Source organism: Clarias gariepinus, chromosome 22 (genome assembly GCF_024256425.1).
Source record: "Clarias gariepinus isolate MV-2021 ecotype Netherlands chromosome 22, CGAR_prim_01v2, whole genome shotgun sequence".
NCBI lineage: Eukaryota > Metazoa > Chordata > Actinopteri > Siluriformes > Clariidae > Clarias > Clarias gariepinus.
The window spans coordinates 24,444,864-24,731,438 of record NC_071121.1 but is presented as its reverse complement, the minus strand read 5'-3'; the positions used below and the strand labels follow the sequence as shown (position 1 = coordinate 24,731,438).

The 286,575-nt window shown below is 39.5% G+C and overlaps 9 protein-coding genes across 16 annotated transcripts; 2 read left to right on the top strand and 7 right to left on the bottom strand.

The window, feature by feature from the left end:
* Window positions 1–850: 850 nt before the first annotated feature.
* On the bottom strand, window positions 851–15,443 carry abcg2a (ATP-binding cassette, sub-family G (WHITE), member 2a). The gene is made up of 16 exons (XM_053481801.1): window positions 15,134–15,443; window positions 12,812–12,961; window positions 9,239–9,298; window positions 8,997–9,111; window positions 7,839–7,991; window positions 7,450–7,607; window positions 7,215–7,366; window positions 7,021–7,119; window positions 6,673–6,923; window positions 5,223–5,305; window positions 4,447–4,536; window positions 3,464–3,588; window positions 3,003–3,157; window positions 2,788–2,877; window positions 1,994–2,064; window positions 851–1,047 (listed from the first exon to the last, which is right to left on the bottom strand). The coding sequence occupies exons 2-16, from the start codon at window positions 12,958–12,960 to the stop codon at window positions 891–893; spliced, it is 1,908 nt and encodes a 635-aa protein (XP_053337776.1). The 5' UTR covers window position 12,961; window positions 15,134–15,443; the 3' UTR covers window positions 851–890.
* Window positions 15,444–22,438: 6,995 nt separating this feature from the next.
* On the top strand, window positions 22,439–29,698 carry ftr92 (finTRIM family, member 92). Of its 2 annotated transcripts, XR_008356087.1 has the most exons (7): window positions 22,439–23,069; window positions 24,246–24,329; window positions 26,074–26,307; window positions 26,781–26,934; window positions 27,043–27,102; window positions 27,808–29,000; window positions 29,383–29,698. XR_008356087.1 is itself a non-coding variant. In XM_053481803.1 (6 exons), exons 1-6 carry the CDS (start codon window positions 22,500–22,502, stop codon window positions 28,398–28,400), a joined length of 1,695 nt encoding a protein of 564 aa, XP_053337778.1. In that variant the 5' UTR covers window positions 22,439–22,499; the 3' UTR covers window positions 28,401–29,072. The 2 variants fall into 2 exon arrangements, 1 of the variants encoding a protein (XP_053337778.1); XM_053481803.1 differs by lacking the exon at window positions 29,383–29,698 and having other exon boundaries at window positions 27,808–29,072.
* A 38-nt stretch (window positions 29,699–29,736) lies between these two features.
* Window positions 29,737–50,481, bottom strand: fbxl5 (F-box and leucine-rich repeat protein 5). The gene is made up of 11 exons (XM_053481799.1): window positions 50,321–50,481; window positions 44,871–45,086; window positions 39,257–39,352; window positions 36,443–36,638; window positions 35,759–35,938; window positions 34,786–34,911; window positions 34,546–34,694; window positions 33,710–33,792; window positions 32,894–33,598; window positions 32,489–32,637; window positions 29,737–30,976 (listed from the first exon to the last, which is right to left on the bottom strand). Exons 1-11 carry the CDS (start codon window positions 50,402–50,404, stop codon window positions 30,900–30,902), a joined length of 2,061 nt encoding a protein of 686 aa, XP_053337774.1. The 5' UTR covers window positions 50,405–50,481; the 3' UTR covers window positions 29,737–30,899.
* An 8,175-nt stretch (window positions 50,482–58,656) lies between these two features.
* On the bottom strand, window positions 58,657–70,409 carry syap1 (synapse associated protein 1). The gene is made up of 9 exons (XM_053483271.1): window positions 70,077–70,409; window positions 69,572–69,690; window positions 66,318–66,384; window positions 66,131–66,204; window positions 63,795–63,934; window positions 63,348–63,502; window positions 61,115–61,167; window positions 59,847–59,988; window positions 58,657–59,413 (listed from the first exon to the last, which is right to left on the bottom strand). The coding sequence occupies exons 1-9, from the start codon at window positions 70,252–70,254 to the stop codon at window positions 59,289–59,291; spliced, it is 1,053 nt and encodes a 350-aa protein (XP_053339246.1). The 5' UTR covers window positions 70,255–70,409; the 3' UTR covers window positions 58,657–59,288.
* Window positions 70,410–74,196: 3,787 nt separating this feature from the next.
* Window positions 74,197–124,785, bottom strand: LOC128510227 (AP-1 complex subunit sigma-2). Of its 5 annotated transcripts, none has more exons than XM_053482351.1 (5): window positions 124,640–124,785; window positions 120,824–121,002; window positions 106,811–106,919; window positions 106,567–106,704; window positions 74,197–76,500 (listed from the first exon to the last, which is right to left on the bottom strand). In XM_053482351.1, the coding sequence occupies exons 2-5, from the start codon at window positions 121,000–121,002 to the stop codon at window positions 76,453–76,455; spliced, it is 474 nt and encodes a 157-aa protein (XP_053338326.1). In that variant the 5' UTR covers window positions 124,640–124,785; the 3' UTR covers window positions 74,197–76,452. The 5 variants fall into 5 exon arrangements, with proteins under 5 accessions (XP_053338326.1, XP_053338327.1, XP_053338328.1 ...); XM_053482352.1 differs by lacking the exon at window positions 74,197–76,500 and adding an exon at window positions 83,758–84,246; XM_053482353.1 differs by lacking the exon at window positions 74,197–76,500 and adding an exon at window positions 83,758–84,241.
* Window positions 124,786–129,496: 4,711 nt separating this feature from the next.
* Window positions 129,497–131,481, bottom strand: LOC128510016 (histone H2B 5-like). Its single transcript, XM_053481952.1, has 2 exons — window positions 131,313–131,481; window positions 129,497–129,739 (listed from the first exon to the last, which is right to left on the bottom strand). Exons 1-2 carry the CDS (start codon window positions 131,421–131,423, stop codon window positions 129,548–129,550), a joined length of 303 nt encoding a protein of 100 aa, XP_053337927.1. The 5' UTR covers window positions 131,424–131,481; the 3' UTR covers window positions 129,497–129,547.
* A 4,394-nt stretch (window positions 131,482–135,875) lies between these two features.
* Window positions 135,876–219,391, bottom strand: LOC128510392 (cyclin-dependent kinase-like 5). 3 transcript variants are annotated; one of them, XM_053482645.1, is made up of 18 exons: window positions 219,247–219,391; window positions 205,291–205,511; window positions 195,494–195,528; window positions 161,721–161,766; window positions 159,494–159,630; window positions 157,913–158,033; window positions 155,710–155,769; window positions 154,112–154,202; window positions 151,056–151,245; window positions 148,760–148,840; window positions 143,983–144,146; window positions 142,769–143,780; window positions 142,440–142,545; window positions 142,236–142,350; window positions 141,927–142,032; window positions 141,638–141,760; window positions 139,191–139,367; window positions 135,876–138,093 (listed from the first exon to the last, which is right to left on the bottom strand). In XM_053482645.1, exons 2-18 carry the CDS (start codon window positions 205,352–205,354, stop codon window positions 137,728–137,730), a joined length of 2,994 nt encoding a protein of 997 aa, XP_053338620.1. In that variant the 5' UTR covers window positions 205,355–205,511; window positions 219,247–219,391; the 3' UTR covers window positions 135,876–137,727. The 3 variants fall into 3 exon arrangements, with proteins under 3 accessions (XP_053338620.1, XP_053338622.1, XP_053338623.1); XM_053482647.1 differs by lacking the exon at window positions 141,638–141,760; XM_053482648.1 differs by lacking the exons at window positions 205,291–205,511; window positions 219,247–219,391 and adding an exon at window positions 177,483–177,548 and having other exon boundaries at window positions 195,494–195,520.
* A 3,980-nt stretch (window positions 219,392–223,371) lies between these two features.
* LOC128510841 (sex comb on midleg-like protein 2) lies at window positions 223,372–266,356 on the top strand. Its single transcript, XM_053483374.1, has 15 exons — window positions 223,372–223,564; window positions 244,479–244,574; window positions 246,535–246,606; window positions 247,723–247,799; window positions 248,967–249,201; window positions 249,298–249,386; window positions 249,681–249,924; window positions 258,277–258,587; window positions 260,108–260,234; window positions 260,670–260,873; window positions 262,078–262,239; window positions 262,338–262,463; window positions 262,580–262,789; window positions 263,478–263,647; window positions 265,684–266,356. The coding sequence occupies exons 2-15, from the start codon at window positions 244,544–244,546 to the stop codon at window positions 265,807–265,809; spliced, it is 2,184 nt and encodes a 727-aa protein (XP_053339349.1). The 5' UTR covers window positions 223,372–223,564; window positions 244,479–244,543; the 3' UTR covers window positions 265,810–266,356.
* Window positions 266,357–270,222: 3,866 nt separating this feature from the next.
* Window positions 270,223–286,192, bottom strand: zmp:0000001174 (retinoic acid-induced protein 2). Its single transcript, XM_053483375.1, has 2 exons — window positions 285,766–286,192; window positions 270,223–273,980 (listed from the first exon to the last, which is right to left on the bottom strand). Exon 2 carries the CDS (start codon window positions 273,874–273,876, stop codon window positions 272,167–272,169), a length of 1,710 nt encoding a protein of 569 aa, XP_053339350.1. The 5' UTR covers window positions 273,877–273,980; window positions 285,766–286,192; the 3' UTR covers window positions 270,223–272,166.
* Between the last annotated feature and the right edge of the window lie 383 nt (window positions 286,193–286,575).

Genomic DNA, 286,575 nt, shown 5'->3' with positions numbered 1-286,575 from the left:
CAACACTTGGTGGCACTGTTGCACAAAAAAAAAAACCACTATTATTGTGTTATTTTGTTCGACAGTGCCGTTGAACACGGTGGCTTAGTGGCTAGCACCGTCGCCTCACACTGCCAGGATCCGGGTTCGTGTACATGAAGTTTAAATGTTTTCCCCCGTGTTTGGTGGGTTTCCTCTAGGTTCCCCAGTTTCCTCCCACAGTCCAAAAACATGCAGATCAGTTATACAAAAATTGTGTTTTGGTCCTGTAATGTCACTTATTGAGGTTAAGGAATCTATACCTACATTAGATTTCTTAAAAGATTACCCCCCCCCCACACACACAAAAAAAGCAATTATCATAATTTACAAAATTATATTCTTTTATTATAGTTAGAAAAAAAATCAGGATTCCTGAATATAAAATGTTTATGTAGAAAAAAAAAAGTTACATTTTTATTCAAAAAACAATTTGAGCTCAGTGCATAGTGTTTATTTATTTATTTATTTTATTTTGTTTTTTTTCATAAGGATTAAAGTTTTCTAAGAGTGCATAATAAATTGTGAAACTTTTGAATTTGAAAATAAACTCGGAATTGTGTGAAATCGTTCGTGTAAACAAACCTGTATACAAAAGTGCAGTCAGTATCTGTCACTGTATATATGAACATCAGGAGAAAATTAAAGGTACAACAAGAAAAAAAACAATTATAACAACGCTGAAAAAGTGTTGAAATTTTAGGAACCGTTGTTTAGCCATGAAATGGGATGGAACAAGAATGTTACACATGTGAAGAACCTGAGCAAACTGGGGTGATTAAGGAGGTGTTGATAAATAAGGGAATTCCCATTAGAGGGTAATGAGGAGTTTTAGAAAATCAGCTTAAATGTGTGTGTTGGTGTGCGTGTGTTTAAGTAAATTTCTTGATCAAGCGCAGTTTCAGGTATGCAATACTCAGGAATATGAAGATCATGCAGCTCAGAGCCTCGACGTTCTGCCACATGCCCCAGGTGGAGAACTCGATGCCCTGCTCCGTCAGAAACTCCTCTCCAGTCTTACAGGCGTAACTAGAGGTGTGCAGGGTGGACGTTAGATTGTTAAGTGAAATGCATTTTCATACTCAGTTTAAATACTACAATCGTTCGTCTTTTATATTCAAAAACACTGGTTATGGTCGTGTTTTATGCCATTAATTGTGCAGATTTTTAAAAAATTGTCATTTAACGATGAATTCAGTTTTCTTGCAAAAATAAAAAATTTGAAGAATAAAGTGTTAAAATGTGACTCCTTTAATAAAAGAGGCAGTTGTACAGTATGTACAGTACATGGATCAATTAGTCGTACAATTATGACTCCAATAAATAAAATTCCCCCCAAAAATTAGCAATTTTATTTAAACATTTTTGTTTTTTTTTTCCTAATAAATATTAAGACTTATAATAAAGTATTATCATTATTTGTATTATGATTTCCTTTTTTTCTCCTTATGTCATCAGATATGTTGAGTGAGTTCTTTAAGAAAATGTAAACTTTTCAATATAGTGCGACATTTGTGATACATAACTTTTTTTATTCATAATATCAGCTAATATTAATTCTTGAAATATTATGATGTTTTGTCAAAATTACTTTTATGTCTTTTTTTATTATCATTATTTTTAAGCAGTAGCCCTGAAACCATGTCATGTTATGTCCAATGTCTCTGTAAGAAATAATTTAAGTGCATGTCTCGGGTCTCGAGTTAACCTTTACACTCGGACACGTCATGCTCACGTGTTCACGTGTCTATTCGGAATGGAATCGTACGAGCATGAATCGACTACACCACTTAAAGAAAACCTTTTTCCTTGTATTATATTATTGCATAAAGTGCATCATAAGAACATTTTCAACTTGCTCGGCCTTTATTACTCTGTAACTCATCTTTTCGGCTTCTGGACGCTTGTAATTTTACACCACGTTAGCGTTTACCATCTGATCAGACACGTGTATCGTAGCGGTTGCACTGCTTACCTCGGGGGTTCGGTACCATTGACTCCAGGGAAACAGAATTTCAGCCCAACAAACTCGTTCACCAGGAGACCCTTAACACACAATCATCATCATCATCATCATCATCAATAATCATAGAATTAAAAAGACACTCTTGGCAATAAATGAATAGATAAATAGATTTTGTTTTAGAAAAGCGCTGATCTCTTTAGCAGTCCTAAAGTCGTATTTATAGTGAGGGAAATCCTGCACCCCTTCCTGATTGAATCCACTGTTGATATTTTTCACCATGTTGCTCCCTTGCCATTTCATTATGGGATGCAGCTACTGCCAGGAAGGCGAATATTTTCATAGAATTTCCTCCAGACTCCAACATGTTTTTTTTTCCCCACCACCCAAATTTACCAAAGGAAATGATCGTACTTTGTTCATGGAGCGTTCAAGTCAAACTGGGATTTTTGATTATGTAGATTCCCAGAACACATTTACAAAGGTTAAACCTCCCTTTATTTCTCTATATAATCCCCTGATACACCAATGCACTTATCCCCGTGTTTCACTAGAGCTTGGACACCATCAAGGTAGAGCATTTTCTCAGTACAACATGTGGAAATGTCTTGGAGCAAGGTCAGGACTGTACGGGGGACGCGGCAATAACTCCCAGTTAGTTCCTGAAATGTGCAAGAGCTGGTGCTGGTGAATGATTGTGCGTACAGTTTTCACAGACGGATACACGTCTTATCCGAAATTTCCGTTTCTGTATTTGTATTAATTTAAAATAAGGCATGTGTGTATTAGACTTAAAGCTAGCTCACGGTAAGGCCGTAGCGTGGAATGCTGAAGTATTTTAACCAGTTCAGCCAGTCAGCGATGCTCGGCAAGTTCACCAACAATCCTGAGAAAATCTAAAACAAAAACAATGAGAACAAAAACATCATGTACATATCTGTGAAATACTGTATATTTCTGTTAAATCTCGGTTTACGGGCAGGAAAAGTGCGACGTGAGCGTCCACAAGGTGCATCCTCACCATCATGAAGACGAAGGAGATGGTCATGTAGATGTTGGCAATGGCGACGACGTTCTGATCAGCCGAGATGGCCATCACCATGGATGTCGCCGTGTACGCCGTCATGGCCACGATGAACATGAAGAAAAAAAAGGACCCGGGGTCCGGTTTGAACCCTGGGCGAAAACACAGATGCCTTATATGTAAACAGAGCAGTGGGGGTGTGGGGGGGGCTGTCAATAAGGGGGCATTACTTATGCAGCAATCTATCCAATACTGCTACGCGATTGGCTGATTGAATAAATGTAACAAACTGATAGGTGTTCCTATTAAAGTGGCCTGGGAGTGTATACATAGTTTGTTTTAATTTGATTGGCGCTTTAAACATTTTAATTATTTAATTTTTATTGTTAAAATGCAAATGTACAGCAGGTGTGTGTGTGTATGAGAGAGAGAGAGAGAGAGTGTGTGTAGGTGTTTACCGATCATCCAGTAGGCCACCGAGCTGAAGATAATGGCTGGAAAGGTGCGCAGCGTGAGAATATCCGAGAGCAGCTTACACAGGAAGTACACCGAGATTCTGTAATAACCGCTAACGTACTCGTGGCTGTACAGAAAGTCAGAGAAGAGGAAGTGCTTTAGTACTGATGTAGTGAAATCTCTAACAGCTCGGCTCTAACTTGAAATGTCGTGGGTGAGGGCAGACAAAGCTAATGTACTAGAGATTATACCGAAGCTACTGGTTTATCATGATGTCTAAATCAGTAAACACGTCATGTTAATTTCCTGAGGGGCTGAAAGGCTCGTTGTCTCGCTTTCTAGTGACCACCAGCACCGTGCCACTTCTACGGGGGTGTAGGGTATTAAATCCCTGTTAGTTTCATCAGGGCTTTTTTGTGGTCCGAGGGTGCACCCGGTGCCAAAATAACCCGCAGAAGAGCAGAAACAGAAGTGTTTGGAGCGATACTCTAACAACAACGGATTCATCACTACGCGTATGGAACGGAAACATCCTCGATTGCCGACAGAGAAAAAGTTCAAAAGTTCCAACCATCAGCTGGAAAATTCATTAAAGTTTTGCCAGAAGTTTTGGAACATTATCAGGAAAAAGGTTCAACGATCAACAGTGCTCGTAACAGTGAGACGCTCAATGAGGAGCTAAAGCCTAAACTTCTGATTAAACGCAGAGGACTGATATCCGATAGCGAAGTGACGACAGCGGTGCATTTAGAGATCGCAGCTCAGAATAAAACTTTTTTTTTATGTTTTTTAATTACAAAGGCTTGTTCTTAGATGGACAAAGCGTATTGAAAAGCAGGGAGATTATGTAAAAAAATGTTTTTAAAAAATGATAATTTTTTTTTTAATTGATACTACAGCCAGACCACGGATAATTTTTGACTCATCCACGCATATTTCTGATTGCTAATTATATATAAACTGTCAGCTTTTTTTCCCCACTTACAGGAAGAGCTTGCGTTCTGTGATGAAGAGTTCAGCCGAGGACAGCGAGCCGAAACACTGGTTGGTGGTGATGAAGAACAAGGCACCCATCCTGTAACATGCAAACAACACAAAAGTCAGTGCAGAATCAAGCTGGAAGTCTTGCACTTTGTAATTATTATTAACTTTAAATGTTTAGATTATCCAGGATCTTGCATTTTATTTCTTATTGTTATCGCTCCTTATTGCTACATATTTCAGTGCCATCCTTAAGAAATATAGCTACCTTAACGTTTACTTTATACGCGTGTAACATTTGCCAAGTTAACAAATACACAGACGGAGAAGATTTCACTCTAACAAAATATTTCCCATTCGCCCTGACAGGAAGCGAGGGCATCAGCACGTCTTCCAAGCAAAAGCAACCAGGAAATGAGGCCACGATGTTAAGCGATTATTTATAACGTACTGCGTACATTCGGTGTAAAGTGTAAATTTCTAACTAAAGGTTCGCAAATTAAGCGCAGTACCTGTTTATATAGTAAATATTAGATGTACAATACTGTGCAAAAGTCTTGAGCTCCCCCCATCATTTATTTAAATTAAATTAAATTATGTAGATTATATTAAAGAAATAGGAACAAAAGTTTTCAAGCTCCAAAGTGCCTATAGATACAATTGAATAATTGGAGCAGCGACCTCATTTCCCCTCTCGTCTGTTCCAACGACTCAGCATTCAGCACCAGCAGTAAACTAATCATGCAGAATATAAAAAGATGTTGCGGTCATGATTCTTACCTGTTTTGAATTCCACTCATATCGGATGGCACGCTGAAAAAGATGGCACCAACAATCAGCGCTAAGAAAAGTGTCACACCAACCTGAGAAAAGAATCAGAGAATCTGTGTGTGTGTGTGCACGAATATATTTTTATATATCTACCTACACTGTACATTTATATACTGTAGGGGTTGGTCAATGAAACTGAAACGCCTGGTTTTAGACCACAATAATTCATTAGTATGGTGTTGGGACATTTTGCTCCTTTTGTGGCCAACAGCATCAATTCGTCTTGGGAATGACAGATACTGGTAAGTCCCGCACAGTAGCCAGAGGGAGTTTGAGCCATTCTTCTTGGAGAACAGCGTTCAGGTCAGTTTTCTGACTCGCTCCTCCAAAATACCACCTGTCAAACATCTGGTGACTGTGCAGGCCATGGGAGATGTTCAACTTCACTTTCATGGTCATCAAACCACTTTGTCACCAGTCTTGCTGTGTGTACTGGTGCATCATCATCCTGATACATGGCACCGCCTTCAGGATACAATGTTTGAACCATTGGGTGCACATGGTCCTCCAGAATGGTTCAGTAGTGCTTGGCAGTGACGCTTATCTAGCACAAGTATTAGGCCTAGGGAATGCCATGATATTGCAGCCCAAACCATCACTGATCCACCCCCATGCTTCACTCTGGGCATGCAACAGTCTGGGTGGTACGCTTCTTTGGGACTTCTCCATACCGTAACTCTCCCAGATGTGGAAAAGACAGTAAAGGTGGACTTATCAGAGACCAATACATGTTTCACAATGTCCACAGCCCAGGATTTGTTCCTATACTGTTAGCTTCACTAATACTGAAGTTTGGCATTGGCATGAGTAACCAAAGGTTTGGCTATAGCTCCCCGGTCATCTACATTCACCCTTTGAAACCCCCAGACTAACAGTTTTGGTGGAGACAGTAGAGTTGAGGTGCACATTTAATTCTGCAGTGAGTTGGGGGCAGCCGTGGTTTTATGTTTTTTGAATACAATTGGGTTTAGCAACCGGACATCCCTTTCAGACAGCCTCCTCTTAGGTCCACAGTTACTCCTGTTGGATGTGTTTCGTCCTTCTTGATGGTACGCTGACATTACCCTGGATAACGTGGCTCTTAATACATCACGAGTTGCTGTCTTGGTCACAGATGCGCCAGCAAAACGCACACCAGCAATTTGTCCTCTTTTGACCTCTGATATGTCACCACCAATAATGTTGTGTGCATTGCAATATTTTAAGCAAAACTGTACTATTACTCTGCTAATTAAACCTTCACATTCTGCTCTTACTGGGTGAATGTGTAATCAATGAAGATTGGCCACCAGGCTGGTCAAATTTAGCTATAAAACCCTCCAACACTAAATTGACCAGTGTTTCAGTTTCATTGTTCAAGCCCTGTATATATCCAGACACGGTATATAAAGCGCCTCACCTGAGCGAAGGAGGTCTGTGGGTTGAGCATCAGGTTGCGGAACGTCCTCTTTAGCACCCACTTGAACTGGTGGCAGAAGGAGGTCTTATAGGTGATGGTGCGTGATTTGGGCCGGTCGTCGTACTTGCGCCCCTGCGTGATTTGCTCCAGCTCGTCTCTGGTCTGCTTGTAGTACGACCACTGCTTGTACTCCTGCACCAACCGGTCCTCCATCGCCTGACAGCTGGATCCCTCTTGCTCAAGATCCAGCTCTGACGTACACACACACACATGCAAATGATCAACACACCTTCAACACTTTAAGCAATTAATCTGTGCATGTGTCCGTATGAGGGAGGTTTTATATACCATTCTCGTATTGTTTTTCCTGAGACAGCGCACTATAGTCTCCATTAATGACATCTAGGAAGAAGTCCGCGGGGTTGTTATGGGGTTCACAGGTGAAGCCTAAAAACCCGACAAGTGATGTGTACAGTACGAGAGCCTTTTGACATATTCTGATTTGATGATCTACATCTGTGTAGGTGTGTGTGATGACGCACCGATGTCGCTGAAGTATTCGAGTGCGCTCGGAGCAGGGCCGTGGTAAACCTGTTTCCCCGAAACCAGCAGAGTGAGTGTGTCGAACAGCCGGTAAATGGAGTAACGCGGCTGGTGGATGGACAGGATAATGGTCCGGCCGTGATTGGACATCCTGCATGGCAAGAGGGTGTGTTCATACATAGATATCATACACTGACTAGGTGAACTCGTGCGATTATGTGTATGCGTGTCTACCTCTTCAGCAGGGACAGTACAGAATTAGCCGTGCTAGCGTCCAGTCCAGTCGTCGGCTCATCCAGGAAGAGGACGGACGGATCTATAATGAGCTCCATGCCGATGTTGGTCCTCTTTCTCTCGCCGCCTGAAATGCCACGGATCAGCTGCGTGCCGACCTGTCAAACAGGCAATCATAGAGAGCCACTGACAATCAAAGCACCGCCCCTTTAAACCTGTCCTCAGGCCTGCCTGAAATAAAGGTGGTGCTGTTGAACGTGTGTGTGTGTGCAGTATATCCAAACCATTAATCAGCTAGTTTCGTTCATCCAGACTCCTCAGATTAGTTCTGCTTTCCATTGTTTCCTTTTAGCTGACTGTATTTTTAAGTGTGCATGTGTTTCGCCTACCCGTGCGTCAGCTACTTTAGTCAGCCCGAGCTCTTCAATCAGTCGCTCAACTTTTTCATCTTTCTCCTTCTGACTAATGGACATCGGAAGCCTCAGCGCTGCCGAGAAGCGCAGATTCTCCCTGACTGTTAGTGTTCCCATCACCACATCATCCTGCACACGCGCACACACACACACACATCAAATGGATTGACAAAGTGAAACACATTAGGAAAGAGAGAGAGAAAATAAATATTTTTACAAAAAAATGTATATTCAATATTCTCAATTATCCTTAACACTCAATATTCTATAAGATGAAGCAAGAGGTCATTTAAAAAAATCTGCAGCTTTACACGTTTTATCTTTCGTATACTAATCAAGTAAACCAATGTGTGGTCATTTTGTCTAGACGGGCTTGCAGTGCATTGTGGGTAACATGCATTTACAGGCACTTAGTCATCCACCGTTTTAGTCCTGCGATAATATCTACTCTGACATGTTCTTTAATACATGACATTTTAGCAACAAGGTCAATATTCTAGCATTTTCCATGGATAGCATGGAGTTAGCGCGCAAAGCTAACTTGCTAACCTTGCTTTAGCGCAATCAGGTCAGGATTACTATAACAAATTGCTTAGTCATGGTTGATGAAAGCGTATGCGATATAAAAGAAATTAGAAACGCTGAGTCATCCTATCACTGCATTTATCAGAGACTTCCCCTTTAACAGATTTTATGACAGGAGGCAGTTCCCTTTAAGCAAATGTCACACGCACACACTGGAAAACATCGTCCAGCATATTTATGGATTGTGTAAAACATGACAGGGCTAAATCAAAGCACAGGTCTCTGTGTGAGGAAAACGTGAGATGGACGGAAGCGATATGGCGAATGCTGGAACGTTAAGAGGATGTGATAATGCAAAGTGTGTGTATGTGTGTGTGTGTGTGTGAAAGAGAAAGAGGGAGTCTTTTACTAGGCCTATAGTAAGCTAATAGAAGATTGGTACTTTTGATACTTATGTATATTTCAAGCTAAATACTTTTGTACTTTTACTATAAATAGAGGACTTCTACTTTTACTTATTTAACATCTTACCTAGGATATCTCTACTTCTAAGGATGTGTGTACTTTGCCTACATCTGCATATGATATAATCAACTTGCGTGTACGTACCTGCACTACATATCCAGACAGACATTTAAAGTTGGGCGGCTGTGGTGCACCATCTATCAGAACCTCTCCAGTTAGTCCGTGCGGATCTTTCCGTGCGGCCAGCACATCCAAAAAACTTCACATACACACACACACACACACATATATATATATACTGTATATTAGTGCTACAACAAAACTCCAACATGAAAAGCAAACCAAACTGCCCCACATCACACACAAATACAACCGTCAAAACTTACGAGGATTTTCCGCTCCCTGTGGCTCCCAATATGGCGTTCATTCCTGGCTTCATAATTCCACTAGACAAGGACAAAAAAGCAAAAAAAAAAAAAACACACATACGAGCGTTGTCACCACCATAATCATTATCTCAATCATCGTATTCACCACTTTCAAGGTCATATACTATGAACTATGCCATCTATACTGTACATGTTGTTTAGTGCTCTGCTAAAAAAACCTTTAGTTGTCCTGAGTACTCTCTGCTAATGTGCGTCGCAGAGAAGTAATTATAATCGAGTGCATGTAAGATAATTAGTGTCCTTTGTACCTTATTATTACAATTCTTTATAACAACAACTAGGGATATTTTAGGGATTTGAGTCAATAACACCCTTAAAACCAAGTCCAAATGTCGAAGTTACTCTTTGTACTGTAGCAAACCAACAATCTGTAACGCTAGAAAATTACCTTGCAAAAATTACGATGGGGCTTGTGAAAGTCATCGCAAAACATCATTAGTGTCAATTGAAGTATTTGACAGCTAAAATTAGCAGCGTAGTTTTCAAAGTCGTTACTGGAAATCTTTTATATTACTCAGTTTCAAAAAGAAAAAAAAACAGAAAAAACATTGGTTGTGTAGAGGGAAAAAAAGATATTGCAATATATTGCAACACAAGCTAAAGACAAAACTATTCTGTAAAAATGACTCGCCACATCCCTCTTATGATTACACAAAAAGCTGATTCATGGTAGAGTTGTTGAAGTTAGCATTTAATTTGAGGAGTCTGATGTTGGCTAATGACCTATTATGAGGCGCAGACTAAGGTTATTGACCTCAGAAACTTGGGGTCAGTGACCTTTTAATGGTTCTCAACTATGTTCGTGGATGTTTAAGTGTTTTCTCAGCTCCATGCACACCTGAATAAAACATGTGTGATAAAACTGACAACTACAATGTTCATGACAAGGGGTCCACCAGCACAGGCACACCATGGTCCTGCACTGCAGTCTTACTAACCTTATGAGGACCTTTCACGTACACAATTATTGATATTAATTATTAATTCTAGGCTACGTGTAAATCTAAACTGAACTTTTGCTGCAGTATCCAAGAGGAACTCTTTTCTATGTTTCAGTACATATAAAAGAAGCTACAGTTTTGGAAACCGTTTCCCCTACATGGACCAGCCAAATGTCCCCACAATGTCAAAACTTACAGGAATTCCAATACTTACACACATCTGGTCTGGAGTTATTAACAAGCAGACATCTTTAGCTATTTTCTTCTAGGTCAATAAAACCTCAACGTTTGTATAAATTGATAATCTTTCTCACAGCTCATGTACACAATAGTGTGTGTGTGTGTGTGTGTGTGTGTAATTTGACTTTTATTCATGTTTCAGACACTTTTCATAACCCTCAGCAGGAGAATTTCCATTTTCTATTGTTCGCTTTTATCTTTTGTGCAAAGGGGAAACATATACAATCACCGGTGCGTGTTGTGTTTTTTTATTGTGTGTGAACGCCTGAATAAGCAAGAGTGTGTGATGAGCGCGTTCTCACTGTGAGGGTCTCCATGACTTTGGTTAAAGTCACGTATATTCCATCTTTGTGTAACTATATTTACACAAGGAGCTGTTTTTAATGCCCTTTGTACAGCAATTTAAGACAAGGCCTTGCCTCACATCTGTTTCCCACAGACACACCCACAAACACACACACACGTCTGTCCCCAAGCCCTTTAAAACTAAACCATAAATTTCAGTGTAATTGTTTATTAATTTTGTAATGACCTTTTTTTTTAATATTACCTTTTCATGTCGCAAAACATTTGTAGAGAGAGAAATGTATAAACCAGAGAGAAATGTATAACCCTTGCTATTTGGCTTTTATTGTCTCAAGTGTTCCAATTGGCACTGTAGCCATAATTACATTCCCCAATTAGCACCGTTGCTCTTCATTAGCACTGTTGCCTCAGCTCTCTTAATTAGCACTGCATTACAGGTCTCCTAGCTAGCACTGTAGCACTTACAATATTTCAACACTGGCACTGTAGCCTTCATTTTTTTTATCTTAATTAGTATAATAAAATTATATTACATAAGTTAGCACTGTAGCATTTATTACTTTATCTCAGTTAGCATTGTAGCCTTAATTGATTTCTCTTAGTTATCAATGTAGCCTTCATTACTTAGTCTGTTACTATGGAATATGCTACTATAGCACTTCATTAGCACAGCAGCATTTATTACTTTTTTTCTGTTGACACTATAAGATTTTATTATTTTATCTTGGTCAGCATTGTAGCCTTTATTACATGTTTGCCTCAAGCCTTCATTACCTAATCCGTGTTAGCACTGTAGCCTCCATTACCTAATCCCTGTTAGCACTGTAGCCTCCATTACCTAATCCCTGTTAGCACTGTAGCATCCATTACCTAATCCCTGTTAGCACTGTAGCCTCCATTACCTAATCCCTGTTAGCACTGTAGCCTCCATTACCTAATCCCTGTTAGCACTGTAGCCTCCATTACCTAATCCCTGTTAGCACTGTAGCCTCCATTACCTAATCCCTGTTAGCACTGTAGCCTCCATTACCTAATCCCCGTTAGCACTGTACCCTTTATTAATTAATCCCTGTTTTATTAAATTTCATTACATAATTTCACTTAGCCCTTTAGCATTCATTTCATAATCTAAATTAGCACTGTAGCCTTCATTACATTTTCCTCAGTTAGCACTGTAGCATTTATTACCCTTTTCTCAGTCAGTAGCCTATAGATTTTTAAATCTCAGCACTGTAGAATTCATTACTTAATCTAAGTTAGCACTGTATTATTATGTTTTCCTCAGTTAGCACTGTAGCCTTCATTACTTTATCTTAGTTAGCACTATAGAATTTCAGTACTTTCTCTCATTTAGCGCTGTAGGCTATGTTGTTTGTCCTAGAGAGCTGAGGTAATGTAGGCTACAGTGCTAGTTCTGTACCCTGTTATGGCCTCGGCTCTTCTAATTATTTCTATAAGGGTGAACTGTTAGACCTCGGGTAATTAAGTCTCACAACTGCCTCCAATAATTAAAGCTAGCGACTGATTGAATTGAGAGAACTTAAAATGCCTTCTTTCCAATAAAATATGTAGTCTTGGTTATTTTAATTCAGTAATTTTGTTAAACATATTAAACAATATTTTGAATAATAGTGTATTCCTGACCAATTTTCTGAGCTTTATTTAACGCACTATGTAAACAACTCATTGTGTGCCACACTTTAGCTCTCAGCAGGAAAGTGTAAAAGTGTAAAATCGTGTGAAGTTTAAGGTCATAACATAGCTGTTGCTTTGAACATGAAGGTGTGGTCCGTTCGTGTTATACAACCTGCTGTTTTTCGTGAGACCTTTACCTCAGTTCCTCTCTTATCACACAAACATTAATTACATCAATAAAAAATACGCTTTGTGATGACTTTGAGCTCTTCTGCCTCGAAGCTACAATATACAAAACAATTCTCTTGTGAAACATTTTACTCAATGGGAGTTTTAAGTTTAAATGTTGGGATCAAAATCATTGTGAGATATCGGGAAGAGAACTCACTTGAGGTCGATGAGGATGTTTTTACGGGTCTTCTTCTGTTTGCAGAGGAACCCGGTCTTGCTTTTGACGCTGTAATGGATGTTGTGGAAGCTCACCGTAGCTCCAAAGCCTCCTCTCTTCATGCTGTCCATCTTTTTCTTTTCCGGCATCCTGAAAAACACCCATCTTCATCAACGAGACAAATTAAATAATTACTTCATCAATGTGCGCTTGTTTAAAACCCCCGTGATTAAACAGTACATTCTTTTATTTCATTATGTAAGGAATGAAACACATGGCCTAAAGTATCTTTTGCACCAGGGCTACAAAGCTAACATTTATCTCTGTCTCTTCCATCCACAACCCAGTCTATAAACACAGCAGTTGGCTGAATTTCATAACCATGTGCGTGATAATGTGTTTGCCATGTAAGATTGGTACAATAAAGTTTCTCTACTGCGACCAAAGAAGTTTATTACAAGGGGCAATCAAATCAACCTGGGACTTCTGATAACAATGCAAAGTAACACTACACAGTTATGAGTAAAAATTCCCTTTATTTAGCTACACTAATGCGCTAATCCCATTGTTTCACTAGTGCTTTGATTTCATTAAGCTAGAAAGTTTTCTCAGTACAACCGAGCCATGATTAGGCTGCCTGCTTCATGTCAGAAACACTGGCCTCCCAGGAACTCCTTTAATAGCCCAAATATGTGGAAATGGCTTGGAGTAAGGTCAGGACTAAACAAGGGATGTGGAAATAACTTCCAGCCGAGTTCCTGTAACTAACAAGTGGTGCTGGTGAATAAACGTGCGTACAGTTCACAATGACAGACGCATCTCTTCCGCAAAGTTGCTGACAAGTTATCCGTAGACTTTTAAGGATCAGTAGTTCCACTTGCTGATTGTTTGTGGGAACGACTGCAGTGGGCTTCGAGCCATCTTGGTCAAGATTGCCATTCATGGATGTACGACCTTCTTTAAAACGCTTGCACCATACTGTGCTTGAAGTCTTTCGTAAATGTCAATCACTTTCACGTCTTCATTTACAAGAAATTTTATCACACGTCTCGATTTGACTTCTGCACAAACGCAAACATTCTGTGAAATGAGTCAGATGTAATATGTATAGGTTTTTCTGGGACTTTTTTTGTCATCAGTACCACAATATCTGTAGGCATTCTGAGAGTTTTACGCAACCATTCCGTTATTGGTGGATTTTAAACTCTCGTCATAGCAGTGCTTACTTTTAGATTTTAAATTCAATTCAACTGTATTTGTATAGCGCTTTTAACAATTGTCATTATTGCAAAGCAGCTTTACACAATCAAGAGAATTATTTAAGTTTGTATGGAATGTGAATGTTTGGCAAGGAAAAACTCCCCGAGATGGCAATAAGAAGAAACCTTGAGAGGAACCAGACTCAACAGGGAACCCATCCTCATTGATCTGCATTCATACTCTACAATCACACCCGACCCCAAGGGAAACTGGAGACTCCTTTCACAAACCCGCTCCTTGTGTTTCTTATCTACGAACGTTATTACTAAATTTGTTTTTAAAAACGTGTTCTGCAATCTAGTGGAAAAACTATTTGTGTTCCCCTGACCATCACTACCATATGCTATCTAGAATTAAATAGAGTTTTATTTGTATAGCGCCTTGAACCATAGTCATTGTCGCTGTGGAAAATCGCAAGAAAAATTAGGGAGCGTAATGAAATGCGTAAGAAAATATGCATGAATCAAAACGATCAGATTGTCCCTGATAAGCAAGCCGAGGGCGATGGTGGCAAGGAGAAACTCCCAGAGATGGAAATAGGAAGAAACCTTTGTATGCTGGAGCTTTACAATTTTCCCCTTTACTGGAACTAAGAAGATCAAACATGTTCCAGCATGAAGATACATACCCCAGGGCACCAAGCCAGCCTTGAGAAAAGAAGAAGAAAAAAAAAGACATCCTTTGCCAAGGTTAGCTCAAAAAACCATCCAACCATCCTGTCATCAGTGCCTGATCTCACTAAATCTCTGACTGAATGAACTCCAAAATCTAGTGGAAAACCTTCCCAAAAAATAGAGATTATAGTAGAAAAGGATGTCTTTAAACAAACAAACAAACAAAAAACCATCTTTGTAAATGTTGCATTGAAATGAAGATCATTACTGGAAATCCTTTGTGTGCGTGTGTTTTTTTTTTTTTTTTTGTAGGTATAGTTTTTTTTCTTTTTTTAAATGGGAAGAAAAAAAAAACAATGAACGTAAAAGCAAAATGGCGCGTGCTTTAATAATAGTGCACGACTTAGTGAGGAAATATTAATAGAAGTGATTGGAATGTAAAGCTTACCCGCCGCCTCGTGCTGCTGTGTCCTCCTGGGATTCTCTTAGAAAACCATAACGGGAAACGGAGCGCGCGCGGTATTAGACAATCGCTCGCACGCACGCACACTGCAGATGTGCCCGAGACTTGCGCGAGACGTTCAGACCTCACGAAACGTCTCGCGCCGACTATATAAGTCGCGGGGGCCACGTGCTCAGGATATAGGAGGGATTAATGCATAGGTTTGATGAAGCGTAGGTTTTTTTACTTCAATCTGTTGGTCCTTATTTGGCAGATTCGTGGTTACACAACTAGGTCAGGATGCGTGCATGTGCGCGTGTATGTGAGTGTGTGTAAGTGTGTGTTTACTCTTCCTGGACTCTGATCTCATAAAGTCTCATCTGCAGCCTCCGAATTTCCGCGTTGTAACCCGTGTCTCCCGATTTTTAAACCCTTCCTTCATGATTCCACCAAAGCACCAACCGACAATAATAACGGTAGCTTGTGAATCAGCTGGATTCACGTTTCAGCGGGAAGTGCAGTAACATTCCATGACGTCATTTTCTACAAAAGGATTTCTGACAGAAAAGTCAAGTCATGATTGGCCATTATGCCTAACAGTAACTGTAACAATGTGCGATGAAATGCAATACGTCACTTTTATCACCATAAACATTGCAGTGGTGATCAGTGATTGGTGGGAAGCGATGATGATCAGTGATTGTTTGTTGGTAACAAGAGCAAACAGTAATTGGTCGTTTTGGACAATGAGAATCCCTGATAGGTCATTGGGAATGATGGTGAAAGGTGATGGGTCATTGGGAACAATAGTGATTAGTGATTGGTTGGGAACCACAACGATCAGTCACTGGTTTTGCACAATTGTTGTTAATGATTGGTCACTGGGAACGCTAGTGATCAGCGATTGGCCATTGAAGGAGGTCGTGATGAATTATTGGTTGGGAACAATCGTGATTAGTTATTGGTCACGGTGGGAACCAGAAGTTAACCAAGTAAATTTACTTCATTACTGTACTTTAGGTTCTACTTAATGTACTGCATCATTACTTTACTTGAGCATTTTCATTATTAGATACTTTTAACATGTACTCCACCACTCACTCACTCTGGGTCGCAGGGGCCTGGAGCCTCTCCCAGAAGACAGTGCATGAGGTGGGGTACACCGTGGACAAGGGGGCCAATCCATTGCAAGGCACACACAAATATACACACTTTTTCACACACTTTGGCAATACCACTCAGCCTAATCTGCATGTCTTTGAACAGTCGGAGGAAGGAAACCCCTTGAGGAAACCCACCAAGCACGGCCCATGCAAACTTCATGTACTCAGACCCCGAGGTGGGAATCGAACCCAGACCCTGGAGGTGCTAGGCCACTGTGCTGCCTGTACTCCACTACATCCTACAAAAAAATATATTTATTTTGTACTTCACTACATTTCTACATAGTGTTAAATTACATAACCATAGTTGTGTGTAGGATTTAAAGGAGTAATATCGCCATCTGGTGACTATTTTGTATAATTGTATTTTTTAATCATGGATCAGGTGTTTCAAATCAGAAATGGAGAAGGTTGTAGACAATGAATTAACCCCTCTTTCACAGTCGGAAAAAAGAGGGAGGGAGAGAGAGAGAGACTTTTACTATAACTTAAAGACTACTGTAATCTAATACAAGCTCAGTATATTTGATACAAATTTTTAAGGTAAGTAATTTTGTACTACTAATCAAGTAGCATTGCGAATGGATGACTTCTACATTTGATTAAGTAATATTTTATCCAGGCTATCTCTACTAATATTCAAGTAAAGGATTTGTGTACTTTGCCCAACACTGGTGGAAACAGCGGAGATCAGTGATTGGTCAGTGGGAACTGTGGGGATCAGTGACTGAGCAGTAGTGATCAGTGGGGATCAGTGACTGATCAATGGGAACAGTGATGATTGAGCAGTGGGGATCAGTGGGAACAGTGGGGGTCAGTGAGTGATCAGTGACTGATCAATGGGAACAGTGGGGATTAGTGATTGAGCAGTGGGGATCAGTGAGTGATCAGTGGGAACAGTGGGGATCAGTGATTGGTCAGTGGAAACCGTGGGGATCAGTTATTGAGCAGTGGGGATCAGTGAGTGATCAGTGGGAACAGTGGGGATCAGTGATTGATCAGTGGGGATCAGTGACTGATCAATGGGAACAGTGGGGATCAGTGATTGATCAATGGGAACAGTGGGGATTAGTGATTGGACAGTAGGAACATTGGGGATCGATGATTGATCAGTGGGAACAGTTACTGATCAGTGGAAACAGCTGGGATCAGTTACTGATCATAATTCATTAATGAGTTTAATATTAATGCTCTTCAACATAAATGTTTTCTAGATAAACAAGAACTCCAGTAATTTACAACAGATAGTTCAGAAGGGGATAATTTGCAGGGATTTAGTTTTAGCTTATATTAAAATGTTCAATCATATTCATGATTGCTTTGTGCAGTAGGATATAAATATTAATCTATGTGGAAATATTTCTTTACTTAAGTGATCATGAATGTGATTTATATAAAGCAGGTCATGTACACATACAGAAACAAAAATGGAAAAATACAAAATTTCACTTATTCAGGCTGGGGGAAAACATTCACAAGGAATAGATGAAAGTTAAGATAAAGGTATTAATGAGTTGGAATACGTTTTTAATTGGCCATGTTTAAAACAGCCAACAGATATCCCAATTCTAGTGGACCTTGAAGAGCTTGATCAAGTTATAATTGCTAAAACCGGTTTAAAAAGACCCTCAATTCTGTAGACCTGTAATTGGGCAACAGCATCATTCATTATATTTATGCAGTATATAAACTGTTCGTTTCTAATTTTCTTGTAGCTTTGGGAGTTAATCATTTAAATTTACATTACATTTTTTTATTTATATATATATTATTTTTTTTTGGGGGGGGGTGGGGGGGGACTCAAGTAGCTCAGTGGTTAACATATTGGACTACAGTCCGAAAGGTTCCAAGTTCAAACGTGTTGGGCCCTTAAGCAAGGCCCTTAACCATCAACTGCTAGAATAAAGAGATAAAAATATAAGTCACTTTAATAATTAAATGCTTTTGTTGGAAGCTAAAAAAGAAAAAGAAAAAGCAAACGTTTGATACCAAACATGCCTTGCTTAAAAAAATAGTGGGTTTTTGTTTGAGAACAGTTCCATTAATGATTAATGGACATTGATGACACTTGGTTTACTGACTTATGAAGATCTGAATGCTTATATTCCTTTAATTCATCTTTGAATAACACAAAAGTGGACAGTGTCAGGGGTCAATACTAATGCTATTGAACCAGAGAAGAAGATTAAACAAAGAAAACACAACAGTTGGAATCTCAAGGACATAAGTTAATGGAGATAGCAGAGTCAACACCGGGGTTATCACATCCAGGACTGGCTGTTCAGTGTTCAGCAGTTCAATGATGTAAATCTTTAACACATTTACTAAACGTGGTTAATAACTGATCATTTCAATCAGATGTCTTTAAACAGGGAAATCACTACTGATCACAACGCAAATCCTACTGTACTGCAGAAATAAATACATCATGAGGCAGTTATTCTGGTTAAAGTGCACCAGTATTTCTTATTTTCAGCCCCAATTCTGAAATTTCCTCTCCAAATTATGAACTGATTATCAAACCCATACTTTGCATTTGGGATATTATATCCCGAGTCCTGAGGACTGCAGCTTGGAAACATTCGGAAAGTTATTACTGTTAAAAGCAGCTTTTTAATAAAAAATAAAACAAATGTAAATGACAAATGTAAAATTTTACCCTGAGGTCAGGACATTGTGTGAACATTCGAACAGACTTTCTGTGGTTTTCCAGCAGGTCTTTCGATTTGCTCCCAAGAACCATGACTAGATACTTGAAATTGAGTGTAAATGTGTGTGCTTTTGGTGCACTGTGATGAACTGGTGTCCATTGCAGAGTGTATTCCCATACCAAATACAGTGTTTCATCGGAATGAAAAACAATTACAGTGCTAGGAGGTGTGTAACGATACACTCCGGTCATGATACGGTTCGATTCTTAAGTGCTGGCTTCACGATTCGTTTTGTTACCCAGAATATTTTGAAGCAAACTTTGATGCTGAAATGTTTAGACATGAAGGACTACTTTTACATTTCTTTAAGTGAAAAAAAACAACAACAATGTGCATTTTTGCCTGAATAAAGTTAATAAAGTGAATAAAGGCTTATTATTTTACTATTTTACTTATTACTAAAGTTTAAAAACACAATACTGGGGCTGTTAGCATTAACACTATAACGCTTGAAGTTAATTTAAAGTGATTTAATGCAAGAAACTTTAAATTCACAGACTTCATCAATGTGATGCATGCATATGATGATTGGACAAATTCAAATACAAGACGGCGTCATAAATGTACAAACAAAATCCTTGAGAGCAGTTACAAATTTGGGGCCTATTCGATCAAACCTGTTCTCTGTATACCACTTTATCCTGTATACAGGGTCATGAGGGGCCTGGAGTCCATGCCAGAAAACCTGGGGCATGAGGTGAGGTACACCCTGGATGGGGTGCCAATACATTGCAATGCACACACATACACACACTTCTGCTCATTCACACACTACAGGCAATTTGGGAACACCATTAGCCTAATCTGCATGTCTTTGGGCTGTGGGAGGAAACCGGAGCACCCGGAGGAAACCCACCAAGCACGGGGAGAACGTGCAAACTCCATGCACACATACAGATGCAAGGCGGGAATCAAACCTGGAACCTGGAGGTGCAAGCCAATAGTGCTAACCAATAAGCCACCATGCCACCAGGTTAAATCTACCTTTATAAAAAATATTGAATACATATGATGGTGGCGAAAAGAATTCGCGACTCTGTGGTCGCACAAAAACATTTCACTGCATATTGTACTCTGTATGATTGTGTATGTGAGAAATAAAATTTGAATTTGAATTTTGAATTTGAATTCAGACAAAAAGTTTTAATGACAAAATTAAAAAACTTCAAAATAATTAAAATGATGAAATGATAATGAATAATAATAATAAATGATAATGAAATAATTTTTTATTGATTCTAATCAGAACAACTCATCTAACTAAATAGCTATAGTCACAGGATGTGTTTTGTGCACAGGGACAAGTATTATACAGTACATACAGCATATGTTTCCTTAAACCTGCTGAAAATGGAAGAGACCAATGTGTGTGTTAATATGTTAATTTCACACCATATAAATCAACGTGTTTAAAGAAAGAATCAACTGACGACCCTAATACATACATTTCAAACATGCTCCAAAAAATTAACTACTGTCCTACTGCGGTTGTGTAACCATGTAACCGGTGAACAGGCTCGCTATATATTATGACCAATTTGGATCTCTGGTGTTTAAACAGTGCAATTAAATTTGATGATAAATGAATAGAATGATGATGCACAGTAGTAATAATAAAAAGTATGTGAACCTTTTGGAATTTCATGGTTCTCTGCATTCATTTGTCATAAAATGTGATCTGATCTTCATGTAAGTCAAGAGAGTTGACAAATATAATGTGCCTAAAATAATAATAATAAAAAAATCTGATCTTTCATGTCTTTATTGAAAACAACCATAAAAACTTCATAGTAAAAAGTATGTGAATCTTTGAGGTATTTGAAGTCAGGTGTTGGCATATCTTAAGAAAATGAGTTTGAGATATGGTGTGAGCTACTTTGACTGAAAAAAAAACAAAAAACACTCAAACTTCTCAAGTTTGCTCCGCGCGAGACAAATACACTAATATAAGAAATGCCTCGGCAAAAAGAGCTTTCCAAGCATCTATGATCAAGAATTGCTGATTTACATAAAGCTGGAAAGGATTACAAAGTTCTTTTCTCAAAGACACTTTGAGACTGTGGATACTTTACCAAAAAGTGGACGCCCTGTCAAGACCTGAACAGCACAACGAAGACTCATCAATGAGGGAAAGAAACAACGCCACGTGACCGCCAAAGATTTGAGGACATCATTGGAACTGACTAACATCTGAGTTCATCATAGTCTAAGATCAAACTATTTGGAACGAACACGCTTCACTACATCTGACATAAATAGGGAACGTATAGCTGCCTGCATTGCCCGCAAACTTTCTCCAGTAAGCCTGAGCAGGATGGACCTGTTGAAGACAAACTTAAAAAGACAGCTCTTCACAGGCAAGTCCTGCCTGATGTGTCTGGCCTTGTATAGCAAGTCCACAACAAAACTTGGCTTTTGGAGTGGCCGAGTCAGAGCCCAGACCTCAACCTGATAAAGATGCTATGGAATGACTTGAAGAGAACCATACGTGTGAGACGTCCAAAGAACTAAAGCAGTTCTGCCAGGAAGAATAGGCTAAAATTCCTCCTGAACGATTCGCAGGTCTGATCTACAGCTTCAGGAAGCCACCTGGTTGAGGTTATTGCTGCTAAAAGGAGGGAGGTCAATCAGATTATTTTTTCCACTACTATTATGAATGTTGAATGAGGGGTTCAATAAAGACATGAAAGATTTGAATTTTTTTTGTGTTATTATTTTTGGCACATTATATTTGTCAATACACTTGACGATCAGATCACATTTTATGACAAATTAATGTGGAAAATCCATAAAATTCCAAAAGATTCCCATACTTTTTCTTGCCACTGTACCTGATGCGATACATTTCTTTGATGCACATCATTACATTTAAGATCGTTGTGTTTTTAACTTATCAGTTTTAGATACATTTCCCACATTTGGTGTTTTTTAATTTCACACCGCAGGTCATATACGTATAGCAGGCTCCACATGAACTCCACTATGTCCAAAACCACACCAGGAGGTGTCAGTAAAGGAGCAAAGTTCACCAACCTTTACCCCAGCAACAAAAAAACAGAAAAATAATCCAAGAACACAAACTTCTCTTTATCTCTTGTTTAACCGGTCTGCTTGTTTCCTGGCTGTCTGCCGGCGCTAGTTGTTCTTTGTTGCAAGGGTGCATTGAAAGTTCTCAAACACTTTGAAGCCCAAGTTTGAGACTAATTTCTCAACCCCCCTGGTCATGGCACTTTGTTTCCATGTTCCTCTATTGGTGAAAAAAAATGAAGACAATAATGAACTGTCTGATGTCATGATATTTGTGTTTGTACAGTCTGGATCAGCCATATTTTGTCACGACATCTCATTGGGGGTGTTTATCTTTCTCATACACACGCACACACACTGGTCTGAGAAGCTCCACCCACACATGCAAGCGCAGCTCCTGAGAATTGAAACTGAAATCCTGCTTCCTGGACAGATCACATTCTCACTCTCTCTCTCTCTAGTGCTTAAACGATGGCAGCCTACAGCAATCCACGGATACAGAACTCTCATGAGTGCAGTTTGTGTCTTACAAAATCAAAGAATGTCATTACTATTCCCTGCGGGCATGACTTCTGCAGGGCCTGCACCGACGGCTTAATCAGTAAATATGAACGCACGGGCTCATACAGCTGCCCGCAGTGCTCGCAAACTTTCTCCACTAAGCCTGAGCAGGATGGACCTGTGGACAAAGTTGAAGACGAACTCAAAGAGACAGCTCTCCACACGCATACCCGAGCAGACACGACTACCACACCCGAGGACGTGGCCTGCGACGCATGCAGACAGAAAGCCGTCAAGTCGTGTCTGATGTGTCTGGCCTCGTATTGTGACCGACACCTCGAGCTTCACAACGACCTCCATGCGAGGGCTTTACACACACTAGTGGATGCTACTGATCAGCTGTATGCGTTGACATGCTCCGTACACGGTAAAGTCCTGGAGGTTTACTGCCGGAAAGAGAAACAACGCATCTGTTGCATGTGCATGCTGGAGGATCATAAGGGGCACGACATGGTGGCAGCAGGTCAGGCAGACAAGAAGGTGAGGTGGTGATAATTATAATGGTCATCAGAGATTTTCTGAATGAATTAACTTTAAAAGTAAATTTAAAAAGATTGTCATAAACGGGAAACATATTAACAAAGGAGGAAAGACCCAAAAACATGACCAGTGTTAAATGCAAAGTGACAGGAGGAGACTTCTATCTGAAGGTCCAAGAACGCCTGCTCATACAGTTCCAACGTGTAGTTTTGCTCATTTCTATTCACATATAAAATCATGTATCACTAAGGAACTAGTTTCATTCTGCATTAAAACTAGAAACATCTTTGAAAATCTAACCAGGACAAAAAAAGTCCCAATTTCAGAAGGGTCAAATTATTGTCTTAAGAATCCTGTATTAACTAAGCGTCTTAGGATCACTCCTAGGAATTGCGCTCAAATTTAATTTAGGGCAAAAAATACTCCGACCTCAGAGCAGGATGTAACAGTTATTTATGAATCTTCCTACTCTCACTTTCAGCAAGGAGTAGGACCGGTCCTAGGAAAGTGTGTGGCGTCATCGTTTACGACACCTCGAGACGCCAGTTCCAATCAACTCCTGTTGTGTGAAAGCTTTATGCACACAGGCCAAACTTAAAGATGTGTGACTCGACTGCATGATGTTATATTTATCAGATAACAAATAGAATACTAGACAGGTACAGTACATTTTCTGTGCTGCTTATTGCGCCAAAACTCTGGGCCTTTTATAATGACAGTCTACGAATCAGTTGCTAAGGTGCTCTAACGTGGTTGCTGCCGCGAGTGAAATGAGCCCACCCCTATGTCTCTGACAATGGGATCCACAGGTAGGTTCAGTTTTCCTATGGAAGTTGCCATAGCAGGGAGCGCAACTGTGAGCATTTCCTGTTTTAGCCCTAATGTTAAGTCTATGGGCTTGTTTTGCGCGGTACAGTACATTGACCCCTGGTAAATTTCATGTCGTGTAAATAGGATGTAAGCTGGAGTGAGGATGAGACAGTTGATGACCTGAATGTACTGAATGACCAGGTTATCAAATCTATAGAGTTTTTCTTCTTTCATAGCACAGGTTAGATCCCAGAACTCAAATTATGATTCTGGCAGCATGAGGAATTATTTTCACACATGAACATTAAGTTAAAGTTGAATTGAATGATTGACAAAATCAAATTTATCTTCCTGACTAACCCCTAGGAGGAGCTGAGAAACTCCAAGCGGATAATCACAGAGCAAGAGAAGCAGCTAAAGGAGCTTCGCTTGGCTAAAAACAATCTTAGGGTAAGTTCTTTTTGCGTCATATCATATTAAGTCATATTAAAGTCTTTAGAAGTCAGGATCACAACAAAATATTTATCTTTGGACTTTGGTGATTCCAAATTCCCAGTAGTGTGGGATTAATTGTATGCCCACCTTGTACCCGGAGTTCCCAAACTTTTTTTTTTTAAAAAAGAGCAAATACTTTTTACTTTTATTTGAGTAGATTAGTGAAGAAAAATCGCTACTCTTACTCCGCTACACTCAACTCGTTACTTTTCTATCCACTTATCCTACACATGCAGCCGGTAGATCTACCACCTGACTGTTTCACCAATCAGACACAGCAACAATAATTATATGACTCCATCTGACCAATCAGGTCAGGCGGCATAGTGGAGAAAAAACCTTCCGACGGTGTTCAATAAATTCATCCTACCTGTAAATCCGCCCTGCATCTGCTCACTGCACATGCGCAAACAGATGTTCACGCATCTTTCTCTAATTTTGCGGAACTCGCATAAATCCATGCTGCTACTAGAGGGATCTTGCGGTTAGTGTACAATCTTGCGGTGAGTATAGAATGCTTTATTTTCATGTTTGTGTGATTATACAGTGGGGCAAAATAGTATTTAGTCAGCCACCAATTGTGCAAGTTCTCCCACTTAAAAGATGAGAGAGGCCTGTAATTTTCATTATAGGTATACTTTAACTATCAGAGATAAAATAAGAAAAAATAAATCCAGAAAATCACAGTGTAGGATTTGTAAAGTTATCTGCTTGATTTTATGGATTGACGTCAGACACTGCAGGATTTGAGTCCCTGGAGGCGCAGTGTGTTACTGATGGTAGCCTTTGTTACTTTGGTCCCAGCTCTCTGCAGGTCATTCAGTAGGTTCCCCATGTGGTTCTGGGATTTTTGCTCACAGTTCTTGTGACCTTTTTGACCCCACGGGGTGAGATCTTGCATGGAGCCCCAGATCGAGGGAGATTATCAGTGGTCTTTTATGTCTTCCATTTTCTAATTATGGCTCCCACAGTTAATTTCTTCACACCAAGCTGCTTACCTATAGCAGATTCAGTCTTCCCAGCCTGGTGCAGGTCTACAGTTTTGTTTCTGGTGTCCTTCGACAGCTCTTTGGTCTGGGCCATAGTGGAGTTTGAAGTGTGACTGTTTGAGGTTGTGGACAGGTGTCTTTTATACTGATAACAGATGCCATTAATACAGGTAACGAATGGAGGACAGAGGAGGCTCTTAAAGAAGAAGTTACAGATCTGTGAGAGCCAGAAATCAATGCTTGTTTGTAGGTGACCAAATACTTATTTTCCACCATAATTTGCAAATAAATTCTTTAAAAATCCTACAATGTGATTTTCTGGATTTTTTTTTTCTTATATTGTCTCTCATAGTTGAGGTATACCTATGATAAAAATTACAGGCCTCTCTCATTTTTTTTTAAGTGGGAGAACTCTCACAATTGGTGGCTGACTAAATACTTTTTTTAAACACATGTTGTACTTTTTTATGAACAGCTTCATACTGCGGTGCCGAGTAACAGCCACGGGAAAAGACAGAGGAGTTTATGTTTTTAGATTTTCCGAATTAACTCTTGAGTTTCCTATACTTCTGGCGAGGAAATAAACTAACCCAGCTTCATATCAGGCCCCGCATTATTGATTATGTCCCTATCACATACATCATTACGCCCCGCTGTACTATATTCACTCAATAGCTTCTTCTATGTTTCCATCGCATTCTAACAAACAGGACATGGCACTAGCTACGGAGGAAGAGACCGAGCGTCTTCTCACCGAGCTGATCCGCTCTATAGAAAGCAGCCAGTCTGTGATAAAGGCCCTGATCCGAGCTCAGGAGCGAGCAGAACTGGAAAGAATCAAGGAGCTGATCAAGCAGATGGAGGACGAGATGAGCGAGCTGAAGAGGAGTGATGCAGAGATGGAGCAGCTCTCGAGCAATCAGAATGACATGCAGTTCCTGCAGGTAACATGGCGGGACTGTCCATGACAATACGCTACGTAGGGCTATTTGTAGGAACACTCAAGAACAGAACATAAATATATATACGGAATTTGAGGAAAGCAAAGTGAAGCGAGTTAATTTTTTTTTCTTGCATTTTGTGCAAGATTTAGTGAAGACATATAGCGTGTTTCACGATACAACACTTCACCTTAAGAACTCACCTCTGGACCAAAATTAATTTGTTTGCCAAGGTACCAGTGTAAAAGAGAATCAATACCTTTACGCCCATGGCCCTTTACCCTGACCCCAGTTTCATGTTATCCACACCTTTTTTGCACCATGTGGTGTGTTCCACTTTGTCTAGATTAGTGCTAATGTATTTGCTTGTGATGTTCTTGGCAACGTTTGATCTGTCATCTTATATCCTGTACATTTTAGTTTTCCGCATCCTTTAGTGTTTCTTCTCTCTTCTTTATGTCCGAACCTCTCTGCAGTCAGTCCAGGCCCTCAGTCTGACTTCTGCAAACCTCTTCAAGATAACCGTCAATCCTCAGTTCTCTTTCGGGGAGGTGGTGAAATCCATCTCAGCGTTCAAGAAGCGGATCGATGATGTCTGGCAGTGTGAAATCGATCAAATATCAGCAGCAGGTAAGAGACCGGGCGATACTGAATGATAACACAACTCTTTGATAGACTATTTGATCATTCCTGTAAGCTACATCTTCCATCTTGATTTTTGCTTTTTCTTAATTTTAGTGAAGAAAGACAAAATTGTAGTTCCTTCTGAACCGAAGACAAGAACGGACTTCCTGCAATGTGAGTAACGCATTTTAATTTGGGTCCAAAATATGCACTGATCTCTTTTGAATAGTTGATATTCAGATGTTTCTGCTACTCATGATCTGTAAAGCTTCATAACGGCTCTAATCTGAGGTGCTGGTTGTTAATTGGTGGTTTCTGAGGCTGGTGACTCTAAATGAACGTCTCCTCTGCAGCAGAGGTAGGTTTTGGTCGTGCTTTCCTGGGAAGGTCTTCATGGGAGAAAGTTTTAACATTGTGCTTGTTGGGTTTTTCTAATGCACTTGACACAATACTGTTCCTGTAAGAACGGTTGTTACATAATTACCTAATTCCATATGCGTTATTTCACGGTCTTGAAATCCCTAAACAAAAGCAGAGAAATTTACAAGTGATTCCAAACTTTTGAGCAGTAGCGTACCTCCAGGTGGATTGGGGACCAAATTGGCACAGTGGTGAACTCAAACCCAGTGTTCGTAGGATAGCCTCTGGATCCACATGAACCCTGTCTAGAATCTTGTTTTTTGTTTGTAGAAAGCTTATTTGTTTAAATCAGAAGCCACCAATCTCCTTTTCTGGAGATCTACCTTCCACCAGAGAACATCTAAAACACACAACATCTAAAACAAGCTTTATAAGTATATTGGTTATGAAGGTAGCTCATCAGGAGCAGGGTTGGTGAAAACTGGTCTACACCACGATTCAACATTTTTCTCCTTTCAGATCTGGTCCCACTATCTCTTAACTGCGACACAGCCCACAAAAGCTTGAGTATCTGTGAAGAGAAGCAAGTGACTTGTAGCACTGAGTGCCATGACTATCCTGACCACCCTGAACGCTTCGACTGGTGGGCGCAGGTTCTTTGCCGAGATCCGCTGAACACACGCTGCTACTGGGAGGCCGAATGGACAGGATTACACGGAGTGGACATTGCAGTCTCATACAGAGACATTACCCGTAAGGGAGAGGATGATGGATGCAGCTTTGGGTACAACCAGCAGAGCTGGAATTTGGACTGCGCCATAATGAAATATACTTTTGCTCATGATGGCGTAGAAATGGAAATCTCAGCACCTGTATCCCACAGGATCGGGGTATATCTCGACTACAAGGCTGGACTGCTGTCTTACTACAGTGTCTCAGATCACATGACGCTCCTCCACAGCGTAAAGACAAGGTTCACGCAGCCTCTATATGCTGGGTTTGGGTTGTTTCAGGGATCCACAGTAAAAATATGCCAACCAGATTTAAAAGTAAAACAACAAGATAACCAAAGTGTCAAGAGATGTACGAATGTGAACGGAAACAGCACATGAAGAAAAGAACATAATGAGATCCTCATTGGGGCTGAAGTTTAACATTTGACCTGCTGTTAAGGGAACACGAGTTTGAAACCCAACAATGCCACATTTACAGCATTCTTTTTAAGGGCAAATTAGATTTCAGCAGTTGGGGGTTGGGTGAGTTGCTAAAGTGCCCAGCTGGGATTTAGAAATCCAAATTCTAATGCAATTTGCAAAATGCAATCTTTTTTTGGCTTCTTCCATCACCTGCTCACAACCTGGCAGGGTTTGCACCAGATGCAACCATCCCATTTTATTTAGTCTTGTGCATTTCGTCCAGTGGCTGGGGTTTGGACCCGCAGTGGGCATTGGCTGGGACTTTTGGCTGGGACTTGGACCTGGGCCTTCCGCATGGCGGGTAAGACATCTACCACTGTCCCAATGTGATTTGCTACCACTCACGCCCATGAAAGCCCATAGAAATGATAAAAAGATGTGCTCTCCATAAGCAATCACGGTGCTTTCCGGAAGCTATCAATACAGTGCGGAAACCAGTTGCACAAAAACTCTCCAAAAATGACATAAAAAAAAGAAGAAATGATGGTATTTCAACCACCTACGCAAGAATTTGGGGTTTGTATTAACTTTTACATAAGCAAAACTGGAAATCCTTGTAAAAGGGTTAAATAAATAATAAGTATTGTACGTTTCGATTGGAAAATTTTCCATACACCATATTTTTGTTGCCTTTTCTCATCTCAAATATATTATAAGCAGTATTATATCCTATTAATCTTTAAAGATTAAAACTATTAAAAAAATATTTAAAATCAGTTTCTCCGGAACCGATGATGCACAAAATATTGTAGTGTGAGTTTTGATCCCACAATTTATAAAATCATTTCATTCTGTAAAACCATAGATCGCTTTAAAGTGGAAATGATTAGGGAGGGAAAAAAAATACAACAGTCCTTCTCCATCAAGCTTAAATGATTTGTTCACTTGCCATCCACAGATAACATGGAAACATTTATTAATCACAAATTTTGAAATAAACCAATCAACCTGAGACACTGAGCTGAAAAAAATGTTTCATGCTGGGGATTTCGACTCGACGGCGTCATGCAGCTCCATCGGGAACCAAACTGCTCAGGAGTGTTTGGGTGTTAAACCCGTTTCACTTCAAAACAGACTTCGGATGGTCACCCCCCTCCAGGAGAACCTTCTTATCAACACGACGTCGTTTTCATGTTAAAAGGCTGAACGTACAGTACACACCCGTGTCCTTAACTGTGACTCAAAATCAGATTAAATATGATTCATGATAATCCTGAAACTTGATTTCTCACACACAAATGATGGTCAAACCTTTTTGATTTTAAATATATTTATATATTTATATAGAGATGTTTAATTTCAACAAGCAATGCAGTTTAACACTAAGTTGAGCTAAGAAGAAAACGTTCAACAAAAAACAGAGGAATGCAAACAATTTATCTCAGGCTGATCATCCAAGGTATCAGGAGCTACACCCCAGGAGCCACAGTGATGGCGTTTAGGTCGTCTTTGGGTGCAGTAGTGTTTAGATGGTTCAATCGGAAGCTCGGTAGTGTTACTCTTCACGTTCTGGAGAGGATCGAAACATCTGGTCCGAGATTGTCCGAAGTGCAGTGGTCTTGTTTTGGAGACAGACTTTTGGATTTTAAACTTCCTAAACTTGTTTTTAGATTTTTATTTTCTCCTACAGCCTTAATCTGCTATAATTTATAACCTCCGAGTGTGAACAGGGTTACTTTTGCAGCATGAATCTTATAACTACATTTCAATGCTTAAATGGCTTAACATCTGCATTTGGAGGGAGCACATTGTGTTTTTCTTCAACTCTTTCATTAGCCTGTGTATAAGAATTAAAACGTTTCCTTGCACCGGGTCTGAATTAACACGCGAGGAAAGAAGCAAAGCACGTATTTACAGAACAGAACTGTACAGTAATCATAGGTTAAGGGTTTCTGCATATTCCCAAAAGAAGGAGGAGAAATGCAGGTCAAATCCTACACCTGAAGAGATAGAATTACTACAAAACAAAAACAAAGCAACAACAAAAGAAAACCCTCACGATTATTCCGTGCTTAAAGCTAACGTTTCCTTAAAGCTAAATCAGTTAGTTAACAGTGGCAGCCCTACCTTTAGAAATGAGAAAGGACTCAGAGAAACTAAATAACTTCAATAAATCACATTCATCTACAAAATGTACACCACTGACCAATTGCTCAGCAAAGGCTTCAGGAAGGTAAAGTTTTTTTTTTTATCCTCATTTAAGTGTTTGAGTTAAACGAGTCGACACTGACGTTACAGCCCGTACACCTCTTGATATTTAAAAGTGCAAACGCAGGAGGTGCAACCAGGGCAGAAGGGACACACCTTAGGAGTGAGGAAAGACTGGAAAACATACAGAGAGAAAAAGAAGAAAGGAGGGTTTAAAAAAAAAAAAACATAACATAAAAAAACAAAGAACAGTTGTTCGGGGGTCCATCACTCTCCGGAGCGACAGCACACCCTGAAGCCGCATTGCAGGTTCTGACATCCGCTCGCTCGGTCAGCATGAGGGCCTGCGGAGGACACAGAGAGAGAGACGGGGAAAACATTAAGCGACATAGTAATAAGAATTCAATTATGTGCAGTGTTCATATGCGCTCATTCATATGCGTTTACTACGGAAACAATGTATTTGAAAGAGTTCATCGATATTAATCTGTGATGTACAGCTGGAATTAATCAGCTATTTACGATCAACTGTCCTGTCAGCTACTTGGCTAAGTGGGAAGTGGCACTCCTAGTAAAAGAGTGAAAAAAAGCCTTTGTACGAGGAGCGTTCAAAATCAATCTGGGACGGGGGAGGGGATGGGGAGAATAACCTATTGGCGGCTTGCAGAAGAGACGCGTCTGTCTGAGGGAACTCTTCACACAACCATTTGCATTTTTCTGCCGTTCGTAGCGTCCGGTGAGCGCGGATCGAGCGGCGAGGGTTTTCTACACATAGGAGTCAATGAGAGTGTTCACACGGGCTTTGGTGACGTGCTATTTTGCCCGACAATGTTGCATGCAGCTTTTTCTTGCCGTTCAAATCCTAACGAACGCAAGGAAAAGTTTCCAGTGCGTTTCTTCGCGTTCATTTTACGCTTAGAAGGACCGGATATATCCTATGATTTTACATGCTATACATAGAGAAATGCGGAAAAAAAGCTAAATAAAATGTCGGAGAAAGTTGATCCAACCCAGCTCGTTTTTCACATTTCTTCATAAACCACAAAAAAACTTCTTTTAATCCGACATTGTGCAGTCAGAGGGTGAACCCAGTAGCAGCAGCGTTTTTTTTCTCTCCCTCTGTCGCCGTATTATGAGAATTTTTAAAACAAAAAGATTAATGTCTAATATAAGCAAAATGGTCCATATTAAAAGGAGGCACCTCAAATAAAACGACAAGGGCTTTCATATCCAGTTCCCGACACTGCCTCCACAGGTTAACACACAAACTACAGTTTGGGCTGCAGGCTGGCGTAAGACAGAGCCAAACGAACGCCAGTGTAGAAGTCAATCGAGCGCCAATACAAAATGCAGCATAAACGTCTAGGATGTTCAGAGCGCGTTCCTTCATCCAAAAATGTAACGCCCGTGTGAACAAGGCCTAAAAGTGATAAGTGCCCTTAATCAGAATGCTGTAAAGGCCTTTTTTTTCATGTCCCTTTAGGAGCACTGTAGATTTTGGTTCTCTGGCCGTTCTGCTCTATTATACTCACCTTTACACTCACCTGAACAAGGCCAGTGTTGTGGGAGATCCGGATTGGATACTAATTATACACGAAAAAACAAACAATTTTGAAAGAAAGAAAGAAAGAACACAAAGGAACGAACGACCTTATGCGGATGTGATGAACAACTGGTTAACAATTCACCAATGAAGGATAAAAGAAAAAAGGAGTTTAAAAAAAACATTATTGAACTATAATGGGAAAAAAACTGAGAAAGAGTGAGTGAGTGTACAGAGAGTCTGATATATTCTTCACATTCTTTCACATTATCAAGATGTAATTTGTGTGTGTGTGTGTGTGTGTGTGTGTTACCGTTAATGTTATCGCAGTAGTAGAAGTGCTCGTCCTTGAGCGAGGGACACACGGACACCAGCTCATCCAGTCCCACTTCGGTGATGAACAGACACCCAGAGAGGTTCAGATGCTCCAGCAGAGGGAGCCCTCCTCCCTGAGAAAGACACCTACAGCACACACACACATTGTTAAATCACTATGTAAGTGGTTTCATTCTTGGTTATTTTTATCCTGCAGACGCGACAGTGTCACAGTGTCCCTGCACACACCTACTCATCACGTCTACAGCGGAGGTGTGAAGTTAAACACTAGAGCTCAAGTGTTTATTCAGAACGTTGTAGTTATGAGCTGAAAGAGGGACCATCGGAGTAGACAGTAATAATTACACGTGTGTGTGTGTGTGTGTGTGTGTGAGAACATTACCTGAGGCCGAGGTCTGTGATCTGATAGCATCCTGACAGGCTGAGGAACCTCAGGGCTCTGCAGGCTCCTGACCGATCAGTCCTTGACTCGCCCTCAGAAGGGCATTTAGTCCAAAGCTCAGTGCTGCCCCCTGTGGCCTGAGGCCCACACTGAGCTCCTTTCACTGTCCTTAAAGCAGAGTCTGAGCCGCAGCACGCCGAGTGACCGCACTGCTTCTCCCCCAGAGTGCCGTACAGCTGCTGCCAGTAGGCGGAGCTAATGTCAGTCCTAAAGCTCCGCCTCATGCTCCTCCGACAGCAGCACGACCTGCCTCCTGCCTGCACCTCCAAAATCCCGCCACGCCCCCCCTCGTCGGGTCCTTCCCTTCTAGTCCAGTCGGCCGCGTCCTCAATGTCCGAGGGCTCGGCCGGATCCAGGACCCAGACGGGGTTGCAGCTCATGCTCCGCCCGCCGGGTCGCCACTTAAAGACGAGGGCGGTGCGCGTGCGTCCCAGAGGATATCCCGAGTGCTTGTCCAGGAGTCTTATTTCGGAGAGCGACCTCTTCAGAAGCTTGTTCTTGCAATCGGGGCTGATTTTGGAAAACTTCGGCGCGGTGAGGTCGCCCAAACCCACGGACAGATTCTTCAGCGTGTAGTCGCTGATCTTCTCGCAACCCGACAGGTCCAAGTGCTCGAGGGTGCGACACGCCCCCAACTCCGCCCAACTACGGATGATAAGATACATGATCTGTTTCACTGGGGGACAGGAAATGAAGAAAAACAAACAAAGAAACAAACGAAAAACTGGGTGTAAATATTAAGGATTAAACACGTACCTTTCAAAAGCAGAATCGGTGACATCGGTCTGGGTGAGATCCAGGTGGACGAGATTCGGGCAGAGATTAAGCATCTGACGCACCTGGGTTTAAGAAAAAAAAAAACAATAAAAACACGTCAATACATGAATGCAAAACGCCAAATGTTTATTTATTGACCAGACGTGCCCGGACTTTGTTCGGTGGAACTTATTTGCACACTCAGAAGCACGTTTTAAAAAATGTACAGCGTCATATGTTGAATTTTGAACTGAACCAAAATTTTGATGTGTTCCTGTGCGTGAAATGCACAGAATGAAGGTGTGAGATCGCGTTTATTAAGTAGATTTCAAATGCACACTCATAAGCACGTATTAAAAAATGAACAGCGCCATTTGTTGAATTTTGAGATGAACTAATGATTTTTTTTTCTCCCCAAGGTTGATATTTTTTATGAAATAATGGCTTTTTCTATTTAAATTTAAAATAAGCAGAACTTCTCTGGGCTGACGCGATGAAACGAAGCCTATGTGTTACCTCAAGCTCGGCCAAATATGCCTGTGAAACCCCCTATTAAAATTTGTTACGTGACAAACAAAAACAGACAGAACATAAATAGATAAATAATAGATAATAATAAATGAACACTTCTTGATGTGTTCTACTACTTATCTCAACTTTGACACAAACCAACTTTACAGTTTTATGATACATATAGATAGATGAGCTTCTTAGTGAGAGATCTGGGTGCTGGTGTGGTTTACAATGTGCTGCATTTAGTCTTAATCATGCAGACCTGCCCACCTCCCATTGACGCCAACACATTTAGTCTCAGAAGGGCATTTAGTCCAATTTACCATTTTGCTGGAGACGGCCGCACTGTAAGCCAGACTGAGGGTGCGCACCGACTCCCCCACGACTGGGAGAAGGTTCTGGATCATTCCGTTCAGCAACTTCTTTTCTTTCCGCACAGCACTGATGGCCAGCGATTCTTCACATGCGTCCTCTGCTCACACACACACACACACACACACACAATAAAGACTCCTATCCGCAACTCAGTTTACCAGATTCACGAAGACAAGACAGAGTCTTACCGGATTCGTCAACATCTGCGTCCTCGTCCCACTCCTGATAAGCTCGTCCTTCCTCCTGCAGGTTCCTCACCCAGTCTTCATCGGGATCCTGGTCCGGTTCTTCGGGCGAGCCGCGGTAATAATCGCCTGTGCAGACAAAATAACTCTATTGTTTGCTAAAGTTTCACAGGTAAGGTCGGCACGGTTCACTGAGTCAATAAACCACAGCAACCACCGGCTTGTCAGAGCGACACTGCTGTGCGAGGAGATCCTGATTTCAGAGAAGAAAACCTATAGTAGTGCAGTAGGTTGCCTCTTCTCTATGCCAACTGAAAAATCTCTTAATGGTGGGAAATAGAAATGTGAAACCTGCATTTTTTTGATAAACAAAATCTAGATTCAGGGTTTATTTTATTCCGCATATTCGAATGTGTTAGCGTTTCATGTCCATTTAAAAAAATTCATGACCTCATTCAAAATTCATGACCTCATCTAAGGAAGCGTTGCCACCAGTGGGCGCTCAGTGGATTAAAGAGGTCTTATAGTTTATTAATCTAGAAAAGGTTTGCTATTCCATAAACAGATCCACTCAGGAATTTTATGATATCTGGCAACCTTTGAACAAATAAACTAAATCTGTAATAAAAGGTTTCTTTTTCAGTCTCTTTTGCTAAAACTTATTATTATTATTATTATTTATTTATTTATTTATATATTATTTTTCTGCTGACTGGCTGTTGTTTTCTTGTGAGGTGGGGGAGGGGAATAGGTAATAAAAAAATAAAAGTATAATACACCTGATTTGCATACCACCGAGTCTCCGATACTTTTAAACATCTTTCTGAAAGGTCACATGACCGCTATAGATTAGATATTAACCTTGTCCCCAGATCAAAGAACTCTAAATTCTAAATAAATAAATATCACATTATAAACATGGCCTTGGCCAGAATTACAAGATTTTACACAAGGTTAGAATGATCACGTCTCTCACCTCTGGCCCAACGGACCGGGTACAGATGTCTCCACAACGAGCCCGTCTTAACCACCTCCGCCCAGACGCGGCACACCTGACTGCAGCGGCACAGGTCCTCCGGGCCCAGGTACCGAAAGAGCCGCACCAGGACCTCCTGAGGCAGCGCCCAGATGTGAGTGCTCGTCCGGGTGTCGCGTTCTGTCACGAGCGGGAATAAAAAACGAGCACGTTATAGACGTGGGATAAACATTCCTCCGTTTCATAAAACAGCGCGATAAGTAGTCTAAGAATGAAGAGCGAAGGGTGGGTTTACGGTTCCATGAAATCCGACTCTGAAAATTAGCGACCTAAATACAGTGTAATTCGAGCTGTGGTGTCAGTGTGGGCAGGCACGATGACTTTAAGTGTTTATGTTGTGACAAAAGTGTACGAGGAGGAAATTAGCTGCTAGTTATCTGGAAAACAGCTTTTTTCAGGTTTAATTTTATAGTGTAGAACTTTACGTCTGTTTATTTATATTTAAATTGTATACTTTATATCATCATATTTAGTTTAGAAGACTTCTGTTTCATTATTAAAATTCCTCTGGGAGCAAATAAACTTAATTTGTTTCCCCCACCCTCTGCTAGTTGACACACAAGCACTAGCATGACCGTCCTCAAAGTGTCGTCACCCCCGTCGTACTCCGAGAGCGTCTCTCACCGTGCTCGGTCTTCTCGTGGTCGGAGTATTTGAAGACCTTGTGCAGCTCCTCGGCGTGACTCCACAGGTTTAACCCCTTCAGGACCTCGGCGGCTGTGTCCCACCGCTGCTGGCTGCTGTGCTGCGCGATCACCTCCCTCTTTATGACCTTCAGCTCCTCGTAGGTGAAGTACTCCATCAGCATGGGCTGGAACACCTGAGACCGACAAACATGTGGTGGTGAGGACAGGTAAAAATAATGACACGGTGTTGACTTAAAAGGGGGTTTGTGCTGCGCTACGTAACGTCATGTTTCTTCTCCTTAAGGCCACAAATCAGGCCCTTCAATATCATCTAACCATCATCAGTAACCTATTATATACACACATACACACACACACACACACACACACACACACACACAGTACTGTGTAAAAGTCTTAGGTACCATATTATACACTGTACCAATTTTATTATACATGTTTATAATGTCTGCATAATTATGTACAAAACCATTTAGTATTTCCATATATAACTTTAAAATTAATAAATAAATAACATTACAAGAGAATATATGCATGGCTGTAAAGAAAGAAATAAAGTACAAGACAGACCAGTTTTCAGATGGAAACAAAAAACCTAATGTACGCTCCTGGGATTTGCATAATAATATAAAAGAGCGAGTGTGACAAAGTTACCAGTTTTACTTATAAAACTCCACAAATCTGTGTTTGCACAAAAACTCCTGATTTAAACAATGAGTTTTCACTCCAAATATTAACTGTTTTATTACTCTTTATAGAAGTTTTTTTTTAATGCAGAAATGCTTTCAAAAGCATCTTTTGCTCATGTCATATTTTTGTATGTGCCCAAGACTTTTGCACAGTACTACAGTGGAAACCAAAATTTATTTATTAAAATAAACCAAATTTATTATTTAATAAACCAAATTTAATTTTCCCATAAGAAATAATGGGAACTTAAATTATTCATTCTACAGTCAAAAAAAAAACACAAAAATGATTTACACAAAAAACAAATTAACCTGCACTTTACCTTTAAAAAAGAAAAAATAAATCCAGACAGAGAAGTGTTTCCGTTTGTGCGCGTGGGTGCTGTGTATGTATATGTGTGTGTGTGTGAATCCAAAGTAAGCTCCCTTCTCCCCCTTCTCGTCTTACACAGTTACCCCTCCTCCACTCTTTTCACATAAACGCGCGCACACAGCGGAAACACTGTTTTATCTAAAAATAAACAAGAAATCTCTAATGACACTCGATTGGGTGACACACTAACGGAATCACTGATGTAAAGTAAAAATAAAACAAACTGAACTTTACCTTTGAAAAGAATCACGACTGAGCAGTGTTTCTGTGTAGAGCAGAGAGAAAAAGTGTGTTTTTGTCTGTGTGTGTCTGTAAAGGCGAAAGTCGGAGGGGTCTGTGTGTGTGCGGGGGGCACGGTGTCCAATGACGCACGCAAACACAGAAAGACCAAGCTGAGTCTTGAGCAGAAAGAGAAAATGGATCTTTCCCCTCTCTAATGAGACTTGCTTATGCTTTACATGCGCGCTGTACACACACGCTTACAAACACAAAATAAAATATGTTACACGCACACACAGTGTTATAGTAAACAGTACACGCATGCACGGATGTTGATTATTCCAGTGAGAGACGCGTACTAGGACCCAGCAGGGGAGACGATTACCGACAATTCCGCAGCGCAAGAGAGAAAAAGAAAAAAAAAAAAACGTTGGCTCAGTTGTGATCACGTGACGCTCGGCATCAAAACAAGAAGCGCATGCGTGAAACATGATACTCGGTACTCGTAAACCAAGACTTGTTCTTTTTCCAAGTCAAAATTTATTAAAAACTCTGCTCGTGGCCTCCGAGTGGCGCAGTGGTAAAGCGCTCGCCCTATCATCCAGAGATCACTGGTTCGAACCCCTGGTGATGCTGTTTTCCTCTCACAGCCAGAGGCACAGAGAGAGCTGATTGGCCGAGTTCTTTCAGAGGGGAGGGATGAGAGGTACCTTGTGCTCCCACATTAATCACGGCTCTACAGCCAATCAGAGGCGTCTGTGGGCTCGCGCACGCGGAAGGAGCGGCTAGCGCTTTCCTCCGAGTGTGTTACTCCACCCCTAATGGTGCGTGAGCAAGCAGTTCAAAAAGAAGCGGTCGGCTGACATCACGTGGTTTAGGGGGAAACACAGAATAGTCTTCGCCCTCTTGACTGAGTGGTAGTAGTAGCCTTAATGTGGGAACCCCCTAGTGATGGGGAGGAATTGGCCACGACTAATACTGGGGAGAAAATTGGACCCCCCCACCCCCCCAAAAAAAGAAATTAATAAATAAAAAAATAAAAATCTCTGCTCATCTTGTGGAACACACGCAAACCGCGTTACTCGCAACCCAAAGTTTTATTGTATAAGTAAAATATTTGTTAGGTTTTACTGAGCTTGCTGGAGAATATGAGTAACTTAGTCACACTCGCTCCTTTCTATTTTTTAATGAAAATCCCAGGAGTGTACATAAGGTTTTTTGTTTCCATTTGAAAACTGGTCTGTCTTGCAGATTTATTAAAAAGGAAAAACTTAATATTTTTTTTTTTAATCTGCAAAAATGTCAACAATTCTGTGTTTTTCTGTCAATATGGGGTGCTGTGTTTACATTAATGAGGGGCGAAACTAACTTAAATGATTTTAGCAAATCAAAAAAAAATTTAAAGGGGTCTGAATACTTTCCGTACCCACTGTATACATATATACATATTACTTGTTTATCTGATATGGAGACAGGATCTACTTGTACGGTTCGGATGTTTAACACCTACCTCCTCTTCCTCCTTCATGTGAGGAAGGAAGTCTTGGGTGAAAGCCTCGAGACGCTCCTTCAGCTGCCGCGCATAGTTCAGCTGTTCACACTCGCTCTGTTGAATAAAACATAAGCACAACCTTAGTATCAATCACTCAACACACACACACACACACACACACACACACACACACACACACACACACACACACACACACACACACACACACACACACACACACACACACACACACACACACACACACACACACACACACACACACACACACACACACACACACACACACACACACACACACACACACACACACACACACACACACACACACACACACACACAAAACCTGAACAGTTAACCAGAGTGCACACCTGCAGGGGTGTCAAGCTCCTTTTTTTTCCATCACTTAATAACTGCTTCCTGAGAAACCATCCAAGAGGTCATGCTACCGAGGCTTACGTGTGATTATACGGTGAGACGAACACAAACACGCTAAAGCTGACGAGAAAACAAGGCGCGTGTCAGCTCTTCACTTTGGTACGGACAATAACTGATTGTTCTTTTATTTTTTATTTAATATTGTGGAATTATTTTACTGTAAACTCTATCACAAAAAAAAAAAAAAAACATACGAAAATAAAACCTTGCTGAAGTGTCTCTCAGCGTGACCTGGTGTTGCCGACCTCACCCATCTATGCTGCATCACATCCTGCTTGCTGAGCGACAGCTGCTCGGAAGTTATTACTCAAACAAAAAGGGTCAGTTGGGACATTTCGGAAATTTTGTCCAGCTACTGTACAACCACAGAAAGACAAATCACTTAATATGTTATATATATATACACGCACACAGCAACAACTCACAGTAAAGTCAAGCAATATGTACACCCTGATCCAAGAATTAGTTTTTCCTCCTTTATGAAGGAACCAAAAGTAAACAGACACCCGGTGTCATTTCTCTTCCACGAATCTTAACATGAGGTCCAAATGAGCTGTGATGAAACATGACTGGAAAAACATTACTTGTGGTCAAAATCATTGTTTTTTTTTCTTAAGAAGAAGACACAAATGCTAAGAAGTTCTTTTGATGATAAAACAAACATAAAAGCTGTCCAGAACTGAAACACTTTCCAGGAATAAGCCGGTCCTGTGGCAACAATCAAGAGAAGATTAAAGTCAAAATGTAAAGCCACAGACAAAGCCTCGAAAACTGGAAGATCAGATGAGAGTTCACTAAAACATCTTAAAAAAAAACTAAACTAAAAGTCTGCTCGTGTCTGGAACAGCAGTGTGTGTGTGGACAGGTGAAAGGAATGATGAAAAGCGAAGACAATGGAGAAGATAAGGATGACCTAAAGCGCACCACCTCATCTTATGGTGTGTGTGTGTGTTTGTGTGCGTGTGTGTTTGTGTGCGTGTGTGAGAGAGAGGGAGAAAGACCTTGTAATTATTGATGATGATTCAAAAGGAGTCTCAGGTGTCAGCTCTTTGTAAGGACGTTTTTAGACACAGAAAACAGCTCTCCCTAATCTGACAAGCGACAGTCAAAAAAATGAAAAAAAAAAAAAAAATAAATAAATAAATAAATAAATAAAAGAATGTAAAGGTAAATCCGTATACTGTACAGCTCTGTGCTGCTGTGTCTCCCGCAGCGGTCGGATGTAAAATACAAATGTCACCCTATATATACTGTACCTCATGCGAGCGCGTTTTTTTGGTATCAGAACTGAAGGGTAAATACGGTAATAATTCACCGTCCCGAGTCGCGTTGTTTTCCTCTACGGTTGCTTTGTGTTCTTTCTACAGGACTAAATGATTTATACACTGTTATACTGTATTATTTACAGGTAATTTAGCTGATTTTGTTTTAGTTAATATTTATACTACCAAATTAGTCAACTATTTTGTTGTTAATAGTTTAGTGATAAAAATAAAAATGCATGAGACTAGGGTTGGGCGATATGGCTGAAAACTGTATCACGATATCAGTTTTTCATATCGGTCGATATTGATAATTCTTGATATTTTTATGACCCATTTAAAATAAGGACCAGGAGAAAAATATATTACATTTAAACATTTTTATTTTAAACTTAACCTTCCTCTGATCATAGTCCCCTCAGTTATTAAGACAGAAATGTCAATAACCATGGAAAACTTAAATAATTATAATGTAAACATAAGTCTAAAGTCACAATGAACACTTAACAATTCTCTTAGCATTTACGGTGCAAAATAAAAGAAAATGTAAGAAATGCTTATTAAGTGTAATAAAATAAGTGCATTTTCTGCTTTTGAAGAGGAATCCAGCAGATCAGCATGAGACAACGACATGGCGCAACCAAACGTTGCTAGGTTACAGAGAGCGAGTGCCTTTGTTAATGCAACTGTCACGGGCAACGGGAAGCGGACCAAAAGACTAGCAGTTAGCTCGTGTAGCGTGGACGGTTAATCCAAACACGGAAATAGCGCGAACAGGCAGGATAACCACGCGAGTTATTGTAAGAACTCTCTCACGCCGATTTTGATTGGTTGATTTTGATTGGTTGATTTTATGTAACTGTTTACGGGAGTGTAGTCCAGTGCGGGCAATGCTTTGTGGGTAATGCAGTCCAATGTGCGTGAACGCGGAAATGTGAGATGAGCTGGAATATAGAGCCTGGACCTGTTTTCTTTTAGTAGTTTTTGGTTTGATTTAAGTACGGAATACACCTGGAAGTTTTTAATATCGCCTGACAACGGAGAAAATAAAAGAATGGACATGCATCGACTCGTTTGTCCTCCCCATCACTGCATGGGCATGAATTATCAGGCTGTTGCGCTGCCGCGAGAAATGGCAAAATAAAACAGAGAAGCTAACACCGCGTTCTAGCAACACACACTCAATCAGGAGTTGGACCCAAAATCACATAAGATCCGGCGAAGCGTCGGAAACGGCATGGGCGTCCTCAAAGACTGAGCAATGTGAAGCGCCATCTTGTCTCCTTTTATACTTCCTGAATCGCGACCGTACTACTTCAGGGTCCTAGTGCCGGTCGCGGAGCGAGCGCGCATGACAGCAACCAAACTAGCTTTGCAACCTGTTTTCTTCTGACAAAGAATAAAAATTATTGAACGTATTATTGAACACATTTTTTATTGATATCAATCACGTGTCTATCACGATACATATCGTTATCGTTTTATCGCCCAGCCCTACATGAGACATTATATATTGCCATTAAAAAAATTGCGAAGGACAAGTTCTGCGGTTTCCGCAAACAATTATTAGTTTATTCTGCTCAATCAACTAACACAGCGAACTCTAAACCGCGACTTCGCGAGTTTAGTCGACTGTATACACACACCAATCAGCCATAGAATAAACACTAGAAAAATATTAACATCCGTAAACACACAAGGAAATCCTGTTTCAGGAATGAGCTCCAGGTTCACTGTGGTGTCTGGTTGCTTCAGTTTTGCCACAACGTCCTGAGTTGTCTCTTCTCAGCCTAGCACAGCACCAAACTGCACGCTCGGCCTCTAGATTACGCAGTGTTAGTCAATAAAGAGCTCCAGAGTTACATCATTCATTTCGGATGGCTACGCCTGGCTTATCAAAATAAACAGCGTATTGGAAAATTTTAGAAATAAACGCGCTATTAGATGACGGCGCTCGTTCCTTCCTGTCCTTATTTATCTTGGCTTTGGCGAGTGGAAAACTCTGGTTGAAAAGCGGGCTTGGGTAAGCCGAGGAAAATCATTAATAATAATATTTACAGCCCACGTTAAAGAACTCGATCTTAATACAGTGTGAAATAGACGTCACACAACAGACAACAAATAGCCATGACCTTTAACATAATATCTCGATCTCATCTGAAATATTACCCTCCGCTTCATCTACCTGCTTGTGAAGAGCAAGACGATGTAAACACATTAAGAACTGAACACTCTCTGGTGTACACACATTGCCAGAGCAGGTAACCCTTAAACACCCAGAGCACCCGAAGCCACTTTACCTAATTGTGTTTTATATAAATATGTATACAGTAAAACCTTGGATTGCGAGTTTCATTTGTGCTTGTATATCAAGAAATAATGAAAACTCTGACGATTCGTTCCATAGCTCAAAAACATTCATATAAAAATAATTAATACAAAATATAAAGTAAAATTAAAACAAATTTACCTGCATTTATGTTTTAAAAGAATCGTGGCTGGTGTGAGATGAGAGAGAGAAAAGGAGGAGCGCGCAAACACACAAACCTTATACGAATGTTGACTATACACTGAGCATTACCCACAATCCTGTTGTGCGAGAGAGAAAGAGAGAGAGAGAGAGAGAGAGAGAGAGAGAGAACCACTATTGGCTCAGTTGTGATCACTTGACAAAGCGTACGTCAAGTTAAAATTTATGGAAATGTTTTGCTTAGTATCGCAAAAAACACTTGCAGACCAAGTTACTCACAATCCAAGGTTTCACTGTGTGTGTGTGTGTGTTTTATTATTATTATAAAGGTCAGGATTGTGCAACATAGAGTGACATCCTTTTTTTCAGCACAACCTAGGCAATATGATGAAGCTGGATTTTATCACATTTTAACAAACTATACAAACATGACTGAACAAAAAATAATAATAAGAAAAAAATAATAATAAGAAGAAAAAGAGTAATAATAAACATATAAAATATTCTACATCCAAAAACATTTACATAATTTACATGCTTAAAAGCAGCTTATTTTTTATTATTATTATTTTATTTTTTTTATGCGTCATTGCCCAGTGCTTTTTTTGCCACACAGCTCTGTGCCGGTTGATTTGAATTTAAATTAGGATCTATCTATACATTAAAGATTGATTCAGACTAAACAGGTACACAAACAATAAGAAGAATATTTATAAAAATGACGAGTGATACAGTTATTGTCTTAGCCGTGCACATCTATTTAAAAAAAAGATTTTGTAGATTTTTGTTTTGTTCAGTCTGTATTTTTAGGATGCTAATTAGGCACAGCTATCACTTCACCCGAGACCTCATTATAATTCTTTTCAAAATTACAATTCTTCATCATGGCGCGGACACAGAGCCAAATCGCCCAAAAAAAAAAAAAAAAAAAAAAAGGCAAACTTTGTACTAAACGCTTTTGAAAAGTTTTCACTTGTTTGTATTTCCGACATCTTGTTTGTTTTGACGCCATCACGTGACATTTGCATACTCATTCGTATTCATTAGCATCTGCCAAGGATGGGCGTGTCCACAGGATGAGCCTGGTCTGCGTTTTCAGCATATTGCGTTTGCTCTAAAGACTTTTATTTTTTTTCCTCTTTATTTAAACACACGCTATTACACACATGCTGTACATTTTGAGAAGCATGTAGACTACGGTCTGTAAATCATTATGCTTTACTGTTGTTGTTTTGTAGTGTAGAATACCAGTAAACAAACAAACAACAACAACAACAGCGCATGGACTCAGCGTGTGGAATTCATGATAACGAGGAAACGGCTCGAATGCACATAAAGAGCTTCAAGAGTTACATAAGCGTCGCCTGGGTGCAGCCCAGCCGGTCATGTGACCACAGTTAAAGACATTGCCTGCTTATATAATTCCCCCCATACACACACACACCTTGACATTCCTGAGGCCTTTCTCGAACAGCGACAGCATCTCCGAGAGCTTGTTGTCCGAGTGCACGTTGTACGTGGTGCGGCTGCGCTGCTGCAGCTGATCGATGATGTACTCATTCTCGATCTGCTCGTGGATCTTGAACTCCTTGAAGGTGGCGCAGAGCGTCTGGAGGAACGCCCGGAAGTCATTGTTGTTCGAGAAGTTCGTCTTCGATAGCTGGGAGAGAGAGAAACATTCAAACACTGTGTGGGTTCACAAGAATGTTTTTTTTTTTTTTTGTTAAAAAAAAAAAAAAAAAAAAGATCCCATCAATAAATTAGCTGATGTTGAAGATTAAATCAACAACTTCTGATTTGAAAATTCACCCAATGTGAACGTTTGTATATTAATTTAATGAATGCAGTTTAATAAATTAAAATATTGCATTGGCATACGAAGCATTTTCTGCATACGAAAGAATAAACCAAAGCAAACACCACCTAAAGAGCCGTTTAAAACTTGTTTACGCAAGTTCACGAATAGTAAAAACATTTTTGTGTTTTTAAATCGGAGCGATTTAATTTAACTAGACACTGCGAGATTGTCCGGTCTATTTTACCAGCCTAAAAATCACACGTGGACACACAACAACCTCGAAAGATAAGAGAGAGAGCCGGTTACGTTGTGTTATTGCCGGCTGTACTTCAGTTTTTGTAGGAACGCGTCACAGAGGACGCACGCCAATAAAAAACAACAGGTTTTTCCATCTCATAAACATATGTGACGCACATGACAAATGATCACTATTATGTTTACGGGTTGTTACGATATGTGTCAAAACATACAGTACTGAAATAAAAAAGACGAACAATATCACCTTGTGGTCATGTGCAAGTTTATTTCTCCTGAAAGAAACTCACACACACACACACTATAAGCATGTTGATTTACCACGGTGTGTGTAATGTCCTGCAAAAGGAGACGGAGGTTTAATACTGTACACCTTAAGCGTTGCAGACTCTCAAATCTGATTGCCTGGGCATTATTTTCCTAAAACAACAAAACTACATAAAGTTTATAATCCTTGACGTTTCTTGTGAGGAGAAATTTATTATGTGTACTCCATACTTAATGTTCTGTTTTGTTTGTGAACAATCTTGTATGCACAAAACCTTGTCTATTGTGGTTTTTTCCCCCACTTCCTCTCACGCTACATATCATTTATTAGAGGATTACTCTGCAACCGTTTGAGATTATTGAGGTATTGTCTGTTCATGACATTATTTATAGGTGTAACTGATAAAACCTGATAAATAAGCCTATAAAACTGGCATGACAGGGTAGGCCGCGTGCACGCGCGCATTGTTAAGCCATGTGCCAGTGCATAAAACCACTGAATTCCTGTCTCCTGTAAACGTGCAGAACGTGACTAACATGCACTTTAAGCCTTCATGAGCTTTGACAATATATTAGGACGAGGAAGTGTGCAACATTTCCATTTAGAACATTCCGTGTTTCATAAAATTATTTCATACAAAATTATTTCATACACATTAAAACAAATAACGTTTTTTATGCCACGTCAGGACACTTTTTAATCTACAATAATACAACTGTACAGATGTGTCACTATAGTTATTAAGTATGGAATGCCATTGGGATCAACTATATAGATGTTTCACTATAGTCATTCATCAACATCAAATCAATTCAACATTTATTTATATAGCACTTTACAGCAACCTAGGATGAAACCAAAGTGCTTCACAAAGTGGCAATAAAAAATACAAAAACAAAAAACAATAATAAATAAATTAAAAATATAATAATAATAATAATCAATAAAACAAAATGATAAAAAAAATTATTATAAAATATTAAAAGCTATTCTAAATAAGTGAGTCTTTAGTTTTGCTTTAAACATATGGAGGTCCATAATGTTACAGAACTCAGGTGGAACAGTGTTCCAGAATTTAGGAGCAGCCACTGCAAAGGAGCTATCACCCAATCATTTCCAGCTAGACCAAGGATTCACTAGAAGGTTTTGGTCAGCAGAACGTTAGGGTAGAGCTTTAGTTGCTTTTTTTGTTGATAAAAGCAACCTCTCCTCAGCCCATTTGACCTCTGGTGTTCCACAGGGTTCCATTTTGGGCCCCATTTTTTTTCCTTGTACATCCTAAAGAGGAAGGGAGATCACCAATCATGACAGAGAAAGTCCTATTTGTTAAATATGACCTAAACCATTGTAGTACGGGACTTCGAAGGCCAACTTCCTGTGCCAAACGCGTCTGGAGAATCAAGTCAACTGTAGAACAATGATATAAGGCAAAAAGGAAGAGATATTCGCCGTGCCAAGCTGTATTTCTTTAGATGAAGCGCCAAGGCTAAAAATGATCCCAGTAAACATTGTAGCGGATGATGTAACAAAACAACGTTAACACAATGTTAAAGTCCTGAGGTTATGGTGAATATCAGCCAGGCATTTTTATAGTACATGGAATAAGTAAACATAAAAAGGCTTGAAGTTAGAGTGTGATATCGATTTTGTGCAGCAATTATATAAGCCAAAAAGAAAAAGCATATGGCTAAATTGGATTTATACATTCCCATTAAAAGTGCTTTCAACACTACCCTTTATCATCTCTGTATCTGATGACCTTTCACATACTGCCAGGAGAGTAAGAAAAACAAACAAAAAAACTTTACGGCAGTGGCATCGTTTCGATAAGCTTATGCAATGTTACAGCATTTATTTCTGTCCAGAGTCGCATTCACTTCTCTCCAAGATCCTGTATTGATGATGGGAGAGTCGGACCGCTACGTAAAGCCCTTCTCCAGCACAGCACAAACATTCTCGGAGGAGTAAGGATCGGAAAATGATGTCTCATGGTCCCTGATCCGCTCTTTCACAATCTAAGCTAGATGAATTCTCATGCATCGTCGTAAAATATTTTATAATATTTTTATCCGGCTCTCTTCTTACCCTGACGCGCACATCGCTCTGGAACAGGATAAACCTGGAATTATCAGACCACATGACATTTTTCCCAACGCTGCACAGTCCATTCCTCATGCTCTTTCTTCAGGCGACAATTCGATTAAAATTGTGATTCTATAAGTAATCTTATTTTATAAATAACCTCATTATATATTACTTTTTTTTTTACACAATTCTGTTAAACCTTTAAAAACTTAAAATTTAATTAATGCAGCCTGTTCCTTATAACATTAGTTTTCTCACTTAAAAAAAAAAAACAAGCACAGCATCTAAACAATACGAACTAACTTTAAATACAAGAGTTTAACATTTTACTGAGTAGCAGAGCGCATCTCTGTCATCCGCCACAATTATTATTTCTAAACAAATTTAGCAAATAATTCACTCCTACTACATGGAATTAAAATGTTTAAATAGTCTACCTGAAGGATAATAAAGAAACAGACGTTTTACTGCCTTTAATGCCTCCAAAGTCTGAAAACTCAACGGTTAGCGCGTGGGTCGAGTGGCTGCCAGCGCGCGGGGGTGCGTGCAGCTTCTAACCCGTGTGATTTTCCACTAATTAGCGCTCATGATGTTTTGAGACTGGTGTAAGCGTGTGCGCAATGAGTGGGTTTGAAACTAATTTGCTAACAAAGTTTAGAGAAAAAGGCAAACCGGAGGCTTTTAACACACATGCTTTTTGATAAAGTAATGGCATAAAAATGCGTTTTTGTTGCGCCACTGAGAAGCTTATGCATTCGGTACAGAATCATTTATATCTTAGGATGATCAGCCAATCACCGGTTGCGACCAATCAAGTATACAATACAATTCAACTTGTGTAGTACTTTTAACAATAGTCACTGTGGCGAAGCAGCTTTACACAATCAATGGAAAAATTTGGAAATGTGTATGAATCGAAACCATCAGATTGTCCCTGATAAGCAAGCCGAAGGAATGGTTTCGCAGTCATACCATGTGCGTCTTAGCCGACTAGAAGTTTAATATATCAGATAATGTCTTTTAAGTCCAGGTCATTACTGGAGGCTCAGGTAGAGTGTTGGAAATCCTAGTCCTGAACTACTGGGCGAGTGCGTCTTGAGTATACAGCGCATCATTCTTAAAACTACGTTTTTCCACCAGACCAGACTTGGTTACTGATAACCAAAAAATCGATGACTAAAAGAGTTTGCAACAAATTTCATGATCGATTCGTTGTGTCGCGTGATGCGGAGACATTTTATTTAAAAAAAAAATAATTAAAAAAAAACTTCAGTTGAGCACAGAGCGGAGTGAACACACTCGGTCTCATGAACTAATGCTAGCAGAGTTTGGCACCTCATAGATGGGCGGAGCAAAAAACAAACAAACAAGCTGAGGTAGAGGAAAGGTACATAGCAAAGGCAGAGAAATTCGTAATCATGTAACGTCTCCCCTGCTGGGTCCTAGTACGCGTCTCTCACTGGTATAATCAACATCCGTGCACGCGTGTACTGTTTACTATAACAATGTGACCACGTTTGCTTTGTTTCTCTCTGCTGTACACTGAAACACTGCTCTGTCCTGATTCTTTGCAAAGGTAAAGTGCATGTTAATTTGTTTTATTTTTACTTTACAGCAATGATCCCTTTAGTGTGTTTTTATAAATTAAATTTGGTTTACGAGTGTTTTGGATTACGAGCCGCTACCGGAACGAATTATGCTCGTAATTCAAGGTTTCACTGTGTTAGTCCATTTTTATTTTATTATTATTATAACAGCTCAAGGAACAACATGTTTGTGCACTTTCTAAAGATTTTAGTTCTGTTTTTGAATAAAGGGTTGGAAATTAATGCTTTTCTTGTTTTTCTTTAAGCTGATTCATCAAAAAAATTATCGACAGGTTAATCGATTATTATAATTATCGTTAGTTGTTATAGTTAGTAAGAGCCCAAGTGTTTAAGTTGCATCACCATCATCACCACCTATATTTCTCACTTTTCCTCAGGATTAATGCAGACAGACTTTCCAGAGGTTGGGAACCTGAATAGAGCAAAGTCAATGTGGCTATGTTTTCGCACCCAATGGCTTTCCATAGGAGATGCGCCATCAAACCTGTCTATAATCAATACCTTTTCTTTAGAATGTGCTTAGACTGTCCTTATAAAGTGAGCTTTAGAGCAGAGTTACCGTTACTTCAGTCCTCAGACTACATGTTCATGACGTCTGTCTGTCTGTCCTGCTAGCACGTAACACACGTAGTGACGCTAAAATCAGCTAGCCACGTACTGTGACTAAAAAATACAAAATTATTTTTTAAACAACAACAACAATAATAATAAGATTTATTATATGGTAAATTTTACAGTAATAAACTGCCCTTATCTCACCGCTAGCCCTATTAGCTAAGCCGCACTAGCTAGGCTAAAGCTAATCATCACCTCAGCTCGGATTAAAGCTGTAAGAACCCGGATGTGGATCACGCGCAGCGTTAAGGTGGAATAAAGTCTACCTTCTCGCAGTAGAGACCGACCAGCTGCTTCATGCGCCAGTGCGGCCCGGTGAACACGTCCACCTCGTCGGGGAAAGGAGCCATCACGCCTCTCCATACACACACATACACACACAAACACACTTACAGAGACACTCCTCCTTCTCTCCCTCTCTCACACACACACACATAGGATAAACGACTGACACGGGCCGGAGTGACGTCACCTCGTCACGTGGTCAGTAGCGTCTTTAAAGGTGCAGTGAAGCGATTTTACACTAGTAATGGGAAGTTTGAATCATTTTAGTGACTCGGTTCTTTGAATCTCGTTCATCAAAATGAACGGATCTTTTTTTGAGTCATTTAGTTCATTTCGTTCTTTTGATCAGAAATAAAATAAAACGTTGCATTTTCAATAAAAAGACCACCACTACGTCTACATACACAAATTCTGCCTATAGTTTCAGTAATGAAAATATTACAAAGCAGCTAAGGACATATTATAATAAAACATAAATTGTAGCTCACCTCTTATATGTTCCAGTCGGAGTCGTTCGTTATTTTTAATCTATTGCACCGCATAGCGTCTATTGTAGTCACGTGACATAAGGAACGAACGACTCGGGGCTTAAAGATTTTTTTACTGAACAAAAATATAGCATATATAGCAAGATATACATTTAAATAACATAAATAACAAGATATACATTTAAATAACATAAATAACAAGATATACATTTTAAATAGCATTATAAAGTTTGTGTAAACAAGGCACAAAAAACAAGGCATACATTAATTACACAGAAAAAAAAGAGAAATAAAAATAATTTGCAAGTTTGCGAATACAAGTATCGAAAATGCACTCAAGAAAATAATAATTATATAATAAAGAATAAATACAAAAATAAGCAAAATAGATAAGTGAATACAAATGCAACAAAAGGGCCTCTTTTTATTTTTCTTCTAATAAGCCAAAGTCTCTTGTAATTCCAACAAATTTTTTGGCCTTTTTACCTTTCATATGTTCCAATGATGAAACATAATTGCAAATAAAATCCTTTTTTTAAGACTGAAAAATAAGGTTTAGTTTTTATACATTTGCATTTATGAATGAAAATGTTGCCTAAAATCAGCATTATATTAATGAGAAAGTTATTATTCTTATCATCCAGTATTATTCCAAACATAATATGTTTTTTTCAAAAGCAGGCTGTGATTGTATCTTTGGCTCCAACCAATAGGACATATTTTCCCAAAAGATAGGAGAATATTTACAAGAAAAAAAAAGGTGATCAGTAGTCTCAATGTCAACTTTACAGAAAGTACAAGCATTTTGTTCAAAATTAAACCGGTGTCTTAAAAATCCAGATGATGGATAAATACCATTAAATATTAAATGGGTTTTCTTTCCTTTAGGAGCCACTGGAAAGGCAATATATTGTGTTTGTAGTATTTTAACGGTTGGTTTATCATAAGTTTGTAAAAAAAAAAAAAAAAAAGTATAATATAATTAAGTTGGATATATTATGAAATTAAAACAAGAGCGGATGATTTTGTTGGGAAGCGTTGCTTTAAGGTTATTACCATTAAAAAGAAGTGATGGGAGATCACATGAACCATTTGAGATGTTGGTAATGCTGTTTTGTACAAGTTTATAAAACTTTTTGGAATAGCGGGACTTGAAGATTCGCTGAGAAAGAATTAATCAATTCTGTTTCCTGTACATACCCTACGAGGGTTTTGCGATGATTTGCGGATGTGCGCACAGTAGAAAATGAACGAATCACTTTCCGAGATACTCGTTCTTCTGAGTCACGTTAAAGATTAGTTCATAAAGAACGAATCATTCATGAACGACCCATCACTATCTAAACAGTGATGTGTGTCAGTGATGGGAAGTTTGGATAAATTTTTTTTTCGTGGCTCGGTTTTTTGAATCTCATTCATCAAAATGTCATTTAGTTTATTTTGTACTTTTAATCAGAAATAAAAATAAAGTGTTACATTTTCAATAAACAGACCCCCATCACAGCGACATGCACAATTTTACTTGCTATAGTTCCAGTAATATACTACAATACAGCTTACTAAGGACGTATTATAATAAACAGAATGAGCAGCTCACCTCTCATATCTTCTGGTCCGAATCGTTTGTTCTTTTGTCATGTGACTCTCATAGACACTATGCAGTGCATTACACAGGAAACAGAATCGAGCGGTTCTTCTCACGAGTCTTCTAGTCCGAGTCCTTCGTTCTTTTGAATATATTGCACTGCATAGTGTTTATGGGAGTCACATGACAAAAAAAAGAACATACGTAAGTCTGATAGAAAATGACCATCCTGTAAAGCTGTCCTAATTTTGAATAATCCTAATTTTGGGAAATTCTCACTGAGACAGAGTTCACAGTCCAATAGAGCTCTGAGACAAGCTGGTGTCTGTTCAAGCATGCAGTAAACACCTTGTAGTGTATAACCTACATGTACGCGGTAAACACCGTGTCCTCACCCCGACGTCTTTCTGGGGCTCCCTTTAAATTAAGTCAGCTGACCCCGCTGCCTCACCATATACGTATATAAAATGGTATAAACGTTATTCCATAACATTACGCCGACCCACGTAAAATAGACAGATTCACTTATATTACCGCATATATGAAAGCTTATATATTAAGGTTTGACCCTATATAGGGTCAAAGCTTGAGGCCAAAGGGTCAAAGCAGAAAATGAAGTTTGAGCATATCATATCTTGCTGTATCAATAGATAAATGTAAAAGATAGAAAGGTGTCAGAACACAGTGCAACACTGTTTTGGTGGCAATAGACTGACTACTCAATAGACTGATGTTTACAAATATGGAAGGAACATTGCATTGTGGGAAAGAAAACTTGGGCGTTAAACATATATTAAGTTTCAGGGAACTATAGATTAGGTACGTTGGGTCACTTAATTTAGCAATTTGCATGACAATATTGGATTTATGCACAAAAAACTTTACACAATTGTGTTCAAAATAATAGCAGTGTGTTGAAAAAAGTGAGTAGAGCTCCATATCCATATAATAACTTTTAATTTAAATCACACAAATGAATTGGACTCCTGCACGTTCTATTCTGAATCACAACATGAAGAAAAATGTGTTAATGTATTATTAATTTAATATACGTGAAGAAAAACAAATATTAACCTGTTCAAAAAAATAGCAGTGTCATCACTCATCTTTATAAAGTGATGAATTTACCCTTTAAACAAAAATGCTTGAAGTTTAATCTTTCTTGTGCATCTCTGAACTAATATTTACAGTAGTTGTATAACCATGCTTTCTGAGAACTGCTTCACATCTGTGACAATTGTACAACACGCCACAATTCCTCTGCATTTCTTGGTTTTGCCTCAGAAACAGCATTTTTAATGTCAGCCCACAGGTTTTCTATTGGATTAGGGTCTGGGGATTGGGCTGGCCACTCCATAACGGTAATCTTGTTAGTCTGGAACCAAGATGCTGCTCGCTTACTGGTGTGTTCGGGGTCGTTGTCTTGTTGAAACACCCATTTCAAGGGCATTTCCTCTTCGGCATAAGGCAACGTGACCTCTTTAAGTATTCTGATGTACTCAAATTGATCCATGATCACGAGAAGCGTCCCCATATCACGAGAAGCGTCCCCATATCATGATGCTTGTGCCTCCATGCTTCACTGTCTTCAAGTTCAAGTTCAAGTTCAAGTAGGCTTTATTGTCATTACAACCATATACAGTTAGTACACAGTGAAACGAAACAACGTTCCTCCAGGACCAAGGTGCTACATGCAACATAAACTTACAACATAAATTAACAGAGACACTAGACTAGCTAACCAAGAGGCCTAGTTAGCTGGCTAGCAGAGACAGGACAGAGAGATCTAACATAAATTACAACATAAATTAACAAAAACTAACTAGCTAAGTAACATTTTTACAGACAACATAAAGTGCACGTGCAAATGTGCAAACAAGAGCAACAACAAAGTGACAGTGCGCAACCACGACATAACAGACATAAAATATGGTGTTGAGGTAGTGGATAAACGTAAACATTCCTTAAAACAGCAGCAAGATTTGAGGAATTAGTGCAAAAATGTAGTCCAGTAATGATCATTGTGCAAAAAGATTGTTAAAAACAGTGAAGCATTTACAGGTTGGTGTGTACGATAATTTGGTGGTGTAGGTCAGTGTGTCTGCACTTGTGTTGATTAGTCAGTCCAGTCTCAATATTTTGAGGTAGTTGAGTTAAGCTGTGTGATAATGTTTGTGTTTGTGTGTGTGTGAGTGTGTTTGTGTTTATCAGTCCAGTCCCTTTTTGTTGAGGAGACGGATGGCTTGTGGAAAAAAGCTGTTGCACAGCCTGGATGTGTGTGCCCGAATGCTTCGGTACCTTTTTCCAGATGGCAGGAGTGTAAAGTGTGTGTGAGAGGGGTGTGTCCGATCAGCCACAATGCTGGTGGCTTTGCGGATGCAGCGTGTGGTGTAGATGTCTTCAATAGAGGGGAGAGAGGCCCCGATGATCTTCTCCGCTGTCCTCACTATCCGTTGTAGGGTTTTGCGATCCGATATGGCACAATTCCCAAACCAAACAGTGATGCAGCCGCTCAGGATGCTCTCGATAGTTCCTCTATAGAAGGTGGTCAGGATCGGTGGTGGAAGCTGGGCGTTCCTCAGTCTTCTCAGAAAGAAGAGACGCTGTTGGGCTTTCTTCTGTAGGGAGCTGGTGTTGAGGGACCAGCTGAGGTCCTTCTCTAGGTGGACACCCAGGAATTTGGTGCTTTCGACGATTCCCACAGAGGAGCCGTTGATGCTCAGCGGAGAATGGTCGCCTTGTGTCCTCCTAAAGTCAACAACCATCTCCTTTGTCTTGTCAACATTTAGAGACAGGTTGTTGTCTTTACACCAGTCTGTTAGCCTCTGCACTTCCTCTCTGTACGCTGACTCGTCGTTCTTGCTAATGAGACCCACCACGGTCGTGTCATCAGCGAACTTAATGATGTGGTTCGAACTGTGTGTTGCTACACAGTCGTGACACCGTCCCGTGTACTGTGGCTTGAATTCAGTGTTCGGGGGCCTGACAAACTGTCTGCGGCCTCTAGACCCAAAAAGGACAATTATGCTTTCATCAGTCCACAAAATATTGCACCATTTCTCTTTAGGTCAGTCAGTGTGTTCTTTGGCGAACTGTAACCCCTTTAGCACGTCTTTTTTTTTCCAACAATGGGACTTTGCGGAGGCTTCTTGCTGATACTGTAGCTTGACTTCACATAGCTGTCTTCTAATAGTAACAGTACTCACAGGTAACTTTAGAAGTTCTCTGAGCCAATTTTGTTATTCTTCGATTCATTCGAATGGTACTTTTCCTTTTTCTTCCACGTCTTTCTGGTTTTGGTCTCCATTTTAAAGCTTAAAAATGATTTGGTATAATTTTCTGCTCTTCTTTGTATATTTTTTCCATCTCTAAGCAACTTTTGATTCAAAGTACTCTGTTCTTCTGAACAATGTCAGGACAACCCATTTTACTCAGATTTTTCAGAGAGAAATGCACAGGACAACCTTTTCCGCATTTATCCTTAAATAAGGGGAACTTGTTTGAATAGTTCCCTTAAATAAGGGAAGTTGCCTGTTTTTCAAAAAATAATTAACCTCTCTAATTGAACTCTACACTGCTATTTTTTTGAACAGACTAATATTTGTTTTTCTTCACTTATGTTAAACTAATAAAACATTAACACATTTTTCTTCATGTTGTGATTCAGAATAGAACGTGCGAGGTGTCCAATGCATTTATGTGTTTTAAATTAAAAGTTATTATATGGATATGGAGCTCTACTCACTTTTTTCAACACACTGCTATTATTTAAACACCACTGTTTATGAGTCCTTAACTAATCACCTTTCCCACAATGCAGTGTTCCTTCCATATTTGTGAATATCAGTCTACTGAGTAGTCAGTCTATTGCCATCAAAACAGCGATGCACTGGCTCAGATCGGACTTCAGCCTTCCCTGCCCATGTGCATCAGTGAGTCTTGCCCACCCATGACACATAGTCAGGACATACTGTACCAAACTATTGAACTGGCGACAGGAACATGGGCGACAAAGGATTATTGATGCACATGGGGAGTGAAGGCTGGCTCGTATGGTCCAATCCAATTAAAGTGTTAGTGTAGATTAAACTAAAGAATAGGCTCAGAAGCACCTCAGATACATGTTGCTGCTACTGTGGAAATTCACACGAATATTTCTGATAACTGCTATTATTATGAAAATGTATACTACCAAACGTGTAGACTTGTAACTACATAACTTGTTTTTTCAAGGTGTACAGGGAAAATTTAGCAAATTGTGCATTTTTTTTACACATTCTTAGCCTATATAATAGTAACGATTTCTTGATCACATTTAAAATTATTGTGTCCTGTTAATATTTTGTCATCTTTGACGATAATGATAATAAATACAGTATATAAATCTCTTTTTGAGCTCCATTTCTTTCACATTCCTATGAGGCGTGATAACTGGGAATTGAATGAATGGAAAATTTTTCATGTCCACTTCCCAACCAGTGCCCAAACCCCAGCCACTGGATGCAGTGCCGGTCACAAGCCCGGATAAAAGGGAAGGGTGTGTCAGGAAGGGCATCCATGCCAAGTTATTGGGCCCTTTGATGGGAGCAGCCCAAAGACAAACAACAACAACAACAACTCCTGCCGAAGTAAAGACCCATTGTTCACTTGTTCATTCCAGACACCGTTTACAGTTCCCCTTGAATGAGCAGTTTCCCTCCTTTGGAATGGTACTTACTGTAACATGGCTGAAATCCCCCCCGGGGCTTCTTGTGATCCTGTACAGGATAAAACAAAAATAGTTAAAAGTTGGATGTCTTTACTTGATAATGAGATTTTAGTGGTATTCTTGCTCTACCACACCCACTTCAATTAAGAAAGGCTGCTAATTAGTTAAATCAGTTGTGCTGGAAGATGAAAAAAAAAAAAACACTTAAATGTACAGGACAGGGCGTCCTCCAGAACCAGAGCTGCTAGAGACAGGGGGTTAGGGGTAGACATAGGGAATGATAGAGTATTATGCAAACGGCTTAGGCTCATAAAAATAAATGCTGTAGAGCATGGATACCTTTAAAAAAAATATTTTAAAAAATCCTATAAAGCCCATTAATTAATCAGCAGTCAGTATTTAAGCACCCATCAGTCTCACATACAATTTGTGCAGTTTTATACGGAAATTAGCGACGTTTTCCTGAGCATTACCTGTACTTTATATAAAAGTACATAAAATGTACTTTTGAGAAATGTACTTTTGCTTAATTCAACAGCAATATAAAATATATAAGAGTAACAAAGATTATTTGGTTTCCTTTTTAAAAAAAATCTAAAATCTACTTTTATTTTTCTAAATGCATACAGCATTTTATCAAAAATAAACATTCTCATTATTAACAATACAAGGAAGAGCTTAAAGTTCAATGAAATGAATTAGGTGCATTACAGTGTCATACGTTCTTATTTTAAAGCCTTTTCTCAGATGCAAAAATTAAAAAAAGGGTATTTCACATGACTTTAAGTATCAAAAAGACTAAGGCACACTGTTCTGAACTTTTATTGCGTGTCTTAATTTTCGTGTATTCATTTGTCACGAGCCTAGGGTAAATTATAATAGTAATAATATATATATATATAATATATTTGATAGATAATTTTTGATTGTGGTGTCCTAATATATTTGATAGAGATTATGTAGGGAGGGGGTTGGGGGGAGCAAGCCGTGGCAGGGGGGCATTTTAGCGCATAACACTCACATTAAAATAAATTATTATACATGAACACCAAGTTGTGCAACTTAACTTTCAGAACTTAAAGTTTTGTTTTCTCTTGACGCTTTCTTCTTTTCTTGGTTTGCTGATATTTTTATCGCTTCTTTCCATTTTGTAACCCGCAACAGAACGCGGCATCAAATCAATACACAGCTAACTGTTTGCGTCTCTTTTCGCTTGCATGGCAGCTTGCATCCGGAAGCGCGCTGTTACGCCAAACTAATAATTGCGCAAAAACATAACGCAAGTTTTTAAAATAAATTAAAAGAAGCTTCGAGACAGAAGATTTTGCCTTGATAATTTTTTGTAATCGAATTACTCGAGGAATTGTTTCAGCCCTATGCACTTTAAAACTATTTAAAAAATAGTTTTACTAACATACTGTAGAAACAAAAGGAATAACAATAAATGGTTTGAGCATCCAATTTGTAACACCACAGATTTACTACAGAAAGTGATATTGTACACGAGATCAGATAAGAAGTCAGGGACACAGACAATTTAAAGACAAAATCATATTTAATAAACACAACATTATAATTAAGCAGCTAAAAGATGAGCAGTGTACTGAGAAAGAAAGAAAACAACAACATATTACTCTTTCTACTCTTCAATTCTTTCTTTCTTTCTGTTCAGTTTTGGAAGGTCAGAAAAAAACACACAAAAAAATGATCACGACGTTCATCTGGTTTTATCTTCTGTATTCTTAGAGTACAATCTGTACAACTATCAGTCGCATGCAAAGTCTCACTCTCTCACTCTGAATTTAAAATCAGGCTTGTTATTTCAGAAAGACAATAATGTAATAGATTACATACACTGATACGTTTTATATCAAAAGATAGCACTAATCATTCGATTCATCGATCGGGGAGAAGAGAGACGTTAACTGTAGATGCTGTGCATTTCCGATGCAAGTCCACTACTTTACAGAAACAGATTATATCCCCGTTTGAAATGCATTCTTAACACAAATCTCCGCCTACTTCTGAGAGAAATGTCGTATACGTAGCAGAGTGTGATGTTTTGAGCCTGTCTTCGTCAGGTGCTCGATTGGTCCGTCCTTTTATTTTCAGTCTCCCTCTCTCTTCAGTGTAGAGATGATTCTACACTGAAAGCGAGGGCGGATTAGCTAGTCGGCCTGCAACATCTCTTCGATCTCTCTGTCCCAGTTTTCGTCTCGGTTATCCGCCTCGACCACCACCTCGTACTCCTGCAACTCCTGCTGCAGCTCCCGCTCCCACTCGGACGTCTCCTCTGACAGGAGGGATGGAGGGGGAAAAAAAGAGAAAGGTAGAGGGGGTATGTTCATTACTAGTTCATCACTAACAAGTCATAGGCTAAAACTCCCAAACTCTCACTACCACAATTACGAGGGGTGTTCAAGTCAAACCGGGACTCGAGAAATTTTTGGTAAAAGACGCCGTAAAAGCGATTGACATTCACAGAAGACTTTAATCACATGAGACGATGCTAGCCGAGCCCACCAATTCAATTCAATTTTATTTGTATAGCGCTTTTAACAATTGTAATCGTCTCAAAGCAGCTTTACACAATCAAAAGAATTATTTAAATTTGTATGGAATGTGAATGTGTATGAAACCACCACATTCGTTCTTGTCAGTAAATGAATCCCCTCATATATAACAATCCCAATCAGCCCCAAATCCCTTAACACCCTTTATCTCACCGTCCTCATTTTTCTTATCCAGCACCAGCTGCTCCATCTCCTTCCTCAAGTCCTCTTGGTTGATGTTACACGAGTCGAACGCGTCACTCACGAACTCGGATACACCGGGGCTGGTCGAGATCTCCTCGTCCTCGGGATGATGCTGTGGAGAAAAGAGTGAGATATTAGAAGTGACATCGATAAATCAGAGCTGAAGTTCTCAATGACATAATGTGTACAAAATTTTTGAGTTTGCTGATAATTGAAGCTTGTGCGTCAAGTTTACCGCCTCATTTCAAGAAGCTCTAAATCTTCTTTTTTTGGCATTACAAACTACTGAAAGTACAGTGGAACCTTGGATTATGAGCATTATTCGTTTCCCGCCCCCCCCCAACCCCCCCCCCCCCCCCTTGGACAATTCTATTGTTTCACTGTCCAGTCCAGTAAGCGGTGGTAACGCACCAAGCACCCACAAACGGGAACAATATTCTTGTAACAGTATTTTAAAGAAGATGCAAATTTGTCATTTCACGGTTGTAAGTTGCTCTAAATAATAAAAAAAGCGTGAATATTAGTCAAATCATGGCCCTCCGATTCATCGCATAATGTGACTTCGGCATGGATTGGACGGACCATTAGTTTCCTCAGGGCTTTATCCTGGTTACTATGACGATGGAGCTGGCGCGTATCCCGGGAACAATGCGTGCCAGCCTGGGATACGTCCTGCATGAGATCTCACCTGTACCTTCCTCAGTGATATCACTGAACCTTCTGATGCATTTTATGATCATGTACAAACATGTACGACACCAAATCAGAGAATGTGCTGTTGAAATTCCTAAGAGGTCGATGTAATCACAACACGCACCTCGAATCCGCCTTAAATATTACACCATTTTGTGGTGTTGCATGTTGTTATACGTTGCATGCCACGTTAGCATCGTGGTTCCCGTGCAAATCTAAAGACACTGAAAGCTATCCTGGCCGATTTATCTATAATGGGCGTTCAAGTCAAACTGGGACTTTTGATTTTGTGCATAACAGTTATGAGAGTAAAAACTCCCTGTATTTCTCTATATAATCCCCTGCTACACTAATGCACTTATGTGCTTGGACAGCCCATCAGGGAAGTAAGTTTTCTCAATGGGCGGAGCCGTGATCGGACTTCCTGCTTCACATCTTCACCAGAAGATTTTATCACAAATCCCGGTATGACTTGAACGCCCCTTATAATACTTTATATAGTTAGGTAATTCTAAATTAGGCAAATAACCAAGGCTATCTACTACCTGGTTGGACTTGGCGTTGATGGTCGTTGGAGGTGTTTTTGGTCTTCTTGATTCTGCACAGGGAAGAAAAACAAAATGATAAATGAGTAAGAATAAGAATTTTTATTATGAAAGAAGCAAATTCAATTATTAGATCTGTGTTATTTAAATAAGAATTGAACAGGACGATGAGGTGCTTTGACGCCTTTACCATTTAATGTTTGTTATTTTACAGTAATGGCATGAACTAAGATGGTTTATTTACAGTGCTGTGAAATAATGCTGAATACATTTGTGGTCACACTTGAATGATTCAGGTAATCGGTTTAATTTTAATATTACACAAAGATAACCCTGAAATCAAAAAGCAGTTTTTAAATGATGGATTTATTCATTAAGGGAAAAAAAATTAAATAATAATAATCATTGGGGCTGCTTTGCCCCTTCAGGACCTGGGGCCTCATGTATCAACAAAACTTTGCTTACGCCAGTTTTCACACTCATGGTCGGATTTACTAACAGTAAAATTAACGTAAGAATGTGCGTTCTTCCACGCCAACTTTATGTCCGTCATGTATTTCTTGTGTGTGTTTGTTTTATTTCTGTTGGCGACTCCTAGAGGCAATTATGTTAAATTGCACACTACAAAGTATCGCACCAACACATGTGAAAAACATTGCTATTAATTTATAATTAAATCAATGGGTTAATTGACAATATTTTTCTACCAATTATGTGATTTAGAACATATAAAAGCATTTGCAAATGTATACAACCCCTTAGTCTATGGCAATGGCAGTGTTGGCCTTATTAGAGGACATTGTCAATGGCCGAATCCGAAGGGAACGCGTTTTTAGGGATCACAGTGATTTTCTGGCCCATGATGATGACTGGCTTATTAGCCATTTCAGATTTCCAAGAGCTATCCTCTTGGAGCTCTGTGCTGAGTTGGGTCCAAATTTAGAAAGAGAGATAGCGAGGAGCCATGCATTACCCGTTCCCTTACAGGTGCTGACAACGCTTGGTTTCCTGGCAACTGGTTCTTTCCAAAGGGAACTGGCAGACCGCTCGGGGTTAAGCCAGTTGTCTTTGAGCCGTGCAATGCCAGCTGTATGGGACGGGACTATACGCATGTCTAGCAGGTAGCCTATATAAGGTTTCCATACCATGCAGTTGACAAGCCAAACATTAAAGCGCAATTTGCAGCGATCGCCGGTTTTCCTAATGTAACCGGAGCAATCGACTACACGCACATTGCTATAAAGGCGCCATCTGAAGACAAATTTGCATATGCGAATCGGAAACATTTCCATTCAATAAATATGCAAATAATATGTGATGCGCCTAACAAATATTGTGGCAAGGTGGCCTGGGTCAACCCATGATTCATTCATCCTCACAAACAGCATGGTTGGGATGAGGCTCCAAGGTGGCAGGGTGCGCGATGGGTGGCTTCTTGATGAGTGATTTATTTAAAGATATTATTCCAGCCAAGTTTTTTTTTTTTTGTTATTAATTCCGGGGGACAAACTTGCAAATAACAGTTTTTCTCCGGTCCACCTCCGATAGGAGCACCTTAAATTCACATTCTGTGAAGTTTCTCTTCTTGCTTGCTTTTGCCATTGACATTTACAGCTTTGTCCGTACGCAATGTTTTAGTATGAATTCAACGCAAGTCTTTGTACATGAGGCCCCCGGACTCTACCAGAAAATCCTGAAGCAGAATGTCTGACCATCGATTCGATAACATCAAGCTCAAGTGCATTTGTGTTATGCAGAAACGCTCCAGCAATTTTACCTTAAACAGGCTGTTCATACTGTAAAACCCACCAGTGTGGCTGAATTAAAGCAATTCTGCAAAGAAGAGTGGGCCAAAATTCCTCCAGAGCGATGTGAAAGAATCATTTCTAGTCATCGCAAGCACCTGATTGCAGTTGTTGCCGCCAAGGGTGGAACAACCAGTTATAAGGTTTAGGGATCAATTATCCACATATTCAACTGATAAATGGAACCATCATTTAAAAACTGCATTTTGTGTTAACTCAGGTTATCTTTGTGTGATATTTAAATTTGAATCATTTAAGTGTGACGTATATATGTTAAAAAATAAAAATAAAAATAATCAGGAAGGGGGCAAATACTTTTCCCCTAGCACTGTATTTAAATACCACAGCGATTTGCTGATGATTAGATCAGAGCAGCTGTTAATCTGCCCGAACAGACTCAGTGAGACGCTGTGAGACGGGGACAGAACCTGACGTGCTCTCGCTCTGTGGATCGGCCCCGTTCTTGTCGTCGTCTCTCCTCTCCGCGGCTTGCTGTTGCGCCGCCAGCGCCGTGAGCTGAGCCGACTGCTTGATGAGGGACACCCGGTAGAAATAGTTTCTCCAGAACACCTCCTCTTTTACCCTGAAACGCACACAAACAGGTTTCAGAGCCTCAAAGAGAATCACTGGAGCTTTAAAGACGTCTTGTTGCTTGTGTCCCTGTCATAGTCAGCCATGTTTGCAACATTTACAGGAAAATTATTTTTCAAGTTACTGTTTTGTTTTTAACAGGGACGGTATGGTGCGATTCCGATTAACCCATTATCAAATTATCTCTTTCACATTCCTAATGCACATTCCTGACACACAAATATTAAACCTGTTGCTCTCCCTCGCAGCCAGCAGGTGGTGCAAGAGGTCTCGTTCTTACTCACTGTTTTGGAACCAGGTCGAAGCGCATCCTGTTAAGAAGCTCGTCTTCCTGCAGCATGACCAGAGCGATGGGATACATCTGCTCGACGTCAAAGTGGAACTGGACGCCAGCCGGAGGGTCTCGGAGGAAGTTCCTCTTGTCCTGGATATAAACAAATTCTTTTCTTATTTAGCAGAAAACACTTTAGATTAAGGCTTCTTTTGCTCAATGTGTAAAATCCCTGACTTCGATCTGATCATAAGGTGTTAAATGATTTTTCTATAACAACACCTGGGAGAGTTTCAGCTGTACAGGTTTATATCAATGTCTAATATGTTTTCGTTAATTTTGTGGAAGCAGTCTTCAGTAGCAAGACATTGAAGGTGCATTCATCTTACATTACTTAACACAATAAATGTTCGATCCTTTTAATGACCTAATATTTTTTTTTTAAAGAAGAAAAAAACATGTATGACATGACATAAATCCTCTGAAATAAATAAACTACTTTTATCTAGTACTGTGCAAAAGTCTTAAATCACCCTTAATTTCTTCATAATAAATGGTACATCTTTAAAATAAACTGGTTGTTCATGTAACAGCCTCAGTAACTCATTTTCCCTCTCGTCTGTTCCAACAACTCAGCGTTATACTAATCACTGGCCTTATCATCTGTCATCATCTGCAAGTTAGATGATGTTGTTTTTTTATGCTCAAGATATGGATCATATTCATTTTGTACCTTTACCGTCCCAAAAAACATATGCGTCTTATTTTATGCACACTCTACCAGTCAAAGGTTTGGACACAAAGTCCATGGCCTTTCCTAATTTTTTATTTCTTTCTAATTTGTAAGACAATACTGAAGGCGTTCAAAATATATACAATATTAATATATACAAACAGTTGATATTGAGATGTTTCTGCTACTTCTGCTCTGTAAATCCTTCATAACGGCTCTAATCTGAGGTTGTTGTTGTTGGTCTTTCGGCTGCTCCCGACAAGGGGTCGCCACAGCGGACTATCCAGTCTGCACTACAACTTAGCTCTAATCTGAGGTGCTGTTTGTTAATTGGCAATTTCTGAGGCTGGTGACTCTAAATGAACGTCTCCTCTGCAGCAAAGGTCAGTTTTGGTCCTGCTTTCCTGGGAAGGTCTTCATGAGAGACAGTTTCATCATGGACCTTGATGGGTTTTACAAAACAATACTGTTCCAGCAAGAACTATTCCAAGACCTGTTAAAATAACAACTGACTGTTGTTTTTTCGTAGTTACACAATTCCTTGTGTTATTTCATAGTTTTGAAATCGCCAGTATTGTCTGAGAATGTCAAAAATATATCGCAAGACAAAAAACAAAACACAGAATTGTCCAAACTTTTGTCTGGTACTTTATGCATATTATTCCACAACATTAAAATGTGACTACAGCTGGATAAAACTGTATGTTAAAAATGCAAACTGCTGTGGTCCAAGACTAAAACAATCACTACAATGAAAAAAAAAAAAACTCCAGCCATCATTAAGAGATTAGAGAGGGATTTGGGATTCAGCCTTGTGTTAAACACAGACGGTTTAGATGCGATTTCGAACGATTACTAATCAGGAACTAATCAAGTCCAAGCTTCGCTTAAGATGACAACGTTATCAGATGTGTTTTCATGCTGAAAGTGCTTCTGAGACTGGGTTTGAATGTGTATTTTGGCATGTAAATACGGACCAGACCTACTTGCACGCACGCTGTGACCAACAGTTAGTTTTTGTTTGTTTGTATTAGGGTTTATTGCCAGATCAGCTTCACAGGCTATTTCATGGCAGATACACATTAAACAGTTAACCAATGTATACAAACCAATATAATGTTAAGTTATAGATATAATGTAAAAGATTTAAAAGGTAAAAAAAAAAAGGATATATAAATGAATATTAGATTGATATAAATATATGGCCTTAGCCAGAAGAATAAGATTTTGTAAGGTGCTTCAGTTTTTCTGTTTTTATTTTGCAGAATAAGTTCATTAAGGCTTGTTCTAGTAGAAATCGTTTTCTTATGGCATTAAAAACTTGGGCAGGTTAAAAGTATATACTTTATAGTCAGATTAGTGCTACAGTGCGGACGAGCCATTACCGTCTATTATCACCAATCAGATTGCTCGGTCGGAACTGTATATATTGTAGTATAATGATAATTTCTCTCAACAGCAATGCGCTATACAGAATATATAAATTTTTTTCTTTAGGGTTGAAAGGGTTGACCTAAAAGTCCTGAGACTCAACCTCATAAGGTCCTGAGTACTGAACATGAACGAGAACTGACCACCTCAACGGTTCGAACGTGGATCAGATTGGATCAACTTACCGCCGATAAAGCTAAGATCTGCTGCTGAATGGTCTCCTCCTCACTGTAGCCCACCCAGGGAGGCACCGCTGCATCTACACGGGCACAAAGAAAGACATGAGATTCTCGGTGTGTTCAGTTAAGAAAACTGGAGAAATAAATAATAATAAAAAAAAAAAAAAATTAATTATATCCAGCACATGTTTACCAGTTTTCTTGGCATTTTTCTCCTGAACAAACTTTTCCTGTTCCTTCTGGAAATCTCCCAGGATGGTCTGTGGACATGGAGATAGAGACACCAAAAGGGAGCATTAAAAAGAGAGAGAGAGAGAGAGAGAGAGAGAGAGAGAGAGAGACTAGCATTAGATTTGCTATTTGTTTTGCTGCGTTCAAGATGTAAATGCAGCTAGACATTTCGACCTACGACCAGATAATCCACCAAAAACACTCTTGAAATTTCAACGTCACCTTTGGGACAGACTTCTTAACTACCTAACTTTTTAACTAATAGTTCCTTCACCGTTTGGTCCACACAGAGCAAAGTCCACCTTCACCAATCGTTAATGAGTTTAGAGCAGAATTCTGACCAAGTTAACTCTGTAACACTGACTGTACTCGTCTGTACTGCACCGTTTGAGGCAGAAATCACTGATATCACCAGGTTAGCTTGTTGCCAAGCTGCTTTCTGTTGCGATTTCAGCTCACTATAGGACGACAAAGGAAACAACTACTCAAAAGGCATGTGACTGTAAAAGTGCAAACAAAAGGCATACTTTCATCAAGACATTTTTTTTAACCTTGTCATACATCATCTCAGGAATTCATTGTAGGCTCTCCAACCTGTCAAGCTGGATTAAAGATAGATCTTACGACTATAATCTAAAACACACAGTCACAAGGGTTCACAAATATTTGGACAATGGTAGATTGTTTTTTTTTGTACGTGTTTTTGCCCATGTACAATGGATTAAAAAAAAACAAAACAAAAGGTAATAATGTTGTAAATGAATTGTAGGATTCCAGCTTTAATTTAACAAATTAACAAAAATTTATCATTAACCATTTAGGAATTTCCTTTTACACGGTCGTGCCATTTTCACAGGCTCATAAGTAATGGAACATAAATAGTATCATGGCCAGATGTGGCCTGTTTCTTCATTATTAGCATAATATGCGGACAAACCGTTTACAGAAGACTTTGAGCACAGTACAGTGATGAGTCTCTTCGCTGCAGTTAAACGTAGTTAAGTCCATACGTCTGTGAATGATGATCTTGGCTGATGTGGCTCAGAGCTCACTGCAGTCATTTCCTCAGTGAGTGGAACGCCTCATACTTAAAAAATCTGCAGATAACTTTGTGAGACGCATCTGCCTGAAGGAACTGTACAATCATTCACCAACACCTCTTGCACGTTACAGGAACTCTGGGCTGGAAGTTATTGCCACATCACCCCCCCATATAGTCCTGACCGCATTCCAAGTCATTTCCACATGCTTAAAAGAGTTCAGGGGAGGCCGATGTTTTAGCCATGAAACTATTTTTCTCTCGTGATTGTGGACAGTTATTTAGCACTTTAAAAATAAAAAAAGTCAAAGTCACAGAGTTTGACTTGAACGCACCACGTATTAGAGAGACCGCGAAACCTTCACAAGTGGTTGACTCAACAATCGAAAAAGAAGGAATGCAAGGAACTCTGAAAGTGACAGGAGTATCTGTCAACAATCAAGAGACACCTCTAAACATGTAAATACAGTGGCTTTACTTGCTTAAAGATGTAAACCACTGATAACACTCAAGAACAGAAAGGTCAGATTAAAAAAATAAAATAAGGATTTAGTTTTTAGGTTAGGCTAAAGAGAAGAAAAACTGCACTGTTCTAAAACAAGATAATCATGTACCAGAATAACTGGAAGAGAAGAACATGGAAGGAAATTAAGGTCTCGTGTTTTGAAGCATCAAAGCATTTCACTTCATCTGTTAAACATGCCGGAGGCAGCGTTATGGCACGGGTATGCGTGGTTGTCAGTAGAACTGGGTCACTGGGGTTTACTTGTGATATCTCAGCTTCGTACAGAGCGGTACATTTTGCTCTGATCCGGTCAAATGCTGTATAATAATGGTTATATAATTTGTCTGTGACCTACAATGGAAAAATATTGTAGCAAGCAACGATAAGTGGGCCCAAGCAGCTGCGCCATTGCCACCCAGGCACACCGCACAACCGGTGTGCTTCATATATATGCTAAGACCTGTTAAGTTAAAAGCATCACACTTAAACTTATGGTGAAAATCAACTAATGACATCCTAAGTGAAATTGTATTGAATGACATCAAATAGAGCGACATCATAGTGCGATGCTTTTTTCCATCATTCAGGTCTTTTATACGCTTTCATAGTATGATGTCATATTGAGTGTGTTGGGGTTACCATTATGGCATAATTCGTACATATACAAAAATTGTTAAGTGGGCGTGTCCATACGTTCAAGATATTTGCAAAACGATAATGTTTTTTTAAGATGAGTAATAGAACACCATCAATATGTTTTTTTGAAATTTTTGTCTAAAATAATAAAAATACTGCCATATTAACAGATGCGTTCTACATTTTTGTAATATGCGCTTAAGACTGTGCAATTAAATTCCATATGAATAAAGTTGCAGGAACATCTAGTATATTATATAACAATATAATTATATATGACTAAGGATGTTATGAGCTACATTTCGCCATAAGTTTAAGGCCTCGCCACGGCTGAACCATTTGAGATATCAAAAATTCCTTCGCAATTTTGTATCCTCATTGTCTTGCGATCATACAGACCAGGTTTTCTGGTGATCGTATAAAACCCATAGGAGGAGTATATCAAAATCCACTGGGTGCGTTTTACAAATAATCCAAAATAATGAACTTGCAAAGTGAAAATTGTTCTGCTCAATGAGATCTAGACGTGTACAGAGTTTCACTTGAATACGTGTGCATGAGCTATTCAGCAAAATCTCCCATGGCATCCTAAAGGCAGCAGATTCCACCTGGAATGGGCACTAATGTGAAAACATCCGCTGACTTCCAAACAATCGCAATCCCAGTATTTATGATAATGTTTGTCCATCGAGTTCCTTTCAAATCGCTATAATTCCTACGTGGTTCGTACAATATTTTCAATAAAAGCTGAAAGTTTTTTTTTTTTTTTATCATATTGTGGCGATGTAAAAAAGGCCAAATACTTACCAACCAGACTGTACAAGTTGTTCATGAATACAGAACAAATTGTGTGAGTGAAAAAACAAACAAACTTTTGTTTTTACAAGCGACTCACAAAACCTGATTGGATTTTTTGCCCCATTGTGTCATTTTTCCTTTCTAAGTGCGACGTTTTGCCACCGTAACGCCAAACTGTAAACCGAGTCCTGGATCCCATTTAGAGATGAGACTCGAGGATCTGGTTGTAAATCCGCACCTTGTCGAAGATGCCGTCGATGTTCCCTTCCTCCACCGTCTTCTTGATGGTGCTCGCAGTTTCTGCCACCGACTCCGTGATCTTCTTCGTCGCGCTGCTCGCGAAGTTCAGGATGTATCCTTGGGGCACAAAAAATAATCCGGTCAAACTGGACCATTCGAGTGTCATGATCAAAGCAGACTGTAATTATCACACTGCACGTGACTAGATTGTTATCAAGCATTAAAAGAAGGTGTCCCAGGGGGCCATCAGGGTTGCTTATGGCGACTTTAATCTGGTTCACTTAAAGCGTCCTGATGAAAGACAAATAGTTTAACAGTTTAATAATATCCTGTCTCTTTTGTCTTGTTAAACACTTTTTAACACTTCCGGATGTCCTTTCTTGCTCTGTCAGGGTTTCATAAGAGCTAAGCAAGAATTAAGCTAACACGAACACCATAAACGACACGAATAAACATAGAAAAAGATTAATACACATGGAAATAAAAAGCGGATGCGAACTGACCGCTCAGGCCTTTGGCTTGCTGTAGAATCGCCTGGTTTTCTGCCATTTTCTCGCGTTTGTTTACTTCGTCCTCCTCACTTCCGGGTGTCTTCTTCGCCTCCTCCTGCAAATCTTCTTCTCCTCCTCCGTGTCCGGGTGTGGACTCGATTCCTAACCACGTTCCCCAACTTTTAAACATCCTCCCTGTTGTTTTTTTCGTTAATGCTCTGACAAAACTAGTTACACGACTGCTGCTAATGGGACGTCTCAGTCCATTGGTCCGCCTTTTCCACGTAGAGCGACGCGCACTAGCGTACTGCGCAGTACGCACAGCTAAACGCAGCTCCCGGTCTCCATAGCTACGCTTCCGCACTTCTATCGAGCACTGCGCAGTACGGAAGTGCGCGTCTCGATTTATGCATAATAGGCAACGTCATTGTCGGAGTTCTTCCTTGCTTGTTTTTCTCAAAGAGGCGGAGTGGAAACAGCGCCCTCTGGTGTGCAGGATTGGAATCGACCGAACACATTGTGACTTTTAAATTGCCTCTTAAATCTTAGGAATATTTCTTCATTCATTATTCATTTATTCATCTTCATTTTATCTGTATACAGACGGCCTTTAAATTCTAAACAAATTGCTGGGGTATACATTTTGGTCCATCTGGAACATCGTGACTGACTGAGAGATATATCTGTCGTTTCTATGGTAGTCACTTTAGGGGTCGGGTTGCCAATTAGCCTAACCTGCATGTCTTTGCACTGTGTGAGGAAACCAGAGTAACCGTAGGAAACCCAGCAAGGACATGAAGAACATGCAAACTCCATGTACACCCACACAAACCCCAAGGTGGGAACCGAACCCAGACCCTAGTGGTTCAAGGCAACAAACCTATGCTAAGCCCTACGCCACTGACACCGCCTCATCATTCGTTAATGTTCTCTGATTTGCAATTCATTCTTAGACATACATAATTCCTAGACATACTCACACCCAAGTATTTCTCTGACATCACTATAAATAGGCTCATAGACATTCTGGTTCATTGTACTGATATGAATGTGTGCTTTCATTCTCTCTTTTATTCCCCCCCCACACACACAAAATAGACCTAATGTAAAAAGAATGGATGTAAACTGGAAGCCACACCAGTCATTAATCAGAGAACGATCGCACTCTTTATAAGTCTATTTATAGCAGCATGGGACATTTACTGCTGCTTTACGGTATTGTAGCTCATGCCATGAGGAAGTAGATCATGTAAAGTACTTACTGAGATGCCGTAGATTTACTGAGAGCTTTTCTCCTTTTCAGGAAGTGGGCGTGTGCTTTGAACACTGGAGATCCTGGAGGTGTGTGGCTCATTGGTATGCATAATGAGTGCATATAATTTGAGCAATTATAAATTACAGCAACAGTCAGCTTGTATTCCTGTAATGACTGACTAGAATATAAATGATATGCCCTGGCCTCAACCACTCACAAACCCCTTCGACCAGGACGATCTTGATGGTTGTTGTTGTTCAATCACACTCACATCAGGGCCAGCTCTGTCTTGCAAGTCGGCATGAAACAGGTTGTGTGCTACAGCACTTCCGCCTCAGCCACCAGAACAAAAAGAGGATGCGTGTCCTGACCCGACCTTCTCCTGGACCAGGATAAAAAAAATTACAGTGTGATTATTTCTGGTTTATGCTTAGTCCTGTAAAAGAAATCCAACAACCTGATTTGTTACCAAGTTGCGTTTAGCAGACGCCCTTATCCATAGCGACTTATATTTCTATCTCATCATTTTGGTGGTTGTTGGGTTTGAACCTGGGACCATCCCAAACATAGTCCAATGCCTTAACCACCAAGCAACCTCTCACCCCCTTATATCTTATTATCTTATTATTATATTATCTGTTGATGAGATGGGTTACATGCAAATAGGCAGACTAGTTTTTCACTCACTCACTCACTCACTTACTCACTCACTCCCTCCCTCCCTCACTCACTGTCCATAGTGCTTTGTCCTGTATTCAGGGTCGCGGGGGGCCTGGAGTCTATCCCAGGAGACTAAGGGCACAAGGCGGGGAACACCATGGACAGGGTGCCAATCCATCGCATGGCACACAGACACACACACACACACACACACACACACACACAGAAACTCATTTACACACTACTGGCAATTCGGGAACGCCAATTAGCCTAACTTGCATGTCTTTGGACTGTGCGAGGAAACCAGAGTATCTAGCACGGGGAGAACATGCAAACTCCATGCACCCTGGAAGTGTGAGGCGACACCGTGCCACCTTACAGGAAGTCTCCAGTGACTTAAACCACCACTCATGACAAGAATGCAGCAGGGCGGTGGTTTTGTAGTTATCACCGTTGTCTTGCACCTCCAGGTTGCGGGATTGATTCCCACCTCGGGGTCTGTGTGCATGGAGTTTGCATGTTCTTCCCGTGCTTGGTGGGTTTTCCTTTGGGTAATCTGGTTTCCTCCCACAGTCAGAAGACTGAGTGAGTGAAAAAACCCGAGCGCACAAACATTAAGACGGATGAGCTACAGCTGAAGGAGACCACGCCAGGATCCAATCAGATCATCCAAGAACAGGAACCAGTGGACAAAGGGTGGCTGAAATGGGACAGTTAAAGGCCGGCACCAAGAACCATGTGAACATTAAGTGACGCGCTTTGCCTGAGTGTATAAAGATGAGGCATTTTCTGCATTTAGGAATAGTCAATTCTGGAAACCAATTTCCGTTTAATGTCAGGATTGTGATGAGAAGGTGGATATTAAAGCAGGAGAGAATCAATCTTGCAGCTAAATTTCCCAGGAGGGCTTTAGAGGCGGGTATTAGAGGTGAAGTTTTTACAAACTGAATAACGCTGCTTATTACTGTCGAACCCGCGTGAGCCAGGAGGCAAGACTGATGTTACTTCAAAACGAAACAAAAGAACAAAAAAAACCCATTCAGACTTAAACTGATTACCGACGTTTACACTTTCTCACCGCATCCCTGAGGGGATAACAAGCCTTTTTACTTCTTTCTTTATTTGTATTTCCAGAGGACTAATAAAGCCGCGCTGCATCGTGTCGAACTTTTATGAGAGTAATCTGGAGAAAGTGGGACGACTGAACGTACCCATGAATCTCAGGATATGACTGTGTCCTTTGGGAAGACATGGGAGAGATGAGCTCAGGTTTTACGCTCCACTGGAGGACAGGCTCGTAAAAATCTCCAGCAAGCTGAACACGACGGCACTTCTTAACCTTGGCTCGGATCCTAAGACTGTCAGGAAGTGTGGGGAAGAACATTGATTAACCTGCACACATCATGTTTACAGCAAACTATAGAGCAGGTGGAAGTGGTTTGGATGAGAATTAGATTATATTTTTGATCGAATGTTTTTATCAGCTCGTTCCCACACCTCAATGAACATCTGTTTGGACAAAAAGCGATATAGACGACCATGAGTAAATTCAATTCTTGAACTTGATTGGTCAGAAACTTTGGTTTCGACTTTATTCCCAGATGCACGATAAATCACAAATGATGTCATCCATAACATTAATGCAACCACCAGGTAAATTAAATAACATTAATGATCAATTATATACCAGTACATAAAGCTCCAGTAGCACAAGGGAACCATAAACCCAAGTGGTTTTAATCTTAATGGTTTTAATTTTATGTTCTAAAAGGCCTATATCATGATATCGATATATAGTGATAATATTTGTCACACCATGCCTTTATGACATAGATTTTGTGATTAGATATTGTGCTGAAGCTGTATTGTTTTGTTTAATGATTGCGCAATCTGTTAATTCTTATTTATATTGATTATGATTAATGGATGTCATTTACAGACAAATATAACCAACTTGTTTTAAGAAAGAATTTGAGCCGTGTTCAAGTCAAACCGGGACTTGTGACTTATGACTGGTTTAAACTTTCTAACTTGATGGTACAGTATCCAAGCAGTAAAGAAACAAAAGGTTTAGTGCAATAACTGCATTCTGTTATCCTGCACAATCAGGAGTCCCGGTTTGACCTGAACGCCATTTGAAGCTTTATACAAATAATTAAATTGAAGAGAAGAAGATTAAATCAGACACACTCCAGAACCACTTTTAAATATGTGTAAACAAATTTTATTCCATGTTGAGCCACAAACACAGCAGGACGGATTCACTCTGAACCACAACATGTGGAGACGGTCGGGTGAAGGGGAACGGAGGAGGATCCGGTGGGCCATGGAGGCCAGATATAGCAAAAATCACAGCATTACAGGTTTACTGGATATCAGTGATCGATATAAGTGGAATATAACGTGGATATACGTGTGAATGTGACATAAAACAAAGTGAGCCGTGATTATAGATGTCTGAATGTGTGACGTCATTTAAAGGAGCAGTCCGTCAGGAATTTCTTTAATTCTAATTCACTCCATTCTAAAAATGACAAAGTGCTGCTTTAAAACTGAAGAGTTACAGCATTTCGGTGTCGCTCGACAATCAGTAGTTTAACACAGTGAATCATCGCCGATGATCGGGAACGCTCAGTGCCGGGAAGTCCACGCGTCTCTCGTGCTCTCTGCTCTGACCTGCAACCCTGCTGCGTATACATCATGGAAAACTGATAGAAAACATAAATGATAAACTCTTTGGTTTTGTAAATAAATCTCTTTCTATCCCCCTTTTTTTGTAGTAATAATTTTTTTTTTCCATTTCCAAAATGTACTTTTTCAATTCTCCAACTGTTAAATTAATTCTTTCATGTTCTGTTCTATCCAAGGCCACTGCGCCTAGAAAAAGTATGTGAGCTGCTCTCTCGGGCCTTTCGCTATTTACTTATTAAAGCACAGAACCATAATGCGTTTAAAGAAGAATTAGTGCCACTAATCCGAATCAAGTACAAAGTCAAAGTGAAGAAAAAAAATATTCCATACCAATAATTATTAAGAAAAATTAAAATAATTTTAGATGGTTAAAAAAATTGCATTTTTGCTTTAACAAATTTAAATGACCTAAAAAAATAAATAAAAAAACAGCAAGGTAAATTGATAAGAAAGAGATTTGAGGTAGAGGAACGAGCATGAATTTTTTAAAAATCTTTTTTTTGCATTCTCCCCAAAGTAACATAAGATTTTATGACAAACTTCTGCTGCCTTCAAGTTCTGTTAGTAAAATCATAATCACAAGCTGAACGCTCAGGGAATTCACTATATTGTTGTAATTTTGTTGTGATCTTGAAATATACAGTATACAGAGGAACCTCGTCGTACGAATTGAATTCATTTCGGAAAAATAATAATGTTAATGCAAATAATCCGTTCCAGCCAGCCAAAAATATTACCAATTTTTTAAAAATTGAAAAATGCGCGGAAAATCACGTAGCTTTTGAAGGCAGCTTTTGTTATCATGGATTGACTTTTTCATACAGCGTGAAAAACAATCCGTAAAAATGAGGGGCTCCCAGGCGTATGTGCGACTTTACCAGTGTTAGGTTTGTTTGTCGAAAAATGCTTTGTATGCCGATGCAAATAAAAAAAAAAAAAAAGGCATTCGTATGCCGAGGTGCTGCTGTAATAGAATATTTAATTTAAGTGCTAACTTTTTATATTTGGTCAGATTGGGCAAAATTAACTTAAATTAACAAAAGAACCAGATAACAAAAGTGCTCTCTTATGTCGTACGTTCTTCTGAGCAGAGTACCTAAAAGTACCTAAAAACCTTTCTATCCTACTAAGCTACACTTTTTCTCAAAGCACAGTGAAACCCAGACATTTTGGAATAAAATAATATCAAAATGGACTTTTTTGATTTTTTAACCAAATGCATGTTTTGTGTCTTTAGTTCTGGTATTTATGCAGACCTAAAATACATTTTGAGGTACACGATCATCTGCCAGCCTAAATAATCTCTCGGCTCGGTGCGGCACTTATATTTTATTTTTCCCTTCCTGGTTTCGTGCTGTAATCCAAAATAATGTTGAAAGAGCACTGAAATACTTTTTTTTTATTACAGGCAATACAGTATGTAGCCTGTAATGTGATGCTTTGCTTTTTTTCCCTTTTTTTCTTCTGTTAATGTGCAGAAGCCAAACGATTATGATCGATGACGTCATCAAGTACAGAGTGTAAACTTGAGCTGATCTTAAGGCTGAGTTGAGTTAAGGAAATGTCAGGGCTGTTTTCCTGATGAAGCTGTACAGTGCTACATTGTGTGTGTGTGTATGTGTGTGTGTGTGTCATTTAAAGCATTCAGAGAAAAAAATAATGACATATGTATTGTCAAACTGCACTACGATATATATGTGTGTGTGTGTGTGTGTGTGCTACATCTTTAAACAGACAAACTGTGAGTGTGTGTGTTAAAGACGGCGTGTCCTTCTCCTCCGTTTAGGTGAGTCCGATCTCCTCCAGAACGCTGCGAGGGGTCTCTGCTTCCTGAAGAGGGCGAAAGAACAGCAGTAGGTTTTATCTGGGATTCACACACACACACACACACACACACATACACACACAACCGCGGCTGTGTTCCAATACTGTAACAAGGACGAGCCTTGGATTACCTTTATATTAAGTTGAATTTAGTTTCCTTCTATACACACACATCTACACACAACACACACAAACAGATCAAATATACTGCACTGTGTGTTCGCATACCTTTATATCAGAACCAACAGTAATATTTATTATATTTTATTAGCTCAGACTACACGGGCCAGCCTTCACTCCCCATGTGCACCAGTAACCCTTGGCCACCCATGACCCTGCTGCCATTTTTATAAGATATTTTAAGTGCACGTACTGTGACAAGGGACAGATTGTGATGGCTGGACAACTGGGTGAGAGCAACTCCAAAACTGCAGCTGTTCTGGGATGTTCCCAGTCTGCAGTGGTCAGGACATACAGAACCAAAAGTAAATCCAGTGATCCGAAGTCACAGAATCGTTGATGTGCATGGGGAGTGAAGTTTGGCCCGTGTAGTCTGATTCAATAGAAATTGTAAAAAAAAATTATAATAAAAAAAGAAAAAATTGATACTGGTCCCGATAGACAGGTGTCAGAACACACAGTGTATTACTGGTTTTGTGGCAAAAGTGGGGACCTACTCGATATTAGGCAGGTGGTCATAATATTATGATCAGTGTACTTTACATATGGACTATGATTTGGATCAATGTGTCAATTTAGAAGCAAAATTAAACTTTTCAAGGCATGAATAATAATTTAGTTTGGCTATGTCCATTATCACCCAAATGAGGATGGGTTCTAATAAAAAAAAAAAGAAAAATCCTAAGTCCTAGGAAAAAAGTTCCTAACAAAAAAAATCCTAATTCTTAGGAAAAAAATTAAATTTTTATTTCCTGATTCCTATGAAGAAAATTCCTATTTAAAAAAAAAAAATCTAATTCTTAGGAGGAAAATTCCTAATAAAAAAAATCCCAATACCTACTGTAGGAAAAAAAATTCCTTTCTTTTTTCTTCTCAGAAACCCTCTCAGGGTTTTTGTGCATTTTTCACATTTTATACAAATTTCCATAATTTTCCTTTGATTGTGTAAAGCTGCCTCGCGGCAATGACACAATTGTTAAGAGTGCTATACAAATAAAACTGAATTGAATATTGGTAGAATCTGGGAAATGGATAGAATTTGGCTAGCAATGTAATTAAATAATTCAAGAAAAGTTTGTCACATTCCTACGGAACAAAGCTGCTATCACAATGGAGTCATTGTAGCAGGTTCAGTAGCATCACAGAATGTGTGTGTGTGTGTGTGTGTTCATGTTAAGCAAAGGAACACAGCTCTGGTTTATGAAGATTAACATCAGAGACCTAGTTCACCTACCTGAGACTGCTAAATTCCAGGAACAAGTGGTTAGTGAATGTCAGTAGAGGACACACACACACACACACACACACACACACACTCACTCAGACACGCAATGAAACTTTTTGACCAGCGTGTAACGAGAGACATGATCAAACAGAACGCTCTAAAATTTCTCTTTAAATGATCCTAAAATAAACAGTGTGTGGGCATGCGGCATGACTCAGAGACGGCTGAGTAACTTAGAGAGGGACGATTAAAGAGTGACAGAGAGGAGGGGACGTGAAATGAAATGACAACACTCTCAGGGAAAAAAAAGGGTACTACACTGTTTTGTTCCCCGTGTATTCACTGTACTGTGGTGTAACTCTTTTTTAAAAAGAGATTGAAGATACAGACACAGTTAAGAGTGTGATCTAACTGTGGACACATACAGAAGGAGGGACAGGAAAGGTTCCGGTTTAGTACCCGTTTTTCTTAAGAGTGTAGAAAACACACGTTGAGGAGTGATTAGAAGATACACACGTGGGCTGGTGAGACACAGAACACACATCGCACTTACTTTGGCGTCCTACACATTGCGTCAAGCACAAAGTAAAGAGAGAAGTGACCGATGAGAAGAGGCGTCTCTGCCTAAAAGCCCGAAGGCGAACCAAGCTAATCTGCCAGGTTCTCGATTCAGGAATCCATCCGTCACACAGAAATGTGAACCGTGAGTTCCACATCGGAAAGTGAATGGAAATCAAAATAAGATTTTGAAGAACAATTAAAATTCAAATCAAATTAGAACTGGAATAACAATCAGGGAAAAAAAATATATCTGAATCCGAATCACAATTAGAATCAGAATTAAATCAGGTCCACACACCCAACCCCCCATGATTCACCCCAGTACGCCATCATCACATCATTATTAATCTTCAAAAAAGTTCTCTGACTTTAAGCGACTCAGCAGTCGAATCTTGGTCCCTTTTCACTTGGTGCAGTCAGCTCCGGTGGACGCAACCCATTTCCACAGATCGATTCTATCCTCGCTGCCTCTCTCGCTCTCACTCAGACAGGGTTTTAACGCTTGGCACTGAACATGTGCATCCTTTGCTAAAAGTGCTGAATCATTCATGACCCGCTGAGCTCTGCAGCTCCTCGATGCATCTGCCAAGCGCATTAAAGCGACTCCAGAGCCTTTGACAGCAACGGTCTACAGTACCAGTCAAAAGTTTGGATTTATTTTCGACGTACTAGAACAATACTAGATTTTATCAGGACTATGAAATAATGCATATAGTAGAATCAGGTAATTAAGTTACAAGTTGTTCTGGAACAGTTCCTGCAAGATTATTATTGTTTCAAGTGCATTTGCAAAACCCATCAAGCACCATGATGAATCTGTCTCTTCTCATAAAGACCTTCCCAGGTAAGCTAGACCAAAACTTACCTCTGCTGCAGAGGAGATGTTCATTTAGAGTTACTAGCCTCAGAAATCACCAAGAAAATTCCTTAAAAAAAAAAAGAATTCCTAATTCCTAGGAAAACAATTCCTAATTTTTTTTTAATTTCCAATTCCTAGGAAGATAATTTCTAAAAAATAAAAAATAAAAAAAAATCAAATTTCCAGGAAGAAAATTCCTAATAAAAGAAAAATCCTAATTCCTAGGAAGAAAATTCCAAATTTTTTTAAATTCCTAATTCCTAGGAAGAAAATTTCTAATAAAAATTAAGAGCCGTTATGAAGGATTTACAGAGCATAAGTAGCACAAACATCTTAATATTCAAACTGTTTAAAGGAGATTTTGGACGCCTTCAGCATTGTTTTATAATGTAGAAAGAAATAAAAATCAGAAAAGACCACAGAATTTGTGTTTAAACATTTGACTGGTAGAGTATGCCAAAACCGCGGCATTTCAACAGGAAATAGAAAGGTTTAAATTTTACACATTTACCATGCAGAAAAAAATTTTAGATCCTTTTTATTTGAGGAATAATTTTTATTAAAAAAGTATAATTATTTCTATACAGTTTTCAAACTTTTACAGATTTCCACAATTCTTCAAAGGTAGGACTCTTAACGGCAGACCTGGGTTGATATGTAAATCATTTTTAAACGCACCACCAATGTTCACAAAGTTACCCCCTCAGTCGTAGCCTATGAGGTAGCTGACTGACTGACTGAAAAATGTCCCATCCAAACACAACCAAACACACAATTGTTTTTCAATCATGTTTTCTCAGTCAATGATTACCCCTATGATGAGGCCAAGGCTTAAAATGTTTCATATTAACATACTTTCCATATCCTCCAGGTCATTTGTATATTTTGTGGGTTGTCTATAGGTATAAAAACAGCCTCTTAAATACTCCATACATTTCCCATTAAAATACTCATTTTGACGGACCAAAGATTTTTAAAACTGTTGATATTGTAGTACATCAGATGTACTACACTGATCTAGTCTTTTAGACATTGCACAATCATAATGCAGCCTACCTCATTATACCTAGAGGTCAGAAATGGGAACTGCAACAGGCATTAATAGAGGCCCATTGGGGTAGGTATCACGCTGCCCCATGACCATGTTATTAACATTTTCAGCCAAGGACAAGGACTGAACAGGACAACTGATGGGAAATAACTTGATTCAAGAAATTTTTCCAAACAAAGAAAAAGTCGAAGAGTGTCCAATGTGAGGCGTTTCTGTCAAATCCATCAAATGTGACGAAAATCCACTAGCTTTTTATCAGCCTAAATCAAAACTCAAATGTTTTATCCTCTTAGTACCCTTCAATTAAGCCTCAACCCCCCATATTCAAGTCAAAATTCTGAAATCCTTAATTGTTCTTGACGTCGCTACTACCAGCAGCCGTTCATTTTACAAAACAAGGTCATACCAGTCAGCACGTTCCAGTCAAGGATTAAACCAAATACAGATTCCTGCCTTGATCAGATTTTTAGGGCCTCTTTCACCTTCATTTTAGAGCCAACAATGAAACTCTTAATTCACATCCAAATTCTCATGCTAATAGGGTCCCATATAAAAAAATTTAAGAGCCCATCCAAAGAGCCTCCGCAGGTGAAAATGAGTTACTGCTGAGTCGTTTATCATCAGAAAACTGCAAAAGAAACCCCCAACATGACAGGGGAAGGTTCTTATATGAGGTCACATTTAAGCACCAGCCAAAACAAAAACAGAAAAAACACACTTTTGTCCAAAAATTATTAAAAAGTGTGTTTTTTTTTCTCTAACCTATAGGTTTCTCTCCGCAGTCAATAAAGCACTTAATCAGAGATCTGAGAGTCATGAGTTAAACAAATAGTTTATTATTATTATCCTCATTATTATTAGTTAACTTTTACTTTGGATCTTTGTGTTGGATCCACAGCAATAACAGTAATTATGTTAATCTGTAATGTTAAAACAAGAAAAAAAGGAAACAGTTCCTCAGTTCCACATATTACAATATTTCACCGCAATCATTATTTAGAAAATATTGGAAACAAATCCGGACCATTTCACACGTACACACTTCTGATCCAGATTCACATGCAACATTTATTTTATTACTGTAAGTACACTGTGGGTTTACTATTAGTCCTATTTTTCACACTCAACCCCGGATACTATCGCACGTCACGTTCACTCTGCTGCATAATTCAGCTGTAAAACTTTTTTCTCAGAGTTTTTATTTTCCCAGATTTTCTTGTGATTGTATTTGTGTTGGTGTGTTTCCTTTCTTCCTTTCTTCTTCAAACTATGAGCAACTGTATCAAGGCGAAGCAATTTCCTTCTGGGATTAATAAAGAACGTTGAATCTTAACCTGGGAATAAAGAGGCGTGGCTTTGTGTCTTTCCTTGATGACATCGTTGTTATAAGGACCTCATATTCACTTGTCGAGTAACATGTTTTTTTTTAATTTTTTTATTTCAGTTTATTTACTCAGCGACTCGTGCTGCTGTTATAGAAAATTAACCAACACCTTCCAATGAAAAACCTATTGTAGAACTGGTTCCATTGTGAACTTAAAAAATAATAAAAAATCTTAATAATCAGGACTTTATTCATTTTTGCCAACAAAACAGATTTCAAAGAAAACTAATACAACTTGGCACACTTTAGATACTAAATCACTTATTTTGTTTTTAATCAACTTTAGATAACACTACACCACTTTACATGAGGTTACAGTGTTTCTCCAGTGTGGGGTGTCGGTTTGTCATTAGAATCCAGTGTGTGTGTGTGTGTGTGTGTGTGTGTGTTCGTTTAGTAGGACGTGTTGCTAAACACATGAGCGTGTAATCATATGAATTTAAAATCGTTTATTTACGTGCATTAGTTATTAACATTTAATAATAATAAGTTTCAGGAAACAGCGAGTACTGGCCGAAAGTGCTTAAATAATATTCTACAGAGCTGTAAGAGTGTGTGTAAGAGAGAGCAAGAGAGAGAAAGTGTGTGTGTGTGATATTTGTTAAAACCACCCAATCTGTACTGATAGTCTGAAAGCTCACATTTCTAACAACACTTACAGTACATTTGCTAAGTGGACAGAACGGGTTGCCAGATTAAGTTTCCTATTTTCCTAAATGTTCTATTTAACTTTCAAAAAAACAAACATTTTGTGAACTCAAATATACACTAAACATCAAATCCATAGTCTAATGTGCTGTTGCAAAAAGATGTGCTTACTATGCATGTTTTTTGGCTAAAAACGTTTCCTTTAATCACACCAAGCGCACCGTCGTCACACTGCGACGAAGAGCATAAAGTTCCCACTGCGTCCTGAAATTATCGAAGAACACTGTGAAATTACCAAGTTCATCCTACTTCACAGCTGTCAGGTTCTCAATGTGTCCATCATTGTCCATCTATTGTTGCTGGTCATTTAATCCGCACAACAACTTGGATGTTCAATCCGCATGCTCTTCCTGACGCCACCCTCCCACTTTATCCGGGTTTGGGACAGTGGCTGGGGTTTGTGCATTGGGTGGGAGTCGAACCCGGGCCTTCCGCATGGCTGGTGAGAGACCTACCACTGAGCCACCAATGCCCTGCGTCTATGATGTTGTTGTTAATTTCCTACCGTGCACATGATCGCCGGGTCCTATGGGATTGAACCTGCGTTTAATTAGATCAAACTCTTAACTTCATTCTCACTGCGTCTTTTATAAGATGGTGATTTATACTAAATTCTCTGAACGTGATCTAGACACGCCGCTGTGTGTGCGCCAGAAATATGTTAAGCACCTGAAAAACGTAATGGAGTTAATATGTTCTTCTACAACGTGGCATGACTACCATCTACCATGGTCATAGCACAAGTCTGAAGAGGGCACTGTGACGTCCCGATCACAACCTCGGTCAGAACGCCATCCAATCTTTATCGTCTGCGTCATGCTTGTAGTACCGTAAGGTATATTAAAAAAAAAAAAAAAGTGTCAGTTATGCTATTAACTGGTCCATACCACCAGTACTACGTCTCCTGCGTCCTGCTTCGCCCACCAGGCTTTCTTTGAACAAGTCTAAAATAAGCACGGCTGCCTTGTTGTACAAATCCTCACTGCATTCACGTGAGTTCTTGAGGACGCATTGGGAACATGGCTCACACTTTTTTCAGGAATGCTTATTAGACAAAATGGTATAGGGAGATGGAAGTCTGTCATATCTGGCAACCCAGAAACACATATGATACATGCATACCTTAGAAACACATCACTATACTGACTAACAGGTCCGTTTCATAAATTCAGTGATGTCATGTTCAGTATATAACACACACAAACAGACCTCACAGAACGTAAGAGAATGTGAAACGATGTGTATGTTATACAGGTGAAGTCATGTCACAGTGAGACACGATTACTGCTCGCGCATTTAGTGCAATAGCGTTTTAATTTTAATACGAAACCATTCCAAAGATCTCACACACACATAACAGTCAGGTTTCAAAAATAACATTTCTACACAAACCACTTCATACAGTAATATCTGAAAGATGAGCACAAGTAAAGGGGGAAAAAAGACCACCAGGGGGAGCTCTCACTGATTCCAAACAGGTACAGGTAGACAAAGGTACACTGGAGTGTCAGAGTGTGTGTATGTGTGTGTGTGTGAAAAAAAGAGCAGGGAACAGGAATGTGGCAGTGGGGGTATAGTGAACGTGGCACGAACAGCACACACACACACACACACACATGATGACGATGAGACTGGAGACCCAGAGATGCTGCATTCTGATAGGACGGTGGTGGAAGAAGAGGACCAGCAGACACACCGTGCAAGAGGGAGGGGCTCAGCATGCATGACGGGCAGCCACCAACAGCCAATCAGTACACAGGAACGTTAAAGTATTCATGTCTGGGCTGAGGAAAAGAGATGCACAAAAACACACACACACACACACACAAACACACACACACACATCTCAAAACAGTGCGAGCACACAAAGAAAACAAGATGCAGGCAGAACAACAATATGCACACACACATAAATACAGTATATACAGTACACACACAGACAGTGTATAAAACAAGCAGTGTTTCACAATCCGAGACCTGTTATCAGTCATACCTCATTATCATTCCCACACACACACACACACACACACACTAAATCCAGGACTGGGATTGAGAAAACACTGCTACAGGATGAGAAATTCCACATAAACACACTTTCTGGTATGGAAGAGCAGAATGAGGCTTTCACACACACACACACACACACACACATATCAGAATGACACTGTCCCTTTCATGCAGTGCAGACACACACACTTTTCCGTTGCGTGCATTTGGTGTCCATCAGTCACTCAGTGATTTCTTCATATTCTGGTCTGATCACCGAGTCTATCACATGTAGCCCTGCCTCCAGTAGATCAGGGCGGGGCTACACGTGTGTGACTCCGCCCCCAAATGGTCGAACATGTTGGACGGGCTTGAACATGCTCCAGGCGTAGCTCCGTTCTGATATACTGATATATTCGATCCCAGGAAATCCGCTCGGGATGAGACGCATACACACACGTGTTGCGTAATAATCCCGAAGTTAAACAGTTCAGCTTGTGAAAACGTCCGTGTCTTTTTATTCGACCTTAATTCACCCCCTTCGCACTGGGTTCACCCTGACTGGGTGATTGTAACCAGAAAAAGAATGAAGAAGTTTTAACTTTAGCAATGCAGATCTTCATCTTACATACATCTGCGCTTCCTGAATGGATGTTCCTCTTTTTTTTTCTTACTCCGCAAGCTCGAGTGTGTGTGTGTGTGTGTGTGAGTGTATTAGCCCACAGCGGCCGAGCACCTGCCGCGTCGTTTCGATTCAAACCCCTTTATAGTGTTTGAGGGGAAATTCTTAAAATGCTTTAGACAATAAAAACAAGACAGGACAAAAAAATCTCGAGTGGCCTAAAGAGGCTCGAGGAACAATTTAAACCTTTGCTAATGGTGCTAAAGAGTCTCTAGACGTAAACACCTGCTAACACACACACACACACACAAAACACAGAGACTTTGCTACTGAAAGGGGATTCTGTATAAGGAGTTTAGGAATGTGATTTCTATGTCGTGACAGTCGCTTCTCAAGGACACACACTGTGTACTGAGTGAATAAGGGGAAACTAACGAAGGGAACTCCGGCTAAACATGAAGCGTTTAGCATATTCACCTGCGTTCCTTAATTCTGGAACAGACCGGAAGCCTCGGCCGAAGTGTTAGGACCTTTAACTCCTACAGGACGGATGTGTTGAAACAGACAAGACATCAGCAAGTACACCGTTTCCCGTCACCTCAAATGTAGCTGATTTAAGAACGTTGGTGTCCGTTTAAGTACACTTAAAACAAAAAAAGTTTTAAAAAATGAGGCGTTCGAGTCAAACCAGAACTTGTAATGAGATTTGTGGTGAATGTAGACGTAAAGACCATCAACATTGATGAGACGACTTCGAGCACAGTGCGGTGATGAGACTCTTTAGCCAGTGTTGGGGAAGTTACTCAAAAAAAGTAATCTATCATTATTACATGTAAAAAGTTATCAGATTACTAATTACGTTACTTTCAAGCTACTTTGAAAACATCTGTCACGGCGTGCGCCTGTGATGGGCGTGCGCCTCAACCTGTTTACTCACTCCGTAGGCTACCTATGTAGGCGTCCTCCCCTTCTGCAAGTGCGCGAAGGGGTGAGGTCGGGCCAGCTGGCGATAACGTTAATGTTACTGGATCACAGGGCTTTCTCCGCGTAAAAAATCCTCAGTTTTATCCCTTCCTCCTTTAACTCCTCCTGCTTTAACCCTTCTCCTACCCGATTTTTTTTCTAATTAAAATGACCCCTTTTTCCGTAAGACCTCGTCCCGTGTCCGTGTGTTCGTTTGACAACATCAAATGTGAAACTACAAAGCTCTCCGACGACTGATTAAAGCATGTGCGCGTTAACTGACGCTGCCGCGCAAAACGTGATTTTTAAATGCATTTTGATTCATTTTTAAACACTAGATTTGTAACAAAAGTAATGTAATGTTATTGACATTGGTAACTGTGATCGAATTACATGCATTTAAAAGTTACATTACTGCGTTATCAGGAAAAGTAATTAGATTACAGTTACGCGTTACAACTCTGCTCTTAGCCGCAGTAAATCTACAATAACATTAACTACATCTACATCCTGGGTGGCCAGAGTTTCATACATAAAGCTGACGGCTCCGGCGTACCGAGGAACCTTTCTTTGACAGTATCCGAGCACTAGTGAGACACTGGGATAAGTGCATTAGTGTAACAGGAGATTATTATATAGAGACATAAAGATTATAAGTTTTTACTCTCAGGACTGTGTTCTTTTATTCTGCTCGACCAAAAAAGTCCCGGTTTGACTTGAACGCCCATGTTAATAATCTTTAAACTAGTGTTTAAAGAGTTTATAAATGACATTATGCCACGGTGTTCTGAACCACATTCGCACGTCTGTGTGACACAGTGAATGTGTGTGTTTTTTGTTTGTTTTTTACATGACAGTTTATTACCGTGACAGCTTTTATTACCTTGCTATTAGCATCCAAGCTTTAGTAACACATGACTTATGAACAGAACGACGATCAGATTCTCAGACTGAAAAGACCCTTAAACACATGCACGAGAAATAAACTCGCACACACACACACACACACACACATACACACACACTCGTGACTTATCTGGAGTAGCGCTCTGACCATAGCTGGAGATTTGCTTCCATTTTTAATAACACCCTTTACTACACATCGCTTTCTTATCGAGTGCTAATTAAAGCAGTTTCAGATTAATTCCCACAGGAATGTCTCAGTCAGAGGTCCGACTTTAATTAAGCTGCGAGCTTGAGTATAAACCGACGCTTTCCCCCGCTGAGGCCTGAGTGTATGCGTGTGTGTGTGTGTGCGTGTGTGTTGTTCCTTTGGAATCTTGTTTTCAGTGCATTCAAGTTACTGACAGATTTAGTCCTGCAGGCTGAGATGATTTTAATTACAATATCAAAAGGAACGGAGAACAGAACGTGCTCATTTCCGATGAAGGAGTAGTGGGAGAGGTTTCCTTACGTTTGAAGGCTGAACGTTTAAAACAAGTTTGGAGTGGGAGAAAAAACAAACCCCAAATGATTAGAACTTAAAACACAAAAGTAATGATTGAGAAACTCATGAACTTAAGAACGAAAAAAGTGACTTGTTGACCTGCATGTAAAATATTAAAGAAACACTTAAGGGGTTTTCAGCTTTTCAGGAATCCATACACTGTATACTCAAAACTTGTTAATTATTGAAATCTTAAGAGAAGTCGTTGCATTTGAGTAGTAAATGATTAAAATACTGTAAAAATAAGTAAAAATACAACTACTATATAGCTATTTAACCAAAAAAGTACGTGGATGAACCTACGGTACAGCCTGGCCAAAAAAAAAAAAGTCGCATGTGACTTGATATGAGATTATTCAATCGTATTTAGCAAGTTCATGTGTAAAATCATCTCGATCTCATCTCATCTCTAATCATCTCCGCATTTTTGCAACACTGCACAGAAATGGACACTCTACTTATCTGTGCACACACCCCAGTACGCTGTAGACCAGACATAGCACATTCGCACACACATTGCACATTCGCACACTTTATGGACATTTTTATGGACAATTCAATTCCACTTTTTATTTGCATTTAAATTTATTTTGTCTTGTATAGTTAGGTTTTATATTTCTTATATATTCTTGAAAATGTTTATATTTTGTTATACTTTCTTATAGTACAGCTATTTATTTATTTTTCTATTTCTCTTTCTTATTTCTTGTTAAATGTTTTAAAAATAATTTAAGGTCACTGGCGGTCGTATAAGCATTTCACTGTCTATTGTACTGTGTATGACTGTGTATGTGACAAATAGAATTTAAATTTCAAAATCATGTTCCCAGAACAGTGGAAAGGTGGAAATAAAATTTTTGTACGCAAGTAAACGTACTGTTACTTCAGTGAAATTTTACTAAAGTACAAGTAAAGTCACTATTATAAAAATCTACTCAAGTAAAAGTAAAACGTAGCTATTTAAATTTTTTCTCAGAGTAAAAGTTACTTTTTTTAACAGCTGGGGTGGGATGGGGGATTCTAGTGTAGTTCAAAAAGGACAAGCGGATATAAATCTCAAACTAGTTGTTTTTAAAAAGAAGGAACTCCTTTCTATAATAAAGCTGTTGCCTTTCTTACACTTGTTTCATAAGAATTTGATGGCATTTCACTTTCAGCTAGTTCTGCATCACTAGTCTGTTTTGTCCGTCTCCTTCGTTCTTGTGAGTTTAGCGTGTTTGTCCTCCACGTCCATGAATCAATCAGTGTGGTGGTTTCCGGGGTGCAATTTTTTCCTTCCCCGTTGTATTATTTTTATTATTATTTTTATTCATTTATTTTTTTACCCAGTAACTAATATATGATTTAAAATGTAGCGAAGTATAATACTTCAAAGAAAACATACTGTACTTAAGTAAAAGTAAAATTACAGATTTTAAAAACTACTTAAAAAAGTAAAAGTACATAAAAAACTACTCAATTATAGTAACGCGAGTAAATGTAATTTTTTACTTTCCACCTCTGTCCAGAACCACGCTTTTACAATTTGCATCCTGATATAAGGCTGTAAAACTCCATAGATGTAATAACCTGGTGATTCAGTACATTCAGGTCGTCAGCTGACTTCATTTTGTTGCCCATAACGTTGCTGAGTCTAGACCTGAGTAACTGAAACAACCCCAGATCATAACACTGTCTCCAGAGGCTTGTACAGTGGACACTATGCATGATGGATGCATTGCTTCCCTTCTTACTCTGACACGCCCATCGCTCTTAAATAGAGTCAATCTGGACTCATCAGGTCACATGACCTTTTTCCATCGCTCCAAAGTCGAATCTTTATGCTCCCTACTGTAGCAAGCTGAAACCTTTTTTTGTTTATATTTTCTGTATTGTTGATTTTTTGACTTCACCAAGTGTTTAAGTGAGCTCCATTCACAATTTTTTTTCCAACCAATTTGTTTTATCAAATTCGTTCCAGGTTCTGCTAATGTGTTAAAGGGTTCCCAACCCAGTTCCAGTCATTTCAAATCTCCCTAGTTGTTTTCTTTGCTTTACACAGCCCAATACTTCGACCCTTCTAAAATAACGACTTTTTGTTTTGTTTTTTAGGCCAGGGAGTGTAGCCTCCACCCTTGTAACTTTACAGCTTATAAAATAGTACAACAATATCAATGATCACATTTTATTAATACACTGTGATAATATTAATACACTGTGATCACTAATATTGTTGAGAGATGAAGCAAAGAGACTGAACAGAACAAAAAAACCTGAACATGTTTATGTTAAGGTGACGAAAAAAAACTTCTATGATAAATTGTCTTATGTAAATATGTATTTAATGTTAGACTCAAATGGCATAGTTGTTGTTTTTTAATGTATTTACAGCCCAAAACACAAATGCTGTGGTTTAATCAAACTGCCAGAACAAACTTAATAAGCAATGTTGCACAAGATAAATGCACTTAAGTTCAAATTCATACACACCCCTGATGTAGGCAAACTCCAATTTTACCATTTAGATCTAATCTTGTTTCCCTTTCTACTATTAAAACACCTTAATGAAAGTTAATCTACATCACTGCACGTACATATAACGTCTTCAAATGAGCTTCCTAGCATTTGTCCTTCAGAGACACCAAACCCCCCCACTGGAGGAAAGTCACAGTGAGACATCAGTCTACTCAGACCTGAAAAGAATAACAGGACTCAGAGCCATGGAAAGTATCTCTAAAGTCCCGCTAAATTAAAAAGACACTACACACAGGGTCAAACTTGAGACTCTACCTAGCCTTAGGACAAAATGAAAAATGGAATTTATGTGAACTCAAATGTCAAATGTAAGACATCCAGTGTGTTTGATGTCCCTACAACATTACGAGGAACTAGGGACGATATTGTGCAATACCTTGTTAATCATGTCTTTAAATTAGATCTGGATACTGAGAGGATCAGGGCAAACCTGGGCTGGGGTGGGGGGGTGGGGTGGTGGGTGTAAACTTTCGCCCCGGACTGCAATTTTAATCCCAGGAATCTTTGCAGGTGCTGATAATGCGCGCTAATTTGTGTGGGAACGTCTCAGCGAGCTGAACTATCGTACCATCTGGAGCCGCACAGTGTTTAGCAACACAATACACACTCACAAAAAGAGAGAAAGAAAGAGAGAAACAAAGAGAGAGAGAGAGAGGGAGAGCGTAAAAGAAAGAATAAGAGTGAAAAACCAAAAGAACAAAAAGTTGCGAGAAAAAGGGAGAGAAAAAGAAAAAAGGAAGGAGACAAAGTATGTTAGATGGAAAGAAACACTCTCTCTCATCTTCTATACCGTTTTATCCTGTATTCAGGGTCGCGGGGGACCTGGAGTCTATCCCAGGAGACTTAGGGCACGAGGCGGGGTACACCCTGGACAGGGTGCCAATCCATCGCAGGGCACACACACATACACACACTCATTCACACACTACGGGCAATTTGGGAACGCCAATTCAACTTGCCTACAGACCCAAAGAAATAAAGTGAGACAAAAAATAAGAGAAAAAAATACACAGAGTAAGAGAAAGAAAAAGAGAATGAGAGATGAAACAGAGAAAGGGGGAAAAAAAGAGAGACAGTTTAAAAACCACAAAGATAATGAAAGAGTGAGATGAACAGAATAGAAAAAGAGATGGACACGGAATGACTGAAATGAGACAGATACAGAGAGAGAGACAAAAAGTGAGACAGATAGAGTGAAGGAGACAGGAAGAGACAGATAGTTAGAGAAACAGAGGTTAAAATAGAGGGAAAATGAGAGTGAGACAGGGAGAATGTGCGAGAAAGTGAGAATAAGAAGGAGAAAGAGAGAGACAGGCAGAGGTGAGTGACAGAGAGACGGGCTGCCGCGACTGTAAATCCACTGTAAACATGATAACGAGTGTGAGGTAATGGCTGATTTGATGGTGCTTGCTGAAGGCCATGTGAAGCCTCATTAGGCTCAAATAACACCAACAGAAAAAGGAGAGAGAGAGAGAGGGAGAGAGGGAGAGGGAGAGAGGCTGTACTCAAGTAACAGGAGAAGGAAAACACCAGAAATAATCTCTAAATGTAATAATAATAAGAAGAAAAAGAAGAATCACTTACAGAAGACATTTCATACAATTAATATAAAACTCAGTGTGATTTAAAGTGCAAAGTTAAAAAAAAAAAAACTGAAACAGAAAACCAAAAGTAAATAAAGGAAAAACTGGAAAATTATAAAAGAACAAAAAACAAAAACAAAAAGACAAAAAACTAGACAAAGACAGAAAGCAAGCAATAGAGAAAAAAGAAAAAGACAAAAATAAAAAACAGAAAGAGACAGAAAAGAGACAGCGAGAGAGACAAAGAAACTTTGAGAGAAACTGAGAGAGAAAGAAACAGAATCAAACATAGAGGACAAGAGGGAGAGGGGGACAAAAAAAAGAAAAAAAAAAACAAAGAAGAAATAAAAACGCAGCCATGACAACAAAAACAGAATAGCTACAGAAAATATAGACTGGAACAAATAAAAAGTAAAAAATTAAGGAAGTAAACAATAAACAATGTTGAATTGTAGAAGATTACATGCTAAAAACCTTTAAATGGAGTCACACAATTATTTTTTTGGCCCGTTTCTGATTTATTTATTTATTTGCATATTTGTCACACGTTAATGATTTATATTACACTTAACTGATTTAATCATTTGATCGTCATTGGACAGCGTTTTTTAAACTAATAATTACATTTAATCACAATTAAAAAACTGCATTTTGTATTTCCTTCGGTTAAACCATTTATCCCTTTACCTCCACTTCACATTTACTGTATGTGCCGCTTTGTAAAGGAGGGAGGGAGGGAATCTTCAGCCGTGGTAGACAGCAAAGGAAATGTTTCACGTTTTTTTTGGCTGTTTTATTTAATATTGCAATGTTAACATATATAATTAGCAAATAAACGAGAAATATAAGTTTCCTGCATTTGTTCTGCTGGACACAGTTTATGGTAAAGTGAGACTCTTGTACTGTACATGTTCTAAAAAAAAAAAAAAGTAGAAGTACCACAGTGCTAGGTGTGGAAGTAGTTCGTAGGTAAATCGTGAACGTTTAACGTTCTGGTGGTTCTCAGCGGAGTTTTCAAGAGAACATTGTAACATGATCTTATACATGGTATACCCCAAACGCTAGCTACTCATTAAACTGAGTTAATAAACACAGATTATGTTTATTACAGTACTGTTTTGTCATATCAGAGACACAAGGACACCATGCTGTTGAAGAGCGGTGGAGAAAGCGTCTCGCAGACTTCTAACACACTTGGTTTCAACAAGGCATGATATTGCTATTTTCCCGCTGTGTTAGAGATGCTGTAATCAGCCATGTTAGTTCACTCATCAAGCGTTCAGTATCAGAGCACCACAGCGTCTGACTGCAGAGCCACCAGTCACTGGGAGAGGGGAGGATGAACAGCAGGAGGAAATAATGAAGCTGTGTAGAAGATATAGGACTTCAGAGAGGATTAACTACAACTACAGTACAGCTGATGAAATACACAGATTACTGAAATAATGATGCTTCTCGTCAAGGCTTTTACTGTAGAAACTCTTTTTTATTTTGCTAACTGTCAGGTCTGTACTTTCTTCCAATCACAGCGTTGTAGCTTCTGCAGTCAGAACGTGTGTGTTTACTCTTCATGCGTTTACTCTCTGAATTTGTCATGCCAGTGGACCAATCAAATCAAGCAACTAGAATAATTACCCGATAAGCAGGAAGGGGCTGGGACGTCTACCCTTTATAAGATCTCATCACTGGCCAAACCACCCCAGTCATCAGTCTGACTCTATGAACACAATATCTGGCCAATCAGAAGACTGAGCTCATTGGGACAGATTCCATGTGTGTGTGTTACTAACTACAAAAATAATATAATACTATCCATCCATCCATCCATCCATCCATCCTTCCATCTAGGAACCTCTGTAGTCCAACTAAGGACCCTGGAGGCTAATGATGACCGTGGAATTTATTCCCATCTTGAACACACGTGGTAGGACCTATATATATATTGGATATAATACTATACTGCACCATTATGCCCTGACGGAGTACATTCCTATGCTACACGTCTACACTCTGCTATACTGTAACCCTATACCCCCTTCTATTACATTATTCTCCAAAGGGCATTCTAGTCAACCCGGAACTTGTAATGGAATGTCCATATGGAATTTTCTGGTGAAAGAAGGTGTAAAAGTGATTGACATATCCAGAAGACTTCAAGTACAGTATAGTAATGAGACTCTTAGCCGTGACATATGAACGGTGCAGACGTTTTAAAGAACACTGTAGATCCGTCAATCACAAACCTGGCCGAGGTGGCTCGTTCCCATGAGCGTTTCCATGATTCAGCCAGTGGAATACCTGATCCTTGAAAAACCGACAGATTACTTGCCAACAATTTGCAGAAGAGACGCATCTGTCTGTGTGAACTGTACGCACAATCATTCACCAACACCACTTGCACATTACAGGAACTTAATTTGGAGTTATTGGCACATCCCCCGTACAGACGTGATCTTGGTCCAAGCCATTTCCACATGTTTGGACCATTATAGGAGTTCCTATAATGGGAGGCTAGCATTTTAGACGTGAAGCAGACAGTTTGGTCACAGCTCCGGCGTACTGAGGAAACATTCTACCTTGATGGGATCCAAGCACTAATGAAACACTGGGATAAGTGCAACTGTGTTCTGTTACCCTGCACAATCAAAAGACACGCTTTGTACAGTACCATCATACTCCCCTATACATTGTCCATTCTATTACTCTACGTCTACTACCCTACTATATACTCTGTTTTACTTTAAAAACTTCACTACACTATTATTAGAATTTTTCTACAAAATTCTGCACTACTATACTCTGTTCTATTCTATAGTCTACTACATTACTCCACAAGACCCCATTAATAAAAATCTAACATTATCATATGTTACTCTGCTGTACTGAACTACTGTACCCTAGTGTTCTACCACATTATTTTATTATACTACATTAAAATACTCTATTATTTCATTATTATCCTTCCTGTTTATTATGTTTTATGACAGTACTCTACTGTTTTACTGTATTACGCTACTACACCCTGCTCTTTAATCATGTCACTTGACTATACTATTATACAGTTTTATTATGCAGTATTACTTTACTACAACAGTTTACTAGTGCCTCATATCACCGTACTACAATTTGCTGTTCTATTATATTACACTACTATGCTGTTCTATTCTGCCACTCCACTACGCTACACTAATACATTATACGCTGCTATTTAACTAGGATCTTTTTTTATATTATTATACAGAACTACAGTACCATATACTGTATTACTGGTTAACTATATTGCTCTACATATACTACGGTTCTATTCTAACCCTGAGCGATCGTCTGCTCCTGCTTTCAGAGGCGATTTTTCACTCTATTGAGGCCCAGATAAACATTTGTAAGGGCCTCTCCAAACAGCATTCATTAAAATGTTCTTATAAATAATAAATAGTTTGTGAGCCCTACAGGGCCCCCTACTCACCTGGCTCTTCAAGCAGTTACTTGCCTTGCCTTTGCCTGCTTTTTATAAATCACCCACTTGGGCTCATATCAGTTAATTTGCAACAAAATACAAAAATCCATCTTAAAAATCTACCTAATGTTTTTCCTTATTTCAAATACAAATCCAGATCTTTTTTCTTTTGTCTCTGTCACATTAACGGTGCTTACTTATAATACAGTACTGTAATGAAGCATAAAAAATATTTTATTGGCATTTAATATTTGTTTAGATACCTGTGTTGATACTGATAATGTGTGTTAATACAAGGGCTGTCACTCTAAAGCCCAATCCCAATTCTACCCCTTACCCCTACACTTAGCCCTACCCCTCTGTTTGGCGCGTTCACGTGAAGGGGTAGGGGTGTCTCATCTCTCTTTTGGTTGGAGGGGTAGGCGTAAGGGGAAGGGCCAGATAGCCCTCCAAAGAAAATAGAATTGGGATTGGGCTTAAATATCTGTTAGTATAGAAATATTAACGCATCACTATTTTTTTTTATGCAGATTAATCATGTGATTAAGGTTGACCCTAATGGCTTTCCATAATTGCAGCGTGGTTACCCGGCTCTGTGTGATAATCACACTTTTAGCGAGAATAATAAGACAATCGTTTGCTGAATGACAAGTTTCATTATAAAAAGCTTTAAAATTAACTTTTTCGATAAAACCTAAGTTGTTCTTGCTAGTTTTACAAGAATACATTTTTGGATCTGTGGATGCCGGTTTGAGCCCCACCATCGATGGGTTGCCATACCCCATTCTACCCAGTCACTACTGTACATGTGGTGCCGGTCCTTTTTAGGAGATTTTAAATAAACATTTGTCAAATGTTGATGTTTAAAATATTATATACTGTAACTCCTTAATCTGTCTCTTTTAACCAACTGGTCATGCATTTCCTTATTCCAATATTGGAAGTTCATAATACACACGTACTGTATATCAGAGTATTGTAAAATTGTGATTAATCATTATTACACAGTCTATGACTGTAATTAACTAGAAATTTTCAATCATTTGTTATTAAGAGATTTACAGCTTTGACCATGCTACGGCAAAACTAACATTTTTATTTCATTTTTGCTTTCTCAGACACGCTGCTTGTGATTAACATCCAGGTGTGAGGTACCGTAAAGCCTTAACTGGCTTTACATGTGTACACTACTCGCCCGCGGGCCAAAAAAATGCTCCAGTCATGCTCAACCAGGACCGTTCTCTTTAATCAAAAACACAAATCTAGGCAGTAAAACATGGTCTCAGGTGAGCAGGAGAAAGGGCAAAGTCTACTAACAGGGCTGACTGAACAAATCCCCCTCCACCCTCCCACTCTCATCATCCCATTAAGCTGTGTGTTAGCATTAGCATTGTAAATGGCTGGAGGCTTTTTAGCATTCTCTCCCATTTGGGTCACGGCTCAGTGTGCGGCTGCTGCACACACAACCCGGCTTTGTTTTCCCCGGCCGTCCTGTCCTTTGAGCTCCTGTCACGACGCATTCCTGAAATCGGCATCATGTGACTTGTGGTATTGTACTGTGGCTGGGACTCACCATGGGCCGGGGTCAACAACAGTCCAGATCGGGAATTAGGCATAATTAATTATTATGTACAGTAAAATTATGTACTGGTTTCTATAGTGAAACCAGGCTTTTATACACAGACTACATTATGATGATGTTATTATAATTATTATTATCATTGTTTATATAATAAGATCACCTTAGCAGAATAAAAAAAAATCTGCAATTCAAGTATAAGTATAGTTGCAAGCAATGTAGCACCTTGTGCCATCTCCACCCCGGGGGCACCACACAACCTGTGTGTTATTTGTGTGTGTTAAGACCTCGACAAAGAAATCGCCGCACCGTTGCACAAACCACACACTATACAGGGCTAATGTGAGTTTGGGCCCTAAATATTTGTTTATTAGTGCATAAGTGTGTGTGTGTGTGTGCGTGTGTGTGTGTGAGGGTTTGTGTGTGTGAGAGTGCGAGAGAGAGATGTGTGTGTGTGTGTGTGTGTGTGTGTGTGTGTGTGTGTGAGGGTTAGTGTGTGTGAGAGTGAGAGAGAGGTGTATGTGTCTGTGAGACATGTGGATGTGTCAGTCTGTATGCGACGAGTAAATGTGTTTGTGCATGTTTGTGTTTGTGGTGTGTGAGTCTGTGTTAACATTTGTGATGTGCGTTAGTATGTGTGTGATGTCATAGTTGGTCCTGCCAGAGTCCCTGCTTGCACTCTGCACTAAATATACTGTACATTCACCTTATACATTGTTCGACTGTGACCATACCTAACTGCCATCTCTCCATCTCTTTTGCTCTCTCCTCTCTCTCTCTCTCCCTCTCTCCTTTTTCCTCTACCTATCTCTCTGTCGAGCTATAAATGTCACTCCTGAGCTGCCAGTGATCCAGACCTTCTTTCCCCTTTGAACCTTTCGAACTCGTCCTGGAGTCCAGCTTCTGGTTGGCGATCTCATCACATGGATGCCCCGTGTGGTCTCCCTGGGATGCGTGTGGTGACTGGGGACGGTTCCACTTTTCCACGAAGACGGTCCGGTCCTCGACTGATGCAGACAGCTGTTCTCTGAGGTCCTGTGACTTTAGTCGCTCAGTAGTTCAGGACTGGAATTTCCTACAGTCTACCTGAGCCTCCAGGAACAAACTGGACTCAACTGGACTGGACACACGGTATGATGCAGATCAATCCCGTTTTCACCCAGATGGGGATGGGTTCCCTGTTGAGTCTGGTGCCTCTCAAGGTTTCTTTCTATTACCATCTCAGGGAGTTTTCCCTTGCCACTGTCGTCTTCATTCTCGACTTGCTCATCAGGGACAATCATATCATTTTGGTTCATACACATTCAAAGTGCTTTACAAATAAAATTGAATTGAATTGAATGTGTGTGTGAGACATGTGACTTGTTAGTGTGTGTGGGGGTGTGTGTGTTTCTGCGCGCTGGCGTGTGAGACAGAGATGTGAGCGTATGAGTGTTACATTTTGTGATGTGTGATACACATGAGTACGAGTGTGTTTGTGTATACGTGCGTGTGTCTTGTCTGTGTGTTAACATTGTGATGTGTATGTGTGTACAATAGGCCGCATTTGCTGGAAAAAAAAGCAGAACTGAAAAGTGTTGAGTTGAGCCCAGGAAATGCGAAAGTTGTTCGGCTCAATGAGCTCTTAATGTGTACAGAGTTTCGTGTACCTACATGAAAGTGTGTATGAGCTATCCAAAAGGGTGGAAAAAAATCTTCCTAATCCTTAGGAAAACAAGACGGTCCTTATGCCAATTATTATGTTGTGAACTTGGTGGTTTAGTGGTTAGCACTCTCGCCTTGCACCTCCGGGTCGGGGTTCGATTCCATGCTTTTGTGCATGGAGCTTGCATGTTTGCAGGTTTCCTCCCACAGTCCAAAGACATGCAGATTAGGCTAATAGGCGTTCCTAAATTGCCAGTAGTGTGAATAAGCGTGTGAATATTGACTGGAGGTCCCACCACGGTCATAAAATGGGAATAAATACAATGGTAATCACCACTGGCCTCTACGGACCCTGGTTGGAATACAGAGGTTCCCAGATGGATGGATGGATGAATGTTATGTTAGTAGCTATTGTGTAACCAAAAGGGGTGTAACATATTATTTAGGGTGGAGCATATCATACAGAGACAACATACTCAATATGATATTTCTGGATAACTAATATGCTATTTCTAATAAAATCCCTTCTGTATATTATAGCTGTATGTTTATTCTGAGTCGCTGATTTGTTTTTCAGCTAATTTGCTAAAAAAGATCTAACACTGAGCAGCTCTTAATAAAAATTAGCCCTCTAGTCCACTGTGGTTTAAGTGATTTAACACACTTGCCTCGCTCTATTCTAAATCAAAGTGATGTCAAGGTGTCCGATTTAGAAGTAAACACTCCAACAGCAGCCTGATGTCAAGCCCAGTTACTGTTTCTACATCGTAATTAGCCCTTTTTTACGGTTGGTTTGTTTTTTCTCTCCCTTTAAAAGCTTGTTACTGACACTGAAACGTGAAAATGGCCAAACGACTTCACTCTGAAGATTTTCCTGTGGAGGAAAGTGTACTGACAAAGCACTGACACTGGAGACTCCTTCCAAAGACTTCTCCATATTAACAACCATGTGTGTTTATTAATTGGTTTCGGTAACTTCACTAGAGCTGTGAATTATAGCTACATTCTTCATTCAATTCAATTAGATTCAGTGTTCGGGTATTATTCAGAGTAAAGTATTTTTTTCATTCAATTCGCTACCAGTAGGTGGCGGTAATACACCAACCACCAATAAACTCAAAAAGAAGAAAATGCAATAATCTCATAAAACAAGAGTATTTTGCATGTACATTTTTTTGGAATCCCAAAAATGGCAACAAAAAAAAAAATCTTAGAATGTTAGCAAGTAAAATATTTTTTAAACTAGCCAAATCAAGTAATAATTTTGATGGTTTATTTAATTTTTCTAAATCTAAATTATCAACCAATAAAACAAGACATTTTTCCTTAAAATTATGGTAACATTTGACTAGAAATTATTATTAAAAAAATCATGTATTTGGTTACTTTAAACTTATTTTAGGAAGATATTTATATGTTTGGCTTTTAAATTCAAAAATATTTTCCTTGCTAAGTTGTCATTTGCAGTGTTTGTATTTTTTGCAAAATCTGTGTTGTCAATTTTTGACAAAGTGTGGGGTGATTTTGAATCAAAAACTGATTCATCGATTTAAAGAAATGAATCAACTTACAAATATATCAATTAAATCGCATGGCTCACTATGAAATTTCTATAGGAAATTGCTTAACAACCTCGGACCAATCAGATTAAAGAATGAAAGCAGCTAAGATAAATTAAAAACAGCTGTGCCGAATTAAATAATTGATGTAAAATTTTGTGAACTTGTGTTTGATCTAGTAACCATCAAATAAAACTGATGAAGGTTTGGTAACATTTTATTGTATCAGCTCTGTGAGGGTCTAAAAGTCAGGAAGCCCTCGTGAAAAGAGTTTTATTGTGCGTTATTTAACACAACAGATTTTATCACCAATTATAATATTGACAACAACTTGAGTAAAAAATGTTTTTAAGGTGATTTTATACAAATTAGTTAACGGCCCATGTCACACATTTGCTTATATTTAAATAGCGACCCAGGAAGAGTGCAGATTCTTGAATAATAAGTGTTCAAGACACTGAATGGTTCATTTGTTTTCAAAATAAAAAAAAGAAAAGTTTTTTTTTTTTAGCTGGATTTGATGTTTTAATGACATTACATTCGTTATTTTCTCAGTGTTAAGTGTGGAACCTTTTAATGGTAGTAAGGCACAATGACGATTAGTTTATAATGAATAACTGTTGGTGAATTAAGTGGGTTACATCAGCTTGGTACTAAAGCTCTAAAGAAGGGGATATCTCCATGAACAAGACACAGGGCACACAGGGCATATCTCCATGAATACACATGGCACTCCCCCCCCCCAACCCCCCACCCGATCTGTATTAGTTCTTCGGCTTAGATTCAGAAGGGACGCCACAGGCCAGCAACACGTTCGATTCCTTTGTAATTAACAGAAAGAATTCTGCAATTAATTGGGTCATTTTGTGATTTGATTGCAAAATTAAACAAAATTTCTAATTTACATGAAATTCAAATAAGGCGATATTTTATACCACAGCACTTTTGAATTCTTCATTCTGATTTCTTCAGGAGGTGATGATTAAGTTTCTAGGACAGGAGCTGAAATCCCGGGTTTATTCTGATGCACTCTGTCCAATATGTTAAGGTTTCTATAGTAACATCTCTCACAGGGACTTTGCTTTATGCACTACATCAATAGAAAAGCAATAGATTTAATAGAAGATCAATTCCAGAGCTGTTCAACAATCAGATGTATGTTGTCAGATTGGCAGGTTTCATTTTGGGTTTCTTAATAAGGCAATTTTTTTTAAAATGTTGTTGGTTTTTTTTTTTGCATTAAGGAGAAAAGTTGTAATTGTCTGTAACTTGCTGTGGTATAAAAGAAATAAAACAGTACTGGACAATGCTGACATTAGAAAAGAATCAACAGGCAGTTAATCCGCTTTGTGTCCAGCTTCAGCACACTGTTGATTATTTTCCTATAACAGCATCACCCCACGTCTTCAATTCCTTTACTAATCATTCCTAAACTCTGGTGTTGCTCCCGGCATGTGGCCATCTTCTCAGTCTTCATAAGGGCGTGTGATCGATCTACTAGCGGGAAGCTCTGGTCTACAGAAGAGAGAACTACAGTATGGTTGGGTTTCCTAATCAATACTCAATTGCACTTTACCTGGTAAGAAGCGGATCTGAAAATCGAGATTCTGCAAGCGACAAAAGGGAAACGGAAGACAGACGGAGGCGTGAAGGAGAAGAAGGGAAAAGAAAGAAAGAAAGAAAGAAAGAAAGAAATCATGTCAAGTGGAATCAAAAGTACAAAGTGCTTCTGTGCTGAATAAAGCCTGGTGACAGTAGACAAGAAACGGAGAAGAAAAGGAAAAAAAAATGAAAGCGTGAAAAAGATAGCTGGCAACAGCCTCTGAAATGTCAGCGGTAATTACTGCGCCGAGATAAAGAGCAGCTGCGGCGTGTCAGGCTGCTCCTGCAGAATCGTACACAGCCTCAACAATAATATCTATTTCTGTCATCGCTGTGCACGCTTAATCAAAGGCCATAACAGCGGGCAGCCTGTGGAGTAATAAGTGCCATTTACTCCGTGCTGTGATTTATTCCAGCACAGAACAGGTTTTTATGAGCTGCTCGGTGCAGACCCGGTGGCCGTGGCAGGGCTTTGAACCTGAAGGACTGGCTTTGTTTTGCTCTGTTTAGCAAAGCGCTTCGAAAAAGAGGAATTTGCGGCGAATTTAAGGAAGAGAAAAATGGCTGCGCTTGAAAAGAGGAAGGAAATGGGCGTGTCTCGGTTCGCATACTACAGTAGGTCGGACACTTGAAAGCATCTACAAGACTTGCCGTTAATAATAATAAATAACTACTGTACGTCTGTTTTTGCATTTATTCAGACACTAGAAAATAACAATGAACTTCCGCTATGAGTTTAAACAAAAATAATGAACTCTTTCCCACATAAATATAGTAGGATTCTTTTCACATTGTGTATGTTTGGAAATGCTTCCACCAGGTTGCCGGGTCAGGACCATCCTGCCAGGTTTTGATCATGTTTTTTCCTAACTTAGCTCAAGTCATTTTAAATCTACTTAGTCTCGTAAATTCCTTTTAGATTGAATTATCTTTTTTTATTTAGTGTACATATTTGAGATGATTTACTGGCTGAAATATGCGTCTCTGTTTTCATACCCTGAGATTTGAGTACGAACAATTGATATAAAATTATATATTTAATTCTATAATTCTTTACCGAAACCTTGACTAGTACTTTGACTAATCAATAACATTTTTAAAAGCTGATAAAGGTGTTACATTACTTTATTACTATGGTTTAGGATTCACAGTACATAACATTAGTACTTTACACTCTTCTGACACTTACACATTATTTCAACAAACGTCTGACTGTGCTGTTTAAAAAAAAAAAATCCCGGTGAACGTTTGTTATCGCCTCACAAAATCTAAGGTTTGTGAATATGTTTTTGTCAGTGTGTTAAGGCTTTGAGTTACGGGTCGGAAGATCGGCGGTTCGAGCCCCAGCTCCTCCAGGTTGCCGCTGTTTGGCCCTTAAGCGAGGCCCTTAACCCTGTCTGCTCCCGGGGCGCTGTAAAATGGCTGACACTGCGCGCTGACCCCTGCCTACTAACAAGAAGTAATGTGCAGTAATGTATGTGTGACTAATAAAGGCTGAACTTAACTTTTAACTTAACTGGATGTGCCCGCGACTTCGTTTGCATGGAATTAAACTGCAAACTCATAAGTACGTATTAAAAAATGTACAGTGCAATCTGTTCAATTCTGAGATGAACTCATGATTTTTTCTAGATTGATTTGTTTTTATTTGTTTGATTTTGAGCTGACTGCGATGAAACAAAGCCTGTGTGTTACCTCAAGCTCGGCCACATACACCTGCGTGAATACCATTAAAATTCAATCAGTTTTGATGTGATGCGTGCACAAACAAACAGACAAACAGACAGACAACAGTTCCAAAATGTTTTTTTGTGTTTTCTTACAAATTTTACATCCTGCAAATAGTTATTTGCAAATATCTTTAATGTACAGACATGCTAAATTAAAATGTATGGATTATTACGATTTAATCATTACACAATGGCTTTGCTCTGGGACTGCTGGGCCTGATGAGTTGTTAAGGCTGGCTTCTGACTTACCTTTTTTATATTAATGAGGATATTATTTTAGACATATGCCATCAAAATGGTTTGTAAAAAAAATACTTCCTGAAAGTGTTTTTTCCCCCATTTCTTTTTTTGCTTTTAGTGTAGTTTTTCTTTAAAACTAAAATAGGATATCAATTACTGCTCTGAGATGGAAACAGAATAAATGCCATTGTGAGTTCTGCCCTTTATCCCCTATAATGGAAGGATCCCTCCTATAATGAATGATAATACTGGTGAGTGCACAAAAAAAATTTCTGCACATTTGTAAAGGATTTGTTTACATCCCTCACACACTGGACAGTTATAGACAGTTAAGCATGTGCGCATGCTGTTTGATTCACTGTTAGAAATGTGGGAATGTGTGAACATCCAAGTGTACACAATGACTAAGCTCGTAACGCTCCATCAGCTCCAAAACTGCTGGCGTGCATGCCACAGCTCTACGTTTAAACAGAGAGAAAGAGTGTGATTATGTGTGTGTGTGTGTGTGTATGTGTGTGTTTCTGTAGGTGTGCGAGTGTGTGTGTGTGCACTGTTATTAAAGCTCCTGCGGGCTGTTCAAAAAAGATCTCCCATCTGGGGAATCATCTTCACATAGCACAACTCACGACAAACAAGAGAGCTAGGATACAACACTGTAAACAGCACAAGAGAAGGAAAATGTAAAAAAAATAAAAATAAAAAAGGATGATGTAAACATCTGAAGGTGTGCAATTCACAAAAGGCATGTGTTGAAGCTCGGACTGAAATAAGAAGCTGTTGGGGAAAAACATCAAAAACGTAACACTAATACTAAGAGACAGGGGTGCCATCATTTGTGCACCTACATATTTGCTTATTTTTGCCTTTCAGTGCGTGTAGTAGTGCCGGCATTGTAGCAGGTACAGCAGTGTCGCTGGGGTTGTTAATACTGATGACTTGTAAGGGGTTCGTTCTTTTTAATGACCCTTTTTACTGAATCGCACATCCATATACACACACACTACCGTTCAAAAGTTTGGGGTTACTTTCTAACTCCATGATGGTTCCTGATTTTTATATCTTCCTACATTGTAAAGGAATGCTGAAGGCGTCCAAAAAATGCATGAATCTCCTTTAAACAGTTAATGGTGAGATGTTTCTGCTACTTCTGCTCTGTAAAGACTTCATAACGCCTCTAATCTCAGGTGCTGTTAATTGGTCATTTTTCAGGCTGATAACTCTAAATGAACTTCTCGTCTGCGGCAGAGGTAGGTTTTGGTCTCGCCCTCCTGGGACGGCCTTCATGAGAGCCAGTTTCATTATGGTGCTTGACGGATTTTGCGAATGCACTTGACAATACTGTTCTTGCAAGAACTATTACAGAAAGGCTGACCTCTGTGTCTTAAAATAACAACTAACTGTTGTTTTTGTTGTTGTTAAGTAATTACCTAATTCCACATGTGTTCTTTTATAGTTTTGAAATCCCCAGTATTGTTGTAGAATGTAGAAAATAAATCACTAAACAAAAACAAAGAAATTTGCAAGTGCTCCAAAACTTTTGAACGGTAGTGTATATATTGCATACAGCATTAGGTTATTATGTAACGACAGTAAATAACAGTCAGTTGTTATTTTAAGACACGAAGGTCAGCCGTTCTGGAACATTTCTTGCTAAATCTGTGTTGGCAAGTGCTTTTGCAAAACCCATGATGAAACTGGCTCTCATGAAGACCTTCCCAGGAAAGCAAAACCAAAACTGAGCTCTGCTGCAGACGAGAAGTTCATTTAGAGTCACCAGCCTGAGAAATGACCAATTAACAATTATGAAGCTTTAAAGAGCAGAAGTAGCAGAAACATCTCAATATCAACTGTTTAAAGAAAATTATTGTGTATTTTGGACGCCTTCAGTGTTGTTTTACAGTGTAGAAAGAAATGAAAAGCAGAAACTATGGAACTGGAAGTTGTGTCCTAACTTTTGACTGGTAGTTTATACAGTATATGTCTCTTTTCATCCCCCAGCAAATATTCAACTGGTGGAATTGAACTGACTCGTCTCAGTTGATTGAATTACCCATCCAGTTGCTAGTTTCAATGAATGTCCACATTACATTTAGGCTGTTTTTTGTCTGTATTTGTTTTTGTTGTCTTGTAAGGTTCCAAAACGTTTAAAGACAGAATTTGCCTTGATACAAACTCTGAAAGCTCCATCATGACAAAAAAAAAAACACTTTCAGCAAGTATTTTTCTAAAAACCATTTTGATGGCATATGTCTTAAAAGAGATCTCCTCATTAATAATAATAAAAAAGGCAAGTCAGAAGCCAGCCTTAACATGCTTTTGCATGGATGCACAGATTCGTAAGAGAAGCATCAAGCCCAGCAGTCCGAGAGCAAAGCCATTGTGTGATGACTGAATAGTAATAATCTATACATATAGTAAAACTGTAAAGTTGGCGTGCCTGTACATTGAAGATATTTGCAAAAAAATAATTTGGGGGAAGATGAGTAATAGATCACATCAAGGTGGTTTTTGGATTTTTTTTGTGTGTTTGTTTGTGCATGCATCACATGAAAACTACTGAAAGAATTAGAACGGGGTTTTCACAGGTGTATTTGGCTGAGCTTGAGGCAACATATAGGCTTTGTGTCATCGTAATCACCCCAGGGGAAATGGAGATATGCTACTTTGGAATTTAAATAGAAAATGCCGTTGTTGGAAAAATAATTAGTTCATCTCAAAATTCAACAGATGGCGCTGTACATTTTTTAAAACATGCTTATGAGTGTGCAATTAAATTTCATGCGAACAACATCATGGTCACATCTAGTAATAATACTACTACTACTCCTAATAATAATAATAGAGAATCTAAAACAAAGCATTTGAGTCTTTGGAAAAAGATTTACTATTCAAAAGATATGAACTATACATCATATGCACTTTATACACACTACACACATTATATGCAGGAAGCTTTTCTTTTCTTTTTAAGAATTTGTCTGCATCTCTTCATATCTTGTTATAATAATAGTCATGTCTATAGGGGTTTCAGCTGCAAGTTTTTTTTTTTTTTCATGCACAGTGTGTGCTAATCCTGAAGTGCCAACCCTATTGCAAGCTCTCAGTTTTCAGAAAGAATCCTAGCGAGTGCTGAACCTGATCAACTCAAAAAAAAAAAAAAAAAAATCGATTTCTACTTTACCTCCTGCAGCAGGTCAGCCTGTTCGATTGCCTTCAGGACGTTCTTCTTGGACGTCTCTTGAGCTTCACCACCCAAAAGAAACTCGTCCAGGATGAAGTAGGCCTTCTCGAAGTTGAAGATAATGTCCAGCTCGCACACCTGCACCAACAGAGAAACACCAGGCGACTCTTTTAGCGTAGTTTTGCTTCACGCCTCGCACGTGTACCGCATGGCCTCGAATATGCAAGACAGGAGAGACACTCACACTGCCGAAGTACTTATCCAGCAGCTCCACGTAGCGATGAATGATCTCCAGGGTGATCAGCTCGTTGTCCTGGTCCTCGATGGCGCAGCAGAAATACAAACTGGCGTACCTGTGACAAGCAAACACATAGGGGAGCATGTAGGTAAAACAGACTTTATCAAGAAGGATCTCAGAATTAATGCCTTAATCAACAACAGCAGGTACCAAAGGGGTTTACACTTCTTACACCTCAGTTATTTGCCAATGCTGTATTATTATTTATTATTTATTAACACCATCATGACATCATCTTTTCCATACAATGCTGAAACTCTCATCAGGCATGACTCTTATAACAAATTCATGCTTCTTTGTTCACAATTTATGACAGCTTGCTGAAAGATGAACAACATGAAGGTTTTGTCGGATGACAAATGTAGAATGTTTTTCTTTTTTTTTCATTTCTAAAAGCATTGCAGCATAATTAATTCTGCATTGTTCTCAGAGATACTCTCGCTCTTCTGCGTCAACAGTGATCATTATGGTTTCACAAACCCGGGCCCCTTTCTCCTAGCGCTCCATCAAACAAGATGGAAATGTCTGGCGCGCAGCAACTTCCATGAGTTCTCAGTGCTCCTGGCTGATAAATTTCTCACTCAAATCTCTTTTGTTTCAGGCAAAGCACACACCCAGATCTGCCTCGGTCCTCTCTTTCTCTGATGATATATAGGACAGGAGAATTGCTGAGCAAGCTTCTGCTGCCCTTGAAATTATTCAACTCTGCGGAAAAAGGACAGCGGCGCTCCAGCCTCGTCAGCCTTCCACCCCCTCGATTAAATGCTCGCGCATAATCCGAATTTCGCGACACCGTGCGGTGGTGGCCACTTTGTTTTGTTCTGCGTTTTTTGCATGGCTATAGGGAACGGTGACAGCTGGTGATTAATTGCTTACATGCTGCAACGATTTCCTATGGCAGAGCGCTGGCCCTGGAGGACCACATCAATGTTTTTTCTTGTCACGGCATGCTCGATTCAACCTGTTAGTTAATTATTGAGCACTTAATTAACCAGCCATGTAGGAACAAGCGAAAGTCTCAAAATATGTGACGGCATCTATCTGTATCTATCCGCTCTATATTAGTATTGATTGTGTATAGATTTTTATGATTCTGTACTCAAGTAATTTGGTGCACCGCTAATAGTTTCATCTGATTTAATATAAAGATTGCCGTTAAGAAGTTAATAAGTTTTATTGTCTTTTTAATCATATACAGTTCAGTACACAGTGAAACGGAACAACGTTCGTCCAGGACCAAGGCGCTACAAACAACGTAAATTAGAAAAACTGGCTAAGACACCTAATTAACACCACTAATTAATAAAACTATTTACAGTCTCACTTATTAGCATGTCATTTGGTGGAACACCAACATTATTTGGTTTAATATAAACAAAGTCATGGACAATTTCTTTAAAAAAATGCAACAAATTTAATTGGTGCAATGGATACAGTGCCATTTAATGCAATGCCAAGGGCATCACTTGGTGCAATGCCAAGAATGTTACTTGGTGAAACACCAGCAGTGCCTCATTTGATGCAACTCCAACAGTGTTACTTGCTACAATGCCAAAAGTAGGATTTGGTGCAATGCTACAAGTATCATTTAAATTAATATAAACATTGTCAGGTTTATATTAAACCAAATTGTCATGACTGTTGGGAAATACAGACAGTCCCACCTATCAGCGTGTAATTTGGTGCAACATCAACACTGTTATGTGGTGTAATGTGAACAAACTCAAATGAAATTTTAGAAAAATTCCGACACTGTTTACTTGGAGCGATGGAAACGGTGCCATTTGATGCAATGCCAAGAGTGACCTTGGTGAAACACCAGCAGTGTTACTTGGCACAATGCTAACAGCCTCATTTGATGCAACTCCAACAGTGTTACACGCTGCAACGCAACAAACATCATCGTCATGTTTATATTAAACCAAATTGTCATGACTATTGGGAAATACCAGCATGTCATTTTCTGCAACAGCAACATGGTTATTTGGTGAAATATAAACAAATTCATAGAAAATTTCAGAAAAATTTTAACACAGTTACTTGGTACAGTGCCAACAGTGTCACCTGGTTCAATGCCAAGGCTGTCACATGGTGTGATGCCAACAGTGTTATTTGGTGAAACATCAACTTTGTCATTTGATGCTACTCCAACAGTGTCATTAGATGCAAAACCAAAGGTTTTATTTGGATGCAAAGCCAAGAGTGTTACTTGGTGAAACACCTGCCGTGTCACTGGGCACAACGCCAACAGAATTATTCGATGCAACACCAACAGCGTTACTTGATGCAGAGCAACTTGACTAATGTTACTTGATGCAACACCAACAGTGTTACTTGATGCAACGCCAACAGTGTCAGTTGGTGCAACACCTACAGTGTTACTAATGTTCCTCAGGATCCACAATTACAATGAAAATAACAAAGCACTTACTATTCATAAAAAAAAAAAGAATAACGGAGCGCAGCATATCATATATGCAAAATACTAAAGAAACTAAAGCTGTGTCTCAAACTAATCTCATTTCAGCATGAACACAAACCTGAACACTACTATAATGGATCTTGTAGATTAATATAAGCTTTAGTTCATAGTTTTCGATCAGAGATGAAGATAATTATTACAATCAGAAAAAAGCAACAGCTCGTCTGTGTGTTTAACATCTTTGCTGCAGCGAGACAAAAAAAAAATAAATACTGTATGTGTCCCAGAATAGCTGGCATGAAACCCATAAAAAAAAAAACTTACTGGTCGACATGGAAACCTGGTGGACAGAGATGTGCAAAAGTGTCCAAGTCTGTATATGAACAATGCCTCTCACATTGTCACGAGTCAATTAGAGTCTGTTTAAAAATGCTGAACAGGAAGGTCCAAGTCCCTAACAGTCCCTAAAGAAAGTGCATAACAAAGTTGTACTGGTCTCTGGCTGGTTTCCAAATGCTTCCCATAAATATTTACCCAAGCTTAATTGGCTCTGGGAAGGCGCTGCCCTCTGAGGAGCTCCTCCCGCGCAGAATCTGTCCCCGGCCATTACTAAATAACCCGGCTATGAAACCGCGCTCAACTTTCAGGCACCGTGCTAAACCTGAGCAAATTACTAAAATGGATCTGTTGGTTTAGCGATCGATGAGTTCAGCACCACGGTATAGCTTCAGTCTCAGACTGGGACACCAGATGTCAATTTCAGAAAAAAAAAAAAATCGTCTAAACACAAAGACTTACCTTGAATAAAGCCCAGAGTGTATTAATCGATTATTTTAATGCAGTGAAAAGAGCGGGAGGTGTGTGAGAGAGAAGACAAAGAGGCAAAGATCATGTCTCCACACACACATACACACACACACACACACATACAGAACAGTACTGCAGGTGGTCACAGTCTCTAGAGATAAATCTATACAGCAAGGCTCAGAGACAAACCAGAGACAAAAAATAAATAAAATAAAATAATGTCCTTGGTACAAGGATGAATTTGTCATTTTGTCGTTGTCATGCAGTTTTTAGTAAACCACACAATCTATTCTGAGCATCCGGATAACACGCACTACCTGAGCCAAGAAGTTTTTATCCTATTTATGCAGTTTACGAGGTGTGATGAAAATACGTGCCAGAAAATATGACTAAGTGACAAGAAAAGACTTTTGTACTGCGTGTAACGATATCGAGCATGACATACAGTCATACAGAAATGTGTATTAAACCGTTTTGAGCTTTTATGTCCTAAAAAAGTACCGGATTATCAGTGGAGAATGAAATTAGTAAAATATCTCGAAATGGACTTGATAATAGATATTTAATCAGGAAGCCATTATGCTAATTTCTATGTAAATTTCAGTTTTTAATGATCATTTTGAATCACTAAAAAGTTGGCCAGGTGTGTCTTGTCTTTGGATCCCCCTTTGCAGTGTTAGACATTTAAAGCTACACTTATGGTAAGACTAATTTCTGTGTGCCCCTCTTGGAAAAACCCTCAATGACCAAAAACTAGAAAATCAACCGCCTCTGTGGTGGCGTGAATCCTCTTTGGGAAAGGTACTGAAAGTTACAGCGTACATTCAGTCATTTGGTAGATTCTTTAACCCGGAGTGATGTACAGTACATGTGAGGTAGGATCCAACACAAACATCAAGCTCGGCAGTTAAGAGTTAACCATCAGCATGTCTAAGGCATAGGTAGGTTCAGATCCAAACCATCCACAGTCACTAGAGCAGAACCTTCAGTACTGAAACTGACATTATCTTAGAGTTAACCAGTAGTCTCTACTTTACAGCTCATCGAGGTTTTTCTTCCACATGAAAGTCTTCACATCCACCTGGATCCACAATTATAGTACAATGAAAGTAACATAATAAAGTAATAAAGAATAAATTAGTGCAGCACATCATATCTGCAGCATACTAAAGAAACTAGAGCTGTGTCAAACTGATCTTATTTCAGTATAAACACAACCCTGAACACTACTTTTGTAGATTAATATAAGCTTTAGTTGATAGTTTTCAATCAGAGATGCAGGAGACCATAGAGCTCTCAGGAGTAGCTCCATGTTTGAGGCATTGGACTACTGATTGGAAAGTCCCAGGTTCAAACCCCACCACCATCACCAAAGTGCCACTGTTGGACCCCTGAGCAAAGCGCTTAACCACTCAAATGTAAAACGAGATGAAATAAAATTGCAAGTTGCTCTGGTTGAGGGCCAGAACCAACACCCCACCCTGGAGATACAGTATGTACGTCGTTTCTGTGGCAGTTACTAAAGGGGTCGTGTTGCCAGCTCGAGCCCTTATCGTCATTGACATGCTATGGGCAATCTGAGAATGGCAATTTCACGGGAATTAAACCCCAAACCTGGAGGTGCAAGACGACAAAACCACTAAGCCACCGTGCCAGCAATGATTGGAAGGTCCCAGGGTCAAACCCCAGGACCACCAAGTTGCCACTAACGCTTACCTGCTCAAATGTAAAATTTTAAATAATAAGAAGGCCATAAATGTAAGGAGGTTACACTTTCTCATTAACAAAACAAGCTGCATTTTTGTCATATTGTCACTGCTGATGGTGGCACTACTGATTACATCATGGCTTGAACTTCTTGGCCCTATTAGATCATTTTCTAAAATCCAAGACGAAAAAATGATATATTTTTTATATGAGTTTCCAGCTCTTTCTCTACTGGGTGTGGAAATGACGCCAATACGCCAGCTTCTAATAGAGACTGAGCAAAAAAACATTCAATTTTTTTCCCCCAACACCCATTCCTTCAGGTGGCACTGACTCAATCAGTTCAAGCTGTGATAGTGTCGGTCTTTAAAGGAATCAGTTTTTTTTTTTTTTAAACTAAGGAAGTGGTCTGACAGCGCTGAACAAAGGCAGACTAGATTCCTTGCATGACTCAAAAAAAAGAAACCCAGACTACGGAAGCTACACTTGCATCCTCCACTGCTCAACTATTGTACGCTTTCAGGTTTTCAATCTAACACAGTCTGATGTGGATATAAGAGATTCTTTGGCATCACTGCCCCTTATTTCCATGGAGAGTAATGGAGAGGTGGCACAGCGGTGCGTCACACAGCCAGATGGTGAAGCAGCAGCTCTGTGCACATCTGCTGGGCACTGATTGTGATTCCGGCCTTGTCATTTGATAATCAAATGCAGAATAAAATAGAATAGAATACAGCATGCAAGGCAGTGCATCCGAACCTTCCAGGGTCTTTGTTTCTCATTTATCTGACACGCCACACTGTTTGAATCACCGTGTCGGAACGGGACCAGAACTACACACCCGACCTTCCTGAGAAGACACGAGGAGGAAACCAGACTCAAAATATTAACACCAGATATTAGGATTATAAATCATTACAATATACAGGAGTTAAAAAATGATAAAAAGAGACAAACAGTACTAATCATGTTGAAGGAGCTTCAGTATGAACAGATTGTGAGTAAGAGTCCTCCAGGTCTTCAGTGTGCCATGGGCAGAACATACGTAAGGCAAGAATAGCTCAGGGGTTAAGATGTTTAACTACTGATCAGAAGGTCATGGGTCGAGACTCCCAGCACCACCAAGCTGCCAATATTGGGTTCTTGAGCAACGCCCTTATTCCTCAATTGCTCAGATGTAGAGTACTGTGCAAAAGTCTTAGGCACCCATGTTTAACTTTGCTATACACATTTATTTTATAACTTCATTATTAATTCAGTAGAAAAGAAAGTCCAACTCTCAGTATATCAGACAAAAAAAGTAATCTTAGAGAAATATCCATAGGCCAGAATAGAAAGTAGCATATTACATAAAAGACCACTTTTCTGACAAAAAAAAAAAGAAAAGAAAAAAAAAGCCTTTGGGTTTTTGCTGCATAAAAAGGAAGCAGATGTGACAGAAGTCCTCAGAAAGACTGTGGTTGGTTCTGCAGGATGTTCGTTAAAACTAAGCAGCTCATTTCCTTATAAACTGTCTTTGTTTCATTAATTACTATTGTATTGTATTATTATAATTTTTTTAGACATCCTTTCTCTACATCAGTTCTTTGCGTGTGCCCAAGACTTTTGCACAGTCCTGTGTAATTAGAGAAATGGAAATGTAAGTCTCTCTGAATAATGGTGTCTCCTAAATGCCATAAATGTAAATGTAACATTTAAGGTTGCAAGTAAATTGATCCCCAATGGACCCCTGCAGAAGCATTATATACGCAGCACTTATCTACTGTAGAGTTTTACATCAGGCCATAGTTTTGGGCTAAAAAAAAAAAAAGCTCCTGATGAGCATTTTAAGAAAATTGTTGTTAAACCTCAGAACCATTAGAGGCAATCCATAAGGTCAACCTAAGGACATACTGATTAACCAGCTATGGCGGTATAGTGGAAACAAACACACTTGTATTCAAATTAAAATTCAAATTTTATTAGTCACATACACAGCCATACATAATACGGCATGCAGTGAAATGCTTACACCACTGTCAGTGATCAGAACATTGAAATAACATGTAAAGTATTTAAACTGAATCTACACTAAAATAAAGCTGAAGTTTATGTTTATGTGTTTAAGTTTAAGCTGAATAAAATGTGGAAATACAAATGAGAATAAAAAAAATATACAAAAAGTCAATTAAATAAATATGTGCAAGCTAAAATATAAAGCAGAAATGTGTACAGATTTGAAGTAATGTTATAAAGAACGAAGTAAATAACATAAGGATGTCAGTGTGGGAGCAGCAGTTATGACTGTCAGTACACAAAGTGCAAAGAGACCACGTCCATGATTGTTCATGTGCTATAAAACATCCAACAGGAAGAGAGCAGTGCAAACAGGGCGAGCATTAACAGCTTAAGTAGTTGTGTTGACAGGGTGGGTTAACATGCGAAAATGAGACTAGTCCAGGGTGTTGTCAGTGTTCAGAGCCTGCAGGAAGAAGCTCCTCTTCATTCACTTTGTGTTGGCCTTCATGGAGCCCAAGTGCTTTCCAGATAAAACAGTCCAATGATGGGGTGGCTGAGGTCCTTCACTGTCTTACTGCCCTTGGTCTAGCACTGCTTTCTCTACACAAAGTGCAGATCAGGGAGCTCAGTGTGGATGATGCAGCTCTTTAGCACCTTGGACGGGAGTCTAAAGTCCTTCAAGCGTTTTCAGGTGGTAGAGATGATGGCAGGCATTCTTTACCATGAGACAGGTCCAGGATCCTGCGTGACGTGAACACCGAGGTACCAGAAGCTATCTACGCTCTTTACTCAGGTCCCTTAGACAACTGGGGTCAATTAGTTTCTCTCCTGCTTTGTATTGAAGTCCACTATCAACTTCTTTGTCTTGCTGATATGGAGGTGAAGGATGATCCTCTGGCACCAGTTCTTCAGGTTTTTAATTTCCTCCAGGTAGGCCTTCTCATTGTTGTCAGAGATCAGGCTCACCATGGCCAAGTCGTATCACATTTGTGGAGTTGGTAGTGGTCATGCAATAATATGTGTACCGTGAATAGAGCAGGGGCCTCAGGATACAACCCTGAGGGGCTCCACTGCTGAGGGTGAGGGAGGCTCTGACATGCCAACCTTAGTGTCTGTGGTTTGCCTGTCAGGAAGTTGGAAATGCACTGCCACAAAGGTGGGCTGAGTCCCTGCTTGATCGTCCAGCTTGATAGTAAGTGAGAAGAGAATTATAGTATTAAAAGCCAAAAAACAGGATTTTACCATAATTCTCTGTCCCAGTGTCCAGGTGAAACAGGTATTAAAGAGATGATAAAGTCTCTGACCAGCCTTTCAAAGCACTTTATCACAACAACAGTCACTAAGGAATACAGGATGAGGTTTCTTTGAGACAGGAACGATAATGGACTGTTTAAAGCATGTGGGGATTACAGGATTACCGGATTGTGACAAGGAGAGGTTGAATATCTCTGTGAACACAGGTGCTAGCTGGTCAGACACAGACTCTGAGGCTCTTTACCTTGATGAAGTGTCATTTAGCTTTTACTTGCTAGGCTGTTAAGACACAATAAGACTGTTCTAGCAGGAATGCATGGTTTGAAGACAACTGATATACACAAGACAAGTGATTTCAACCTTGTAATTTGTAAGAGTAATTTATAGCAAGGTAACCTTGGTTAAAACTTCCACATTTGGAGATGTTCATAAAGGTTTTTGGAAGGCATTCAAATATTTAGTCCTAGACAAGCGTCAATTTAAGAAAAAACAAGACTTGAGCAGGTCTTGCTGCAGCTTTCTGGTAGTTCTGAGACTCCTAATCTTCTGGTCACTGGGTAGAACATTAACTACTTAGCCTCTTAGAGACAGCTTAACAACCGTGAACTCAATGGAGAACAGGCCAGGCCAGAGACCACGGGATCAGCAGAGCCTAATCATGGAGGACAGGAACGAGCAGTTCTCCCCAGAGCAAGTCTGGTTACGGAGCAGGAGAGCAGAAAAAGACTCATTACAGTGTGTGATGGAGGATTTTCACAGCAGAGGAAATCTCTTTTAACAAGAGAACAATGATGAGCAGGCAGTCTCTGAGGACACTGAGGATCTGGAGGGGATTCTCAGCTTTTCTTTTTTTTTCCCTTCTCCCACTTCTTTCTAGCTGGCTGTGTATTCTTTCTTGCTCTCCTCCTCTACTAAGTCTTGTTAGTCTTCTTTTCTATTTTAGAATCAGGACATATTTTCACAACACCAATCCCCTCTTTTGCGCTTCCCTCAAGATTCCTGTGCATGCCATTGCTGGGCCAAGGCCGTTTTGTTGCCTTTCAGTACATGTCTCTCAATGTATTGTTTGTGCATCACACACACACACACACACACACACACACACACACAAGGTAACAGCCTTGTGTGTTACTTCTGTCTCTTTCTCCTCCCCTGTCTGCCTCATTGTGCCCTGGATACACCGCATGTACCGAGCTCCCCAATGCAGCGAGTAAATCATTCTCTTCAGTCTTCAGCCCGGAGGTTTAGTTCTTATCACCTGTCAGGGAAAACCATTATATGCAATCTCCTACCAAAAGAATAACCCTAAACGGAGCTGTGAGATAACTCAGGATTGGTAAAACAAGCATGTCTGAAGCTCTATCTTTTTCCTAGTCCAATTCCTTTCCATAAAATCTCAGAATCAAAGTCAGGGATTGTGCACAGAACTCCTGCGCAAGATGCAAAGATTTTTTTCTTTTCTTAGGATATTTACAGTCTTCTGTACAACTCACAAACCAAACACAGTTCTGCCTTTTGGTTCACACTAATAGGTGTGAAAAAAAAACGTGTGACGGAAATCCATATTTAAAGCATCCTGATCGTTTCCAACACACAATGCCACCTTCGTGCTTTCAGTCGGATGTTCACAAGGAATGACATCAAACTGTTCCTAGAGGATGACGAGTATCTGCATCATCCATCTGAACAGTTTTCTACAGAATCCACACCTAAACACAATGAAACTGTCGGTTCGCACAAAACTAATTTGAGTCAAAAATGATCTGCATGCTGTAGAATTTATTTTAATTAACTTTTAGAAAAGACAAAATGATACATAATACATAAAAAGTACATACGTTTTTGATATAATCACCTTTATTTTAAATACACTTTGTCCATTTGTCATCAAGCTTTCGTATTCCCTCATTAAAAATGTTTTATGGCCTCCGAGTCGCGCAGTAATAAAGTGCTCGCCCTATCATCCGGAGATCGCGAGTTCGATTCCCGGGTGATACTGCAACCTCTCGCAGTCGGAGGCCTAGTGAAAGCTGATTGGAGGAAAGAGATGAGAGGTATTTAGTGCTCCAACTCTACAGCCCATCAGGGGCGTCTGTGAGCTCATGCAAGAGGAAAAAAGCGGATAGCGCTGTCCTCCGAGTGTGTTACGCCGCCCCCAACAGTGCGTGAACAAGCAGTGATTCTTCGTCCTCTTAGGGAACCAAACAGGTAAAAGATCAAGAGTGAGATCAGGACTATACTGTAGGGAGGACGCTTTAACACAACCAAAGTATTTGCGGAGTATCGTCAGCGCGGTGCAAAGTGCCATCTTCCATAGACGTGGACGAGTGTCTGACTCCTTTTCCATACCTAACATTTGTGCAAACTTCTCTATCCATTCATACACACTTCATTCTGACAAAAACGCATTATCCATAATGCGCACAAAGGCTTCGATAAATAATGGCACCAGGTACATCCACAGACCACACATACAAAAAAAACACCTAAATCGCTGCATGCTGGGGTGTCCATTTTTGCTCTCATCGCAGTTATAAATAAACTAATGTAACACGTTCACACCTGCACAGCAGTGACCAGGGAGACAGCAGCCTGAAACTGAAAACGCTGATAAGACAGTGCGGTCAACAGAAGTTTAAATATAACCAAAGTGAGAATCATTTATACCCTCGAATATGTGTTTCTTTAAGTTTTGCAATAAGTTCGAAAGTCACTGGATTGTCATGGCTGATTCATTACATTTGGAATAGGAGGAAAGAAATACTGTGCAGTTCCACCAAACTGTCACTTTTAGGTCGGTGGATATTAGTTTTTTCATCCAGATTAGCAGGTCTAGGAGTCAGACTGCAGGAACACCAATTCACTTACAATTCACAATACAGATGCGTGTGTAAAGAAACTCTGTTTTACTTTCTTTTTAAGGTGACCTTCAATCTCACTTTAGTTTCTTATGCTTGCAGTAAAGATTAAATCCCTCCTGCAGAGAGAGAGAGAGAGAGAGAGAGAGGGAAAAAAAGCGAAAATCCTTGAAATATTTATCTGATCTTCTCATCCTGCAGATTAGCATTTCAGCACACGCCCGGGAGAGACGAACAAAAGAGAGAATCGAACGTGTTGCAGAATAGATTATAATAGACCAATGGTGCGTACTCGCATACTAACAACATCATCAGTCACGGATGAATTTAAACCTGCGTCCGGGATGGCCTTCACCTCCGCGCAGCCTCGGGGTCGGGCCATTAATTGAAGTGCTGATATGAATCTAATAATGGGATATTTACAGAAATGCCGAACAGGGCAGAAGAGTCGACGCGCGAAGGGGATTAGGAACTGAATTTTGCTCTCATGTAAACCGGAGTAGAGATCTACAAACACTTACAAATACAAAGAAACATCCAGGTGGCTTTGTGTGCCGTCGAGGGCGTCAGCTAGCATGGGAACCCAGCTCTGCTAATCATCACCCTGAGAAAAGCGTACTGAAGGTGGAACATGGAAACGGCGTCACGTTGTGAGGAGGATTTCACACAAGGGAACTGGTCGGTGTTGATGGTGAGATGTTAGAAGAAAAACCTGTTCTGGTCAGAAAGAGACATGAGACTGGAGTGGAGGTCGAATTTTTAACACGACAACGCCTCCATGCATACAATTTCGTGAAAAGGTCAAAGGTCAGGCTTCAAGCGGGTTAAAGATCTCCCAAAGTCTGAGCAAATTTCCACAAAAAGAACGGGCAAAAAATACCAGCATCCTCAAAGTCCTGCAGCCAGAGCCGGTTCTACAAAGTAAATAACAATGGAACTGCAAATATATTCTTTTTTTGTTTGATCATCCTATTAATTACACATCAAATACAATGTAAAAAAACAAATATCTTTAATCATCACTCACTCACAGGAAACCTCACCACGGTCTGTCAGTTGGTGACTCTTCTGTCATTCTCGTGCTAATCTTGTCTGTCTGTCTGTCTGTCTGTCTGTGTTTTCTAAGGTCACTGTGGTTTTTCGCTCAACCAACCCCATCAGCTACCATGGCAACTGGGCAACATTAAATATTCTAATTTGCTCCCATGACACAGCTTCGATCAGATGAGCGACTCCTCTCATCCCTTTCCTAAACCTGCGTTTTCCGATCTGCGTGTTAACGAGGCAGCCTATAGGGGACAGATTAGCAATTCAGCGTCACAACGACTCTCAGGGAGAGCGGCGCCGTGTGACGAACGTGAATTAAACAGCTGGGAAAACTTGAAAGCTGGCTTTCTCACCCCACGACATGAACCAGCTCGATGAGAAGAGCTCGATGCACGACTCCGCCGGAGCGCCTGACGAGGTCGTGTGTAATCAGAGGGGAGTGTGTGGTGCGTGTGTGTGTGGACTTTCCCGAATATGAGCTGAGGGCATGGCTCAATGTCATCCTTAAACCGACTGAATGTTTGCCCGAGGCGTGCTCAGACCCAAAAGAAAGAATGTTTCAAATGGCCACAAATGCAAAAACAGATATATAAGAGAAAAAAGGGTCTGTACAATTCATCACTTGCACAAATTTGGTGTCCGTTACAACAACTAACCTAAATATCGCAGCAAGTGAGCCGTAGGCTAAATGTGCAAATATGTATAGTTATTAAACAAGCTGAAATGTTGGCATCTCCGCTGGCATGCCTTAGTTAATTTCTTTGAATGCGCCTCATTACGGTGTCTAATGAGTTACAACAGTCAACACGCACTTAAGTCTTATTTAACGCATAAGCAGCTTAAAGTGGAGAAAAATTAATACTCAAGGGAATGCGGAAAAACATCTTCAGCTAAACCTAAAACTAAAATACGTAATATAAAAAAGATATGAAACAGAATATCATGTTGTATAAATCAAATAGCAAAGAAAATGTTTTTTCAAAAACTGAAATGATAATTAAAGGAGACCCGTTATGCAAAATTACCTTTTTAATAATTTTAGACATGCAGCCAGATCTCTACTGTGTGTGTGTAAACAAACAAAAACAGAAAAATAACAAATTATCCTGTTTAAAAAAAAAAAAAAAAAAAAAATCAATTTTTTGTACAGGGTTTAATCAAGCTGATTTATTGTTTGATCTTTTGTGATCTCACATCACAATCTCCTCCCTCGTCTTGTTGCTCAGCTTTGCTGTTCTCTGAGGGGCGTGGCTCTGGAGGTAGGTCATTTGCATACATAGAAATGAAATATAAAATTCATTATCTGAGGGGTATATTGCATCTAGGGCATTCCAGAGACCTGCGTTACTTGTGAAGAAATTAATAAAATAAGAGACCTTTAAATCACTACTTTAAAACGTATTAATCTGTTTTGTTAATCGCACCACTTTTAAGGTAGGGGGTGTAAACTTTTGCAATTGTTTGTAAATAATAGTGATCTCAGTATTGCGATGTGTGGAGGGTGTTGCGTTCGGACGGACCGCTCCTGAGAGATGTGGGCGGAGTCAGTGAACAGATCCAGCAAGCAGGATGGGTGGAGGTCCAAGAGTGTTGAAGGGGCGGGGTCAGAGAGATGACTGGGTGGAGTCAGGTGATCGAAAGCCAAGAAAAAAGAATGAGTAAAGTGTGCTGTAAAGCTACTAGGGCTAGTTCGTGAGCTTACCAAACAAGAACAGAAACAAAATTGAACAAAATTGTTTCAACCAATCCCTTGAACATCATTACCTGCTTTGTCCTGGTAGCACCCATCTACTAGAAACACTAAGCACTAGTTTTAGACATCCCTCTGAAGGCCGCCCTGCCTGGACCCGAAACATCTCCACTGACCTTTTGTAAACAATCTTGAGGTCTCTCCACTCCAGGAAGCTGCACATCTTGGGCTTCCGTGCCAGGACGGTCTGCACCAGCTCCCGTGTGATCTTCTTTTTCTCCTTGTCAGACAGAGGAACATACCATTTCTGCAGGCGTAGCTTGCCTTGCCTGCTGAACAGCAGCATGAACTGCATCTGAGCGGTAGGAAAAGAAAACAAAGCAAAGGTGTGTGAGCAAACAAAAACATGGCTATGGTGAAAAATCTGATCTGATCTGATGTTTACCTCGCTGGTTGTTTCAATCATCGAGCTTTAAAATATGGCAGTAACTTATGTCCTACATTTTACGGCATTTGGCAGACACACTAATCCAGAGCAACTTACGGTACATTTTTATCTCTTTATACATCTGAGCAATTGAAGGGTCTCACTCAAGTGTGGTGTGGTTTGAACCTGTGACCTTCTGATCTTCACAACTCCTTAACATCTGAGCTTCCCCTGCCACTTATAGCTTAAACTTTCTTTCTGTTCTATTGAGCCACGTGGATTATTATCATCATGACACAAAAATCATCAAATGATAGGAGTCGGGAGAGAAGGTAGGATTGTACACGTATTCAGCTTGGCGCTCTGCTTGTCAGGTAATCGACTATATAAATATTGATATAACCAACAAGCCAAACTGCATGGCACTCGATGTATATGCAAGCCAAAGCAAACACTCCTCGCTGACAGGTTAGGACTCTTGACTTTCCTATCTTTACTCCCAATGTCTTTTGTAGTACGTGATGTCGTTAATGCTTAAAAGTAGTGTTGTTACTGTGTCAGTTTGATGATTAGTGGAAAATATAAATGTACCGTGCAAAGGCTCAGGCAAATACAAATAAATTCCGCAGATCAAAGATGGTTTATAAAAAAAAAAAATCAACAACTTCCCAGTAATCCCAGTAATCAAAAATTTATTAAACAAAGCCAGTATGACAACGTTTTGAGGACCGTTTAGTCTCAGGTATAATTTGTGCAGTTTTATAAGGAAATTAGCTACTAAGTTTTACTGAGCATCCTGCAGAACCTCACACAGTTCTTCTGAGGAATTGAACTGTTGCACCTGCTTCTCTCTGGCGTGCAAAACCCAGCAGCTTCCATTTTGTTTTTCGTCTACAAAGTGGTGTGTGTTGCTTTCTTTTCTGGCATACGAATATTTTTCTGTAACTTTGAAATATGTGGTGGAATATTATAAACATTTTTGTACTGTCTCGATAATAAAGTCATAAAACATTATATATTTGTTATATATATTTTTATTGTGTTTATTATCTATTGTTTTTATGTATTTAAACATTTTGTAAAGACTTTTAAATAGTGCTATAGATGGTATATTTTATACACCAGTATACCAGAGAGATTTTTAAAATCCAGATTAAAAAGAATTTTAACCTAATCGAATTCCTAACTCCACTGGGTTTCATGACTATAGCATTTATTTCGTGGACCTTAATTAAATCACACCCCAGCAACCTGGGTTTCTCGCCACAGGAGATGCGAGTGCGCTGAAAACCCTTCGGCTGTGTAATCCGTTACTGCTGTAATCTCGTTACATCGTGGCCTCGTTGCTGTTACTGCCGTTCATACATCGTATATCGTACACATGCATACGTATGTCTAACACACAGAAAAACACAATTTTATTTATACAAAATCTATTTTTGGCCATACACTGCTATATTAGTTTAAGGTTGTTGGTTTTTTTGGTGCTTATAGTGACAACCTGATAAATACTAACAGCATAAGAGGGACCAAAAAAAAAAAAAAAAGAAAAACGGAAACAGATAAAAGATTTCTTTTGTTTCCCCTCTTTTGCTTTCACAAGGACGTCTGAAGAGACTTGCGCAATGAATTTGTAATAATGTTTCCTTTGATTTTTTCACCACCTGTAAACTCGGGGTCAATACTTTGAGCTTCTTAGAGAAACTTCGATTTAATACCCTGCCTTAAAACCTAGTCTGGGTGATGTAATAACATAGCAATATTACAATATAGTAATATATGACGTCATATGATTATGATATGTTTTTCTGCATACTTGTGCATGCGAAAAGTCTTGTTAACCAGATTTTAAAAAACTATATTTTTCCACCTTTTTAGTAATATTCTCTGGATGTCCTTAAAGGAAAAATAATTTGTGATGGTAAATAATAAATATTGTATAATGTTTTTGCCAAGTTGTGACAAAATTTCTCTTAAAGCTGTTCCAGAACATTTTCAGAAGACCTCAAGGACAGTACAGTGATCAGACTCTTAACCGCAGTAAAACATTTGAACGGTGAAAACGAAAGGCCGTACGTCTGTGCATGACGATCCAGAGTGAGTTGGCTCGGAGCCTGTAGTACAGTTATCGCTACATTCCCAGTACAGTCCTGACCTCGCTACAGGAGTTCCTGGGAGGCCGGTATTTCAGACGTAAAACAGGCTGGCAGCACGATCACGACTTCTACCTTGAGCACAAGTGAAACACTTGTTGTTGATAAGTAAATTAGTGTAGAACGGGATTATGTAGAGAAAATGGGAAGTTATTATACTCTCACAACTGTGTTCTGTTATCAAAAGTCCTAGTTTTGACCTGAATGGCCATCATAGCTGTAGTAGTTATTTTTGACACATGCGATAAGCAATACGCTCAATAAGATGAACAGCAGCATGAACTGTATCTAAGCAGTAGGAAAAAACAAAGCAAAAATGTGTGAGAAAGGGAAAAAACGTGGCTACTGTGAAAAACTGCAAATCAGTCCCCAGAAAACCTAGTCCCGTTCCTATGAAGCAGATTTTGTCCCTTCTTCCAGGATCACTGTTGGAAGTACATTTCTGATGACGACTAGGTTCGTTTAAATGTGCATTCTATCTTGGTGTCATTCTTAACTCAACTATTTGCTCTCTGATCTAATGCTTAGCTCGCTGGTTGTTTCGATGCTCAAGCCTTAAAATATGGTAGAAACTCATGCTTTACATTTAAAGCATTTGACAGACACACTTATCCAGAGCAACTTACATTTTTATCTCAGCAATTGAGGACTCAAGGGCCCTGGGAGGTGGGGTTTGACCCTGGGACCTTCCAAACAAAAGGCCAACGGCTTAACCACTGAGCTATCCCTGCTGCTCACAGTTTAAAACATTTCCACAGGAGTTCCTAGGGGGCCGGCGTTTCGGCTGTGAAGCAGGCTTCTACCTTGAGCGCTAGTGAAATACTGGGTAAGCTCATTAGTGTAGCAGGGGATTATATAAATAAATAACAGGAGTTTTTACTCTCATAACTGTGTTATCAAAAGTCCCGGTTTTGATCTGAATGTCCCCCAAATAGCTCATATAGCTGTAGAAGATATTTTCGACACATATAAGCAATAAGCTCAGTAAGATAGTGGGTGGTGAATGCAGGCGCCTTGATATTCCAGCTTCCTGTAATGAGATAATGTTTTTTTTTTTAATCCAGTTAAGGGATTAAACCCAAAGGGTCTGGATTAGCCGAGAAGTAAAAATAAATACACCCTGCACATGGTGTTATTCTAATACTTACCCATTTTACTCTATATAAAATGTGACACATGGTAATATGTAACACTGATAAACAAGGCAACATCATTTATTATTATTATATTAAATTTAAAATATTGGGATATTAAGTCTTTAGCAGGTCAGTCTTTATTTTTCTAGCATCCATCTCAGTTACTTTTGACAAGCAACAATGTATCAGTTTCCAAACACACACGCGCACACACACGCGCACACACCTTAGGCTTGTTTTAATCTCAAAGCAAATATCAAAGGAGACACGACATACCTTTTCAGATTAAATAAATCAAATTTCTTCCAGAATAATGTCCAGCATGCCCTGGTTGGAGGGCAGAGTTTTGTTTATCAGTCTTCTGTGTGTTTATAAATATGTGTGTGTACGTGTGTGAGTGAGCGTCCGTGTGTGTGTGTGTGTGTTTGCCTTCTCTTCGTTTCTCTTCTCAGTTTTCTATCTGACAGATACACAAAACTGTCAGGTGACCTCTAATTTCTCATTGGTTCCAGGATTCGTTCCGAGCCTCCCCATTCGCTGAGAAAAATCCGTTATCCCCGCCCACCTTCGAAACTCAAACATCTGACTGGCTGCTCTGTGCGTCGGTTATAACTCTCGTGTCTCCGCCCCCTCTCTGTCTTTAAATGATGGTTGTCTGGATGCAGCAGCGTCTCGAGCTCTGTGTTACAAACCGGCGGCGGGAGAAATCAATTATCAATCAACAAATTATAAAGCACTTTTACGATAAAGGTCAATAGATTAATCTTTAATCTTTGTTTTCTGTAAACAAAGTGAGAAAGAAATCGAGAGAGAGAGAGTCACGTGTTCTGAAAACACCAGCTCCATCCCAGTTGTGTGTGTCATGTAAAACCATGGATAAGTGACTTTACTAAACTAAAAACCAAATCACGAATCAATTACAACCTAATTATACAGACATCACAATTGCGCCATCTAGTGGACTTATTTCTCACAAGGTTTCATGACGGGTGTTGCTTTCCCACAGGTCAAGAAATAAAAGTGGGGCTAAACAAATGAAATAAATAGCAGCTCTAAGGCAAAGGAAATTGAGGATTTAAAATAAATAAACAAATAAATAAACAAAGGTAGTGTTTCCTTTTGGAAACTCATCTTATCGTCTATATTGTTTAATCCTGTATACAGGGTCGCAGGGCGGGGGACCTGGAGCCTATCCCAGGAAACTTACTACCAGGCCCCAAGGGTTTCAGTCCATTACAGGGCGCACACACACTCACACTCACACACTCATTCATACAATATGGGCAATTGGGGAACACCTACAGAGTATTAGCTACATGTCTTTGGACTGTGAGAGGAAACAGTACCCGGAGGAAACCCAGCAAGCACAGGGAGAACACGCAAACCCCACGCATGCACACAGAGACGGGAATCAAACCTGGCCGGGAATCGAATCCGGACCCTGGAGGTGCGAGGTGACAGTGCTAAACTATTCAAAGTAATCACACACCATGCTGCTTTAAACATTACTGCAAAAGGTGTGTATGTCTAAAAGAACATATAATACCAGAGGTTACCTGCGGTCAGCTCGCTGACGCTCCTCATGCTACTTCGATGTTTTGTCAGCCCTTACAGTACTTCTGCCTTTTTCTGCTTTTTCACTTAAATAACTGATAACACCTCCTATTATTTCCTTCAGTGAGGAAGCCTGCGATGGAACAACCAACCAACCAAACAAAATTTCTGTTTTATATACAGTATATAGATTTAACACATAATTGTTGGTATGGTAAAGCTTTGTTTAAGGAGATGTTATGGAAAGAGTCTTCAGTGTCAGCTCTTTGTAACAGTCAATAAGGGGGCTTTTAATGATCAGAAGATTAAGATTCAATCACTCATATACCATACAGCACAGTGAAATATATTTTTTCCCTGCATTTCCCAGTTAGGAAGGTTGGGTCAGAGAGCAGGGCCAGCCTAGATACACCGCCCCCTGGAGGCAGTGGCAATCAACTGTCGCAGCTGGGGTGTGTTGGGGCTTGAACCCATGACCTTATTTTTTTTCCTTTTTTTTTTTTTACAGTGGTTGGAATCCAGTAAGTTACATTTGTAGGTTTCGTTCTCCCTCATCAGACTGGCCTCTTATAATCAAATGTACAGTCTCGCCTCCCTCAAAAATGTCAAATGAATGCTTCCCTGATCTCGAGTTAAGTTGTTCTGTGTCTTAAACTCTTTGTCTACTTTATCCAGCACTTCCACACTCTATCTTTTCAACATTTTCTCTTCTTAGTTTCCCTGTCCTTTAAAGCCAACTTTCCTGTCCAGGCTTCCCTATAAAAAACAGATTGATTCAAACTATACAATACACAATAAGACTACACAAGACTTTAAACAATAAATGAGATAAATATTCATAAAAATGAAGAGGAAAACCATTATTATCTTGGCCTTATACCACTCTCTATAATATTTTTTTTTAATTATTGTTTTGTACTGAAATGAAAAGATGAACGATATTACCTTGTTGTGATCTGTAAGTTTATTTCTCCTGAAAGAACCTAACATTTACACTATTGGCGTGTTGATTTACCACCGTATGCATGATGTAAATGTTCGAAATTTGCACCACCTCGCTGTAGAGAGTGTTCATATCATTCACGCAGATTCTCAAACATATGCCAAAACAAAGGTTGCTACAGACTCCTGCAAAAAGAGACAATTTGCTCGTGTAATGTACACTACCAGAACACTAACAGAACACGAACACTGCCAGTACACTCAGAACAGCAATATTTCATAACAATGGAAAGCACAACTGTGTTACTTGGTCTTATTTAATCACTCTCTGCATTATTTTGCTAACTTTTTCAAACTCTGTCCCCATTCATGACCACTTCCGTAAAAACAGAAATAATACTGGGAACTGGGAACATGAGCGGCTGAAGCTATGCACCATGGACAAACACACATGCTCAGGTCTGTGTAAATCCTGGCCTTCTGATCAGTAACACAAAACCCTCATCGTTTGTTGTGACTGTTTACAGATGTTATAATGCAACTGGAAGGAACTTGCATTATTCATTACTCCTGCAAACCATGCAACTCATCATTTTACATGCAGTATGTATTATTAAGCTGATAAAGACATAACATCGATACACTATACAGACAGCATCCAGTTGCAGATATATCTCCCCCTTTAAGCTGTTATTAGCCTCAATCTTCTGGGAAGGTTTTGGAGCATGGTTGTGGATAATTCTGGTCATTAATGGCTCGATGGTAGGTTTCTGGCTTGCCAGGAGGAAGGCCTGGGTTTAATTTCCACCCAATCCCTAAACCCTAGCCAGTGCCTGCAGTGCCGGTCCCAAGCATGGATAAAAATTGAAGGATTTCCAGTATAAAAACTGTGCCAAGTTGTTGTGCAGATCAGATGATCCGAGGTGGCGACCACATCTCTCTATGACTGACATGTTAATGACCAGTGTTGGGTGTAACACGTTACGAAGTAAGTTAGAGTACTTGGATTAATTTTTCTGATGTAACAAGTAATCTAACGCGTTAGGTCCACCATTTAAGTACTCAGTTATTTAATTATAGTTTCAAAAATGTAAACCGTTATTCAGACAATTTATGTAATCCATGAGCCAGACAGCAGTCATTCCATTAGTGTGTGTGTGAAAGTCCTCCCACAAGCCCCGCCCCCCGATAACCCGTCCCCCGTTATTCCTGCTGTTATACCCCTATCTCACCTATGCGGTTTTACTCGGTTTGAAAGATGGAAACCTAATCAGAGCGCCAAAAACTCGCGGTGAATCATGATAACCCGTATTTACGGCCACCGCGCAAAACCACGTAGGTGAGATAGGGGTATTAGTTGTTAACAGATTATGGGCCAAACTTCGCTGAGTGATGATGGTATAATAATTATAAAGGTCTTGACTAAAACATGCATGAGGAATCACAAAGGAGTTTTCATTTTCTGCAATGAAAAAGTACTCGTTACTTTTATCAGAAAGTAACACTGTAATGTAACTACTTTTTAAAGACTGTTTTTTTTTTAATGTAATTAGTTTCTTTAAACAGTAACATCCTCCAACACTGTTAATGACTGGGACATTTGATTTTGGCCTTGTGATACCTGGCCAAAAGCTTAAATATGCTCTCATTTCCAATAATAAACAGACATGCATGTGTTTGTCCATCTCTCCTTGTTCTTTTCATTAGGGCACTAAGACATCTGAACTATGATGTCATACACTTAGATCTGACAGTAAAGATCAGAGGATTTTTTTTTCCTAGAATCCAGGGTTTTTTGTGGGTCTTAAAATGCTCAAAAGATCATGAAAATCAGCACATGTTAGAATTACAGTAGCTGCCATTAGGATGCCTGACAGCTGGGCCCTAGGCATTGCACAAGGCAGTCACATTAGATTTTGCTGCATAACTCACTTGCACATAGACAAGAAATCCGGGACCCATTTAGATTTAATCAAGCTGAGCAAATTTCCCTATGCATGGCATGGGCTCTAAACAGAATTCAGTTATTTTAGATGGAATTTGATATATCCCTAGAAGATTTCTGATCGCCACCAAACCAGGGTAATATGATTAAAACATTGAGAATGCAAAATTGCAAAGGAACCTTTCTCCACCACCCCTGTGCCCAAGAACTCCATCCCCGTCAGTCTGAATGATTACCGTCCTGTGGCTCATGACATCGTGGTAATGAAGTGCTTGAGACTTGTAAAGGATCTTATCTGTGCTTCGTTACCAAAATTCCTTCATCCACCACAATTTGCCTACATCAAACCAGAAGCACAGGTGATGCAATCCCACCCCCATGTCCTTTATACTATAGCCTACATTAGAAAAAGAAATTATGCAAGGCTTAAAGCATGTAGTGTAACCAGAATCGGGTTGAAGGGAAAGAAACATGTCCCAAACTGGGGCCCAGTGCACATTTTAGTGCCATGACTGGAAAGTGTCCTACTCCATGATAACAGCAGAGGACATCAAAACGGTTCCAGTTTCAGCAGTGGATCAGCTTGAAATACATGTTGCTTATTCTGGATTCATTTTGAACATGGATGTATACTGTGATGAGGAAACTGGATAAAAACAGCCGCTTTATATTAAAACGTCTTTATTTAAACCCCATAAAAACTAAAAAGATGGTAAAGGCAAAAAAAAAAAAAAAAAGAAAAGTCAATGCGCATGCGCGGTCGTGCTCCGCGTGACCTTCCTCAGCGCGCGCACAGCAGAGCACACCTCGCGCTGCGTGATCGTGCCGCGCCGGTTGAGTTTGGCGAGGCGCGCGGCTTCCGGACCTAGGCGCGTGCACAGGTCTGCGCGCAGCCATCCGGGTACTGCAGCGGTGTCGGTCACGGCGGGGCTCGTCTGCAGGGGGGAAAAGAAAAAGGTGCAATTTTGCATCAAACCCATGTTAACACAATTTTTAAATCAGATCATCATCAGATTGCTCATTTTAAAATCTGTTTAAAAAAAAGGTGGTTCAATTTCATTTTATTTGTATAGAGCTTTTAACAATTGGCATTGTCCCAAAGCAGCTTCACACAATCAAAAGAGTTAAAGTTTGTATGGAATTTAAATGTGTATGAATCAAAATGTGTGGTCAGTATACACCTCCCTGGGTCACGCCAAACTGAGGTCCTTTTTGGAATGTAGAAAACCCTACATGCTGCACTTTATCCATTTACTTACATTTCATGCTCTCTAAAACATTTACAAGTCACTCATCATTAATACTGCATTATCCTGTATAAAGAGGCAAGGGTGGTCTGGAGCCTATCCCATGAGACTTGGGGCACAAGGCTGGGTAGCAACCAATCACAGGGTACACATGCTAGAAGCAATTGGGGAATGCCAATTAGCATAATCTGCATGCATTTGGACTGTGGGAGGTAACCCACCTAGCACAAGGAGAAAATGCAAACTCTACACGAGTAAACGCAAGGCGGAAATCAAACCTGCACCCTGGAGCTGCAAGGCAACAGTGCTAACCACTTAGCCACCGTGCTGGCCATGAACAAGTCAGTCCCTCTACATTAGAGCAGCTGCAATCAAGCAGCATCTTCAACCTTTCCTTAAAAAAAAAAAAAAAAAAACCATTTAATGCAGCACAACAGTAACAGCATATGAAGCACTTCAGATTCTTCCGAGTCAAAAGAAATACCCACCAACCTGGACTAAAGCATTTAATACTATTCCTACAAAAGCCCTACCACTCCTCCTGTAAATAGAGTGCATTTTAAACCAAGTGTACTATTACCATTTGTAATGAACACCTTTTGATCACATCTTTTGATAGTTTTAAGAGATGTGATCACCATTCTTAAGTATTTGAGTAATATTTACTGAGACCACATGGATAAAATCACATCATGCTTTGAACATAGGATGGTTCTCAATGGTCCACTATCTTACCCAGCTGCAGATGATGGACCATGACTTTACAAGCAAGATTCACATTTTGCTGCAATCTGGATGGTTTGTCTCTAAAAAGAATTGAGACATTTGGAATAAGCATCGAACATACTCTGGAGTGGAATTTGTGTCGGGACAGGCCGTTTCTTACAGTTGAGTCTAGGAGACTTTCCTAGGGTATAAAAATGAGTGTTCACAGCACTCACCTGTGTGATTTGTTAATATACAAGTTCAAGAGCTGCTGATTAGAGAAAAAAAATTTAAAGAAAAAAATTAATAAACTTAACCCACTGTGACCAATCAGAATTCTCAACAAATCACATGGTAGTTGAAGGGAAAACAACCATATAACTGAACATTTCATGAATCATCCACAACACAACTACAGCACATCTGACAACACACAAGTGAAGCATAACAGGATCATCTACAACAATGAAGATTCAGGATAATAACCAATCCTGTCAAAAGAAACCCAATAACAGGAATGTTATACCAACTTGGGACAGCTTTAAACTCAACACACCTTCTTAAGCTTGTAAATGTAGTTGGAATAAGCCTGGGTGGATTTCCGGGATTTTCTGCTCCCACGCTTCTGCTTCTTCAAGTTTGCTCCACTGTACCTGGGTTTCATCATAAAAGCTGCAAAAGATCTCTCACCACAACTCTTCTGGAAAGTTCTGTCGTAAAAAGAATCCACCTCACCCTTTTGTCTTTTCAAGTCTCTGCACAGGTGCTTCATATCCTCACTGTGTTGATTGTTTGGGGAGGAGCTTGTGATTCTACATAATAATCCATTTAATCCGTTTAAACACATCCATTTTTTTGGGGGGTTTGTAAAAATGGTTATTCATATGTTTTAATGAAATGCAAGCTATTGCATGTTAATTTGTTTTGGTTTTGTCTGATTTTTTTGTAACGTGTAATCCCTCTTGGGTCACATGACCAGAACCATGTCATTTAGGTTTATAGTAAGGTTTACTGCAACCATGACTTACAGCTGAGATGTTCTTGATTTTTGGGTCCAAGCAGAAAAGAGCTGTTTATTTAACTTTTTTTTTTCTTTAAGGCATTTTAAGATGAATTTGATGCATGAAAACTCACAAACATTGGTGCAAACATCAGAAACAATAAAAAGCTTGGATCCAGGTGTGGCCTAGGAACTCAAGAAGGTCTCCCTTTGTATAATATAGAGAAAGCTTTAAATATAGAGGATGAGCTTGAAATATGTTTGGAAAAATTAAAGATTAGGAATAAAGTTAGGAAAGGTGGCCCATAAACACGCTTGTTACTAACCAAAGGTAGACATGCTAGAATGCTCGAATTCTAATCCACATGGAAGTACAGTAGCGCCCAATATTTCAAGTTGTTCCACCAATTCCACCTGTTTGGAGCTGCAGAAAAGTACACACCCAGTTTCATCTACACAAACTAAATTTGGTAGCTGCACGTATTTTGTTAAGACAAACAATTTTCACAATTCCAATATCCAATTGTTGTGCCAAACAGGTCAGCCATTTTGGATTTTGTGTTGAAAAGATTCAAAGCAAATTTAGTTAGCATAATGGGAGAAAATGTTGGTCTTTTCATTTTCATTTCTTTTTAGCCTGTACGTGACACCACCCCCAGCTGAAGCAGATCCCCACCTATTTCCTCAGGCATTTCTCTTAAAACAAAACAAAAAAAAACAAAAAAAAACAAAAAAACAGGGAATATGTAATTGGGGTTATGGAAAGAAGCTTGTCCATATTTTCATTACAGCAACTGCAGTTCCTCTTCACAGGCAGCAGAGGGCACTAACAGATGAAAAGATGATCTCAGGTCAAGCCTAAGTGTCAGAAAAATGTTCATAACAAAGAAATAGCAATAATAATAATAATAATAATAATAATAATAATTTACTTCATGTGCTTTTTAATTGACTGTACCTGGTTTTGGCTCAGTGTCTTTATACTAAATTCATATTCTCTAATCAGGAACAGAACATGAGCTTTTCCCTCTAAAGCAGTTATTTGTATGTCCAAGTCTTCTGCTTTCATGCTGCATCATTTTTACATTTTAAAGCAATAAAAGAAAAGTTCTCTGCTTCTTTAGTGTGTGTGTGTACATACCAAACACATCCCTTTTATTTGTCATAAAATTTGCCTGTTTTTTTTCCTTAATAATCCTTACTTTATAATTTTTTTCTTTATTCTTGTTTTTTTCTTTATTCATTTACTATTTGTGACGTTTATAATATTCCTCAAGGGAAAAAGGTGTCAAGAACCATACTCCAGCTCGGGGCTCAGCTCTGCTCAGGAGTCATCATTTTATTGGAACAAATAATTAATAAATAAATAAATAATAAATAAATAAAAGACAGAACAGAAATGTTAAATTGCTTTTTAACATCAGAACACTTTTTCAATGATCTAATTTTGCAGAAATATTAAAACTCCAATATTAAATATTCATTAAGTGTGAGTCTGTTCCGACTGTCCGTGACTCAACCTCAAATCCTGAAGCTCTAAGTGTTACTACAGTATTAAAAAACATATATATATATATATATATATATATATATATATATATATATATATATATTTATTTATTTATTTATTTATTTATTTATTTTTTTGTTATTCATTCTAGGCATACCCTGAACAAAATCCTTTAAATATACGCACAGTACCTATCGGTTATTATGAGTTGCTACTGAACTGAAGCATATGTTTATATTGTTTGTCAGAAATGGAGGTTGGAAAAGCCTCAAAACGGGTGGGAAATGCCTCACAGTGTCCTGAACTTGAGTCTGTTCAGGACACTGAAAAAAAGAAAAGAAAAAAACCCTCTTCCCAGTTGTGTTGGACTAATGGCACTTAGTTATTAACCTAGTTAACCCAGTGTAAGTATGTATTCAATGATGTAAACATTAAAGCACTTTTTGTAAGTCGCTCTGGATAAGAGCGTCTGCCAAATGCCTAAATGTAAATGTAACGGCTAACGTAGCCTTCATCAGCTGTTAGTTGTGTTTTTAACTTTTATATCATTAAACATTGAGGATGAGACTGAAGAACAAAATGCTTTAAACATACACAGTCAGAAATGGAGATTCGAAAAGCCTCAAAATGGGTGGGAAATGCATCAGAATGTTAAGAACTTGTGTCAGTTAAACAAGGGATGTTTTTTTCTTAGCTGTTTCCAGTCTCTGCATTCTGATTGGCTAGGAAAATGCATTGCCACAAACCTGAGCTTCATAAATTCCAGCTGGAAGATTTACAGAAACATTTTGATATCCTGTCCAGGGTCTCAGGGCCTTTCTTTCAAAATATTTTTTTTCACACAAAGACCGATGGTGGGAATCGAAGCCTCGACCCTGGAGGTGCTGGGCCACAGTGTAACCACTACACCAACAGGGCGATTTTTGACCTGCTCTATGTTATCTATTTCCTACTATAGAGATAACACCTTAAATTATTGTGAAAGAAAGGCAAACGTTACATTACTAGTTAAATTGACAGCGTGGGTGCCAGAGGCGTGAGTGAAAATCAGAATTCATTTGCGAATACTTGCCTCATTAGTTCGAACACGTATCCCATCAGGATCATTAAATTGGTTGCGCTGCACACCTCACATGCTACATCACAATGAATGTCACCAAGCTTTAATATTCATTATTTGCAATGACAATGTTAGTGATTGATAGAGCAAGAGAGACAGAAAGAGAGACAGAAAGAGAAAGAGAGAGAATATTGTATGTAATTACCCATGCTGGGAGATGGAGAGAAAAAGAAATACACAATTTCCTTTTAGTGAAATCAAAATAGAGTCCACAAGGTTTATTGAGAGATTACTGTCCATAACAGGTGTAAACAAGAAAACAGTTTGAGAACCGAACATCTCCCTAGTAACGGCATTTACCCATTTAAAAAAAGAAAAGAAAGGAATACTCGTTGCTGAAGATGAAACATTAACGATCTATGCTACCGTGTTCCCTATTAGACCGAACGCTTGTTTGCTAATTTCGATCGTTCTGAAGTGCTGATCTAAATACTGTATAACCAAACAAATAGTCACACATTAGTATTAAATCTCGTGTGTCCAGTATCTACCGTGAAACCCTTCTGTTTTCGTCCCAGGATACACACGTCCGACCGAGAAAGAGTTCCACTGTTAAGTTGCAGTACCTGGAATATATAAATATTTACTGCATATATCACAAATACGATATACAAAAGACTCCTATGATAGGCTGTTTATACCCAGTTACACGTTTTGGTTATTACTGTACACTGCGTGTGAAAATACTCACCACACACCGCGCCAAGAGACAGAAGCTTTGTCGTCTGAGGAACATGTCGTATGTGTTTATTTAAAGTGCACTGTTAAGAAAACCAGTCGTTCAGTGACATTGCGTAGAGTACACTGTATATTGTTGTTTATTTATCTATTCATTTCTTTTTACAATTATGTTTTTTTAAGTTAAGGCTATAGACTCTCAGCGGTGTAAAGTGTGTCAGCGGGAGGTTGTTCGTTTCACAGGGTCTCTCATTTTGGATTAAGAAACTCCTGATATATACGTCATACGATGCTGGTGTTAATGTCATTAATGTCGTCGAAGATAGATAGATCCTTTTCCCTTCTAATTTCGAAATCAGCTAACCGGGCCTCATTTAAAGGGGCAGTTTGTAACACTGAGGAATGTTTCTAGACCCAACCCGTATAGTTTAGAAAAATACTCTATTACCCTATACCGCTTTATCCCGTATGGGGGCATGGAGCCTATCCCAGGAGACTTAGGGCACAAGGCGGGGTTCACCCCGGATGGGGCACATGCTCATTCATACACTATGGGAACGCCAATTGGCCTAACCTACATGCCTGCGGGAGGAAACCGTAGTACCTGGAGGAACCAAGCACGGGGAGAACAAGCAAACTCCATGAACACAGGCCTCGAGGCAGAACTCAGACAGAACCCGGAGGTGCAAGAAAACATGGCTAACCACTACGTCTCCATGCTGCCTCGGAAAATACTTTTTCTTCTCGTTTCCAGCCCTGAAATTAGCCCCGCCCACAACCAGAAGGGTGCTGTAGATCTAAGATTTCAGAGTTCCCCCCCTAAAATACAAATTTAAGATAGATTTAGGGGAAGGAAAAGGCTTGTGAATGTTCAATAGACAGCCAGCAGAGGGCGCCGAATGTTACAAACCGACCCTTTAAAGAGATGAAACCAGAGGTGGACAAATCAATAGCCTGATTCATGTTTGTTTTTCAGTTCGGAATCATGTAGGTTCAGTGTTCTGCTTTTATGAAAAGCATTTTGGCTTTCATGAAAAATTTCCCATGGATCTTAAGGTTCTAGTACTAGCTACCTATTCCTGAATTCCATTACTGATATGAACTGATTCAACTAGATTATCTTATGCATTTGCACGTGCAATCTTTTAAGAACATCACATATTGGCAGTGATGAAAGACTAATGAAATACATCATCAACAACAACAACAACACAGTAAAAAAAAAAACAGTTATAAAACTCTATTGCTATGACATTTAAACACGTACTGTATACAGCCGAAATCAAAACCCCAGCCAGTTCTCTTTGGCGCACACAAAATGCTAGAGACACAAAGACGATATGCTACATCATAGAAAATAAGGATTATGACTGCAGACTTCTCCGTGCAATTTTGTCTAATACATTTATATTACGTATTACGGTTCTGACGTAAATAACTGAGTTTGGGTTAAATTTTGTTAATTCCAATAATAAGCTTTTAACCCAAACAAACCACAAGGTCTCTAATAAAGCTATGATTTGTCCACCCCATGAAACGTTTCCCCTCTAATATCCTACGACCGATAGCAAAATCTACTGTTCACCGGGTTAAATATTGGCACCCCATCCTAAGAAATATATATATATTTATGATGATGTGGTGGTGTTTTTATTATTATTATTATTATTATTTAGTTGTTTTTGTTTAAGCATATTGCAGTTTTATTATTTTTTTGTTCCCGTCACACATTCATTTATTAAGATTTTAATTCTAAACTGAAATTTAAAAACATTTTTTTCCCCGTGTTGGTCTTAAAATATTGCAATAAAATAATATTTACAGTGTTTATTTAACACTAAACCTGAGAATATACAAATGGCATCTGGCTTTTACACATGAGAACATGCTGCACATCCGCAGCAATTTTGCTTTCTTTATTTAAATAAAAAATATTAGTATTAGTTTTATTATTTCTTGTTTTTGTGTTGTTTTTTTTTGTATGCAAACTATTTGTCTGTCATTGAATGTAGTGAATAACTATGGCCAGCAGATGATGCTATAGCACTGTGTGTGTGTGTGTGTGTGTGTGTGTGTGTGTGTGTGTGTGTGTGTGTGTGTGTGTGTTGGCCCTACAGCTCTTTGACAAGTATTAGTTGTTGCATTTCAACAGATCATCATAGACTCTCGTCTGACTCTCGTCTCACTTTCGTCTGACTCTCGTCTGACTCTCGTCTGACTTTTGTCTCTTGTGCCAATTCCACTGAATCAAGTTTAGAAATAAATGTAACAGAAAGTTGTGATGTGAATTGTAACAATATTCTTACCTCTTTATAAACTTAGATTTCATACACAAACATTTGACATTCTTAACCAAATATAAGAATTATTATATGCAGAATAATAGAACTAGAATTATTATTATAATACATTTTTATACTTAACAAGATATATATATATATATTTATATATGTTCATTTCATATTGATAATTTTCAATAACAAAAAATACAATAAGTACATAAATAATATTACAAATTCTATTAAATATGGAAAATAAAAAAAAGATTAAGACATGTCTAGGCCTACCCTTATCGTTCATGAAAACACCAATGTCCTCCAGTGTTTGACCTCTCTAGCCCTCCAGGCCTCCAGGTGGCACTGTATTTGAGAAACAGGCTCATTTTAAAGTGCAGTCTCTTTCAGGTCGTTGAGGTTTGGCATGCGTGAGCGTGACGTGCGGACGAAGCCGTGCCCGTTCTGGCCTGCTTTGGATGCCAGCTGCTCCGGGTATGGGTTTCCCTCCGCTCTTCCCAGAGCCGCTGAGTGCCATGTGGATTCCAGCTGACCGGCGTGAGGATAGGCGGCCTGGCGGGACATGGCCTGGGTCGATCCTCCAGTTCCTCCTCCTCCGACGTGGCTCCGTGACTCTACAAAGCTTCCTCCTTTGGAGTTGCCGTGGGGGAAACGCATGTCTGGTGTATTTGGTTTGCTGGAGGAGGAGGAGGCAGGGAGATGAAGAAGCTTGCGAAGAGACCTGAGAGGTTGGTTCTAAAGAAAACGACAAGGCAAATTTTGAAAAAAATATATAGATAGATATATATATTTATTGGTTGATTGGTTGGTTGATAGATTGACATATTAATAGATAAATGGAGCCTTGGAAAAATAAAGGAATTCATGTATGACTACATAACTGGATGAACATGACACCAGATGGGTAGATGGATGCATTAATAGAGAAGTGAATGGATTGACAGATTGATAAATATAAATGGATGACCTGATGAATGAAAGGCTGGATGGATGGATGGATGGATAGATGAATACATTGATGGGGTAATACATGGGTGAATGTATTGATAAATCTAAAAGGATAGATGTTTGGATAATACATAGAATGATGAATGTACGGGAAGAGGGCAGAATTAATGGATGGATAGATAATGTAGGTTATTAGATAGGTGGATGGTTGTGGTAATAGACGGGTGGAATGGATTGGCAAATGTAAATTGACTGATGGTTGGATAGACAGATGGATTCATGGCTAGAGATCCATATTGATGAATTGAATTATGGCTAAATAAATTAAGAATGGATGGTTGGAAGGATTGATAAATGGATAGATAGATGGAAGGATTGGTTAATAGATTGGATGGGTGGATAGATTAATGGATATAAATGAATGTATGAATAGCAGGATGGGTGGACTGATGGCTAGATAGAGTGATGAATGGATAGATTGATGGATGGGGGTACATTAATCCAGGTGGATTCCTAATCTTCTCGTATATGTACAATATATAAATTATGCATTGAGAAACATGAAACAGGAAAAACAGTATTTTTATCCAGTTTTCTCTTCTAATTTAGCTGATTTCAACCAAAAGCTTTCTTTGCCTGTTACATGACAGCTCCTTCCTCAAGGTACTTGCAATATAAACTTGAAATCTCCAGACAATAACGCAACTATATACATTAGGATCAGATTTCCCAATATGGGAATTGGTCATTGACGCAAATCTAATCCCACGATGGTAAAGAACGCTTTCCAGAATGGATCGCACAAACACTGCTAATCCAACCTCCTGAAAGCTGTTAGGGCTTTGAATCATAGGTAAACAGCCTCACTCTCTCATCTGAAGTACCTGAGAGTGGGATTCGGTTAGCCTCTCGGCCGGCCACTCGTCTCTGTCCTGCTCCTGTTCCCGATCTCGACTCCTCTCCCGGTCTCTGCTGCGTGTCCGGTGTCTTGTGCTGCTCTGCTGCCCAAAGCCCCGGGACGATTTCTGTACCACCACTTGATCTGGTCCCTCGTTCAGGACCTGAACAATAAGGGAAAAGTGTCAAGAACCCTGAGCCAGAGCCATGTCTTCTGAGATGCCACCAGGAGAAAGGACGCGCTGTCCGTCAGCTGGTCTAGTGAATGTCTAGGAGTTGTATCAGTTCCATATAGGAACGTTAAACATCTGGAGTGTGACTGTATCCCTGTCTATGCTGTCCAGCGAAGGGGAACACAACAGGACCACAACTGATTAGATATTATTTGGGTTTTGGAACGACAGGAGTAATGCTGGTACAGTGATATGTGTGAGGTGCAGGGGTTACGAAATAATTCATAGCCTCTGTGGAACTGAGAAACAGGCCATAGGTGTAACTATCTGACAAAGTACCGCATGGTGACTGATGTTGGCACTGGATCTTTTTTTCTTTTTTTTTTTTTAATGAGAAGGACGACATATAAATAGGCATGGTATCAAATCAATATCTGACACCAGTACTGGAACGGAAGCATCTCTATTCAGTAACATTTTTAACTCCAAAGTGATCTATATATTTCATGCATCAGATAATTTATAATTGCTGCATAAAATATATCACCCTTCCCATACAACCATTCTCTATTTATAGAATCCTAACAGACCTTCATGCTGACATAAGCAAAGTAAGTGAAATAACAATATCTTTTAATAAAGATATTGTTTCGGCGCTAGAGAAATGCAAATCAAACTGGTCCAAAATTACATTTAATCCCACTCTTTATACAGTATATGTTGTACCCGATCATTATCATCATCATCATCATCATCACCACGTGTCCCCATAAAGCACCAGATCTATGAGGTCTGTTAGTGTATAAAATGCTTTCTTGAAGATAACACTTTTTCGATTTTCGATCGTATTTACATATATGATGTTCAAATTCAATCAGGCAGTAGGCACACTGTATATACAGTATAGGAAAAATCTATTTAAGCCATATCACATGAGAAGGAGTGCTGCTGTGCTGAATATCAGAATGGCTGTGATGTATCCCTAAGCACGAGGGTGCATTCCAAACTACTGAAGATCTCTCAGCCGTGCTGATATCCAGTACAACAGCACAACCTTGAGTATGATATTGCTTTTCTACACCATGTGTTTTACACAGATTATGATTTGTTTGTTTATTTAATGAGTTCTTTAGCTCCACCAACACATATTCTTCTGCGACTGGTGAAACTAACTAACCACTGCGACTGCCAGAAAGTTGGTGTAATTAACAGGGGTGAAAGTAGTTTTAAATTCTTACCGGCACTGCGTAGGTGAGGAGAATAAACCACATTCCATCAGCTACGTTAACTTCTGGGTGTGGGGTTAAATGGCACTATATAGTGTGTATAATCCCTTGTTCCGCACACCAAGTAGTGCCCAGAGGTTAAGGAGGGATTTGGGATTCAGTCCCGGAATTCAGGTCTTGTTAGAAGTTAGGAGCTAGTAAGCTTTGTAGCTGATGTTAGCTACAAACAGAACAACATGAACGTTTTAGAGGTAATTCAGTTTGACAAAGAAGCAATTGCTACGTAGAAAAAAGGTTGTACAAAAGAACATAATTTTATTAGATGGGTTTCAAGCTAAAAGAACTTCTGAGACTGATTTTGAATGTGGGTTTTGGCAGGCAGCTGCTCTCTGCTCAGTATCCACGGACCATAAAGACCTACTTTCACCCATGCTATCACACCTGTGACACGGAGTGATACATATGCAGTAGTTAAACGGCCCAGTGCCGTTATAATCTATATCAGATTACTCGGTCAGAACTAACTGTTGTATAATATGCTTTAGACCTCTTTCATACTTTATTGTGCAATATGAATTGCAATACCACAGTACTGTCGCGTTCTCCATTCCGATTGGTCGGAAGGTAAGTCATTTTCTCTAACAGCAGGTCTGACAGCAGTTCCAGCTGTATTTCAAATAACAGTTTTTTTTTTCTAATGTGCTCGTTTTAATGTTATGCTCTCATTGCCATAGTAACAACCCATGGATTACACAATCTAAGACTAACAGCATTATTTTCCTTCTAAGAAAAATGTTTTAACGTTGATTTTGTGGAGTTTTCTCAGTCAGTACGAATATGGTAGGAGTGATAACAGGAACTAAGTTTATACCAACATTGATTAAAACTATAATCAGTAAGACGAGAGACCTCATGGATCAAGTGAACAGACATAAACACCTGTCATTATTACAGGACAAATGTGGATAAATAGTGTTAATCAAGCATGCAAGATTAGTGGTTAGTTGTGTTCGGCATATTAATGGGCATTTATACCATGGGCGTGGCCACTAGAGGGAGTACTCTCTCTGAGGAGTTATGTTTAAAGCTAGGCTTTGAGTTAGACAGAGGAAAAAGAGATTTCTTGATCACAGGACCCCTGGCTTCTCCAACATCCACCTGGAATACAAGAGGCACAAGACTGACAGTGGGACATAAAACACCAGTGTACACACACGAACATCCACACACAAACTCGCGTATGGGAATGGATACAAATACAGCCATATAAAATATGTCAATGTACAACACACAACACAACGGCATGCTAGGAGTCAAGACTGACCGCTTGAGATTTCTTCTTCTTCTTCTTTATTGCTCTGAAAAAGCCTTGCTTCTCCTTCTCTTTGACTGGTTCTGGAGCACCCAAATCGAGTGCCTCGGGCCCTGTCCTGATAAAAAAAAAAAAAACAACAACATCCAACCCGAAGATGTTACTAATCCGATAACGCGACTCTGTGTATCATGTGGTAGAGCACAACAAAGAGCTGAATGCTTGAAAGTTGAAAGCTTCATATAATCTGCATAGACCAGCAAAAAACATTGTTAACTTGTGCGTTAAAAAAAGCAAGTATTGCAGTGTGTTGAAGCTCACCAGGGGTCATAGGTAGGTTGACGTTTGGTGTGGCTGCCGCTCTCCATGTTCACCCCTGAGCTCATATTCTGCCCGCTGCCCTCATGGAAAGTGTTATCTGGTCTAGGAGATGGCACTACGACCGAATCCCACACAATAAATAATTTTAAAAAGGAAAGTTAAAGAAAATTATAAGTGCATGATCGTGTGTGAGCTCACGCTGACCTCTGTAGAAACTGCCGACTCGACGTGGCATCGAGTCACTGTAGACCATGCGGTTCTCTTTGGAAGATCCTCCGTCCTCTGGATGCTGCTCGTGATACATGGCTGCCTGCAACACACCACGAGAGCGGATTGTCCTGATTGGATATTATGTGAAATGTTTGCGTAAAGAATCACAAGCAGGACTCCAGCGGTAAATGAGGTGCTTTGAGAATTCGAAAACAAATTAGAAATAATTTGCCAAATTAGCAAAAACCAGCATGCCCACACTTATTAGCAAGATTTGTACACATGCATGAGGAATATCAAATTGAAAATGATATGCAACTGACCCTGAGGTCATCAGGGGTATCATCACGGCTGCTGGAGCTGCCCACGTGCCTGGGTAGCGTGCGGTGCTGAAGCTGTGGCGAGAGCATCTGGAGGCTGCTGGCACGGGTGGGAGCACTCTGCCCAAGGGCCAGGCCTACATCCACTCCGTGTGGTCGACTACGCTCCCGTCGCACATACATGGAATGCCTGTGGGGGCGCTGTTGTGATGAAAAAGGGCTAGTGTAGCCCAGACCATAGGGGAAGTCACGAGTTCCTCCTCCAGGATCCAGAGTTTCTGTAGCTTTGGCCTCGTCCTGTTGGCCCTTGTGACGTGTTGATGAGCGGCGAAGTGTCGAGTCCACCATGCCGGTTTGACGCTCGGACTTGGCACGCCCTCCAGGACTGTGACGCAAAGCAGGGCTACCGGGTGCCCCCAGGTTTAGGTTGGCATTTAGGTCCAGACAGCTAGAAGGGAAATATCGTGAGGGCACGGGTGCATCGTCTTGGAGAAGGCGTGGATCGCTCAAGTTACTAATAGACTTGGCATCAGTCAGTGCGCCATGGCTCTTGGACAAACTCATAAAAGACGAAGAACTTTTACTGCTCGAATTCAAAGGCATTGGCTCACCGTGGCGTACATGCTTCTCCCGTTCTCCCTGCAGCGTATTATTCTTGCCCTCCACAAACGAGTGGCGGTTGTGGGTCCGCGAGGGATTGGATTTGAGGTATTTGGCACCAGGGCCATCAGACGCTTTGGGCAAGTCGAAGTCCAGGTCGGAGACTTTACCTCGCGCCTTTTTGGGGCTGAGCGAGGCCAGGTCTTTGCCGCAAGATGCTGAGCGGTTGAGGGGTTGAGGGGAATGGAAAGACTTGGCATGCAGTGTGGGGCTCAAGCTGCTAGACGCAGGTACGGCACCATTTAAGAATGATTCGGCGCTCTGTGGGTGCAGCTCAGCCTGATTATGACGGGGTAGGCTAGAACAGTCCCGGCTGTTGGAACGATGGTGTCCTGAGCTCTTACTACCATGACTCCTTAAACAGAGAAGAAGCAGAGGATATGTTACCATGAGAAAGCATAATAAGTGTCCAAAATTATTTCATCATACTGATATAGATAATCAGGCAATTAATTATGTTTTAATGCAGGGTAAAGAATTTTATTTTTATATAAACAGCATCAAATGTTCTCTTATACTTGACATGTATAAGACAGAGTGAGCTTACTCCTCCTGACCTGTTGAGGGGGGTGTTATCGTGGTGGGGTTTTCTCTTGGAGGAGCGGATGGGCGTAGGGGTCGGGGGGCCGGGTCGGTCGGTCTGCCGCTGACTCTGGAATACGTGGTGGTTCAGACTCTGCTCTGTCAGGAAACGCTCATTTGGGTTCAAAAGCAGCAGGTTCTGAAACAACAGTTACACTAAGAGTAAGCAAGTGATCTGAGAAACTTTTAAATGACTAGTATTTACCCCAAATGGATCTTCATTAGGAATGAGTCTCCAGTGTCAGAGGTCAAGCTGTACCCTTATGTTTGACACCAAAGGGCAAGGATTTACTGTTTAAAGCACTCATAAAGCACTCATAATGTATGGGATAACATGACCTCATCCTGGCCTCATCCAGGACGGTGACGAGTCTGCATACAAAAGTCAGGTTGAGCAGCTGGCTGTCTGGTGCAGTTACAACAACCTAGAGCCGAACACGCTCAAAACAGTGGAGATGATTTTGGACTTCAGGAGGAACCCACCTGCACTTCCCCCACTCACCATCATGAACAGCACTGTGACAGCAGTGGAGTCATTCCGGTTCCTGGGCACGACCATCTCTCAGGACCTGAAGTGGGACATTCACATTGACTCCATTGTTAAAAAGGCCCACCAGAGGTTGTATTTCCTTTGCCAGCTGAAGAAATTCAACGTGCCACAGGAGCTGCTCACACAGTTATACTCAGCCGTCATTAAATCCGTCCTGTGCACTTCAAGAACTGTCTGGTTTGGCTCAGCTCCGAAAGCAGCCATCAGAAGTCTACAAAAGATGGTTCGGACTGCTGAAAGAATTATTGGCACTCGCCTGCCCACGCTGCAAGAACTATATACATCCAGAGTGAGGAAAAGGGCTCAGAATATCACTTTGGACCCCTCACACCCAAGCCACCTTCTATTTGAACTTTTGCCGTCGGGTCGACGTTATAAAGCACCAGAACACTAGGACAGTCAGGCACAAAATCAGTTTTTTCCCCCCAGGCAATCTACCTCATGAACAGTTAAACATCATTATAACTGTCAATAAATATATGTGCAATATTGTGTACAATACCACAGTGCAATATACTGTATAATACCACAGATTTCAGATATTTATGTAACTTATTTAAAAGTATCTCACACCCTACTCCATTTAATGTCAACCTTTTTTTTTTTTGCCGTGCTGTTTTGTCTTATCATTTGTTTTTTGTTCTGAAAGCTCTGTCATTAAAACTAATTCCTTGAACGTGCAAGTGTACTTGGCAATAAAACTCTTTCTGATTCTGAAGTATAAATGCATCACACAATGTTAATAAAAGTGAAGACAAAAGAAATCTGGTAGTTGCTTGTATCCAACTTGCACTGCTGTTTTAAAGCTTCTGCTGTTGCTGCAAATTGCCATTTGGCCCTCTGCAGGAATTTTTAATGTTCCAGTTAAAAACAGACACACAGACAAACCCACACAGCCTCCCCTGATTTAGCTCATAAGAGTTTACTACCGCACATCGACATCGCACACGTTAAGGGAAAGCGCTGGTCTCAAAACATTGTATTCCGAATCTGCTCCCGCTGCCAAAGTGAAACCGATGATCCGGGTGTTGCTGGGTGTACGCTCTGATTGGTATGCCCGCTCAAGTTTAAGGTTATGTCATAATATTGAACGAGAGCTCATCAAAATGCACGCAAACCGAAAACGCTAGAGTGTGAATACGATTAGCATACGATCAGCATATTAATAACCACCTCATCTTTAGCTAAATAAGCGATGTTAATATGAATCATCATAATTATCATAAATGTGGAACAGCTTACTGGATGCTCAATGGAATGAAGCTCATCTAAGGGAGCCTAAGGAGATTCTGCAGGGTTCTCGCACGCTCCCTATCGTTTTGGTTCTATAAAAGAGTATCTGTAAACACTTTGTATCTGGGAACGGATATAGCCAAAAAACTCTAACTTTGTTATGTTAGCAAATACTTTCTAATGCATCCTTTTAGGAAAAACTTTTTTTTACCGCAAACTTACTTGATCAGCCTCAGAGATGTGGTTGGTTTTTTACAAGCGCTGCAAGGCTAGTGAAGCTTAAATGTAGTGTTTTCATAAAATCGCCAAATCTTTACTCACTCACTGTTTATACTGCTTTATTCTATATAAAAGGTTGCGGGGAACTTGAAGCCTATCCCACCAGACTAAGGGAATGAGGCGGGTTGCATTCCGATGGGGTGCCAATCTATCACACACTTACACGCTTATTCGTGCTACACATACTATGGGTAATTTGGTCTTTGAGCAATTAGCCTAATCTGCATGTCTTTGGACTGTGGGAGGAAACCAGAGTACCCAGAGGAAACCCATCAAACACGGGGAGAACATGCAAACTCCATGCACACAGATCTTTAGGCGGGAATCGAAGCCTGGAGGTGCAACTCGACTGTGCTAATCACTAAGTCACCGTGCTGCCTTTTTGAGTTTAGTTTCTGCAAATTGCCAAGAGTAGTTAACAAATATTTCACGGTTTTTCATTACCAACTTAAGGGTGTTGAACAATATTATATTGATATTAATAAAAAAGAAAAGAAAAAGATTTATCCAAGATGGCTGTCCTGTGTAAAAGTGCGGCACTGTAGTTAACCAGATCTAATGTCAGACACGGAGTTCATGTCTGATTAAAATTGTTCCTCTTTGGCCTGATATAAAAGCTGATATAAAAGGCTTGAAAAGTTTTCTGCACGAGTGTTTGCAGCACTGACTGTTGCATTTTTCTTTTTATCCTTCTCGTTGCTAAACTGCCTTTTGAGATTCGTAAATGGTGAAGGCCACGCAAACCGCCTCGCTCTCGCTGCCTGTAAAAAGTGACATTGTTTATGGTGGTGACCTTTCAGCAAGCTGATGATACAGGACAGGTATAAAATCGTCAGAGAGAGAAAAGAGCAGAGAGAAAAAGGAGGAACACAAAAGGTGAAGAAAAATGTGCATTTACTGGCATGAAACAAGGGAAATACCCTCATCTAGTACATTACACTCTAATATTTGTTATATGACCACGAGACGTCTAAGTAGGAGAGTAAGGCTCAGTGCCTGTCAGTCAAATAAAGGAGGTGTGGCCTGTCTATTATTCATAGTAAAGGAGGTAAAGGATGTGTGCCTATCAATCGCAATAAGAAGATGTGGCTTGTGTGTCACTTAAAGTGAAAGAGGTGTGTGTGACCTGTTTATCTGGCACAGTACAGGACAGTACAGTGGCCTATTTATCAATTACCGTGCAGGGGTGTGGCTTATTTATAAGTTATAATGCAGAGGTATGGTCTATTATATTATACCGTGCAGGAGGTGTGGCCTATTTATCAATCAGAGTGCCGGAGGTGTTGCCTAATTATAAGTTACAGTGCAGGGGTGTGGCCTATTTATCAATCATAATGCAGGAGGTGTTGCCTATTTATAAGTTACAATACAGGGGTGTGGCTTATTTATCCTATAAAGTGCAGGAGGTGTGGCCTATTTATCAGTTTCAGTGATGGAGGTATTGCCTATTTATAAGTTACAATGCAGGGGTGTGGCCTATTTATCTTACACAGCGCAGAAGGTGTGGCCTATTTATCAGTTTCAGTGATGGAGGTGTGGCCTATTTATCCAGTTACAATAAAGGGTGTGTGGTCTATTCAAAAGTTACAGTGAAGGACACATGGCCTAATTATCAATTACAGTAAATGAAGTGTGGCCTAGTTATCAGTTACAGTGAAGGAGGTGTGGCCTAGTTATTAGTTTCAGTGTAGGAGGCGTGGCCTAGTTATCAGTTTCAGTGAAGGAGGTGTGGCCTAGTTATCAGTTACAGTGTAGGAGGTGTGGCCTATTTATCAGTTACAGTGTAGGAGGTGTGGCCTATTTATCAGTTACAGTGTAGGAGGTGTGGCCTATTTATCAGTTACAGTATAGGAGGTGTGGCCTATTTATTATTCACAGTGATGGAGGTGTGGCCTATATATCTCACACAGTACAGGAGGTGTGGCCTATTTATCAGTTACAGGGAAAGACGCATGTGTGTGTCAATTAAAGTGAAGGAGGTGTGGCCAGTCTATCAGTCACAGTGTAGGAGGTGTGGCCTGTGTGTATCTACTGAAGGTCAGCGGTAGCATTACTACATTAACATGGGATGCAAATATCATTCTAAGCACAATGATAGAGCCGTTGATAAAACTTGACAGTTTGAACGTTCCCAGAAGTTCGGTAAGCATCATTAAAAATGCAGTTAAAGTAAACTGGTCTGCTTCATCGCTACATGACAGAGTGAATTCTAGCAAATGAAATAATAAAACGAGCCAGGCCTAAGATGCTTAGATGAGCTGCCAAGGTGCTGCACAAGCAAGCAGTGAGTCATCAGCAGGAGGAAACAGGCACTGCTGCCCACATGGCTTGACAGCAAACACACTGCTCACGCACACACGCACGCACACACACACACATACACACACACGTATACACACAGAGGCACAAGCAAGCCCACATTCAGATAAGCATCATTTTACATGTAAAACACTGTGACCCTCTTACTTTAATTTCCTCACTTCATCCTTTTTATACAGAACCAGGACAGATCTGGCAGTCAGAATCAGTGTTCCATTACGCAATGAGCTGATCTGGGCTCTGTGCCTGACAGTCCCAGTGAAGGAAGGTGTGGCGTGATGCTTCTCCAAGCACACACACACACACACACACACACACACACACACACACATACACATATATACACGGTTCACTGCTCTGGTGAGTCTTACCTTCATTAGGTCCAGCATGGGGCCGTTGATGATGCCAAGGTATCTCCTCTCCAGAGTCTGCGGGTGGCTCACTGTAGGGAACTACATATGGGAGAAGAGGAAATGAGATTACACACAAATGCACACACATATACACACACACAGTTCTGTACAGTGAGCACGAAACAGTGTGGGCAGTGGTGTAAATTTGTAAAAAGCCTGTAATAGCAGTTTCCATCCATCTAATCACAAATCATATTCTTTATTGAGACAATAATTAGGATGCTTATGGAAATTATGCCTCATTCTGCCTTTAAATGTCCCATATTTTACCTTTTTTTCTTTAAACATGCTAAAACAGGTCTCAGCGCTCTGGATGTGCTGAAATACCCCTCAGATAATGCATTTTAAAAATTCCTTTATGACACTCCTCCTTCAAATGCACCATTTCAGTGTCTATGTAAATGATCCACTGCTTAAAAACGCCCCTCTAGAGAACAGCAAAGCTGAGCCACCAGCTGAGGTTACATAAGTAGAAAAAAATCTAATTGACCTGTTTAAACACTGGGCATGGAAAAAAAAAATGACAAAGCAGGAACTATTTTCTCAGGTATTTAAAAGGTGAATTTTGCATACAGTAGTAGATGCCCTCTAATTGTGTATAACGTTAGTTTTAGTGAGCTTTAGTTATGCAATTAAGAAGAAAGACCGCGCACACTATGAATTCCATTCCAGAGTAACAGCTGGATAAATAGAAATGAATGGAGCTCCTGCTGACATAACTTTTTATTTTATTTAATAAGGCACAGGGCATAGTGGTCAGCACCTCCAGGGTCGAGGGTTTGATTCCCGCCTCGGGTCTGTGTGTGTGGAGTTTGCATGTTCTCCCCGTGCTTGGTGGGTGTTTTATAGGTACTCCAGGTTTCCTCCCACAGTCCAAAGACATGCAGATTAGGCTAATTGGCGTTATACAATTAGCCTTAGTGTGAGTGTGTGTGCCCTACCATGGATTGGCACCCTGTCCAGTGTGTACCCCGCCTATCCCAAGAGACTTAGGGCATGAGCAAGGGTACACACTGGACAGGGTGCCAATCCATCACAGGGCACACACACACTCACTCACACTAAGGGCAATTTAGATACGTGTTACAGAAGATGAATAAATGAATGAATAAATCCACAGGATTAATTATATTCAACATCTATATGAATAAGAACTGGGTGGTAGGGCGGGTAACACTGACACCTCACCGCTCCAGACCTGATTTCTGTGTTTGTTCTCGCATGTGGGCTTCCTCTGGGTTCTTTGTTTTTCTTACACATTCCTAAAACTCTAGCTTCAATTGATTATATCCTATCAGGGTGTATTCCTATCTCCCATTTCCCCCGCTCATTTAGTCGAATCCAATTCCCACCTGTCACTAGGGGGCTCCCCAATTAAAATTAACTACTACAGTACTACCAGTTAGGGAGGAAGACTATAAAGCGTCTTCTCTGAACCATGTGATGCCAACCGACCGCATCTTGACTACGATTGGCTGTAAAGCGGTTATTGAAGTGCCTCCCATCCCACCCCGCCGAGAGAACTCGGCCAATCAGCTCCCTCTATGCCGTCCAGCTGCGAGAGGCTGTAGCATCACTTGGGAATCAATCTAGCAACCAGATGACAGGCCAAGAGCTTTACCACTGCGCCACTTGGGGGCATGACTTTTGTGCTTGCAAATGTTTTTAAAAATTTTTTTATCATTATATTGGTGTGCCATGTGTCCAGGCAAATCTATTACACAAATCCTAACCACGCTGGCTGTCTATATACAAACAAAGGTTGAAATTAGCACACAAACAACAAGAAGGTCAATTTCCTCAGGGTACAAGTTTAAACAGATCTGTGTGTGATTTTGCTGGAAACTGCAAATTTGTGTACAGCCCTTACTTTTACCCCATCATTAGGAGGAGCAGCTGAAGGAAACAAAGCTATAACAGAATGATATAACAGAAATGATATGATTCACAGAGTGTGTTTGTGAGAGAACGAGAGAAAACGAGAGAGAGATAAACTCATGCACAGAGGCCTGCTCTTGGCAGGTATGAGCCAGCATCTCACACGTTCGCACGCACACACAAAACACCAACATACACAAACACATACGTGCACGACAGCTATGCATGAGTCACCTCGATCCAATCAGTCACAGGCAAATAGAGAGAGAGAGAGAGAGAGAAAGAGAGAATGTACTTGGAGAGATGAGTGAGAAGATCAAGGACACACAAAAGAACAGAAAAGTGAAAAGGGTGTCGGAGACAGGCAGAAGCCCACCCGTAGGCCGTGGAAGCGGGGGTTGTTGTAGAAAAGCTTCATCTGCTCTGGAGGCAGGGGTCCGAGAACCTTCTGTATGGTGAAGAGTTGGTCTATCTCGCTCTCGCCTGGAAACAAGGGCTGTCCGTCACTCAGCTCGCCCAGAATGCACCCCACCGACCACATATCCACCGCCTTCCCGTAAGGAGCTCTAAAAGTGAAGAATGGAAAAAAAAATGGGATTTTTGTTTGACTTTGCAAAAGGGTTAAACTTGTTCCAGCTTGATAATACCCCTTTGCATTAAAAAAAAACAAGGTTTATGAACACATGGTGTAAGGTTTGTTGGAGCACAAGACCTCGAGCATCCTGTACAGATAGCAGACCTTCAAACCTCATCGACGCCCCATCAGCGACCTTATGTAGGCCTCCTTACCCGACATCAGCGCCTGATCTTAGATCTTAATGCTCTTTCAGCTGAATGGACATAAATCCATCTTAAATCTAGTGCTGAGCCTTCTGGACTAATCAACTTACAAATTATAGCCAAAAAGATTCAACAAGAAATTCTAAAAAACTGGCTTCTTTAAGCTGCAAACGCTTTTCTGAATTTCTTCCAGGAAATAAGCATTTACACGCAATCTCAGAACGACTGAGCTGCAGGCTTTTTTTTTTTTTTTCGAATGTCATTTTTTCACACAAATGAAAAAGAGGATCTCCAGCTGAGTTCTCACACAGTCAGGAAGATAAAGTATGCACATGAGGAGAAGCACCCCCGATGCACCCTGTAAAACATGGTACTTTTACAGACCTCGGAATGATGACTCCTGCTGGAACCGTGAGTCTCTAAACTAGGGTTGCCTCTGCCAGGAGGTTAAAGGAATCACAGCGCAGATCGTGCTGTCTGAACCCATGAGGAAAGTCGATATGCACGAACCTAAGAATAAGTTTTAAGCAGCAGGAATCTGGTCCTCTCTTGAACCATGTTTACGAGTTTATTTTGGTACATAATACTTTTTTTTTTAAATCACAGTTATGAATCATGCAGCATGAAAATCTCTCCAAGTATCTTGATATGTATATTTGCCATGTGGCTCACCCTCGGTAGATATGCATTATTTTTAACCTTGAATCCTCCTCTCAACTGGTAGCCTGTGTGTGTGTGCGTGTGTGTGTGTGTGGGGGTATATGCATATTCTTAATTTACTGTAAATAGAGCTACTGCTACTGTGTTGTATAGTTGATAGTGGTAACAAATCAATGTTATGATCGAAAAGGTCAGAGAAATAGAAAGAAAGAAGGAAAGAGATTTTTTTTCCTTTTTTGGAAATGAAGACTTTTATTAAATTAGTTAAATAGAATAGGATAGCTAATAAGAAGGTTGGAAATTAGTATCAAACACATATAAATAGGTTATTTCATATTTCTTCAAACCGTATGACCTGCTAGACAAACATGATATTTGATTCAAGATATTTTCATCTGCTATGATGTAATTTTTTTTTTTGCAGTTTGTCCAATTGAAATACAATTTCCAGGACTTATTTGACTATCTTTGATATCCAAAACGCTTTGGATCAAGTGCTTGGCTGTCACCTTGCATCTCTAGGGTCAAGGTTCGATTCCCGTCTTTGTGTGCATGGAATTTATATGTTCTCATGCCCTAAGTAAGTGTTCTGGGATAGGCTCTAGGCCCACTGCAACAGTGAGTGGTATTATTTGTGTTACATACAGGCATTTACTACAATCAAGATGCCCCCTAGTGGTCAATTGCTAAACACGCAGTAGTCATGGGTTGTTCATGAACGATCCATTCTTTTTGAACGAATCTTTAACATGACTCAAATGAAAGAGTCGTCTCGGAGAGTGATTTGTTCATTTTCTACTGGGCACACATGCGCAAGGCATCGCAAAACCTCCGTATGTTATATACAGGAAACAGTATTGAACGATTCTCAGCAATGAGTCTTCAAGTCTTGAGTCGTTCGTTCTTTTGACACGTGACTCCCATAGACGCTATGCGGTGCAATAGATTTAAAAGAACGAACGTCTCAGATTGGAAGATATAAGAGGTGAGCTGCTCATTCTGTTTATTATAATATGTCCTTGGTTGCATTGTAATATTTTCATAACAGGAACTATAGCCAAAGTTTGTGTATGTAGACGTATTGGGGGTATTTTTATTGAAAACACACCATTTTAATATATTTCTGATCAAATAAACGAAATGACTCGTTCCCATCAATAACACGCAGCACTCTCACTACAGCGATCAGAGTTCAAGTCCCGTCAGTTTGGTATTAATATCACTTACTAATCGTTTTGCTATCATTACATCAGGGGCCATTCAACGGTATCCCATCGTCATGTAGCCAACGTTGTTCCAACGTCATTTTATCAACTTTCCCAAACAAACAAAAACCAACATTGTCCCAACATCCACAACAATGGCAAATCAACCTCAACACAACATTCTGACAAATTTTTTTTTTACCAGGACAGCTCTGAACGTCAACTTTGTCACCAAATTGAAACCTTTTGCCCAGGAACTAGCTCTCCCTAAATGATAGGGTGAGCACTATATCACTGTGCCACTCGGGGCTGGTAACAGAAAAATTTAAGTGGAATCTTTTCAATAACAGTGGTCATTGTCGCAAAGCAGCTTTACAGATTTTATAGCTTTACAGGGTTTTTGAGCTTGCCAAACATTGGCCAGTGGCTTAGTAGTTATCAATGGGCTGTGAGTTCAACCCTCAGATCTCAGAATAGTGTTCTTGCTCACTTGCTTTAATCCGACTCCCATAAAGCAGAGACAGATAAAGGCCTTGCTTAAGAGCAGCCTGGCAATAAACTCACCCCTCTGATCAGTAAATCAGAGTCTTAACAACTGAACCAAGACTAAGCACACTGAGGCTAGGTAATGTTGGATAAATCCATAGCCGCCTTTTTAGTCTATAGGGTGAAACTGGAATAACGGGAGGTGCCGAGCTTCGATATGTTTTCGACACATCATAAGGGTGCCATTTGGGATGTAGTGGGATTTTAAAAGTGTCTTGTGATTATGAGAGAGAAAACTGACCCCAGTAGTAGTTCGGGTGAGCGGTACCACCTGGTGGCCACGTACTCCGTGTAATTGGCATCCGTTCCTTCAGAGAGGTCACGTGCGAAACCTGAGAGCGATGGACATAAGAAAGGACAAGGAAAAAAGGTGTCTTATTAGTTACTTGTAAAACGGTTCAAAAACACTTAAATCCATTAAACGTACCGTTGTGTTTGTTGTATACAAAGTACAGGACGATACATATGAAGGACCGTCTGTTAGCATGTCGCTGTGTATGGTTAGGGTTCATTTTGAACTAGGAACAATGCCACATGTCTGCAGTCAGCTGTATGTGTGTGTGTGTGTGTGTGTGTGTGTGTGTGTGTGTGTGTGTGTGTTTGTGCGTGTGCAGTCTGCTCCCGCATGCTGCAGCCGAAACAAAATGGCTGGAGCTTAAACAGACCATGACTGGCGTCCTGCCCCTCAATATGGCGTGTGAGACAGAGGACCTGCTGTATCTAGCCCGAACCCATACACACATACAAATACAGACGCCCCACAAATGGAGACACGCACGCATGCACACGCACACCCGTCGGCGGAAAAATGAGCAGAGGGTATTGACAGGACAGGCATGAAGTTAGCCATGATTCTTAGAAGATTCTTGAAGAAAAAAAAACTTTACTGAACATCAGATCGTCTTTTATCTCTAAGCTTTGACGATTGCTTGCTGAGAAAAAAAAAGATTTTCTTCACAGCTAATCGTACAAAAAATGCTTTCAATCATTATAGCTAACTTTTATCTAATTGGCTAATTTAGCTGAAACATGAATAAATTAATATTTAATTCATAATCCAAAGCCTGTCCCAAGAACACTCCTAGAAGCGATTTAGAATTAGCATTAGCATTGTTAGTCCGCCTTAATTAAATGCCTGTTACTCAGACCCTGACATTGTAGTTAACTGAAGCCGTCACTGCTCCCCCTGGTGGAAATATGCAACATTGCAAGGGGTTTTATTCGCTGCGTCACTGCACGGGATCTTTTTCTGAACATGGAATGGGAAGGGACCCGTGGCGGTTCGACCTGGGTCCTGTCCTGGACCAGACAGCCATTTAAAATGCCTAAATGTATTTGGTACCCAGAGGAAACCCAAGCAGGAATTCGAGTGAAACGTGAAATCGAGATTTAAATTTGTCTTCCAGCCGCAGATGGATCTGGCGTCGTCAGGGTTCGAACGTGCGAATCTTCCAATGCTAGTGCGAAAGCTTATTTTTTTGGTCGCACCACGGACAAGCACCACAACCTCAAGTGGTGCAAAAGGAGCAGTTGCCAAATTTCATGGGTGTGAAACGCAATTTCGTAGAAAGCCTTCATGAATTATTCAAAGTTGCCACTTCATCACCTCCCTGATGTCACCTTCAAACTAGAGTTTACTCAAGATTTGTTCTCAAAAGTAATTTTACTCTGGCATCCTCCGTTATTACACCCCCACTGGTACAGCAGAGGTGAACTTTAGCCTACATTCTCACATCTTTAGCGGTAAACTAGTTCGCCTTTACTCTGAGATTCAGCACCTGCGTCATTAACACCGCTAACGAGCGCCAAACAACATCTTCAGGCAACAGCCAGACTCACCAAAATCACACAGCTTGAGCACATCTTCTGAGCTGATTAGGAGGTTTTCTGGCTTAATGTCTGTAAAGGAAGAGAGGGAGAGGAGAAGAAGAAGAAGAAAAATCAGGCTGCTGAATGAAAGCCCACTGTACACTGTCATGACACATTTAAGATGTATTCATGATGCTTGTTAGCCTGAGGAACTCTACCTTTTTAAAAAAAAAAAAAAGTCCTTTAATACATTTCCAAACCTTTACACGTATATATTTACTACCACTATTTAAATACATTTATATATCATTTATTTTCTAATTCACACGGCTAAAATATTGTTGAGCGTCTAAATAAAATCCTAAAATAAAATGTAAAATAAAATGCGTTGTTTATTTTGGTAAAGGGGGAAATTTATCATTTTGGGTTCACGCTGTGAATGTTATCATATGCATAATTTCCAGATTTCTGCTTCAATGCCACATTCAAATTTGAACATTGTACCTCCTGAATAAGCTAAGGTGGCCACTCTGATAATATCATGCAAAGTTCTGTTAATATTTATAGATAACGCTACGTTCTAAACCACACTACATTAAGAATAGGAGGCAGAGGAACAATATTTTGGACGTGACTGACTTCAATTACTGCTTAACTATACTAACATGACAGCTACAAAGCATTTGTAAAGAATAGTGCTGTCAAGCGATTAAAAATTGTAATCTAGTTTATCGACGATTAATCACAATATTAAAATACTCAGATTTACTTGTATTATAAACGTGCAATGTTGGAATAAAGAAATGCATGACACTGGTTAGAGGAAACAGATTATGCAGGAATAATATTATAAAGTGATATACAGTTATATAAAATCTTAAACAAATATTATGTAAACAAATGTTTAATTAAGTCTCTCAAACATGACCGCCACAGCATAATATGGGGGTGTAGCAACCCACAGATGACGGGGCCCGAACCCAGATCCACAAGTCAACAACCTAGAGCCTTATCCACCTGAGCCACCACTCCCACATCTTATGTTTAATGTATTTTAGTAAACATAGTTCCCCTTGACGGTAGCTAAAGTACACAACTTTGGTTTTATCCAAAGTTTTTATAATCAAACTTGCCGTTCAGCACATTTGGCGATGTTTACTCAGTCATTTTACTATCCGCATTAACAATGCGGTTATCACACGCAGCCAGGTAACCGCTCTGTGATTATGAAAAGCCATTAGGGTCAAACTTGGTCATGTATTGGTCATTAATCTGTATTAAAAAATAGTAACATGTTGAAATCTTTAGATTAGTCATGTTGATGCGTTAATATGAGTCCTGACCGACTGACATTATTTATGGCACTAGGAAAGTGCTGAACAGTTAAATTTTTCAAATTCGAATCCATTAATTTCACATGTTGGAGAAGAAAAAGTTTCTACATTACTAAATTCAAATCAAATTTAATTTATTTGTCACATTACACAGTCATACACAGTACGAAATGTAGTGAAATGCTTATACGACTGCCAGTGACCTTAAAAAGTGAATTAAAGCTTATAATAAGAAATAAATATGACTAAAAGAAATACAATAGAAAAATTAAGAAAATAATTTAGGATAGTTTAAGCCATATTGGATTTAATAAGGGATATATCATTCCTTGTTGTCCACATTGTTTGTAGATGTTCTCCAAAGTTCTGGAAGTTTGCACATTTGTGCAGTCTCCTTAAATTTGTGCCCTGATGATTCCTCCTGTAACATTTCCTCGTCTCCCTTTGCACAAATGAAACAGATGCTGCAGCATTTACGAGCTAAAGAGCAAAAACAGGCTGCCTAGAAGTGGGACAGAGACTTTCACATACAGCTCCTGCACAATGGCCTACTTAAAGTCCCACTCTTTTCCAGTGCTGTTTTTACTTTACTAGGTCATCTAGCATGGGTCATCTTGATGGTTTAGGCACCTGCAGACATCCTTTCACCCAAAGGAGGCTGCATTTTTTTTTTTATGTTAAAGAGCTTAAACCCAACAATACAGGCTGGATGTTTCAGAGCTCATTAGAAACTATTCACACATCCTCAGCAGCTCCATCTCTGACTGAAGTGTGTTCGGTGTGTTAGAGTGGCAGTGAGTGCCAAGCTCAAAGAGTTCATTCTTTCATTTTATTCTGCAACTGCAGACTTGCCTGTACGACTTGGCAAATTGCTCCAGCAGACCAGATCATTCCCTTACCCCTGTGCACTATGTCGTTCTTATGGCACCAGTGGATGGCTTTGATTAGCTGGTAGATGTAGGTCCTCGCTTTGTCAGGTGGCACTCCGTTAGGCAGCTCTTCCAGCAACTCCAGCATGTTCTGCATGGGTGGGAGCAAAAACAAAAGTCTTTTGCAAAAAAAAAAAAAAAGCAAAAAACAAAGTTGTCTGCAAATGTGGCAAATAAATCACTGACCAAGTTAAGTAGTGCAGAACATGGTGAGGTCATAGAAATAAAAAAAAAATGATATGTAGTTTTGTGTTGAAGAAATCATCAGTGCACATATTTTTAGCACCAAATGCTGTCAAATATGTACTTGCCATGAAGTAGAGAGAAAAAAAAAAACAACCTTTCAAGACAACCATTGAACAGTATACTTTTCTTTTGATGTTTAGACACGTTATTGGCATTCTTAGTCAAAGAAGCATGTAAAAAGGAAGAAATTACTGAACTAGTTCTGTATTTTCCATTTTTGATGCAGTAATGGTAAAAGGTATATGTGTTTCTATTCAGTAAAAAAGCATAAGACATAGCGGATGAGGACAAGTAAGGACATATGGTACAGCCTAAAAAATATGAATATATAAAGAAATATATATGGACCTAATTAAAAACAAAAAAAAGTGATAACTTCCATAAGAGCATAAGGCAAAGTAACGACCTATGTTCAAACATAAGAAAAAGTGATAACATACAGAATAGCATGAGGCAAAGTGGGGACCCATGGAAAAGAATAGAGAAAAGTAAGGACATACGCAAGAGCATAAGGAAAAAAAATGAGGAATGATGTTGGCGCATAAAGAAAAGTGGGGATTTCTACAAAAAAGTAATGCCCTAAGTAAGAACATAATGAAAAGAGACAGAATAAAGCATAGAAGCAGTAGGAAAGGGGTACCTATGTTGGAACCATGAAAAAGTGTGGACTTAGGGAATTACCCAATTAACAAAAAAAAAGAAAAAATATATTTTTCTACTATTTGAACATAAGGAAAAGTTATAACATTCAAATGAGAACATGAGGAAAAGTGAGGACTTATGGAAATATAATAAGGAGAGCATAAAATAAGGACAGGGATACCTATGTTAGACCCTAAGGAAAAGTATGGACATGAGTAACGACCCAATAAATAGAAAAAGAGAGCAATTATAGAAAAAAAGTTATTACTATTGCTATTATTTTTAGAAAAGGATTTAACAGAGATTATGTAAAATTGATCTTCAATACATTGTAATATATTTCTGAGGATGTAATTTCATAATATGTGGTTTGTTATATGTGTATAATGTTCAGCCATTATTTTTTATCTTCAAAGGATCATTGTTTGTATTATTTTCCTTTACAGGAACTTCTCGTGTAAAACATTCCATACAGTATGAGATTGTGTTTCAATGAAATATCTATTTCACTCTTATTGTGTTCATGCATTATTAGTGTGTGAACACCTTTGTCTTCATTTGGGCTGTCAATATAGTATTTGATCAAATAGATATCTTGCTGAAATAAAATTCATAGATTAGAGGTAACCGAAGCATCCCACTGAGCGGCTTCCCTGTGTGTACCTTCTCCACATACTCAAACACCAGGTAGAGTTTCCCCCGGCGCCGGAACGCCTCCTTCAGCTCCACGATGTTTTCCTGCTTGAGCGTGCGGAGCATTTTCAGCTCCCGCAGCGTCGTCTCCTTCACATCCTCGTTCTCTGCATGAGGACAATATTAGGACTTTAGAACAAAAAAAAAAGATTAAAAGGGAAAACAATGTTCCCAGAAGTGCTACTGAATATTGTTTATGCTTGTCGTACATATATATACAGTACACACCCATCCACAAGCTGCAGAAGTCGACATCTACAGTAAATTCAAGTTAGAGTTCAGCCAAAAATGTTATTCGGACTGTGTTCAACTGAGATATGTTTGTTGGATGAAGTTTTCTTTTTAGGTTTGCACTGAAGTTAATGAAAGTCATTTAGTCATGGAATTGTTAAGCCTGTAAAACCTAATAATTATAATTATAATAATAATAATTAATAATATAATAATAATAATAATAATAATAATAATGATGATAATAATTAATAATAATAATAATTATTATTATTATAATTATTATAATAAAAATAATAATAATTAAGTATACAAATTAATTTATTATTACTGTATACTATGAAAAGCTGTCAAACTACATTTTAAATAACAACCACACGGTGGCCACAAATAAAGTCCATAGTAGTGCCGCACAATACAAATAAATATCGCAAAATGGACCTGTGCAATTATTTAATTGCAAAAGGCTACAATTTATTACAGGTAATATGCACATTATTGGGAATTTACTCAGAGATTGTTAATATTTGTTTGTTTTTTAAAATAATTCTAAGCTGATAAATACATATCGGCAAACCTTTAAATTAGATAATCTGTTCAATTATTTGGTGTTAGCCCAGAGAAATATATTCTGAATACATTTAAAAGCTGAATATTACAATATTACAATATTACAATATTAAAATTGCAATCGTCAAAATCGATTTCTCGCTTTAATGTTTTTTTTAGGCTATACTGTTAATAATGCAAATAAATCAATAAATGTAAGAACTGTGCAAAATAATACAGACATGTGTCATATTACACTATTATTTGTACCTTAGCCTCTAACAATAATAGTGGACTCCATATTAACTTAAACACATTAAACACCCTTTATACTGAGCTTTCAGCATTACAAAACACAGCACCAATTAATAAAAAAAATTCTGTGTAAGTTCAAAATAAAACATGGACTATTAAATAATAATAGTTTTTTTTAGATCTTGTTGTCAGATGTATACGATGGTATACTGAAGTATAATTACAAGCGTTTCATTAGTGTCAAAGGCTTTTACTTTAATACTTGCAGTGTTGACCCCTCTCTTTCAAGATCTCTGCAGTTCATTCTGGCATCAATTTCTGGGCCATAAATTGTCAGAATTTATGTATTTTTGTTTCTTTTGAGGATTGCCCGCAAACTCTCAATGGGATTGAGGTCTGGGGAGTTTCCTGGCCATGGAGACAAAACTTCAATGTTTTGTTCCCTGAGTTACGTAGTTATCACTCTTGCCTCATGGCGAGGTGCTCCATCCTGCATTGTTCATCATCAATCGGTTCTCCAAGCAGTGACTATGCAAGAATGTGCTGCCATCAGTCAGAATGTGGCTTAGAAGTTGACAGACAGCATGCCAGGACGACTCCTAATGTAACTGTCATGAAATGCTTGAAATTATACGTCAGTAATACTAGATAGTAACATCTGACAAAAAGCACTGATGAACCAGACTTTGTAAAAAGCAATAATAATAATAATATATATATAAAAACACAACAGCAAAGACAGAACTGTAAAAATGCCTTTTAATGTTAGACATGTGATCTTATTTTTATGAATCATGGTGTTAAAAATTTTATTATTAGAATAAGCACTAGAATATGATAAATTATAAATATGTTAAAAAACAGCATGTAACAATCATATAGCTAGATGCTGCGTTTGTGATATTTTTGAAGTGTCAAAACATATAGTCGGAAGATTGTCCGCTGTAATCTGATCATTTATATTACATCTGGAAGCGCTATGGCTCAGAATCCGTAATTACTTTGTAATTACTTGACAAATTCCTTCAAGGTTGAAGAAATGGAGCAGATACAGAAGCAACGCCTTTGTAAATTTAATAACAGGCATTTTTCCTATTAAGCGCTGATTCGTGTCTCTGATTCGCGTTTGATTTTGTTCTACATCACTTTATCAGAGTCTTACCTTCGCTGTCCTTGAACTTCTTAATAGCCACGATTTCATTAGTCTCCTGTAATAAAAGGAAGGGTTGGTGATTAGGGATGAAGCTGCAGCTCTAAGGGTCGTTATGCCACACAATCACATTCCCCAGCAGTGGGCCGTAATGAAAAACACACCCGTTATTGCACTTCATTAGCCCGGGAGCGCCAGTGCCGCGGCCCACTAAACAAAAAGCTCTTCTCGCGGCGCAGCGCAAGAACACTTAAACAATTAAAGCAGTTATCAGAAATAAATAAACAATAAAACCATATTGTGACTGTTGTAGAATGTTTATGTCTAGAGAGCACAAACGAGACATGATAAGCTAGAGCAGACGTAAACATCAGTGTTCTGTAAGGAATATGGGGTGATTAGGTGACAGGATCTGGGACTGACTCGGCTTTTTGCTTATTATTGCCGCTTTATACCAGATTAATAACCTGTTTTGGCTACAAAAGGGCTGTAAATTTTTCCTCTGATAATTTTACAAATAATATGTTATACATAATGTCTTAATGGGTTTAATGTTTGTCTGTATATTGTACATAAAGACCACAATGAATAAAACAACAACAACAACAAAAATAAAACCACCAACAGACACACAATGCAGAATTTAAAAAAAATCTATAATTTAGTTGGCTTTGATAATAATAATAATAATAATAATAATAATAATAATGTGGACTACGTGAGTGATTAATGTGGACTAGATTTGGTGATTTTCTGCCTTTAAGTAACTTTAAGAAAAAAAAAATTAACCTAGTGCTTGCAAAGTCACAGTTTGATGCGGACTCATATAACCTAATATGTTTTAATCAGATACGGATTTCCTAAATGTCCATTAGTCTTTATTTTTTCCTTCGTTTTCTTTTTGAATGTTTTTTGCACTGTCATGTTCCCCATAGCCAACTCTCCCACCACATGACCAGATGACTCCCTTACTCGTGTTACGTGTGTGACTCGTCATATTAAGTCATATATTGAGTTGCGCAATCATCAAATATTGGTTGATAAATACCTTGTCTTTCTGATCCTTTAATAGAATCGAGTAGGTTTTTATCCATAAACATTTTTAAGGTTTAATGCACTTTAATGAACACCAGATGTCATAAAAAAATATGATTTTTTTCGCTATAAATACAAACTGCTGGTGACGTTATTTTTAGGCGTAACAGGGAAATCCTGGGGAGAAATGAGCCTGAGGTTTCCTGCTTTCTTACTATGTCATATGTCATAAATTACTGTAAATAATCTAAAAAACAGGATTTCAGATGAGTTGTCCTAGAAGCTTGTAAACAACCTTGCACTGGCTATATCTCAGGAACCGGACATGAAACAGTAATAAACCTGGTATCAAACTGGAGCTCATTGAATCAGGAATCACCCTGACAGGATGTGAATGTGACAGGTCATTAAAAAAAAATCCTTCCTTGTTGCCTCACTTTCTGTTTTTGCGTATACAGGTTTAATATTCTCTGAATTATTCACTGATCCAAATATAGTACTGTTCTCTTGGTTTTCACTCCCTGGTTTTCAAGCATTACATTTTATTGTTAATGCATGTTTTAGCTATATATCAGCTCTGTGGGTAGGTCTGGTTTTCAGGTTACATTTCTTATTCCTAGTCCTGTCTTGCCGAAGCTGAATGCCTTGTTTTATTTGTTGTAGTTTTTTTTGTTTTTTGTTTTCCTGTCTTTGTTAGTTGTTCATGCTGAAGTCCTCTCTGTACTGTACTTGCATCTGACTCCCTGGATTTTCTTGACATCGTTTTTAAAATGTTAAAAACTTCCCTTTGTTATAGTGAAACATGCAGAAGTGATACTTGGAAATTTTGCTACGTGAAGTTGGAACATGCAGAACGCAGTTTGGTGTATTCAAAATTTCACTATGTGATGGCTTTTCCCAGAACAACAAAAAATGTGTGTCAATGAGAAGGTTTCAAACATCAAACTGTGTAAATTTGAGTTTTGGGGGCATGTCATGTCTCAAAAATTAAGAACTCTCAAAATGAGCATTTATTATTATTATTATTATTATTATTATGTTTTGGTCATAGAAATAAACGAAAACAAGCAGAAAAACATGTGTTTATATGTGTCTGTGTGATTTCTTTTCCTATGTGACCCGTTTTTCATTTTTTGCTCAGTCATGTTTTTATAGTTGGTTAAAATAAAAACAAATTCAGTTCATCATATTGCCTGGAAAAAAAGGATATATTACTCTACTGTATACTGCACAATTCTGAGCGCTACTGTATATGTGTTTATTACAAAAACTCCAAAACAAAAAATGGCTAAAATCCTCTAAGCTTTAAGGGCTGAAGACAAATATCCCAAGGACTAAAATGTTCCAGACTTGGTATTAGCACTTGAAACTTTGTCGAGCACTGTAGTTATTGAAATAGGTAATATTTGTATGAAGAAGCATACTCAATGTTATGCAAATCGATTATCCAGTAAGGATGTGAACATCAATGGTTGACAGATTGTTCAGACCAGATCTAATGATGTGTTGTGTGACATTTGGCAGACGCTTTTATCCAGAGCGACTTACATTTTTATCTCATTATACATCTGAGCAGTTGAGGGTTAAGGGCCTTGCTCAAGGGCCCAACAGTGGCAACTTGGTGGTTGTGGGGTTTGAACCTGGGATCTTCCAAACTGTAGTCCTATACCTTAACCACTGAGCTACCCCTGTGACTCTTACTCATCTACTCCCATGATTTGTTTTTGCTGCACAAACATAAAAAACAGGCATACAATAAAATTCATCATAAAGCAGATGTATTTATGTTTCCTACTATCATATAGCGGATAAAAACGGTTGTGACGTCAGAGACAAGTGTACGCGTGTGAAACAACGGTCACTACAGCTACTTCAAAAAACAGGAACACTAACTCAGTAGGAGGTGTAAAGAAATGTGTGTTTAATTGAATAAATGTATTAACAACGAATTAATTAACAGTAAAAAGGTACCGGACAGCTGCACGTACTATTTCCCGTCATGCTAAGTGAGCAGCGGGTGATAAAGCAGTGCTAACAGCAACTCTTAAGTCTTTCTCTTCGTCTGTACTGGCCTATTTTACACATACTTGCTCTGTCTCCTTCCAAACCACCTCTGTTCTACTTTCAGCCTCTCAGGAGGGAAAAAAAAAACGAGAGGACAAAAAGATGCGAGAGCGAGGATGCCTGTGAGAGATGTAAAGCAGGGCAGTACAACAAGAGACGGATCGGTTCAAAGTCGTATTCCGTCCCGAATGTGCGCAGCAAAGTAGGTAGGAAGTGGGGGGAAAAAACATAATAGAGACCCGGGAAGAATGGAAGCTATAAACGCGAACCTGGGGTCAGATTGCAGGGTCAGCCATGATACGGCGCCCCTCGAGCAGACAGGGTTAAGGGATTCGCTTAAGGGCCCAACAATTGCAACCTAGTAGAGCCGGGGCTTGAACCACTGACCTTCCAATCAGTAACTCTGTGCCTCAACCCTCTAACCTGCATGTCTTTGGATTGTGGGAGGAAACCCACCAAGCACGGGGAGAACATGCCAACCCCATGCACATGCAGACCGGAGGCGGGAATCGAACCCAGACCCTGGAGGTGCAAGGTGACAGTACTAACCACTAAGCCACAGATTCAGCACGTCTTCACATGTATATTCCAAGTATAAAGCCATGTATTAACACTTCAGCTTCAGTTTCAGTTTGTGTGTGTGTGTGTGCAGTTGTATGGATACGCTTTAGCACCACTGATGCTAAGCCCCCAAGCTGTGCTCTAATTTGGGACTTGAGTCTAACTTCAATCTGCAGGAAAAACGAGCATGCCTGCTTTCACTGCCATACACTCTTCACACCAAGACACTTCCTTTAGCAAGCCCCATTTTTCGACAGCCTGCTTCCGGACAAGACAACAACAAGCCGTCAACAATTTAGGTCTTCACAGAGCTAATGATATATGATAGGATATAATCTAATGATAGTTTCATCAATGAATTGTTTGGTGAACAAGTTATAAGATAAAAGAGATAGCAGGGTTGTTACAAGACAAGCATTTAAAAACAAAAAACAAAAAAAAACCATACCATATGTTAGACTAATGGTGAATGGCATTTGTTCCCCAAATTGGCAACGAGCAGTCGTAAGAAAAAAGAGGAAGCAAATGTTAAGTGTGAACTACAGTATGTATACTTAGTAATAAACTTCTTAGTTTTTCCTTTTTTTTTTTCAAACCAAAGAGATGACAGTTCCGGTTTCTTATTTTGTACGTGACGTCATGATGCCCGTCAGCCATAGTCCTGCCCACTTCTGGAAGGTGAACTGGATGTTACTTATCAGGTGCCCCTTCCCAAACCCACATTCAAAACCAATCACGTAAGCACTTTCAACAAGAAAAAAATGATCTGATAATGTGATGTCATCCTAAACAACATTTTGTCTCCTTGTTGATTACTTCTAAGTCGTTCCGAATCGCCTCTGAACTGTCCATATTGTGTTTCATGGGTACCGTAAGCTTCTAACATAAGCCTTAGTCCAAAATTCCACTCTAATTCCTGAACAAGGGCACTACTTGGTGTCCAGCTTTCCATTTTATGCTATTTAGGTTTTACGCCGGATGCCCTTCCTGACGCAACCCTCCCATTTTATCCGGGCTTGGGACCGGCACTGCATCCAGTGGCTGGGGGGTTTGGGCACTGGCTGGGAATCGAACCCGGACCTTCCGCATGGCAAGGATTATTCCATCGCACTTTTCCTTGGTGGAGGATGGGTATTTTCCAATTTCCGAATACAATAATGAATAAAAATGGTAAATGGTACGTACACTAAAATTTTGATTGTTTTTACAGAGGGATAGATTTATACTTAGCTAATACTGTTTTAGGGTTTTAACTTAAACTACAATTTGAATTTGAATTCCTCAAAAAAAGTACAAAATAACATTCAATACATTTAATCAAACATCAAGATCTACTGGTGATGAGCAAAGAGCAAAGTTAAGCTGTATCCACTAGGGCAAAAAGCCATTTTAGCCATAAGATACATCTTTGGTTAAGGGAATCTAACATAAACACATTTTCGATCCTGTTGTCTCAGCTCTCCACATCATCAGTAGAAGAGCGTGGTTGGTTTCGGGCAGGTTGATAATGTCAAGTCTTTCTCACGTCATTAACAAAGCCTTGGCTGCTTGGTATTTGTCAGGCAGTTGGTATGAGATCTGACAGTTATCGAAGAGACAGGCTATTACACATACACTACCGACTATGGCATGTTGATGAATATCACATCTCCACTTGTCCATCTGATGCTAAATAAGGTGAGTGATGGCTTCCTGGTCAGCTGTTGTTTTTCCTCTCAATTTAATAATTGCTTTACCCTGGTAAGGAGCCCTAAAGTGAGAAAACTCCTTTAATGTCATCACAGTTGATTAGAGATTATGAGCAAAAACCATTTTAGTACAAATTTGTATCCAAAAAAATAAAAAAACTAAACAATTGAAAAATAAAAACAAATAATTATGCATTTAAAATGCTCTTGTGAATTTGCACTTTTGGTGGGTCTAAACCCAACTTGAAAGGTGTGAATGAGCCTGTTGTATTTAGTGTGTTTGGCACGAAAGGATAAAGCTGTGCATTTTGGAAATAGGAAAGACATGATGCTTGCTGTTTTAGGTAGTAAAGTGCAAATCAATTTAAATAGCTAGGAATTAGAAGAAAATGTCTGTAAACAGTATCAGACTTGAACATACAGTATACAGTATAGAGTATCATATTCAGTGTTGCCAGATAAACAACAAACAAACAAATAATCGTACAACCCAGAATAATCGTATTTTAGTGCAAATTATCGTATATTGAAAATGTGGTTGCAGCGCCCCAGAACCGGGTTTGCAACCGATATAACTATGTCTACCAAAAGAACTGCAACAAATTCCAACTATTCAAATAGATTGTTTTAAGCATAGATTGTTATGCCTACATAGGGTACGCTGTGCACCACTAGCTAGCTAGGGGGTAATAGCAGCTGTCTCATCAGATCTCCGTGATATGGGTTAAAAGTAACTAGGCACAAAAATTGGTAATAAAGTGCATATTTTTAATACAAATTTACAGAAATAAATTGTACATGTACTTTATTACATACTGTAGGAAAATGAAGTCTTTAAATGTCAGCCTCTTGCAGCCGATGCCTGTACTCTCGACGTGGAAAATATGAAATCCTATTTATTATTGTCTATTTAGAGACTGTTTTTTTTTTTATAATATTTGACTTAAATGATACTCTAAATTCTATAGCCATCAAATAATATTGCCTAGTTCATTTTCACCGGGTATAAAATAAATAATCAGATTGGTTCCAAATCGCACCCAAGCCAGTAAACTATGAAATTATCGTCTGGGATTTTATAATTACTCATCGTATATCATAAAGAGACCAAAATTATCATACAAATATGATACACACAGTACACATCTGGCAACACATCTGGTGTTATTGAAAATAAAGATAAATCAGACTGGTTTTGAAGCCAGAACAGTCAAACTCCTTTTGCAACATACACTCGGTTACTCTGGATGGATCCTGAAATGTACTCGTCCCCCTATAGACTATGCATTTTTTCTCTCTCTTTTATTTTTAATTGAAGAAACCTTCTCAAGGTACACTGCTGAGGGTAGGTTTAGGTCGTACCATAGGGAACAAAATGCACCTATTTTTTGACAAAGACAAACTGTGCGGTATATTTTGTCTCAGTGTTCGAAAAGTATTTCCTATATGCAGGACTTCGTCTATTAAAATCATCCCCTGGTGTGTTCTCCTCTTGGCACGGTTCTCCATGAGGGTGGGAACACAAGAACAATGCTTAGACAATGCGGTCTGAGGGCGGATGAGCCGAACTCTAGTGTGACTGCACTGAGAAAATGATCTGACTCGGACTTGGACTCGGAAGTGGAAGTGAATCCAGGATGCCGGGTATTCTGCGTCGCAGCATTTATTTATTTTTTTTGTACAGGTGAGCAACTAAACTGAGCCACAGGACAGAAGTGAGATTCCTTTAGTTCTGGAATACTTGGGTGGACACATACTGCAGAAAGAGACAATTCTTAGATCTTTACTAAAAGAAAATCTTAAAAGGAATGAGAAGCATTGACTTGGCATCCAGAGGTCAATGCGTTTGCCTGACACTACAAACAATCCACTAGTTATGGACACACACACACACACAAATCTTAATTCCTAGCCAGAGATAAAAGGAGACATAGACAAATTGGCTCATGTGTAGATCAGAGCATCGACTCGAACTGCAGCTCGATATTAATACACCAGGACAACACCTCTCCTTCTCACTCTCTTTGTGTCCCGCACACGATTTCACTCTCTATTTGTTTCTTCCTCTTTCCTTTTCTCTCCTCTCTCTGTCTATTCTTTATTACACTATCATAGTGTCTGTCCCTGTCAGGACGAGATTAGCCAGAGGCTGAACCCCGGCCAACAGCGCACTGGAGAAGGGCCTCGTTCTTAAGTACACGACGGTTCCGTCCTGCTATTTTGATCAGCCATGAGTGCCACTTGAGCAGGAGCAGTCTGGAGAGGGAGCAGGATGAACCCTGTGTGCTTGTGGTTTATTTTCGCCTGTCATACAGACAGCTGTGTCGAGCCTCTGATCTTTCACATGCATGAGGCCTTTAGTGTGTGCAGGAAAGCACAGGTAATTCCCACACCTTCAGTGGAGGTGTTGTTTTGTTTTTTCTTTTCTTTTTTTATGCACAAACCTTTTTTTTTAGGTAAAGTGTCAAATGTAAGATGCCTGGACAGGAGAACATCATCATCTGTTTCTAGACAGCAAACACAGATTATGTGCTAAAATGCAGATGTTTAATACAAAATCTAGTTGCTTAAAATTGCAAATTTTCCTTTTTTTTTGTAAAATTATCTATCTTTAGATTGAAAGATAGATACATAGATCTATCTATCTACCTAACTATCTATCTAATAATTCATTTGTTTACTTATTCACACCTTTGTTCATTTGTTTGTTTACACAATGATCCATTTATTTATTTTTTACCTATTCTTTCATTAAATTAAAAATGTATCCTTAATACATAATATTAGTATTAATTTATAGGTATTTGTTTGATTACCTAACAAATGATCTATCTATCTATCTATCTATCTATCTATCTATCTATCTATCATTAATTTGTTTACTCATTCACTTATTTGTATGTTTGTTTATTCCACCATCCCTTTATTAATTTACTCAATATTTAATATAAATTTATTATGATGATCAATCTATGTATCTGAGATTTGTTTACCTATTCACTCACATTTACATATTATTTTTGTTTGTTTGTTTGTTTATCCAACCCTCCATGGATCCATTTAATCTTCGATTTATGTAATCCATTTATTTATTTGTTTGTTTGGTTTTTATTGATTGTTTTATTTATTTTTGATCGTAGGTCTTCTGAGAGCTCTTTTCTGCGAGGCATGGTTCCCATTAGGCAATGCTTCTCGAAACCAGTAAACCCAAAACTGGTGTGTGTTTTTAAAGGGCAGAACAGCTTTCAGCAACACATCCAGTATCATCACACTGATTGGACTCAAGGTTGGCTCACTCCTGGCTCCAGTTAGCTCTTGGAGAAGTCATTGGCTAGGGGTTCACATACTTTTTCCACCCTGCACTGTGAATGTTTACATGTTATGTTCAATAAAAACATGAAAACATGTAATGTTTGTGTAGTATTATTTTAAGCAGACTGTGTTTTTTTTGTTATTGTTGTGACTTACAGTAGATGAAGATCAGAGCACATTTTATGACCAATTCATGCAAAACTCCACGTAATCCCAAAAGGTTCACATACATTTTTCTGCAACTGTACCACCTTGTGTGAATATGTATTAAAATACTGTACGACAATTTTTTTTACATTAATTAAAAAGAAAAACAGTCACATTAACTCATTATTAGTTATTGTTCTAATGAAGATATATAAATAATTGTGCATTTGTACTGTATGCGAGCTGCAACATAAAAAAACGAAAAATTCTGTAACAAAATTTCAACGAATGATGTGAAACTGGGCCTGTACATGGATGTGATATTTATTTTATTTGCGCTCTTTGTTTTACAAAAGTCAGGTTATTTGTTTTTGTTTTGTTTTTGTTCTTTGTATATTTTAGGTAGAATTTCTCACTTTCGAGTCACTCAGAAGCCAATCTAAATCTAAATCTAAATCACACCCAAAGAGTCAGGCTTATCTCTGATGGGTTTTGTTTCTGGATTACTGCGTGCGCGCGCGCACACACACACACACACACACACACACGCACACACACACATACATACATACACACAATGTTTATTCAACCCACCTCATCCCCAAAACCAGTAATCTGTATCAGAGTAGTATAATGCAGTTGATTAAGATGATGATGATGATGATGATGATTACATTGTAAGAGGTTCTACTCAGTTTCTGGTGAAATATGAACACAGCACACACCACACCAGAACATATTATTCCCGCGCGGAAAAAACAACATGTCCTGTTCACTAACCGGCCTGAAAAATCCTATCAGCTAAAAACTCATACACTCTCCCCTGACAGCAGCACTATCTAGGACAAAGTGATTTACCACCAGCAGCACGATTTACGATCTCGTTTCGGATAACTGTTTCGTCTACCTTGGGTGTGAAAGAGGGACAAAGCTGCAGCCTGGGAAAAAAAAAAAACTAACAACAAAAACATGAGCAGTCCTAAAAGATTAATTTGCTGGCCCAGGCAGAAGGAAATTGACCGGAGGGGGTTGAGCGGCGAGTCTAGAGGGTGGGCCAAGAGCTACTGTAGGATGGAACATGAATATTAACTATGAGCTGCATGCTGATCAGACCATGAAGCTGTGAAAGTTGTCACAATGTCATCAGAGCATCCTGAGACGCCTTTCTGCCTAGAGGAAATGCAAAAAAAAAAAAGGCCTTATTTGAGTTCCTACAGCCTTCCTGACAGCTCGAACCAGTCTCCTCTGACCTTCTCCATAGCCAGACTCAGCGAATGCTTTATTATGCAAAAATATTGATACGAGCTACAGGGAGATATTTCCTTCCACATGAAGATGGAATTTAATAACTGTGACACATGAAAGCAGGAGGCTTTACATACCATGGAGTTTCTTTATTAGGGTCACAGGGCCTTGGTGTTGCTTTATTAAGAACTTTATAGTATGGGTCACTGGGTCAGAACTCGGGCTGATAGAATTTTTCCTGATCTCAAGAAAAAAAAAGGATCTCACAGATTCATGATACTGTTTCACGGTTACCTTGACAAAAGACAGATTGCTCTAGAACACACACACACACACACACGCACGCGCACACCTTCCTGTGGGAGGAATGCAGACGGGGTGAAATATGTCGTGTCTGGACCCGAGAAAGAGGACAAGCCCACAGTCCTCAAGTAGAGTCGAGGATCTAACCAGTTCCTAAAATAACAAGGATGGTTAAAAGACCTTTTTTTTTTTTGTCACTCACTCACCTACCTTTTCACTTTGTCGCCTCGTGATTCGCCTCATTGTTACACTAATGCACATGCTATTACTCACGCTTTTAGTCCTTGTTGTTAACCGCTATGCTGTCGAGTGCCCCACTCGAAATGACCTATTTTTCTCACGCCATGCAAAAGCTTTTCTCTCTCTCTATCATTTTCTTTCTCCCGCTCACTCGCTTCTGTCCCACTTTTTCATCATTTGGGAGAAAGAAACTCCCTGCTCCCACAGAAATAGGGCGAGAGGCTATTTCCAACACCTTCTGAAACACATGCACACTCCTTATTCCAGGAGACTTTTTATAACCTTCATTTCCTGTTTTTCTTCTTCGTTTTTTTTTGTCTTATATAACTGGTTTGATCCATAACCTGTAGGCCAATGGTGTCAAATGTATTGATTTCTCTTCCCACTCCAATAATTTGAGATAATGTGTGCAGATTCATCACACTCATATCTGGTTCTTCCTCACAAACTTGGAAGCGAATGTCTTTATATGCCGTAATATTATTATACTTCCGGAGGTCCAACCCTGTTCCGGCATGACAAGGTGAGCTCCAGGAAGACATGGTGCGTTATGGCTGGAGTGGAAGAACTTGCATGAGAACCTGCACTCAACCTTACTGAACCCCATTGGGATGAACAGGAACTGGAGCCTCCTTGACATCCTGACATCAGCGCCTGAGGTTAATGCTCTTGGAGCTGAACAAACGCGAATCCCAATGGATATGTTTTGAAATAGAGTGAAAGCCTTCACACTGACTCACTCATTGTCTTTACAGGGTCGTGGGGGACATGGAGCCTATTCCAGGAGACTTAGGGCACGAGGTGGGGTACACACTGGACGGGGTGCCAATCCATCAAGGGCTACACACCAAACAGACTAATCTGCATATCTTTGGAATGTAGGAGGAAACGGGAGGACCTTGAGAAAACCCACCAAGCACAGGCAGAACCTGGAGGCGAGAATCGAACCCGAACCCTGAAGGTGTAATATGACAGTGCTAAGCATTACGCCACCATGCTGCCTGAAATGTCCTCCCAGAAAAAAAAAAGTGGAGCGTGTTATAACAGTGAAGGGAGAATAAATCTTGGACAAAAAGATACAGTTGTAATGATCAGGTATCCACAAACTTACTAATGATACATAAACTGTTCATAAATAATCCCAGTTAAATCCAAATGATTGAACTGAAAAATGTTGAGAATGTCAAGAAGGTGGTGGTGAAGACTTACGCAAGGACTGGTTGACGTGGATCGCAAAGGTGGTTGTGGAATGTGCAATGCTTAGGTCATAAAGACCTTCAAGATTCACAGCAGCATGAAACATGCTAAACTTGCTAAACTAAAGCCTCCCCTTAAGCTCATCATGGAATCTTGAGAATAACTGGAATCTAAATTTACACCAGGCTCTTAAACAACTATCTGGCATTCGCTCACATGCAAACCACACACCAGGATCTGCTTTACTAACCACTGACTCTCGGGCCATCTCTACACCCTTTACGATGTTCTTGGTATGAACATTTGCTGATCAGCTTACAGAATTAATGTGCATGGTGAAAGACGCAGACTTAAGTGTTTGTTATGCATCAGAATATAAACACCTAACGCAATAGCACCTGTGGCTACCTGTGAAATAACTCCATACAAGGCGTTAGCTTCATTTCTGCTTCATGCCAAGCCTTTTTCTATCCTGAGTAATTATACTGGGGCTAAAACACGCAGAATGTTACGCCCTTTTTGTCCTTCACAACTCGCCAGGCAGAAGGGTGGACGTGTTTGGACTTTGAAACAGTAAGTCATTTCTTAAATAGGCTGAACACACCCTTTCAACTATGAGAAAGAGCTGTCGCTAGATTTCATGGCTGGGTGTGACAAAAAGCATGATGCACAAGCATGGACAGGGACATGTGACAATATATTTGACACCTTTAATGAATTCAAACCTCGAATAAATAAAACTAGAGATGACTCTTTTCCAGCAGTGTTGATGTTAATTTGGTAATGTTAAGGAAGTTGCTACAGGTTGAAAATTAATATGATTTTGATGTCGCCAGCACATCGTTGACTACATGGTGCTGGGATAATGTGGAACGAATGTACCAAACGCAATAAAACTATTGACTCGAACTCGTTGAATTGGGAGTGCTGCACGCTAACCACTAGGGGGCATGCTACAGAATGCATGCTACAAACATCATATTACGGCAGAGTAATTCAGTAGCTAAGAAGCACCTGACTGTAACATTTAAAAAAAGAGAATGAATCAGAGAGCCAACATTACAACACTAAGAGATGTGTGACATGAGAAACACGTACCGCGTGTGGGAAGCTGTTGTGTCCGTCCTGGTCTCCGATCAGTATTCGAAACCTTGTTAGAAACTTCAGGTAGTCGGACTTTGTACGAAAGGATGTTAATTGGAATAAACGCTCCAAATAAAGGTTACAGTTTGGTTAGATTGAAGTTACTGTACATTCACAACAATGTGTTTGCGTCATTTATTATCTCAACGTCTTTTAGGCAAAGTCAGCTAACATTGACACTAATTAGGTTTTTTTTTCTTCTTTAAAAACAACTCAATTTCTTTTAAACTGAAACAGGATTTTTCAATCCATATCCAATCTTTTCCATGTGAATGATTTAGTGTCCATGTCCTGATATCTTATTGACCATTTTTTCCTGCACTAGTATCAAGTCGGTGCTGATCTTGCGTATCGGAATAGAATCCCGTTTAGATAAAACACAAGAGTAGGGATCTGTAATAGTGATTGGTCATTTATGAACGATTCACTCTTTTTGAACGAGTCTTTAACGTGACTCAGAAGAACGAGTAGTTTCGGAGAGTGATTTGTTTATTTTCTACTGGGTGTGTATGCGCAAATCATCGTAAAACCTCCATAGGTTATGTACAGGAAACAGAAATTAGTAACTTTGAGTCTTTTGGTCCGAATCCTTCGTTCTTTTGTCACGTCACTCCCATAGACGCTATGCAGTGCAACAGATTTAAAAGAACGAACGACTCAGACTAGAAGATATAAGAGGTGAGCTACTCGTTCTGTTTATCATAATATGTCCTTAGCTGCGTTGTAATTTTTCATTCCTGAAACTATAGCCAAAATGTGTGTATGTAGCCATATTGGGGGTCTGTTTATTGAAAAAGTAACATTTTATTTTATTTCTGAACAAAAGAAAAAAATGAACTAAATGACTCAAAAAAAGATTTGTTCATTTTGATGATCAAAATTCAAAGAACCGAGTCACTAAAATGATTTAATCTTTCCATCACTAATTCAATTCAATTCAATTTTATTTGTATAGCGCTTTTAACAATTGTCAATGTCGCAAAGCAGCTTTACACAATCAAAAGAATATTTAAGTTTGTATGGATTGTGAGTGTGCATGAATCAAAATGAGCGATCTGTATGTGTCGTTGATTATTTTCCTACACCTGCACCCCACCCCCAAGTGTTTTACTCCTTTATTCGTTAGTCAAACAGACGTGACATGACGAGCTATTTAATTGCCCACTTACCTGTGAGCAGAACTTCACTCAGAGATCTTTACTCTGATCCTCTTTGCTCTGCTCTAAATCAAACAGAAAGCCTAATGGAGACAAACAGACTTGGCGCTATTCCAAATGACAGAAAGTCTGTGGGGTAAAAAGGTTTTACGGATGAAAGAGGGGAATGAGAACGTATGCCGAACACACACACACACTCATCAAAAAAAAAAAAAAAAACTATTTTCCTGAACGTCACATCCAGCCTTATTTTAACGCCTTTCTCATGCACGTCTCACGCCATCAGCTTTTTTTAGCTAGTCTATTTGTATGACGGAGCTAAAAAAAAATATGCCTGTGAAAAATAAAACTATCAAAATGAAAGCGTATAGAAAAGTTGAATATCTCAAGGCCAATGATAAAATACTGTATATTGAGAAAATGCTGTATGTTGAAGATACATCACAATATCTTCATTAAATCGCTTTGTACTTTTTGCTTTTGTGATAAATGCATCTTGCTCTTTACCTCCCGCGTAATGTGGATTACACAAAATGAAGGATGTGTAGATTAACAGTATCTAAGAATAGAGAAATATGAAATATTTATAGCTTTACTATAAAGTGCTATACAGTATATGTTTTTATTCCTAACTTGTACAAAAAAACATTAAAAAAATGTAGAAACAACAACGAATCAAGCCACAGCATCGTACATTAAGTCGCTCTGGAAACTGGAAAACTGACTTAGAAATGCTCATGAGCATCCTGTCAGTCATATTTTAGACATTCAACCTAAAGAGTCATCATAGATCCTTTAAGAAGCTTCAGGAATATGGGCGTGAAATGATACTGTACGTAGGCTCTTTTTATATAAATAAAAAAAGGTTTTGTCTGTAAATTGGTCAGAATTCACTCATTATATCTTTACGTTTCATACATTGGAGGAACTGAACCCAATCTCAGAAATTTTTGTCTATAGATGTGTATGTCTGTCTGTCTGTATGTCTGTCCAGCCGAAAACTTTGGCAGTCTTTAGGTATTTGCCGAAAGTTTAACTTGCGCCATATATAAAATCAAAATGTTGAGTAATGAGGAAGTTATTAGCAGTTATGTGTCAGATTATGTCACCTAATATTGCGGTTTTTCCTTGAGGTGGGCGTGGCTTAACGTGTCATGCAACATATTCAATCAACGCGAGAGTTTACCTTGTACAAATGCGGAAGACACATAATCGATGGTAATGCACCTACAAGTCACCAAAATCCCCAAGAAACACTAATAAAAGCGCGACAATGCATGGCTTATTTCAAAAAAAGGAAAGTACTATACAATATGAAAACTGAATCTTCAAAGATGAATGCACAGATCGAAGTACTGTATGTTTATTCTTCCTGCGGGAAGTTTATCCAGGTTGTCTTATATGTCCAGAAACGATGGCTAATAAAAAGTAGTAATGCCCCAAACCACCCTACTTCTCCTCTCCATGCACTGGCTTCCTGTAGCTGTCCGCATCAAATTCAAAACCCTGATGCTTGCCTACAAAGCTAAAAACAGCACAGCACCCACTTACCTCTCAGCTCTAATCATACCCTGCACCGAACCACGTCCCCTCCGATCCTCCAGCACTGCTCGGCTGGTCCCACCATCTCACAGAGATAGAGGAAGACATGCATCTAGACTGTTTTCTGTTTTGGTACCTACTGTAGGTGGTGGAACGAACTTCCTCTAGATGTCCGTAGAGCTGAGTCTCTGGCAAAAGAGAGCTAACTGCTCCACACACACACACAAAAAATCGTCCAAACAGTGTTTGACTGATGGTACTGAGGTAGTAACCTAGTAACCTAATGTAAGGATCTATCCAATTACATAACCTTCAATGTAAGTGGTTCTGGATAAGAGCGTTCGGCAAATGCCAAAATGTAAATGTATTAATGTGGAACGTCACTATGAGATAAAACATGGGTCGTTAGAGCAAACATATCTTACATTCTGAGGTAAGAGAATGTAAGATATGAGAGAGAGTCCAGTGTTATGCACTAAAATGCCCCCCACATCCTACCCCACCCCACCCCACATGGACCCCTATATTATTGCAAAACAATTTTAGCATCTATATAGACATGTACGCTGACTTTAACCAGAAATATTGATATCACTGATTACATTATTTTTAGATTTAACCTTTTAACTACTTCTACAAACTCTTTTCCTGTCAACAACGGGTACTTCAGCTAGTTAAAAATAAAAACAAATGAAATTTTGAACCCATTTAACTGTTAAGGGGGAAATAAATCTTACTTAACACACCTTTAAAAACGGTATGAGCTTACTTTAATTGTTTAAAATAAAAACTTCTGAGGTACTTTTGTGTCAAATACAACATAATGGACAATACCAGTCACTTCTACTAAGAAACTTTAAGGAACATAACGGACAAAAAAATAATTACATTGAAAATTTTTTTTTTTTTTTTTACGAAATGGGTATATCAGGGCCGATGTTTAAAGAATATAATACTTTTTTACCCTGTTTATTTCTTCATATATTCTATATAATATAATATATAATTAAAATAATTAGAATAAAAAAATGCTTGGAAAACCGTTAGCTTTGGAAAGCTGTGTGAGGTCCCAAATTCCACCTTCTTCAATACAGTATGATTGGTTGTAAGAATTCGTTCTCATCTATGATTGGTTAGAAACCTAGTGCATAAAGCCGGGACTAAAACTGTTGATATTTTAGCATGTACTAGCACAATACTTTCAATAATTATTTTTAAATTCTTGTAGTTAGACTAAACCACATTTATGTATAATCAAATACTGATTTATGGATAATAATGATGATTGTTCCAATACAAAAAAGAACTATTGCAAAACTGTTAACCTTCTGTAAGCAAACTTGTGTGAGGATAAGAAATCCCGCCTTCTATACAATTATTGGTTACAATAATTCAGTCTCGTCTCTGATTGGTTAGGAACCTCGAGCAGCAAGCCAAGATTCATCAGGTATTCATTGAGTATCATTGTGATTTTAGCCTATTGTATCATAATACTTGCTATTTTTTTTTTAATCTTAGTGTCAGTCTAAAGTACAATCATGTAAAATTAAGAGATGTATAAGATAATGATAATTTTTTCATTTATTCTTTAAAAAAAAAGAACAATTCATTAACAGTTTTGTTAGCAAGCTTGTGTGAGGATAAGAAATCCCGCCTTCTGAATTATGATTGGTTACAAGAATTCTGTCTCATATTTTATTGGTTAGAAACCTACATCAGGAAGGCGGGGTTTAAATTGTGGGTTTTTTTTAAGTGTAGTTTTAAAACTCTGGGTTTTGTGAGATCCTGTAAAAAAAGTAATTAAAAATAATTTCTTAAGGATAAATTATACTTTTTTTCAATCAGTTTTTTTTAGCCTGTGACATCAGATTTATATCAAATTCAACCTCATTTATTAATCACAATTAGGAGCTTGGCAACATGTCACATAATGTTTTATTTGTTTGCTTCGTTAACTCAATCATAGACGTGATGTACTAACAAAACGTCTTTCCTGCTTCGTTCACCCGCTTAGTTGCTCTAAACTAGTAAGCATGTACCATTTAACGGGTTTAGTTAATATGCTGATATGTTCATACATCCTTAAATAATGTGCTGCAACCTACAAAAAGGGCCACAGACACTAAGCCCCTCTGCGTCCATCACCGAGTCCTGCAAATGATGAGTAATCTGTTTTTGTGACTGAACGAAAGACGAGCTGTAGGAGGCTGATCCCACACTCATTTGTTGGATGTCCTTACAATCCTAACAAGCCTTTTTTTTATTGTTGTGTGTTTAATGTGACTCAGATAATGGAAGTCCAGATGACCATTAAAAGCAGGCTGTAAAAAAACAGTCAGCTTAACGGAGCAAAGCACTTTGCTATTAATTGTTGAGGCTACGTCAAAACGCCGTCATCAAGGCCCCTTGGAGGATAAATGGAGTGCAACAGTCATAGCTAAGCAATGTGTGCTGCTAACCAGGCTACAGTAGTTATCATTAGCTATCCCCTCTCGGCTCATGTAGGGAAGCTGAAGTGTGTATAAATAGCTTGTTTAGAAAAGGTTAGATTCGTGACAACGACAGGATGACCTAGTTATTCTTACAAAGGTGGCAAAACATCCATTACAAAGTACATTTTAATAGATAAAGAGAAAACATTGGGTCATCTCGCTAGTAATGAAAATCTGTATTTGAATTACGAGGAAGTCAAACTGGGACTTTGAAAAGTGCTGAAATTTCTGGTGAATGAAGCCACAGAAGTGAGAAGACCTTAATCATAATCACAGAATGGTGATGAGACTCATAACCACAGTAAAACATTTAAAAGTGCAAACATTTTAAAGGGGGAGTTACTGCCACATCCGCATACAGTCCTGACCTCGCTTCAAGCTGTTTTCACATATTCGGGCCATTAAAGGAGTTCCTGGGAGGCCAGCGTTTCAGATGTGACGCAGACAGTTAAATCAAGGCTCTGACGCTCTGAAAAAACTTCCTTAATGGTGTCCAAGCACTAGTAAAACGCTGGGATAAGTTTAAGTACATTAGTACGTTAAAGTAGCAGTGGATTATATAGAGAAATAAAGGGAGTTTTTTACTCTTAGACCTGTGTTCTGTTATTCTGCACAATCAAAAGTCCCTGTTAGACTTGAACGCTCTTCTTATTTATGCACGCAGAACCAGATGGGTTAAGCTTACACATTTCTAAATCGCTTACTTCCTTTACACTTTCAACAATTAAACACGGGAAAGCTGATTATATATGTACACTTCAAGACGAATATTCTGCCAATATTCTGCCATGGCAGGAAGTGTATATATAGATATATGAATATTGGCACCTTGAAGTGTATATATATCACTTCCTGCCATGGCAGGATATTGGCAGAATATTCATCTTTTTGTGTAATGGTCCATGGACTGATTAATGATGCAGTGATGCAGTCCGCTGGCTCGTTACTCCACTTTCTCTCTAATTTGTCATTTTCCCCGAAGAAAAGCTGATCATGCTAAATCAGCACTGGAATGGCACGCAGTACTGACACCAAATCAAATAATATAGATAATTAGGGATAAGACTACACTATAATTATCGTGCAGTATTATAAACTCAGGAAAAAATAGTCGGTTTGCTATTTTTCTGATTAAATAAACATCTATTTAGTGCATTAAGTCAACAATAATGCTTATGAAATACTTATGAAATACTTCTCTATGCTGGGATCTTTACTGTCATTCTCTGGGTTTTTGGATGAGAAAGCAGCACTGATTGGCTCTTCATTCCATACAGTACATAATAAAGCATCTAACCAATCACAGATGAGCCAGACTTCTTGTAAGCAATCATGTTTTTTCTCTTGTTTTTGTTTGTACACGCACAGTGAAGACCCATGGGAATGTTTTGAAATGACTAAAAGGTGAATTTTATTCATGTGTATTACAAGAAGAAGAAATTCCTAATCTTGATATTTTTAATGAACACTGTTCGCAATCTGCTTTGCTTAAATTACATCATAGTAAAATACTGTACGTCCAGATGAGAATGGTATCAGTCAGATGTTGGAGTATTTTCTGTATCATAGCATGTAAAAGTGTGAGTAAATAAGTGCACAGTATTAATGAAATAACTCCCTTTATTTTTCTATACAATCCTCTGCTACACTAATGCATCACTAGTGCTTGGATACCATGTACTGAACTGCCTGCTCAAACGCCGGCCTCCCAGGAACTCCTTTAATGGCCCAAAAATGTGGAAATGGCTTGGAGCGAGGTCAGGACTGTATGGGGATGTGACAATAACTCCCAGCAAAGTGGTGCTGGTGAATGATTGTGTGTACTATATAGTGCCCACAGGTAGATGTGTCTCTTCTGCAACAAGCTAGCTAGTTTCCTTGATGTGGAACCTTTTATTAGTGGTGGACCATTTTAGAATAAATTTATTCAGTTCAGTTATACCAGGTGTGATCAGTCTTATCCAGAAAGAGCTGGTCTGTGTGTGTGTGTGTGTGTGTATGTGTGCGCGCACGCGTGTGTGTGCATGCAGGTTTTCATTCCAACCAAGCATAAGCTACACCTGATTCCACTTGGCTGTTAATACCCCATCAGGTGTGGCTTCTGCTTGGTTGGAATGAAAATCTACATAACAGCTCTCTCTGGATAGGATTGATCAGTTCTGGTATACACCACCATCTCCGACCCGCGAGGCTTGCTCTAAATATCTTAAGGTGAAAACAAAAAAGCCGCATTATCATTCATTTTATTCACTGCGAGCTCTTGTATAACTCGCTGCTGAGTTTCTCTTGTCATATTCACAAAACAAACCACTGTTCAATATGCAAACGCTGTAATCACTCAATCAAACCTTTTGTGTTTGTTGTCTCTTATTTTTTTTCCTGGCGTGCCAGAAAACGATGTAGAAAAGAAAGATTTAAAAATGATTTTCTTGTAAATTTACCACTGAATCAAAAATGTGGTGCCACACCTTGCTTGTCAGTACGAGACAATACTACTGCATGCACTGCAATTTTAACCAGCACCTACATCGTTTTGTATTTGACATGCTGTAATTTGATATATAGTCACATCCAGACAGCAGGTGCAAGTGCACGAACTCGGTCTTCTGACCCACCTTAGGGCTCAGATAGAGTATGCACGATGCAGCAACCTTTTCATGTTGGAACTGCCTCCTTTAAATGATCAGGGTGTTTGTGCGAAGTCTGCTATTGGAACCAACGAGCTGTCCGTTCTTTTAAGATCACAGCCTCGTCCTTTAATCTCAGCACAAGCCTGCTGTTACACAGAAATATTATCTTAAGCTCCTGTAATAAACCAGACAGGCAAGTGCAGTCTTTTGCAGTACAAATAAATGAGCTGGGCAAACAAGACAGGCAGGATCCTATTAACTGATTTGTTTGCAAGAGTGAAAACACTGCCAGATTAAAAAAAAAACACCAAAAAAAACACTCTGACTGACATCCGCCATGTTTAACCAACGTAATCATCAATCAGCTTGCTCTCGTTCTCCGAGTTACAGACGCAAGCCGGGAAATTGACGTTTTCTTTCACGATTCTTTCAAACTGTCGTCTAAAAAGCGCGACGTAATTTTGCTTTTAGATCCAACAAAAAAAGACAGTCTAAATACGCACCATTAATATTGGTGAAAAAGCCTGTCATTTCGTGGTACGGATCTATAATTAACCCCGGCTTGCTGCGCAACACTGCTGTGGTGCAAACAGCTGCGGCTCGAGAGCCTACTCAAGGCACACCATGCTGCCGAATTTAGCCTTTCGCACCCCACGGCTGATTCTGGATCGGCAGTGTTACTGGGATGTGACCTGTTTTTATCCTGCAGCTGCTCGTGTAGGAGATTTTTGGGGAGGCAATGTGCAGAAGAAGAGGATGCTATGGATAATGAAGATGTCTGGAGTGTATTTATCCCGATTTAGTTGATCTACTTTTGTTTTTTCCTCAAAAGCCAATCCCGAACAAAGGACTAAAACTGATAGGCTGAAAAAAAATCTACAGCCTGGGCTAGAATGAAATCTGTCCTGGAATCGCTTCTCGCATATTTATGCTACAGTGTGTACTTTGCTGTTTGACCACTGGTGGTGCTGTTGTGCACAGGTTTCCCAAAAAAACACAAAATAATCCACTTTACACAGTTGATTGTATGATGTGCAGATACACAAATCCTTTACTTGAGTAAAAATATAGATACCCTGGGTAAAAAAGTAGTTAAGTCCACCTAAGAAAAAAGGAATAAAAGAGTCTCTCTCTTTATCTCTCTCTCTGTCTCTCTCTGCTTCCTGAGTGTTGACTTGGTCTACACTTCTGATCTCAAACACCTGCTACATGATAGAGCATTTCAGGGAGGGAAGGCAAATCAGGGAATTATACATAATAGACAGTATGTGACGATATTAACCCCTCAAATACGACATAACCATTATGTTTATGTAATGCAGAAATGAAGTAGTGAAATAGAAAGTACAAATATTCGTTATAGGATAAAGTGGAATAAAAAGGGAACTGTATCCACTAATGAAAATATTAACAAGTTACAGTAAATAAAGATACAAGAAATATGAACGTAAGTACAGTATAGTAAGAAACTAAATGTTCTTAGTTACCTTCCACCTCTGCTCATCTGGACGCCAATCATTTGTAAAAAGTGTTTATAAATTATTTTTTTTTAAAAACAGAAAAATATAGATGAGATGCCTAATGAAGTATCTTTCGTGCAAATATTATTACATGGTATCTATACGCTATAATGAAATACAAGTGTAGTTTCTGCCCAGGAATGCGAGCCTGGCCTGTTACTTGATAGATCGAGCCGACAGCGCTCTGTTGGAGATGGGGATTGATTTCAGGAAAAAAGTCCCCCAGGCCACATCCATTCATCGCGAGTTAGTGGAAGTCACGGATCAGTACTAGCATTTAAGTGCCATTTTAGATGAACACAATGAAGTCTGGAAGTCTTTCTATAGAAAGGTTTCTATCTGTTATACAAGCATTTGACAGATCGTTTATTAACAGTATCTCATGGTAATGCTTTACTTGTTTCCAAATGTCCGTAGCGGAGCATCCTCCCGAAGCAAGGCTTGTTATATGAGAAAAAGCCTCGTTAAAAAGCCCAGTCTCGTGTTCCTGTTCACAGTGAATCACCTGCCTAAGTGAAGTAACATCCGGTGCACAATATACTTATTATTTGTCTGGTGAGTAAAACAGGAAATAACAAGCTGTAAACAACTTATTTTTAGGGTAGTTTCAAAGGAGCTACTGTAGGTATCAAGTGAATATGCTTAGACATTCAGTGGAAAATTAATGAAATGGGAAAAAAACACTGAGAACGGGTCAATAATGAACAAGGCAGCAACAAACACAGATAAAACACATACATAAACCAAGGAATAAAAACCAGAAAATATTTCCTGCTCTTTGTCCTTTTCTCATTGTAGTACTGGCTGGGGATTGAACAAGCAAATGAGATTCCCCCCTAATGTGACCTCATATAAGAAAAGGCGTTTGGAGGAGGGGTTAACCGGGAAGTTAGAGATATGAAAAAAAATAAATTATTATCTAAGGGGTATTTCAGCTTGATCATTAACACACACACACACAAAAACACACTTTGGAAGAAGTTCTGAGACCATGGTTTAACTCTGTATTAAAGAAATAGTACAATACAATATGGGACCTTTAAAATGGGTGAAGAGGTGGAGCTTCCATAGAGTACATATTAGTACTGAAGAGTTCCGGAAACCAGTTAAAATATCCATCAGTATACAGTACTCCAGTGTTAAAATCAGGGCTTTCCCAAACAAAATGTATAAAACAGTCTTTTAATATGTATTTATTAGAAGTATCTGGGAATTAATAATATTGTATTGCTTTATACAGCATATTCGTGTTTGTATATTTTCTTCGATTATTTAACAGGATTATTTTTGATGCATTGCAGTTACTTAGTATTTAAGCATATGCATCTAGATTAACGGAAAAAAAGGCACATATGGTCACATTAAAAGTAGATTTTCAAATATTAATTTAGCAACTCAAAAGTGCAAAAATGAACAAATTTGTAAATTATAAAACTTTAAGTGGAAACAAAACCCAAACATTTTTTTTCTTCGACTTGTTTTATAAATAACAAAATATACACATTAAAACATTATTAAATTTAGGTCAATACATTTTTAAAATAAAGTTTTCTGTGTAAATGTCAGCTTCAGCTTTGAATTTGTTGTACAACATGTGCACCCGGTCCTTCACTGTACGGATATATCTCCCTGATACTCCTGGACACATCTCCAGTGATGTTCCTGGAATCATCTGGTGTTTCCAATCTTTCAGTATCATACGCTCCTGCAGGTATTCCAGTTCGGGTTGATTAAACCGAAGCTTGTGTCCAGGTGGCATCTTATCAACTTTGACATGGTTCTCCTCTCTTGGGCCACTGCCACCTTGAGGCTCTCTCTGCTTACCGGTGCTACTGCAGATGGCTCTCCGCCTCCTCCTCGCTCCCTCAATGCCCAGCAAGCTTATGTCTCTTAAATGCTTTCTTAGTCACATACATATAGCTTGCCTTCTGAGGTGCCACTTTCTCTGGCATTTTCCTTTTTTTTTTCCTCAAGACATTGTACCATTCTGAGCGCTGTCTGAGATCCTGATATAAGTTGGCTGCGTTTCCATATCAAGTTCTCGCTTTAACCTTGAACGACTTGCACAATACATCCGTCTGAGCAGTGTCCCTGCTTTTAAATCTGAACTACAGAAAAGGATTACTTTTCAGCACTAGCTATTTTACTTCCCTTTCCTCTGCTTTATTCTTATTAGCGTTTAAAAAAGTAAAAGCTCAGCCTTGCGTGATGTCCAAAACCAGACACGGCACTAAACAATGCACGAATGCAGTTCGGTATACTTCAGAAATAGACATGGAATAAATTGCAACCTGTTTGCGGTTAGATAATTGTGTTTGTATGTGAATCATTGTGCGGCACTTAGTACAAACTCTGGCTCAGTGCTCGGCAGCTCTACATGGGCAAAGCTGTATCGGGCATCCCATTGTCCTCCCTGTTGCAAGATACACAGGAGTCTTTGTGCGAAACAATTACCTCTCTACCAGACCGTGTCCCACACAGAGAGCTGCCAAGGCCGGTTCGATGATACGCCGTTCAATTAGCATTGACAGCCTGAGTGAGTCGAGAGCAGGATAAACATTCCTGCTTCCTAGACATCGTGTTCCTAGTAAAACTAGCGTTCATACGCTGGAAGTGATTCAAGGCGCTAGTGGTAATCATTTTCACACAGACTCTTCGAATCAAACAGCAGCCCAAGGCTGGAGACCATGAAACCCAGGTGTGGGGGTGTGAGGTATATGTACATGCTAAACCTTTACTGATTACCTGATTGTATTGTGGACCAAAGGCTACTTGAAGATCTTTACATCTGCATGAAATGTCCTCCATCGTTCCCAGATTGACCAGTATCCAGCTTCTTCTTATGTTGTGTGATAAGGTGGACCTCAAGTCATGGGTTATAACTAACTCTAATCAAGGGATTTGACCAGATCAGCAAAGTAAGGAAAAGTCTCCCGGTCTTCTGCTTCACACTCGAGGAAATTGCCTTGGCCCTAAGCACCCTTACAGCGCAGTACTGTGAATGCCTCTCTGCTTGCAAAAAAAACGCTGAGTCATCTCCAAGACCTTGAATCCAAGGCTGCAAATACGGTGCTTTAACACATCCGGTTTTTGATATAATGCTGAAATATCCTTCCAAATCCTTCATTACTTTAATGGTACCAACAAGTGTGCCAACATTTTTTGTTTGGGTCCATTTTTGCAGCTTGAAGCAATTTAAGAAGTGGAGGAAACAAAGTGGAGGAGATCATCAGGTTTAGGGGAGCTGTAGTGTACAAGGGTACAATTACAATAAATATCTAGAACTAGAATGCAGGTTTCCTGGCTGTTCCAGTCTGATGGGAATTTAAAGCCAAATGGTATGAAGGACAATTATGGAATGATGGGATCATTTGTTTTTGGACATTCCAGCTTTTGCCAGTGTAACTGAAGCTTGCAGAGGCATGGTCCTGATGAAACTCAACAGCGCAATTCCCATAATTGAGACTCAAAACAAGCTCAGAATTGTGCACAATCAGTTTCAGCTCTTCTTTCATTCATTCTTTTTGACCTTTTCTTTTTTTTCTCCTCTCCACTCGCTCTGGCGTTTTTTTGTTTGTTTGTTTCTTGATTTTCTTTTTGGTTAAAACTGGTACACCAGATTTTTAGAGGCAGTACTTCATCCTTCAATCTAATAACTATTGAGACATTAAAGGTAGCCAGAATTTTGTCATTTAGATCAAAGAAACATACAAGACAGAACTATAATATAAAGAGATCTCATGATCTCTAATTATATTTTGCTTATAAAATATATTATAATTTTATGTATGATTCATGTATCACCACACTGACACCAAAAAGTTTTTTTATTGTTGTTGTTGTTGTTTGTTTTTATATGTACAGAATGCGTGAGTTGAATAGCCAGTGGCTGGATTTGGCCGGCTTTCAACTTGACTGGCCGTGCCCGATAAGCCTTGGATATTACCAATCCTGTGCCGAGTACATGAGCTCCTGAATGGTGCTTAAATGTGAAAACGCATTTTTATGGTGTTACCTTATCGTATTAAAAAGCCACCGATCAGCCTTTTCTTTAAACACTGCAAGCAAATGAGTCTTAAAACACACACTTACACCAGTCTCAAAACACCACATGCGCTAAATAGTCCCAAAACAGGCATGTGATAAGCCCCAAATCCCGCGTCAGAAGGTGTGTGTTTCTGCTCGCAATTGCTCAAGATGCACTTCAGTCTGTGGAGATGTTTGAGAAGTTAAAACTCCACCGTCTCTTTATTATCCCATCCCCATTTTAAACTATTTCCACACTGGCATCCTGTGGACAGTAGTAGGAGTGAATTGTTCGCTAAGTTTGTTTAGAAATAATAATTATGACGGATGATAGAGATACGTGCTGCTCAGTAAAAAAATATTTTATGTTTAATTTAATTTTAAATTTTAAATGTTAAACTCTTATGCATAAAGTTATTTTGTATTGTTTAAATGCTGTGCTTGGTTTTTAAGTGGGAAAACTAATGTTATAAACAACGGGCGACATTTAATTACCGGAGTTGAATTATAAATATCCAGATTCAAGATTACATTTTTTTCGATATTATTTTGTTCCAACTTTAAGACCTTGAACTTTTAAAATTAATTTAAAAAAAAATCAAAAAAGAAAAAAGTTTGTGTCATAACTTGAAAGTTATAACTCAGCTTTATGCAACAGCTTCACAACTGTGATATCATGATCCTTAATCACAATATCAATTGAATCATTAACTAGGTATCATAATAATAACGAATCAGGTGGTCTTTGGTGATTCCCATCTCTAGTTTGTAGTATTACTAAAAAAGTCAAATCAGAAATCATACTGAACCAAAAGTGTTAGTAATAAGAGAGATGATATTATGTTGATAAATGTTATAGATTAGCATAGCATACTGTATAGGGCATTGGCTCAACAGCCAAAAGCATCGTCTTTTCTTTTGACTAATCTCTATGTGCATGACCTTGCTGTGACCTTGACCTTGTTTAGATCATTGACCAAATAAAAACAGTCTGGTTTTGGATACAATAGCTTCGTTTACATGGACGATGTTTCTCCAATTGATTGGAATCAATTCTGTCTTATTCATGATTGGTTAAATGATTTCTACCCTTGAAATGTAAACTAATCTGATTGGACAAGCAGTGTTCGAATAGTGTTCACATTTACTATAGCTGTACTAGGTATAACATTTCACTGTTTGTTTCACGCCACTCGTTTGTGTTCGCCACACTGCAAAAAAATCTTAGCATCTTGGCAAGTGAAATATTCTTGAATTTAACCAAACTATGTATCATTTTTAAAAATAGTTTACAACAATCCAAATTAAAGTTTAATAAGACTGTTTCATTGGGGGATCATTTTGCCAGTTTTTAGGGTTTTATTTCTCGAAAGAAGCAAAATTATCTGCCAATAGAACAAGAAATATGTTGCATGCAATTTTAGTTAGTGACTAGTAATAATCTTAATAATCTTATTTTATTGTTTTTTGTGAACTTATTGTAAGAAATCATAGCTAGGTTAGATTGTTCAATATTTCACTTGCTATGACGTCATTTTTTGCAGTCGGTCAAAACACACAGTATTGGTGCCGATTTAATTTTGTACATATAATATAGAAAATGTAAGTGCCAAAGAAACTACTTCTGAAGTTTATGAACATGGAAGGGATCAATCTCGCCTTCCTAAAAAATTTCAGGTTCCAAAATTTCAATTTCAAGCTTTGGAGAGATGATTTTATATGTGTTATACTGTCTCGCTCTAAAGCATAATAATTTAAAATCCAAAGTATTCATATTCATATAAAATTGGTTTAAGCTCCTAAAAGCATATAATCTGTGAAAATCATTTCTTAAATGCAAGCATTCCGTGCAAAATTTTAAGTTTTTTCGCCCAAAAATCTGTAGTGTCCGTAACCATGTCAAATTCATGTTGATTATTGAAAGATTTGCATTAGAAAAATTATGGACACTACATCTACAGTAGGTGAGACATTTTTTACCACCAATACCATGTTTTGGCAGAGTCCATGTAAATTTAATTTTTAGCAAACAAAATTTTTAAACGAATTAACCATTCAGTTTTCATTTCATTAATCAGTGGATGAATATGAAATAAAAACTTGATTTGAAATCCATCAGGTGAAGATGGAAAGGGAGAAACGACACTAATTTCACTGGGGACAAAAGCATTAACAGGGATTTACAAATCACTGTGAATTAGCTTGAGAGCTTGGCGACAGACTGTGGCTTCTTCAGAGTCAATCAAATCTGAGGATGCTCTTCTGCAGCTGAGCTAAATAATAAAACCCCACTAAATTAACAACAACACAAACATGTGATATAAATTACGAACAAGGGAGGTGTGTTAATGACTTTCAGGGACAAACCATCCAACCGCAGTTATGTTATCCCAACCTGTAAGCGAATGTATTGTGTGTGTGTGTGTGTGTGTGTGTTGTGATTTCAGGGGGTGAATAAGATTCCTGTTAGTATGAGGTGGGAATGAAGAGGCTGTTGTGTGCAGCTGTTTGGCTCTAGATCAGTCAGCGTGTGAATTATAAAGCTCTGTAATTACAGGCTCGGAAGCACAGAGGCTCACTATACAGGCAGCAACCTCTCGAGTCTATTTCTGCGGGATTCACACAAAAAAACAAACACACACACACACACACACACACACTTGGGCAAATAGTAACATTTTGCTAATGACGCATTTACTGCTGTTACATGGACACTGGGCCACGTACTGTACGCTCTCTCTCTCTCTCGCCTCTTCCTCGCCTCGAACCCGCACACCCGCAATGTTACTTCCGTCCCTTTGCGTCAAGAAGGTGACAATTAATTGAAGTCGAGCTAACATCATTCCGCTAGTGGAGCAAAACAAGACATGAAAAATGTTAGACTCTTCATTCCTCAAGGTAAGACAGAGTACATTACAATCAGTGTAACTACGAATGAATCATGACAGCAGGCATTAAATATACAGCACACCACTCGTACATTAAGAATGGGCTAAACTGTTTTTAGCCTGACTTGCAGTTTTGCGCAGCAAATCAAAACAAACCCCTGAGCATGCAAAAAAAAATATCCTACAAACGTTTTAAGTTTTTCGGTTGTCAAAACATCATGGTGATAAATAATTTAGCAACGTCCCAGACGACGGGACAACGTTCCTACTATGTTGCTTTTGAAAGTTAGAATTGTTGTCATGAAATGACATCAGAACAACATTGTTGTTCTACATGATGATGATGCGATAATGTTAAACCAGTGCTCTTAACATAATGCTACAAAAATTAAGAATTCTGTATTAATCCCAAACGGGACTCGAAGTCTGGTTACTGACTCTGGCATGAGCACCGCATGCTTACCACCGGACCACTAGGGGGCATAATTTTGATCCTAATAAATGCACATGGACATTTATTACAACTATGTTACAAAAGTCATCCAATATCCACCCTATTCCTGCTGGGGTGAAATAATAATAATAATAATAATAAAACATAGAGTTAAACAAAGCATAAAGGACTGTTTTTTTTAACATAACATTCCAAAACCTTTGGCACCTCTGTGTGGGTGGGGCTAACGTCACTCTCCAGTGGTGACTGATCAGATAAAAATAACCAAAAAAAAAAGAAAAATCCGTAAAAAACATATGACATTCCGCAGACATACAGAATGTGTAGCTCAAAAACAAGAAAATGAAATCGAAAAAAAAAAAACATATTTTATCTTTCACAAAACACAGCTCTACAACACACATCAACCAATGCATGATCTGGTTACAACAAATTTCCTAGATAAATTCGATGACCTTTAAAGAATCACAAACATAAAAAAAAAATAATAATAATATAAAAATATATATTTCTCCGTTCTCTTGGTGAATGTTAAAGGTTAAAAATGATTTAGGATTCTTATGTAACAGAATAATAAAGGTTAAAGTTTTTTTTTCTTTCTTTCTTGGGTACTCCCATAAGGTGCTCATCAAAGCTGCTAATCTGAACCACTCATTTGATTTTGGCACAGAGTTCATGTCAGATTCCCTTCCTGATGCAACCCTTCCACTCTTATCTGGGCATAAGAACCGCACTAAGGATGTCCTTTAACCCCGGCGGCTGGTTGTGGGATACTGGCTAGAAAGTCCTACTTCTGAATGCTTGGTCGGTTCCATTATGTCACCCAACAGGCTTGTGATTCAGTCAATAAAACACATTGATCTCTCTCGAGAAAGAGACACATAACCCCCCTGCTGTGTGTACCAAAATACATTTCACCCATATGGAGGATACAGAGCTATAAAGAATCCTCAGAAATGTCCAAGTCGGAATTCTCAGCTCTATATATACTCATGCTATGGGTTTGCACAGGAATTTGTAGTGTTTCTCAATTATTGTTCAATTACTCTTCATAAAATCAAATTTGCAGCTGAAATGTGTTCGCCAGTGATTTGGTGGATTTAAAGATCATAAAGTCAATATGTTACATTATATGTACAGATATACACCGATCCGCTACAACCTTACCACCACCACCACCAGGTGAACTGAATTACATCAACCAGTTAGCTGGTGACAGGGTTAATGAGCACCCAGGTCTCTGGCATGAATTTATGTCGATACTAGCTATAAAAACAAAGGTATCAGAAGACACAGTGCATCACAGCCCACTGCGTTTGGGTTTTATCAGTTCAAGCATGTTCAAGGTTGTTGATTTAACCTCAAAACATTCCCTAGATCAATAATCCATGGAATGCCCCGGACAAACAAGTCCAATCCACGGAGGCCCTAATGTCCCGATACCAAACACCACAGCAGACCCCAGAAGTCTTGGAGTCATGCCCCGAGGGGCCAGACTGACCCCGTTTGTCCAAGGGGAGCCTACACAATATTTTGTGCTTTAATATCATGAGTACATAAATATGTGTACATGTAAATATAGGCTCAGTTTGGGCTTCTTTGGCAGGATCATAAGTTGACACCAACCTTTTTTGATGAGAGAATAAAAAAATGCACTGATACCCAAAGTAACATCTACAACAGTACCATAGCCAGATGGCCCAAGTACAGTATACAGCCAGCAGGTCCATACAGCATGGGGCTGAGGGCTGGATCCTAGTCCAAAGTTAACAGAATGGAGCTGGATCAGATTTAGCCTGGGCCATCTGCTGCGGCCGTCGGTGAAGAGCCACGGGGCGCTGGGACTGAGCACGGTGCTCGTAGCTTCACCAAAGTTATTTTTAGCGTTAACCTCCCTAGGAGATGATTTTCGCTCTTCAAAGATGTTCAGGGACACGACACTTACTACGCCGTCAGCGATCTAAGCCTTTTTCAGTTCAAAAGATTTACGATGAAGCCCGATTTAAAAGCTGTGATGGTAAAATAAGGGAAAAAAATGATGCCAGAAATAATAGAGCATCTCAAATCTCCGGCATTTTCCCACAGGGATAAGCTCTCGTATCAACCCGGAGCCACATGGTCGGGTAAGAGCAGGGGCGTCCTGTTATTCATAAATGACCTAAATTCACAGCGGAGTGTAAGTAGGCCATTACTTTTGCAAACACGTGGTGGTCCTAGACGTGTTCCCATTAAAAGGGGTATTAGTCAAGATTAGTCGAGAATAGAGCTCCAGGAGGTGGAGTGGGTGAATTACAAATACATTGCACAATTAATTATTTACTCTTTGATTATTTTTCATTCTCGTCCGTGTACACAAAGCCCCGCTCCAGAATGCACTCTCCAGCGTTCTCCAATTAGATGCCTGATTGTGCTAGCATTCAACTCCCTGACAGCCTAATTATACCACTTGAAATGTTTAACATCCTTTTATACAGAACTATTCAGCTTATATTTGTTTGTTGGTTGCAAGAATGTTCAAACACCCCTGTTTTTATTTGTATTGAACTCTCATGAGGTTTTCAGATCTTGATCACTACACAATCACTAGTTAGTCGTATGGAACCATCACTTGCTCACTCCCTCACTCACTTACTCACTCATCGTCTACACCCATTTATCCTGTATACAGGGTCGCGGGGGGACCTGAAGCCTATCCCAGGAGACTTAGGGCACAAAGCAGTGTACACCCTGGGTGCCAATCCATTGCAGGACACACACACGCTTGTTTCAAGGAAACCGGAGTACCTGGAGGAAACCCACCAAATATGGGGAGAACAAGCAAACTCCATGAACAAAGACCTAAGGCGGGGTTTGAACCCGGACCCCGGTGGTGCAAGGCGAGAGTGCTAACTACTACGTCACCATGTCGCCTGTATGACTATATTAGATGGATTATGTACAGTACTGTGCAAAAGTCTTAGGCACCCTGTGTTTACTAGTATAAAATTTGTTATATACTGTATATATACATATATTGCCAGGAGTATTAATAATTTCAGGCTGGGCTGTATATATATCCATGGAATGCGTTACTTTCTGATAAAAGTGACTAGTTCGAGTACTTTTCCATTGCAGAAAATGAAAACTCCTTTGTGATTCCTCATGCATGTTGTTTTAGTGAAGACCTTTATAATTATTCTACCATCATCACTCAGCGAAGTTTGGTCCATAATCTGTAAACTACTAATACCCCTATCTCACCTGCACGGTTTCGGTCGGTGGCCGTAAGCACGGTTCATCATGATTCACCGCGAGTTTAGGCGCTGTGGTTAGGTTTCCATCGTTCCGTGCTTCGGCCCTCGTGGAAGCTCTTGGGCTCACTCGCGGTGCCTAACACGGTGCCTAACACTGCATACGAACATTCGAGTTACAAACTTTCGAAGATATGGACATGCATTCGTGCATGTTAAATCGAAGAAGTTAGATCACATGTCCGGCCCGGCGTACATCATCATGTGCGTGCAGCGTGCATCTCAGGATGTTAGAAAGCAAGCGTAAAAGCAGCGGCGATGAATCAGACATTGTTTGCTCCCTTAACATACATCATTCAATCATCGGTATGATTCTAAACGACAAGCGCAAGATCATGACACCTGTTAGTGTTACACTGTGTATAGCCGATTGTGTTAGTATCCTAGTGACTAGACAATGTTTGTTGGATGTACGAGCAAACTGGCCTTGGAACGGAGCTTGTTCGTACTGTATGTTGGGGATTTCCTTATAAAACTGCACAAATCGGATCCTCAAAGCGTCATTACACCGAATACTGACATTCTTTCATTAATGCCTGTTTACTCTGCTTTATATGTTTAGATTCTTCATGTAGAGATGTTTAAATCCCAGCCTTGATATTATAAGCCCTTTCTCTAAACAAGACCCGGCACATTCCTGTGTAAAGCAGTCTACAGCACATTCTAAGCATTTTTTTTTATGCACGTGTCGCACTTATATGTAGGCCTTTGCGTAAACAATAATTTAGTTTTATGGTTTTTTTTTTTTAGATTATACAGTATGTATTAGTACCTTAGTGTTTATTGATGCTTTAGAAGTTTGGAAGGGGTGGGGATACAAATAGAAAGCCTCTGACGGAAAGATGTCTTACCTTGTGTCTGCATTTGAGCACGACTCCATATGCTCCTGCATGGGACAGAGAGAGAGAGAGAAAGAAATAGAACGTGTCAGTTCACAGCTATCATGTGTTAAAGCATCATGGAGGGTAGGTTCTCACCAGTACCTGCAAACACACACACACACAAACAAAACATACACATACACATAGATCTAGACACACACACACATACACACACACACACACACACATACACATTGACCCTGCAATGAATGAACTGCGAGGAGACCTTTGGGCGAACAAACCTATCGATTGTTCGCTCGGTGAGAGCAGCGAGTTCATTTGCATGGGGTCACCTCTGGTGAGCAAATGTGCCATTCAGGTAAATAAAGCGAACAGCACTCTGGGGAAGCCAGTCGAAGGCAAAGACCCAGCGTGCTTTGCAGTTTTCAGCGAGCCAAAACAAAAAGCTGAGTCATATGAGTGGGCACTGGGTATACTTTATATATGGGTTAATGATCCGGATGCCATTAAAGCGGCACATACGTATAGAACTCTGATATAGGATTATCGGGCACTGCATGGAGAAGGTATAAGGTCTACGTGTGTGTGTGTGTAAATGGGGCGCAGTAGAGATTGATAGGATTGGAAGAAGAGATGTAATCAGCATTATCCGTGGCACAAATCAAAGCTCCCTGAGGACCAAACGAGCTCCTCGAGAACACAAAAGGACAGAAACAGTGAAGGGTATTATTTTGACGACACTGACGAAGGTCATGGAGCGATGGAGTAGTGAAAATGTTAGCACTGTCTCCCTGCACCTCAAGGGTCTAGGTTCGGTTTCCGCCTTGGAATTTGCATGTGCTTGGTGGGTTTCCTCCAGTTTCCTCCCACCGATCAAAAACATGCAGGTTTGCCCAATTGGCGTTCCTGAACTGCCAGTAGTGTGTAAGTGAGTGTGTATGTGTGTGTGCATGCCCTGTGATAGACTGGCAGTGCCCCGCCCTGTGCCCTTAATCTCCTGGGATAGGCTCTAGGCCCTCCTGCAACCCTGTATGCAGGATAAAGTGGTATAGACGATGAGTGAGTGAGTGAGAAGGTCATGGAGCATGATGAAACTCCACTGAGGCTGCTCAGCCAAACCAGACAGTTCACAGAACATTACTTAGTGAGTGTTCTTGGGATATCAGCATTCATGACTCATTTAGAGCACTAGTATAGTAGAAGACTTTAAATAAAAAGCAACTAAAAGCTGATTCCAACAAAGCCTGGATCGATATCTCGGCGCCTCTATTGTGCGCTACGAACGCCGCTAACAAAGCCAAGACCATATAGGACGCAGACACCTGTACCATGGTCGCTCCAATTACAGATGCAAGGCTGAAAATCCTGCTCATTATCTGGCTTGCAGCTCTGCATGGGAGATGAGGTTATAGGAGACGGCTTAGACTTTATATAACCTCAGCGTCTGGGGATATAATGGGAGTTCTTAGGAGTCCAGAAGAGCATAATTGGCCGTGCTCTCCGGGTCAGTCGCTCTGTCCCCCTGTAGATTAGAGCGACACGAGTCAATCGTGGGCGTCTGTGAACTTGTGTGTACAATAGATGGTTTTCTGAGTTTAAAAGGATCCAGAGAGGGATAAAGAAAAAAGTGCAAGAAGTGGATCTCATAAAGTGTTGATTTCTTTCGGTTAATATCATGAGTGACTCATCATAAGAACGAGGGGCGTTCAAGTCAATCCGGGACTTGTGATAACATGGCTCATGTGTTGTTGAAATGACAATAAAAGCCGACTTGACTTGATTTGGGTGGATTGTTTTTGAGAGGAATTGTTCTATGCTGTTGTTGTTATTTCTTTTCAGCATAACACTACATCACACTGTTATTAAATAAGGCTTCTTTTTTTTAAAGTAGTTATATTTGGACTAATGTACTGTAGGTGCGAGAAGAGATTGTTTTGTACAGCGTGAACAGGTGATCGCTCAAGAATCAGGAGTATGAATGGTATTTGGACAGGGACCGAAATGAATTCCAGCACCATGCCTTCACATCACGGTGAAACCTATCAACAGACAATAAATAGAGTACACTAGCCAGACTCACAAGAATAACATCTTTCTTTAACATCAGATGTGAAGATGGAACATCAATGTTGACGCCCACGACAGTCACCGTGTTGTTAGAAAAGGATAAAGGACATCATCATTCTCTTCTATAATATGGATCATACTGTACTCTATGTACTGTATATCGCAGATAAAGTGATCATAAAGGATCCAAAAAAAAAAAACTCGTCCACGTGTTATTTTAAGACGCCCGGTTCCATGCTGCTGCGTGTTCGCACCAGCAGTCAGACGCATTTTCACTTTCAGATGTAATCACGCGGCTTCATCCGGCATCGAACACGTCTCATCTCGCGCTCCCAGTTCAGCCTAAAACTCCATTAGCACTTGAACGAGAAAGGCCTAATTAAACTGATTAAAGTCATACTCTAGAGGAAGAAACAGCTGAGAAAGTGCTGCTAGGCTTCTTAACGTCACTCTTCCAGCAGGAGCATAATACAAGAAAGGACTTAACCATCCGGGGATTTAGCTAAGAGAAATAAAAGATTTAGCCTGGTGTGGAAATGGATGAATCAAACAGAGATAATGACTCACGGACCGGGTTATTTTATTCCACAATCCATTATCACAGGTTGGCCTTTTTTCTTTCTTTCTTTCTTTTTTTTTGGTGTTCAAGTCAAACGGGGACCATCTCATGAATGAAGGACGTGAAAACTGATTCATATTTGCAGAAGACGTCGAGAACAGTACAGTGATGAGACTCTTTAAATTTTTTAATGGGGGGGTGAACATTCTGCGAGTAGAATGCCTGATGCTTAAAAAAATGTAACTGTAACTCGGCTGTTACTCTCCCATACAGTCCTGACCTTGCTTTAAGCTATTTCCGCATGTTTAGGCCCTTAAAGGAGTTCCTGGGAGGCCAGTGTTTCAGACGTGAAGCAGGTAGTCTGATTGTGGCTCGGGCATGCTGATAAAACTTTTATCCAGAGCGACTTTATTCATCTCATTATACATCTGAGCAGTTGAGGGTTAAGGGCCTTGATCAAGGGCCCAACAGCGGCAACTTGGTGGTTGTGGGGTTTGAACCTGGGATCTTCCAAAACCGTAGTCCAATGCCTTAACCACTGAGCTACCCCTGGTCCCGGCCAAGCACTAGTGAAACGCCGGTATAATCACATTAGTGTGGCAGGGGATTTTGTAGAAAAATAAACAGTGTTCTTTACAATCAAAAGTCCCGGTTTGACTTGAACACCCCCTCACACTTTGTGTATCACTCCACTGAAACCCTCACTACAGTAGAACGACTTCAAATATTAAAGCTCGTCAGGTAAACCTGAAATGATGGAAATGTTCACTTTCCCGGCTATTAATTCTGAAAGCAGGGGAAAAAAATCGGAAAAATCAACATCACACAAGCCTAATCATGAGGAACTAACTGATTTCTTTCAAATAAATTAAATCTAGACAAGTCCATGTCTGTTATGCATCGGGCGACAGACCACCTTTCCAGTGTGCGTGTAATTATCTTGACCTGTCTGCTGCCACTCGATAATTCCAGCTCACCGTGATGAAAACACACACACACAAACAGACACACACACATATTGGGCATGTCCTGAGTGACTGAGAGACGCGATTAGTTTGCCTGAGCGCACCTCCGGTCTCATCGGCTCACTGTGGCGTGAAGCGTGAACTGCCGCACGTGCCAGGGTTTTCACGTCACTCTACCAGTCGGGGGGGGAAGTGACGCGGCATCCTGGGCCGATCTCTGATCCAAATGAAATGAGGAGACTGCACTAAAACATTTTCTTTAACCTAAACTTGACTGAACCTGAAGTCATTATGTCAGCATCGTGTACCATCGAACGTCTTTGCATCCTATTTGAATGAAGCTGAGGTTTTCACCTGTCTCTGTAAGGACTGCACCGTTACACCACGCAATTACTCTGGTATATTTGTGGATATCTACTGTACATAACAGATTTCTTGTCTCTTGTCTCCGTTTTTTAAACTCTTTGTTCAATGCAGTCCTCCTTTTAGTGTCACTAGCGGGTAAGCACAGTCCCCTTGCATCTCCAGGATCTGGGTTCGATTCCCACCTCAAGATCCCCGTGCTTGGTGGGTTTCCTCCGGTTACTCCGGTTTCCTCCCACAGTCCAAAGACATGCAGATTAGGCTAATTGCAGTTCTCAAATCGCCTGTACTGCGTAAGTCATACCACGATTGTAAAAATGGGAATAAATACAACAGGTGCGTTCCGATCGGCCTGAAGTACCCTGGGAACTATACTTCACAGGTTGTTCAGCCATGTTAAGTGTGTATTCAAACCGCAGGGAGCGAAAATGTTTGGTTCCAAGGGAACGACTGCGAACGTTGTAGGGAACGAGCGAACAACAGGTCTTCACTTCATCGGGAAAGGGAATGAAAAACTAACGATAAATCATTGCGTCTCGCTGGATCGTGAAAAAAAAATGGAGCTCGAAAAAGCATTTATATATTTATTATCATTATTATCGAGGACGACATCATATTAATACGGCAATAATTGAAATTTTTGTTTAATCAAGAAATCCGTAGTGGTATATGGGATAGTTGTGGCCCCCACGGTGCCTAGTTGCACTACAGAGGTTCATGGAGTCCTCCTTTTATCATATTTAACTGTTCGCTAATTCAAAATATGGCTAATAAAATACCGCTAATAACTAGACTAAAGCATTAGCCAGAAAGCTACAGTGCTCACTACATCGCCTTCAACTTAACGGTGTTTCTTACAGTATTAATAATGGCAAGAGCAGTGTGTGTGTGTGTGTTTATGTGTGAGAGGGAATTTATTAACGTCCACACTGACAAAATCCAACTTATATTAGAGCTAATACACTGGGCTAATAATGCAACGCCGGAGATGAGCCAGGCTAAAGAGAGGGTTATGCTTGGGGCCAAAAACAGAATGAAATCCACTCCTCTGACAGCTGAACACACAGCAGGCTATAATCACTGCCAAAACATGAGTTAAAATACACACACAGACACACACAGACACACACACAACCTAACCCTGTAGTATGTCGTGTATCAGAGAGTCGTTTCCACCACAAGCACTCGTTTTATCATCTTCTTGCACCTTGAGTGCCGAAAAAACGCCCCAGGGTCGTAATTAAAAATCATCCTGCACGGTGACGGAGAAGTGCGGAAACACACATACACACACACACACACATACACATCCACCTCGGCGCAGCACCCTGTCAAAAATCAACCCGATTCGTGATCATTTACTTCACCGCGCAACAATAATTACAACGAATCCTCGCTGGTGTTCCTGCAGCCCTCGCCGAGTAAACAACAATTAATACCATGAAATTCACCACCCCTCCATCTGATCACTCCAACCCCGGCCTACAGTGCCTACATCACCATGGCGACCCGTTACGCGATAACAACCTGTCTCATAGCATCGCACCCTTTCAGGTAGAGACGCACCTGTACAAGTCGCTGACATTCCAAATGCATTGTAGAGTCAGAGGTACGGGGTTATACAGAGTACAGCGGATAGACACACAGTAAGCAGGCGAGTCACACTGCGTTTATATCTCACTAACCACGAAAGGGAAAAAATACTCACTACAAGGGCTCACGTCATAGGCTCGAACATAATGGTGTTATAGCACCTGCGTAGACCACTACATCCCCAAGAGCACTCCATCTGAGATTCCGAGAATATAGCAACTCATCTATCTGTCTGTCTATCTGCCTGTCTGTCTGTAGATATATCTACCTGTCTGTCTGTCTTTGTGTTTCTGCATATCAGTATTTATATTTGTATATCTACAGTATATCCACGTCTGTCTGTCTACATATCTAACGTACTAACCAGTTAATAGAGCTATTAGTTAATCTGCGCCTGCCAGTCTATCTGTCTTTCTGTCTGTCTCTCTGTCCAACTGTCTGTTTGTAATTCTGTTTCATAATCGATCTATTTATCGATCTATCTATCAATCTGTGTAAATATCTGTCTATTTGTCTATGTATTGTCCATCCATCAGAGACTATCTCAGTCTATCAAGCTATCTGTCTGTCCACAGGTCCACCAGTCCATCTGCCAGTGCCTGGTCAAGTCTGTCTGTCTGTCTGTCTGTCTATCTATCTATCTATCTTACAAACTAGTTAATATAACTATTAAGTAATCTACATCTGTCAGTGTCTGCCATATTATCTGTATTTCTGTCTCTCTCTGTCCAACTGTCTGTCTGCATATCTGTTTGTTTATCTATCTATCTATTTATCTATTTATCTGCATGCCTGTCTATCTGTCTGTACATCTATATACCTGTTTGTCTGTCTTGTGTTTCTGCATATTAGAATTTATATTTGTATATCTGTATCAACCTGTCTGTCTGTCTGTCTATCTATCTTTCTATCTTTCTGCCTTTTAATGATTTAACTAACTAACCAAATCATTTATTTATTCATTAATCCATGTCTGTCAGTTCTTCTATCTATCTATCTATCTATCTATCTATCTATCTATCTATCTATCTATCTATCTATGTGTCTGTCTGTCTATCTATCTATCTATCTATCTGTCTGTCTGTCTATCTATCTATCTATCTATCTATCTATCTATCTGTGTAATTGTGTATCTATTTGTCTATGTATTGTCCATCCATTAATGTCCGTCTCAGTCCATCAAGCTATCTGTCTGTCCACAGGTTCACCAGTCCATCTGCCAGTGCCTGGTCAAGTCTGTCTGTCTGTCTGTCTGTCTGTCTATCTATCTATCTATCTATCTATCTATCTATCTGTCTGTCTGTCTGTCTATCTCTTTATCTATCTATCTCTCTGTCTGTCTATCTATCTATCTATCTATCTATCTATCTATCTATCTATCTATCTATCTATCTATCTATCTGTCTGACTAAATGATTAAAATGTAAACCTCAGACACCCTGTATGTGATTGTTTTCGAATGTGTATAAGCGAACAGTGAACTGTACCTTGGTGGTGTGCTTCCCCATCAGGTCTACCCAGCTTCCCCTCTCACTCTCACTCATTACATACAGTATCAGAGTCGAGTAAATGAACAGACAGACGGGTAAAAATAGCCACGTCCCCAGACACCCGTGTCCTCATGTAAAATGTAAAGAAAACGGATGTGGTGTACTGTAAGTGAAGCGGGGGAGGGGGGCCGGGGGTAAAGGGAAGAGGGCGTAGGGTTTAAGTGCACTACAGCGCTAACACGGAGGAGGAACGCTGTCTCTGTGCAGCCCCACCATGGCTTTGTTTAAGCTGGTTTATTATAAGATGAAGGGGATGCCGGGAACTGTTGACAGATACAAATGAGCGGTGAGAGGAATTAATCATTTTACATCGAAACCACTTACAGAAATGTCATTTCAGCTTTGAAAGAGTTGCCTTTTATAAAGAAAAAACCAAAATGACAATAAAGGGCAACTGAAATATATACAACAATTCAACGAGATGATTCATAATAATGATGATAATTCACTACAGCAAGTATCGATAGTACATACAGATACCAGCTTTTCTTATGAATAATCCAAGAGCATTTTTTACCTTATTTAATTTCAGTTCATTCAAATATTTCTTTTATGTGAAAAACTTCATCATGAGAACAAAGACTTTTCATTAGTTCATTCAACCCTCTTAAATATTACATACAGGGCAGAGGGAAAGTTCTCAGACTCTTTTTATTATTTCTTATTATTTCCATCATTCCACAGTGACAAAGTGGGAAAAAACAGACCCATGACTCAGTACTCGGTTAAAGCACCTTCGGCAGGCCTTTTTTTTTTTTTACAGAGTTGTTCTGCAGCCGCTCTTGTGTTCGCTGAAATGTAAACCGTCGCCCTAGCCTGAGATCCCGAACACTCTGGAGAAGGTTCCCCTTAGGATGGCTCTTTATTTTTCCTGCATCGATTTTTCTCTCTGAACTGACAGATCTCCGAGTCCCAGTTTCAGAAAAACATCTTCACAGCATGATGCTGCCACCACCATGTTTGACTGTAGTGATGATTTTAAAGAGATGATTTGCAGGGCCTGAATTCTCCGCACATTGTGTCACCAGACCAGAGAGTCTTTCAGGAGACCTTCTGCCAAACTTGTTTCCGGCTGTCATGTGCCTTTTAGTAAGGATTGGCTTCTGTCTGGTTACTATACCATATAGGTCTGATTGGTGGAGTGCTGCAGTGATGGTTGTCCTTCTGTAAAACTCTCGCATCTCCAGAATCTTATTAATAATCACCCTTAGCTTCTTCGCTACCTCCCTGACCAACACCCTTCATCCCTGATTATTCAGTTTGGCTGGGTGGCCAGATCCGGGAAATCTCTTCCTTTTGAGAATGGTGGAGATTACCGCGCTCTTGGTTGCTTTTAACGCTCCTCCAGATCTGTGTTTTGATACAATCCTGTCTCACAGGTCTAAAGATAATTCTCCCGACCTCAAGGCTTTGTTTTCACTCTGACATACACCACATACTCACTCACTCCTCGTTTTTTACTGCCTTATCCTGTATACAGGGGGGTCTGGAGCCTGACCCCGGGATACTTAGAGCACAAGACTTGGTGGACAGGGTGCCAATCCATTGCAGGGCATGCAGGTATACACGGTCATTCATACACTATATGCAATTTGGGAACAACAATTGGCCTAATCTTAGGCCTGTGGGAGGAAACCAGAGTACCTGGAAGAAACCCACCAAGCACAGGGAGAACATGCAAACTCCATGCACACAGAGACGGGAGCCGACCCCAGACCCTGGAGGCGCAGGGCGACAGTGCTAACGCCATCGTGCTGCCTACACCATATATAGGTGGTGCCTTTCCTAATTCCATCTAGAGAATTTAATTAGGCATGTGCACTTCATTCATGCTGTAGAAGCATCTCAAGGACGATTGAGTGGCGTACTGTATAAGAGCTCATAAGAAAGCATTTTAAAACTTTCCATCTAACTGCAAATTTCTGCAATAGATTTCTCATGAATTCAAGTTTCATCCTGTAAGGGTGTGCTTTTGTCTGGTTTCACTCCTGTCTGGTTTTCCGTGTGCACCCTATTGTTTTAATCCCCTGTAGCAAAGTCCTGTTCTCTGTAAGGCGTGCATTCCTGAGCTTTATTTCCTTTTTCTCTTCTATCCAACTTGTGCCTGTTTTTTTTATATTTGATGATGCACTGTCCTTTTTTCTTTTTCTTTTTTTTTTTTTACAGTAAGTTCCCTTCCTGGGTTTGGACCCCCGAGACTACTAAGTGTGGTTTTTGGATTAAGCAGTAGTCTAATTTAATGTCATCTTTCACCAAAACATTACAGACATGACTTCATATCTAAAACCATATTATTATATTATTATAAAACCACTTTATAATAAGTGCAGAAAAAAAAGTATTTTCAATATATAGTATGTTTAAATAACCTTGTAAAAGTTGCAAAAGTGGCAAAAACTGTTTTGTAAGAAATGTCACCAAAAGCTTTTTTTAATATGATCACCTACAAAAAACTTCCATTTGTGAAATTATAATAAAAATAATAAAAGTAAAAATAATAAAACATATAATAATAATGATGTTTGTCTTCCATCCAAAATAATATAGATAAATATATTTAATAATATTTTAGCTTATTCTCCTTTTTAAGTAAGCTTTTTGCTTTAAGTAAAATATGTTATAATATTCACTTTTGAAAACCATCAGCTGTTAATAAAACTCCCACTTTCCGGATGTCCGAGTGACGTTTAAAACTCAGAGACGTCTCACCTTCCCCAACGATCCCAAGCACCTCAAACTTGTTCATCACATCACCGGTGGCAGGGTTCCTCATCAAGACTAATGATGGTTGTCCGAGAGAAGCGGAGCTCGAGGGGATGAGAGGTTGTCTTCTGGATCACAGGTGGGCATGGGGTGGCCTGGCGTCAGGTGGTCCAGTCAGAACGGGCCACTGAACATTCTGCATGCTCGCCTTATGTACACACTCACATCTTAGGGGGAAAAAGATGAATGGTTATGGTGTTGATAAAGAAACAAACACTGTTTTTTTTTTTTTTTTAAGTAATGTTTCATTATTAAACATTATGATCTAAAAAGAAAATGAAATGCAATGACAGCTGGATGGAATTTACTCTCAAGGTTGAAAAAAATATTAAATTAATATTAGTTTAAACAAGACACAGAGTTGGCACAGATTTCCCTTCTGAGGCTTTTGGGGTGGTGCTAAAACAGTAGGTTTGATAGTAATCTATAAAAAATGGGATGTTTGATTGTGCAGAATAACAGAACGCAGTGTTATAAGAGTAAATACTCCCATTATTTCTCTATATAATCCCCTGCTACACCAATGCACTTATCCCAGTGTTTCACTAGGGCTTGAATACTATCAAGGTAGAACGTTTTCTCAGTACGCTGAAGGCATGAGTCGGAGCCAGCTACATGTCTGAGGGTTAGTCCACACGAAGCTGGTGCGTTCCCTATCCGATCATTTTTTTTCGGAAACACGGCATCGTCTCAAGAAATATCTGCGTACACACGAAACCACTGAAAACGGTGTAGTATATATGCCAGACCAGTATGGGGCGCTGTAATTCTGCCATAGAGATACACTCATAACAGTTGCTCATAACAGTTGCATAGTAGCAATAGACTTTGCTGTAATAAAGCTAGTAGACTTTGTAGCAACAAGAATACAATCATGTAGTCCGCCATTATTGTTGTTGCTGTTACGTGTGACGCAGCCGACACGTGATGTGATGACATCATCATTTCACAAAATATACGGATTGGCTGTACACACGAAAACGCAAGGGTGTCGTTTTCAGATTTATCCACTTTGGGACCCGGTTTAAAAAAATAGCGGTTTCAGTCTCCTAAAACGCCGGATCCATGTGGACGAAACGGCAATACGATAAAAAATGTATACGTATACAGCGAAACGCGTCTCCGTGTGGACACGCCCTGAAACACTGGCCTTCCAGGAACTCCTTTAAACATGTTGATTTGGCTTGGAGCGAGGTAAGGACTGTAGGGGGGAATGTGGCAATAACTCCCAGACGAGTTCCTGTAATGTGCACCTGGTGTCGGTGTGTGTGTACTGTTGACGCAGACAGACGCGTCGTTTCCGCAAGTTGGTGACAAGTTACCCGTCGATTTACGATTTACCCGATCGTCATTCATAGATCTTTAACCTTCTTTGAAACGTTTGCACCGGTTAAATGACTGAGAGTCTCATCACCGTACTGTGTTTGAAGTCTTCTGTAAATGTCAATCTGTATCCTAATGTGTTAAAATGACCGCTCTCTGCTGTGCATCACTTTCATATCAACTGCTATTTAAAACCAGCCAAATGAATGTGGGTGGAATGCTGGGTGCTTATTAAACCGAACTGTTAACAGTATGTCGCAGACCTCAGTCATGATCTCTTGATGATTATGGTATTTCATTGGAATCGAAAGAAAAGAAATCTCTTTTAATCTTGTTTTTTCCTTCCACCTCAGTTTTTTTCTGCATCAGTCCATCCAACCATCCATCTAGGAACCTCTGTAATCCAACCAATGGTGACCATTTATTTATCCTCATTTTTACAACCGTGGCGGGATCTCCGGTCAATATTTACACGCTACGGGCAATTTGGGAACGCCAATTAGCATAAATTGTCTATGGACTGTGGGAAGAAACTGGAGTACACGGATGCAAACTCCATGCACACAGACCCCAAGACGGGAATCGAACCAGGACCAGGAGGTGTAAGGTGACGGAGCTAAACCATTACAACACCATCAGTCCTGTATCAGTCCACATTAATCTAACCAAAGATTTGGAATGGAACATTTTTCAGAAAATGTAACCACATTAAAGTGTTGTTGTTGTTTTTATATGAAAGGAGTCTCCAGTGTCAGTGCTCAGTCAGAGGCAACGCTGTGGTGACTAGCAAACTGCTGTGGTATAAGAGAAATAAAACACTTGTTAAGAACAAAAATTAGCTCATCCTTGATCAGTTTCCCCCAAAATGGGAGAAATAGAGGTGGAATTTCTGGGCTAGCTTCTGTTTCCACTTGTTTTCCAGAAACTGCTTCAAAGAGAGGAATTCCTCTTCAAACCATCAAACGACAAAACTGTGCATTCTTCTTTTTATTTCTCATCCAAAAACTTAAAAGTCATTTCCAGCACTGCTGCATTTTTGTCTCTCTCAATCCAAAAGCAGATTAAAACACACACACACACACCCCTCCTCTTCTTTTTGCTTCCTGACGGTGGTAAACATGCCTCTTCATGAATTGCGAGTGTATGCCAGGGCTTTAAGGTCACTGCTGAATGAAAACCATTGCGCAACTCTGACTCAGAGAAACCGTCAGGTGATTCCGTTCCAGTCTGCTCAATCTCTGCAGAGGCATCCGGAGGCTCGTCTGCGTCTACGAGGAGTGAATGTGAGGCACGAGTTGGCGCTTAAGGACACCAGAAATTGGAAAAAATATATATCTTAAAAATGCGTTCATCCTGCACACCTGAGTGTATAAATCTCTTAATTTACCATAAAACAAATATCCCGCAAACAGTGGAACCGCAGACAGCGATAGTTTTTCAGACGAGACGTCTTCTCAGCAGCAGAGAGCTAGGGAAATGTAGAACAAAGATGCGACGAAGCAATAACAAGCTATTAAAAATGATCTTTAGAAACGTCTGACCCTTTGAGTCGCGATCATGTCCAGATGACCGTCAAGGAAAGACACAAAGCAGCGTTCCTGTCTGTAGCTGCCGTCCCTCTACATCAGTGAAGGCAAGCGACAATTGTTAAAGGATTTTTCCAGTAACATTTAGGGGACGACTGGTTGCTTGGTGCCATGCTCTTGTATGTTTGTTCTCCCCTTTCTCGACCCCACACCAATTTCACATGGTTAATAAAATTGTTCTGTATCATTCCGAGTACACTTGCGCAACCACGCTTTCTCCAATACAGCAGGTGGTGGTACGCTCCTAGCTGGTTTTTAAAGGCACACGAAGCGAAGAAGGGTACGAGGAAGGTGACCTTCGTCCAAGACGAGTGATATTTGGGAGAAAATGTCATAAGCGACCCTCTCACCTGTCCACCTACTTTATTGTTTGTGCATATGCAAATACTAGAAGAGATGTACGGAGCTGATAAATAGTGGCCCACTTCCAGGTTTAGGTAAAGTTGGCTTTCTTATTTGGTTTGAATCGTGCCCGAGTTTGCTGTAATGTGGATCTGCGCTCACAGTGCAGACGTTGTGCAACACAACTATCTTATAGCTTCTATGAGGGCCGCCCAAAAAACTATTATGTTTAATATTTCGCATGAAAAGATTGTAAACGTAATCACTACGCCAGTACTGCCACCGCACTGACTCTGCATAGGTTAGACGGTATAAGTCGCGCGTACGTCCGAAAGTCGCTTAAAAACTTAAAGCATTTTCTGTGTTTTGATAAGTCATGTGACGCAAGTTTTCATTATGTTCTGTAGGTTTATTTTGCATTTTGTGCAACATTTAGTGAAGACATAGCACCAGGGGTCCCAGGGATGTTGGAAAGGACGGTAGCAAGAAGAAAAGGGAGACACTTTCAGTTTGGTTTTTAAAACAGCCGGTTCTAAGAGGAACCATAAATGAAGGTTAAGTGAGATTTAATATCTATTTATTTCATATTTTACTTCCTTTACATGTATTTTCTAAATGTTTTGATTGTTTTTATATGCAAAAATATAAATAGCTTCAGAAATTGGTAATACTGGTAACATTTTTGGGTGGCTGAAACAGATTATCTGCATTTAAATTATTTCCTATGGGAAAATGCGTGTTTCACAATACAAAATTTTGCCTTAAGAACTCGCCTGCCGAACGGATTAAACTCGTATGCCGAGGTACCACTGAAATCCAAATTCTAATTTTATTGGTCACATACACAAGTATGATATGCAGTGAAATGCTTATACGACACCTTGTGACCTAAAATAAAAAGATTTTACTATGATTAAATAAATTGCAATAGAAAGTACAAGTAAACTAAAAATGTTTTAATGAAAAATAAAATAAAAATGTTAAATTTTAAAGTTTTAGCTGGGAATTAAAAATTTTTACAAAATGTTAGAGAATTAAATTGAATTAAAATAGAATGTTATAAATTATACAGGATGTCATATTAGCAAACAAAAAAATTTAATTCTGTGTAGACTTTGCTGTGGGGTTGCAAAGATTGAACCTAAAGTCCCATAATGCAATGTTGCCGGTCGTGCTGTGTCAGTGATGCGACTCGGCTCGGCTAGTCAGTGATGTATGGGATGATGAGAGCTAAATCACTTCAAAACTGAAGCCATAAAAGACGTTAATTAATAATAATATAAAAATTATCAGCATTTAGACAATTTGTAATAATTATATAATTCGACATTCTTTTTTTTTTGCTTTAACTTTTCATTCTGGCTGTCATAATTATGCGCGAGAGCAAGGTAAAGCGAGTTACTAAAAGGCATTCAGATTAGTGTAAAAAATTATTATGTTGTCAAACCCACAAGCAGCAACCGAATCTCAACTGTCTTTGATGTCACCCACACACCCACACACACACACACACACACACACACACACACACACACACACAGATGTACATAAAACAGAACTAATCGACTCAAATGAGCTTAATTGCTCTGAAAATGTCAAGTCGTATTGTAATAAAATGTTTACGTGCGAGTCTATGTGTCTCTTTATATCTCCTGCCACTTTAAGGACCGAATTCAGCATCGACCCCTCGCCAGGCGATGTGGGCTGCTGTCGCTGAGGCGGCGGAAGAACACGATGCTGCTCGTTCGCACCGTCCAGAGGCACAGCATCGCTCGCCGCGAGAGAGCCGGTGGTGAATCAGCTCTGACAGAAGGCATGCCAATGTTTTTTTTTGTTTTTTTTTACGGCACGGTTCTTTATCAGAACCAACGATCCCAAGTTTTGCCTCTGATAAGAATAATCCAATAATATTCTTTCCTATTTTATCAAATGGATGCATTTGCTAGGTCTCTGTATATGTGTGTGTGTTTTAGTGCAAAACAAAGAATGCTTAAAAGCTTATTTATTCAAATGATCTACAGAATAAGCTGATTTTTATTTTTTTAAGTGGCTCATATAATCAAATATTCCATTTTCCATTATGCATCTAAAAAGCTACCCATTTATAAAAATTAAGAAAAACATAAAAAAGGAAACCAGTAGTAAAAGTGAAATCCAATGAGTTCATGGTTTTTCTTTTCCCCCTAGTGGGAGCCATGCAATCAACCCAGCAATATTTTCACTACGTATGCTATAAAGGCTGTATTTTAAATATGGAGAATGGCGTATAATTCTAAATGTGTCGCTATCATTCTGACATTGTGCTCATCACATCTGATCCCAAGTTCCATTACTACCGGTGCACATTTCAATGCTAACAAACAGACTCGAACTATAAAACTAACAGCAATGTGGATGCTTTTCACAAGCGACTGTATCAAGAGGAGGAAACACAGCATCTTCCTACAATCCAAGCAGCCTACACAGGATAAAACATAAAACTCAGCACATGGAGTTCACTGTTAGCAGTTTTAATGTAGCAAATGCCGGGTAGGTGAGAAAAAGAAACGTCTCCAGGCAACACCAGGTGAGTGAAAAATTACAGCTCAAACTCAAGATGTTGTTCTTAAAAAGCAGTGAAGACTGTACAGCTGTACAAAAACAATAAGTGAAACAAAATCCACCCTTTACTTCAAGGCAACTAATCTAGTTTGTTAATGCTAGCTACGTTTAAATAGTGCATAAACATTAAAGATGGGGGAAAAAATCGATTTAGTGATATACAGTGATTCTTTCGTGTCGCCACACTGACTCCAGGAAGGAATTTCAAAAATTCATTCTTAATTTATACGTTCACGTTTGTGGTGGTGAAATGTTGCAGTTCCTGTATAATCCTACAGGTGGTGCACTCTAAACTATTCCCACACTGGCAGGCAGCACAGCATACTGGGTGTTTAGAATTGTAACAAAACAAGCGGAAAAAAATAAACATCGATTCTGCATATTTATAAAATCGTGATACTTATAGAATTGTAATATAAATCGAGGTATCATGATGATATTGTATCAGGAGGTCCCTGAGGATGTCCACTGAAACATACAGTCTAATTATGTTCATCACTGGTGAATAAGTTGATTACTTAAGCTGAAAATAGTACGATAAGCTATTTTTTTTCCTTCCGTACTGTAGAGCAGATTCAGCAGTGGGTTTGGTCATTTTTTCTATAGCAAATCCAGCGGTACCAGAGCATACGGATTTAATCCGTTCTGGAGGCAATAGGAAATAATGTAAATGGAGATAAACCTTTCCATCCACCTAAAAATATTTCCAATAAAAACAAAACATTTAGACATGTAAATGAAGTCAAATCTGAAACATTAAACCTCACATAACCCTAATTAATGATTCCTCTTGGCACCGGCTACTTAAAAAATTAAACAGAAAACGGCTCCCTTTGCTTCTTGCTACCATTCTTGTGGCCCATGGTGCTATGTCTTTTACAAAAAAACAAAAACCCAGAAAAAAAACAAACATGTAAACTCACTTCGCTTTGCTTTCCACTGACGCCTTTGGGACCGGCAACAGCAAAATGATTTTGTATGGCCGTAGGGTCAAAGACTTTCCTGGGGGCCCAACACTGATAACTCGGGGTTGACTAATTAGCAGCCCACAGCCACAACCGTCCTAACCAACACTGATAATAACAATAATAATAATATAAGTAGACTCTTTCCCTTAATCGGATGCATTTCTATGCTGAACATAAGCGGATAATCTGTTAAAAAATGATGCTGGGGCAACAATGGACATTCTACAAGTCTCTGGAAAGGTGGTCCTGGACACTCCTTCCATAAGAATTCGGTAAAGTCGCTAAGAAAACCCTTAGGTTGATGTCTCATGACTGTAAAGTCCACAGGATACCAGCAACTATGGCAAACCAAATCCCTTGTGCCCTATGAGTGAGGTCACCATGAAAGACACCAACAACCCCCATCAGAATTGGTGGTAAAGATGATTTCCCATCAGATTTCCAGTGTTTGAGTCCCAGCTACAGAAGTTCCTCCCAATCACAGGATGATATTGGGCTCAGTGGAACTCCAGACAGCTGTATATGCACAATGCGTAGGGAAAGCCTGAAGGAAAATGAAAGCCGGTTCACAACATACGCAGAGAATCACCAGTCTCCTCTGGGAATTGCATGAGGTTTCTGATGTAACGTGCATTGAATCTCACCTGCAAAACTGCTGGCTACCAGAAGCAAGCCAAGGGATTACTTCATCCTAATCTATTTAACTATAAGAATTTTCACAAATGGCGCAACTGAAGTTTTCCAGTGATATTTTAGGTAGGTATTTACAGCATTCGCACAACCCTTTTATAAAGTGGTGGGATCATTACATGAGCAACTGCTGTCTTTGAAACAAGAAAACTGCAATGTGCATTGATCGATTCAGAATCAATGGGAAGTTAATCAACCAGGATGTAGTCAAGTGAACAAACATCTGCTTAGAACATCAACTATTCAAGTCTGCTACTCACATTAGTTGGGTGCTTCTGCTAATCACTTGTTGTTCTTTCTTGGGATTCATTATTATCCAATAATCCACCGTGAGGCTATACTGTACCTTTGCTAGTCATCCAGCCACCGTAAAAGGATGCAGCACTCAGTTTCTCGTGGATATCCCACATAAAACTCAGCAAAAAAGGAATTCCTGGAAAGTTCAACTTTGCAAAACAAAGTTTTGCAAAGAACTGGATAAGAAAATGCCTTAATATGCTTCCTGTGTATCAAGATTTGTCTAGGGTGAAGCAAACTGGTGCAACTGCTCCCTTACAGTCTTTAGGAGTATGTGGTTAATTTTTCACCCAGTGCTTCATGCATGGACAAGTACAGTAAGCGCTACCTGATTTTCAAGCCATGCAGCAACACTTACTGTACAGTAAAGAACAGCACTTGATCTCCCTGGTAGTCGTATGCTTTTTAGGTTGTTGTCCTTTTTTTCCATCCCACACTAACTGAAGTTGCCTAAATTTCAGTAAATTAAATAAATTAGCATTACACATGACCCTTAGGACCTACCACTTTAAATAAGGTAAAAGGACAGACATTTGCAGTACTTCAACACTAATTTGCATTCAAAAATAGTACTGTTACTAACATCTCTGAGCACTACGCACATCCATTTTCCCCAATGGTTGTTAACAAAATCCTTAGACATATGCTAAATTGGTGGATGGAACATTACATAGAGAACATATTAAACTAATAAACGTCAAAAGAAATACTTGTCTCCTGTGTGTATGTGTGTGTGCTACATGCTCCAGTACCTTATGTAAGACCGTCTGTATGCCAAGCTAAAAGTGTGAGTGCTACAAACCCACCATCTACTGTGTTTCCTTTGATGTATTCTCTGCTCTCAAGCTGTGTATATTGATAAGGGGAAATTAAAAGCGGCAATTAACTGGCCACGACTCCCTACTTTCAATGAGTTCCAATGTCCCGGGGTTTGCTAACGATTGATACCACTTGATAAGAGGGTTCATTTCAGAGCCGTAATGCTATCGTTACTGTCTAAAGAAGAACCACTATCTCATGCTACCATGATCTGTCCTTGCCATTCTTTCTCAGTGCCATAAAAGATCTTAGGAATAACAGCCTTTTACAAAACACAATAAAATAAAAGAGCAGCCCTGGACGAGTGGCTCACAATCAGACAGTTAGAATATGGAAGAGGTTCCAAAAGCATTAATTCTTAACAGAAATGATGGCCATTATTTATTCTTCATGCTTTTTAAATTCAGACCTTACCTACAGAACAGGCTCAAAAGATGCCAACGTAGATGCCCTGTGCTGCCAGTAATCAGCATTACCCAACTACCCAGCTTTCTATCCAGTACAGAACCCGGGCCTACTTTACCTGATGTGACTCTCTCTTGGCCAACATCTGTATTACTGACAGAGTAACCGGCACTCACTCATTCTCTATACCGCTTAAACTGTACAGGGTCACTGGAGGTCTGGGGCCATTCCTCAGGGGACTCAGGATACTAGGCAGGGTACACACCCTGGACTGGGTGACAATCTATCACAACAGCTCATTCACACAATTAGAAAACGCCAATTAGTTTAACCTGCATGTCTTTGGACTGTTGGGAACCATCAATCCAAACCATGCTGACCACACTCAATCCGACTACCAGCAGGTTTCTGGAGGGTAAGAGGAAACCCGGAGGAACCCAGAGGAAGTTAAGTTGGATGAAGAGGATATGAACGACTCCACAGAAACAGTTACTTTAGCAAAGGATCCCAATTCATTTCCAAGTATATTCTATTACTCTAGTCAATTCTCTCCGTCTCCATCTCTGCACTGCATTTGTGCATTCGGAATACCCTTGTACCTCTTTGGTTTCAACGTAGTATAACCTACAGTACACTGTGATCTAATGACTGTAAATCACTTTTTAGATGCTTAACCTTTTGTGTATTTAATAAACTCCACTCCGACTCTGTTTAGTGTTCACAACTGAGACAGACATTAATGCAGTATGACCTGTAATATTTGATCCTAAATCTATTCATCTATTCGCAGTGATATTCTATTTAAAAAATCATATATATTACTAATAAATTCGATTAAATAACAGAGGCAAATCCAGGCAAAATAGATAAAGAATAAGAAACCAAGATGAGCAACGTCCATTTGTTTCGTAAAGGATACTTGAGTAAAACTTGAAGACACTGGCTAAAAGAGGATAATTTGTCGAGCTTGGCAATAAACAGCCCTAATTTAATAACAACTAGGCTGTAGACTGAATGTATTACCCATTAAAATAAAAGGACTAGGTCCTTCCCCTTTGATGAGGTATAGACTACTTTAGGTTTCTAAATTTATTTCAAGTTGAAGTGCTTTCATTAATATAACAAAAGAAGAGCTACATCCATCAATCTGGATTCAGCGAGGTTGGTTAAGTAGCAATACTGCAAAGGGAACAAGGCTTTTATTGAAATAAACCTTTTGAGTAGCCTGGATGCAGAAGATACTCAGGTCCTGAGGTTTTACATGTATCTCTTGAGCACAAGCACTAACAAAAAGGGCAGCATCATGAAGGCCGTATTTAGCAGGATACTGCATAATCAGATCAGCTTTTTAATTTCTCAAATCTGAAATTGTTTTTTAGAAATTGTTTTGGGCCATATTGTTTTAAGCTTTTGGGCATTCTGTGACGCACAGCTCTCTTAAGCTCTCATCACAGTATTTAAATTGGGTTGAGGTCTGGACTTTGGCTAGGTCATCCCATGGCACTGGCATTAAGGCCAAACAACTTCACTTTGGTCTCATCTGTTCATGGGACATATTGGTTCGTCCATGTTCTTTTTAGACAGAAGAGGCTTTGTTCCGACAACCCTTTCAAACAAACTGTACTTTTTTAGTCTTCTTCTAATTGTGCTGTCATTAACTTTGACATTTAACATGCTCAGTGAGGCCTGTAAGATCTGAGATGTAGCTCTGTATTACTCTAAGCATTGCACGAGCATCTGACCTTTGAGTCAGAGGTGTGGGACGTCCACTACCAAGAAGATTGGCAACTGTCTTGAACTGTTTCCATCGGTAAATAATTCTGTACATTCTCACTGTATAACGGTGAACTGGAAATTGTATGGAAATGGTTTTACATTCTTCTCCAGATTGATGAGCAGCAACAATTGTTTTTCTAAGACCACTGCTTATGTCTTAACACACACCTGAAACAAGGTCTAATGATTAGCATCATCTGGCTGCAACTTATTTTAACTTATTCTATGGGCGCAGTACATAGTATATATGTATACACACATTGCTGTGGATGGGGAAAAAAAAGGACCAGGGTGCACTATGGGAAAAAGGAATAGCAGTCAGAAGCAGGTTGATGCTCTGTGCAATGTTCTGCTGGGAAACCTTGGGTCCTATCATTCATGTGGATGTCACTCTTACCCGTATCACCTAGTCAAACGTTACCGAGGACCATGTACACCACTTTATGGCAACAATATTCCCTAATGGCAAGTGGACTCAGCAGAATAATGCATCCTGACACAGTGCAAAAATGACAGAAGAGTGATTTAAGGAGCACAACAATGAGTTTGTTGAGTTTGACTTGGCCTATACGATTCTCCAAATATCTCAATCTAATTGTGCTAAAAAAAACAGTCAGATCCATAGAGGCTCCCCCTCAAAATTTACAGGAAGATCTAATGCTGATGGCTTGGTGCCACAGTCCTTTAGTGGTCTAGTAGAGTCTATGCCTTGAAAGTTCAGGCAGCAAAAGATGGGCCTACTCAATATTAGGTGGGTGTTCATAATGTTATGGCTGATCTGATGTGTTTTTTTTTAAATACCTAGTCAGTGCATACTGCAAGAAATCTACATGTCAAGAAACGAAAAAAAAATCACATTCTGATTTTTTGCATGTATATCAAAGATACACTGATAATAGCGTTTCAAATAACAGCTTTGAAAATGTGAATACATGTTTGCTTCTTAACGATAACCCTTTACAAAAGCAAAGGCCAAGTAGGAAGAGGAAAAAAAACCCTTACTAACTTAAGTTTAATCGATGAATCATCCTTCTGCCTTATATAACAGCAGCACAAATAGGTTCAAAATGATTCTTGGCGCCGGTCCTCATTGTGCAAAACACCACACAAGCAGTGCTGATCGGCGAAGAAGAAGAGCAGAAGTGTACGTGCACCTTTTTTTTCCCACTTTTGATGCTGACTGATTTCGGGATTTCTTTTTCAACACCGTAACACACTACCGGGTTCCTACTGCATTTCTGCTTATTAAAGGTAAACTCCTCCGTTGGAGGCTCACAATCTCCGTTCCAGTTCATCCCAAAGGTGCTCAATAGGGTTGAGGTCAGGACTCTGTCAATTTCTTCCAAACCATGTCTTTATAGTCATATATATTGGAATAGAGAAGGGTCTACCACCAAACTGTTGCCACAAAGTTGGAAGCATAGCATTGTCCAAGATGTCTTGGTATGCTGAAGCATTAAGATTGCCCTTCACTGGGGATAAGGGCCTGATTGAAAAAACTGAATTCAATAATTAACAGGTTTGGCCACACATCTAGCTTGATTCGACTCCAGAGATCAAGAGCAGCATAGGAACATGTGAGACAATACAAGCCTCATCACATCTCATTTCATCATCTATACGGCTTAATCCTGTGGGTCACGGGTGGCCTAAAGCCCATCCTAGGATACTTAGGGCATGAGGAGGGGAACATCAGGACCAGGTGCCAATCAATCGCAGGGCACACATACATATACAAACCGACACACTATGGGGGGGCCGTTAATTAGCCTAATCTGCATGTCTTTGGACTGTGGGAGGAAACCGGAGCACCCGGAGGAAACCCACCAAGCACAGGGAGAACATGCAAACTCCACGCACACAGACCTGAGGCGAGAATCGAATCCATATATATATATATATAATTATAACACAATACTTGCCTAAGGAGTATTAATTAAATTATTTATTTACTTGTCACAGTGAAATATTTTTTCTCATATACCAGTTAGGAAGCTGGGGTTAGAGCGGAGGGTCAGCCAGGATACAGCGCCCCAGGAGCAGATAAGGCATAACAATGGCAACGCTAGGGTTTAAACCCCCAACCTTCCATTCAGTAACCCAGTAACCCACAGCCTGAACCATTTAAACCACCACTGGCGTTCATGTCTCCTTGAGATGTTTCTCTCACCCAGAAGAAAAGCTGTGTCAAAGTTTTTTTTTTTTCTTTTTTTCGTTAATTCTAAGATGTCTCCAAAGGCGGCTTTTCAGGTTTGACGCGTACGACTTTTTCGGTTTGCTTCTTAATGATTGGACTGTGAGTCACCGCAGCAGTCATCTCACAGCCTAATTACACCTTGTGGGCTTTGGCTGGGATTCATGTGCTGAAGCAAGGTCCGTTACTGTATCTTTACCCTCCTTCTCCTCCACGGTCGAGTGAAATACAGTGCATGATGTCATCGTGACCTCCAGGCATCCCACGCGGGGCTCGGTTCGATTTGAGCTTCATCACTTTCCCCACATTATTATTATTTTTTTATTTTTTATTTTTTTGTGTGTTGAACAGGCCAGGCAGGCTGTGAATCAGATGCAGTTGAGTCAGAGAGTCGGTTCAGTGTTGCAACTCTGTTTTGGTTTGCGACGCAATAGGCTGGAAGTGCGTAGGTGTGAGACTGTGCTGAGCAGCAGTATTACACTGCAACGACCAGGCACATGCAGAAACAACCTGACTCTTCATACAGGTGTGATCTCACACACCTACACAGCACAGAATGTCAAAATGAATGATTTATGATATCAATTAGGATTATTGTTATTATAAGTATTATGTATGGCTACGCAAAGTGCTGTTAAGTGCGTCAGTAACACCAGCCTACTCAATCGGTGAGGATGGGAAGGGGAGGAAAAACACACATTCATAATGTAATCAATAATAATAATAATAATCATAATCATAATCATAATAATAATCATAATAATGATGCACCATTCTGCACGCGATCATCATTCTGCAGGATATTTCAGCCCCAGAGGATAAAGCATATAAATAAAACCATGCTGGAGAGAGAAATAGAGAGAGAGAGAGAGAGAGAGAAAGAAGGGGAACGCATACTCACTCATCGTGCTGTAGGATTCAGAGTGCTGATCTGATCTGATCTCTCAGTCCTGCGGCTCGCAGTACAGCATCGCGTCTCCACATCTCCTCCGCTCTCACCGTCTCACCGCCGCCGCTACTGCACACTTCAGGAGCCTCACGCGCAGTTCGCGTCGCGCTCGAGAGCTGATAGCAACAGTTATTCTGAGCGACGCGCCGCCGTCCAATCAGGACGGAGCGCCGCGGTCCGCACGCGCACGCCTCTGCGCTAACCGACCAACCCCCGCACCCGGGTCGGCCGCTAGGGGGCGGGACATGGGCTCCATGGTTACGTCTCTTCGGCTGAACCTGTCAAAATAGAGTTCTGGCGAGAGAAGCGCGCGGGCTCCCTCATTATTATTATTATTATTATTATTATTGTCGTTGTTGTTGGTGGTGTTCTTCTTTTCATGATCGAAGAAAAGAAATTATTTGAGTTTGGACGTGAATTGTTTTTTCTTCTTCTGCCAGGTGGGGAAAAAACCTAAAAAGTAATAGCAGCTCTAAGGAGTAACAGTAAGAGAAGGAATAATAATAATAATAATAACAATAAAAACAACAGCAGCAACAACAATGCACCATCATCATCATGGGCAAGTTACCACTTCTGCTAATATTAATGATAATAATAAGCAAACAATAGTCTGCAAAAAAAACTTCTTCTTCTTCTTATTATTATTATTATTATTAACGTTTTTGTTGTTGTTAGCAATAATAATAATAGTTATAATTATAATTACTACTACTAATATTAATATTAGCAACAATAAACATTATCGTCAGGGACAAATTACTACTACTACTAATACGAAATAATAATAATAACCAAACAATAGCAATAATAAGTCTGAAAATGATGATGATTATTGTTGTTGTTGTTCATCTTTAAGTATAATAATAATGATAATGATAATAATAATAATAATAATAATAATAATAATAATAATAAAACAATAGCAAAAATAATCCTGAACATTATTATTATTATTGTTGTTGTTGTCGTTGTTAGTATTGTTGTTAGTATCATTACTATTAATACAAGCACTGCTACTACTACTACTACTACTACTACTACTAATAATAATAATAATAATTCTTAAGATAAATTGTAATAGCAAGTCAAACACAATGCAATACATTATCATCATCATCATCATCATCAGAGACAAATGCTACTAGTAGTATTAATGATATTAATGAGCAAACAATAACAATAATAAGTCTAATAATAAATGTTGTTGTTATTATTAGTAGTAGTAGTAGTAGTATTGATAATAATAATGATGATAATAATAATAGTAATGATAATATTTACTATCATTGCTACTACCATCGCTACTACTACTACGACTACTACTACTAATAATAATAACAATAATAATCAAAATTATTATTATTATTATAGTAATAATAATAATTATTATTATCATTATTGTTATTATAATCAATATTTAGGGTAATGGCAAGTTTGCCAAACATACTATAAAATAACAACATTAGCAATACACAATTACCATCATCATCATCAGGGACAAATTGGTATTACTACTAAAATTATATAATAATAATAATAATAATAATAATAATAATAAGGAAAAAGTAGTAATAATACATCCATCTGCAAAATGATAATGATTATGACGATGTGGATGATGATGATGATGACTGATTATTATTATTATTGGTAGTAGTAGTAGTATTGTTGTTGTTGTTGATGATGTAATTAATAATAATCACTATAATTGCTACTACCAATACTATTCAATGCAAGGCCTACTACTACTACTACTACTACTACCACTACTACTACTACTACTACTACTAATAATAATAAAACATAAAGGTAATAGCAAGTCATCATCATCATCAGGGACAAATAATACTTCTACTAATATTAATGATAATAAAACAATAGTAATAATAGATCTACAATATGTTGAAAAAACATGTTGCAAAAGATTTTTTTACCTCCTCTATTTTACATGTTACCAGCGCCCCCTTGTGTTAGTGATATTAGGTACAAGCACAGTATGATTTTTATTGTCCCATCTTCTCATCGTCTATACCGCTTTGATACCGCTCTGTGTACAGGGTCTGTACAGGGTCGCGGGGGGCCTGGAGTCTATAACAGGAGACTTAAAACAGGGTGCCAATTCATCGCAGGGCACTCACACACACACACACACACACACACACACACACAAACACTCATTTAGACATTTATTTTCACTTTCATTACAGAAGAGAAATTTATGAAATATAGGAGTATGTGAAATGTTTTTGTGGAATTATTATTAAATCTGTAATTCGTGGGTTTTACCCCCAAAACAGGTCTTAAAACAAGGTCACGTGTCTCACTGGTTATAAGTATACTGCACAGTTAAACATTATTAAGTATACAGTGTGGATGATGTTCATTTAGAGGGTGTCTCAGCTAGGTGTTCAACATTTTGACGTTTTGTAGAGTAGCCTACAAAAAAGCTTTAAAGCTTTAAAAATGTAGAAGACCGCACACAGAATTGAATATATCCGGTTTTAGATCAGCTTTCTCACCTTTTTTTTTTTTGGTTTAAAACATATAGCAAGAAATTGCAAGAAAGTTTTTCTTTTCTGTAAATGTGTATAGATGTTTTTGCTGCATTCTGCATGTACAGTATATATATATATATATATTATATTATATATATATATTATAACTGATAATTTGTAAATAAAAGAAAATTGCTAATGATATTTTAGAGACAAAGTAAAAAATAAAACAAGCAAACAAACAAATAAAAAAAGTAAAACGATAAAAGATTTTAATCATATTTTTGGCAACTCATTTTAAACAAGCAAACAAATAAATGAAAGAAATGGAAAAAGAATGCCGTGAATAAATAAATAAAAAATTATAGATAAATAAACCTGGTTAAAATCAAATTACATGTTTAACAAAAAAAAATAGGAAAAAATAAAGAGAAAATCTCTACATAAATAAAAAATACACTTGTTTTCATTTGCACGTTTAAATTGCACATTTACAAACAAAGAAACAAATATAGATAGATAAATCCACACAATCCTTCCATGAATCTGCAGTCTAACTAGAGACTGTGGAGGCCAATGGTGACCATTATATTTATTCCCATTTTTTCACAACCGTGATAAGACCTCCGGTCAACATTCACACACCACAGCTATAATGGTAATTTGTTAACAACAATTAGCCTAATCTGCATGTCTTTGGACTGTGGGAGAAATCTGGAGTACCCAGAGGAAACACACCACGTACAGAGGGGTCATGCAGGAATCAAACCTTGACCCTGTAGAAACGAGGCAACAGCTCTAACCGCTAAGCCACTATGCACTAGATAGATAGATAGATAGATAGATAGATAGATAGATAGATAGATAGATAGATAGATTAAAAATGAATAAAATAATCAAATATAATGTAATAATTTAATAATATAATTAAATATAAAGAAAATATAGAACATAGTATACATTTACAAACAACAAACTAACAAAAATAGATAGCTAAAAATAAATAAATTAATGAAGTTAAAATCAATAAAATAAAATAATAATATAATAAGTAAATATAAAGAATAAATAGAATCTATATAAATAAATAAAAAATAAACTTGTTTCCGTAACGTTTGAGCTGCGACCTTAACAAACAAAAAAACAGACATAGATAGATAGATAGATAGATAGATAGATCAAAATTAAATAAAGTAAAAATTCAGTATAATTTAATATAATGATATAATTACATTTCGTAAATAAATATAAAACCTGTAAATATATAAAAAAATGCACCAATTTCTGTTTACACGTTGCAGTTTACAAACAAACTAACTAACAAACAAATAAATAAAAAATTGAACTATATATCATTTAATTAAATAATATAATAATATAACGAAATAAAAAATTATAAATAGGAAACCGGTACACACATTTTAAAAATACAATTGTTTACATTTACACGTGTAAACTTGCACGTTTACAAACTAACGAACAAACAAACATAGATAGATGGGTGATGACGTCACCGCCGCCGGGGAAATTTGTTTTCAGGATTGTAAGAGTGAAGCGGCAGCCAATTAGGGCACGCTAGGGGGGCGGGGCTTGTCCCAAAACGGGTGGGAGAAATGACGCTGTAGCGGCGGTTTCATTGGAAAGTCCGAAACGTAACGTCGCTCGGTGTTCAGGCGCTGCGCATGCGCAGGCGCGCGGAGGCGATCGAAATATGGCGGCGAGGTCTGGCGAAAAGTCCTGAGATCCGCCTGAAATTCGACAGATTCGCGCAGGTAGGGGACGCCTTTGTGTGTGTTCCGCGGCTCGGCGGGTTGTGCGGAGGTGCGTGGTGTGTGTGTGTGAGTGATCCGCTTGTGCTCGGTGTGTTTATATGTGTGTGTATATATGTGTGTGTGTGTGTACGCGGGCAGGTTTTACAGCAGTGTAAACAGTTTGACCGCGTCGCGAGCTGTTTCTCATCCGCGACCGTTATTAACCTTCATAAAGCGGTAATAAGCGCTCTTGTTTTGAGTGTGAGTGTGTGTGTGTGTGGACGCAGTTGTACACAGTTGTGCTGCTGTGTTCTTGTTGCTGTAATAAGGCTTGCCGTGGTGACGTTTCCTCCGAGCGCGACTTGACCCGAGTCGTCACAGAGCAGGCCGGATGACGCGCGCGCTCTCCTCGGGTTCACAAAACTTTAGTGTGTTTTAGACTCAGTGGACTTCAAAGAAAAAAAGAAACTAAAAAGAATACAAGTAACCCACATTCACAGTTCTGTCTCACTACTACTACTACAGCAAGTAACTGTTAATATTTACAACAAGCAATAACAAGAAGACAAAAATAGTGTTTGGTTAATATTTTATTCTTATTCTTATCATTATTTTCTTTAAAAATTCTTCATAATAATATAATAAAATAACAATAATGATTATACCAACAGTAAATATTTAGGGCCCAATCATTATGGCATCACATGATGATGAGTGTGATGGTTTTTTTTCCAGCATCCGGGGCTTTTCGGAGGTCTTGACATAAAATTCCCCCTTAATTCTTAAAAGCATGTCATAATAGTATTAGTGTGATAACTTTTAAATGCATGCGCCCACTGTCTTTCCGGTGCGATGGCACAAGGTGATTGGGCCCGTTCATCATCGCTTGCAGCTATACAGTATTTTACATTGTGGTTTATTACTTGATACAAAATGAGATGTTAAATTAGGTTTGGTTTGTTTTATCTGGAGGCAGCACAGTGGTGTGGTAGTAGTAGGCTAGCACTGTGGTCTCGCACCTCAAGGTTCCGAGTTCGATTTCTGCCTGTGCATGGAGTTTACATGTTCTCCCCGTGTTTGGTGGGTTTCCCCCGGGTACTCCAGTTTTCTTTCCACAGTCCAAAGACATGCAGGTTAGGCTGATTGGCATTCCCAAACTGCTCGTAGTGTGTAAATGTGTGTGCGCATGTATGTGTGTCCTGTGATGGATTGGCACCCCATCTGATTGTCTACCCCGTCTCATGCCCTTGGTCTCCTAGTCTCATGCCCTTAGTCTCCCCCCCCGTGACTCTGGACACAGGATAAAGTGCTAAAGATGGTTTACTGTAGATCTTTACATTTAATACATTGGAGAACCAGAAACCAGTCTTAGAAGAAATCCTGTTCGTCTGCACTAGTGTAAGTACATGTCATTGACGGTTAAAGAGTTTGTCAAAATAGATAGATAGCGTACTTTATTAATCTCAAAGGGAAATTGTATCGTTACAGCAGCCATTTCACATATTACACAAGTAAGGAACAAGCAAGAATTGCAATGAGGGAAAGGGAAAGTTGTAAGTAAAAGTTAAAAAAAAAGATACATTTTTTACAATTTAAGGTGCATTATTGAGGTAATTGTGTCAGGTGATAGTCAAGTAATACGAATGTACTGTTTCTCTATACGCATGCATGATGATTTGTATATACAGGCAGGAACGAAACTGGACATAATGTGAAACTGGACTTAAGGGGAAACTGGAAATAAGGCTGTTGAAATATTTATATACAGAATGAACCAGTAGGTATATAACCAGCAAATATTATGAAAATCAAAAAAGGAATAAAATGAAAGAAACCTGACAACAGAATGTATATTGTATGTATACTTATTTTGTTGTCTGAGAAAGAGATCGCTCTCCAGACAGAGCAGAGGTCAAATCTAGGTTAGTGAAAGGTTAAAGGTAAAAATAATCTAATCAGCCTTAATGTAATCAGTGATATTATTATTATTTCAGCTTGAATCCCGCGTACATGTCTGCCTGCAACAAAGATAAACCCTTTAATTTTTTTAATTTCTCAGAATTTTGATTGGTGGGACAATATTATATGGTGTTGGTATTTCTAAATATTAGGAAATTTTACATTTTACAGGTAGCGCATTAGTAAATAATTTTAAAGTAGATAATTAAATCCGGCACATAACTGTTCATAACATCACTTTTACTCAACATTTTTATTTCACTTATGGTGCAGGATATAATACTGCAAAAGTCTCATTAAATTCTTTTCAACAAGTTTTGCTTGATGCTGTGACAAAATCAAGTTGGACAGGCAGAATATTTATAAAGACAATAACAAGAAGAAAAATGTGTATTTTATATTTGCTTATTATTTAAAACCAGTGTTTATAATAATATAGTGAAATAGTAATAACGATTATAGTAACAGTACATATTTTACATTGCTGTTTATTTTTTATTTATGTACAGATTTTTTTTATTTATTGTTAGGATTTTTTAAATTTTGACTTAAATTTCACATTGATCCAGGTTTATTCATCTATTTTTTTTTTTAATTTATTTGTTATTTACGTGGGCGTGTACGGCTTCCAACGCAGGCACGCAGTGTTTCTAACACACATGTTTTTCGACTAATTAGCGCTTGCGGTGTTTTGAGACTGGTGCAAGTGTGTGTAGTGAGTGGGTTTGGAAGAAATTTGCTCGCAGAGTTTAGAGAAAAAGGCAGATCGGAGGCTTTTAACGTGCACGATTTTTGGTAATGTAACGGCATAAAAATGTGTTTCTCTTGCGGCACTTGAAAGGTTCTGCACTAAGGACAGAATTGTTTATATCTGAATTATATCACCGGTCACGACCCATCACACTTATTACCGCACTTCGTCTCTATTATAAATGTAGAAATAAAAAAACAAAGAATAAAATGTATAAGTGTGGCGATACATGAGTCACTGCACAAAAGAAAACAGAATCAATTTTTCCCCTCATCTTTAACATAATAACACTATTACTATTATTATTATTATAAGTAGTAGTCGTAGTGATAGTTGTAATAATATTTATGGTAGTATTTGTAGTATTAGTATTATTATTTGATGGATACTATGGGACGGGGATCACCAGACACAAGCCGATACAATATTATCACAATACGTTGGTGCCGATTCGGATTTTACAAACATCAAAATCCGATATTACTGATTTTTGTATCAATCCTAGACAAACTTTAGAAATAATTTGCTACGACGACACAGGACGATGAGCTGCCTAGCGGCGTGTGAAGAGTTTAGAGTGCGCCACTTAAAGGATTATAGGGGGAATGGCGATGTTTTGCCGCTTCAAAAGTGCAAACATAAATAAACATAAGTAAACATAAATAAATTTTAATCTTATTTGTAAATAAACTCCACGGTCTTGCCTCCCCCATATATTTCGGATCTTATTCATACTTACTCCCCTGTTCCCACACTCCGATCTCTCATTAATCTACTGTTAATTTCTCGCCATAGATTAGCATCATTTGAAGGACGAGCATTTAGTATTTCTGCCCCTACACTCTGGAATTCTATTCCCAAACGCATCCGTGATCTTTCTTCACTACAGGATTTCAAAACCCACCTTAAAACATATCTTTTCCCGTTCTGTTTTCCCAATCTTTGAATATGTGTTTAGATAAATTCTACCGGTTTTCATGTTTATCTGTATTTTGTTCAGTTGTCGTTTAGATGTCTTTTTCTATGTGTAAACATTTTTGTTATTGTAAAGTGGCCTTGAGTCTCTTGAAAGGCGCTACATAAAATAAACTTATTATTATTAATAGTGTTTTGTGTCTAATAATAATAATATTTAATTATAACATAGTTTGTCTTAGAGCATTAAACAATGATATACCGAATGTTAGAGAGTATTTAGGTTTACTCACGCTCACATCTCTAACTTTCAATCTGGACATTTTTTAGAGTTTGTTTATTTCGTGTTGTTTGCGTCTTGCAGTCGTCACTGACTTGTGTTTCTCGTTGAGCTCGCCGGACGATCGTGATACACTCGTGATTCCCTGATAATGTTCGCAGTAATCTTTCCCACCATCCTCCCTCAGATGATTTAGAGCTCACTGTTATTATTACAAAAGACAATGTTATGAATATTTTACCACGTGCGTAATAAATGATAATGATAATGTTCCTATGAAGCCGTTTCTTATTCAGGCCTGTCTGTTTCCGAAAGTAATCGCACTCCCCGCTGCTGTATTATTTATTTCAGTCTGTCGGAGGACAATATGACCTTTTTAAATGTGAGACTGATTTATGTGAATAAACATCGTCCTGGTTTTTCACTTAGATGTTAGAAAAGGTTGTTCCTTTTTAAATTGTTTGCAAATTAAATTCTTTCAGAAAAATTTCTTTCTCAGACACGACTGGGATAACGGCTCTAAACAGACATTACAGTCGCTTTATAGAGCATCCAGAACTCAAGAGGACATTCAGGTCAGAATAAGACTAATGTAAAATAAATCTAAACACATCTAGACTTCTTTTATTGCTTTTAGACATGGGACATTTTAAAGTAGCTTCAGTGTCATTCCAAATGGACATGAGACTCTGTCAAAGTTTGAGTCCAAATGGACATGAGACACCGTCAAAGTTTGAGTCCAAATGGACTTGAGACTCTGTCAAAGTTTGAGTCCAAATGGACATGAGACTCTGTCAAAGTTTAAGTCTGAATGGATGTGAGATTGAAAAAAATATTATATTCAAATGGACATCAGAAGAAGTCAAGGATAAAGTCCAAATGGACATGAGACTGAGTTAAATTTGGAGTCCAAATGGACATGACGAGGCTCCAAAGACATAAGAAATTGAGTCAAACATCGAGTACTAATGGACATGAGTCAGAGAAAGTATGACTGACTCAAAGATGGAGTTTAACATTTAATTTCTTTAAAAAATAAAATATATTTCACATGTGGACTTGTGGTGCTGAAAATATATGTCCAGACGTCCAACATGTCCAGCGAGTTGTTCCACACACTCAGTGATGAATTTAGTTCTTGTGTTTTCGCTAAAATGTTAGCGTTTTGCTTTAATGTTCTTGTGAGAACTCGCCACTGGGAGATCTCGGGGTGAGGTTGCTCATCCTTTGACGTCACATGATTAATGAGTTATTTTCATGACTAATACTGTTCCAGCATGCGGGGTCATTTGAATGCCGTGAGTCAGCCTTTATACCCAGGGACACTCATGTAGCGTGTGTGAGCGTGATCAGGATGCTCGTTTGCATGCTGCGTATCTCAGACGCATGAACACAGCGACTAGAACAGAGCGCTTATTAGCTGTTCTCTGTAGTGCGCTTTTTCTTTCTGCTGAAATGTTCAGTGATTTATTCAGAATTATTCCATTATCGTTGCTGAGGTTTAATCAGAACCTGCAGTGCTCCATCCCTGGCACAAGCACTGTTTTTCCTTCACTCATATGTATTTGACTAAACACGTCGCTGCGCGTACGACCGTGATGTCAAGCCAGCATTTGCATACGTCGTGTCACCAGCGAAAAGCAGAGTAGTTTTGTTTGTTTCATATTGTGCAGTCATGTAGGTTTATTGTGTTTACTTGGTAATTTGTAGAAATGGGGAAAAGAATTTTGATTGAGTGATCTAATTTATTTTTTATTTGTTTGTGGTTCAAGTAATGTTTATTTTTATACGACACTGACTCCAAAATCAATGTTAAATAATTTTTGTTTGAGGTTGTAAAGCAGTGCTGTTCCTCTGTGATCCTCCAGGTGTTTAACTGTTTACACAAAGCACAGTAAATAACCTGTGAAGTTTGTTTAGAATTGTAACAAAATCTCTACAAATTTAAATATTGAATCGGATGGTGATGATGTTGTTTCGGGTGATCCCTGGAGATTCCCATCACTAGTAACTTGTGTCACGTGGTCGATATATAGACGCTAAAGGTCTGGGATCACTTTCTAACTCCATGCTCGTTCCTGATTTTTATTTCTTTCTACACTGTAAAATAATACTGAAGGCGTTACGCAATAATCTCCTCTGAACAGTTGATATTGAGATGTATATCTGCTACTTCTGCTCTGTAAAGCTTCATAACGGCTCTAATCTGAGGTGCTGGTTGTTAATTGGTGATTTCTGAGGCTGGTGACTCTAAATGAACTTCTCGTCCGTAGCAGAGGTCAGTTTTGGTCTTGCTTTCTGTGGGCAGGTCTTCATGAGAGATGATTTCATCATCATGGAGCTTGATGGGTTTTGCAAATGCACTTGACACAATACTGTTCTTGCAGGAACTGTTCCAGAACAGCTGACCTCTGTGTCTTAAAATAACAACACACTGTTGTTGTTGTTACGTAATTATATAATTCCGTATGTGTTTTTATAGTTTTGAAATCCCCAGTTTTGTTGTAGAATGTAGAAAATAAATCACTAAACAAAAACAAAAAAAGTTGCGAGTGATCTCAAACTTTTGGGCGGTAATGTAAATTACCTCTATGATCCTGTTGGTGGTGCTCTCAACTGTTTACCCGTTTACATTTATTATTTATTTATTTGTTTATTTTACAAATTTTAATATCGAATCTGTATATTTTTGAAATCATGAAACAGATCGGATCAGTACCGAGGTATCGCGATGATGTCGTATCTGGTGATCGTTGGAGATTCACACCACTATTGATTTGCTTCATATGGTTGATATGCAAGTTGAAAGAATAAAGAATATTATTAGATAAGTACTCAGATCAAGTGTCAAAACGTGTCCTTAACCTCACTGGTACTGGAGACTCCTTCCAAAACATTGTTAAACACGTACCTTGTTACTGAAAATGACAACATTATTATCAATTATGATTTGTAGATTCCGTGTGCCGTTACTATGGAAACGGAAAAATATGTTATATTTAATGCAAACCTGTAATATTGAAATGAATTAGATTAAAGAGCTTACTATAACGACTCCTAAATATAAATATATAAACAAATAAAACGATTGTAGTCCTCGATCCTCAGCACTGCAGTTCATTTTGTAGTCTCATTTTCTCTTTAACCCGCTCATCTGTTTTGTTTGTTTCTAGTACCTGTAGATATTTGTCTCAAGTGTAAAAAAAAAAAAAAACATATCAGGATTTGAAAGTTATCTGAGCTGCCGCGGGAGACATCGCTCTGGTTGGAGACAGAGAGCGAGACGATCAAACCGCTCGCCTGCTGCTGCTGCTGCTTTCAGTGAGCTCTTCTCATTAAGTGCTCACTTTCACGCCCCCCCATCGAGTCACACCTTCTTCTACGCTTGCCATTCATACATAAACGAAGGGATTGAAATGCAGAAACGTACATCACTTTTACGCGCTGGGGTACGAAGAGATGTGTGTGTGTGTGTGTGTGTAAGAGTGAGAGAAAGGTATGTTGCCCAGCAAGTCAGAAAAGAGGGGATGATTGTGTGAGAGACTCAGGAATGCGTCCCCCCCGGCTACGTCCTGCATCCAGTAACACACACACATACACTTCTCAGCCAGAGAGGCACGCACATGGCCCTCGGCGCCATCTGAAGCACACTGCTCTGGGGAAAGCCTCCCTCCCAATTCCAGGTATTATTTTCTCATCCGCTTGCAGAGCTGATGCTCAGAGAGAGCCTGGTCTTTACCTCTGAGAACGTATACACTGTTACACTGTGTTATCTAAAGTATATAATACATATATTACTTATGATCAAGTATACGGTCGAACCCTGAAATTTTTTTTCTGTGAAAAACAACAAATTTTGGATGCGTTTTTATAGTTTAAACCCTGAATCTCTTCCCAAAACACTTTCATTTCATTTCAAACTCAGCTCAAAAACAAAAAGATGTATATGTACTACTGTTCTGTACTGCTTTGTCTCTCGCAGCGCTAGAATGTAAAATACAGATCCCACCCCCACTCCCAATATATACTGTAATTTATTGCGAGCGTTATTTCTTTGGTATCAGTACTGTAGGGTAAATACGTAAGAATTTAGCACCCCGAGTCGCGTTGTTTGCCTCTACGGTTGCATCGTGTTTTCTCTACACTGTTATATTTTATATGGAAATTTAGCTGAATTTCCGTTATTATTTATGTTACAAAATAAGTCAGTTATTGTTATTAATAGTTTAGCTAAAACAACAAAAAAAATGCATGGAAAAATTATATACTGCCACGAAAGAAAGACACTGCGAAGGATATTTTACGGCAGTTTCCACGTGCAATTTTCCGTGAACGACCGAAGCCGCGAAGTCTGAAACGTCAGTATGTATAACATTATTAAGTATATAGTTAATTATAAAGTATAACTATGCTACACTTGATTATACCCTGTGATGTCGTTACAGCAGTAACTTTAACACCAGGTGTGTCAGCAATATGTAACAGGTTTTCCTCCACATGTGAAAGACCTCCAGCTAGAGAGGAGTCCTCACTTTCCGGTTCCTTGTTTACATAAAAACAGAATAAGTACAGTTTATCCTGCTGTTGTTCCTGTTGTTTAACATGGTGTAAGCTAAATCTCTGTCTTCCTTTCTCTTTCTTTTGCTCTTCTCTCCGTCCCTCCCCTCGCTCCTCGGCTCATTACAGAGAGCCGATCTTCTCCCCCGTCTTCTCCCTGGCTTTATATCCTGAGGGTAATTCTCTCTGGATTTCGCTGCTGTCTGTGCTTTCTGCCACGTGCTCAGGTGAGGGGGGGAGCGAAGCGCTGCTTCATCCGGATCTTTCAGTCACGGCCTTGAAAGTAACATTCGGATATCTATATCTATACAGCGTGCTCACCGGTTTAATCCCAACGTTACTTTCAAGGCCGTGATTGAAAGATCCGCTCCATTAGATAGTTGATTTCCCAAATGATCTGCCAGAATTAAACCCATTGCCCGAATTTGTGTCAAGCAATTACAACTTTAATGAGCGTGTGACATTAGTGGGGGGAAAAATCTTGTTTTTCGGCTAAAACGTCTCCCCGTATTTCAGCACCGGTGGAGATTTCAAACCTCTGCAGATTTCCTCCAGATGTTTGTCGAATCATTTTAATTTTCATAGTAATTATTAAACTCTCTAAAGGGACATGAAGAAAAGAGTGTCTTTGGTGTAAAGATTCCCAGATTGTTTATGTTTAAGGTGTTTGAGCAAAACCTTTAATTGTAAAAAAAATTTTTTAATGTATGTATTCAGCCAAAACATGGTATCCGTGCTAAAAGGACAGATGTGCTCACCTACATGGGTAAAAAAGTGAATTTTCAGAAAGGATCATAAAACTTTTTTTTTTTTTTTAATACTTAATGCTTTTTATTTCCTGATCCATGCTTAGTTTTTGTAAATAAATACACGTTAATATTTTTATCAGATAAAAAGAAACACATTTGCCAAATATAGTTTCATGCTTTTTATGTCCGTAGTGTCCATTACTTTTTTTTTTGTTTGTTTAAATGTCCAACGGTCTTAACTGTCATTCAGATGAAATTTTGCCAGTTTAAATTTCACATAAAAAGACATAAACCTGAAAAAAGTGTCTTATTCTAAAATGCTAAATTGTTAACATGTTGCAACGTGGATTTGACATGGTTACGGACACTACAGATATTTTTGGGGGAAAAAGTTCTTAATTTTTGTGAAATAGTTAAATGTAAGCAAAGATCCTTACAGGTCATGTCCTTCTGATTTTAGTATCAGTACTCATGAAGAAATATGAATAATTTCCATTTTAAATGATTATTGTTTGAAGTGAGACAGTATAACACAGAAAAATGGCCATTTTTGGGGCTCATATAATATCATCAGTCTCCAAAACAGCTGAAGTTAACAACTTGAATATTTTTAGAGAAGCAATAATCTTCCATGTTGCATAATTATGTTTTTTCTTTCATACATATGTTATAGCATATGTTGCTATATTATATGTATGAAAGAAAAAAAAAGAGCACCAATACCGTTTTTTACATTTTTTTATTTACCAATTGTTATGTATTGGTTTGTTGCTCGTGCTCCACTACCAGGTGTGCTTTTTACGAAGTGATTACGCAAATTATTAGAATTAGAGAATTAGATTATTTTCTTAGCTTCTGCTGTCTCTGATGTTATAATGCATTCATCAGCGCATTAGTTCAGAACAAGCACAAGGTCGAAAATGTATAAGTTGTAGAAAATGGCAGAATCGTTCCCCAGTTATTGTCATTCTGGAAGCTTCCGATCGCAGACGGTCCATTTGGCCAGCGTCTCGTTTCGGCATTTGGACCACCCGGATAACGTCTGTCCCATTTGGACGGCAGAATAAGGACATCTGTCCTCTTCTAAAAATGGGACAAACTTAAAGGTTGTCTCTCATTTGACCTTTTTCCTGAAGGCGTCTGTTCACCAGACAGGAAAACATGGCACTTCTTCAAATCCATCTATATTACAGAAAAACAGCGCAGTGCAAGATCAGGACGTTTTGAGGATCTAAAAATGCTTGCTTAAAATATATTTTTTAAATAAGCGTATTTCCGTACTACAGGTCATTTTGGGTGTCGGTGCAGGATTTCCTACAGGATGGACACCCCAAACTGAGATCACATTCGTCCACATTGCAGACAAATATTAGCTCGTGAATTTCCTAAGTGACATCACATGAACATTCTGGTGCAGTCATGTGGCGGTCCGTGAATCTGTGTACCCGTGACATCATTTCCAAAACGGTGGACAAAACCAACTTGTTTTAAAAAGCTCAACGAAAGTACATTTTATTCTATTAAACAATTCTAATGATTTATTGGCATTCAGTATTTTAATATGTAACCTTTTCTAAGTGCATTTCTTGAACAAATTGATACAAAACTAAATTCAGAAACTATCACTATGACATCGAACAAATAGTCCCCGACTTACAAACAAGTTCCGTCCCAGGAGCACATTCATAAGTCTGATTTGTTCTTAAGTTCGACAAAGTAAATCTTATACACCTTTGGCACAAATATACAACGTAAAAGTATATAAATCCACTCGACTAAATCTTTGTCCACTAGGAGTGTGACGAGATCTCGTGAGATCAGATTTGTCTCTGGTCTTACGGGAACATGACAATAACCTTGCGTTGTTGGCATGATGGAGTGTGAGGGAGAAGTAAGGAGAGAAGATGCGCCCGCGACATTTAAATCGTTGGTGTCACAACATCTTGGATTCCTTGTGGAAATAAGAAACGGCAAAAAAATGACAGACGAGACAAAGACAATTTGCAAACACTGTAAGAAATTAATACTGTACATCTCTGCTTACAAAAGCACTATGCAAAAGCATTTAAAAAACAACCAGAGCTGCCCCTGTAAAGGAAACGGGAAAGCAATTCAGTTCGCATGAAAGGGCAAACAACCATAACAAATGCCTTTGCAGCCAAACTTCCACCATCCAATGCAAGAGCCACGGCAATAACGAGAGACATCAGCGTTTTCATTGCAGCCGATATGAGACCATTTTCTGTGGTGAAAAAATCGGGGATTTCGGCGACTCATCCACACACTGGAACCAAAGTAGGCCATCCCTTATTCTTAAAAAAGAACATGACCATATCTTAGGCTGTTCTGTTTAGGTCATTACCTCATTACCTAGGTCTTAGCTCTTTTTTCCATGCTTAAGAAAATTTTGTTCATTGTTTTGCACTCTTGAGTTTTAAGACAGCACTACTTTAATAGTTACACTAATTATGGTTAATTGCACGTAAAGGGATATTTGTGTTGTTTATTATTTATTTTTATTTATACTATTGATTTTTTTTTTGTGCAATTAATTGCCTGTCAGTTTGTGGCAAAATATTTTGCAGTGTTTACATGTTATTACTGTATATCATTCATCAAAATAGAAGTTTTATTTCATAAAGTTAAATTTCAAAATGGACATGCATTTTTTGCATTTTGTGTTTTTCAGTTAAATAAAATGCTACTTTTGCTATATATTTAAACATTGAGGATTTCTTTAAAAAAAAAAAAGGTTTAAAAGTCTCGTCTCGTTCTCGTGAACCCAGTCTCGTGTCTCGTCTCGTCTCGTGGGAAAAGCGTCTCGTCACACCCCTACTGTCCACACTGCCCTTGTGTGACTAAAACCCGTAACCGTAACCTCACACACGTCAAATGTAACAGTGTTGTATGCAGGATGCCATTTTCTCAGCTGTTTTCCACTGTACTGGGAACTCAGTCTCGTTTTTTTCTGAAATTAGGATTATTCTCCATCATGACAGTTTTACAGGACAGACATGTTCTATCATTATGCTCTAGGACTGATTTGTTTAAACCGGTGAGGCCGACTCGTTTTTCCCGCATCCACCCACATTTTATACATTCACACTGAGGATACTGTATATAATTGTAAATATTGGTATCTGGGGCACTGCAGTGTCTATTTTTGTGTACAATAGACGTAAGCGTCTTCCGCGATTGAACCAGAAGTAGAACCGCGGTCCGTTTGTATCTGTGAAAATCCGTAACTCGAATGTTTGCAAGTCGGGGACTACCTGTAAACCACATACTGCCTTTAATCATAAAATGAGTCCCGGCTATTAATGGTTAAATAGATTTTTGTTTTTCTATGACACCGATTTATACACCAGTTTATTCGACAAAATGAAATGTATGACCTGTGTGTGGTGATTATTTACAGTTAGGTTTGACATGTCCAGCGATTTAAAAAAAAGAAAAGAATCAACAGAGAGGCAGGTGTTCGGTGAGGTGTTGGAGGTGTTGGACGTCCCGTGGTTTTGTTCTTGCTCCGATGTGATGTGATAAAAAAAAGTGTGTTTGCGAAACCCGTCGACCATCAAACAGCCAGAGCAGAAACCAGCGTTACCGCAGAGCAGATGATGGCGACGGGGAACCGCAAGAGCAAACACTCTAAACAGGAAGAGAGAGAGAGAGAGAGAGAGGGTGGGAACAGATGTGTCATTTTTTTTTTTCTCAGTTTGACTTGTGTTAGTAGCAATGGGCAACCCAGGAGGGGAGAAGTGACAGTGCTAACCACTTAGCCGTGGGGCTATGTGTGTCACCTCGCACCTCCTGGTTCGGGGTTTAAAGGTTCACACCTCCGGACTGCGTGCATGTTCTCCCCACATGTGTTTCCTCTTAGGAGTTTCCAAACTGCCCATAGTGTTAGTGTGTGTGTGTGGATGTGAGTGTGTTCTGCTCTTACTTACGCGTAAAAAAATATATATATATATATATATACATGCACAACAGAAAAGCATTCTAGTTTAAGAGATGGAGAACAAGTTTGAGTTCAAATCCCACCAACGAACCCACAACCATCTGTGTGCCACTCACAAGAGTAAAATAAAATAAAAATTCACTTATACCACATCAGTACTGTTATTTCAGCCAAAGTGAAAATATGAACTAATACCAGTAAACATATTCAATTTAGTTTTTCTAATTAATATCTATTATTGGTGCTGGTGTTTGTTTACGTTAAGCAAGTAGCGCATTAGTAGCTTATTTTAAAGTAGATTATTACTGTGACAAAATCAGGTTGGACAGACACACAGAGAGACATATGTACAGAACACTTTCTGAGACTGGTTTCAGGTCCTCTGATATCTGAAACGTAAAGAGATCATCGAAAGAGCGAGTTCTGACCAACGTACAGAGACAAAACCTTTCTGTTATACAGTATATACGTACAGTCGTGGCCAAAAGTTTTGAGAATAACATAAGTATTGAAATTGGAAAAGTTGCTGCTTAAGTTTATATAATAGCAATGTGTATATACTCCAGAATGTTATGAAGAGTGATCAGATGAATTGCATAGTCCTTCTTTGCCATGAAAATTAACTTAATCCCAAAAAAACCTTTCCACTGCATTTCATTGCTGTCATTAAAGGACCTGCTGAGATCATTTCAGTAATCGTCTTGTTAACTCGGGTGAGAATGTTGATGAGCACAAGGCTGGAGATCATTATGTCAGGCTGATTGGGTTAGAACTGGCAGACTTGACATGTTAAAAGGAGGGTGATGCTTGAAATCAATGCATAAAAATGCACAGGCAAGGATATTGTGGCTACTAAGATTGCACCTAAATCAACTATTTATAGGATCATCAAAAACTTCAAGGAAAGAGGTTCAATTCTTGTTAAGAAGGCTTTAGTGTGTCCAAGGAAGTCCAGCAAGCGCCAGGATCGTCTCCTAAAGAGGATCGGAGTCCCACCAGTGCAGAGCTTGCTCAGGAATGGCAGCAGGCAGGTGTGAGGCGAAGACTTTTGGAAGATGGCCTGGTGTCAAGAAGAGCAGAAAAGAAGCCACTTCTCTCCAAAAAAACATCAGGGACAGATTGATCTTCTGCAGATAGTATGGTGAATGGACTGCTGAGGACTGGGGCGAAGTCATATTCTCTGATGAAGCCTCTTTCCGATCGTTTGGGGCATCTGGAAAAAGGCTTGTCCGGAGAAGAAAAGGTGAGCGCTACCATCAGTCCTGTGTCATGCCAACAGTAAAGCATCCTGAGACCATTTATGTGTGGGGTTGCTTCTTATCCAAGAGAGTGGGCTCACTCACAATTTTGCCCAAAAACACGAATTGCCATGAATAAGGAATGTTACCAAAACACCCTTCAACAGCAACTTCTTCCACCAATCCAATAACAGTTTGGTAAAGAACAATGCATTTAGCACGATGGAGCACCGTGCCATAAGGCAAAAGTGATAACTAAGTGGCTCGGGCACCAAAACGTTGAAATTTTGGGTCCATGGCCTGGAAACTCCCCAGATCTTAATCTCATTGAGAACTTGTGGTCAATCCTCAAGAGGCGTGTGGACAAACAAAAACCCACTAATTCTGACAAACTCCAAGAAGTGATTATGAAAGAATGGGTTTCTATCAGTCAGGATTTTGGCCCAGAAATTGATTGAGAGCCCAGTCGAATTGCAGAGGTCCTGAAAAAGAAGGGCCAACACGGCAAATACTGACTCTTTGCATAAATGTCATGTAATGCTCGATAAAAGCCTTTGAAACGTATAAAGTGCTTGCAATTATATTTCAGTACATCACAGAAACAACTGAAACAAAGATCTAAAAGCAGTTTAGCAGCAAACTTTGTGAAAACTAATATTTGTGTCATTCTCAAAACTTTTTTATACAGATAATCAATGTGTATATCAATCAATAATGAATGTTACTACACTGTTTCTCGTCTAACCGCGCGTTTCTTGCGTCTCCTCGTAACGGATCCAAAACACGATTTCGGAACAGTCTGGAAGTTTTTTAGCTGAAGCGTTTGGAGACGCGTGTTGAGGGCGTGGAGTGTAGCTGATGTAGCCTAGAGGGGTGTGTGTGTGTGTGTGTGTGAGGGGGACGTGAGTGTGTGAATCTGTGGGAGGAAATGTAGCTGGAATGCTTTTAAAGTTTTTTTTTTTTTTTTCTTTTTTCTCAGCTCTGACACACACACACACACACACACACACATTTACACAAGCCCTCACCCAAACACTCGCATGCACACATTTAGCTCGGAGGAATCTTTAACGCCCGTGGCAACAAGGAGATTGATGGAGGTGACAGTGGAGCGGGATGCTTCAGTAGTGAGTACGGGGGTTTCACTGGACACACGGAGCAAGAAAGTCGCTTTTATATTTAAATTTTTTTTATGTTAGCCATATTTTGCTCAGAAGGTGTTGATGAACTTTCTGTAACAGCGGATTGGCGGGAGTTCTGGCCAATCAAAGGATTATATTAACGGTTTTCTTTGGATCCGTCATCGTTTCTTTAGTAATTTATTATTGACAGATTATAAAGACAGCGATGACAGAAATTATTATTATTTATTTTATTTACGCAACATTAAACGTAACGAGATTTTTTTATCCAGATGCTTTGATCCCACGCTCTTGCTCGTCCACTTCAGCTCAAATCCCTCTTTATTATCGAAACGTCACGGCGCAATAACTTTTATTTCCCTATCAGACTCCATCATCACACCGCCGAGCCGACCTGAACGTTTACCATCGACGTTTCTGTGCGCGTGTAAAGTTGTGAAAGTAGCCCACCAAGGGGAAAAAAAGCGACGAATTTGTAGAAGCTGAACGCATGAAACGGTTGGCGTTAACGTATGAAGGACGCTCCCATGAGGATTTTTGTGGTCTATTCGTGTGTGTGTGTGTGTGTACAGTAGGATATATAAAGTCTACAGCTGACTATAATAAAGTCAAGCTGTCCTTCGTTCCCGTATGGTGAGCAGAAAGACATCTGTGAGACAGACACTAACCAGACATTTCTGCTTCCTCAGAAACGAAAGGCTTTAAAAAAAAATCTGTTTTTTTTTTTATTTTTTGCACCAAACGTTTATGGAGCAACTAAATAATATTATGGGATTAATGGTGTAAGGATTTAATGATTTCCACACTTTACTGCCTCCTTAATATCGAGATTTTCTCGTTTGCGTAGTAATTGCCATGTCGATGAGATTTCTACGTCCAGCGCTCTGAGTGAAATTCTACATGATCTCGGTTTGTTTAGGGGTTTTGTGAAGGAGTCTCCAGTGTCAGCGCATTAGAGCTGCAAGTCGAAGGCAGACTGACGTCTATCTAATGTTGTTTAATCAGTAGCGCATGTTTCTTACAGTCTTCTGAGTACAGTGGTGAGATTTAGTGAAGCACCATGGGAGCTGAGAATGTGAGCAAGGACGGTAGCAAGAAGAAAAGGTTTTTAGAGCAGTTTGTTTTTAAAGCAGCTGGTGCCAAGTAGAATCATAATTTAAGGTTAAGTGATGTTTAATCTCTATTTATTTCATATTTTACTACATTTACATGCATCTTCTTAATGTTTTGATTGTTTTTATATGCAACAAATATGATTATTGTGTTGGAAATTGGTATTATTGGAAATATTTTTGGGTGGCTGTAACAGATAATTTGCATTTACATTATTTCCTATGAGAAAATGTGTTTCACAGTACAAAATTTCCGCCTTAAGAACTATTAAGAACAATTTGTATGCTGAGATACCGATGTATATTAAAAACTACTATAATATTTTTTAAAAGTTGAAATGCTGTGTAACATTAATTTGTCATCAATCGTTTAAATGTCACCTCTCGTACTACCATGTATTTTTATCTTCTGCACCACACTCCAGTCCAGCAGGTGGCAGTAATGCACGGACCACTCATAAACTCCAAAAGAAAAATGAGAAGGGATAATTCTGGAACAAAAAAAGAGAAGTGTTTTGCTTGTACTTTGTAAAAGATGCATTTAACATTTGCAACAATACCGTTAATAAATACAAGTTGAAGTGTGAATCAATTCTGAATCAAAAACTGATTCATCGACTCATGAATCAGGTCGAATAATCAAAATTAACGATTAAATTGCAAAATCGGTGTCATCACACAACTCATTAAAGCTACAAGTTTAATTTTCCATCATGGCACATGTTATAGTTTACGACTTCTCGAGAAGAGTGAGGTCACGACTGTTTACAGATGCTAACTGGATCCTCTTTTTGGACGTTCCATGACAGTAGTTGTAACTATAAACAGATAACTAAAAATTATGACGCATCCATGTGTATTTGCATATTTATAAGTCATGCACAAAATTATGTAGAAATTATAATAAATAACAGTTTGAGCTATTTTTCTTAGAAAAAAACTATATATTACACGGGCGAAAATCAAGCTTCGGAAGGTTTTGACTGTGATTGCATCGGCCCCCTGTCCGTCACGTTATAGACACGCCCCTAACATTTCTCCAGATTTTCTTAAATTCTCAAGAGGACGCGTTGCTGATGCTGACTGTTGTTGAACCACCACGCCTTTTGAGGGCGGAGCTTTGTGTCCGTGTGTTAAAATATGGGTAGGCTTACTTTTTTTGTGTTTGCATTTGATGTTATAAAAATGTTGCAGTTCCTCTAATATATGTGATAGAACAAAAAAAAGGATAATTTTGAATTGGTGTATTTCTAAAATCTTGATCACAACACAAATCAAATCAGCACCTGAGTATTGTGAGGAATTCTTTTTTTTTTTTTTTCGTTTTCATTCGCGGTGGTAAAATGTTGTAATTCTATAAATAATCTATAAACCTACAGGTGGTTCACTTTACACTATTCACATATCATCCTGTATGGTAGGAACGAATGATTTGCCGATTTAGTTTCGAATTTTAATAAATTTGTGAATTTTGATTACAATACAAATAAAATCGGCACCTGAATATTGTGATAATATCGTATCTGGCGATCCCTGGTAGCATCAGTCAAATATTATTTAATGTCACGTGTTTAGTATTTTTAAGAGCAAATCTTACCCAATAAACCATTAATGAAAAAAAATATTTTTGGCAAATGGTATAATAGGAATAAAAGACTATTGGTTATTCGGAAATCTAGCTATACTCTTCAGGTACTTGGTACATTATTGAATACGTTTATTTGTCTATTAAATTGCCTCTGCTTGGATGGCGTTCTGATAGAATAGAATCTTATTTATAAAGAAACACCTATGGGTTGTAAATTTGCCTAGTGTTCACTGTATAGTATAGTTGTGTAGTACAGTTGACCGTATAGTCAAATAAATCAGATTGAAGCTTTCTAACCTACCTTTTAAATATGGCGTCATGGTTGTCAGTGAGGGGTAAAACCACACATACACACACACACACACACATTATGAACAGCAAGCAGACCTCCTGTTTCCTCATTTCCTCTGGCATTATGCTGACATAATGTATATTTAACAGCACAATATCATCAGTCATCAGCGTAAAGGAAAACGTCAGCGTCAACGCCGACCCCGCGGGTATCTCTGTGTTATTTTAACCCCCGGTGTGGCCGTGGCCTGAACCAGAACTCCACCGCTACGTCACTGGAAAAAAAAATTTTTTTAAAATACACAGACAGAAGTGAAAATGTCAGAGTGGTGTGTGTGAACTCAGTCACAATTATAAATTTATAAATCAATAGAGTTGTCTAATAAAACTGTGAAGTTGCCGTTTAAGATATTTGCAAAAAAATAAAATAATAATTTGTCGGGGACGTAAGATGAGTAATAGAACACGTCGTGGAATGTGGAATTTATGTCTGTCTGTTTGTCTGAACGAGTTTTCAGAGGTGTATTTGGCCGAGCTTGAGGTAACATAAGCTTTGTGTCATCGCAGTCGGCCCACGGGAAGAGAAGATAAGCTACTTTAAAATTTAAATCATTAGTTACACCTCAAAATTCAACAGATGGGGCTGAACATTTTTACTACACGCTTATACGTGTGACTTTTTGCAGCTATAACAGCTTCCACTCTTCTGGGAAGGCCATCTACAAGATTTTTTGTGGGAATTCGTGTCGCGTTCATTCTGTAGAGCGTTTATGAGGTCAGGTACTGATGTTGGACGAGAAGGCCTGGCTCGCAATCTCTGTTCCAGTTTATCCCAAAGACGCCCGATGGGGTTGAGATCAGGGTTCTGTGTTAGGGCCGGTCAAGTTCGTCCACACTGAAACCATGTCTGTATAGTTCTTGCTTTGTGTACTGCGGTCTTAAACATTTAAGTTGATAAAAGCATAGCATTGTCCAAGACGTCTTGGTACAGTATGCTGAAGCGTTAAGATCACCCTTTACTAGGGATAAGGGGCCTGTTTGAATTGAAACACCTGAATTCAATAATTAACTGCTGTGGATCAAATACTTTTGTTTATAAAGTGTATCCGGATGTTTTATTTAAAGAAGCTTTGTGACGATGTTCGTTGTTAAAATTGATGAATATATACAAAAAATAAAACTAAATTTAAACTAATTTCCTCATTAGAGCGTTCATGAGAACTCGTTTGGACGCTTACTGTAAGCTGGTAAAGTGTAAGAAGTAATTATTCCCTGCCAATGAAGTGAGAGATCGGTTAATGCATCAGTTTCGCTTTTTGCTTTGTTTTTTTTGTTTTTTTATTAGCGTAGCGTCGCATGGTGTGTCCGTGAGATGAACTCTCTGATAATTGCTTTCAGGTCCCTCTCGATCCGTTCCTGTTTTTTATTATTTTTTATCCCCTTTATACTCTCTGTCCTGTTTTACATCCTCCTTTCCTTATACGGTCAGTACTTCCTGTCTCGGTCTCACCTGCTGCTTGTTAGCCCTCATTAGCCACATGAGCCACATTACACCCTTTGGGTATTTTATCCCGGTCCTTGTCTCTATTCCTAGTTTATATATTTTAACCCTGTAATTGGGGTTTATGTGTGTTACCGTGCCCTGTTGTTTTGCCGCACCATGCTGTGCTCGACTGTGCCGTGCTCTCACATTACCGTGAGTATGGACCACCGCAGACTGGGTAAATCGGTGGTTCAAACGTAGTGGTGGTTCAAACGTAAGATCACTCCAGAGATTAAAGAGATTCATGAGGAGTTTGTTTAAACACCCAGAGACGCCTACGTGAATGATTTCCCTGAAACCTTTTACCTAATTTTAGTTTTTTTCCCCCATGTAAAGCAGAAATCTTGAAAATCTAGAAAAAAAAGCTTTTAAAACGTTATAAATCCGAGGCAAACAGGCACCGAGGTGTCTCGTCCACCAATTTATGCTCAAATTTTTGTGGCTAAAGTTGTACATTTTTCCTGCGAAAAGTGTCGAGTGGCCTCAGTGCAATGCTTTCCATTTAAAATAATGGAAATGAGCACTGTAACAGACCACAGATTTAGTCGAGTGTCTCGGATTTTCGCAGCGACGAAACCGCAGGAGCTCACGTGGCTCGCAGGCAAATTCTCCTTCCCGTGCCTCGCCCGCTCACGCGGAAGCAAACCAATCGCACACGCATGTGTTTTGCATTAGCGTGTTCAGGGGCTTGATGCTGGAACCAGCCTCGGTGTGCGCGGTTGCGTTCCTGTACTGGCTTGGAAAAAAAAAAGAGGAAGTTTACTGCGGTCCATGTGCAACTGACAGGAACTCTGGCTTACTGCTCTGTCACCTGATTGTGTGTCTCTCTTTCTCTATCTTTCTGCCTTTCAGGTCCGGAGCCACAGTGTGAGTGTGTTCTGTAGCTGTGTAGCAGTGTTGCGGAGCTGCGGTCGCCAATGAGCAGCATGGGCAGGACAGCACTGAAAGGTGAAACCACAAGCCTGTAACACACTGACATTTAAACACACCAGAAAGTGTCAGATCTCTCACATTAGCTCTTTAGATCTGGACTCGTAACTATTATATAACCGCAATATGGACGCGAGTACACATTCATGTGTTTAGATTTTGTTTTTGTATATTGTTGTGTTTTAAAACTTAACCACATTGTTGTAGCTAGGCTTGAGATGATGTACTTATGCCACGATGCAAAACATTATCCTGGTACATGCTGCATAAGGCTTTTTAACGCGGATACAGAAAGTCCCCTACATGCAAACATTCGAGTTACAAACTCTCCCCTCAAGTGTGCACATGTTCAATCGCGGAACTTAGATCACATCGTCAGGTGCATGCGACATACATCACAGGATGTCTGGAAGCAAGCGGAAAAGCAACTGCGATTAAGCTAGGTACCACTAAAAAGCGCCAAGCAATAACAATGCAGACAAAAGTGAAAATAATTGAAAAGACGGCAGACATTCTTTTAAAATTTGACACAGTTCTAAAGAATAAGGATGTATAGACAAGTGTGTTAGTTTTCGAGCACTTAGACAATGTTTGTTGAACTTATGAACAATTTTGACTTACGAACGAGCTACCTGGACAGAATTGGTCGTATGAAGAGGACTAACTGTAGGTATATTCATTCTTTAAAATACCTTTTTAATATTTTGTAATAATTACATCTAATCAGTGCAACATCAATACAATGTATTTTAAATGAAGTAGATGTCGATTTATAATGTAAGTTGTATGTTTTCATTTTATTTAATCCCTGTTATTAGCAAGACATATTTTTTTATTTGATTCAGTAGCACTAAAGTGTTGTATTGCTCGATTTGTCCAGATTTATTTCTACAGGTTTATTTATTATTACAATCTTCTAAAGATGTCATAAATATTGAAAATGCTGCCTCACTCATAGCAGTCCAGGTGTCTAGGTGGCGGCAGTATTGCACTAATCGCAAAAGACGTGATACTCTTACAAGATGCGAGTATTTGCAAAAGATTTAAGTTGTTTCTATTTTCTGCAAAAGCTGGAATATACTTTAAAGGAAATGGTTTGTAAAGCCTTTTATGTGTTAAATTATTTTTAAAAAGTTTAAATTTTATGTGTTTGTAGGTTCATGTGAATTCATTTTTAAAAGTTTACATTCCATGTGTTTAAAAATTATTTAGGCAAACTCACAAAAAGTTTAAACTTCATGTGTTTCTAAGTTTACCTAAATAATTTTTCAAAAATTAAAATTTGCAATTTAAACTTTTTAAGTTTAAATGTGTATGTATGCATGAATAATTTTAAAAAGTTAAATTTCATGTGTTTGTAAGTTTAGTTCGGTTAAACAGATCGACCAAAAAAGGATGTATTAAACCACACAGCTCTGTTTTTTAACGTTTCAGTTATACATGTACTTTATAGCAGCGCGGCGTTTGTTCCATACAATGAAATTCTCTCTCATGCCAAGTTGCAGCCTTCCTCGATTCTGCTTCTCAGTACGAATCCCACCTCCTGCACACTAGCTATCTATCATACGACAGCTAATCACACGGAACCATTACATGATAGCGTATGCTTCCTTGGAAAGTCTATTTAATTTTATGGCTATGATGTTATCAAGGGAAAAAAATTGAGTGCTAATACATACAGTAATATTACTCTTCCGTTATAAATAAAATTTATATAATGTTTAATCCTATCGAGAGAAAATAAACACGCTAGCCAGACGCCAATATGATTTACATTCGATGTGAGGACTAAAGAGGTTAATGATCACTGGATTGCAGTTTATTTCAGCATAGGTTACTACATTTTCAATTTTTATCTTTATATGGTTATGATTTGTCCACCTGGACGTTTATACTAAGAAACCCAAGTGTACACGTTAAAAGCTTTGTACTTTATGCATTAACGTCTGAGCGTCTTTTTGTTTCGTTTGTCCTCCAGATCAGAAGGAGGGTAAGAAGGAGAAGGCAGGCAGGAGTACGCCCGTCAGCACAGGACCTGCGCCGGTTAAAGGTGACGCACCTCACCCACTGATGATTACTCACTTTTAATCATTACAGAGACTGATATCTAATCCACCTCAGGCACCGGTTAATCCGCAGTTCGATAAGTTCATAATGAGTCAGACTGCGGATTAGAAAATCTCTCACTAATTATTAAGATTGTGTTAATGTTTTAGAGGTATGTTTTTTTAAGGTTTTTTTTTTTTTAATAACCTAAAGATCACAATATACAGTATGCTGTTCAGAAATTCCGCCAGTGTACAAGTAAAAAATAAGGACAGAATAAACTAAATCAGAAGGAAGAGATCGAATAAAGCTGCAGGCGTAATGTGCGTAAATGAGATGCATAAGTCACTTAACAATGTCGTACGAATTATAAAAATGAGCCTTTAAATGGATTTTCTTTTCTAAATATCCACGCGAATATGAGTCTGAAACTCAGTGAGGGTAAATGGGGTAAACTGTGACCGACAGTATGATAGTCGCACAATTTTACCAATACCACAGAAACCCACTCTTCATGGCCGTTTGCATTTCTTCCGGTCCAGAAATAAGCGCCGTGTCTAACTGGAACGCTTGTTTCTTGTCACGTAAACTTTCAACAGGAGGAGAAGACATGCAAATGTTGCCTCTGAACCAATGAAGACGCTGCCTGTTTCATGGGGACCTATTAGGCAAAATACACTTCTTAGTCAGTTTTAGACGATTACATGGGTCTCCATTCCATGTTTTTTTTATTTCATTTTTTTTTTTATATTGCCTGGGCCACTTAGATTTCCCTCTGCTACTGTGACCTCATATAAGAATATTCCCCTATTTTAGTGGTAGAATGTGTCTCACATGTGTAACTCATTTATATAGACTCCGAAACAGCAGATTTGTACAGTCATTTGTAGATTCATGGCGCTGCTTTTGGGTTTATGTTATGGCCCATGTGGTGTTTGCTAAACCTAAGCTAGTAGGTAACGTGTGATGTCATCCAGTTATGTTTTCAAGCAGTTAAAATGCGCATTCAAATTGTCATTTTGTAAATAAAGCGCCCTCTTGTGTACACCGGAGTTAATAAAGGGTGCTGTAATGCGTGTGTGTGTGTGTGTGTGTGTGTGTGTGTGCTTTTCCTGTTTAGCCCCCGAGTCATTCTCGTGGGAAGAGTATCTGAAGGAGACGTCATCCATGCCTGCCCCCCCCAGCTGTTTCAGACAGGTGAGAAAACAAATCCGGTGCAAACCGCAAACTGTTTTTGTTTCCTCGCGCACGTTCACGGCAGCTGAACACATGGTGATGTTCCCAGAGAGGCTACAACAAACAAAACTGTTAAAGAGTAAGTCAGCTGATTGAGTCCCACTTTAAGTCTTTTTATCTGTGGGAGTTGGAGATAACGGTCTGAATTCCTTAGAGAAGGGGAGTGTGTGGGGGGAGGGGTGTCAGTACAAATATATCCAGGTGCAGGACAGATTGCTCAAATGGGACTGTTCGTTTGGACTGGACTGGATTGTTTTGGGGGCAGACGGGATCCGCCTAAATAACTTTAGGAAAGGGAGGGGTTGGTCAGAAGGTACAGACAGGGTTTGGTCGGAGTTCCTTCCATTCAGAAGTAGGTGGACCTGGTCGGAAGCATTTTTTGGAGCAGGCAGGATTGGTCGGAATTCTGTCATGAGTGGTTGGCACTGGAATCCGTTTAAAAGCACGAGTATTGGTCAGAATTGCTTCATGATCATGCAGGTTGGTCAGAAAGCGAACGAGTTGGTTTGGATTTTCTTTGGGAACTGACATGATTGTTCAGAATTCCATTTGGAGGTGGATGGAATTGGTCAGAATTCTAAGAGTAGCTAGGTTTGTTTGGAATTCCACGAGGAACATGTAGGGTTGGTCAGAATTCCATGAAGAACATGTAGGGTTGGTCAGAATTCCATAAGGAACATGTAGGCTTGATCAGAATTCCATAAGGAACATGTAGGGTTGGTTGGAATTTCATGAAGAACATGTAGGGTTGGTCAGAAGTCCATGAAGAAAATGTAGGGTTAGTCAGAATTCCATAAGGAACATGTAGGGTTGGTCAGAATTCCATGAAGAACATGTAGGGTTGATCAGAATTCCATAAGGAACATGTAGGGTTGGTCAGAATTCCATAAGGAACATATCGGGTTAGTTGGAATTCCTTTTTGAGCTACCATGGTTGGTTTTTATTTTTTTTTTGCTAAATATTTCCATTGTAAAACAAAGGTTAATAAAACAAAAAAAAGCAAACATTTCTTGATAAACACAAAGTATTTACCCCCTCCCACGGTTGTAACTGGCAGGAATACTTCCCCAAGGCACTGCATATACATGTGAATATAAATTCTATTCTTGAACATTTCTCTTCCGCAGTCTCGTATCCCTCCATCAAATGACTTCAAGGCCGGGATGAAGCTGGAGGCTCGCGACCCTCGTAACTCCACCTCGGTCTGTATCGCCACAGTGATGGGCATCACAGGCATCAGGCTCCGTCTACGCCTGGACGGCAGCGACAACACCAACGACTTCTGGAGACTGGTGGATTCCTCTGATATTCAGCCAATAGGGACGTGTGAGAAGAACGGAGACATGCTGCAGCCCCCGCTGGGTAGAGAGGACACGCCAAATTTTTTTTTTTTTTTTTTTTCTTCTTTATTTAGAATACCTCATTTAATGGTAGACATCTTTTTTGCTCACTCTCCAGGGTTCAGGATGAACGCCTCGTCATGGCCCATGTTTTTACTGAGGACACTGAATGGGGCAGAAATGGCACCAGGTTCTGCGTTCAAAAAGGTAAATTATTAAGCTACTGTAGCAATATTTATGGTTATATACGATGGACAGCATCTATGCACTTCTGAAAAAATGGTCAAAAATTCCCATAAACACACTCCTAAACCTTGTGGAAAGCCTACAAAGGGGGCGGGGCCAACATTGGTGTCTGCAAATCAATCATGTGACCAAATTGACCCTAATGGCTTCCCATAATCACAGTGTTTCACTTTCATATCACCGATATTTTATGCATTGTTTTAAAAAAAAAAATAATCCTGTATATTAGAATTGTGTGTGTATCTTTTTTGTCAGGAACCTCAGAGGCCCTCTCAGAACAGTTTCAAGCCAGGCATGAAGCTAGAAGCGGTGGACAAGAAGAACCCTTACCTCATCTGCCCCGCCACCATCGGCGAGGTCAGGGGCGAAGAGGTGTTTGTGATGTTCGACGGCTGGAGAGGCGCGTTCGATTACTGGTGCCGATACGACTCCAGAGACATCTTTCCTGTGGGATGGTGCGCGGTGACCAAACACAGCCTTCAGCCGCCCGGGAACAGCAGTGAGTCAAAAGTCTGCTAATAAGCGTTCGATTAAGATTATCACACATGGTTCATTCAGAAGCCGAAGTGACAATTGGTAATGTGTTATGGACGGGTTGGGCAGTGAATGATCAGGCCAGATGTCACTTATGACAGGTGTTGTTTTCTGGTTCCACAACAATCCAAAATAACCCGTTTAAAGCCGACTAAGTTGTGCGTACGTCCAGGAGCTGTTTACAACACGTTTGCGTCAGTGGAAAGCCAAGCGAAGTGAGTTTACATTTTTTATATAAAGTTTATATAAAGTCGCAATACAAAGTTTCACCCTAAGAACTCGCCTACTAGCTGAGTAGCAGCTTGTCAAATTACCTTGGAAATAAAACTCACCTTCCTGAACGATTTTCCACTACAAAGCACCGACACTGGTGACTCCTTCCATAAACGTTACATAAACATTTGCTTCCAAAAAAAAAAAAATTGCACTGTCATTTTCTTTGTGGCACATTTTTAACGTTATTATTAGCTGTAATTTAGATTACTAGCTTTTAAATTATGTAACAATTCAGATTTTAAGGTGTAAATGACAAATAACAATGAATAGGGGTTAAATAATAAAGGAACGTCCGTATATTGACTATATATATATATATATATATATAAAAGAATGGATTTCTCAAAACTGTTTAGATGTGTGCACCATTCAAGCAAAGCTCATGCAAAACCACTAGGGGGCAGCACAGCTCTATTTACATTAGTAACAATAGCAGGCATTATACAGTGATTTACATAAAGCACAATACATGGCAGGCTAGACGCAGAAGAAATGTTCAACCCAGCAGCAGATACACGACCTGTAAGTAAGTAAGTATTATTTAATTTCTAATTCAGCTTTTCTGATTAAAAAACAAACATCAAATAATGTAAAATTTTCTTATACTACAAGCATATAGGGTGCCATTATTTATGTACACAGTTTTTTGTTAGTGATTTTCTGCATGTCAGTCATGTACATAATGCAGTCTTGAAGACACTTACTCATTCTTCATCCAGTAAAAAAAAAAAAAAAGAAAAAAGAAAAATTTAACATGCAGGTCATAGCCCTGTTCGGATGGGGTGAGTTTATCAGTGCCATGTCTGTGATAAAAATTTTCTAGACATCTGGACAACTCTTTCCAGCTCTTACTACATACCCCCCCCCCCCCCCCACACACACACACATCATGTGTTCTCTTTAAGTCTTAATGAAATACAGGTTACCATGACAACGTACCCTAAGGATGTCGTACCCTGGTATTTCCTTCTGCCTTTCTGAGCGCGGATTATGACGGATTTGACGTCTCATCTCATCCTTATTCAACTTTAGATACGATTATGTAACATAATGGAAGTTAATTGAGAAAGTAGCTCCATTGAGCTCAGGCAATTAAAAAAAAAAAAGCCAAGGAGTCAGTCATTTCTGTCGCCATGACGACTATGTCAGTGACCTCTCCTCCTTTTTTCATTCAGCGTGTCCATCTCACCGCCTCTCCATTTAAAGAGAAAATGATTTAATTACACGGGCTAACCTTCCTAAGACGATTATTACGACGGATTATCATGGTTGTGGTAATTGTGGTTGTTTTTTGCTGTGCATTTATTTATTTATTTAATTTTTTAGCTTGGCTTTTACCAATTTTCCCAAACAAAGCAGGACAGAAAAAAAAATCTGTGTTTTCTCTGTCAATCTGTCTTGCCTTTAGAGTGCGTTTAACCGTGTATTTTGATAGTGTGTTCGTGTGTTTAACATGAGCTGAGATATTTATAGAGCGTGTATAATCGCTCAGTTGTTTGTATGTGTGAGGCGCTCTGGCAGAACCAGACGGATGTTGCTGCGGTAAAATCAGGGGAAAAAAAAAAAAAAAAAAACCCGCCAAGGTATTTTATCTGCAACGCTCACTTGCCGTCACGTCATCAGCAAAACACAAAAGAGCACTTTCTGTACAAACACTTTTTAAATCACTTTTGTTGCTGTACACGATTAAAACAACAAATGTTGGCCATTTTGGATTAAATCCCAAAAATAATAAAAGACAAAACAACAGATAAAAAAAAAAAAAAAAAAAACTGGACTAAAATAGAAGGCCAAATCCTGCCATCAAAGACGAAAACAAACAAAAAGCCTGAAACGTCTGTGAGAATAGATTGTTGAAGTTAAACATGTTTACACTAGAGGACATTTTTAGCGGATGAAGCAGTAAAAGGTTTAAACGGCCTATAAATCGACATTTATAACAACATGGAGAAACGGAGATGCCTGAATGACTCAGCGATTATTCCCATGCCAGTGTTAGCATGAACTAAAATCAAAAGGTTGATGCTGAGGCTTATTGTTTAAACAACGCGAGGGACTTTTACCTCAGGGAGACAGAGGCTGACGTGGATGACATATACAAGAAGAGCGTTCAAGTCAAACCTGGACTCGTGATGAAATTTCTGGTGTATGATGGCGTAAAAGCGACGTGACATTTCCTGAAGACTTTACGCGCAGTACGGTGATGAGACTCTCAGCTGCAGTGAAGCATTTAAACGGTGCGGACGTTTTAAGGAAGGACGTGTGTCCGGGAACGAATGACGATTCCGACTCCTGAACTCCTGGTCCTTTAAAAAATAGACGGATAACTGATCGCCTGGAACTGGAACACACAACCATTCACCAACACCACTTGCACGTTACAGGAACTTTCCTGGAAGAGGCTAATCCCAGTACAGTCCTGACCTCGAGGAGTTCCTGGGAGGCCGGCGTTTTAGACGTGAAGCTTTCTACCTGGTATCCAAGCGCTAGTCGAACCCTGGGATAAGTGCATTAGTGTAGCAGGGGATTATATAGAGAACTAAAGCGAATTTTTACTCTCATTGTGCACAAAATCAAAAGCCCTGGAACTTTTAATGAACCGAGAGAAAGAGAGAGCGAGTAAAAAAGCTGAGAGGAAGGAAAAAGAGGAACTGCAAATTGGCTTTTAAAGTAAAAATCAAACAGCAAAGTGAAGAGGTAGGGTAAAGTAGGGCTGAAGAGGAGGAAAAGGAGGGGACGAGTGTTTGACAGGATATACGAGTCTCCTCAGTGAGTGTGTGTACAGACGGAGCCGAAGCACCTCACTGCAGCTGTAACTCACATCAAGCACCGTTTTTACGGTCTGCTGCGACTCAGACGGAGAGAGAAACTCCAGGGCTGTTTGGCCTTGACCGGAATTTTGCAGAGAGGAAAAACGCAGGCCTTGAAATATGTTTAAGAATCACTTTTTCTATGTTTTGTTTTGTTGATTTATGGTAAACATGTACTTTTCTGCCAGAAATTAATTTACTCTTCCGTTCGATAGAAAAAGCACGGATTTGATACCCAGGATCAGTTTTACCCCAAAGGAAGTAAAAAATGGTGGCTCAGATACATGGAGAAGGAAAAAAAAGAATGTTATGTGATCCTTTAACACACTGGAAAGAGACTTCTCTGTTTATTACCTGCCAGATGTTACGCCTCGCTGGTCCATGGCATCACCTAAGATGGTATAAAAATAGAAAAACAAATTTTTATGTATGTCCTTTAGGAATACAGGGTAAGAGGAAATGGTGGTACTGCCTCAGTACTAGGGCTGTGGACGAATCCGAATATGGCGTTCGACAAAGCTTAAAAAGCGTTAATGAATATTTTTTATTTTGAACAAATGTATGTTTTCGAATTATTTGTTTTCAGGAAGAAAAACCAAAACAGAATGTGGTGTGTATTTAAGGTAATAGCAGATCGAAAATTATAAATAACTAATTATAAAAAGGTAAAATAAGAGGGTGTTGTTGCGACTTTATTTTGTCGTGATTAGTTTTTTTATTCAGGAACTGGTTTGTGAAAGCAGTTTATCTGTTTTCCTGTTCCGTCAGCGCTTTATTTGTCCGTATTGTTCACACAATGTAGATTAAAACATGTGTTTTTGTCTAATCTCTAATCTCTCAGTCGGAGTTAAATAAGGTTTTTGTGCAGTGTTCTCTGGTTTGGCGGGTTTATGTTTATGCTTATGTTGCATGGTTTTCTGAAAATGTAGGCAAACTGTAATAGCCTAAAATTGGATCGTTGATATTAACACAAACAGGATCGTCGCTACAGCTATTTCTACTCTTCCTCGAATGCAAATACAGATCATTTTGCTGCCTCGACAAATTCTAATGCTGAAGTTTATGCACATCCGTCCCTGATACCCCAGATCATTATGTTGTGTGCGTAACGCTGAATTTTGTTAGAGATTTAGAGCTCTACACTATTAAATTATTTTTGTTGTATGATTTCATGGTTTTCGAACAAGGAGAACAGAACAGTGAAGGACATTTGAAAATGTCAGTGCATTTCAATGTATATAAATTAGTAACATCAGCTTGAGGTCCTTAATATGCATCACAAAGATATAGAGCGGTAAAACAGTATATATTTTGCATGTGTATTATATTAACATTATATAGAGGTATATAAAAATGACCTGCACAGTGATCCTGGTACGTTTTAGGAATAAGGATTGAAACTTAAAAATAAAAAAAGATGATATAAAAAATTAGAGATTATATTTCAGTTGTGATGAATGTCAGGTATGATGTTGGTGAAAATACCCAAGGAAGGAAAATTTTCAGGGAATGAAAAAATAAATTGGTTTTGCCTTGGATTTATTTATTTTTATTATAACCCAAGTAATTTGTATTTTTTTTTTTTTTAATGGGAATTATCCTGGAAATGATTAAACGCTGAAGATGACCTTTAGTTCGCCGCTGAGCTTTTTCCCTCAGACACACGCACCTGTACGTGTCGCGCGGTGCTCGCGGATTTCCCGCCTCCACTCTCTGCCGCCCACGCGCCTCGTTATCATTCCCTCAGATTCCACTACTCGTCTCTCTCTTTCTCTCTGTCACACACACACACTCTCTGTCTCTCTCTCTCTCTCTCTCTCTCTGGGCGGAAGGTTGACCAGCAGCCATTACGCGTAATTTATTCCGTCCAGGTGTGACCGGCGTTCCTTTTGTTGTCACGTCCGGTGCGGTTCCGGTTTGAACCTGTTGTTTTTGTTTTGTCGCGCGCCTGTGCGGTGAGTCTCTTCAGCTTTTGTTCTCCTCTCTCTCTCTCTCTCTCTCTCTCTCTCTCTCTGTGTGTCTAAAAGATTTACAGCTGTTCAACCATTAATACCTCTGTCCTAGTGCAGTGCTTTTTTTTCTTTTCTTTTTTTTTTGGTTTGTTTGCAGTAGAAATTCTTAATAAAATGTGTCCTATATCTAATCCAGTAACTGCTTTAAAGAAAACTCCACTCTGAGACACGTTCATTATGTTTGTTAATTCCATCCTGGTGCAGACCTCTCGGTCAGTGCTGCCTTTTCATGATTCGTGTGAGAATTGTGTTTTGTGTCCTGCTGTGACGTCACATGAGGAGAAGATTGCTCTGGCTCTTTTCTTGTTTAGGACAAGGAAACGTTCCAATCGATTTCCGATCTTTTTTTTTTTTCTTTTCAGTTACTTTTACACGTATAAAAACGGAAGAGCTTCTCTTCTCCGTCACAACTTTTTCAGCGATCTGCTGTAGAAGTCGTGAAGACGTTGAAACAAATTTTTAAAAAGAGTTTGGAATCAAGAAGTCCAGCGATAGGACGCGGTTGTACATCGTTCCAGGCGAGAATCAGCGCAGGTGGATTAAGATGTAAGAGATGCCTAGGACGAGGGCGCCGATGGTGATATTGGCATAGAAAGACTAAAGCATCGCTGTCTTCAGGAAGACATAGAGAGACGAGGGTCTATGCTGCATTCGTCCTATTTAGGAAAATCGGAATTATGTCAATCTATAAAGTCAATCTATAAAGTTCCCTTGATAGCAACAAGCTAGTCAGCTAATCATGATGAGCGATGTCTATCTTCTAAAAAGATGGAATGTGTTACAAAGCATTTAGCAAAGGAAACGATCTGTTTGATTGATCCAAAGGTTATACTAGTTTTGTTTAATTTGATTTGACTTCCTAAACCACGAGTCGAGAAAGACCCCCGCTTCCTGAGAAGGAAATCCGAACTGAGATTGGGTTTTCTTTATATTTCCCAGTTGGTGTTATTCATGAGCTGCGACTTGACATCAAATACATCATGAATCTCAGGTCGTTGCACAGCATTGTGGGTAATCTAGAAAACAGTAACAAAACTGAACGTAGACCAGCGTGTCAAAGAAATCTGGATTTTTCTACAAGGTGAAGCTAACGACGTGGCGTTGATCATAATTAGTATTATTAAGGTCATAGTGTAGGAGAGCTCTCGCTGGTGTGTGGAAGGGGGCGGAGTCATCATGGAACAGGCCACGCCCATTAGAAGTTTAGGTTTAGGTGAAATCGTTCAGGATCAAATCGGGGTCGAGCCACGCCTGAAAGAATAAATAAGTGCTCCCCCCCTTAAGTGCTTATTTTATCAAATAAATAAATGAAAGTTGGGCTGTTAAAAAAAAATCAAGAAATTTAATCAGTTTTCTAGTAAATATTTATTTTATAAATAATTTATCTTTCCAAATAGTGTTAATTGTTTTAATTCAGCCAATTTTTTAAGGATTTCTTTTTTTTTTATTTTTGTCATATATTAATCAGCAAGTTAAATTTTTTCGCAGTTTTTTTTTTTCCTTCTGTTTTTTCTTTTTTTGTTTTGCTGCCAGCTTGTTAGAAAACCTTTACACCGTGTGCGCATCGTGGAAAAGTTTATATCATTATATCACCGACCCTTATGGTACAGGGTCATCCAGTGCCACGAATAAAACAAGGCGCCAGATCTACCACCCCTGACGGTCTGACGTGAAAGAATTCATCTATTTTCATCTAAAGAATTTATCTATTTATTTATTTATTTATTATTTACAAGAGCCCTGCTGCATTAAACCACACAGAGCTAGTTAAGCAGTTTTTTTTTTTTTTTTTCTCGGATAAGCTTGTATGACAGTGAGTTTGTTTATTGCATTGTTTAGAAGTGCAGAGTTTTGTCTCCAGTACGAGTGTCGTGCCTTTTTAAGCTTTTCATTCGACTCCACCATCTTGATTTGAAATTTTTTTAAAGGTATTTATTCATTATTGCGGCTCGAACCGAATTATTATTTTTTTCCCTCCAGCATGTAAATTTATTTCTCCCTCTCTCAGTGTGCTTTGTGTGTGTGTGTGTGTGTGTGTGTGTTTTCTTCTCCCTTTTTCTTCACCCCATCTTTTATCCCTTTCTCTGGTCTTGCCTTCATCATTTTCAAATTATTTTGTTTGTTTCATTACACACACACACACACACACACACACACACACACACACACACACACACACACAGACGCAGCTGTCGTGGCCAGGCCACAGATTCACCGCACGGCACACTCGACCGTTTTTTTTTTTCTCCCCCCCGCCCCGAGGGAAGAAGGTCATGGGGAAATGAAGCAGCGAGCCGGTGATCATTCCCATATGTCGCCCCGGCAGCACCGAGGGGACTTTGGTGGATCGTTCCTGGCTTTTCCCCTCTTTTTAATCTCGATCACTCACTCACTCGCACTGCCCTCCAATTTAGTCATACGAGGGTTATTTAGGGCGCACACACACACACACACACACACACACACTTAAGCACATGCCCACACACAAAAGTAGCCAGCTTTACTGGCTTGTCAGTGTTCTTTTGTCCGCGCACTGTACAGTGTTTAGCATATTGTGACCTTTATGGTGATGCATTCACGCCTTATTTTTCACTCATGAAGGAAAAGAGTCTTCGCTCCGGCGCTTCCATCCTCACCCTGTTTCCTTTCTCCGTTTAATATTTGTCTTCATTAGTTTCCAGTTCGGTTTTCAACGATTTCTTTGTGACGCAGTCAAACAAACCGCGTGTTTAATTCGGATGTTATTTCTCATAATTAATCTTCTAATTAGTTCAAAGCATTAAAACGAGAGGTTTGTCACGTCGCCCACCCCGGCCGCGGAGTTCACATCTCCCAGTGTAAAGCGGACGTGAATCAGTGCCCGTTTCATGTGAACCCGGCTAGCGATGAAACGAACGAGACGAAATAAGCAACAGCTTCGACTGATCATGTCCGACATGATAATTATTAAAGGATGTTGTGGCGGCCACAGACTCTTCCCCACAGAATGTGCATGCTCAGCTCGCATTCTACATAACCGCTAATGAGAGACAAATCTCCGCTTGTTGTGGTGTACTTGGACAAGCTGGGTTCCTGGGGAATAATTGCTGTAACTAAATGACTGGAATCCAGCTTGTGCGTGACACGCTGCGAGGCCGATCCCCGAGTCGAACCCTACGCCGGCTTTAAGAGTCAAACAGAACACGCCGCGCACCCTAACCCGATTTCCTTTCTTTGCAGTCACCCTGCCGAAGCCGCTGTCCGCACCTTCGTCGTCCGCCTCGTCCTCCTTTTCGTCCTCGCCGTCCAAGCAGACGCGGCGCTCCATGCAGTCTTCGTACCGCTTGCCCACGCCGCTGCCCCCGCTGCCCGTGCGGAAGGGCGTGAGGGGCCGACGACCCAAAAGCGAGACCATCGCACTGCTCAAGGCGCTGGCGGCGTCGTCGGGCGCTCAGAGTCCAGGGGCTCAGATGAGTGTCCCGTCTCCCGAATCCGCCCCACAGCTCATCCCACGCCCTCACAAGAAGAGAGGACCCAAACCAGGCAGCAAGGTGCGTGCAAATGTTACAGGAGAATTTTTAGCAGGGTTTTATCTTGCAGTGTTTTTATTCTTCTTTATACCAAAGTAGTTTGTCAAAGATTTTGTATATACATTTTTTTAAATGCAGTTAACAATTGTAAGCTGTTTTTTTTGTTGTTGTTTAAACAAGCTGTTATTACTTATGTTCTAGCAGATGTAGTCAAAATAGTCAAAAAACACAAGGTGTCATACTGTCTATAGACCTACACAAGTCTGAATCCCAGATCCCTCTCTAACCCCTGATTAAGGGCACTACTTGGTGTGTGGAAGAAAGAATTGGACACTCTTATCATTATGCTATTTGGGATTCAACCACAAAACAGTTAACTAGAAGGCCTGGAATGTCGGAATTAGTTGACATTAGTGGTAATCACTTTATGATGACAAGTCAAACTTCTTTATGACCTTCTTCATCCATTTTCATCTTTCTCTTTTGAATAAGTTACAAAGTCATGTAAGAACGGAACTACCCGTTGCTGTGTCACTGTTTTATCTGTGTGACAAAAGCATCAGATATTCAATAGCAGTGTTGGGGGACGATAAAGTGACTAATTACATTTCAAAATTACTGTCTTTAAAAAGTAATCAGTTACGTTACAGCGTTACTTTCTGATAAAAGTAACTAGTTCGAGTACTTTTCCATTGCAGAAAATGAAAACTCCTTTGTGATTCCTCATGCATGTTGTTTAAGTCAAGACCTTTATAATTATTCTACCATCATCACTCAGCGAAGTTTAACCCATAATCTGTTAACTACTAATACCCCTATCTCGCCTACGCGGTTTTGCTAGGTTTCCATCTTTCCGCGCATCTGTCCTAGCATACTTAAACCGCATAGGTGAGATAGAACAGCAGGAATAACAGAGGGGGGCGGGTTATTGGGGGCGGGGCTTGTAGGATGACTTTCACATACACACACTAAGCGATTGGGAATGACTTCTGTCTGGCTCACGGATTACATCATTTGTCTGAGTAACGGATTACATTTTTGAAAAAGTAACTAACGCGGACCTAACGCGTCAGATTACTCGTTACATCAAAAAGTAATCCAAGTACTCTAACTTACTTTGTAACACTGTTCATCAGGTAATCAGGTAATGTTTTTTGTTTTGTTTTTTTGGCTCTGAAATGAAAACCTTGAACATATTCATAAATAAAAATACACAGTATATGTGTGAAAAAGAAATGTTCTGTTTCCTTATGGAATAACAACTATATATACGGTACGCGCCAAAATATACAGTACTGAGATGAAAAGACGAACAATATCACCTTGTCATCATCTGTAAGTTTCTTTCTCTGGACCACACACACTATTAGCATGTTGATTGACCACGGTATGTGTGCAGTGTACAGTAGGTGTTAGAAGTGGTGCATACCGTATTCACATTGAGGTGTGAAGCCCATACTGTTGTTTTGTCAATTGATCACTTAAAGAGGATGTTCTCAGCCATATATAAACATATATAAACTGTGTGTGTGTGTGTTCAGAGGAAACCCAAACTCCTGCAGAGCTCCATGTCAGCACCAGCAGGTTCAGACTCTAGACTGATGTCGTCTCAGTTGTCCAGGGACGGCCTGTCTCCTCTAAGCTCTCCATCCTCCGTGATGTCCACAGGTAAACACACAGCCGGCTCAGTTAAACCAACCCTATCTCTCTCTCTCTCTCTCTCTCTCTCTCGCTCTATCTCGCTCTCTCTTTAATTAAAATACTAATTCGGCACATAATTACACAGCCGGTGACATACAGTTTGCTTTCGGGAAAGAAAAGGAAGTAGTGGAATTCCTATTTGTAAACAGAGAGCGGAATAAAGGCACTTTAAAACAATAACCTCAGACAGAACGGTGTGATGCATTTCCATACCGAAGTTGATTATTTTCTAATAAAAGCGCAGCAGTGTGTTAATCCTCTTACTCCACACAAAGGAATTTATTTAAGGCCCGGCAACACGGCATGTCGCTGTTTGCTTCTCTTTTTTCCTTGTTTTTTTTAACCATCTCTTCACTTCTCAACAAGCTCTTCACTTCTGTCTTTTCCGCCGTGTCTCCCCAGTATGCGTGTACGTGAATAAGCACGGGAACTGCGGCCCTCACCTGGACCGTAAGCAGGTGCAGCGGCTGCCGGATCACTTCGGACCCGAGGCGGTGAACCTGGTGCTTCAGCAGACGGTGCAGGCGTGCCTGGACTGCGCCTATCAGCCCAAAGTGCTTCTGGGATGCCTGCAGAGTCAGCCAGACGGTGGAGAAGTGGTGCGAGGTAACTCTCCGGGCTTTTATTCAACCCCTTTTTATTATATTATTTACCCTCAGTTCCTGTACCGAACCTGTGACGCCAGGCGGGTCCGTCATGCATTTACATTTAAAGATGTTTTTTTATGAATAAATTCAATTCTCTTTGAGCAGTAGGTGTGTATTCTTAGGGTTCTTCATCACAAGGAAGAGAAACGTGAGGTAAATTTTTAGAGCATGGTTACATTTTTAGGATCTCGAGCTGCGCTGCTTGCGAAAGCTTTAATCATGAAGACACAATGAAATGTCCAGCGTACTGAGATTAGATCCACGAGCCGGTTTTATATCTCGTAGCGATATCTGAGGCTAAATCTAACTACAGCTCTGTACTCGTATTAATGAGTGTGATGAATTTACAGGACCTACAAGGCCTGGCCACATCTTATTTAACGGAGCTTGTTATACCTCGTAACTCTGGCAGAGCGCTCCGATCATCCAGTCAAGTTTGGCAATCGGGCGTTTGCTGTAGCGGCTCCCGAACTACGGAATTCGTTAGCGCTTGAAATTGGATTGGAAGTAAAAACGCACTTATTTACACTAGCTCTTAGTTTCAGTATCGTTCAGACGATATGTTTCTTTTATTTATAATAACATTCTGTTTTTATTTTTTTTAAGTTCCTTTTTTTTTAATGGGGGGGGGGATTTTACCTGATTTTCTCCCTACTTTGGTCGGATCCAATTCCTCCCCGTCACTAGGGGGCTCCTGCATTAAGGCTACTACTACCACTCAATCAGGAGGGCCGAAGTGACGCCAGCCGACCGCATCTTTTAGAAATGCTCGCTCACGCTATTGGGCGTGATTAATATGGGAACACTAAGCACCTCTCATCCCGCCCCTCCGAGAGAGCTCGACCAATCAGCTCTCTCTAGACCCCCGGTTGCGAGACGTTACAGCATCACCCAGGAATCGAACTTGCGATCTCCAGATGATTTCTATGTTTTCTAAACTTTCTGTTTATACAGTTTCCTATAGATTGTCCGTGTTTGTTCTTATTTTAAAAGCTTGTGTTGATTTAGTATTTTTTATTTATATTCTTATTTATCTTATTGTCTTATTTTATTTGTTTCCGTAAAGCACCACAGTCAACTTGAAGTTGTTAACAATTGCTATATAAATAAATGACTGATTGATGGATTGAATTCAAGTGGTTGTGTCTGGGTTCGTGTTCCAGTGCGGACGGACGGAGGGACGCGGATGGTGAAGCTGCCGTCAGCATCCAGCGCCGCCTTCGTCCTGCGTTTCCTGGAGAAAGTGTGCCGACACCTGCAGTGCGACAACCTGTTCAGCAGCCAGCCGTTCAGTCCCTACAGCAGCTACGACAGGAGCAAGTCAGGTGTGGACGCTCACACATTCTCACACACTCTCACACACATGTGATAGATCTATTATGTATTACTCTAACCTGGGCTGCCTTTACTCCCTTGCGTGCAGTGAAAGAGGAGATGTCAGAGGCTCCGGCGCTAAACCGAGGAGTGAAGCGAATCTCCCGGGACTCTCCGCCTTACTCCGCGCCCCTCTCCCCCAAGATCCTCCACACGGATACACACCCCTCCGAAGGTACTGGCTCGAATGTGTGTGTGTGTGTGTGATACGTGTTACGGAACTCATTTCTTATTGTAGAAGTACAACGTAATATAGTAAAATTTCACTCTTTTATGTGTGTGTGTGTGTAGCTGAGACCCTGCCTCCAGAAGAAAACGGTTTATTGAAGGAGCAGCGCTTCATGGACTCCGCCTCCAACTCCATGACACCCCGCCCGCAGACGCTACGAAGCACCTCCGAATACCAGTCGCAACCCGGCAGTCCGTATTACCACGGCAACGGGCCTCCCTTGCGCCGCCACGCCTCCAACCCTCCCACGCGCGCGCACAGAAGAGTAGAAGGTGTGTGTCCGAGCATCAGATCAGAATCAACACAATTAATTAATGCTGTGGATGCCGTTTAAGCCACGCCTCCTTCTATAAGCGCAGAGACCACGCCCACTTCTCACCTTTTTTTAAATTTTTTTAAATACACAAACATGTCTAGGATACAAAGTTAAAATAAGAAAGTGACCCGTAGTCCCAAGTGTGTGTGTGTGTGTGTCACACCACTTTCAAACGAAATGCTTCCATGCATGCGGGTTACTTTTTAAATCTCAGCATAAATACGCAGTAGCATCTCACACACACACACACACACACACACACAGAGACACACATGCACTGACACTTGAAAGGTTCGTGCAAGGCAGGAGTGAGTGCATTAGAATAATCTCATTCGCTTTGCTGCAGATGAAACGTGCTCTCAGCCTCTCGGCTCACGTCCCCTGGAGGAGCCGAGTTTCAACCCGGAGCTTCGATCTGTCCGTCTGTGTGTGCACGCGCATGTGTGTGTGTGTGTGTGTGGTGACACGTTATATAGTCGTATGTTCTGGTACAGGGTGCCGCAGGAATGGTGGTGTACCCGTCTGTTATTTGTGCTTTAAAGATAAACGCCTAATTGATTAGACACAGTGGTGACATTAAACAAATTCCTCCCAGAGATGTATTCTGATGTTCTCTCTCTCTATCTGTCTCTCTCTCTCTTTAGCTGCCAGCTCCACTACAGGTCCAGATGCAGCAGCAGCAGCAGAATGCGAGACTCCCAGAATTCCAAGCGGTAGAAGTCCTTCTTCCTGGTCCATAGAGGAAGTGATGCAGTTCGTGCGTGACGCGGACCCGACGGCGTTGGCGCCGCATGCTGAGCTGTTCCGAAAGCATGTACGTCTTCCCTCATCCTTCATTCGCCTCTTTCTTTTGAACCCAAAAATTTTAATCCATTTAAATACTAAAGCATTTGCATTCACATCACATAATAAACCCCCAGGGATTTAAAATCTCTCAAGTATTGCTTGAATAATATGTTTTAGATGAGTTTTTTTTTTGTTTGGTTTGGTTCGGTTTCCTCCCCGCCTTCCATTCAAGCATCGAGAGCGGTCTCTGTTGCAGTCCGCCAGTTTATCACTTTTATAAAACGATTGCAAGTATACGTGAAAATAAAATAAGATTTGTCAAATAAGCAAAACCTCAAAAGTTAAACTTCTTTCTGATCTTTACCACTAAGCACATTTTTGGGAGAACTGAGCTGGTATTTAAACAGTGACGAGTGTTCCTGCTGCTTTTAGCTAATGTCATCAGAGAGACACAAAGACAAACAGAGAGCGACAGATAGAAGAAAGACATGCCTGCCGAGCGAGGACATGCGTCATCAGTGTTTAGACTTCACCTGGCAGCGTCCCCCTAAAACAGAGCCGGTCTCTGGACAACATCACGTCTGCATCTTACACACACACACACACACACACAAACACACATATTTAATCCTCCCGCTGTCTTTCACACACCAGAACCCTGAGGCTGCATCAGGTTACGCTTCACTCTGCTGTCTTGTTTCTTCTTAATGTCTAGTTAAGGACTAGTATCGGAGCACATGGTCTGGTGCCAGATGGTTGCTCGACTCACGTCACACGCCGTTATTACCTTCTAAGTTGGTTACACGTTAGCTACGGAATGATATGAGGTATTAACAGTGTGCTTTTAATAATCACTATGACTACACTATGAGCTGTGGCCGAAGTGTCCATGAGAGTTCTGCGCACTTAAAAAACTGTCCACGATTTCCCTGCAAAGTACCTCATACCTCTCGCAATTCGCTATGAATCGTCAAAACTGGTTAAATACTACTACCAGTGACCTGGATACGTGTCCTAATGGTGTATAGTGGTGCATAATAGTACATAATGGTGAATAGTGATATATAATGGTATATAATGGTACGTAATAGTGTATAGTGGTGCATGATGGTGTACAGTGGTACATAATGGTGCATAATGGTACGTAGTGGTGCATAATGGTGAATAGTGATATATAATGGTGTATAATGGTACATAATGGTGAATAGTGGTACATTATGGTGTATAGTGGTACATAGTGGTGCAAAATGGTATATAGTGGTGCATAATGGTGAATAGTGATATATAATGGTATATAATAGTACATAATAGTGTATAGTGGTGCATGATGGTGTACAGTGGTACATAATGGTGTATAGTGGTACATAGTGGTGCATAATGGTGTATAGTGGTGCATAATGGTGAATAGTGATATATAATGCTGTATAATGGTACATAATGGTGAATAGTAATATATATTGGTGTATAGTGGTGCATAATGGCGTACAGTGGTACATAATGGTACATTATGGTGAATAATGATATATAATGGTATATAATGGTACATAATAGTGTATAGTGGTGCATAATGGTGTATAGTGGTACATAGTGGTGCATAATAGTGTATCGTAGGGTCTGATGTGCGTAATGGTGTGTAATGGTAGAGTAGGATGTCTGTAGTGGTATATAATGTTATATAGTGGTACATTATGGTGTATAGTGGTAAGTAATGGTGTATAATACAGTATGATGTATATAGTGGTGTATACTTGTGTATAATGTGTATAGTAGGGTATGGTGTGTATAGTGCTGTATAGTAATAGTAGAAGTTTCCGTTTAATGTATTCCATATACTGGCGTATAGGGGGTGTATAACAGGGTATAACGATGGATAATGGTGTACAATTGTGTATAGTGGTTTATAATATTATAATGGTATAAGTGTATAATGGTATATAATGCTTGTAAACCTTCATATTTAAATGAGTTTCCAGGTCACATGGGCTAAAATAATGTTCTGTACTATTCTCTCGAGTCACTAACACTCCCTTCCTCTTCCTCTTCCCCCCCCCCGGTTCTGTGCAGGAGATTGACGGTAAAGCCCTGATGCTTCTGAGGAGCGACATGGTGATGAAGTACATGGGCCTGAAGCTCGGCCCCGCCCTCAAACTCTGCTACCACATCGAGAGACTCAAACAGGGCAAGCAGTGAGAGGATTAAACACACACATAAGCACACATACACCGCATACACACACAGTACAGGATTAAAAGCAGGCTTATATAGGTACAGTACTGGTCAGGTTTACAGTACTCGATAAGACTCAGTATTGGGTTGAGCTCAGAAGTACTGAATTAGATTTAAAAAGACTGGATGAAGCACAGTGCCGGACAGAGCTAAACGACACGGAGTCACGGACGAGTGCTGCTTTTCATCCGAACAAGGCAGCAGACAAGACAACAAGGCATGACGGACAACAGACTCACGTCAGGAGTAAACTCTGGGATGGACACAGCGAGAGATCCGGGCAGCAATAAAAACAGACACACACTACCTGCCACTGAGAGAGCGAACGCACGTGTGAGAGAAAGTGAAAAGTGATGCAGAATTGGACTCCGTAGATCTGCACATATTGCTTATTTTCTCACAAACAGGTCTACTGGCAGTCCTCGTCCACCGCGCAGAGCCACCACCGGACTGATATTGTTTTACGTCGCTCTCTCTCGGTGTGTGGTTCGGCCACGAGGGTACCAGGCGCAAGCAAAACCCATCTGTCACATATATGTGCATCTTCCTGTCCTATTCTTTTTTTTTTTTTTTATGTTTTTGTTCCACTCTGTCTTATAGTTCTGTTTTTTTGTCTTTTCTTTTTTTCGCTTCAATCCTCAGCCGGTTCGGATCTGCAAGAAAGCCGTCTTTTAAACCCCCCCACCACTCCCTCTCCTCCCCCCTCCTTAAAGATGTCTGTATTTCGCACCGGTGTGATGTCATAATGTGACGAACACATTTCTTCTCCCTACCTCCTGGCTGCGATAGAGACAGTCCACTCCTGCGAGAAACCAAACAGCACGTCAAATCTCCGTTGTTTTTTTTTCTTTATTTTTTTTTCCTTCTTTTTAATCATTTTTTATTTTAGTGATACGGTTGCCGTGCTGCATGCTTGTATTTATACTTTCCAGTGTCTAGCGTGGGGTAGCCGATCATAAATCAGCCCCCAGCTCCAACCTCTTACACAGCTTACCAAATCCCAGTATATGTCGTATAAGGCAGAAATCAAATCTATGTATTTTGAAGTAGGAAAACATTGAACTGGATCAGTTGTAAATGATTTGCTTAATATGCATCCGAATGAGTCGTATTTTATTAATAACTGTAAGTCACATTTCCACCTGGGACGGTGGATATAAATATGAGTATAATGTTCCTCATGTCATTTTCAAGCTTCCTGAAGTAGTTTTTTTTTGTTTTTTTGTTTTGGATGCACAAGGCTGAGTCCGCGATGACATTTTGGTATCAGGTGTTAAGTGAAACGTATATACGTACACAATAGTATACAGTGCAGATATAGTTTTACAGGATGTTTTTATATTGAAAAGCAGAACATTTTTCAGGAAAAAAAGAAAAACTTGTGTGCAGATGAGCAGAACTTTCACTCTAGACACCAAACCAATACATTAAAACATCGACTGATCAATACTCACAGATGTCAGGATGTTTTTGTGAAAGCAGCCTGGTGTATCTAAAACTTTTTTTTATTTAATTTTTTTCCTCCAATGTGTGTGTATCGTCTGCCTTCATGAAATATCCTTAATATAATTTTATCCCTATGTATAAATGTGTGAGTGGCGGTTTGGGAAAACCCACCTGATCCAGCTGTGGATAATTAATTCTGGCCAACGATACAAAGGGCATAAACATTTTTTTGACAGAAATGAGGTGGAAATGTTTTAATGTATGTCTTTTTCTATCTATTTTTAGGATCTTGTCGTAACAAACAATTTCTTTGCCTAAAATTGTCGGAAACCCTTTCCAGGGTGCCAATATTTTGGTTTGTAAAACTGCTGGTTTCTCTGCTCAGATAAAATAATTCAGTTGTTTTTTTTTCTGATAGAAAACCCAGTTCAGTTGATGGGAAGAAAAACTACTCTTGGTTCCTGTGACTTTGACTTTATGCTGCTTTTATAACTTGTTAATCTTTTTTTTATTTTTTGTGAACCTTCAAAACCGTCGAGTAGAACTTTTTTATCGTTTATTCTCTGACATATGGACAATGTTTCTCTCTCTCTTTCTCTGTCTGCCTGCCTGCAAGGATTTCGAATTGTTGCACAGTCATGTACGTACTGTAGAGCCTCATTTATTTAGTTTGTAATCAGTAACAGAACAGACTGGAACAGGTCACAGATTTCAACTGTTCTGTTATCCAGACATTAAAAACATTCTGATTTTACTCCAGCCTGTGAGAAACATTGCTGTTTGATCACGTGAAGGGTTTTCCCAGGCCGTCACAAAGGAGCGTTATGAGTTGTACTTGTTTTAGGACTTTTTTTTTTTCCGTTATAATAATCCTTGTTCCGGTAAAATCTTCCTTGTGTCCAAAGATTTGCATGAACATTTCTTTTCTTTTTAAATAATGTATATTCTTATTGCGCAGCTGGGATCATTGAAATCCTGTTTTTTTTTTCTTTTCCTTTTTTTTTTCCTCTCTGTCTGGTCCGTTTTTGCAGGTTCACCTCCTGCCGTGTTTCTCACCTCCTCCAACAATGAAGACCACATTTTTTAAGGGATGTGTTTTATATCGAGGTGTCAGAGATGCTTCATGGCTGTGGAATGCTGGTGAAAAAAAAGTAATCCACTCATCAGATTTTTTTTTTTTTTTTTTTTGGTCAGCAAAAAAAAAAAAAAAGGGATCACAGCGTGACACAGGGTTCATCAGTGTATTATGGGTTTCACCATAAAATGCAGCAGCAGCAGGAATGTACATGTTTTTTTGTAGAAACAGAAATATTTTAAACTGAACATATTGTATATGAAAGTAGAAAATGTGAAGCCCTCGGGATGGACCGGGGCTGCCGTCGTCAAAAGTCTATCTTGTACTGCCTTCGATACTTTATACTGCGCTTTCAACGATGATTTGTCCGTTGCTTTCCTTTTCTGAGATCTCTCAGGTTTTTAGTAGACTTTGTTTGAAATCAGCTTTTGTAATGTAGCATCAGTCCGTTTTCACTGTTTAGCCTCCGCTTTTTCTTCCTTTCTTACTTTCTTTCGTAAAAATTCCTGTGCCATAGTTAACTAATTCACTATGCTATTTTTCAAAAAAAAAAAAAAAACAAGCAAAAAAAAATTAATAATAAGAAGAAAGACAACACATTGTGTAGAAAATGCGAAAGAAGCTGAAACACTTGTTCGGATGTGAATAGACATTTTTAATGTTACATTTTTAAAAGTAATGCACCCTTCACGTACACGTTTTTTTTTTCCACATTTTAAATGATACAAATAAGAATAAATAAATAATTTAAAAACATGGCCGTCTTCGATCTTTTTTTTATTTTATTTATATCTTTAACACCTTGCTCCATTATTTACAAAACATATTAAAAAAGGAACCAAAAAACCTCATGTACAGTCTTTTGAGTAGGAAGGACAGGTTCACATCATAAACTCAGGTTTTTCCCTCATACACTCGCTCTCTCTCTCTCACACACACACACACACTCAAGACATACAATAAGAAGGATTCAGTGTTTGTGCAATAGTTGCGTGTTTTCTCCCCAACGTAGGTGCACGCTGATTTCACACGGTACAGATCTACAGCTACTTAACACTGATGAGTTTCAACAGCGTAATAAAATCCCCCAAGAAAGAACATTTTTATATGGTACACTGTATAAAATCACTGTGTCTGATCGTATGAGGAAATCTAATAATCGTTAAATAGTTGTTTAATATCTGGCGGCAATTTTAAGCTACTTCTGTGCTAGGATTAAACTTTAAATAAATTCATATTTTGCAGTGAAGAGAACATTCAGATCAAGGTTATAATACACATCGTTAATTCTTTATTAAAAAGATTTTTTCTGGAAGGCCGTGGATAAGAGATTCAGCTTTGAGCTGCTTTCACAAATAAAAGCACTCCAGCGCTCTGAACATGCCGAAAGACTGAAGGTCAAGCGTTCCTCCTCCCCGCTGCCGTAGAGGAACGAAAACACACTGCGAGGCAGGCGTAATTACCCCGTGCTGCGTTCAAGAACCTGGCGTACGACTTCATATAGAGAGAGCCGTTCATTTACGATATTGAATTACAGATTGCGGGTCGAGTTTCGGGAGAAAAAAATGGCCTCGCTCAGCTTCAAAGTGCGCTTTTTGATGTCATGTCTAGTTAGGAGCTTTTCGGCTCGTTGGGCGTTCCTGTGGCTTCGACTAAATTAGTGTTGTGTGTGAATCCGAGCGGCGCAGACCAAATCCAAAGATCTGCTAAGCCTTTTAAGCTAGCACGGCCTAGTGGAAAAACAATAGCCGAGGCACGTGGTCGATTCTGTTTTGGCTGTTTTTTCTATCTTTTAAGGGTGATTTTTTTTTTTTTTTATCCTTCATCTCCCGCCTTCTGACTGCTTTTTAAAAAAAAAAAAATCCTTCATTCCTTTCGGCTTGTTCAAACATAAATAAAAAGTAACCATGCTTGCGTTAAGGCAGGGTTTCCCAATGCTGCTTTAGACATCAATTCTGTCTTTAGACAGATTAAGGTTTCGCTGATCTCACACACACACACACACACACCTGACTCAACACATCAACACGTAAATCAAGCCCTTTGCAAGGTTAAATTGTGTGTGTTAGAGCAGGAAAGCACTAAAATGTGCAATGCAGTGTATACTGGGAAACAGTGAGGTGGATGTGGATGAAGATTAGCCACTAAGGGTGAATTAACACAGTGAATTTTAGAGCAGCAACGCCCTCCTCGTCGTCACCACACACAACTCCAGTAAGAGTACTGACAACCGAACCACAGTTGGAACAACACATGTCCTACTATGCATATGCAACCAAACACAAATACGTTGAAATGAATTAATAAAGTGTTCTAAACAGATATAAATACAGATATGATTAGGAGAAGGGGCTGCGATCACCAAGTGGTCAGGTATGAAGGTGTTGCTGTGACCGTGAGACCTGAGAGAGGGCTAAAATCATATATGTTTTATGTCTTCCGATCTAAAAAACTCAGAGAGACTACCTTAAAGTTGTTCCACACACACACACACACACACACACAAGGCCGGATGCAACGGAGGGGGAGCGCAATATAAAACACAAAACAACTTGATTTACTGGTTGTCATCTTCATAGGGGTTCTTTACAACAAAACTAAAAGCTAATGGCGCAATAAGTACGCCTCCAAGTTTTAGAAGTTGTAATAACAAACAAGTTTAGATAATAATACCAGTTAAGCCTGTAATGATGAATGCAGGACTGCGGTTATAAGGGTTCATAAAATCGTTTCGAAAAGGAATAACAAAAAAAAAAAAAGTCAGTACAAAGATCATTAATAACCCTCTTTAAATTGCATTTACTGTCTTGTGTGCAAGCCCCTGGTGATTATTTTGTTCTAATTGAGATGGGTGGGAAGTGTGTGTGTGTGTGTGTGTGTTTCCCTACCCCCTTGCTCACCCTCCCCCAGAAACAAAGATGAAAACCGCGCTTTGTTGCCACTGACGACCATTTCTGCCGATCGTCAAACTTAATGAAAAAGGGACTTTTCGCTTTGGCAAGTCATTATTAGCTCGCTGTGCTAACCGCTAGTCCTCCCCCCATTAAAAGCAGATGTCCTGCTTAGCCAATCCACTGATTAATACAGTGATTATCGGTTAACGGGGCAATGCACGGAGGTTGCGCAGTACCCCGAGTGAATCCGGAAATCTTTTCGGACAAAGTTCGTTTTGGAAACGGAAACCTGGGGAATGTCCTGTACTTGGCCATGAACTTACAGTAAACAGCGTTTGGTATGAGGTGGAACAGACAGAGACGAATTTAAATCGGTCACATTGTGTTTGTATGAGGAATACAGAACTGATTTCACTCTGGCAGCTGGCACAGTCTCTAAACTGAGCTTATGCATATTAATGGACGTTTAGATTAGAGAATTCATGAATAATTCATCGGGATGTGTGAGCGAAATCAAAATGCATAGCAGAGGGGCAGATTTGGGGGAAATTAAATGCGGAGAAAGCGAGTGATTTGCTCAGTAGTGTTGGGAGTCTATCATTTTCAGCTCTTTGTGTATTTTATTTCTTGTGGACTTAGCCACTTATACAATCTCTATGATCACTTTATAATGAATGGATCAAATGCCAACCAGGCAAAGCAGACAGCTTTCCCCTAAATATTTCTGGACAGCTTAGACAGTGTCTAAGCCTCGTTTCTGCCAGAAATGCATTTAACATCAACGAACCCTAATTCCTTGCGCTCCCTCTCTCCCTTCTTCCTTCTAGCTTTTGAATCCACTGTATTTCAGTCATTCAGCCTCCATCCAACAGGCATCCCTTTGCTTCATCAACATCAGAGTGCTTGCTATTTCCTGGGCAGAAAGGCAGCCAGACGCTGCTTCTTTAATGGTAGAATGTGGATCTCCTGGGAGCTGACCTTCTTCAGTTTAATCGCTCGGTTTTTGGGGATTTTTTTAAGTGTGTCATTGGGGTCTCCCCGCTGCTCTCCTTGTGATCTAGGCAGGGCAGCATAAGCCCCTTGACTGGCGTCACACTTAATAGAAAAATTCTTTGTGGAGACGCCTGACAGACCTTTGAGTTTGCCACAAAAGATTGCAGGCATAGCGTCCTTCACGGATACAATAACCTTGGCTGTCTGTGAAGTGCTAACGATTTCAATGTTGCCACTGCTTCCAAGGGCACCGTCATGTACTGTACTGGTGACTGAGCCACTGCTGCCGCTGTCTACCACCCACTTGTGCTGCCGACTAAACTCTAGAGACGCTAAACCACTGAGCAGTTTGGAGTCCAGTTTGGGAGTGCAATCTACCGGTCGCAACACCCCCAGAGCCAAAGCACCATTACAGACATCCTCTCCAGAGATGCAGGTTCTCTCTCTGTCAGGTGGTGGTGGCCCATAGACACTACATGACTGAATGCATGTCTTTCTATCACTGGTTACTGACAGATCAAGTACACTGTCTTGCTGAACAGGTTGGATGTTCTGTGAAGTGCCACTGTACAGTGGTTGAGATTGAGGGGCCCTGACAGACAAGTCTAGCACCTCCCCATCTGTCACCATTGGGGATAAACTAGAGTAAAGGGGTGATTGTTGAACTGCCATGTCCTTGATGGGCGTCACTACAGGAGGACAGAAATCATGAGCGGAAGTCTGAGTGCTCTTACTTGACATGCGTGCAGGTTTAGAGGGTTCGCTGTCCACCCTAGTATCCTTACAAGTCGAGACTGGGACTGGAATGGGAATTGGGATTGGAAGTGGAACTGGCAGGGGAATGACAACTGGATACGGGACTAGCAAAGTGGCTGGAGGCACTAGTGGGGCAAGTGGAGAGCTATATGGGTGTGTTAGTGGTGGAGGGGGGAGAAAAGCAGACGAAAAAGGGTCTACTTGTGGGGAAGTCGCTGGGTGGCAAGTAGGAGAGGTATTACCTTGGCTAGGAAAAAGATCCTGCAAGATGCCTGCAAAATTTGGGTTCTGGAGAAGAGTAAGCAGACTGGCATCTAGGACTGGACCAATACCTTTCTGGTCCAGAGAAGATGGAGGCCCAAGAGCGACTGAAGGGTTCTGGCACAATATGTTGTTCTGTAGTGAGAGTGCTGGGAAAGTGGCAGTCTGCTGAAGGAGCTGTGGGTTCAGGTGCTGCAGGACCTGCTGCTCTAAAACCAGGGGTAGGGACAGGGGACCTTGGCTGGTCATCAAGTATGGCGTTGTACCAGCCTGCCCAACTTGAGCAGCTGCTGTACCTGCTAAGATTGGTAGCACAACTGGACTCTCGCCTAAACAGATGGGCTGAAGAACTGTGGTTGCCACTTTAAGAGAAACCCCTCCAGGAGATTCTGTATTGGGGGCAACAACGGGAGCTGTCTGTATAGTCAACAGTGGAGAGACAGACCTCTTCGAGATGGTAGGAGAACTAACATTCCATGTCTCATTGGGGATTACTGGACTGGTCTCGCTCTCAAGTTTGCCAATGTTGTCAACTCCTCCACCTGTGCTATTGCAGACTTCCTGAGGGTTTGCCATCTCTGCTGGGTCTTTATACGGGTGGTCCATCACCTCTTTTTTTTTTTCTTTTTTTTCAGCCTCCTTCAGGTACCGTTGGCATAAAACTTCATACCAATATTTCCATATTTTGGAGAGATTTCTGGTGACCAACCCTGTAAATTCAGAAGGAAGAAAAAAAAGTATTAGAAAATAGCATTGATTAATATTAAGTAAGGCAAGGTTTTTGGAATTATAAGTTGTTCATTCAAGTTGTCCAAATAAAGGTTTGACGAAACCTTAACCCCAATTAACAGCCAGAAATCGAATCCTCAACCCTGGAGGTGTAAGGCTACGGTGCTAACCATTACACCACCATGTGCCACTTTAATGGGGTGGCAAACATAGGGTCAAATTTTCATCTCTCAATAATTAAAAAGCCAAATTCAACCCTAGAAATCCAATGTTCCGATATATATAATTAAGTGTAAACAGACCATTTGGCACAAACCATAAAAACAGGTTTAAACTAAATGCTTCTATGACAAATTCTTAACTAGAAAAAATATGTGAAGCCTTAATCTAATTAGGCGGCTCTAATTTGCACTCCAAAACTTGAACATCTGTGCTTTTGCTGCAAAGAGCTGTAAAATTTGTGATATTACTGCAGCAGAGAGGAAACATGGACACAGGCAGGGTACAACATGAGAGACAAACACACCAAGGGACAGTCTAAACAGATCAGGAATGCATCCATGAACGAAATAGCTTCGATTGCCCAGGAGGAAGAAAAGAGGGAGGAATTTGATGAAATTAACTCGGAGAGCCTCGGTTTATTTGTTTATGAGCCAGACAGTGTGGAGTTTATTACAGAAAATGCTGGCAGCACTCTAAAGTAAACCTCCATTTGGCAAGTCTGGAGAGGGAAAGTGTAGAGATGCAGATAGAGAGCAAGAGGAAGAGACAGGGAGGACGAGGCAGAGGAAAAGCAGAGATATTATTTTTTTTAAAAGGCAAATCAGAGAGTGATGGAAAGTCATTGGTTGAAAGGTCAAGCTCAGGGCATGAGCTGCTTAACAGGCAAATGTTTCATTACAGCGCTGAGACTTCCTTTATAAGCACAGGCTGTACGAATTCAAAAACTATAAAGAGCTGTAGTGAACTTGCAGTGGACAGGATGAAAATGTACCTGGAAATACAAACTGATTGGAAACCAGCCTGAAAGGATGTGGGCTTCTAGCTTCACATGAATCAAAGAGGAAGCACGTGTTCGCCTTCTCAGTTGGTAGCTGTCATGGTGAGAGTTGGCTGGTGTTAGGGAATTGGCAGATGGCCAAATTGTTTTGGGGGTGAAGGTACTTGTAAATTTAATTGTTCAATTTCCAAATCATTACATGTGAAGCGAAAACCATACGCTCGTGGAAACAATCTACAGTTGTAAAAAGTATCACAGTCTTTATTTACATTACATCAGCCCATAGTCGTGTGCGCTTTTCACTGTGCTTGCCGTCTCTCCTCTGAGGTTTGTCTTTAATTTAACATCAATCTCGGTCCTTAAACTGTGCGTGCCGGACAGCTACATGATGTCACCGAGAACTCCGCCTGCTTGTTTAAGACTTTGTAATACAAACACTCGCTTCGAGTGCTTTACCCAGCTCATGAATCTTACTTTAGGGTGCAAAATCTGGGAGACATCCTGCCAAACGGCTAAGACATAAATCCTGAACAAAGAAGAAAAGTCAATAAATTATGATCCATAGTTGGAAAGCCAACAATCTAGACTGCCAGCTTTGTTCAATGATTTATACTTGTAGATGTTTTATTCCAGCTGGCATCATTGTATTGAGATTAAAATGGTCAGATGGCGGATCTTTCCGCTTGATAAAGCTCATATACACCATCTACTGCTACAATTACTGTTATTCATATACAGTACTGTACATCAGCAGATGTCATACATGGCATGGAAAGGGTCCTGAACTGACAGAGAACACGTATAGGGACCATGTCTGATTAGTGGTAATAATATTAATAATAATAATAATAATAATAATTGCCTACATTTTTTTTCCCACTTTGCAAGTCAAAGTCTATGTCAATTAATAACTAAAACCCGGTGATTATACTGTGACATAGTCTGTTATATGTAAGGGCTTAAACACTTGTAGGTGGGCTGTTAAAGAAAAATAAATCACGACAGGGTGATGTGACTTGACTTGAAGTAGATCGATTTTCACCAGCCAGAAGGTTATTAATTTTCTTTTTTGTCACTCTTGGACATGCCAATTTTTTTTTTTTTTAACTAATAAAACAAGTCTAATTATATTTACATTGAATGTGTAAGTATGTAGTGGGTAAAAAAAGTCACCCCCTTTAAAATAATTCCATTTTGTTGTTTTGCAGCCTGAAATTAAGATGGACACATAAAAAGTATTTTTTAAATTGCCTATTAAATTTTTTAAATTGCCTATTAAAAATGACATGTAGACTCTCACTCCTCTTTGCAGAACTGAGTTAAATTTGATGGTGACCGTTTGTGGACATTCCACAGATTTTCAACAGGGTTTAAGCCTGGGCTCTGACTAAGTCATGCAAGGACATTCACCTTTTTATCCTTCAACCACTATATGGTGAGTTTTGCTGTGTGTTTTGTTGTCATTTTCATGTTGGAAGGTGAAGCTCTTCCTATTACTTTCTGGCAGAGGGCAGCAGGTTTTCCTTAAGAATTTTGACAGTATTTTCCCCTATCAATTTTCCTTGTATCCTAACAAGTGCTCTAGTCCCTGCTGCAGAGAAACCCTACCATAAAAGGATATTGCCACTTTCATGCCTTTCTGTATAAATGGTGTTATTTGGATGATGAGCTGAATTGGATTTGAGTCAGACATATCATTTGGTTGTTGTGGCCAAATAATTCAATTTTAGTCTCATCTGACCAACTGTGTTTTTGCCAAGCTCAGATGTGACTGAATGTAGCATTTCTTGAGAAGTGGCTTTTCTCTTCCCATAAAAGCCACATTTGTGGACATTTTTTTAATATTGTTGTCAAATGCATACAATGCCCACTTGCCATAAATTTCTGCAACTGCTTCAGAGTTGCTGTAGGCCTTTTGGTAGCCTCCCTAACCAGTTTACTCCTGGCTCTTTCACCCAGTTTTGAGCAACGTCCTGATCCAGGTAAGGATACCTTCCAATTCTTAATTGGAAGACTTAGACTTAGACTTCACTGTGTTTCTAGGCATTGATACAGCCTTAGGTTTTTGTTTTGTATCCATCTCCTGACTGTATCCTGGTGATCTTTTGACAGTGCCTTGCCACCCATAGTGGATTGGATGCTTCCGTTGCACTTCCAGTGACTGAAATGCTCCAGCTTTTCATTATAAGCTGTTAAAAAGGACCACAGCTGATCACAGTTAAAAATCAAACGGTTTTATGTGCCATTGAGAAAGTGATTAGCTCCACCTGGTTGAACAATTGTTTTTTTCTGACATGTTGTCATAAAGTTGCACTGAGTAAATACAGCTGGATAAATTGTGTAACTTTAAACACAGTTAAATTTGATGTCCATGAAATATGATAGTTCCTGTTATCACCGCTAAACTGTTGTTTCCTCACCAGCCTGTCTTTTTTTTCTTTTTCATGTGACAAAAAAAAAAAATCTGGAACAAGTGACAAATGGAGATTCCTTCTAAAACATCTGCTTACAGCAAACTTCTCTCTTTATATGGAGCGTTCACCACCAAACAAGTCTCTGTATATGTTGTTACAAAAGGAAAACATTTTTGAGAGCATTAATATAAACCTGTTACTTCTGTCCAATCAAAAGTGAGTATTCAAAATCACTGTGCTAAAAAAAAAAAAACATAATCATTAATCATCATAATCATTGCGGTGTATTTTCTCCTCCCTTCCAGCCATCTGTTACTTTCATCATGGCATCCTTCCAGACTGTTCAGTATTAGGCAGATCATGCTTAGGCAGACACACACACACACACACACACACGCACACAATAAACTGTGAAATTTTCTACATTTCCTTCCAAACGTGATCCTGTCAGATGATGTTAAATTAATGCCTGCTTCCATTTTAGACAGAGAAAATGGACCAGATGTAACAATTTAGGAACAATTTTCTGGTCCATCCACAAGACTGTTGTCATGACAACGGCAGGCCGACGAATCCATTTTTCGACGTTGCATGCTGGGACAGCCATTTTGTGCCCCCGACTGCTCCTGTGATGGAGAGGACAGCGGGATGAGGGATGGAGCTCGATAATCTACTCCTGCAATTCAGCTCAAACTAAAACTGCCAATAGAGATCAAGCACATCTTTTTTTTTTCCTTCCTCAGCAAGTTTGTCTATTTACTTCCAAAAATGTTTTTATTTTATACTAGCATGCCTCTTTCTATATTCCACTTCCAAATGTGTCCATTGTCCGTCATCTTCATTGTTTAGTATTGTCTTGAGCAATCAGCACAAGGTTTTCCTTTAGGATCAATATGGTTTATCTTATCTTAGCTTGATAAATGATTGATAGAAAATGTTTGCTGAAAAAACGGTAAAAAGTGAAAAGAATTTAGTGTTTATAGCTATATATTAAAATAATAATATATATAAACAAATACAGCCAACACTTTTGAATCTATTTACCTTTCAGAAGGTTTCACCACAAACACAAATTTGCATTTCTATCCTTGTGGGGACGCGAATGTTGATGGCGCGAATGTAAACTTCATGTTGATTACTGAAATGATGCTCGTTTACTTTTTCTTGTGAAAGCAAATTTCTTTTGTGCTTAAAAAAATACAAATAAATAACTAATAAGAAATTAAATTGGGAAACTAAATACTTATGGGAACCAGTCGAAGGTCCCCATTATGTAAACACAATCAGTTATTCTTATCTTTTACAAAAATATTTGGGTCTTACCAAGACATATTACATGCTCCAGCACCACCACCAAGACACACAAAAGTGAATTCAAGCACTGGCTTACAGCTAAAACCCATGACACCATTATGTTGACCATGCTATTAGTACTACGTAGTTGTAATAACAAACATCCAGCCCTTGTGTGGACACAGAGCGAGTGTGTCAGCATGACAGTTCCTCCACTAAGTTAATAATTACAAACCAGAGACAATAAAACTGGCCTGAGAGCGGCAGTTTCCAGAGCTCCTGCACATCGCCGCAGTGATCCACAGTTGCCCCTTCTGCCCTCCACTGAGCTAATAACGTGCATCATGCTCTGCTGCCCCTTACTACTCTATGCACCACTAAGAGTAGCATATAGCAAAGCCACTCCCTGTAACACTCACTCAAAAGGGAGGACTCCGAGAGATAATTGATGAGACGTGTCCTCCTTGTACCTTCATTATTATCACTTGGACCTTGGAAAGTCCTTCCAAAAATAAGAAAAGCTAAATAAACAACTCCTCATTGAGGACTTCACCATATCTACAAAAATTTTTTATTAATCATTTGTTTATCTGGGGGGGTCGACCATACAAGTCTGTTGTTGCTTGCAGAAAGATTAATGTAATAACATGTATATGAACCTGTGATGCACCTACTGACCAATCAGGATCAGGACTTCTGAAGCTCTATAGTATACGAGTAGAAGGGCAGTTTGTTTTAGTTGCCCACTGAGGATAAATCCAAAGATAGGAAACGCATTATTAAATATAACCTCCATAAAGTCAGTAGGAATCTTATGACTCTTGTAACGCGCCTTGCAATCTCATAGAGGGAATTAATCCAGTCGTCTGGTGGCTGATGGTCCTGCTGAAGCAACAACAAGTCAATTTATTATGATGCGTTATTTGTATAGGTGTGAAAATTTGTTTTATGTCTGCAGACACAAAACAGATGCTACCATCAGCACAAGGCTAGACAAAGATCAGGCCTTACTTAGCACATCTTGCCGTTATCCTACAGCTTAAACGTCAGCGTGCTTACACAGCTAACCAACGACATTTGGATACGTGGGCCAATTTCGTCTCCGATTTGCTTCCAGAGACACCTCTCCTCTCTGAGACCCCGTGCGCAGCGAGCGGCAGGACGGATTTGGCACCGTACGAGTTGGCATCTTATCTGGCCAGTGAATGGTCTATTTGTCTTGAACTCAAGGCCAGAGCTTTGAATCTGCACACTAAAGCTCAACTAAAGCCCAAGGCTGCGAGAGATAGAGAGAGAGAGAGAGAGAGAGACTCAAAGATTGCTAGACTAGTAAGGCTAAACATGCACACATTCGCACACACACTGATGCATGTGCCTTACAGAGGAGCATCTGGCCTGAAAGCAGAGATGGATGAACGCTGAAGCAGAAGGTCAGGGATGGGTGCTGATTTACTTCAGTGTGCTGATAGCTTTGCAAGCTTGCAGTCAAAACATGAGTTAGTTTTACGAAGACTGAATGAATGCAAACACAGTGCAGTGATAACCTCGATCACACACGGCCACACACACACACACACAGGAAGAGTTAATGATTACAGTGACAGCACAGTTAGCATAGAGGTGGAAGTCTTTCAGGGACTCTGAGAAAAATGCATCGTCATGAAACCGGCCCTCAGCCTCCCTGAGCGGAATGCTAATGAGCAACAGCTTGTTGTCATGCTGACCTTAAAACCGTTCGATGTGACCTCTGGACTGTTCCTGTCTCCAGCCCACACACACACACACACACATACACACACACACACACAGGTCCTAGCGCTGTTTAAGTGTCAGACTGCCTTCACAGATTATCACAGATTTAGCAACACAGTGCTCGTCTCAGATAAGCATCTCGAGGCACGATGATGTCATCGATGTCTTTATGACTTTATAAATATTACGATTAATCGGGAGGTGTTGGTTCATTTTTTGCAACAGCACCTCTGATTATAATTTGAGCTATAATTTAACTCACACAGAAGCTTTTGTCCGAGACGCAACGTGTAAACAAGTTACCAAGAAATATATATGTTTCTAAATATATATATATATATATATATATACCCTGTCACATGTCAAGTGTGTTTTTTGTCTTCAAGCCTGGTGATGAAGCGAGAGTTTACGGCTGCTACAAGATTCTGAGAACTTTTTACAGTCAACCAGACATTTAACACCAATGTCACTCGTTAATAATAATAAATTAAACGTTCTAATCATCTGCATTTTGCTCCTGCATAGAAGACTAATACATGTCAAGATTTATAGCTATAAGTAAATAATCAAGCTCAGAATGAAAAAACATCACCTTGTTATTTCCCAATGAATAAATGTAAAGAAAACAAAACAAACTAAAAAAAAACCTCATTCCCAACATCCCTGATGAACCCCGAAGGACCGGATGCTATAAATAAGCTCCTGAGGAGGGAGGCTTTAATTAAATATCATGTAATACGATCTGGGATCTGCTGAGTGTGACAGGAGACAGACTATCCCTACACATCCCTTATCGTTACAGCTAAATGCTCCTCGAGCACCGAAACCCTACCCTGCTGTTATGACAACAGGGTCGAAGGGCAGCACAGGAGGGGGGGTTTGATACTACAGATTGGCCACTAGAAAGAGACATCACCAATAATGAAATACATCGATAAAAGCCTGTGTACTCCTCTGACATGTGTGGATCAATAAATCAAATTAATCAAAATGCTATTTTTTTTAGAAAATGCAGTGTATCTGTAATTGACAATGGAGGTTTAAATGAGATTAAACCAAACCCCAATAACATATTATCCCCTACTCTCTGATCAGCAACGCAGAGCCTCGAATGCCTGAGCCATCACTGCCCACAGGCCCAAACAGCTGCATTTTAATATTATCTAGCTCTGTGGTTTCCATCACAATGGTACTGTATACTATAGCTATAGTGTTTAATTCTTCAGTTTTAATTCTTCTGGTCACAAGGTGTTAATTAACTTTGTACATCAGCTCCAACATTTTCAGCTATAATTTAAAGGACATGTTTATATTAATGCTACATTTCTTATTCATTTCCAAGCTAATCCAGAAATCCATACACTGTCTATGCTACTTATTCTGTGTAGGGGTCGAAGGAAACCTCTCCCAGAGAACTCTGGGCACAAGGCGGGGTACATCCTGTTCAGGGTGCCAAGCCATCCCAGGACACAAGCACACACCCACACACCCAGTCATACTCAATTGGAAAATGCTGCATCGGACTGTACGAGCAAAAAGTAGTACCTGGAGAAAACCCTACAACAGACCCCGCCCCCTACAACCCCTCCCCCTCCCCCCCGCAACCCTGAAGATACAAGGTGTACTTTGTATTTTTCTTTAAATGTATGGAAGGAGTCTCCAGTGTCAATCCTTTGTTTCTCCATTACATGAAAGTCTTCAGGATTTTGTGCTTTGCCTTTTAAATTTTTGAAAGAGAGAGAAAAAGAGAGAGATGATGATGAAATGACTGTTATTAGCCCTTATAACACAAACTTATATGACTTGTGGGCATTCTACAATCTTAAATATGAATTGAAATGGGTAGAAAGTAGGATTTGGTGCTTACAAATCAATTAAAAATTACAATAATTGTAAAATCGCTGCGCTATAAGAAGGACAAAACACTTCATGGTGTTCTATTATAAGACAATAATCCACTGTCCTTTTATCAAGCCATGTTACATAATTTGGATTTTTTTTTTTTTTTTTAATGGTTTGTTCAGTGTTCTTTTTGTAAGTAGGAGATCACCGGCCAATGGTCAGATCACAGAGAGTCAGGCTCTAAGCCCGGCACCCAGGTGGCTGTATGATGGATAACGCTGGCACGAGGTTTGGCGCCTACAGAAGGTTAAAGCGCCAGCTGAGATGACTGGTCTGCATTCCAACCCCTCCTTTCTACTGTAATAGCTTCCACATTTCACTCCTCCTCTCTGAAAAAGGGCCGTGCCAAGCAATGTCAAAACAACACAACAGAAGCCACAGTGCATGGCTAAAGAGAAGAGCAAAAACACCTCAGCCTCAGTCCTAAGGGCTTGTTTTTCACTTCTGTTCAGATTGGTTCAGAATGCTTGAACATGGCCTCCATGCACCTAATTTTAGATCCTTAATCAACTGAATAGAGAGCGAGCCGGGCTCTTTATCTCGCCAACTCCGGCGCTTTCTCATCACGCTCCGTTCTCTCCTCCTGTATTTACCCAGAGTAAATCACGTTAATGAAAACGTCAGGACAGCGGAGGTCTTCTTGTTTCCGCGCCATCATGAGCTATACTCCTCATCCTGTTAGAGATTTTTGTTACTTAAAGTGGAACAAATAGAAGACTTAAAGTGATTAGGACCTGCTTAGGAATTTAAAGGGGCGAGTGATGAATGAGTTACCTTTATTGTGCTTCATTTAACATGACAGAAATAGTTATGTTACTCAGCAGAAGTCTTTTGTAATTAAGTATGTGTATAATTTTTTTTCACCCCCACATGCGCACACACACACAGATCCAGAATAAAAATAATTGCACACGCCTCCAAGCTGAAAACGGTACTACAATATAAACATGAACTAATGCCTTTTAAAACGTGCAAATGAGGCAATAAAGCGGCGATCAACCTCTGCTGAACCCTTCCAGCTCTCATACACACACACACACTCACAGCCAGACGTCAGTAATCTCCATGGAGACCGCTTAACCCCTTCATGACCCCCACAGTCCAGTTGCTGGTTGAAACAGTACAGTAGCGTCATCCTGGCTCTTAAAGGAACATTAGCGCGGATTAGGGCTGAAAGAGTGTCGTGTTGAGATGCGGTCTAAGAAATTTAAAATGATCTCCAGCGTCCTGCCCGGTGGTGGTTCATTCTGAGCTGTACCAATGCTGGTTATTCAATGCTTTCTTCATCTTCTCAGCTTGAAGGAAATATAAGACACTAGCAGCTGTAGGACTTAAGCCTGATCGTTATTTGATTGACGGGCAGCAATGTAGCTCGAGACCCGAGAAGGGAATTATTATCAAGAACCCATTTATCTATAATACACTCTGTATCTTGGAACTCTTCTATCAGACATGTGTCAGATGTGAAAATTTCGAAATCCCACAGCTTAAACCAAGCAAAACTGTTACAGCAAAACATGGCCTGGATGTTTTGCTGTCATGTGGCCTGGAAAACTCTGACGCTGGAGACTCCTTCCGTAAATGTTACCTAAACATCCGATAAAACAAAAACTTCACACCTTCTACATGTATATGTTTTTCTTTGTTAAATAAGAACAAATCTATTTAATATTACCCTTAAAGTATGTAGGTTGTCTACCGAACAAGTAAACTATGTGTTGCGGTGGAAACGATGACGCATTATTAAAAGCATATTAAAATCAAACCTGGGATCTGGACTGCAACCAGAACTACTGTCAAAGCTGCTGTTGTACTGTAGAAAATAAATTAAGAATTCCTCAGCACTGTGTAATCATCTAATGCAACAAAAACAGCAGCAATTTTTTTTGCTAACATTACATCATTTTCTGAAAGGTTAGAAAAATTGCAATATTATACAAATATAATGATACTACAGTAGATTGTAACCAACACTGCTTTATGTGAAAATACTGATATTCAATCTTTTGTTATTTTTGTTATTATTGATAAGCATCAAGGTGGTTAACTGGATTAGTTCATGCTGATCAGGGTCTAAGCATAATAATCCAAGTTTATGGATGTATGGTTTTTAAATTGAAGAAATGAGATTTCCTAGAAAATCAGCTAGCTCAATATCTTCTCATCTTGCTGTCTTGGTACCATTAAGAAGGCACGGTTTGTACTTTTCCCTGTGGACATGCTGAAACTCCTCCAGGGGTCATCCTGACCAAAATCAAATATTACTAATTACTCCATGAAGACCTCCCCCCTAAAGGCGACTTTAATATGAGGATTCAAATGCGTCCTGAAGACGTCTCTAGTTTCTATGGTCACCAAACAGTGTTCTCTTGGCGATACTGCTGGAAAGACAATGAAAAATAATTCGGTACCTTAAATTCTGAGAACACACTTGGTGCTAAACGAGATCTTTTGTTATCCCTGTTTTGTACCTTTAATTTGTATTTCTCATGGAGGGATGTGTATGTACAACATTTATACAGTATAGTGCATGTAAGCTTTCCATGTTTCTCACTCACTCATCGTCTATATCACTTTATCCTGTATACAGGGACCCAGGTGGCCTTGAGGCTATCCTGGGTCAGACACAGGGTAGGGTACACCCTGGATGGGGTTTCGAATCCATCTCAAGGCATACACACTATGGGCATTTTGAATCCTGGAGATAAGCAACAAAGGTGTACACTTGCAAACACCACATCAGCAACAAAGAAAAGCAGTTTGATATAATACACTGTACTTTAATTTGTTTCCTGTGGTGGTGGTACTATTAGGCATGCATCGTTTTGTATATTTAGTACAAATGCTCCTGTGGATAGAGGATATCTTTCACTACATCAAGGATATTAAAGCGGTTCTACAGTACAGCAGGTTACAAGATACAGTGTAGTTTTTTTTTATCATAAGTGAGAGTGTGAAATGCTCGTTTAGTCTACATATGGCCTGGCGTCATGGATTGAAAGCCTGGAGGGCATTAGTGCTGGCTGTGAATCTCTGTCTCTTTAAGATCCACCCTAGAGTGTGTTTAAAGCCCAGGCTGCAGCAGCGCGCACCTGTGTGGCCAACAGCTTCTGTTTGCGCAATACACCGTCTGTTAAAGCTGTTCTCAGATCAGACTTAGGCCTGGGAACCACACACACACACACACACAAACAGTGGGGTCACTGACTTTCCTTCATTTAGCTAAACGACGTGTAGGAAACCTGGCGGCCGCGTCCCAAAACCGCATAATGCGACCGCGTTAAATCATAGACCCCTGGTAACTATGGCAACGCTTATTATTTTGGAACCCTTGCGTGTTGATTAGCAGGGAGAGTATTTGGGACGCAGTGTCTATTCTATGAGGCGAGAGAAAACGGTGTTTACCTTCCAGGAAAGCCGTCGAGGACGCGAACCACGGAGATGCCAAGCCTCGGCTGGAGAGTCTTACGCGTAATCACGCATTATTTCGGGATCCTTCCGTCACCGCGCGCTCCGCTTTCTCCCCGCAGACCCACGGAGACCGTCGACGTTCAGAACAGGCTCCGTTATCCTGAAGCCGAGCGCGCGCCCGGACGGTTCATACACAGGGCGCGAGGCGGATTTTTTTTGTTTTTTTTTATGAATTAATTTATTAATCAATTAATTTAAATGTCTCCCGACAGAATAGCTGACAGGCGCGCGATACCCTCTTTTATCTCTTCCCCCACACGCTACCGAAATGAAGCAGGAGAGCGGAGCCGTGTGACAGGCGAGCTGCGCGCGCAGCGCTCGAGCTGCTGAGCTCGCGATTCCCCCCGCCTTATGCCCCCCCCCCCCCCCCCCTTCCCTAGTGGAGCGATAGTGCGCGCGCGTCAAGTGTGGCGCTGTGGGTAAATCCTGGTTCAGAGCGCGCGCGCTTTCTCTCTCTCTCTTTCTGTCTGTCTCTTTTACTCACTGTCTGTCTCTGTCTCTCTCTCTTCATCTCTTTCTTTTTTACTCTCTGTCTGTCTCTTTTACTTACTGTCTGTCTCTGTCTCTTTTACTTACTGTCTGTCTGTCTCTCTCTCTCTTCATCTATTTCTTTTTTACTCTCTGTCTGTCTCCATCTCTTTCTTTCTCTCTCTCTCTCTCTCTCTCTCTCTCTCTCTCTCTGTCAAGGATTCAAGCACCCGAAGGTGCTTTATTGGCATAATAAATATTTACATAGGCAAAAGA

Coding starts and splice junctions, on each gene's coding strand:
- LOC128510227 (XM_053482349.1), bottom strand. CDS start 121,002: ATGCAGTTCATGCTGCTGTTCAGCAGGCAAGGCAAGCTACGCCTGCAG. Junction 106,920..120,823: donor CTCAAGATTGTTTACAAAAG/GTCAGTGGAGAT, acceptor TGCTTGTCACAG/GTACGCCAGTTTGTATTTCT. Junction 106,705..106,810: donor TGGATAAGTACTTCGGCAGT/GTGAGTGTCTCT, acceptor CTGTTGGTGCAG/GTGTGCGAGCTGGACATTAT.
- abcg2a (XM_053481801.1), bottom strand. CDS start 12,960: ATGCCGGAAAAGAAAAAGATGGACAGCATGAAGAGAGGAGGCTTTGGA. Junction 9,299..12,811: donor AACATCCTCATCGACCTCAA/GTGAGTTCTCTT, acceptor GTCCTTGTCTAG/TGGAATTATGAAGCCAGGAA. Junction 7,120..7,214: donor CGAATACTTCAGCGACATCG/GTGCGTCATCAC, acceptor TCGGGTTTTTAG/GCTTCACCTGTGAACCCCAT.
- LOC128510016 (XM_053481952.1), bottom strand. CDS start 131,423: ATGATGAAACCCAGGTACAGTGGAGCAAACTTGAAGAAGCAGAAGCGT. Junction 129,740..131,312: donor ACATTTACAAGCTTAAGAAG/GTGTGTTGAGTT, acceptor TCCCCCCTGCAG/ACGAGCCCCGCCGTGACCGA.
- syap1 (XM_053483271.1), bottom strand. CDS start 70,254: ATGTTTAAAAGTTGGGGAACGTGGTTAGGAATCGAGTCCACACCCGGA. Junction 69,691..70,076: donor GCAAGCCAAAGGCCTGAGCG/GTCAGTTCGCAT, acceptor TTGTGCCCCAAG/GATACATCCTGAACTTCGCG. Junction 59,414..59,846: donor GGATAAGAAAAATGAGGACG/GTGAGATAAAGG, acceptor CCCTCCTGTCAG/AGGAGACGTCCGAGTGGGAG.
- ftr92 (XM_053481803.1), top strand. CDS start 22,500: ATGGCAGCCTACAGCAATCCACGGATACAGAACTCTCATGAGTGCAGT. Junction 24,330..26,073: donor TGGCTAAAAACAATCTTAGG/GTAAGTTCTTTT, acceptor TCTAACAAACAG/GACATGGCACTAGCTACGGA. Junction 26,308..26,780: donor ATGACATGCAGTTCCTGCAG/GTAACATGGCGG, acceptor ACCTCTCTGCAG/TCAGTCCAGGCCCTCAGTCT.
- zmp:0000001174 (XM_053483375.1), bottom strand. CDS start 273,876: ATGGACCACCCGTATAAAGACCCAGCAGAGATGGCAAACCCTCAGGAA.
- LOC128510392 (XM_053482645.1), bottom strand. CDS start 205,354: ATGAGGAACCCTGCCACCGGTGATGTGATGAACAAGTTTGAGGTGCTT. Junction 158,034..159,493: donor TGTTTGAGTATGTGGAGAAG/GTACACACAGGG, acceptor CCACCCATGCAG/AACATGCTGGAGTTGCTGGA. Junction 142,546..142,768: donor ATACCCCTGATGACCTCAGG/GTCAGTTGCATA, acceptor GGTGTGTTGCAG/GCAGCCATGTATCACGAGCA.
- fbxl5 (XM_053481799.1), bottom strand. CDS start 50,404: ATGGCTCCTTTCCCCGACGAGGTGGACGTGTTCACCGGGCCGCACTGG. Junction 39,353..44,870: donor AAGGCCTCAGGAATGTCAAG/GTGTGTGTGTGT, acceptor TTTATTCAACAG/AGCGAGTGTGAACAGCTGAA. Junction 32,638..32,893: donor ATCACAGACCTCGGCCTCAG/GTAATGTTCTCA, acceptor TGTGTGCTGTAG/GTGTCTTTCTCAGGGAGGAG.
- LOC128510841 (XM_053483374.1), top strand. CDS start 244,544: ATGAGCAGCATGGGCAGGACAGCACTGAAAG. Junction 246,607..247,722: donor AGGACCTGCGCCGGTTAAAG/GTGACGCACCTC, acceptor TTTCCTGTTTAG/CCCCCGAGTCATTCTCGTGG. Junction 249,387..249,680: donor CAGGTTCTGCGTTCAAAAAG/GTAAATTATTAA, acceptor CTTTTTTGTCAG/GAACCTCAGAGGCCCTCTCA.